General features: G+C 38.9%; 4 protein-coding genes across 8 annotated transcripts; 1 reads left to right on the forward strand and 3 right to left on the reverse strand.

The window, feature by feature from the left end:
* Positions 1-6,822: 6,822 nt before the first annotated feature.
* On the reverse strand, positions 6,823-62,755 carry SYTL3 (synaptotagmin like 3). Of its 5 annotated transcripts, XM_058168561.1 has the most exons (13): positions 57,913-59,640; positions 55,163-55,436; positions 49,421-49,764; positions 41,964-42,179; positions 40,889-40,953; positions 24,746-24,797; positions 22,101-22,167; positions 19,785-19,851; positions 17,486-17,613; positions 16,851-16,973; positions 15,416-15,594; positions 9,709-9,811; positions 6,826-8,494 (listed from the first exon to the last, which is right to left on the reverse strand). In XM_058168561.1, the coding sequence occupies exons 3-13, from the start codon at positions 49,528-49,530 to the stop codon at positions 8,315-8,317; spliced, it is 1,290 nt and encodes a 429-aa protein (XP_058024544.1). In that variant the 5' UTR covers positions 49,531-49,764; positions 55,163-55,436; positions 57,913-59,640; the 3' UTR covers positions 6,826-8,314. The 5 variants fall into 5 exon arrangements, with proteins under 5 accessions (XP_058024566.1, XP_058024544.1, XP_058024550.1 ...); XM_058168567.1 differs by lacking the exons at positions 55,163-55,436; positions 57,913-59,640 and adding an exon at positions 62,317-62,755 and having other exon boundaries at positions 49,421-49,767; XM_058168575.1 differs by lacking the exon at positions 57,913-59,640 and having other exon boundaries at positions 49,421-49,640; positions 55,163-56,063.
* Positions 62,756-62,878: 123 nt separating this feature from the next.
* DYNLT1 (dynein light chain Tctex-type 1) lies at positions 62,879-68,809 on the forward strand. Its single transcript, XM_058168595.1, has 5 exons — positions 62,879-62,994; positions 64,069-64,110; positions 67,709-67,832; positions 68,040-68,117; positions 68,445-68,809. Exons 1-5 carry the CDS (start codon positions 62,968-62,970, stop codon positions 68,513-68,515), a joined length of 342 nt encoding a protein of 113 aa, XP_058024578.1. The 5' UTR covers positions 62,879-62,967; the 3' UTR covers positions 68,516-68,809.
* Positions 68,810-71,894: 3,085 nt separating this feature from the next.
* On the reverse strand, positions 71,895-106,041 carry TMEM181 (transmembrane protein 181). Its single transcript, XM_058168609.1, has 17 exons — positions 105,865-106,041; positions 99,501-99,604; positions 97,701-97,756; positions 94,871-94,961; positions 92,380-92,510; positions 91,558-91,674; positions 89,705-89,785; positions 87,952-88,051; positions 85,997-86,127; positions 83,633-83,724; positions 83,283-83,340; positions 81,173-81,275; positions 81,020-81,071; positions 79,553-79,635; positions 77,572-77,661; positions 76,918-76,984; positions 71,895-74,434 (listed from the first exon to the last, which is right to left on the reverse strand). Exons 1-17 carry the CDS (start codon positions 105,993-105,995, stop codon positions 74,356-74,358), a joined length of 1,566 nt encoding a protein of 521 aa, XP_058024592.1. The 5' UTR covers positions 105,996-106,041; the 3' UTR covers positions 71,895-74,355.
* A 10,127-nt stretch (positions 106,042-116,168) lies between these two features.
* TULP4 (TUB like protein 4) lies at positions 116,169-213,470 on the reverse strand. The gene is made up of 15 exons (XM_058168636.1): positions 213,283-213,470; positions 176,403-178,611; positions 150,726-150,854; positions 150,033-150,194; positions 142,599-142,779; positions 135,777-135,911; positions 134,838-135,004; positions 134,184-134,408; positions 132,267-132,501; positions 131,502-131,646; positions 129,472-129,616; positions 128,620-128,713; positions 127,891-128,034; positions 122,906-125,532; positions 116,169-121,056 (listed from the first exon to the last, which is right to left on the reverse strand). Exons 2-15 carry the CDS (start codon positions 176,652-176,654, stop codon positions 120,940-120,942), a joined length of 4,758 nt encoding a protein of 1,585 aa, XP_058024619.1. The 5' UTR covers positions 176,655-178,611; positions 213,283-213,470; the 3' UTR covers positions 116,169-120,939.
* Between the last annotated feature and the right edge of the window lie 4,936 nt (positions 213,471-218,406).

Consider the following 218,406-nt stretch of genomic DNA (forward strand, 5'->3'; position numbering starts at 1 on the left):
GAGAAGGGGGGGGGTGCTGCCCTACCCTTTTTTGAGCTTCATTTATTCACCAAGACAGCTGCATTCACATTTATTCAAAAGCATTCTGCACTCCTGTTTTATCAGGACCTTGAAGATGTGTACAACTCAATGGGGTATTTTATTACTCATTCCATTTATTAAAATGATGTTGACTGTAATTTAACTAAATGGGAAAGTAGCTTACTGTAAAATTAAATAGCATTTCCCAGATGATATTGGGTTCAACATAATTCCAAAATTATGTTATAGTTAAAAAAAAGATGGATGGCTACAAATTCCCATATATTTTTGTAGACAATAGTGTTAAAAATATGTAATATTTCTTGTAAAAGATCTTCCACTAATACTGTAGGATACCCTGAGTATATATGGTATTAGTAAGTTTTCACTTTTAATTTTTCCTATCCTGAAATTAGAATACATGTAATACTTGTCTAAATAATCTTAGCACTTCATAAAAAGACTGAGGAATGCTTGCTTTTCTATGTAAAGGAATATAGGCACACGGAGAGCACAAGAGATAGGCATAAATTATCAGTTGAGTAAATATGCTGTTCAAGGATTCCTCCTGAGCTGTTTTTTTATAAACAAAATAGTATGTAACTTTCCCATAATAGTAGTAGTCATATTGACCATGAGAAGAAAAAAAATCAATATGGAACATATTTTTATTAGGGCCAATAGAAGTTTCATAAAATAATTACAAGTTTCAAAGTTCATTTTTATATAATTTTATTCAAAGTTTAAAAAGAAAGATAAAAACATAATACAAACGAATAAAAGGAATTGGAAAGAAAGCTATGAAGTCCAATAAAGGGAAAAAAATAGAAGTGGCTTTACAGCAAGTTATAAGTACAATTATAAATTTTTCTTTTACTCTTAAGTTTACAAATGACTTCTCTTTCTGTCTATTCTGTCAAATTATAAAACCGTCAATCAACCGTCAAATCTATTCTGTCGAATTATAAAACCGTCAATCAAAAATCATTTTCTGTTTTATGCAAAAAGTCCATAAAGGGGTCAGTAAATCTAAGAAACATATGTCTTTTCTCTGACCAGAAAATATACATTGATATATATTAATCTTTAAAATTCTCTTGATACTGTATACATATTTGAATTCAAAAGTTTCTAGCTTTTTTACATGTCTGCCAAGCATGACAAAATGTCCTTCCTTGTTCACATTTCCAACATGTATTTGAAGTGCCTTTAGACATTCTAGACAATTTCTCTGTGACACACTCCAACGTATAATATTTTATAAAAATTCTCTTTAATATTATAAGAATGTAAATTTCAATTATTTCAACCATATATTATCTCATTGTTCCATCTACATAATAGAGCCCATTTTACTTGTTCTCCTATTTCAAATTTCAATAAACCTTTATACAATTTAGCAATTTACATTTGCATCATTTGTACATAATTCTGCTTCAAATCCAGTCTTACAATATTCAAAATCATAAATTCTATCAGCCTGCCATTAGTTCTTATCTTGATTTTATTTTACAGTCTCGACAAAAAAAATTAAAAGACCTTCCAAAACCAACACAAAGTCATCTGCAAAAAGTCATTAACTTATATTTTTCTTTTTTAATCTTTACTCCCACAATACTCTTGTCTTATATTTCTGTTCAGTATTTCACAAACCAAACAAACGAGAGAGGAGATAGTGGGCAAACCTGTCTTATTCCTTTTTATATCTCACAAGGCTTTGTTAAATCTCCATTAACATTTTTGTGCTTTCTATGAAGTTAAATTGATCTTACCTATTTTACTCAATTATTTAATAATGATATTGGTCTATAAGGTAAAGGTAAAGGTTCCCCTTGCACATACGTGCTAGTCGTTGCTGACTCTAGGGGGCGGTGCTCATCTCCGTTTCAAACCCGAAGAGCTAGCACTGTCCGAAGAAGTCTCCATGGTCATGTGGCCGGCATGACTCAATGCCAAAGGCGCACGGAATGCTGTTACCTTCCCACCAAGGTGGTCCCTATTTTTTCTACTTGCATTTTTACGTGCTTTCAAAACTGCTAGGTTGGCAGAAGCTGGGACAAGTAACGGGAGCTCACCCTGTTACACGGCAGCACTAGGGATTCGAACCGCTGAGCTGCTGACTTTTCGATCGACAAGCTCAACATCCTAGACCCTGAGCCACCTTTTTGGTCTATAGGTTGTTCTTAAAGTCAAATCTTGTTCTATATATAAAACCTTGTTATATTGGCCTCTTTCGAACTCTCTGACATCTTTCCTCTCTGTAAGGGTTAATTTGTTTTGTAAAGATTGTAAACATTCATCCTTAAAACATGTCTTCCCGCCTGGACTATTGCAATGCTCTCTACATGGGGCTCCCCTTGAAGAGCACCCGGAGGCTCCAGTTAGTCCAGAATGCGGCCGCGCGGGTGATAGAGGGAGCACCGCGTTGCTCCCATATAACACCTATCCTGCGCGGCCTGCACTGGCTACCGGTAGTCTTTCGGGTGCAATTCAAGGTTTTGGTGACCACCTTTAAAGCGCTCCATGGCTTAGGACCGGGATACCTTCGAGACCGCCTTCTGCCGCCGATTGCCTCCCAACGACCTGTGCGCTCCCACAGAGTGGGCCTCCTCAGGGTGCCGTCGACCAAACAGTGTAGGTTGGCGGCCCCCAGGGGGAGGGCCTCCTCTGTGGCGGCACCAGCCCTGTGGAACGAGCTCCCTCCAGGATTACGACAACTACCCGACCTCCGGACCTTCAGACGGGAACTGAAGACGCTATTGTTTCAGCGTGCAGGACTAGCCTAAGATAAAAGGTTTTAGCATATCTTAATGGGGTTTTTATAGGTTTTTTATTTTTTAGTGATCAGGCCATGATATTATCTAGTTTTAATTGGGTTTTAATGTTTATTTATTGTACTGTTTTAATATGCCTGTGAACCGCCCTGAGTCCTACGGGAGATGGTGCGGTATATAAGTTCGATTAATAAATAAATAATAAATAAATAAATGTATAATATGAACCTGATAATCCATCTGCCCCAGGCACTTTGCCTGGTTTAATCTTTGTTATAGTTTCAGAAACTTCCTCTATTTTTATAGGTCCATTATCTGCTTCTGTTTCACTGTAATCCTTAGTAATTTTTGTTTTTTTAGATACTCATTTATTTTTTCCAGAGAGATGATACTTCCTTTAAACATGTTGGAATAATATTGATAAAATACTTTTTGTATAACCATGCTTTCCATTAATACAGTATCTCCTTGAAGCAATTTGCCTTGAGTTCTTAAAGACTTTCAGACGGAATTAATTTACAATGAAAGAGAATTTTCTATGTGGCAGGATAAGACAATTCCATTTGGTGAATCAACATTCTCTCTGGATTAAAAAGCAAAAAAAGAAAAGAAAAGGAGTTTAAAAGATTTTAAAACTTTGGTGAAAAAAAGCTTAACAAAAAGGCTTAACAAAGCTGTAAAGAGTAATTTAAAATGAATAAAGGAGATAGTTATTTTAAAAAATTATTTTTGGTGAAAGTGTTGAACAAATTAAAATAGTAAAATGAACTGAACTTTCGTAGAAATGTTTGTTGTTTGCTGTTAAGAAGTGCAGACAATTGGTGAATTTTACAAAACAAAAGATAAAGTCAATATGGGTCAGACTGTGATGCTGACTATAATAACGAAGAGCCATTTGAGAGGAAAGTATTAAGGATAAAGGAAGGTAACGCAAAAGAAAAGTGAGGGGAAGATTTCCTTTTACTCTTTTCCTTGTAATTGAGACACTTTTGGATTGCAATATTACAATGGCACCCATTAAAAACTGCAGAGTGGATGAGAGGATCACTAGAGCAACTCCAGAGAGAGGAATTACACCAGATTTACTTCAGAAAATGTTTCAAGAAATTAGGCTATAGGATAGCTGAATGATCCCTGGATTACTAAATTGACAACAAAGATGAAAAAGGAGATGAAATAAAGTTGTAAGCTGTGTAAAATAAGCTTCTGGGGATGTAGAACTAATGACAAAGTGGTGATTCTGGAGACTGAGACAAAATTTAAAGGACAGAGACTTGGAAAGACAATAAATAATTTGGCTCTATTGCAATTCAGAGGGATGAGATGTAGAGCAATCTCAGAAGATTCTGGTGAAGGTATTTGAGAAAAGGTTATTAAAGCTTTACCATTATTTTTTTCTGGAATAATGGGGATACAGAGGCTCAAATGTGGTTATATGTATAGGACTACCTGTATTGTTCCATAAAGGATTTATAGAGGAACTAGTAGGTTTCGCTTAGGAAATTGGTGTTTGGTGGAGGATTGGAATGGAGTGATCTCCACACAACTGGATAGAACTTCTGAGAAAAATATTAAATCAGACATGGTTCAGAGTTTGTAAGAATTCTACACAGACACAATTCGTTAGAAACCAAACAAGAGGAGGAAAGGAAAAATATTGGCCGATTCTTGAGCCACCTTTATCCCAGCTTTCATTCTTAGATGGATTATTCATTATTTCCTCTTCGTTTAACATCAAATAAAACCTACACAGCTATTTTACAGTTGAACTGGAAGTGGAGTAATTATGTACAACCTTATGCATTGCATTGGCATTTAATTGTATATGGGTCATTTGGCAGTAGGGAAAGAATTGATTGCCACAGAAAGAGACTAATAGGATACAAATTGAGCTGAGAATTATTCCATTTACCATTGTTAGTGTCATATCTGCTTACTTTGGTCCTTGGGTTGTTTATGAAAGAGAAGGCTATTAGAAAAAAGGCTATTACAATAGGGAGCAATAAAGTAATTTCAGCATGCAACAACTAAATAAGTAATTAACATGGATGGGTTTCAAAGTTTATAAAGTTTAAAATGTGAGCATGTATGTGCATTATGGTTGATTATCTTTTCTGATTTTAAAAAAAATCAGAAAAAGGTCTTAAAAATCAAACTGGAAAAGGCAGTAGTAAAACAGAACGGAGCATGAGAAAGAAATATTTATTCTTTACACCTGTGATAGAAGATGTGTCAGTTGAAAAGTTCCCACTGAAGAAATCATTCCATTAAGGGATTGTATTAGTCAACAGCTAACATTACAGGAATTTCTAATTCTTGGAAACATTGTGGGATGACTCTGGACTATACCATTTCGGATTGAAAGTGGAAGCTTACATCACTGAATATGTGTATGTGTGTGTGTTGTTTTTAATGTAATACATCAGGGGTGTCAAACTTGCGTTGTCATGTTGCCACATGACGCATTGTGACTTTTTTCCCCTTCACTAAACTGGGGGTGGAGTGGCCAGCGTGTGATGCAACTGACCTGCGGGCCGCAAGTTTGACATTCCTGTAATGCATAGACAACATATGTGTCATTGGGAAGGCTTAGCTAGAATCCTTCATTATAACTTTCCTGTTTCTTATGTGCAGGGAATGTTGATGTGTGGAACAGCATTCAATCAAATAGTCATTCCCTTTGGAGTTTTTGGTGCTCTCTGAATCTGGTTGTTTGATTGCAGACATTTCATTATCCATACTCCCTAACTGATGATGTTACCTAGAATGGTAATGAAACATCTGCAAGCAAACAACCAAACTCAGTGAACACAAAGAACTCCACAGTTCAATCCTGAGCTACATATATTTTCTTCTATTGGAGTCATTCTTTTGTATGAACTCTTAACCTCAGAAACAAGGAACAATGAGCATGTTTCCTGATGTTTCATGTAAAATCTTTCTCACCACCTGACATCATCTACAAAGTGTGTAAGTTTTGGGGGCATAACATAAATGGGCTAAAGGACTAGTAGCAAAATTAATATATGTTGTGTTTTGTATTTTCTTTCATGCACAAAACTGTTACACAGGAAAGTTGATGTTAGTAATTCTCTACCCTTATTAAATCACATGGTTTGTAGATTTTACAGGTGAGGTAGATGTCAAGAGAATAATATTCAAGAAGAGCAGTTGAGAGTTTTGCTTTTAATGACATGTAGGATACAAAATTGTAAAAATAAATAATAATAAATGCCACTAGCCCTTCTGATGAGCCATTCATATAATTGGCTGACATACGTATAAGCTTATTTCTAGTAAACACATAATAATACAGGAGCCAGCACCATCTTTTATTTATGTACAAAATTAGACAAGTAGTTTGACTTTCACAGAAATCAAGCTAGAAATCCTCATTTGTTATATTTTGAGAATGAAACTGGCTTGGGGAATACCTTGCTACTGATATCAAAATAATTGTTATGTTGTTGTGCTTTTTCCATGCAATCAAGTCATGCAGTTTTCTCCATCTACCACCATTACCATTTGACTCATTTTCATGCTTAGTTCTTAGTTCAATTGTGACTTCTATTGTCAATTAGTCTGGGTTGTAATTCTTAACAGACCAAGATATAGAAACTGAAAGTACTACATGAAAATTCACTGAAGTCATTGATGTTATTCCACTACCCATTTGAACATCAGATATTCACTGGCATAGAGGATGACCTGATATCTCACTATACCCGTGATGGCGAACTTATGGCACACATGCCACAGGTGGCACATGTAGCCATATCAGTGGGCATGCAAGGTCAGCTCTGGCTTGCATGCACGCACCAGCCAGCTGATTCTGGGCCTTCTGGGCCCACCAGAAGTAGGGAAACAGGGTTTCCTGTCTCCGGATGGCCTGGTGGGGAAGGCCTGTTTTTTTCCTCTCACCTGGCTCCAGAGCCTCTCTATGAGTCTGGGGAGGGTGAAAACGGCCTTCCCCACCCCCACCCAGGCCTTCTGGAGGCCAGAAATGGCCAATTTACCAACTTCCGGTTGGACAGGAAGTAACGTTTTTGCTGTCCCCACCCTCCAGAACTCTCTCTGTCCAACTGGAAGTTGGTAAACGGGCCATTTCTGGCCTCTGGAGGGCCTCTGATGGGGTGGGGAAGACTGTTTTGCCCTCCCCAGACTCATAGAGGCTCTGGAGCCAGGTAAGAGAGAAAAATGGGCCTTTCGGGCCACTGCATGCTGGGGGGTCACACGCGCTTGCATGAGGGTGGGGCGCATAGAATTATGGGTGTGGGCACAAGCACGCGCAACCTCCCCGCCCCCCGCCCCCCGGGCATGCAATGGCAAAAAGGTTAGCCATCACTGCACTATACTAAGAGGTACGGGCTAGCTAGAATTGTGATCTTCTCTAAGAAAAAAAAAAGAATTAACTTCTTGAATCAAATCTAAATCCAGGAATTTACTACATCCATTTGAATGCCTATGACTTTATTTCATTAGATCCTTTTTTTCAGATTGGTATTTTCAAAATAGAAATCCAGAAGTATTGCATGGAAGACATAGTTATCTCCAATTGTTTATCCTCCAACGTTATGCCCTCAGGAGCACAGGTCTGTTCTATATGAGGATTCCATTAAACTCTGGACTAGTTTTTAATTATGTTCTCTAATGCAAGCTGATGGCTATCATTATACCTTGAATGTGTTCAGTCCAGATTTTAAAGCAGATGCAATGGCCGTCTACAAATATTTAAAATACTACTGTATATATAATATGATATTTTTTTCTTTGCTCCAGGAACAGAATAGAAACCAATGGGTTCAAAGGTATGTGAAAGGGAACTTTGATTAAACATTTAAAGAATGATGAAGCAGAATGCACTGAAAACTTCTGGTTTTTCTTCATTCAATATATTAAGCGGAAGATATATTTATTTAAATAGTTTATAAAGCCACACAGTTCACAATAATAATTCTAGTCAGCATACAAAGATTAAAACACAACAATAAAATATAACCCATGATATTTGGTTAAAATGACAACCCCAAAACATAAAGGCCTATCATCAACAGTGCTCACCTAACCACCTGATCCAAATGCCAGTGGGAATAACGGGGATCTGCTGATTTAGATAAATCCTTAAAAAAAACACAGCAGGAACAAACCTGGTTAATGCTTTGGATGGGACATTTGTGGAAGAGCCAGGAAATTCTATGGTTGGATACTAGATCAAGAAGTCAAAAAATCCTGAGAGGTTACAACAAGGGCATATTTGTACTGTGTGCAAACGTAAACTACTTGGATGTTTTTATGAAATTTCCAGGAGTCAAGCTCAGCAATTTTACCCAGCTGGCAACAGGGAAGGGCTTACATGATCTCTGGGGTGCGTTCTAATTGCACTCTATGATTCTAGTAATGAAAACACTTAACACCTACTTCATTGAAAGAAATGAACTGCTTATGGCACATTTATTCTTAAATTCCAAAGAAACAGGAAACATGTATAAATACAGTAAACATAAATAAAAGGAATACAGTCATGTCATTTTGGCTTTCAATTGGTACCAGTTGAATGACTGAGCAGAGTAGTTTTCAAAATCCCAGGATTCAAAATCTATCACCACTTCTCCAAGGAATACAGGATGTCTGAAAATTCCAGTGTGCCAGACGGATATCTGAAGCTGTCGGGTTTGCAGTTGGGAATATTCAATGTTGTACTATAAAGATAAATGGTGTTACTGATTGGTGTGAGATTAACAAATACCATTTATGCAAGTGCAAGGTCATTATATAGCACTTTCACAGACTCCTGCAATAAATGACCACTATCGAAATTAGGGTTAAGGATGTTATGCCACAATTGATTGGGAGGTGGTCTAATAATCCATTAATCCTCAACCAAGTTACATCTAATGTCCTTCTTTCCTGAAGAGTGTGGCTGCCCAATCCCAATCCAAGCTGATCCAGAAAGGTGATGCTTTTTATTGAACCTCATACATATCAATAATAGAAGAGCAACTATTTACTGAAATTGTAAAATAATTCTGAAATCATTCCAAATGTTGCATATTCTATCATTTAGTAAACCAGCTTCTCTTTTAGATAGTGTAGACGCTGGAGTATCATAAGATTTCTTCTTCAGCTCCAAAATGCTTAAGTGCTTTTACCTGTAAGTGTGACTCAGTAAAATCTTTCTTACAAGTGTTACTCAGTGGGTATAAAGAGAGCATGATAGCATCTTTTAAACAAACTAACATTTCTCCCTAAAAAGGGTAAAGTCCCATCTGTATTTAAGAATCAATATCCAAGATTCTTGCAAGCCTATACTCAGAAATCTTATTAAATGCAACAAGTCATGTTCCTAAGGCCACTGGCGCATATGCTTAGATATTTCTTCCTTAAGAATTTTTCCCGGCTGGGCAGTTTTCTCTACTATCAAGCCACAAAAATGAACAAGAGCAGTACAGTGATGACAATTATTCCCACTCTTTGCATTCAGAATACTAATCTCTGGACATCAACTACCATCATCCTATGTGAAATGCTGTGAAAATTCTACACAACAGCAAACAGATCTCAAAAGGCAGACATAGGCTTCAAAAATCCAAACACTCCTCTAGATGGGAGCCCAGAAATTTCCTTTTACTGTTATCTTTTGTTTGTTAGGATTTCACAGCAGATCCAATCATCCTAATACAGTAATACAGTAATAATACAGTAATACCTATTTTTTTAATCTTAATTAATTAAAATTAATCTTAAATTTTTCAATTTTATAGAATTGTTTGTTTTGAATTATCCCTTTTATTCTGATTGGAGCTGTTTTTATAAACTCATAGGAAGAACTTTCGCTCATAAATTAAAAAAAAAAACCTGTATGTTGTGCTCTTCCTTGATTCTTCACAGTATGACCAAGAATTGCTTAGAATACCTTTAATATTTCTTGGAATGTTGGATTCAGTGTGTTCTTTTTGACAGAAGTTTTCCGTTTATTCTGAGGAGATTTATCAGGCAGCAAGTAAGTCTTGACATATCTTTCAATCAAAGATAGAGACAACAATTAACACGTGTGAAAAGAAGGGAGGAAGGAAAAAAAGGAAGTTGCTTTAACATCTGTAGTCATGAAAACCTTTGAAAGGCTAGTGCTTTCCTACCTGAAAACCATCACGGATCCGCTGTTAGACCCCTTGCAATTTGCATACCGAGCAGATAGATCAACAGATGATGCTGTTAATATGGCTCTGCACTACATCCTACAACATCTTGAGTCTCCAAAGACCTATGCAAGGGTCCTTTTTGTAGACTTTAGTTCAGCATTCAATACCATCATTCCAGACATTCTTCTAACTAAGCTAAACCAGCTACAGGTACCGGAACAGACTTGTAAGTGGATCACAAGCTTCCTAACAAACAGGAAGCAGCAGGTGAAGCTAAGCAAGATCACATCAAATACCTGTACAATTAGCACAGGGCCCCCCCAAGGCTGTGTGCTCTCCCCACTTCTCTTCTCTCTGTATACCAATGACTGCATCTCCAATGATCCATCTGTTAAGCTACTGAAGTTCGCAGATGACACAACAGTGATTGGTCTCATTCGAGACAATGACGAATCCGCATATAGACAAGAGGTCGAACGACTAGCCTTGTGGTGCAACCAAAACAATCTGGAACTGAACACACTCAAAACCGTAGAAATGGTGGTAGACTTTAGGAGAAACCCTTCCATACTTTCACCTCTCACAATACTTGACAACACAGTAGAAACCTTCAAATTTCTGGGTTCTATCATATCGCAAGATCTCAAATGGACAGCTAACATCAAAAACATCATTAAAAAAGGACAACAAAGAATGTTCTTTCTGCGCCAACTCAGTAAGCTCAAACTGCCCAAGGAGCTGCTGATCCAATTCTACAGAGGAATTATTGAGTCTGTCATTTGCACCTCTATAACTGTCTGGTTCGGTTCTGCAACCCAACAAGAAAAACACAGACTTCAGAGGATAATTAGAACTGCAGAAAAAATAATTGCTACCAACCTGCCTTCCATTGAGGACCTGTATACTGCACGAATCAAGAAGAGGGCCGTGAAAATATTTGCAGATCCCTCGCATCCTGGACATAAACTGTTTCAACTCCTACCCTCAAAATGACGCTATAGAGCACTGCACACCAGAACAACTAGACACAAGAACAGTTTTTTCCCAAAGGCCATCACTCTGCTAAACAAATAATTCCCTCAACACTGTCAGACTATTTACTGAATCTGCACTACTATTAATCGTTTCATAGTTCCCATCACCAATCTCTTTCCACTTATGACTGTATGACTATAACTTGTTGCTGGCAATCCTTATGATTTATATTGATATATTGACCATCAATTGTGTTGTAAATGTTGTACCTTGATGAACGTATCTTATCTTTTATGTACACTGAGAGCATATGCACCAAGACAAATTCCTTGTGTGTCCAATCACACTTGGCCAATAAAATTCTATTCTATTCTATTCTGTTCTATTCTAAAGGCATAAATAGAGTGTGGTTAATTAATGCCTCTGAAGATGAATTGCATTATTCTCTTAGTTTCATAAATGCAGTATTGATTTTTTTTTGTACTTGAAGAATAAGAAAGGACTTCATAGGCTGCTTTGTAAAGTGTGGATGTTGGCCAAGTTTTTAAAAAGAATAACTCAAGTCCCAGACACTACTATATCAGGTATATTTTAAGAACATTTTATTATCTGACCCATCCCCATACATACTTACACATACTTTGATATTTTAGGATTCAAGTCTTTATGTTGTATGAGATCCTTTTTCTTAAATGAATACAAATTAAATTCAGTATACTTGTGAACTGAAATTGCCAAGTAATGTCTAGTATAGGTTGATCACTGTGATGGAATTCTTTGTTACATCCACTTTTTAAGGGTGAATTAAGTTCAATAATGAAAACAGATTGTAAGGCTAAGCTTGGTACAGTTTTTTTAAAAATATTAAAAACATCATTACAATGAAAGTCAACTCAACTCTGAGACAAATTTTGGAGGGGAAATTAATAAGATAAGCATATGTATGAAATCAGTTTTGTACATACCATATTTTTTGGAGTATAAGACACACCTTTTCCCCAAAAAAACAAGGGTGAAAATCTGGGTGCGTCTTATACTCCAAATGTAGCCCCGCCCAGCTTCTCAAATGAAGGTTTCAGAGGCTGAAAAAAGCATCAGAAACAGAGCTTAGAAAAAAAGCCCCAAACGGAGCTTCAGAGGCTTTTTTTCTGAAGTTCTGTTTTGGAGGCTTTCAGAGGCAAAAATAGTTTTTTCTGAAACAGAGTTTCAGAGGCAGAAAAAAAAAGCAAGGCACAGAACTCACAACCAAGGAACCTGTTGCTAAAATTCACCTCTGGGAACAACTGATTGGGGGTATTCCGGGAGGCCAATCAACTTGCCAATCAATTTTTCTTATTTTCCTCCCCAAAAACGAAGGTGCGTCTTATACTGCGTCTTATACTCCGGTGCATCTTATACTCCAAAAAATACGGTATGTAGGCCTTGTATGTAGGTATGTATTCAGATAAAAAAAATACAATTATTCTTATGTCCATGTATTTGGCTCCTCCTTTCTAATTTTATTTAGTATTGTAAGAAGCATTTGCTTTTTGCAACAAGGCTGTTTTCTTATTCACTTTTAAATTCTGTTTTGGTCTCTCTTAATTTTTTTCCTGATGACTCATAATTAGTCAGTCTAGAATCTGTGTTCCTCAATCTAATCAATCCATCCATCAATTCTGAGAAACAAGCTTAGTAATTACTTCATGAATTTGAAGAGCATTAAATCAACAAAACAGATACTATACTTATCTTTAGGATTTAGATAGCACAAACAAATTTTAGACATCATGAAACCACCCTAGAGCTATCTGGGTTTGAACTTGTAGCTAGGTTTTATATTATGTGATAGGCTAGATGCCCTCAAGTTCCTTCCCTTAATATTATCATCTAGCAACATTTGACCCAGGAAGCACACTTTCTCCGTTGTTGCCCCTGGCCTGTGGAACATTCATTCCTCAGAAATCCATTCTTTTAACTTTCTTAGGAGGCCTTGAAGAGCTGGGTCTTCCTGCAAACATTGGGGAACAATGAGATTGCAGCACAGCAAGGCAGAATGCTGATGGTGAAAGAGTGGTGCCCTGGGAATGGCAGAAATTTTTATTGTGGTTTGTTTCTTATAATACTTTAGTGCTTTGTGAGCTGCCCAGAGTTGTGATTTATAATATGGGGACCTATATATCTCTTTGAAATATATACCGTACTTTTCGGATTATAAGACGCACTCTCCCCCTAAAGTGAGTGAAAATTGCGGTGGATCTTATACACCGAATGTTGCCGAAGCTCCATCCACCCGCCAACCCTCATTCTTTGATCATTTTCAGCCTCCATGCGTCGCGTTTTCGGGCTCTGCACGCCACGTTTTGGCCTCCATGCATTGCATTTTTGGCCAGTTCCAGGTGCTGGGGATCGGCAGCAGCAGGCATTGCCCGGGACTAGCCAAAAATGCAAAGCATGGAGGCCAAAATCAGGGCATGCAAATGCCAAAAACCTGATGCGCGGAGGCCGAAAACACAATGTGTGGAGGCAGCAATCGGCAGTGCTGTGGCAATCCTGCAGTCTGGAATGGGTCTAAAACAGAGCATGCGAAGGCCAAAAACATGACGCACAGAGGCCAAAAATGCAATGTGCGGAGGTGGCGATGGGCTGTGGTGATCCCTGCAGCCTGGAACAGCTGATTGACAGTATTCCAGGAGGGCGATCCAACCGCCAATCAGCTGCTTGTGCTGAATCAGGCTGCGATAACGTGCTGAAGCTGACCAGGCTGTTTGCTGTTTGCTGCAAGGACACTAGCCAAGTGGATGCCGATGGATGCTGGTAGGCAGAGGCAGAATTTTTTTTCTTGTTTTCCTCCCCAAAAACTAATGTGCGTCTTATACTCTGGAGTGTCTTTTATTCTGAAAAATATGGTATGTAAAAAGGTATATTTTATTATACTTTTGCTACTAAGTTTGTGAATATATGCTTCCAAATAGTGTTGACTCCTTTAGTGATTGCCTGGGCAAATCCCTGCAGTTTTGTTGGCAAAATTTCAGAAGCAGTTTTTCCTTGCCTGCTTCCTGGGGCTGAGAGAGATTGACTGGCCCAAAGTAGTCACCCAACTGGCTTTGTGCCTAAAGGCAGGACTATGGTCATGGTCGTGGTCTCCTGGTTTCTAGCTTTATGGTTTAACCACTCCTCCAAACTGGCTCTTGCTGCTATGAATGAAGTATTGTTATGACTCCTGACTCAACCCCTGTGAATGAAAAATTGGCCCTCTGGTCTTATGCAACACTCATATTTGCTACAGCTCAAAATTCATGGGCTGAAAATAAGAAAGCATGATGGAGAATTAGCCTACTCAATGTATAACAAAGGTGCGAGGGAAACAAGCTTATCAGTGTGTTCTTTCTAGAGCAAGGAAAACAAAACACCTGTCAGTTGCAAAGGGCATCAAAGAAGTGACACATTTAGCCATTTTTTCAACATCACTAATGCAGCTGTCAAGTGGCCGGGATATCTGGAGATTCAAGCAGTTCAAATGAGTAGGAAGATTATTCTTTACAAGAATTTGACCAACTAACAGTTAAGGGAAATGTGTGGGAGATAAGAGAACCATTCTAGTTAGGCTGAACTTAGAAGGGCAGGGATTTGTGACTTATGATGCATTTGACCCCTCCCTCAGGCTCAATCTGGTCATCTCCTACATCTGCTTCCTTATGGGCTGTTCTTTGTGGTCATGTTAAAGTGCTTTTCATCTATCCTTGAGTTTGCAGAAATATTTGCCAGCATAATTGATATTGTTCCAGGAATTAAACCAAGCTTTAAGGACTGAATGGTCCAGTCCTTAAAGCTTTATTGCAGAACAATTCCCTGGGGGAGGGGGGTCCACACCCATCCAAAATCATCACACTCCTAAAAGTGTGGCAAAGCCAGCTTGGAGGAGTGTGGTTAGTGCTTGGAAGAGAGGCGTCAGCCACCTTTCCAGTTGGTTGCATTAGTGATAGCTCTCCAGTACAGAGAGGCTTGGAGTATTTGTAGGTGTGGGTCAACTGGGCTTCTGGAAAGGCTAAGGGAAAAGACGGAGGAAAAGAGTGGGGGTTGTTGTTTTGTGAAAAATCATCACTTCTACTATTGATAATCAGAGGGTCTGGAGACGTTTTTAACAAGATACCCAAGTCCTATATTAGTTTAAAAACTTAATTTAGAGGAGAATAAAAGCCAAGTGGAAGAAAGTAAAGCAAACCTATTACTAATCTTATTAATGATTTTGTTTTTTAGGTTGGAAAATGCTATACCACCCATGTATCCACAGATGTATGCATAGATGTTTGTTTCTAATGGCGACGATATCAAAATAATGAAATGAGCATTGTTGCATCACACAAGCTCGTAAGAGACAAAGTCTCCATCATGATATACATTTCATCACATGGCTCTCCTCCCCCCTCCCTGGTGATGCATCTTCACAAATAATATTGTTTTAGAATTTAGATCTAGATTTAGAATCTTAGATTTTTTTTAAAAAGTAAATCAAAAGAAACTTACGGATTGCATTTCTTTTTTTCTTCCTTTCCGTAGGCCAAATTCTTGCAGGCACTGATGCATACTTCCAAAATGCCAAATTTGAAATTGTATCTAATGGCAAATTCTATTTCACCGCAGACATCAGCTTTTGCAAAGTCAACAGCCCCACTGCAAACACTGGTAATGCTGTATAAACTATCCTGTATAAGACAGTGAATTAAGACAATACAAAAGGGGCTCAAGTACATAACAATTTGTCTGCTTTCTAGGTTTAATTTAGGATCCTAAAGTCTAGACCAGGAGTCGGCAACCTTAAACACTCAAAGAACCACAAAGATCCTAACTGGAAGCCCCCATTCAATTCTGGAGCCGACAGAAAATCCGGTTCTCCCATCATAGTCTCCTCCTACCACTGTGTCCTTTTTCCTCTGCCAATTGGAAGTCGATTCCCCCACCATAGAGTCTCCTCCTAGCGCGGAATCCTTTTTCCTCTACCTGTCCTAACCAAAAGTCCTGTCAATTGTGGAGCCAACCAGCAACAGGAGGCCGCAGCAGAGGGATGAAAGAACCACATGCAGCTCCAGACCCGTGGGTTGCTGACCCTTGGTCTAGACTGACTAGGTGGCATAAAGGGTTAGAACAAAGTTTCTCAATCTTGGCAACTTCCAGATGTGTGGATGTCGATGTGTAGAATTTCCCAGCCAGCATACTGGCTGGTGAATTCTGGGAATTGATGTTCATACATCTTACAATGGCTGGGAAATTCTGGGGGGTTGAAGACCACACATCTTAAAGTAACCAAGTTGTGATGGAATGTACACCTGCAGGAGCAGTGTGGGAGGCTATTGGCAACACAGAGCTTTCCCAGAAAGAGGGCCAGACCAAGAGACTGTGCAGTCCCAAGATGGAGGATGGAAGAATTTAGGGATAGCCTCACCCTAAAATTGTTCAAGATATACAATATCTTGTAGGTCAGAAAGGCATAGCTTTCACTTGGCAAAATTCTGTCAAGTATGTATAAATAAATAAAGGATTGTATTTGGTTGGATCTCACTGTCCCATCTCTGGGCTTGGGCCTAACATCAAGACTGAAAAACACTGAGTTAGAGGAGGATTTTTTGCATCTCTTTACTACCATTTATTACTTGTCCAATCCAAATTAGAATAAAGCTTAATATCTGAAGAAGAAAGATAAGATTTCCCACACAACTCATCTGAAGTGGTACTCTGCCTCTGCTATCCAAAATTTTAAAAAGGCCCATTATAAAGAGATAAACAAATATTTAACTTTATATCATTATTTCTGTCTCTGAAACAGATGTTTTCTGAAGTTGTACATATTCTTGAGAATTATATAGTATTTCTTTGTGAAGTTAGCTAATAATGCCAAGCTTTAAAAACCTATACATTTTCTATGCATAGTAATAGAAACAGGACAAACAGGATCACTACTTACACGTTTTTTATCCCCACAGATTAAGGCATCGTTTGTAACCATGGAGGGTATGACTTCTTCACTTGATGCTTTTATGCAAGCAATTCTACTATCATCTTGTTCTCCATTGATACTTGAAGATCTCTTTGTTAAAAAAAAAAAGAGGGGCAATAATATAAACACTTCTTGTCTTTATAAAATCAACACAAGAGGGCTTCTGAAATGCTGAATGATGCAGTCAGTGATTAAATTGGAACAGTTCAATAATGCGAGCCTGTTGGTAATTATAACAATGCACAGCAAAACGAACAGTTTAAAAAGGCCAGCTATTTCCATTCCCTGCCATACTTGGCAATGGATTGCAAATGAATCCATAGACAGTCTGAGGTTAATGGATACATTGTAGATCTGGAAGCTCCATGTAAATGTTTCCCCTTCCCATCTGTAACTGAGGAGGAGAATAAACAAACTATGGTTTCCAAAGTATACACTATTGTGATTACAGCTATTATATACTGTAAACCTCCATACTTTGCCTAATTTATTCAGTTCACAGAACGTTGTGTTTTCTCATCAAATCTGATCATGATTCAAGTACAGAATCCCAACATTCCATTGATATATTGCATAGTTAATATCGTGTAACAGTACCGTACCCTAGTTGAAATATCAATAGCTGTATCAGATAGGCTTCTCCTATCTTTCACTGGATCGTTGTCTGACCCATAATTTGCTGTAAGAAGGTATTTTTCATTGGCCACATCATTCTGTGATTTTGAGATTTCTAAAGGGGGAAAAAGGCAGAGAATTAAAAAAGTCAATTCAGTAATGTTCATAATTGTAAGTCTAAAATTTATAATTGCTATAATACTTGCAAGGCTGAGCTGGCAGCATTTGAAGTATATTCTTGTTTACATTTTATGCAACTAAAACAGCCCTATTAAAATATATCAATTATATAATACTATATCTTAGATTATAGAGCCAGTTTGGTGTAGTGGTTAAGGCATCAGGGTAGAAGCTGGCGATTGGGAATTCTAGTCTCACCTTAACCACAAAGCTAGCTGGGTGACCTTGGATCAGTCATCCTTCCAACTGATCTCGGATCAAGATAAAGTTCATGTAACAGAAAAATCGATATATTTGAACAAACTTTTTTTTTGTCCATGGAAAAGCCTCTCATGGAATCTCAGTTCTTGTAGGAGCTTAGTGCTTCGTAGAAGACATATTGAAAAACCCTGCTTTAGAGTTATCCCAGGGTTAATGGGATTATACTTTAATTTGGAAAACAGGCCCACAACACAGAGTCTACAATATCCATATAATAATTTTTTAAAAACCCACATCCAGTCAGCTCCTGCTAGGAAGTACAGCCTATAAGTAGATCTGAATTAGAGTAACAGTTTCAGTAGGTATCTAGCCCAACAGTACAGGATCAATTTTTATTCTATTACATCCTCTCTTGAAACATAAGTCTACTGTTATCACAATATCTAGAGCACAGTTTCAAGGGAGTAGTATGAATTCAAAGGAGTGGCTCCTAGTCAGTTTATTGGAAATTTCTCTCAGGCAGTTGTGTATACTGTAGAACTGCAGTTTACATTGGCACAGAATGGAGAATGAGTTACAAATGGAGAGGCTGAGAGCAAGAATATAAAAAACAATTCATGACTTGCTCTTTATTTTCTCTTGTGTGGCTCCACATTTCACTTAACAATAAACTTGTGGGGTGGGGAATTCTTGTTCCAATTATTTCTCAAATAACTATATGTGCAAATTATATGTGAATTTTTATTGCATAAGATGTCTCAAGGATATCATCCCCACGGAGATAAGATTGGCCCCCACTTTGACACTATTTTGCAAGGCCTGGGTTTTGCCAATGGGTCTGGGGATCCCAGAGTGGGATGAAGCCCCTCAAATGATTCATTTGATTGCTGTCATCAGGATGTGAGGATGGGCTTATTGGTTTTGGGTTTGTATTGTGGTAAGCCACCCGGAGTCACTGAGAGTGAGTTGGGAAGCCGTATAAATTTTCAATTAATGTTGCAACAGGGGAAAATCTAAGGATATATTGACCATTTTGATTAATATTGTCACAAAGGGCAGAAAGAAATTAGAAGTGACTGTAACTTGTACTAGCTTGGTAAGAATACGCAGAACTCTTTCGAATGATGTAAGAATAATTCTTCATTCTTGACTGTGATGTCAAACATTCATTCTTGACTGTGATGTCAAACTTATGGCACGCGTGCCAGAGGTGGCACGCAAAGCCTCTGTGGGCATGTGTGCGGCGGCCAGCTGCTCTTCCAGGTTCCGTCACATTCATGTGTGCTGGACCAGTTGGCCAGCACACATGCGCATGACAGAACCTGGAAGAGCAACTGGTTGCCGCGTGCATGCGCACCTGCCAGCTGTTCTCTTCCAAGTTCCAGCGCTCTGGCACAGGCTCCGGTTTCAGCTGAAAAGCCAACACTGGTCTAACATCTCATATTCTACATGCATATTTTTTGGAGCATGGTAAATAATACAGTCCCATAAGCTGTAACTACAATCAGAAGTGGCATAACTAAGAAATCTCACTAACCTCTCTAGAACCTATTAATACACATTGTTAATGAATGATGAAACACTTTAATCCAGTGTCATGACCACCTTAGATTCTGCCTCAGAAGGGAATTGTCCGATGAAAAGTTCTTATTTTCTTGAGGAATGGCATTGGGAGATGAGAGGCAGGAAAGCTAATGTTCCTTGTAAACTACAATACTTGAAGTTCCAATCCAGATTCTAAGATTCAGTCAAATGCACCTTTGATACTGGTTGGGAATCTCTTTCTTTAACTCCCCCAAAGCCAAAAGATAGATTATAAAATACAGTACTATTCTTCTAGCTACCAGATGACTAGCCCTATCTTTTTAATACAACATCTTATTTCAGAAGAGTAACGACCCTTACTTTTGATATGTGTGGTAAAAGACAGAAAAAGGTTTTCCATAGACTTGTGGAAACCTGGATTAAATTCCTGAAAGACAAAGAGACAAGAAGAAATAAATAGAATGGAGCTACCTTCTCAAGGTTTCCTGGATTATATAACTTCTTTGAAACTGTCAAGGAAGCGCGGGTACAAACTTGCAAACAGAGCTATAATTCCTGTGCCCAAGCATTTAAGAAGTGATACATTTGTTATTATTATATTTTTATTCCACATTTTAAATATTTTGGCCAACTCAAGGTGGCAAATTTACTTAATACTCCTTCCTTTCTCCTATTTTTTCATACAATAATCCTGTGAGGTAAGTTGGTTTGAAAGACAGCAAATGACCCAAAGTCACCCAGCCAGCTTTCATGCCAAAAATCAAATGCTGTCCAGTCCTTTGGAATTTAAAAGATCACCGTGTTTACCATAATAATTTTATAAACCAGCCAACATCCCAGTATGGGTTGCAAAAAAACAAATAACCACTATATTTTTGTCACTTTGCTGCCATCTAATGACCATCTGGATTTTTGCAACTCAGATCAGGTAACTGATTATTAAAATTATTTTATATTTCATTTTTGAAAGTATTTAAATAGGAAATATGATTCAACATAAGAGTTCTAAAGCAGTAGATTCTATCACAGTACATACCATCGGCTTTCTAATTTTCTTTACTTCAATCACATTCTTACTTTCCTTGAAAAATAATCACTATTCTCTTCATTAAAAATTTTACACCCATTTTAAATCAAATGAAATATTTAGCCACTTTCAAAATGAATTCGGCATGCAAGGCTTAAAACAGGAATCAAAGCTCCCCAATTACAACAAAAGGCAAAATTTACTCAACACAATCAATCATGATAACTGGCATGACTCAGGGTTAGCTCATGGGAATTTCAAATACTGCTCCCTGCATTATATTTGGGGGTGGGTGGCTGCAGAGTATGTACTGTTAACTAATATTGGAAAACTGAAGAGAAATAATGAAGACCAATAACTTTGCCATCCTAAGATAAATTTAAGTAAATTAAATTTATCATTTATCTTGATAAATTTATCTGTCTTAGACAGATGAATAAGCCATGAATATTTCTATTTTGCAATAGGAGAGACTATATTGTAATATCCCTGAGTGTGGCAGAGGAAGCTCAGACTAAACAAAAGGCAACCAAAATTAATTCCTTTCCAAATTAAGGAAGAAATTGCTACAGAAAATGACTACAGCATGGTTATTGTTCCTGACAAGAAGAAGCATAAACAAATGTCTACAATACTGAAATGAAATGAAGGGCGAGCCAAACACTGAATAGGAACGCACTGGTGGACAAGAAAATAGTTTCTGTATTACATCTGTATTCAATGTTGTCTCAGTTGTAATATTTCACGTGTATTCCAAGTAATGGTGGACCTCTATCCGCTACTGCAGCCTTCTCAGATACATTCACTTCCTTTACCTGATCATGATTAACATTGGAAGAAATGCATGGCAGAAAAATGAACAGCAGGAAGAGAGAAGGCACTTCTATCTATTTTTGTTCTTTAAATCTAGTCTCTTCCCTATTTCGTACTTAATAGACAATATGTGGATGATTATACAAATTAATAGCTATGTCTCAGTGGTGGAATCTGAACCGGTTTACTACTGGTTCTCTGGCTGCGCATGCGCACCACGCATCAAATGTGAGGTGCGCATGTGTGCAGTGCACACCAAAAGGAGGCATGGGGTAAGTAGAACAGCGCGCGGGGAGGTTATCAGCTGTGGTGCGTTATCTTTTTTTTACTTTTAAAAGCATTTTTTTACAACCTTTTCAGCCGAAGAGGTTGTAAAAAAATGCTTTTAAAAGTAAAAAAAAAAAAGCCTAGACGATTGTGCGGCTCAGCTGGGATCGTCAGAGTCTCTTTTTTTAACCTTTTAAAAGCATTTTTTTACAGCCGAAGTGGTTGTAGAAAAAATGCTTTTAAAAGTTTTAAAAAAGGCTCTGACGATCGCGTGGCTCAGCTGAGCATGGGGGGGGGCAGGGATTTTTGCTACTGGTTCTCTGAACCACCAGCCACTATCGCTGCCAGATTGGCTGATCCGTTCCAAACCGGGAGCATTTCACCCCTGCTATGTCTACTACTTTAGGCTGGAAAAAAAATTAAACATGCATAGAGATCAGTTTCTGGTGACTACCAGACAAAAAGACATAAGATAAAAGAAAACACATTAACCATAAAATCAATGATAATTGAAAGCTTTGTGAATAAGTAGGTGACTAGTCGAACAGAAATGTAGAGTGATACATTACCAATCCACTCGTTCTATTGATGGATTCAGCAAAAGGTGGAGGAGTTGGAGGAATCACCGATACCTTGCTAAGAGTTTTAAGGAAAAAAGAACATAAACAAAGCAAATATATCTGATACATTTCCAGAACTGTCTCCTTCACATTTCATTATTTATCCCCAATTTTAGAATTCAGGAATTTCCAACACATTCCACCCAATATTTAGAATAAAATAATAATAAAAAGTTACTCACATAAAATACAATATAGCAACAGTCCATTAGTGACTGTTCAAATGGCACTTTAAAAAGTGCCGTTTAGTTACAACGGCACTAAAAAAAGTGACTTGTGACCCAGTTTCCACACTTACAACCATTACAACATCCCCATGGTCACATGATCAAAATTCAGACACTTGGCAACTGGTTCATGTTTATGATAGTTGCAGTGTTCATGTGATCCCCTTTTATGACCTTCGGACAAGCAAAGTTAATGAGGAAGCCAGATTCACCTAACAACCGTGTTACTAACTTAACACTTGCAGGGATTCACTTAACAATTGTGGCAAGAAAGGTTATAAAATGGGATAAAACTCACTTAACAACTGTCTTGCTTAACAATGGAAATTTGGGGCTCCATTGTAGTCATAAATTGAGGACTGCCTGTACAAAATACACTGCTTTCCCTTCATTGTGCATGTATGGTATTTTGTATTATTAACATTAACAACTAACTTCAGAAACCAAATATCAAGCTATTAAATACATTAAAATCTCCATCTGAAACTTAAAAGACTGCAAAAGATCATGAAGATCTTCTTAGGAAGAACTAAGAAAATGAAATAAAGGTAAAGATAAATCTTCTCAGTCTACAGTAACTTTGTAGTTCAAACAAAGAGCAAGAACTACTTCTTGATATGAGAAATAAGCTAAGATTGACCTAAGATTTATAGGAACATGGAACCTCACTTTGGAACAGGTTCATCTGTCCATCTGTCTAAATGTTTATCTACTCATGGGTGGATAAACATTTCTTCTCACAGCTTCCCCAATGGCATTAACAAAGGAATCTATTATCATGTTGGTTTGAAACTTAATACCAGTTTTTCAAAAATGCCGAAGTTCGCCCAACTTGATGCTCTTAAAGTCAACATGAAGAATAGCAGTCATAACACTTCCTTGTCCACACTTCCTTGTGGTCATAACAACATTTCAGTAACATCTGAGGGCACCTATAACCTACTAGACTTCACTATTTTTACCCTAATATATGGCACTGAATGTAAACCATTTGTTCAAGTGTCTAATAAGATGTCCAAATGATAAGAAAAAATATATTCCCCAGCTTCTCAATGTCTTCTTTCTACTCAACTTTGGCCATAGATCCATCCACTGCTGGCCTAAAAATGTTGCCTACCCATGTTGTGACTATACTTGAGTACAACATATGTTGATCATTCAGAGTTAAGGCCCATAAGAAATGCTTAAAATTCTGTCCTAGGTAAACCTAGATTCATGGTAAGTAATATATGTAGCCTACAAAGAATATTTAAAGATTCGGGGAGGGGGTTTGTCACTTAGATCATATCTGTGATTGAAACATGGAATTAGAATGTCTGTGGAGGTTCTCTGTCATCCAGGTCATGGTTGTCCCAAAGGTGCTTTTTCAAGAGGCAACTGGACTTTCTGGGTTTTTTTGGGTTTTTTTTAAGACGTTTTGTTTCTCATCCAAGAAGCTTCTTCAACTCAGAGCCTCTTGAAAAAGCACCTCTGGGACATGGAATTAGGACATTTGTCACTTAGATCATGTCTGTGATTGAAACATTAGGACAATGTATGAAATGCCATAGAAATCTCATTTAAAATGTGCTTGTTTTATACTGTAAAATATGACATTACATTTAAATGGTAACATTTGCATAAATAACTTTAGGAAAGGATATCCGGATTGAAACTAAATATTTGTTTGAATAGTTTGTTGAAAGTCGACTCCCCAATTTCCCTTCCATATTCAAGAGGTAATACTATTTGTGAACTGTCTGTTGCATTCCTGTTAGCCTTGGTATTTATTTTAAAGCTTTTTAACCTTTAACTTTTTCAGTGGAACCGAAACAAAACTTTACAACTTAATTCCTTTTACCAACTTTGCAAGAACAGCTTACAGTATCAGGATCAAGGGCCAAAGTGTTAAAGAGATGTCCTTTTACCCTTCCCCTCCCCCAGTTTGTGGCTATAGCAAAGGCCATAATTACAGAGCCACACCAAGGTACTTGGCTAGACTGCAACACTGAGATAAAAGGCAGTGTTTTTGATGGCTTGAAAGGTAACACAAGGAAAACTGAAATAATTTCCCCAGGTAAATATTTGGACATGGAGATTTCATTAATCCGTTTGCAAAAGATGCCTTATATTTTAAGCCTTTCTAAAGTTGGACTTAGAAATTCCAAGAATTGCAAGTCTTATATATCTGAATGAGGCCAAGTTGTGAAATGCTGCTATGGCTGAAGTTGCATAAGTTCTGTATCTAAAAACACTCCATGGCAATGACATGTTTACTCTATTCACACTCACTACCAGTAAAAGCTTCAACAGACTTCTTGCACCGGATCATACGCACTTAGTACTGCATCAAAGGTCTGTAGGACACGTCAACCTTCTTGTCCTTACCTTAATTTCTGATAAGATTTCAAGAGTTTTGCACCAGCAGTTTCATATCTACCTATCAAGAAAGAAAAGAACCCAAGGTCACTGATAGCAATAAACTTGTACTTGCTTGCCAATTTTTTTTAAAATCAAATGTAGCTATTTTTATTAACTGTTTTTACTACTTGACATTGCCAATATGAAAATGTGTATGGTTCCTGTTTTTGTTCAATCCCTGACTATGGAGACCTCAACTACATTAAAAAAATTAAAAAGAAATAAATACCAAAAAGGCAAGACCACAAAATGAAAAGAAGCAACTTTCCTATGTAACACCATTTAAATGTCGTACAACTTTTCAGTACAAATAGTCCTGGAAAAATCTCACTGATTATAAAACTACAGAGAGGCAGTCAACTAAAACATAATCAACTCATGTGATTCAATCCATCACATGTTGCAAATGATGAATGGTGTGCAGCAATAAAAGCATTGATTAACAATTACATTTGGAATGTGTTCTTATATCTGTCCACAAAGAAAATCATTCTGTATCAGGTAAATCATTAACAATATAGAAAACAATTCTTTGGCATAATCAACTAAGCGGACAATAAAAATTATTTTCTCACACTGGCTAATCACTTGATCTTTCATATCAAGTGTGCCAATAAAACAGGGAAGTGTGCATATGCTATTCAGAAGTCTTCTGGCAGTAGCTCTGCTACTCCAGATTCATTAATCTATTCTATAAAGAGAGAGCTTCTATATAAATCAACCTAACTTGTAATACCAGAGCTAGGGTCATAAAACACAGCAACTGAACATTGAGGAATGAAGGGAGAAAAACTCAAGCTTTGGTGTTCCTAAGAAGAAAAGCGAAGAGGAACTAAAGAATCTCTTGATGCGGGTGAAGGAGGAGAGTGCAAAAGTTGGCTTGAAACTCAACATTAAGAAAACTAAAATCATGGCATCTGGCCCTCTCAATTCCTGGCAGATAGATGGAGAAGAAATGGAGGTAGTGACAGATTTTATTTTCCTGGTGTTGGAAGAAATATCCATCTGGGTTCAGTTCCAAGTGGGGACAAAGACACTGGAAACATGGAGGCTGCTTGGAAAGATGGTTTAATGGTGGTCAGGATCACATGGCTTGAGATCCTGAACAGAAAAAGGGCCGAGATGCTGTATGCTCCCTGGTTTTATGCTTTTTCTGAGCTTTGAACTTTCTGGGGCACAGGAAGAGTATCCTGATTGGTTGTCAGACTCCCAGGGGGTGGGAGTCTTAGCTAACATTGTAGGTTGTCCCTCAAGCTTGCCTGAGCCTTGCTGGCTGATGTAATCTTCCCAGGTGCCATGTGGTGAGATGGGTAGAGGCTAATCCTATCATGTCCTGAGGACCATGTCTTAATCCCATCACCCTGGAGCTGAAGGTCTTCTGTGTTGTAGATAAGATGTCTTTTGTCTTTCTGGGGCTATTAACAAAGGTGGGGGCCGCTTTCCAAGAGCATGTTTCTCCTTTTCTCATCCAGGAAGGTATAATATTCTGCTTTTTAAAATATTTCCTAGAATATTTCATTCTTCTAGGAGGGGGGTGGGTGCTAAATTCCTACACTGGGCTCCAAGATCACTGCAGATGGGGACTGCAGCCAAGAAATTAAAAGACGCTTGCTCCTGGGGAGGAAGGCTATGGCAAATCTAGACAGCGTACTAAAAAGCAGAGACATCACCCTGCCAACAAAAGTGCGTATAGTCAAGGCTATGGTTTTCCCAGTTGCAATGTATGGCTGTGAAGGTTGGACCATAAGAAAGGCTGAGCGCCAAAGAATTGAGGCCTTTGAACTCTGGTGCTGGAGAAGACTCCTGTGAGTCCCTTGGACTGCAAGGCGAACAAAAAAGTCAGTCCTAGTGGAGATCAACCCTGACTCCTCTTTAGAAGGCCAGATCCTGAAGATGAAACTGAAGTACTTTGGCCACCTAATGAGAAGGAAGGACTCACTGGAGAAGAGCCTAATGCTGGGAAAAATTGAGGGCAAAAGTAGAAGGGGACGGCAGAGAACGAGATGGCTGGATGGAGTCACTGAAGCAGTAGGCATGAGTTTAAATGGACTCCAGAGGATGATAGAGGACAGGAAGGCCTGGAGGAACATCGTCCATGGGATCGCGATGGGTCGGACACGACTTTCCAACTAACAACAACAAAGAAGAACAGCTACTGGTGGAAAAGATCCCATCTAAACTGCAAGCTTTAATCAGTTTGATCAATAGTTAAATCAACAGAAATGGCTTCTTCAAATTTACTTCACAAACTAAACAGCTGCCAAATTCAGAATCTTAGCTTTAAATAATGAAATGATCTTATTCACATACTTACAAAGTTGAGGAAAAGATTTTTGTGAAAGGAAGTAGAATTAGCATTTTAAAGGCCAAATGCTGGGGCTTTTTAAAAATACTTAGATTAATTGTTAACCAAGCCAGACTGCAAATAAAGGGTGGTGTTGATGAGGATTTCTCTTCTGATATTTTAGGGTCAATTCAAGCTTTATCCCAAAGCCTAAGAACTGTCCAAATATCACTATTTATATGTGTGTGGGTTTTTGTTTTTTTGTTTTTTTTTTGTCTGTTTGTTGTTTTTTTTGTAAATGAGGTCAAATAAATTCAACTTTGTCAGCTGTTTTTACAATTGCATTGTTATAGTTTCTAATGTTCCAATAATTATGAGGAAAAATGTTGCTGGTTCAATTCCTAGTCTCTGTAATTCAATCGTTCAGTCCAAATATTTTACAATTCTTTCCAGTTCCTTTTAAGCTACTCTAGTGTCATTTAATATTGTCGCATTTATAAGTAAACATTATAGAACTATTGTGGTGGCCAGCATATTATGCTCTAGATTTCTGTTCATCTGAATTTGGAAATCTGATAAAATGTTTAAATAGGCATTGTAAGCATTATGTGCATCAAACTGGCTCTCCTTCTATCGTTATCATCATAGCTCTGATGAGTTACTGTACTTAAGAAAGAATAAAGAATATTTTATTTGTATTATTTATTTATATAGTTTATTAAATTAAGAAGAGGTTCCAGTTATGATAGAGCGGTAGAGAACATGGCCAACAAGTATGAAGATGTTAGATTAAATGCTAGATAACCAATTATTTGAAAAGTTGGAATAGTCAATATTTAATGAAGCAATAATTTGACATTCATAAAGTAATGCCATAATTTCATTTTGGGCTTTGGAAGTCAAGAGGTTGTTATCGGAAGCAAAGAGCAATGGGCCATTTTCAATCATTTGATTTTGGATTTTGGAATGTTCCTGACTGGGCCATGAATACCTAGAGCTTCCATCTATTTGTTGAACGGGTCCTTTTATTAAAGCTTTTTCTTTTTATGTCTGCTCTTACCAAATTTCCATGTTGCTGGAGGGGTTAGCATTAGTTGCTGGAATGAATTTATTTTCTTATATTTGTCATTGTTAGTCATGTTGCATATCTCAGTTGAAACATAGCCTGGAAATCTCTTCTAAAATGATCATTTTGCTTATTTATTTATGCCTGACAAATAGGTAACTTGTTTTTCAAATAATGTTTTTGCACTATGTGAGAAATACCACCCTAATGCCACAAAGCATTACAACAGATAAAAATGCATTTGTACTGAAGTTTTAAAATTAACTTATTATTAAGCAGTAAATGAAAGTGTAGGTGATTAGCTTTCTATGAAAACATGGAACTGATCTATTGTCCTATTTTCTGCAGTTCCTTATTGTTAACACTGTGCTAGGTATATCAGGAGTTTATTTATTTATTTTTTATTTTATTTATTCTCCCGAAGGACTCAGGGCGATGTACAGCCAAGTAAAAAATCACAGTGTAAATATTAAAATATTAAGTTAAAACAAACATAATATAAGGTGGCCAAATTTAAAACCATTTAAAACATTAAATATAAATAACCCCAGCCTTGTATAGTTATAAATACTGGAAACTGAACCCAGGAACAATTAACAGATAATAATTATTGCTATTATGATGAATACTTACCAGTCTGTTAAATTATTTTGGCTTCAAGAGAGTTATAATTAAGGTTTACTTCTTTATACACCTGCAGCCAACCATATTGAAGTCATTTGATCATGAAGTGTTGTACCTTAGAATTCTTGATGATCTTTTTTTTTATGTACACTGAGAGCATATGCACCAAGACAAATTCCTTGTGTATCCAATCACACTTGGACAATAAAAAATTCTATTCTATTCTATTCAATGGGGCATAAGCACAATCATGGCCGGTAGGTTAATTCTAGACCATCTTTTACATTTATTCGGTTTCTCGTTATTGTTCCAAAGTTTAGGTATTTTTTTTTTATCAAGAGATATTATTTCCTATTCATTTTTCTTCATTTTTCCAAGACTGAGAAATCAATTTGTGAAAACATTGTGTCTACAAGACTATTTGAGTTTGGGAATATGTCTCTATGTTGTGTTTCATGCAAAGTAATGGAATCCATCATAAACCAATCCATTACACTCCATCTCGAAATAAACAACCTTCTCTCTAATAAACAATTTGGTTTCAGAAAAAAATTGTCTTGTAACCTACAACTCCTCCACTGCAAAAACATATGGACTACCAACTTTGATCAAGGAAAAACAATAGATGCAATCTACATAGACTTCTGCAAAGCTTTTGATTTAGTAATACATGATAAACTACTCCTCAAACTAAAATCCTATGGCATTTCGGGACCTCTTCACAATTGAATAAATGCCTTCCTGTCAAATAGACAACAAGTGGTCAAAATTGGCAACGCTATATCAAATCCTGTTCCTGTCAAAAGTGGCATTCCACAAGGTAGTGTTCTTGGACCAACACTCTTCATACTATACATAAATGATCTCTGTGACCTCATCTCAAGTTATTGTGTTCTCTTTGCTGATGATGTCAAACTATTTAATACCACTAATAATACTTCTACCCTTCAAGAAGATCTCGACTTAATTTCCGATTGGTCTAAAACTTGGCAACTCCAAATCTCAACCAGCAAATGCTCAGTCTTACATATTGGAAAAAAGAACCCTAACATCAAGTACAAACTTAATGGACATTACCTAACTGACGACCCCCACCCTGTCAAAGATCTTGGAGTTCTCATATCAAATGACCTTAATGCCAAAGCCCACTGCAACTACATAGCAAAAAAGGCCCTAAGAGTTGTAAACCTAATTTTACGCAGCTTCTTTTCTAAAAACTCTACACTACTAACTAGAGCATACAAAACATTTGCCAGACCTATTCTTGAATACAGCTCATCCGTCTGGAACCCATACCACATCTCTGACATAAATACAATAGAACGAGTCCAGAAATATTTCACTAGAAGAGTTCTTCACTCCTCCGAAAACAACAAAATACCTTATACCAACAGACTTGAAATCCTGGGATTAGAAAACTTACAACTCCGTTGACTTCGACATGACCTGTGTTTAACACACAAAATCATCTATTGCAATATCCTTCCTATAAAAGACTACTTCAGCTTCAATCGCAATATTACAAGAGCAAAAAATAGATTCAAGCTAAATGTCAACCGCTTCAAACTTGATTGCAGAAAATATGACTTCTGTAACAGAGTTGTTAATGCTTGGAACTCATTACCTGACTCCATAGTCTCTACTCAAAATCCCAAAATCTTCAACCAAAAACTGTCTACTATTGACCTCACCCCATTCCTAAGAGGACTATAAGGGGCGTGCATAAGAGCACAATAGTGCCTACCGTTCCTGTCCTATTGTTCCCTTCATTATATCAAATTAATATAGTTGATGCATATTTTTTTTTACTTATATATTTTCTTCAAAACATGTTGTTTTATCTATGACAATTGTTTGTGTATACTGTTGTGACAAAAGAAATAAAAAAAAATAAAAAAATATTTGACAGCAAGATGTAGTACACTTAAAGAGAATAATTATAGTAAACTCAAACAACAATTTGTGTCAGATTTGGCAAAATGGGAGAATTTACAATTATCACTGATTGGAAGAATATCAACGATTAAGATGAATATACTATCTAGAATTTTATATTTGTTCCAGACAATTCCAATTAAATTGGGGAAAGGATATTTTGAAGAATTGAATAAAATAATGTTGAAATTCATCTGGCAGGGTAAAAAAGCAAGAATAAAATTAAAATTATTGCAAGATGCGAGAACAAAAGGAGGCTTTGGGTTGCCCAATTGGGAATTATATTACCAAGCAGCAAATTTAATGTGGATCAAGGAATGGATAACCTTAAGAAACACTAGAATATTGACTTTGGAAGGAGATGACTTGCTATTGGGATGGCATGCCTTTTTATGTGTGAACAAATAAATAAAATTATAGTATGGGGAAGCTAAAACACAGGGGTATTTCAGAAGACATTTCAGAAGAGAGGCTTTGTTATTAAACTGGGAAAGGATTAAGAAAAATCATTATTTAAAAATTCCAGTCTGGGTATCAACTATTGAGGCATTCTCATATTCAATAGTATTCAGAAAGGAACAAATTGTTAGATATAGTGAATTGTTGAATGAAAACGGTGAACTAAAAACTATGCAAGAATTAGAAACACAAGGTATAAAAATGAATTGGTTTTCTTATTTGCAAATACACTCCAGTTATGACAAAGACTCCAAAACAGAAGGTTTTTATAATAACTTGACTAATCTAGATAAAACTCTAACGGGTACTGATGATAATTTAATTAGAAAATTATATGGATATTTACTAGAGATTAAATTAGAAGAAGAACAAGTTAAAGAGACAATGATTGCTTGGGGGAAAAACTTTGGGCATGGGATTGACTTAGAGGCATGGCAAAAATTGTGGACGCAAAATTATAAGATGACAATGTCTACTGCGTATAAAGAGAATTTGTACAAGATGTTTTACAGATGGCACCTACCCCCAACAAGAATAGCCAGAACGTTCAAGAACAAATCCGAAAAATGCTGGAAATGTCATCAGATACCTGGTTCATTTTATCATATGTGGTGGACATGCGCGGGAGCTAAAAGATACTGGGCTAAAATCTATACATGGTTGGAAAAAATGATAAAAAAGCATATAGACTTTAAACCAGATCTTTTTTGATTGGGGATCATACCTGAAACTTATAATAGAGAATTGAGATATTTGATTGTGAATGTAGTAACAGCAGCTATGATTGTATTTGCTAAGAATTGGAAAAGTGAGAAATTACCACTGCAAGACGAAATTATTAAGAAAATAATGGAATGTGAAGAAATGAGTAAATTGACATTTGAAATTAGAGAACAGGAAGATAAACAATATTATAAGACATGGAACTTATTTTACCAATGGCTAGAAGGAAAAATATGTTTAAAAAGATTGAGAGAGGTTTCTATAAGGAAAGAATTGCTGAATGATACAATTGATTTAAGATGATGGAATAAATGATGTAATAAGATAAAATATTAATTTAGAATAATTTACATTAAATGAGAGAATAAAATACTATAGTTAATTAAAGGATTAATTGATTAAAACATTTGGATACATATTAGATAGACAAAATGTAAGATGAGACAAACTAATGACACGCATATGTTGAAATTGCACAAAAGACTTGTAAAACCTACTGACACACTGTATCTGGATTGAAGATGTTTTTATGTTTGTTTGTATCAAAAAAATAAAAAAATAAAAAAAGACTATTTGAGTTTGTTTAAATTCTAATTCCGAGTGATTTCCAAGACTAGATGAGTAGAATCCAACATTTACAACTGAATTTTCCTTTCCTGTCCATCACACCCCATTGTGCTTCCATCCCAATCAACTGCAGGAAATCCCTATACCTACAAAGCAGCTTTTGAAAGCATGAATGTGAGGAACCATTCTGCTAATATGACATTGCTATATCTGGATTTTAAAGATGGAAACAGATGATCACAAAAGAAAGAGTTATTTATTGGTTCTATATTTCACTATACTGTAGATATCATAGTTCTATGCTAAGGGAAATCCTTTCTTACCAGGACAGGTTAATATTACACTGCATTTTGGAACTGGATTAGTATGGATTAGTATGAACTCTTAGTAATTTAGCATACATTTTTTCCCTAAATTGTACCATAATAATGATTATATTACATTCAATTGCATTTAAAACTGAATAATTTCTTTGGCATTATGATAAAGTGCCAAAAGAGGGCACTGTTTGAATTCATAAAATAACACCTCATTTGTAAATTCAATAATTTGCACTGAAAACTGCTAGAAGTCCAATATTTTTCAAGGAAAAAAAGGAATTATATGAGTCACCTTGCATATTTAGACAGTTATTAAAGTCAACATCCTTGTTCTTATCAAAGAACAAATCACTGTTCTTGATTACCAAATTTCTCCATTCAAAAATTCAATTTTCTCCATTTTAAGCCATCAATTCTAGGAAATGTTATCTTCCCCAAGTTGATTCCCTTTTAAGGTTATAGAATTCGATATTGCATAATTTCTAGTCAGCTGACCAGGAGGTGTCCTGTACATCTTGAGGTGGGAAAAAGATTGATATAAAGAAAGCTAGTTGAAAAACCGATGTTCTGGAAGACAACTTTTGACATGCAAATAGCTAGATTTTCCTGTGTTTTTTTTATCCAACTCAAAGTCTAGCAAGAGCTGTTGAAGAGATGGAAGAAGCAAACCTGATGCATCCAAGAATCATCAAGGTGGGACAATGACATTATGTCAAAATAGAAAGAATAGAATAGAATAGAATTTTTATTGGCCAAGTGTGATTGGACACACAAGGAATTTGCCTTGGTGCATATGCTCTCAGTGTACATAAAAGAAAAGATACATTCATCAAGGTACAACATTTACAACACAATTGATGGTCAATATATCAATATAAATCATAAGGATTGCCAGCAACAAGTTATAGTCATACAGTCATAAGTGGAAAGAGATTGCTGATGGGAACTATGAAACGATTAATAAAAATAATACTGATTTCTTTTGGGGTTTTTACTTTAAGTATATACCTAGATTTAGATTTTTTTAATATCTTGTTCCTCTAAACACTGTTTCACATATATATTTGAAATATAATTAAAATTCACTTATAGATTATTTTCCATTATTATTTTTAAAAAACAATTGTAATATTAATTTATTTTCATGATTTCTTCTTTTCCTTGCCCCATCTTATGTTTAAACTGCATTCCCTTTCTTCTCTTTTCTATCATTTAAAAAAAACATATACTAAAAACATAGGCAACAACCCTCCATCACCTTCCGGGCCTCAACAGCAGCAGTGCCTTTAAATAAATTCCAGTTTTTTACAACTAGAACAAAACTCAATTTGGCCTCTTATCTTCCAGTGTTTTTACACGAGAAATGCTCTGGAATTAATTGGGTAGATGGGGAAAAGGTTAGAAAGCCAACTAAGCACTGACACTTGGTATAGGTAGCTTTGGCAAAAGTGTATATAGAAATTTCCACTTAAGAAAATTCATGATAACGTGTTTTTTTTAAAGGAAGGTGTATGATAGCCCATGAGAAAAAGAAACCCACATCCATATTTAAGCAGAACCTGGGCCAACCACACTGGCACAGATATTGTGCAAGCCTTCACCTTTTCCACAACTCTTTTGTCAGACAAAAGCAAGAAAATTTAAAGTGTAGAGCACAACAGCAATTTGAATCATAAAGCCTGCCGTTTAAAGTCATGTTCCTACTTCTGAAAACACAAAGGATATATATCCGCATCTATCTCCTATCATGGACAAAGCACATAAGCATCTAGCCTGACAAAGAGCAAGATTAAAGAAGATTTTAAAAACAATACAGAGGAAAGACACACAGTAATGTGGTGTGCTAAATTAAAAAAAGATCAATTCATTGTAACATTACTGTAGGAGATGACCAGGCTGAGTCTGAGGTCAGGGTCAAACGCATCATCAGTTTGGAGTCTCTATGCCTCCATAAGAGATCTAAGTCCAATTTGCCTTGACCATGGGTAGATTAGATTCTTGTGTATAAGTAGCATGAAATAAACCTGTAGTACTTTTGATCTCTATTTTGGTTCCTGATTTCTTGCATCTGACACTATTTAGGGACTAGAGGGATTTGAACTCTCAGCATGTTAAAAAAAAAGATCCCCTGGTATGAACGTTCTATTATTCTACCCATGAACCAACAATCATTACAAATGAAAGCAAATATACGTGTTCCAGGATAATGTTGTAGGATCCAATCTGAGTTGGTCACTGGGACCGGAGGTTTAATCTTCCAAGTTTTTGGACTTGTGCTGGAGCCCATCCTCAGAGAACTCCTCTCTACCTGAATATGTGCTTTGAGCTATTCTATATGTAGTATTTATTGGTGCCAGGTTGCATGTAGCTTTTTAGTTGTTGATGACTGGCTATTAATTATGACAATAGTCAGCCATCAATATCCCAATCAACAACTAAAAAACTACACACAGTCAGGCACCACATAAATACTATGCATGAAATAGCCCAAAGCACATATTCTGGAGAGAGAGAAATTCCCTAAGGATGGGCTCCAGAACAAATGTCCGAAAGCTCAGATGACTAAACCTCTAGTCCCAATGACTGTTCCAGATTAGATCCTGCAAGGTTATCATTGCTGTTTTGTGTCTTGGAAAATACTGTGCCCTACTGCCCAGGGTAAAATTTGCCACCAGAGAAAGGTCAACTCTGATAAGAAAGAATCTTTGGGGCTTTTTAGATAAACAATTTTTAAGGAGAGGGAGGGTAAAGACGGGTATCGGGGGAAACCCGTCGGGGAGGGAGCCAGTCCTTGCGATTGCTCGCGGCGATACCTCATTAGGTTCGGAGGTGAAGGGGAAGCCTTATTCTCCAATACCAGAGGGCCGTTCCATCAGTACAGTAAGTGGGAGAGGCAGATATGGCGGAAGTGGGGGACCGTATCATGTTCAGGGGGTGCGCACTCGCTGTTTGAGAGCGATTGCGCGCTCCAGCCCCTCAGACTTTTCCCGTTCCCCGAGTGGCCAGTATCCCCAGGGCTTGGACCTTCGGCTGATGTTGTGCAATGCTAGGTCCGTAGTGAATAAAGCCCCCCTGATTTATGATCTTATACAGGGGGGGCTGCAGACCTTATAGGCATTTCGGAGACTTGGTTGGGCATTGAAGGGGGGGGTTCCCCTGGTGGAGATGTGCCCACCGGGTTTCCGGGCATTTCATCAGCCGAGGGCCCAAGGTAGGGGTGGAGGGGTGGCGGTGGTTATTAGAGAGAGTCTGGAGCCGATGGAGGCCACTGTTCCTCAGATAGCCGGTTGTGAATCCCTTTACGTGAAGTGGGGGCGTAGGATGCAGGTGGGCTTGTTGATCACGTACCTGGCTCCTTGCTGCGTGGCAACAGCCCTGCCCGAGTTGCTGGAGTTGATAGCCGGGATGGCAGTTGATACCCCTAGGCTTATGGTCATGGGGGATTTCAACTTGCCATCAGCCGGTGTGTCGTCAACGGCGGCTCGGGAGTTCATGGCCTCCATGACGGCCATGGACCTGACCCAATTAATTGACGGCCCCACCCACGTCGGGGGAAGCACACTGGATCTGATTTTTGTCTCTGGACAGTGGTTGAGTGATCTGGAAGTACGAGAATTAGTCATTGAACCTTTGTCATGGTCAGACCACTCTCTCCTTCGTCTTGACTTTCGGACCGCCGCTCAACACCGCAGGGAGACGGGACCAATACGTTGGTTCCGTCCCAGGCGACTGATGGACCTGGAGAGGTTCCTGATGGAGCTTGGGCCGCTCCCTGGCGATCTGGCCTATGGCTCGGCCGAGGAGCTTGTTGCGGCCTGGGAACAGGCCGCGGTGGGCGCTTTGGAGCGTGTCGTGCCTTTGCAGCTTCTGACCCGGCGTAAGTCTCAACCAGCTCCTTGGTTTTCCGAGGAGCTGAGGGAGATGAAGCGCCGGAGAAGACGCCTAGAGAGCGTGTGGTCCAGCCGTTCTGAAGCTGACCGAACACTAGTTAGGTCTTTTACTCAGACCTATCTAGTGGCATTGAGGGAGGCCAAGCGGGCCTATGTCTCTACCCTCATTGCGTCAGCAGAGAACCGCCCAGCCTCCCTGTTTAGGGTGACTCGCTCCCTCCTTCATCAGGAGGGTTGCGATGATCCCTTACAGGGTTGTGCTGAGGATTTCAGCAGGTATCTGTTTGACAAAATCGCTCAGCTTCGGGACGGTTTGGACCAAAATTGGGTAGTTTCGGGCGAGGTGACGGAGGCTAGTCTTGTTGAGACCATCTGGGAGGAGTTTGATCCTGTGGCTCCCGAGGACATGGACAGGTTGCTGGGGCGGCTGAATGCCACCACATGTTTATTGGACCCGTGTCCCTCCTGGTTGGTGCTGGCCACCCGGGAGGTTACACGAGGCTGGCTCCAGGGGATTGTCAACGCTTCTTTGAGGGAGGGTGTTGTTCCCACCACCTTGAAAGAGGCAGTGGTGAGGCCCCTCCTCAAGAAGCCTTCCCTGGACCCAGCTGTTTTGGGTAACTATCGTCCAGTCTCCAACCTTCGCTTTGTGGCGAAGGTTGTTGAGAGTGTGGTGGCACACCAATTACCCCAGTACCTGGATGAATCTGTCTATCTAGACTCGTTCCAGTCCGGTTTCCGACCCGGGTACAGCACGGAGACAGCTTTGGTCGCATTGGTGGATGACCTCTGGAGGGCCCGGGATAGGGGTTATTCCTCTGCCCTGGTTCTCCTAGATCTCTCAGTGGCTTTTGATACCATCAACCATGGTATCCTGCTGCAGTGGTTGGGGGGATTGGGAGTGGGAGGCACCATTTATCGGTGGTTCTCCTCCTATCTCTCTGACCGGTCGCAGACGGTGTTGGCAGGGGGGCAGAGGTTGACCTCGAGGCCCTCCTCAAGAAGCCTCCCTGGACCCAGCTATTTTGGGTAACTACCGTCCAGTCTCCAACCTTCGCTTTGTGGCGAAGGTTGTTGAGAGTGTGGTGGCACACCAGTTACCCCAGTACCTGGATGAATCTGTCTATCTAGACCCGTTCCAGTCCGGCTTCCAACCCGGGTACAGCACGGAGACAGCTTTGGTCGCATTGGTGGATGACCTCTGGAGGGCCCGGGACAGGGGTTATTCCTCTGCCCTGGTTCTCCTAGATCTCTCAGCGGCTTTTGATACCATCGACCATGGTATCCTGCTGCGGTGGTTGGGGGGATTGGGAGTGGGAGGCACCGTGTTTCGGTGGTTCTCATCCTATCTCTCCGACCGATCGCAGACGGTGTTGCAGGGGGGCAGAGGTCGACCTCGAGGTGCCTCCTTTGTGGGGTGCCACAGGGGTCGGTTCTCTCGCCTCTCCTGTTCAACATCTACATGAAGCCGCTGGGTGAGGTCATCAGTGGTTTCGGGGTGAGTTATCAACTGTACGCGGATGACACCCAGCTGTACATTTCCACCCCTGACCACCCCAATGTAGCTGTTGAAGTGTTGTCTCGGTGTTTGGAGGCCGTTCGGGTCTGGATGGGGAGAAGCAGGCTCAAACTCAACCCCTCCAAGACTGAGTGGCTGTGGATGCCGGCATCCCGTACAGTCAGCTGCAACCGCGGCTGACTGTTGGGGGCGAATCATTGGCCCCAATGGAGAGGGTGCGCAATCTGGGTGTTCTCCTGGATGGACGGTTGTCTTTTGAAGATCACTTGGTGACCGTCTCCAGGAGAGCTTTTTACCAGGTTCGCCTGGTCCGCCAGTTGTGCCCCTTTCTAGACCGGGATACCTTATGCACGGTCACTCACGCCCTCGTCACTTCTCGCCTGGACTACTGCAACGCTCTCTACATGGGGCTCCCCTTGAGGTGCACCCGGAGACTTCAGTTGGTTCAGAATGCAGCCGCGCGGGTGATAGAGGGAGCCACTCGTGGCTCCCATATAACATCGATCCTGCGCAGGCTGCACTGGCTACCTGTGGTTTTCTGAGTGCACTTCAAGGTGCTGGTTACCACCTTTAAAGTGCTCCATGGCATAGGACCGGGATATCTTCAGGACCGCTTTCTGTTACCACATGCCTCCCACCGGCCGGTACGCTCCCATAGAGAGGGTCTTCTCAGGGTGCCGTCAGCCAAACAGTATAGGCTGGCGACCCCCAGGGGGAGAGCCTTCTCGGTGGAGGCACTTACCCTCTGGAATGAGCTTCCCCCAGGACTTCGACAACTTCCTGACCTCCGGACCTTTCGCCGCGAGCTGAAGACATATCTATTCTTCCGAACAGGACTGGCTTAAATAGGGTTTTTAAACATGGATTTTATTGGGGTTTATTTTATATTTTGTATTGTATTTTAAATTTAGGCTATATTGAATAAGTTTTTTAAATAGTGTTTTTATTGTAATACATTGTATTATTTTATCTGCCTGTTCACCGCCCTGAGTCCTTCAGGAGAAGGGCGGTATAAAAATTAAATTATTATTATTATTATTATTATTATTATTATTATTATTATTATTATTATTATTATTATTATTATTATTATTATTATTATTATTATTATTATTATTATTATTATTATTATTATTATTATTATAAGGAAATCCCTCTGGAAATGTCTTGCATTAGATCAGGGGTGTCAAACTCGCGGCCTGTGGACCCAATGCATCACATGCTGGCTCCACCCCCCCGCCCGGTTTAGCAAAGGGGGGGAAAGTCCCGATATGTCATGTGACACCGTCTTGACGACACGAGTTTGACACCCCTGCACTAGATGAAAGCAGTGTGGGAATAACTCTACAAGAATATACTGTGTTTTCCCGAAAATAAACCCTTCCCAAAAAAACAAGCCCTCCCTCTGAAAATAAACCCTCCCCTGAAAATAAGACCTCCCCTGAAAAGTCCCCGCCATTTTCTCTGGTTAGGGTTAAGGAGACAGAGCTAGAAATCAGGTAAGGTGGCAAGAGGATCCCCGACTTGCTCTGGGTGCCCCAAAATAATAAGACCTCCTTGAAAATAAGGCCAAGCACTTATTTCGGGGTTCAAAAAAATATAAGGCAGGGTCTTATTTTCGGCGAAACACAGTATTTTCTCTGAAGGAGGCCGTGTGGGTACTGAAAGGCAATCATTATTTCCTTGGCACATCACTAAGTCACCTTTCTACTGCAGAAAGTCAATGGGAAATTGACCTCTTGGTATAATATAGCAGCAAATAAACAATTTCCTTCATTTCTTTATTTCTGCCCCACCATCTTTCTGAGAGGTACAGATGGCACATATTCTAACCTCACAGCAGCAACTCATGGGCTAGATTTGCCTGCAAGAGGGTGACTGGCCAAAAGTCATTCAGGGAGACCTGTGGTTAACAGGGACTCTAATCTGGGTCTCCCCAATCCAGTGACAGCACCTTCACCGTAAACAATGCTGGCTTTCTTCAGTTTACCTCTATTTTCACTTCTGTTACTTCTCTGTTACAAAAACAGTGAATATCTCCCTATTTCCATAAGGAATGGTTTTGATTTTCATTGAATGTTTCTTCTGAGTTCATTCTAACACTCTCATTACTGAATTATAGCTTCTCATTTAAAAATAAGTTATGAATATCATTCCTACCTTACTCAAGTAATTTCCCCCCATGTCCAAAGCTCCCTCTGACACAGTTTTAGAAGCACTGCTTACTGATCTTTTATAAATGAACTCCAACCTCCCAATGACTTCTCCAAAGCTGTCATAATATATTGTTGTTGTAGTTCTAATATTTCTATCTATATGCAGAAATTTTCTGAAAATAATAGTGATGGGATTCATGGACATAAAGAGGCCACACATAAATGCAAAAAAGAACCAAAACATAAATAGATATGTCTATCTGTAATTGTACTAAATTGTACTAAAATCATTGAATTCAGCACAAAAAACTGAACTAAGCAGTTGAGTATTATTATCTATGACAAATGCATATATTTACAGCTAAGGGAGGGTGAATTTAAATAATTCAATACAATTGCTACTATTATAGCTCAATAAAATCGCATTTCAAAATCTCAACACTTATAGATTTGCATTCTTGAAGACTGTTTTTGCTAAGATAAATCATGAATTAGAAGGAGAAACTTATCAAAGTTATCAATTTATCTGGCATATGACTTAATCATGCTTTTGTTTTTATTTGGTACCTTCAGTTGGGAATTTCTTTGCTCTCTCCTCAAAGAACCATTCACCTGTTTTCACTTTAATAGCCCTAAAAAAAACAAAATAAGTGCTTATTTGAATTTTATACATGCCTTTTTCAATGAGGACTTTTGGAACAATAAATGGACTAGTTATTTTAAAAAAAATCAAATCAATTCCATCATGGTGATCAAGAGCAGTGGAACATCAACTCTTGCATAATCAGAGTTATGTATTCTGTGATTTTGCACTAGCATACAAAATCCCTTTCTTTTTAAATCCTACACTAATTCATATTGAGAGCGCCTGTAGCTGTACTTTATTTTTGAAACTCCATTCAAACACCATGAGTATTTGGCTCCTAGTTCTACAACTATTTTATTAATAAATAAAACAAAATTAGTTTTTCCTGAAAATCAGCTCATACATATACCTACTTCAACCCTTTTTTCTTCCCTCCTCAGGAACTTATTTGTCCAATTCTTCTTCTGACCCTGCAGACTTCTCCTTTCTCAAGCCCTTCTGCCATTTTTTAGAAGCTGGCTGTTTGGAAACTCCTATAAATCTGATTCCCAAAATAGGGGTACCCACTGTAAAAAATATATACAGGTGGCCTTCAACTTACGACCACAGTTGAGCCCAAAATTTATGTTGCTAAGTGAGAAAGTTGTTAAGTGAGTTTTGCCCCATTTTACGAGTTTTCTCACCATATTTGTTAAGTGAATCATTGCAGTTCTTAAATTAGTAACATGGCTGTTAAGTGAATCTGGTTTCCCTGTTGACTTTGTCAGCAGGTCGCAAAAGGGGAACACGTGACCCTGGGACACTACAACCATCATGAATGTGAGTCAGTTGTCAAGCATCCAAATGTAAATCACTTGACCTTGGGGATGCTGCAATGGTCCTAAGTGTGAAAAATGGTCATAAGTCAGTTTTTCAGTGCCACTGTAATTTCAAATGGTCACCTAATGAATTGCTGTAAGTCGAGGACTTCCTGTACTTAGTTTGATGTGTTTTCATATCAGAAAACTACTAAAGAATAAACAGCAATTCAAGTATTAAACTAAGGTAGGTTCTTACTCAGAAGCATAGCAAACAGTGCATTTCCACAGAAAGGCATTTACAGTAATGCGACATTGAGAGCATATATGATGGCTGCATCCTTTGCACACTGCTCCTCTATCGATCAGGATTCCAAACGACTTCTGACAACGGGCACATGATCGTTTCTGAGATCCATAGTTGGCATTTTTCGTTCCTTTACGCCAAAGTTGCTGCAGTTGGATTTTCAGTTTGCTGTAGTTGGCCAGAAAGAAATAAGAATATTCACACATTTGCCAGGTGGGACATGTACCAGCACTACAAATTCTAAATATTATTAAGCTTTAGCTGTGAATTGTGATACTCTTGAGTTCCAAGGAAAGGAACCCTTCTACTAAACCTCCAATATAAAATGTCAAATAGCCTGGGTAATTACCCCAGAATATTTAATGGCCCATTCTTGAACAGAGTTTTGGAGAAGATGGTAGCATCCTAATTCCAAGCAATTTTGGATTATTCTGAGGAGTTGGATATATTTTAATTTGATTCTTACATGCTCAGGGCACAAAAAGAACCAGGAAGAATTTGTCAACCTACAAATTCTCATGAAAAATGGAATATTGAGCTGCATGGCTTGAATGATCTGAATGACTTGATATTAAGCACATTCCAGTGTGTCCTGACTAGTAATCTGTCAATCTGACCCTGTACCTAGAATAGAATAGAACAGACTAGAATAGAATAGAATAGAATAGAATTTTATTGGCCAAGTGTGATTGGACACAAAAGGAATTTGTCTTGGTGCATATGCTCTCAGTGTACATAAAAGAAAAGATACGTTCATCAAGGTACAATATTTACAACACAATTGATGGTCAATATATCAATATAAATCATAAGGATTGCCAGCAACAAGTTATAGTCATACAGTCATAAATGGAAAGAGATTGGTGATGGGAACTATGAGACGATTAATAGTAGTGCAGATTCAGTAAATAGTCTGACAGTGTTGATGGAATTATTTGTTTAGCAGAGTGATGGCCTTCAGGGAAAAATTGTTCTTGTGTCTAGTTGTTCTGGTGTGCGTCGTTTTGAGGGTAGGAGTTGAAACAGTTTATGTCGAGGATGCGAGAGATCTGCAAATATTTTCACAGCCCGCTTCTTGATTCGTGCAGTATACAGGTCCTCAATGGAAGGCAGGTTGGTAGCAATTATTTTTTCTGCAGTTCTAATTATCCTCTGAAGTCTGTGTTTTTCTTGTTGGGTTGCAGAACCGAACCAGACAGTTATAGAAGTGCAAATGACAGACTCAATAATTCCTCTGTAGAACTGAATCAGCAGCTCCTTGGGCAGTTTGAGCTTACTGAGTTGGCGCAGAAAGAACATTCTTTGTTGTCCTTTTTTAATGATGTTTTTGATGTTAGCTGTCCATTTGAGATCTTGCGGTATGATAGAACCTAGAAATTTGAAGGTTTCTACTGTTGATACTGTGTTGTCAAGTATTGTGAGAGGTGGAAGTATGGAAGGGTTTCTCCTAAAGTCTACCACCATTTCTACGGTTTTGAGTGTGTTCAGTTCCAGATTGTTTTGGTTGCACCACAAGGCTAGTCGTTCAACCTCTCGTCTATATGCGGATTCGTCATTGTCTCGAATGAGACCAATCACTGTTATGTCATCTGCGAACTTCAGTAGCTTAACAGATGGATCATTGGAGATGCAGTCATTGGTATACAGAGAGGAGTGGGGAGAGCACACAGCCTTGGGGGGCCCCTGTGCTAATTGTACAGGTATTTGATGTGATCTTGCTTAGCTTCACCTGCTGCTTCCTGTTTGTTAGCTTGTGATCCACTTACAAGTCTGTTCCGGTACCTGTAGCTGGTTTAGCTTAGTTAGAAGAATGTCTGGAATGATGGTATTGAATGCTGAACTAAAGTCTACAAAAAGGACCCTTGCATAGGTCTTTGGAGACTCAAGATGTTGTAGGATGTAGTGTGTCAAGGTTCCAGAAAAACCTCTTCTGCATAAAAAAAACTCAGAAGCCATTGTCTTTCAGAGTTCTTTACTAGCATGAGGAAACTGGCACACGATGAGTGAAATTCCAAAACTGAACTTCCGGATTCTTTTCCCAGTGATACAAACCCCAAGAGTCCCACCCCCCTAACCCCTTTGCTGGTCACATGGTCCCACGTTCTCCCAGTTCATTTGAATATCTTCTCGCCACTCCTCCTTCAGATGTGAACACCATCCGACCTTGACTGCTTGAAGAATGTTACCATACCCCTCAACCCCCCTTCTTCCCCTCAGGGGAAAAATGTGGCAGCATCTGGAACCCTAAAGTCTAGTATGGTTTCCAGGCCTGACAGTGCAGAGCCATATTAACAGCATCATCTGTTGATCTATTTGCTCGGTATGCAAATTGCAAGGGGTCTAATAGCGGATCCGTGATCTTTTTCAGGTAGGAAAGCACTAGCCTTTCAAAGGTTTTCATGACTACAGATGTTAAAGCAACTGGTCTGTAGTCATTCACTTCCTTGATGGTGGGCTTCTTCGGCACTGGGATGATGGTAGAGCGTTTGAAGCAAGAAGGAACATAACACATCTCTAGTGATTTATTGAAAATATGGGTGAAGATGGGGACCAATTGGTCAGCACAGACTTTTAAGCAAGAAGGAGTTATCTTGTCTGGGCCTGGAGCTTTTCCTGGCTTTTGTCTGTGAAATAGGTCTTGCACTTCCTTTTCTGTGATCACTAGGGGTTGTGAACCCAATGAAATGGGGTCAGTTGTAGGAGGCTTGGCTGTTGTTGGTGTGTCTGAGATGGGGGTTGTGGAGATAGGTGGCTGTAGTTTCCTTTCAAACCTGCAGTAAAACTCATTCAGGTCATCTGGGTGAGGTCATCAGTGGTTTCGGGGTGAGTTATCATCTGTACGCTGATGATACTCAGCTGTACTTTTCCACCCCGGACCACCCCAACGAAGCGGTCGAAGTGCTGTCCCGGTGCCTGGAAGCCGTACGGGTCTGGATGGGGAGACACAGACTCAGGCTCAATCCCTCCAAGACGGAGTGGCTGTGGATGCCGGCACCCCGGTACAGTCAGCTGCACCCGCAGCTGACTGTTGAAGCAGTTAGTGGCCCCAAAGGAGGTGGTTCGCAACTTGGGCGTCCTCCTGGATGGTCGGCTGTCCTTTGATGAACATCTGGCGGCCGTCACCAGGAGGGCCTTTTACCAAGTTTGCTTGGTTCGCCAGTTGCGTCCCTTCCTTGACCGGGATGCCTTATGCACGGTCACTCACGCTCTGGTTACGTCTCGGCTGGATTATTGCAATGCTCTCTACATGGGGCTGCCCTTGAGGTGCACCCGGAGGCTACAGTTAGTCCAGAATGCAGCTGCGCGAGTGGTAACAGGAGCCGTTCGTGGCTCCCATGTAACACCACTGCTCCGTAGTCTGCACTGGCTTCCTGTGGTCTTTCGGGTGCGCTTCAAGATTCTGGTTACCACCTTTAAAGCGCTCCATGGCTTAGGACCCGGGTACTTACGAGACCGCCTGCTGCTACCTTATGCCTCCCACCGACCCGTACGCTCTCACAGAGAGGGCCTTCTCAGGGTGCCGTCCGCCAAACAATGTCGGCTGGCGGCCCCCAGGAGTAGGGCCTTCTCTGTGGGAGCACCAACACTCTGGAACGAACTCCCCCCTGGCTTACGTCAAGTGCCTGATCTTCGGACCTTTCGTCGTGAGCTTAAAACATATTTATTCATTCAAGCAGGACTGGCATAAATAGCTGTTTTAAATTGGGGTTTTAATAATATTTTAAATTTTTAAATGTTTTAATAATCGGCCACATAGTAATAGTTCTTTTTAAATTCTTTTAATTGTATATATTCCGTGTTTTATTTTGGCTGTACACCGCCCTGAGTCCTTCTCAAATAAAATAAAATAAATCTGCCAGTTGTTGATTACCTTCAGCCTGGGAAGGAGGTTTGCCATAGCCGGTGATACCTAGATTATTTCTATATTTCTCAATGGCTTTCACATATGGGGCACTGCAAAATTCTATTCTATCATACAACCCCTCTTATATCCCTAAATAAAGTGGATAAGGCAAAGGATCTGGAGATTTGGGTCCCAAAACATCTCAAAAAACACATTCCTTTTGTAGAACCCTAAACCTACCAAATTTGGAGTCATGCTCTAGTAACTTTGCCAGTTTAAGGGCAAAACTCTAGAGTATCTAACACTTCAAAATACTCAAGCTCTCTATTAGTTGTTGTTTAGTTGCTAAGTCATGTCCAACTCTTCACAATCCCATGTATTATAGCATGCTAGGCTTCCTGTCAGAGGTGAAATCTAAAAATTGTCCCTACTGGTTCTGTGGGCGTGGCTTAATTGGTGGGCGTGACTTGGTGGTCCGATGACTGGGTGGGCGTGGCCAATAACAATAAATAATAAAAATAATAAACAAAGTATTAAAAACAATAAGAGGTACCAAAAACCAACTTTCACACTTTACACACACACAACACAACATAACACAACACAACACAACTGACTCACACACAATGTAAAAGCAGCTGCACTTCACACTTCACACAGCCACAAAAAGCTCAAAAACCAACTTTCACACTTTACACACACACAACTCACACACACACACACACACACACAATACCACATACAGCTTTCTGAGATTTTGTGTGTTTGTGTAGTTAGAGTGAAACACTACAGAAACACACCAAATCTCAGAAAGCTGCACAAATATTTTATTTTATTATTTTATTTTATTTTATTTTATTGTGGACTTCAATTCCCAGAGTTCCTCAGCCAGACAGCATTAATCACTCAGTGGTGAAATAGATTAGCTAAGTTTAGATTAGTTCTGTCTTGTGCTAAAAGCGAAACTGGGGCTTTCAGGCTATGAGCAGAGCCATGAGGTCGATCAGTAATCAGGTAAGTGACTTAGACTCTTTTAAAAGGAGTTTTTTTACATGTTTTCTACAGAAAACATGTTTTTTAAGGTTCTGCTGATGAGGAACTCAGGTGAGATCCCCAGAGTAGCCTTTAATTTTAATTTTTAAGTTTAAAGGCTGCCGATCTCAGCTGAGGGGCGGGATCCTCAAAGGCTTTTTTTTTACTTTTAAAGGCCTGTTTCGGCTGAAGCAAAACCGGCTTTTAAAAGTAAAAAAAAACAAACCTCTGCAGATGGTGCGGCTCAGCAGAGGCAGGGAGGGCGGGGCCAGGGATTTTTGCTACCGGTCCTCCAAACCAGCAGCCGCCATCGCTACCGGATCGCGCGATCCCGTCCGATCCGGGAGCATTTCACCCCTGCTTCCTGTCTTCCACTGTCTCCCAAAGTTTGCTCAGATTCATGTTAATTGTATCAATGGCACCATCCAACAATGTCACCCCTTAAAACTACTAAACGCTCCTTCTAAACTTGGCCCTGATGACCCCTCCCATTTTTGCAACGTGATCCTACTGTAAAGGCTAGGTACCATTCTTGAGCAAGTCAAGAATGCACACCTCTGAGCCTCATCAATGCAGAGACAAGTTCTATCTTGCATTTTCATCTATTGACTGTAGATAAACCATGAAACATTCTCCAAAAAGTGTTTTGAGAAGGGAGAATTAATTGAAACTTTAATTGGTGGGAAAGCTGATAAATCTGAATGAACCCGGGGTGAAATGTAAATTTTTTTACTACCGGTTCTGTGGGTGTGGCTTGGTGGGGGGGTAATGTGACTGGGTGGGCATGGCCAACTTTTTTTTTTTTTACTTTTAAAAGCATTTTTTCTACAACCTTTTCAGCTGAAGAGCTTGTAGAAAAAATGCTTTGAAAGGGTTCTGACGATCCCAGCTGAGCCACGCGATCATCAGAGGCCTTTTTTTTTTTAACTTTTAATAGCATTTTTTCGGCCAAAGAAAAAATGCTTTTAAAAGAAAAAAAACTCTGATGATCACGCGGCTCAGCTGGGCATGCGGGGGGGGGTTAGGGGGGGCAGGGATTTTTGCTACCGGTTCTCCGAACCACCCATTGCCATCGCTACCAGATCGGGTGATCCGGTCCGAACCGGGAGCATTTCACCCCTGAATGAACCCATTTACTCTCTTCTAAATGGGATCTCTGTTCCTCTGAAAGATCAGTTAGGAGTTTTCCATAATTTGGGGCTGATAGTTGTAGTAAACGAAACCAACCGTGAAGAACTTTCTGCAAGCACATAAAATTGCACAAGCATGAAGATCTATTTTACTAACAGTATGAATTATAGAACATCATTACTGGTATCCCATTTTTTGATCAACTTTGCCCTCAAGAATATGCTTGTCCAGTACAGCATCAATCCATCCTTAGTTAAGAAGGATTATGAATTTAATGAATTTTAAGAAAGTGACTGGTTTTGAATATGGAATTCTGTTTTCATGTTTAAAGATTGATGGCTAATTATTATAGTTGCTTTACTGAATGTGTGCTTTCTTAATATTTAAATTTCTGATACTGTAAACTGTTTTGGAATATTATCTTGAAATCAGCATGGAAGCATCAAAACCCCATATTTTTTTCCAAAATTCTTAATTGCCAAGCTGACTCCACTGGCAATGAATGATGGCACTTCCACACAGCCACCAGTTTCACTCCCCAAACCACAAAAATACTTTGAACTTGGTCTGCGAATATCTCTGCTTCTGCCTGTTTGAAATGTTGAGAAGCCACATAAGCCACTGTCCCACTTCAAACTGCTGAAGAACCTGTAATCAACAATCCACATAAAAGGGGAAGAAAAAGAACCAGTTATCTAGAGAGTGACAGATCAACTGTTGCTGACTTTAGAGAAGAGGAAATTGACAAAACCAGAAACCAGTTTTACTCTGTTTTATCTGTTACTTAGAACTTCTTAAGTCATTAGCTAGCATTTTCATTACAATAATTGAGATATAAGAGTTGGAAACAAGTGTATAGTCCTCAACTCAGATTGTTGGGGGGGCAATAAGTTGACTTTGTAAATATACAAATATACAAATAGAATGAGACTATTGCCTTATACACTGTAAGCCGCCCTGAGTCTTCGGAGAAGGGCGGGATATAAATGTAAATTAAAAAAAAAACTCAGGAGAGTAATGGAGACAGTCAATGATAGTCATAGGTTATGACAGACATAAAATAAGTTGGTCACTTGACTGACCTGTGTTTACTTTTTTTTTTTTTTTTGGCAGCAGTTGCTAAGCAAATCACCATGTTCGTTAAATTAATCCATGAAGCCACTTAGGTTTCTTCCTACAAATGATTTCATTTAAAATTTCAACACTAGAGGGTGTTTTTATGCTACCGTATCACAGAAGCATTCAGGATAATTCAAAAGCTTGAAGAGTAAATTTGTACATTTTTGCATGCCATTTTCTTTGGTCCTAAAAAGATATTGTGTTATATATTTTGAACAGTAGATTACCTTACACAGCTCAGAAAACAACAACAGCCTGCATTCCCAAATAAGAACACACATACCTTACTCTTTGTTCCTCCAGTTTTCTCAACATCTCATCACGGCAAAGGACATTTAGAACAATGTCTTGCTCCAGTTCCTTAAGTAAGTTAAGGTTAAATTCTTGAGACATCTTCTCTTCTGACGTTCATAAGACAGAGAATCCAGTATCATCCAGCAGGCAAAGGAGTTATGAAAATTTACATCCTTCATTCATTAGTGAAGCACTTGCAATGCATTGTTCTTTTTAAAAATGGTAAAAATAGAGATATTTCAGACAAGCCTTTGTTTTCACAAACTCATTATCTGTTTAATACATCTGCTCGTCTGCTTCCTCCCATGAAGAAATGAACTTGAGGCTCCCAATCTACTGAAAGTAATATAAAATTGATAAAAGAAATAAATTACAGTAGTAATTCTGGTAGAAAACTGATATGGGAATATTTTTGTTAAATGTCTCCTGGTTCTTTTGACTATAACTTTGCTGGTCCATAAGTGTGGTATGAAATGTAGTTTATCATTGCTCAGTTTTATTCTGCTTATACACCTTTGTGCAATTTGTTATATGTAGCTTTCAAAAAAAAGTATTTAATAGCCAATTACAATAAGTAAAGTAATAAAAGGTACATGGAATTAGGGGCTGTTTCCTGGTTTCATATGTTCTGTGAATGTGTGTGTGTGTGTGTGTGAGAGAGAGAGAGAGAGAGAGAGAGAGAATAAGAATATTATGTTTTGCCTATGTCTCTCGAGGCACATAAAATGGCTTTGCATAAAACAATGCAATTCTGACTGACCACACCTCCTCATACAAATCAAGAGGATGTCCTTTTGCTATTTCCAGCAATGTGTACTCATATTGCACCCATGCATATTGACTCATGAATTGGTGTACTATAAGAAAACCACAACCATCATCGTCAAGCAAAAACAAGGAAGAATTTCAATCATGTGACTTGAAGAAAGACATAACAACAGAGATCAAAAGAGAGAGAACTATCTGAAAAAAATCACCATTTATCTGCAGTTTTGCAAATATGAGAAATGTACCTCCAAGCAACCATGTTTTCCAGGAGGCATAATAATTTGTGAGCTGGAGATTATCTCTCTTTATGCAAAATGCACAATGTGTTTCAGATCAAAGGAAGAAATTAGCTCTATCTTCATGCCATTTGATAGGAAAAGTTAGCTTTTTTTAAAAAATAATTTTTATTAGATTTTTTAAAAAAAACAAAAACAAAAAAGAAATATTAACACTTTCTTCCTTTCACCAATTTCAATACATACATTTTCTCTCTTATCCTAATGCATCTTTTATATATATATTTCTAATATATCATATATATATCACTATATTATATTATTCTAACTATTTTATTTACATATATACTTATACATGTGTACCCAATTTCCTTTCCACAATTTTTGTTTCTTCCTATTTGTTCTTCTATTTCTACTCCTAATTTATCCGTTATTTAATCTTTCCTTGTCCTTTTATTTTTCCCCCTTTTTCTCCAACCATTTATACCATCTCTCCCATACTAGATAATATTCTGTTTCTTCTTTTTCTTGTATCTCCTTCTTAAGTTTATCCATTTCTGCACATTCCATGATTTTTCTAATTACATTGTCTTCAGATGGTATATTTTTATTTTTCTATTTCTGTGTACAAACTATTCGTGCTGCTGTAACTATGTGGATAATTAAATACCGTATTTCTTTTTCATATGACCCTGGAATTATTCCCAGTAAAAATGTTTCTGACCTCATTTCTATATGTTGTTTTATAATTTCTTCTATTTGTAATTTAACTTTTTGCCAATATTGTTTCGGTATATGACAGGACCACCACATATGATAATACGTTCCCTTTTGTTGTTTACATTTCCAACATAGTGAAGTATTGGGGAACATCTTTGCCAATTTAGCTGGTGGCAGGTGCCACCTATAAAACATTTTATATGTTTTCTTTATAGGGTACAGACATTGTTAATTTAGAATTTGTATTCCATAATTTCTCCCACTTATCTAATTCAATATTATAACTGAAGTTTTTTGCCCAAATTATCATGTTTTCTTTGACTACCTGTTCTTCCAATTTGTATCTTAATAAATAATTGTAGATTTTTTTAACCAATTTGTCTTCTGTACCTTGAAGAATTTTGTCTAATTCATATGCTTCCTTTTAGAATCCAAATTGTATCAAATCTGTCTTGTATCTGGATTTTATTTGCATATAAGGCCATCAGTCAATGTCTGTACCCTGTTCTTTTAATTCCTGTCTTGTTTTTAGTTCCCCATGGTTATTTAACAAATCTTTGTATCTTTTCATTTTACCAATGTCTAATGTGTTTGGGTAAATTTGTGCCTCCGTTGTGGATAACCATTCCGGAATTTTATCATAGTGGTTCTTTTTTATCCTTTGCCATGTCTGTAACAGTGCATCTCTAATTAAATGCCTTTGAAAATATCCATGCTATCTACTTTTTCCCACCCACAGAAATGCATGCCACCCTCTTTGTAGTTCGTACCCCTCTAATGCTAGAATTCTTTTATTTTTTAATTCTATCCAATCCTTGATCCATATCAATGATTTTGCTTTATAATAGGTTTCCTAATCTGGGAGTCTAAATCCTCCTCTTTCCCTACTATCTTGTAAAGATTTTGTTTTAATCCTTGGTTTCTTCCCCTGCCAAATATAATTTGCTGTAAGTTTATTGAAGTCTTTAAAAAAAAAATCCCTAATTTTATGGGTATTACTAGGAATAAAAATAATATTCTTAGTAACACATTCATTTGGATTGATGCTATTTTCCCTAGCAAAGATAGTTGTAATTTCCTCCAAATTTCCAAGTCTTTATCTGTTGTGTTAATTTATTATAATTGTTTTCTCTGATCGATGAACCTTTATTTGTTAGCCAAATTCCTAGCTATTTTTTTTTGGTCATTTGTATACCCATTTTGTCTTCTAATTCCTTCTCCTGTTGTTTTGTAAGATTTTTCGTTAGTGTCTTTATTTTTAGCCTGTTTATTCTGAGTCCTGCTGCCTTCCCATATTCTTCTATTTGTGATAGTAGTTTGGGTCCTGTCGATATTGGTTACTCCAGGATGAAGACCAAGTCATCAGCAAAGGCTTGAAGTTTGTATTCTTCTTTTTTTACTTTCAGTCCTTTTATTTCATAATCGCTTCTAATTTTACTTGACAGTATCTCTAATGTTAGAATGAACAATAAAGGAGATAAGGGGCATCCCTGCTTCACTCCTTTTGTTATTGTAAATTGTTCAGTCATATCTCCATTTATTGCTACCTTTGCTGTTTGGGTTGAATATATCTTCTTTATCATATTTACAAATTTATCGCCAAATTTCATATGATACGAAAAGTTAGCTTTAAAACTTAATTGATTGCCTAGAAGACCAAAGAAGTCAAATTGATATTTCTTTATGTGTGAAAAGCTTGTCTAAATTATTTCTGATCAATAAAATCATCACCAAATTTAAGCAGATATTGTAGCATTCACACCTTCATCAGACATAAGTAGGTGCAGAATCTCATTAACAATGACAGAAGTGCCTGTCTCTGAATCTTTAGGAAAAGAGCTGGAATTACAAACTATTTACTGTAGGATAACCGCATTGGCATGAATGAGATTATTCAGAATTAAGGCATGATTGATGTTAGAAAGTTAAGTGTACCATGAAGAGGAAATGAGGAAAGAACAGGAGTTGTGTAATGCATCATTTCATATTATGATTCTCCCTCTTTGGAAGTCAGGAACTCAACTTTTCACTTACAAACATTTTATCTGAATATCCAAGTACATTCTATAATTTTATTATAGAAAAAATCAAGTACATTCTCATTAGTAGTGAAAATGGTTTAAGGATCACTGACCTTTTTTTTTTTTGCCAAATTAAGTATCTAGCATTCTACATGTATCTCTCAAAATAATATTAACACATTTCTTATTCTTGTGAATATGAAAAGGCAAAACTTACTCAAGTTTATATTCTATTGGCAGAATGTGATTCAATTATTGGATAATTGTCAGCTCTTATACTATCTGTAGCTTTTTGTTCAGGAATGGCAAGAAGCTGACCAAATCTCTAAAATCCCTTTTGTTTGTTTTGCAAAAGAGCTTAGCCATTATTAAATACACAGGTGGTAATCACATTTTGTCACATTATTTTAACTAAACTTAAACTGAAATTAAAGCAAATCAGATTTCATTTTTGTGCGGGCCTCACCTAATTCTTTATTACCAGCTCTCCCATTCTTTAAACAGATCCTCCAGCATCTTTAACTGGGTCTTAATGTGAATGAATGTACTTGCTTGCTACACATTCATAATACTATAGGCTGCCGGTCATACCTCCACTGGTGAGACACAGAGGAAAATAATTCTGTGTCACACACAGAAAGAGTCAGACACTTCAGCCTCTCTTTGGTGACAGAACTCAGTTTGGCTGAGGAATTCGGGGAGTTGAAGTCCATGAGGCTTAATGTGGCCAGGTTTGGATAAGCTTGAACTAGCATACCATTTGTTCAACTTTTACTTCTACTTTCTCTTGCAGTGTGGTGCTCTCTAAAAGATAGGTGATGGTGGGTGGCACTGCCAAGCTGCTAGCTCAAAGGAGAAGGTTTGGTCAGGGATGAAGACCAGTGGTGAAATCCATTTTTTTTACTACCGGTTCTATGGGCATGGCTTGCTGGGCGTGGCTTGCTGGGCGTGGCAGAAGGCTACTGCAAAATCTCCATTCCCACCCCACTCCAGGGCAAGGTTACTGCAAAATCCCCATTCCTTCCCCACTCCTGGGGGAAGGATATTGTAAAATCTCCATTCCCTCCCCATTCTGGGACCAGCCAGAGGTGGTATTTGCCAGTTCTCCGAACTACTCAAAATTTCTGCTACCGGTTCTCCAGAACCTGTCAGAACCTGCTGGATTTCACCCCTGATGAAGATCCACTGAGATTCTGGGAAAGGAGGCTTGAGAACTCTAGACTTCTATCCTACAGGCTCAACTTGTTTTGTTATGTGACCCCTGGTCCTGGCAAGAAAATGGCCTGCATTATCCCCATCTTTTGCAGAGGAATGTAAGATTGAGAGCTATGGTATCCATCAGAGATGCCCTGATGAATTTAAGACTTCCCGATTCACATCTAAGTATCCAACACCATACCATAACACAACAGTTCCCTAGATGAAGTGCGTTTTCCAAAGACTTGATCTCAATATACTGTAAATGCATTGTTCTATCAGCCTAAATTTAAAAAGAAAACATGAGAATAATGTAATGGTGAACAGAAAGTATATTTCCTTTGAGGGCATTTTTTCTTGTTCTGAATTTATTAATAGCTCTCCTATTATTATTAACAATATTTATGTTAGGTTTTGAATATTAAATCATTAGACCTGAGATTGGTGGCATGGTGGTTAAGGTTACTGTAAGGTTACTGTAAGTTCTAGTCTGCCTTACCCCCAAATCCAACTGGGTGACTTCAGATCAGTCACTTGTCCAGAATGGTATATAAGGTCTCCTGCTTGGTCCCTTCCAGCCCTATTCTATGTACTTTCACTCACCCTGAGGAAAGAGGCAGGAGCACACCACTTCTGAAAAGCTTGCCAAGAAAACTGCAGGGAGTCACCAGGAGGTAACACTGACACGAAAGCACTAAATAAACAAAAATCCTTACTCTTAGAAAATAAAAAAAGAGCAGACAAACATTCCATGAAACTACTTTTTCTTATTAATAAATTGTGACTTACCTGTTTCTTCCAAACCAGAAAGAGTGCTTTGCTTTATTGAATAAGAGCTTGTTACCACCTTCTCCGTCTTGCCGAACCATTCAGCAAGAAACCATTCAGCTCATTAACATGGAGTTTCCTTTGTGTGCTTCACCTGGTTGTCGTTCAGCCATCTGCACTGGAAGTCACCATTAGTAACACAATTTGCTCTCAAAGAGAAGCTCAACAGGTTTTGGAAGAAGCCATTCACTCAGGAAAAAAACCAGCTGTTCTCATTAACGCGGGTCTGAAATGTCTAAGTCATTGAACAGGAAGAGTAATAGCAGTTAAATGTGATACTGACAGCGTTTCCTCTTTCTTCCTCTCTAATATTAGATGTGTGCAATACTGCAAACCTCAGTTTCCGCAAAGCTTCAGAATAAGAAACATACAATTATAGTCAATATGCCATTTACAAGAAATGATTAGGGAGGCAGTTCTGGACAACTCGGGCAATTAGGCAATATTGCAGTATTCCTAATGTGGAGGTGAAATTACTGTTTAATTACTTCAGTTACTAATTACTGAAATTACTTTTAATGGACAGAAGGATTTTATCTTTGTTATAGGGCCAAAAACAAATTCAGCACTCATCAAGAATGAGCAGCATCTTAGCTGCAGTCTCTAGATCTTCAATGTCTATAATCACCTACATGTCTGTTTAAGAACCCTGTCCATATTTAAAGAGAATATTTTGGAATAAGTTAGATTTTTCAGTATTTCTCTTATTAGATTAGTGATCCATCTAGATAAGCATTCTGTTTCTCATAATTTATTTATTTATTTATTTATTTATCGTATTTATATCCCGCTCTTCTCCCGAAGGAGTCAGGGCGGTTAACAGCCAATTTAAAAAACATTATATACAAGTTAGAAACAGAATAAAATTAATATAACTTATGGCCAAATTTCCTAAAAACTAAACAATAACAATCCAAAAACCCATTAAAACAGCATTTTTAGGCTAGTCCTGCTCGATGGAATAAAAGAGTCTTCAGCTCGCGGCGGAAGGTCCGGAGGCCGGGGAGTTGGCGAAGCCCCGGAGGCAGCCCATTCCAGAGGGCAGGAGCCCCCACAGAGAAGGCCCTTCCCCTGGGAACCGCCAGTCGACATTGTCTAACCGACGGCACCCTGAGGAGGCCCTCCCTGTGAGAGCGCACAGGTCGATGGGAGGCTGTTGGTGGCAGTAGGCGGTCCCATAAATAACCCGGTCCTAAGCCATGGAGCGCTTTAAAGATGGTAACCAGCACCTTGAATTGCACCCGAAAGACCACCGGAAGCCAGTGCAAGCCACACAGGAGAGATGTCACATGGGAGCCATGAGGGGCTCCCTCTATCACCCGCGCGGCCGCGTTCTGGACCAGTTGGAGCTTCCGGGTGCTCTTCAAGGGGAGCCCCATGTAGAGAGCATTGCAGTAGTCCAGGCGGAATGTAACGAGGGCATGAGTGACTGTGCAAAGGGAAACCCGGTCTAGAAAGGGACGCAATTGGCGGATCAGGTGAACCTGATAAAAAGCCCCCCTGGCGACGGCCGTCAAGTGATCTTCTAAAGACAGCCGTGCATCCAGGAGGACGCCTAAATTGCGAACCCTCTCTGTGGGGGCCAACGACTCGCCCCCAACAGTCAGCAATGGAGTAAGCTGACTGTACTGGGAAGCCGGCATCCACAGCCACTCGGTCTTGGAGGGGTTGAGCCGAAGCCTGTTTCTCCCCATCCAGACCCGTACAGCTTCCAGACACTGGGACATCACTTCGGCCATAATGGCCAATTCCCATTGAATCTGGAGATTAAAAGAGCCACCATGACTGTAGGTCCATTTTTTTGATATGAAGAATCACAGCTTTCCCAGAAAATAAACTTTTGATTCTTTATTCTTGTATTTCCAGATATATTTTTCATCTTTGCTGGTGAAAGTGATTCATATGGCAAAAGTGTTCTATATGTTCTTGGCAGCAAAATGGAAGAAAGTTGCCATTGTTTTCTGGATTATTTTTTCAACTTCCCAGTCTAAACCAGGGGTCTCCAGCCTTGGTCCCTTTAAGACTTGTGGACTTCAACTCTGGGAATTGAAATCCACAAGTCTTAAAGGGACCAAGGTTGGAGACCCTTGGCCTATACTACAACCTTAGGATTTACCAGTCTAGACCAGGGATCCCCAACCTTTTGGACCTCAGGGACCAACAAATTCATAATTTTAAATCCCGTGGACCACTAATATGATCTGCCTAATGACCGGCTGGGTGGGTGTGGCTAGGTGTTCATGTGACTGAGTGGGCATGGCCAACTAAATGTCACTCACATCGAGGGGCACCTCGCCGGCCTCTACTCGCCCTTCCCCTCCCAGCCCCTACTCGCCTCCCCGCCCGGGCTCCTTAGGGCCCCAATAGGAAGCAGTTGTTGGAGTAAGCAGCCACCACAAGAAAGTTGGCAAAACAGCTCAGTTCAAATTGGATCTGACAGAGAAAGAGGCTTAGCAGAAGCAACTCATTGAGGACTAGGAGCATAGGCTTTCCAAGCAGAGGGAAGAGAAGACTTGTGGGAGTGTGAGAAGGCCAGGTACTGGTGCCTGGAGGCTCAGCAAGCTGAGATGGTCATCCAGTTCCAGGCCATGAGGCAGTCGCACCGGAACAAGGATCTCTGGCTCTTCACCACCAGTGTCCAAAGTCCCCCATCAGGAGGCTGAAGCAGACCCCCTCCGACCCACACAAAAAGACACCGAAGGGAGACTCACCGAAGGGAGACTTCATTGCATGTATCCGTCCCAGGTGCCATAGTTTGAGGACTCCTGATTTAGTGCAATATAAAAAATGCAAATAATTTTTCTGTGGACCACCAAAACTTTCTCGTGGACCACCAATGGTCCATGGACCACCAGTTGGTGACCGCTGCCCTATAGTAGTGTCCCGAGGGGAAGAGTTCAAGCAGTTTACATCCAGGATGCAAGGGGTCAGTAGCTTTTTTCTCATTCCTCCTTCTGACCCATGCAATATACAGGTCTTCTATGGAAGATTGTCCAATCCTCAGTTTCCTTAACTTCTCATCTACCGTACATACATGTACCAGTTGCTTTTCTCTCAATGTGACTTTCAGTTCTCAGCAAGAATCTTTTCTTTCCCTCCCCCCCCCATTTAGCACTGCTCAGATTTTGTCAGGCTGAGGAAAACCCTTCACACGCATACCATCCCCTCCCCACACACTGTTCAGTTCTATTGCTGACTCCTCTTTCTGAGCTTATCTTTTCTTAAAGTTCTATTTTGGTCTGTCTGTTTGCCTTCCTTCAACTGAGCTCTGACATTTCACTGCTCTGCCTTAGTTTTTGCTGAAAGAATTGTTTTTAAAAACTTTGCCTCCGTTACTTGATAAAGTGAAGGCACAGTTTAATCTGTTTAATGGTCTTAATTGTTATTTCTAGCAAATAAGTCACCTTCACAGTGGAGACTTTTTAAGATCTGTTGTGCTCTTCAGTTTGCTGAGCTCTGAGTAATTTTATAACACTTAGTGGCAGATACAAAGCTGTCTAGAAATGGAGCAAGGAGCAAAGAATGATGCTGCATACACCAGCCATCAGCGTCTCTAAACGGAAAGCAAACTGATAAGATGGCAGGAGTGAAGAGGAGGAGCATCTAATCTGATGCTTCTAAAAACTAGATTTAATTCAGCAATCACAAAACTAAAAGTATAGAACAGAATAACCAAGTTGGGAGGGATGCATTTGAGTCATTGTTGACTCCTGACAACTACCTGAACAAGTTCCTAAAGTTTTTTTGTCAAGATTTTGCAGAGGTGGCTTGCCCTTGCCTCCTCCCTCGGGCTGAAAGAGAGTGACTGGTTCAAGGTCACCCAGCTGCTTCATGCCAAAGGACTTACTAGAACTCAGTCTCCCAATTTCTAGCCCTGATGCTTTAGCAACTACATCAATCTGGCTCTTCTGAGTTGTGGACTACAGTGTTTTTAACACCTGTAACAATGCACCCCATTATCATTGACTATGGGAGCTATAAGTGAATATGTGCCTGGAGGCAGGGGTGAAATCTAAAAATTTTCCCTACTGGTTCTGTGGGCGTGGCTTAATTGGTGGGCGTGGCTTGGTGGTCAGATGACTGGGTGGGCGTGGCCAATAACAATAAATAATAAAAATAATAAACAAAGTATAAAAAACAGTAAGAGGTACCAAAAACCAACTTTCACACTTTACACACACACAATACAACACAACACAACTGACTCACACACAATGTAAAAGCAGCTGCACTTCACACTTCACACAGCGACAAAAAGCTCAAAAACCAACTTTCACACTTTACACACACACAACACGACACACATACACACACACACACAAAATGCCACATACAGCTTTCTGAGATTTTGTGTGTTTGTGTAGTTAGAGTGAAACACTACAGAAACACACCAAATCTCAGAAAGCTGCACAAATATTTTATTTTATTATTTTATTTTATTTTATTTTATTGTGGATTTCAATTCCCAGAGTTCCTCAGCCAGCAAAGCCAGCCAGCATTAATTGATCACTGAGAGAATAGATTTCCTAAGCAATTGATTCTGTCTGGCTGAAAGTGAAACTGGGGCTTTCGGGCTGGAAAAAAAGCCATGCGTTCATCAGTAATCAGGTAAGTTCCTTAGAATCTCTACTCTTACTTGTAGAAACATGTTTTCTACAAGTAAGAGTACAAGTACAAGTTCTGCTGATGAGGAACTCAGGTGAGATTGTCAGAGGAGACTATAATTTTTTTTTAAGTTTAAAGGCTCTGCCGATCTCAGCTGAGGGGCGGGATCCTCAAAGGCTTTTTTTTACTTTTAAAGGCATGTTTTGGCTGAAGAAAAATCTGCTTTTAAAAGTTAAAAAAAACCCCTCTGCTGATGGTGCAGCTCAGCAGAGGCAGGGGGCGGGGCCAGGGATTTTTGCTACTGGTCCTCCGAACCAGCCGCCGCCATCAGTACCGGATCACGCGAGCCGGTCCGAACCGGGAGCATTTCACCCCTGCTTGGAGGGCACAAAGCTGGCATAACTGGCTCAATCTGCAACAGATACAACTTTCAAGCAGCTTATACACCAATAATTCCATAAATGGGGCTGATTGTTTTTGACATCACTACAGGAACAGTATTATTATGGATACCCAACACATTTGTTGTTAGTTGCAAAATTGTGTCTGACCCATCGTGACCCCATGGACAACGTTCCTCCAGGCCTTCCTGTCCTCTACCATCCTCTTGAGTCCATTTAAACTCACGCCTACTGCTTCAGTAACTCCATCCAACCACCTCATTCTCTATCATCCCATTCTTCTTTTGCCCTCAATCTTTCCCAGCATTAGGCTCTTCTCCAGTGAGTCCTTCCTTCTCATTAGGTGGCCAAAGTATTTGAGTTTCATCTTCAGGATCTGGCCTTCTAAAGAGCAGTCAGGGTTGATCTCCTCTAGGACTGACTTGTTAGCTTCCTATCTGGACGTCATCTAAAAATAAATATAGAAAATCCTTGACCTAGAATCAACTCCTAGCGACCATGTGGATAGAGGCAAACAGTATTGTTTTCTTGCTTTCTTCCTAGATTAAGTGGCGTGCATAAGAGCACCAGTGTGCCTACCGTCCCTGTCCTAATGTTCCCTTTAGTTGTATAAGATCTCAACCAGATCTCAACCAGCAAATGCTCAGTCTTACATATTGGAAAAAAGAACCCAAACACTAAGTACATACTTGATGGACATTACCTTACAGATGACCCCCACCCCGTTTGTTGTGTCTTGCCCGCCCTCAGAGCAGCCGGGGCCTTCTTACCTGCTCCCGAACACTGAGGAATGTATGCCTCCCGGCCCAAGTCCTGGCTCCATGCCCACACAAACTGCAGAAGAAGGAGCATCTCCCTGCCCCAGCCCTGACTCCATGCCCAGGCAAACGGAGCAGCTAGACCCCTCCCCCTCCTCCACAGCAGGTGAGCCTGAGGAGGTTTACTCTAACAACAGCTGATTGGAGTGACCCTCGCATCAGAAGATTGGAGGCGGAGGCAACAGAAGGAAGGAGGCAGGCCTTAATGAGTGCTGAGTCATGGAGCCACACCCCATGGCCTATATAAAGGATCTACTTTCTGGCAGTCTCTGAGTCAGGCAAAAGTCAAACTTATCTTGCTGAAGTCACTTACTGGTCTCCTGCCTGCTCTGAGGACTTTGCTAGGACTTTGGGCAGAGCTGCAGAGGCAAGCCTGATTCGGATTTCCCTGACCCAGCTGTCAGCGGAGGAGTGGGACACGACACCGTTAAAGACCTTGGAGTTTTCATGTCAAATGATCTAAGTGTCAAAGCCCACTGTAACTACATAGCAAAAAAGGCCCTAAGAGTTGTAAACCTAATCCTGCGTAGCTTCTTTTCCAAAAACACTACACTACTAACCAGAGCATATAAAACATTTGCTAGACCAATTCTAGAATACAGCTCGCCTGTTTGGAACCCTCACCACATCTCTGACATCAATACAATTGAACGAGTCCAGAAATATTTTACAAGAAGAGTTCTCCATTCCTCTGAAAACAACAAAATACCTTATCCCACCAGACTTGAAATCCTAGGCTTAGAAAACTTGGAACTCCGTCGCCTTCGACAAGACCTAAGTTTAACTCACAGAATCATCTATTGTAATGTCCTTCCTGTTAAAGACTACTTCAGCTTTAATTGCAACAATACAAGAGCAACCAACAGATTTAAACTTAATGTTAACCGCTTTAATCTAGATTGCAGAAAATATGACTTCTGTAACAGAATCATCAGTGCTTGGAATACTTTACCTGACTCTGTGGTCTCTTCCCACAATCCTAAAAGCTTCAATCAAAAACTTTCTACTATTGACCTCACCCCATTCCTAAGAGGACCATAAGGGGCGTGCATAAGCGCACAAACGTGCCTACCGTTCCTGTCCTATTGTTTTTTCTTTTTTTTCTTTCTTTCTTTTCTTTTCTTCTTCCTATATATATATATATATATATATATATAATTTAATATGTATTTGACAAAATAAATGAATAAATGTGTATGCACGTGAGACTATCTCATCTCTTCCACAGCCCTGGGTTTTGGTTTTGGTTTTTGCCCCCACTTAAGTATCAACCTGGTCTGCTTCCATTTACCTTTCTCAAGATCATTTCAGACGGCAGGTTGCTGCCATCTGCTGTGAGCTAAGTTAGCCTTAAGGAGTGCGCCAAAATGCAGCAGTGAAAATTATGCTCCACGTCTCTTACACTCGTTTTTGGGGGCCCCTCCCAAAAAACCGCTGGATTTGCTTCGCCCCTTCTCGCGACCGTGGCAACATTGGTGTTTCTTCAAACTTGGCAAATTTAAGACGGGCGGATTTCAGCTCCCAAAGCGTTGAAACCCACCCATCTTTTAAGATGGCAAGTTTGGAAAAAAACAGGGCTGCGCGCGCACCCGCTTTGGCGACGCGAGGACTGAATATCGACTAAGGAAGAAGCGCTCATCGTCTCCTACTATCCGGCGGCTGAGAGCCAAGCCCGCAACGTCCCACGTGAGCGGACACGTCACACTCAGAAAGGTGAAGCGGTGGAAGCCGAGAGAGCCCCGCGAGCAGAAAGCTTAGCCCAGCAAAAAAAAAAACAAAAAAAAAACCCCACCCCGTCGGATACGCCCGTCTGCGTCGGGTGATTGGCTGAAAGGCGTCGACCGCAGTGCGCAACCGCAGAAGGAAAAGAGGAGGAGGGAGTTCGTCGCGTAGCGGCAACGAACGCGCGGGGTTGGAGCCGAGCTGAGTCAGAAGGAGGACGATGGATGAGCTCCAATCCGCCGAGGAGGTAAACGCGAGCGAAAGGACCGTCTTCCCGGGACGTAGCTTCGTCGCAGGCCTGGCTCTAGCGGACCTTTGGGGAAAGAGAGGTTCCGAGTAGCCTCTCCGGTCGAGACACGCCCCTTCCCCATTGTTGCTCCTCTTCCTTCCCCCACGCACCCACTCCGGGGCTTTTCTCGCCTTCCCAAAAGGCGGCGGAGAATGTCGTTCATTCACGCCCCAGCGCCCCTTCCGTGGCCGCGCTGCTCTTTCCCGGATTAACGCGGGGGCGATGGGGTTATACACATATTGAAATAATGGTATATAACAAGGTTGCCGTGCCTAAGCAGGGGGTTGGACTTGAAGACCTCCAAGGTCCCTGCCAACTCTAATCTCTCTCTATATATATATATCATTCTGCGCAGCTACCACCAAAAGGAGAGCGCTGCTTTTGGCTCACGTTAAGAATTCAGAGTTTTTTAAAAAATAAAATAAAAGCAATCCTCCCTCCCAATAAGTTAGGCCGTATCCCTGTTGGGCATGCAGGGAACCCGTTAGGTTGCAGCCATAGTGCCTGTAGAAAATTATTGTTAACCTGGATGAGAAAATAGCCCCTTTTCTGTGATTAATGTCTGCGCTTATTATGTATTGTTTTTAAATTTATTGATACGATTTATATGGCCGCCTATCTCATAAAATGATTCTAGCCAGCACAGAACAATCCATAAAATCATGACCAAAAACAAGAATATTTTCCCCCACCCCCATGGCAGATCAAACATCCTCTCAGCACAGCCCACATCCTCGCTCAACGATTGGGGGGGAAGAACTGAGGCCTCTGGAGGACCATTGTCATGTTGACTATTGTATTGCCATATCTGTCATTTATATACTTAAGGAAACATGGGCTCCCTGCTTCTTTGTGAGATGCTTGGAAAGTGATACAGCCTCTTAAGTCAAAATAAGCTGTAAGCGCTCAGATCTATGATCTTATGTCAATTGAATGAGTGAATTCCCTTATTCCCTTATTGCAGGGACACTGTTTTCAGTTTTGCATAATGTAATCTAAATATTTCTGTGTTTGTTTGTTTTTTAAAAAAAGACTGCATTTATTGTGGATGAAGTAAGCAACATTATAAAAGAGGTAAGTCCTCATATATTAATATGATCTTGCGTCATTGTCACATCTCCTGTATTCCTCAGTCGAGTTGTTTTTAGGAAGGTGGTTCTCCAGTTAACACTTTGTTAATAGTTTATATTTTCATTGTACCAAACAACTGTTTGCATGACACTGTATCTCCCTTCAAAAGAATAATTTATCACTTCTACAGTTTGAGGAACAAATATTGCACCAAATTTTAAGTACAAGCCTGCTTATTAATGGTAGTAAAATATTGCATGATTGCATTGCATGATTGCATGAATACTACTTAGTAAACATGACAAAAATAGTGGGTTTGCTTTACTGGTAATTTGGCTCATTTATTCTGAAGAAGATACAACTTCCAGATAATCTCTAAAGGCTGATCAGCATGTTGCAGCATTCCAGCCAAATCATAATCAGGATATGGGTTGTTATTACCAGGGCATCTTACTCTGGGTAGGGCTGAAACCCACACATACTTGGAATTGGACAGACCCTGATTATGGTTTCCACTCCTTTTAAAGCAGGAATTATAAGCCTGGAGGAACCCATCACCGCCAGTGACAGACAACCTCCATTAGAAGAAACATGATCCTGGCCAAAGTTCATTCAGTGAATACAGTTGTTCAATCAGCTCTGAATCCATTGAATGGTAGCAAAGTCCAGCTTATATTCTGCCACATTCTATAGAATCTCATAAATTTCAGTACAATTTTTGCTATTTCATTTGAGATATTTCAAAGAAATTGTAACTTAGCTCCATAATAGTCCTAACTGTAAAACCACTTTCAAGTAATGCTGTAGGGTGTAACCCTAAATAAAAACATTAGGAACTCAACCAAAGTAAGTGAGCTGCATTCATAACAATATTTAGTGCATGTGGAAAATGTTTGTGCAAATGGAGATGGACACCTGTTTTAACTGCATCAAGCTCCCCGTTTATGGAGCCCCTTTATCTTCAGGAGTGGGTTTTCAGGGTTTAAAAGGAGCTGCATACAATGAGATAGAAACTGGAAATCCCTTGAGTATGCCTTCTAACTACATTTTAGGTGGACTTTAAAGCTATTTCCTTCTTTCTTTGGAGAAGAGGGCCAGGCAGCAATAGCCCAGAATAAGTAGAAAAGGGAAACTGATCATCAGAGATATGTTCCATTTCTGAACACCAGCTTTTCTGACTTACTTTTGATGTTTGCATAATGTTGGTTAACACAGAAAAATAACTTTATGGACACATGCCTAGGTGTTTCTGAATCCCAGCCAATATTTATCTTTTGTTGTCCTAAGAGAATTGCATTCATAAAAAATACTACTATTGCTTGAAATGGTTAAGCATATCCAGGGCTTTGTCTCATGTAGTTAGACTTGGCCTCTAACAATTTGTAACTTACTAAATCTAGATAAATAGTGGTGGGAATGAATTGATTTCCATGCTTGTGGCTCACTCAGGCAGAAGAGACTATTTTGCTCTATTAAATCCCAGCTTCAGCAACAAATTGTTAGCAATAATGAGACATCATGATTCAGATTTCTCAGATAATGACAAATCTTTTTCTTGTATGTGGAGCTTTGATTCCATGCCATAAATTGTAATCCATGCTTAGTCAAACAGTTCGACAAACTCTTTAGCCATGACTCCCAATTCCAGCTGGTTCTTCAGTGTCTTCAAGTTATTGCTGTCCATGTACACAGTTTTCCTCCATTTCCATTTCAGTTCAATATTTTGTAATAAAATTGTTACTGTACTTTTGGATAGTTTAGTCTAAATCCTTATTGATGGAATGTAAAGATTATACCTTCCAGTTTATGCCATTGGAATGGAATTATTTTCTGCTTCTAAGCTGTTAATATAGAATCTATGTAAGTCGTTATTTTAGCGCAGATTATAGTCTGGTTAATAGTTGTCAAGGTATCAGTGTCTTATTTGCTAATCTCGTTATAGCAACTGCCCTAACAATTCAGAGGAAGCTTAGAACATGTCCTGTTATGTTAAGCACTACAATACAGAAAGCACAAGACTTCCTTTTTAAAATTAAGTTATAGTTAATAATTTGCTAAATATATAAAAATAATCTCGTGAGACAAACTCATTTCTGTGAATTCCAAGGCTTATCAAATGTAAATGTTCCTCAGTAATAGTTTGTTAATTTTAAAATCCTTCAGGAGGAAAAGTACCCCTAATAACTAAGGCTTGATAATATGCAGTGAATGATTGTCAAAGACTCTACACATGCTAAATATATAAACATAATCTCTATGTAAGCATGCCCTGATAACACCATTTTATTTTAAGAGGGGATTAATTGTGGCTGGTCTGCATTAAGACTAGAATAGAAAGGTTTGATTTCATTCGAAGAGAATAAAAATAATCCCATTTGGGTTGATGCAGTAGGTTATGCTGTTTTTCCTCTCCCACTGCTAAGAATCTTATTGGCTGCAAAACAAAATTACCATAACACTAGTTAAAATGAAAGATGGCAAGAATGACAGACTGGATGGAAGGAAGGAAGGGCTGTCCCTGTTCAACAGCAGATTAGGGGCCATCGGGATCTTGGGAGAATCTCATTACAGGGGGCAGGCACTGCTATAGACAGGACATGCTTCCAGGGTCCTTGTAGATGACGACGTTCAAATTGACCAGGCAAATATTTGGGAGACAGCAATCATTCAAATAATCAGACCCTATGCCATGTAGGCACTGCAATAACCAGACAAATGGAATTGTTATTAGTGGAAGCCAGTTTAGGGGAGGCAAGATGGTGGAATGGGATATAACTCATTGCATACTAAAACAAGAATCTCTTGCATAAGATTCCTAATTGTTGGGATATAAGCATCAATATGTTGAATTGCAAGATAGTTTCAAAATGGTGGTTCCTCGCTTGCATAGTGGCATGTGTATCTTCTGGCAAAACTGGGCTGTATTGTGTTATGTTTAACCATATTTGATAAATGCACTCAAATGAACCAATTCCTTTTTTATAGTTAGCAAGTGACATAGGTAGTAGGAGAAATGCTTCTAACTGGTTTAGTGAATATGAGGAAATTTCACATCAGGAGTTTCAGATGATAGAAGGGTGAAAGGAAAGTTTGTTTGACTTGTCCCTCCAAATAGCAGGCAAAGAGCAACTGAATCTCAGGGAATTTTGGAGACCAAACTCTGAGGGACCAATTGAGAGGTGAGTTTCCCCTCTCGGATCAGCTTTGAAAAAGAAGAGAAAAGAAGAGCCACCTATTTGGTTTTGTACAGCATTGCTTATGTCCAAATAAGCATGATGGCTATGTAATGCCAGCTAATCATTTTTCCCTGCTTCTTTCAATTACATTGCAGTTATTGTCTTTGTTCTTGAAGTTTTAATGGCAGTACTATTAAGGTAGCAGTTGTCCATGGGTTTCTCCCCACCCACAGTGCCATGGATATGGAGAGTTCATCCCCACAATAAAAGTTCAAAGGTTGTATACATCTCTCTTTTTGTCAAATATGAATTAATGGGGAAGGAAATGTTTGCAGGCCAATTCTAATTTCTGAGGCTGATGTGTGAATTTTAAGATAGAACTATGGGAATTTAGTGCTCTACATTTAATCTTTTGCTACCTATAGGCCATAGAAGGAACAATAGGTGGCAATGCATATCTGCATAGCAAGGTGAACCAATGGACTACAACTGTTGTGGAGCAGATTTTAAGTCAATTGACAAAGCTGGGGAAACCATTCAAATATGTTGGTAAGTTAATTATGCATTTTTCAGAAATTTAATTTTTTCAGAAAAATAAAGCTTGAAATTTTAAAGCTGGGGAGATTCTGATAGTAATTAGTCTGAACGCTTGTGGTCATATCTCATGTATTCTATATCCTTTGCAAAATCAGATATAATTGTGTTGCATGGCCAAATGCTTTTTTTATAACAGTATTTTGTCTCTATAATTTCTAGTGACCTGTGTGATTATGCAAAAAAATGGTGCCGGACTTCACACTGCAAACTCTTGCTTCTGGGACAATGCCGCTGATGGTATAAAATTCTTTCAAAATTGGTGTTGCTGAACCTTGTTTTACAGAAAAAAATAATGTATAATTCTGGAAGCTCTTTTGGGTAAAATAATTTTATTGCATTTATAAACTTTTGGTTCTAGTGCAGTCACCTGATCATGATTCATGGCTGCGATTGCTTACTCCCTTACTGGGTGTGCTTCCAGTTTAAATAACAGTAGACAGTTTGTGTAGAAGTACTACTGAAGCTTATGAAGAGCTTTACCACATGCCTGAATTACAGTATAGATGCACTAATCTATATCTTGTGTTTATGTGACTAACTGGTTGTTCATTTTTGTTTTTGTAGGAGCCTGCACTGTAAGATGGGAGAACAAGACTATGTACTGTATTGTCAGTGCCTTTGGACTTGCAATATAATTGCCTTGAAATTCTTCAAATCTTGTCATTGCTTTAAGTCCACGAAAACTGAATTAGGTGAATAACTAAGAACTCCCCATTCTTTCTGAGGAAAAACAGGAGAGAAATTTCAGTACTGTTATATAAGCATGATCCCTTGTTCACACCCAAACTCTGTCTTAACACTTTAAGGACTTTTTCTCAAGGTGCTAAAACCTGAAACTTGCTGCACTTCTATAGCTTTACTCCAACTGTGTGGGTAAGACTGATTTTCACTCTAGATTTGTTTGTTTATTAAATTATTGAAGCTCTGAATATGTGTATGTTCGTTCCTAAAACTTAAAAAACTTAGAAATGATAATATCACCATTGCAACAGTGGCTGACCTTTGCTGGTTTTGAAAATAAGCAGATTGAGGCTACGATAGTATTTGGAGTCCCCAGTAGAAATCCCATCTTTTTAAAAAAATGCTACTGGTATGTTCGTGTGATCACCAGGAACAGAGTTTGATTTGAAGATATCTTTCCCCTAACTTTTAATAGTCCAGTATTTTACATGCTGAAGTTCTGAAAGAGTATCATTATTCCTTCATCTCATTAGCTTCCTGGGTATTTTGGTTTGGCTGGCATTCCCCTGTAAAGCATGGGCAAAATCAAAGAAAGGCTAATTGACATTAATGCAGAAGTTCAGTATAAAATTTTATTATGAATAAATTGAATTTCATGATTTTTATTTTGTACTATTTCTAGTATTTGCTAAAAAAAAAAAACCTTCACATTACATTGAACGTTACTTTTATGCTGTGGGGAAATTCTGTTTCATATTCCAAACCTCCTCATAATTACAAACAGCAGATTCCCTGAAGCCCGGAGATTACACATTACAATAAACCATGCATATCCTTTCTTCAAGCAAAATTAAATTTACAAATGTACTTATTATCATAGCCATTTTGAAAAAGCACTAGCCACATTTTGATACAAAATTTTCTATATTTGCCTTGTTATACAGCTGTTAAAAAATATTGAAATCTGTTGAATAGTGCTGAAAGGATTTTTCCATATATATATTGGCACAAGTGGAGCATAAGACAACAAATACAACAAAAGAGCCATAGAGCTAATGTGCAATGATTGCACAATCTTAGGTATTTTTTTTTCCTCAGGTTTTGTATCAAATGTGACCCTAAAGCTTAATAGCATGTACTTCTGAATAAACATGCACAAAATTGGAATCAAAATCACCATTAAAAGAATTGATTTTTTTTCAACATACACCTAACCTTTCTAATTCCCAAGCTTGTTACACTTAATGGTAACTGTTATTTTGCTCTTGGTGGTACTGAAAAAGCCTCAATTTGAGCCTTTTCAAATATTTCTATGAAAACATGTGGTTAACCTCATTAACAAAAGCTAAACTTGATTGGCTTCGTGGCAGTGTAATATGACATTATCTCCCTATCCTACACAATCTGCTCCTTTTCTGATTTAATCAGGTTATTCTATCCAATCATTGATTTCCTAAAAGAGCAGCTGCTTTCACTAAAGGAAACATGGCATTGTCAGAAGACACTTTAAAACAAAATATTCAGACTTGGGAGGGAGTAAAATTCCTGCTGCAAACATCAAAATTATTGGAGCCCACCTAAAAATTGAATACATTAAGGGATAGTATCATGTACCCATAATACTGATCAATCATTTTATAATGAGAACCACCTTACACACACACACGCCCAAAAAACATGAGAGCTGTAAATGAGAGTAGTGTTTAAAACCCTCTTCTTTTACTAATAGCTCCCTAGTTTCATACTGGGAAAATATACTGGTATCCAAGTGAATCTTCTTAACTGAAAGAGTTCTCGCAGTAGTCCCTTAACTAAAAGTATAAAAAAGATCCTGCCTCATTACACCATTGTATACTGTACATGCAAAAGTATTCTGTGATTAATAATGTGCCTGACAAATAGTGTCAATTTCCAATAAGGAGTGAGGTACAAAAAGAGCAGCAGCACTCATCTTTATTGGATTTTCCCAGTTAGATGTCATTTTGTATGTATTTGGAAGTTTCGTTCTGAATTTTCCAAAATTGAAAAATATCACATTACATATGAAAAAGGCAATACTACACTTGTTCCTTACAAAAGTGATCAACATTGGACTTGACTCTTTTCAAACATGAACAAAAGGAGAGGGGAAGAAATGCCTAATTCATCCCATGAAATAGCAATAGCACTTAGACTTATATACTGCTTCACAGTGCTTTATAGCCCTCTCTAAGCGATTTACAGAGTCAGCATATTGCCCCCAACAATCTGGGTCCTCATTTTACCGACAGCAAGGCTGAGTCAATCTTGAGCTGGTGAGATTCAAACTGCCAAACTTCTGGGCAGCCGGCAGCAGAAGTGGCCTGCACTATTGCATTTAACCACTGTGCCACCATGGATCTTAAATACTAAATTATTTAAAGAAACTACCCTGTTTTCCCCAAAATAAGACATCCCCTGATAATAAGCCCAATCGGGCTTTTGATTGCATTGCAATAAGACCAAGCGCTTATTTCAGGGTTCAAAAAAAATATAAGACAGGGTCTTATTTTTGGAGAAGCACGGTAATCCAGAGGCAAATTCATCAGAAAATTTTTAAGTGATAAATTTACAGTTTACAAAATTATATAAAATAATGGTGTACAGGTAGTCCTTGACTTATGACCCCAATTGGGACCAGACATTCTGTCACTCAAGAGATGGTCATTAAGTGAGTTGTGCTCAATTCCGCCACCTTTGTTTTTGCTGCGGTAGTTAAGGGAATCGCTGGGTGTTAAGTGAACCATGCAGTTGTTAAGTGAATCCAGCTTCCCCAATTGGCTTTGCCTGTTGCAAACTGGCTGGGAAGATTGCAAATTGTGATTACTGCAACAGTTTGCAAGTGCAGGGACTTTGTAGTGCCATTGTAATTTTGAATAGTCATTAAATGAATGGTATTACCGTATATACTCGAATATAAGCCGATCCGAGTATAAGCCGAGGTCCCCAATTTTACCCCAAAAACTGGGGTAAACTGGGGACTCGAGTATAAGCCGAGGGTGGGAAATGAGGCACCTACCGGTTGGGGAAAGCCTCCCTCCCTCAGCTGAGAAGGCTGGCGGCTCCCCGCCCGCCTCTCACTGCACCGCAGGGCTTCCGCCGTCCGGTAAAATGTGAAAAAGAAAAAAAAAACTCGAGTATAAGCCGTATATATCGAGTATAAGCCGAGGGCTTAAAAAAAACTCGAGTATAAGCCGTATAGACCGGAGTATAAGCCGAGGGGACGTTTTTCAGCACAAAAAACGTGCTGAAAAACTCGGCTTATACTCGAGTATATACGGTAAATTGAAAACTACCTGTAACACACTTTTTAAAAATATTTTTTATTGTTTTATATCAATACATTGGACACCTAGAGTGCACACTGCTCAACATAGAAAGGAAATGTATGATATAAAACAATACTAATCATTGTTTAAGTGGGAGAGATTTAAGAAAGTGCTTGATTTTCTTGCTGACAATGCCTCCTTAAAGTAATAAATCCAGGATAAATTCTAGTTGTATCCTAAAAATATCGAAAGGTCAGACAAACATTTTGCAAATAGGAAAAAGGATCAAAGCGTTTTGAAAATAGCATTATGTTAGCATTTTCAAAATGCTAAAATAGCATTTTCAGTTGGTTGAACTGATGCAGGCAACTTCAGTGATATTCAGCTTACAGCTAACACTACCAGGTCAAAAACAAAAGCCACCTGAAATTCCCAAGGTCAAATGAATTTTAGAACCTTTTAATTGAATACACAATTCTACAGAAACAAATGAATTCAGGATAAAATAACTTAAACTTGGACACCTTAGTGTTGAATCTAATGCCATTTGTCAGCAAGACATCTCTGGAAGAGTCTATTTGTAGCTTTCCCTGTCACCAACTTCAAATGTGCTCAGATCAGGGAAACTTCCACAGATTTTTCTTTTATCCTTTTGCACAAATTGAATGGAAGCCTTAGAAAAGCAACTTGAAATAACAAAACAATATATACTTTTAAAAAGTCAACAACTTTTCATGAGTCAGCAATACAAAAAATTAGAGGAAGGTATTCCGTCTTATCATTTTATACACTATAAGCTTGGCACACTTAAAATATTACCATAAAGAAAAACTAGACTTCACATATACCAAAGACATGGTTTACAGTAAGTAGTACACAGTACAGAACTGAGCTGATCACAAAATTATACATACGGAATATTTGACCTGCAACCCGCACTTCATTTTTGTTGCCACAAAGAAGAGGGAGTCAAAGTATTCTCCAAACCACCTGAGGGTAGAACAAGAAGCAATGGGTGGAAACTAATCAAGGAGAGATGCAACTTAGAACTAAGGAGAAATTTCCTGACAGTTAAAACAATCAGTGGAACAATTTGCCTGCAGAAGTTGTGAATGCTCCAACACTGGAAATTTTTAAGAAAATGTTGGATAACCATTTGTCTGAAATGGTGTAGGGTTTCCTGCCTGGGCAGGGGGTTGGACTAGAAGATCTCCAAGGTCCCTTCCAACTCTTATAAAAAAAAATCTGAAAGTTCTAACTTCCAATGAAGTGCTCATCCAATAAAAATGAATCAACCACCAATTTGGATCCTACCAGGTTATAAAATGAGCAAGTCCTCATTTCAGCCATCATATTTAACATTTACTGTGTATTTCTAAACTACAGTACTTAATAATGTACTTAATAATGTTCAATTTATTAAAATATTCAGAATGTTTTTCTGATGGAAGCATATGTGATATATGCTCCCTTAAAAAAAGCCTCGCATCAGCAGAAGGCTTTGCTTTTAATTCAAAATTGCCATGCATTTAAATGTTAGCATTATTTTAAGATAAGTCAGCTTACAAATAATTCCTTCTCAATTTGTCCTGCCTTCTAAACCAACACAGCTACACTGGTATCTCAGAAGGAACGAGCTGCTGTGGTAATCAATCGTCCACAGTAAAAAACAACAGGAAGAAATTTCAGTTTTATGAATTCAAGACACCAGCTATGTATTGAATTATTGGGATTTCCGGAGTATGTCATTACTGCATGCCTGTGGTAATATTCTGTTCTTTTCTTCAGAGCCAAGACGACCAGCCCAATTTCCACCTAACTTTGGAATCTGGAGAAGTGTCCTGATGCTACAATATGCAACTTCAAGATAAATTACTTTGGCATTTTTAAAATGCAGAGTATTGCTGCCATTTAAATAGTAATGAAGCACAGTCATAAATAGTAATGAAGCAGAATAATCAAACAGAAAACCACAGCCTAATCAAGGAACAATCAAGAAGAAAACAATACTCCTACCAACACTGACAGGGCAAGCCACCATATTTAAACAGAATAAATTCTACTCCATTTTAGCACTAAGCATGTTATCTAATTGGGTAATGAAATGTTTGCAAGGAAACAACCAAGCTCAGAGAGCACCAAAGGCTCCACAGTTCAACCCTGAGCTGCAAATATTCTCTTATATTAGTAATGAAGCAATTAGGAATTCAGTTGTTAATCCATAATAAGATAAGACCCCCAAAATGTATTGATTTAATAATCTAATTCCACAGCATTCTTTTCCATGAATGCATCCTGTTGCTACTGACTTTTACGAGAAGGGATGGGTAAACCACAAGTTTCTTTAAATGTTACTAAACATTCATTTCTCGCTCCCATCCATTTTAGTTTTGTAAACAGAAAATGACTGGAATAAAGGACATACTTCCACCAAAAGCAAGGTTCACTTGACTACAGGAAAGATAACATTACTCTGGTTCCATATTCTTGGCTGCTCTTGTGCAAATTTAATCACTGTCCGATTCTTCTTTGAACTTGGCTCTGATAGCCTGACCGTTCTGAAGTGGCATTTCTTCATAGTCACTCCTGTCCAAACATATTTAAAAAATGAAACTTTATAAATATTATAATTCCATGCAGCAGAAATATTATAATTCCATACAATTTAAATTCTGGAATATACTAGCTTTATTATTTTCAATCTGAGCTCTTTCCAGGTAAATATGCAAAATATATTCCTTTATTTGCTTTCAGCCTGTTTAGAACCAACATCCCCCTCCCTTTTTGGAGGGGGGGATGCTTTTAAAATTTATTGTTTTAGAACCAGGGTATAATCAGTGTAATTTAATTTTGATTGTATTTGTTTAAAGCAACATTTATTTCAAATTTTGCAGGAGTCAAAATTCATTAAAGAACAGAGATTCCAGGAGAGTAATAAAAATCCTGAAAAAAATGAGCCCCAGACAATTCAAATGGGGCTGATACACTCCACAGCTACTTATACTGCACTGGCCTGAAAATGGATAGCTTGTAAAACTAGTTTCACAGACATAAAACTCAGGACAAGAAAAAAAAAATTAGGCCAATCATCATGATCCAAAAAGAATCAAGGTTAAGTTTGGGAAAAGACTGACTAGAATCACTCATAACATTCTGAAAGGTCTACACTTTGGGAAATGCTAATAACTTTCTTTCAAGTCAATCTAACAGACTATGTACACTATTTTTTATTTTACAATATTTACAAGCTACATTTACAGATCTAAACAAGAAAATCACTATTCTCGCTTACACAGATCTTTCTAATAATTCAACTGACTTAGTAGCTGCCTGGTGGACTTCTTAGATTTGCCATCTTTTTATAAAAGTTTTATTCTTTTTTGAAGAGGAAACTTACACTCACAACAGTAGTTTCACGACTTATGCCTCAATGACTACCTTTGCCACATATTCATTCCAGAAGTACTTCCTTATCATTTATTTTTATTACAAAAACAACTTCTGGAACAAGTTTTTTTTAATGTAGAAAATGGAGAGGTCTGGCAAAAAAATAATAATGAAAATATTATTTTATATTTATTTATTATTTATTAAATAATAATTAAATATAATTTAATTAATTATATTTAATTAATAAATATTTATTAATATTTATTAATATTATTTTATATTTTATTTATTTTATATTTATTTATTTCATTATTTATAAATAATGAAAAAGAGTGCAGAGAAGAGCAACAAAGATGATTAGGGGACTGGAGGCTAAAATATATGAAGAACGGTTGCAGGAACTGGGTATGTCTAGTTTAATAAAAAGAAGGACTAGGGGAGACACGATAGCAGTGTTCCAATATCTCAGGGGATGCCACAAAGAGGGAGTCGGGCTGTTCTCCAAAGCACCTGAAGGTAGAACAAGAAGCAATGGGTGGAAACTGATCAAGGAAAGAAGCAACTTAGAACTAAGGAGAAATTTCCTGACATTAAAACAATCAGTGGAACAACTTGCCTGCAGAAGTTGTAAATGCTCCAACACTGGAATTTTTTAAGAAAATGTTGGATAACCATCTGTCTGAGATGGTGTAGGGTTTCCTGCCTGGGCAGGGGGTTGGACTAGAAGGCCTCCAAGGTCCCTTCCAACTCTGTTGTTGTTGTTGTTGTTGTTATGACAGAATACACAGCAAACGAGATAACTATGCTGGATTTCGAATCACAGATCACTAGTCGAACACTTCCCAAGCGTTTAGGACTGCGTGATATATCGGCGAATTATGCGAGCAGATCCCAGTAAGGTGGCCTTCTGCAGCTGACCAATGGTGATCTTGTCAGCACCAATTGCTTTTAAGTGCTTGCCTAGGTCTTTAGGCACAGCTCCCAGTGTGCCGAGTACCACTGGAACCACCTGCACTGGTTTATGCCAGAGTCTCTGCAATTCGATTCTCAAATCTTGATATCTGGTGACTTTTTCAAGTTGTTTCTCATCAATTCTGCTGTCACCAGGTATAGCAATGTCGACTATCCACACTTTTTTCTTTTCCACAATCGTGATATCTGGGGTATTGTGTTCCAAAACTTTATCAGTCTGTGTTCGGAAATCCCACAGTAGTTTTGCATGCTCATTTTCAATCACTTTTTCAGGCTTATGATCCCACCAGTTCTTTGCTACAGGCAGATGGTAGTTGTGACACAAGTTCCAGTGGACCATCTGAGCGACTGTGTTGTGACGTTGTTTGTAATCGGTCTGAGCTATTGTCTTACAACAGCTCAGTATATGATCAATGGTTTCATCTGCTTCTTTGCAGAGTCTGCATTTGGGATCATCAGCAGATTTTTCTATTCTGGCTTTGATTTCATTTGTTCTAATGGCTTGTTCTTGGGCCGCAAGAATTAGGCCTTACTACTACTACTACTACTACTACTACTACTACTACTACCACTATTATTATTATTATTATTATTATTATTATTATTATTATTATTATTATTATTATTATTATTATTATTATTATATGTTTTATAGAACACTGCAGAAACAAAGTGGGATTGGTGACATTATTGCAAGTCTTACTTACCCATAGATAACATCGTCATCTGAATCGTTCAACATGGAAAAGGCAGGGTTGTCTTTCAACTGAGATTCTGAAAGATGTTTTGAAGAATATGGTCAATAAATGCATCTTTCTTCCCCCAAGATCAGTCATGTAATTAAAAGCCTTTTAATTCAGGTCTTTTCTTGTCACTCTTTGGTGCCACTTTAATGAACATTAAATCCTCCTATCTTTGCTTCAGAGTTTTATTTATTGTTATAGATCAGAATTGGGCAACCATTAGGTGTCAAGGTCACCTTGCCTTTGTTGATTGCTATAGAGAGGGGAGGGTCACACTACACATGTGGTTGGAACTGAGATTTTAGGGGTAGTTTCAGATTTTGCTCTGTTACCCAAGAATAATGGAAAACCCAAGAATTTTGAAGGCTCGTTTTCCCCTCACATTCCCCATCTCAAAATGCCAAGTTCAGATTACCTAACAAATTTAGTTCTGGACGTTATAATAATACAAAAAATAATACTTGATATAACATCTGAATGCCCACCTAGAATATTATTTTACTATGCAGTGCACCATTTGATACTAAACTTCATAGCTTATTCATAGATCAGTCAAACTGTATTTCAAACAAAACTAAAACAGAATTTTGCCAAAAGAAACAACAGAAATTAACTTACCATACAGGGCATTTTTTGATGGCGAATACACAAAGGCTAATGTGTATAGGTAGAAATTTAATAATCCATAGAAGGATAAGAATTCTGCAGGTGATAACTGTCAAGGATATCATTACATATGAAACAATTCAACATGTCATCAAGCTCTAAAGAGAACCATTCAAAAAGCTGAAGGAGCCCCACTTTTTATTCCTCACCCAATAGTGATTGATACCGTGAGAGGGATCTTGGAGTCCTAGTGGACAACCATTTAGATATGAGCCAGCAGTGTGCAGCAGCTGCCAAAAAAGCCAACACCGTTCTGGGCTGCATAAACAGAGGGATAGAATCAAGATCACGTGAAGTGTTAATACCACTTTATAATTCCTTGGTAAGGCCACACTTGAAATATTGCATTCAGTTTTGGTCGCCACGATGTAAAAAAGATGTTGAGATTCTAGAAAGAGTGCAGAGAAGAGCAACAAAGATGATTAGGGGACTGGAGACTAAAACATGAAGAACGGTTGCAGGAACTGGGTATGTCTAGTTTAATGAAAAGGAGGACTAGGGGAGACATGATAGCAGTGTTCCAATATCTCAGGGGCTGCCACAAAGAAGAGGGAGTCAGGCTGTTCTCCAAAGCACCTGAGGTAGAACAAGAAGCAATGGGTGGAAACTGATCAAGGAAAGAAGCAACTTAGAACTAAGGAGAAATTTCCTGACGTTAAAACAATTAATCAGTGGAACAACTTGCCTGCAGAAGTTGTAAATGCTCCAACACTGGAAATTTTTAAGAAAATGTTGGATAGCCATTTGTCTGAAATTGTGTAGGGTTTCCTGCCTGGGCAGGGGGTTGGACTAGAAGACCTCCAAGGTCCCTTCCAACTCTTATTATGTTATGTTATGTTATGTTATGTTATGTTATGTTATGTTATGTTATGTTATGTTATGTTATGTTGTTATACATTAAAACACCAAGTAAAAAGCCAGCCTCATTAAAACAGTTGCACACACCTGTTTCCTAAGATCCTTTACAGCAGGGGTCCACAACCCTTGGTCTGTGGATCGGCACTGGTCCGCAGCCTGCCAGAAACTGGTCCGCACAAACAAGTGAAGTCCCATCCATGGGATGCAGGCAGCACACAAAATCACATATCCTCCAGTCTGTGAGAAAACCTCTCTCCACAGAATCTATCCCTGGTACCCAAAAGGTTGGGGGCTGCTGCTGTAGAGAAGTTTGCCAGCATCCTACCAGCATTTAAATCTACATTTGTTTGGGATGCCTGGAGGGCCTTCCTTCCTGGCCTTGGAAATTCTTCTAGCCTTCAAAATGAAGATCTTCATCACCATGATGAAAAAGAGACAAGCAAGCAAACAATCCTGAGTTGCCAGATTTAAACTTTATAAGCCTTTTACTCTGACATATGTTCATTTTTTTTTATTATTTTCTATTGAATTTTAAACATTTTTTAAAATTAAGCTTTGAGTCAATGAGATATTTTGATGGTGAAGTAATAGTGTATTCAACATATACCGTAAATCTAATAAGAACTAAATGGTCAGGAAGACTTAATAATAATCATATTATTTGAGTGACCCAAATGTCACATGGTACAAAAGTCTAAATTTATATACATGAAACATCTATGGAGATTATCAGTCATCCAGGTCATGGTTGACTGATAATCTGATAATGAAACTATTCCCCATCATTCAGCCAGAACTGAAGAAGCTTCTTGGATGAGAAGTGAAATATTTTCAAAGAAAAACTATAACAACAAGAGAGTCCAGTTGCTTTTTGAACAGCATCTTTGAGATACATAAATGGAAACTGAGAATATTAACTGTAGGCTTTGGGGTAATGAGGGGTTTTTGTTACTGTTGATTTTTAGAGATTACATAATGGACCATAAAGCCTATCTTATTTATTTGTATATTAGTCTTTTCAATTATGACTGCCCTACCATTTGATCGAAAGCAGGATGTCACAGTGAAAGGATATAATTATGATAATGGGTTGAAAGCTCAGCCACAAAATTGTCCTGAAGAACCTGGGCTCCAAAACGCAAATAAAATATAGCGATGCTGCAAAAAGAAAGGAAAAGAAATCAAAATTCATTCTATATTTTAAAATCCTGTTTAATTCCAAGAGCAATTAAATAAAAATCAGTATTTAAAATTAACATTAGGAAACTATTTCCCAAGTAAATCACAGAAAGCTGCAAATGGGCCAATTATAAACATAGGTCTCCAAGATTAATACAAGCGCCCAAGTAAAGTGGGAATAAGTTATATAAGACATAAACATAGCTGAGGGGATCTATGGAGAGGTGTGTTTTATCTTGTGGCATTTCTTACAAAACACCCCCTAAAATATGTTAATGGTTGACTGCAGTGGTGTAAAGTTTACACAGCAAGAATGTCTAGACAGATTGTTTTAATGCTGTTTATTGAGTTTCCTCATTTTACTATCAGTACCACCACTTAAAAAGAAAATATTACCAAAGTGCTCTATCTAATACTACTTTGGTACTTTGGTACTCATTGTTAATTGATTCCAGGAGGCGCAATGAGTACCAAAAATGATGAGTACCAAATTTTTCCCATAAGGAATAATGTAGTGAGTCACAAGGCAGCCGAGAGCTTCTGTGTTGAGTACCAAGCAAACGATAAATACCGGAACAAAATGTTTGCTTCAAAATGCATTGAGTACCAAATTCAATGAGTTTCAAAGCAGTTGAGTACCAAAGTACCACTATATCTGCTTATAAGGGAGGTTGATCCAATGATCCAGTGCATTTAATATCTTGCACAACATCTTTCATATTTCACATAGAATATTAAAAAGGTAAAGGTTCCCCTCGCACATATGTGCTACTCGTTCCCAAATCTAGGGGGCGGTGCTCATCTCCATTTCAAAGCCAAAGAGCCAGCACTGTCTGAAGACATCTCTGTGGTCATGTGGCAGGCATGATAAATGCCAAAGGCTAACAGAACACTGTTACCTTCCCACCAAAGTGGTCCCTATTTTTCTACTTGCATTTTTTACGTGCTTTCGAACTGCTAGGTTGGCAGAAGCTGGGACAAGTGACGGGAGCTCACCCCATTATGCGGCACTAGGGATTCGAACAGTTGAACTGCCAACCTTTCAATCGACAAGCTCAGTGTCTTAGCCGCTGAGCCACCACATCCCTTATAATAGAATATTATATTATAATAGAATATTAGGAATGTGCAAAAAGTACTAGTCTAGTAAATGTCAGAAATTGCATTTTTCTTCCAAACTAAGTTGACCCAGCCATTCCAGAGCAGGAAGGGGGATGTAAGGAGGGGTTGGGTCATTTTACAGACATATATCTTCCAAAAGAGAAAGTAATTTGTATTTCAAACATAGTCCATCCCTCAAAAGGAGCATTTTGCACACTTTTAGATATAACTGAATAATATCTTCAAGTGAATTATATCTCACCTAATAATAAGTACTACCAATGTCAGCGCAGTCAAGAATTTCAACCTGAGATCTGAGAAAAGAAGAGCAAAAAGTTATCTGAAAAAAAAACACAAGTATCTTTCTAGAAGAAAAACACATCATCAGAAATCACAGGAGAAGAATAGAGCTTACCAACATAGGGCATATTCCGAAGCTCTGAGCACGCCCGGATTATTAGAAATAAAAGGTACAAAATATATACTGTTGCCACCACAAGGAAGAAGATTTTCATCCCCTGTTACAAAAAAATATTTAAAAACCATTTGAAAATTATTTTCATAGCATTTCACTTTCTTTCCCCCACATCCATGCACCAAAGCAGGAGTTGATAACTGTATCAGGCATTGAACACTATCCTTATTTTTACATGACTGAAAATTCAGGAAATCGCCAAAATTTGGAAGATTACAATAATCCCACCCCAAGGACTTCAGTGAAGTCTTGACCATTTTTAAAATTTTATTTTCAGCTATTAGGAATGACACTACATCGAAAACCTCAAAATTGTACACAGAGATCATCATCTTTACAAGTCTTAGTAGAAGAGAATGTAATTCTGTTTGTTTTTTTAAAACCCAGTACCAAGGCCACGTTAGCTAGCACTCGTGGAAATGGTAGTCCAACCTATTTGGAAGCTATTAAATTAGGATTTGGGTGGGAAGCTCAGCATGTTGGCTTTGATATGGAAAAGCCTTAAAATCGAGAAAAGAAGCAAAAAAATAGCTTCTTTTGTAAAGTTGAGCAGTTCTCTGGAGTATGTGCACAATTCTTAAAAATTCATAGATAGCAGAACTTCTTTTCATGGGTGTTATTTATAGATTATTTTTTAAAAAAACCTAACTGGCAATAAATAAAGAGAAAAAGAGAAAGATATATTTGAAATATCAGAAACTTACTGGGATAAATAAAAAGGAAAAATCTTAAGAATAAATCTTAAATTTAGGATCCAAATAAATGAAATGCTTAGATGACTCAATTTTGCTATCTTCAAAGCAGACTGCACTGCCAGAGAAGTAAACCAATTTTTAAAACATCTTTTTTGCAGTAGTAGCTTTGAAAACAAGCAAAGTTTAAGATCTGGTACAATTCTCCCTAATATATACAAGTAATTTTAGATGTGGATTAAGCAAATTTTTTTACACACTTAAATAGACAAGTAAAAACAGCTCTATTTTCAAAACCTGATAGTTCATTCACCATTTCCTATGCAAATCCAAAACGGCTTTATGCTAACATACCTGAAAGTTACTTGTGTCAATCTCATATTGGTATGTTGGATCATGTAGTTCATTGACCCTAAAAAAACAAAACATGCTATGATCATGAATCTAAACATTTATCTGTAACAATCTAAATTAAAGGATTAGGTTTGATATAGTTGGCTTTTTATTTTTCCAGAACTTTTAAAATATTTTCTAAGATCTCTTTCTGGCCTTTTTAAAATTAACATTTTAGCTCCCATTTTCATTTTATTAATATATTAGTATCCATTCCAATATTATTGTTTCTATTCTGAATTTTGTAAATTGTTTTGAATTAGAAAAGTGATAATTAGTTTCTAACAAACAAAAAGAAGTAAATTACTTACGTTTGCCATATGCCTAGTGTAACAGAAGCCAGCCACAGGAGACCAACAATAAGGAATTTGGGAAAATAAAGGTCATACATTTCCTTTCTCCCTAAAAAATGGAAAAGCCTTAAAATCGAGAAAAGAAGCAAAAAAATAGCTTCTTTTGTAAAGTTGAGCAGTTCTCTGGAGTATGTGCACAATTCTTAAAAATTCATAGATAGCAGAACTTCTTTTCATGGGTGTTATTTATAGATTATTTTTTTAAAAAACCTAACTGGCAATAAATAAAGAGAAAAAGAGAAAGATATATTTGAAATATCAGAAACTTACTGGGATAAATAAAAAGGAAAAATCTTAAGAATAAATCTTAAATTTAGGATCCGAATAAATGAAATGCTTAGATGACTCAATTTTGCTATCTTCAAAGCAGACTGCACTGCCAGAGAAGTAAACCAACTTTTAAAACATCTTTTTTGCAGTAGTAGCTTTGAAAACAAGCAAAGTTTAAGATCTGGTACAATTCTCCCTAATATATACAAGTAATTTTAGATGTGGATTAAGCAAATTTTTTTACACACTTAAATAGACAAGTAAAAACAGCTCTATTTTCAAAACCTGATAGTTCATTCACCATTTCCTATGCAAATCCAAAACGGCTTTATGCTAACATACCTGAAAGTTACTTGTGTCAATCTCATATTGGTATGTTGGATCATGTAGTTCATTGACCCTAAAAAAACAAAACATGCTATGATCATGAATCTAAACATTTATCTGTAACAATCTAAATTAAAGGATTAGGTTTGATATAGTTGGCTTTTTATTTTTCCAGAACTTTTAAAATATTTTCTAAGATCTCTTTCTGGCCTTTTTAAAATTAACATTTTAGCTCCCATTTTCATTTTATTAATATATTAGTATCCATTCCAATATTATTGTTTCTATTCTGAATTTTGTAAATTGTTTTGAATTAGAAAAGTGATAATTAGTTTCTAACAAACAAAAAGAAGTAAATTACTTACGTTTGCCATATGCCTAGTGTAACAGAAGCCAGCCACAGGAGACCAACAATAAGGAATTTGGGAAAATAAAAGGTCATACATTTCCTTTCTCCCTAAAAAAATGGAAAAGAGAAAGAAAGGGCGACAACCATATTAGATTTGCTTTACAGTTAAAACTCTGTGAAAATATTTTTTATTTAAAAGAGAGCAATAGTCCTATTGCTTCTACTCTGTTTCCCCCAAAATAAGATAATAAACCCAATCAGGCTTTTGAGAGCAATGGCAATAAGGCCAAGCGCTTATTTCGGGGTTCAAAAACATATAAGACAGCGTCTTATTTTCAGGGAAACATGGTATGTTGATGTTAAATGCAAGAAAGATATATATCTCTCCTCAAAAAATGCTCTATTAATAGCAGAAGTTTAATTATTCTTTAAGGAACAGCTGTCAAATCTGTGTCAGTTTCTTTGCAGAAAAACAACTGCCAATGTTTCCAAAATCTGACAGATCTCACTTATGGATGCAGATGTTTCTTTGAAGAGGAGAGAAATTCTGTGAACTGTTGCATACTTTTTTGGAGAGAAGTGAAGCAACAAACCATTCCAATGTTTATTTCATTTTAATGTTGTTGTTTTTTAATTCAGGATTGTAAAACATGTTATTTTCTTCAAAAGGACCTCCAAAGTGGTGATCAGTGTAACAAGTCAGCCCCTTGACTACGGCACTTCATATTCTTATTGAAACTTTGTTCAATCAAAATGTTATCATTTAAGGCAAAATGTTATCATTTATAACACACAAAATATTATCATTTATGTTTTCAGTGTGAGCTTTGAAGAAAGAGCCACCAAATAATCAACTGCAGAATTAACTTGACCAGACGGGCAGAACCAAAACAACAAATTTACTCAGCCAAGATTTTCAAGCCCTTCCTTCACTAAAAGAAGGCACAACATTTGTTACCCTATGAATAATGATAGAGCTAAATCCAAAATTATGCAAGTCGATTTCTTTTTGAACAAAAGAAGCACACATGCGCGTTGGAGCGGAGCTGGGGCGACAGCTCACATGTCCAAAGAGAGGGGGTTGCGTGCCACTTCTGGCACGCGTGCCATAGGTTCACCATCATGGCCATAATTTTTCATTACACTTATTCTGAAGGCTGTCCCAGTACTCAGGAGGCAATACACATGGTACTAGGGATAGAATTCTGTTCAGCAGTAATGTTCATTCCACTAGCAAAATACCAGCATTCAACATCTGTTAAATTGCTAAGTGAAGCAAGCAAGTTTCACTGAAAAGATTTAATGACAGGATGGGATTTGGGATTAGGAGGACCCTTGCTCAGCCGTGAAGCTCAGTAGATATTTCTAGACCAACTGCCATCTTTTAGCCTAGCTATTTTGTAGAGTTTGTAGAAGAGATAAAAACTATACTTTTTAATGTGTTAACAAAACGGGCATTATCACAGAGCATAAACTACAATGAAATATTATTTACTCCTATCATACAACCTAGCAGTTGCGAAAGCACGTAAAAAAGGGCCGGGATAGCTCAGGCAATAGAGAAGCCTGTTATTAGAACACAAAGCCTGCAATTACTGCAGGTTCGAGCCCGGCCCAAGGTTGACTCAGCCTTCCACCCTTTATAAGGTAGGTAAAATGAGGACCCAGATTGTTGGGGGGGCAATAAGTTGACTTTGTAAAAAATATACAAATAGAAATAGACTATTGCCTTATACATTGTAAGCCGCCCTGAGTCTTCGGAGAATGTAAACAAAAAAAAAAAATGCAAGTAGAAAAAATAGGGACCACCTTTGGTGGGAAGGTAACAGCGTTCCATGCACCTTTGGCGTTGAGTCATGCCAGCCACATGACCATGAAGATGTTTTCTGACAGCGCTGGCTCTTTGGCTTTGAAACGGAGATGAGCACTGCCCCCTAGAGTTGGGAATGACTAGCACATATGTGCGAGGGGAACCTTTACCTTTACCTTTATCGTAACAAATGTGTTAGATGAAAGACCCAACTTTCCCAGCAATCTTCACTTATGTTGCTCAAGAATAAGTATGATCCCTTTTAAAAGCAACCAAGTTGATTGCTTATTACTACAATCTACAGCAGCAAATTTTATTGCTCAATTTCACACCATGTAATTCAGTAATTCCTTTATTTCTTTTCCTGAGTTTTTCCACCAAAATTTCCACCATTTTACAAGAAGAAGAACTATCCTGTCTACTTTATCCATTCCACTTCCCTAATCCCATCCTTCTTTTTTGTATTTAATTTTTTGTAAAAAGCTCCAATTACTTTCATTTCTCTAGCCATTGCATCCTTTTGAAATGCAGTGTCCAGAACTTTATTCACAGTACGAAATCAATCCTCACCTGTACTCTGATCCCATGGTAGACGCAAAGCCAGAACAGCAGCAATGCACACAAGAACAAAGACTGAAAGAGGTCATCTAGCATTCCAGGAAACCAGCTGTTGATTAGGAATGAGAGAGGGAAAAATGGGTCTGTAACAGAATGGGAGAGGGAGAAAGTCAGAAGTCATCACTGCTACCACTCACAAGAATATTCTGTCTTTTCTACAGCAGACAAGACCTAGATGTTGTTAAGCTACATTAACTCAAGCCAGCCTCGCCAATATTGGCATGTTGGCTGTACAGGTAATACACCATATAATACAGGTGTGCTGGAAAATGTAGATCAACACATCTGAACCCTGTGCAATCACAATAGCTTAAGAAAACAATGTAAAGCATATGCCAGGTATTTTCTATATGGTATTTCTAACAAATTTTATTACAGATTTAAAATGTATTCTAAAAGGCAATTTACTGAGAAACATTTGCTAAACTTTGGGCTGGATTTGTAAAGAAATTGACTTTCTCTCCCATCCCAGCTTATTATGGCAGAATTCAACTGAAGATGGCCAGGAATTGGAATTGAGCAGGAATTGAGCAGGAATTTTCAAAAACTGGACAAAGGCATTGTGTAACAACTGAACCCGCCCCCCCCCACACACACACACATATACACACATACCCTTCTAGTCACACTAATTACTCTAGTGGGCACCAAGCAGGGAAACAAATAATGGAAAATAAGTCTATTAAGGAGGACCAATTTTGTGTAGTCGTTAATACATCAGGCTGCAAATCAGGTGAGTGAGTTCTAGTTCTGCCTTAGGTACAAAGCCAGCTGAGTGACCTTGGGCCAATTACTTTTTCTCAGGCCTAGAAAGGAGGCAATGGCAAACCATTTTCAAAAAAACCTGCAGGGCCTAGTCCACACAATCACCAGGAGTCAACCGTAACTCAAAGGCACAGACACAAATAAAAGTCTAACAAAGGAATGTAAGGTAGTTTGATTATTGTACCTTGATGAAGGTCTCATTTCTTTTATGTACACTGAGAGCATATGCACCAAGACAAATTCCTTGTGTGTCCAATCACATTTGGCCAATAAAAAATTCTATTCTATTCTATTCTATTCTATTCTATTCTATTCTATTCTATTCTATTCTATTCTATTCGTCATCTCTGTTTCCACAGTTACAGTATGTGTAAGGCTATTGCCTGATGCATCATTGCTATTGGTTCCTTTTTCAGAAATGATCATGCACCAGAGGCCATGCTTGTGCTTGCAGAAGGACTGGAAAGGTCCTAATGGCTACCTTGAATTCTAGACCTCTTCTTTAAGCAAGACATCGATCTCCACTCAAATTGGAATGTTATTTGTTACTTCTGCTCATTTACAGAAAAACACTGCAGTGCACAACAATACTGAAAATGAAAAATAATAAGACAGCCACACTGATAACAACTACAATCTGATGAGCCAATTTTTCTTAATTGTTTTTCTAAGAAGCCATGTTTTCAAAACTTTTTCAAAACTGTAATGGGAAGACACCCCAGAAAGAGGGGGCATTACCAAAATGAGCACAGGCTCTCTGAACATTGTATTTTAGAAGAAATGGGTTTTGCCAAGCCCTCCATCTTTCAACACTTCTTTTTAATTAGAATAAGCTGCTGGCCTATTTCACTAATCAGCTTTTTTTCTACTGAGTGACAGCAGAGGTTAACTTGATTCCACATATTAAAGCTTTTCAGCTACTTCAAACACTCTTAATTATTTTAGTATTAAACAGTGGGAACAACCAAGCGAAAGATTTTTTCTTTTTATCAAATCTGAAAATGCCATCAGATTATACTGATCGGCCAAGCTAATGTTTCCAAGTGCTTTTAGTTGGCATTTTAATTTTCATCAATCTCTCACATGTGAAAGTAGGATAACCCCCAAATCCCATCATATCAGGATATAATTTGAATAAATACCATTATAAAGTAATAGCAGGGGGAGGAGGATTGACATCCACTTCTGCTCTATTCCCCAATCTCGCATGGAGAACTTGCGCAGGGAGTGAGCAAAGAGACACTGCAAAGGAAAGAAAAAGAAGCATGTAACAATTATGCGGTATCTGTTCAGCATAAGAGAAGTGGTGGAAACATGGAAGCTTCCAAGCTTGGAATACTGTATCCCGTTTTGGTCACCACAATGTAAAAAGAAAAGTTGAGACTCTAGAAAGAGGGCAGAGAAGAGCAACAATTAGGGGACCGGAGGCTAAAACATATGACGAACAGTTGCAGGAACTGGGTATGTCTAGTTTAATAAAAAGAAGGACTAGGGGTGACATGATAGCAATGTTCCAATATCTCAGAGGTTGCCACATAGAAGAGGGAGTCAAGCTATGCTCCAAAGCACCTGAGGGCAGGACAAGAAGCAATGGGTGAAAACCAATCAAGGAGAGAAGCAATCTAGAACTAAGAAGAAATTTCCTGACAGTTAGAACAATTAATCAGTGGAACAACTTGCCTCCTGAAGTTGTGAATTCTCCAACACTGGAAGTTTTAAAGAAACATTTGGACAACCATTTGTCTGAAATGGTATAAGGTTTCCTGCCTGAGCAGGGGGTTAGATTAGAAGACTTCCAGCTCTGTTATTCTAATCTCTTCTAACATGTGTGATTTGAGAGTATGTGCAGTATGTGTCAGTGGTGAAATGTAAAATTTGTTACTACTGGTTCTGTGGGTGTGGCTTGATGGGGGGTAATGTGACTGGTGGGCGTGGCCAACTTTTTTTTTTTTTACTTTTAAAAGCATTTTTTACAACCTCTTCGGCTGAGTTGCCTGATCGCCAGAGGCTTTTAAAAGCATTTTTTAACAACCTCTTTGGCTGAAGAGGTTGTAGAAAAAATACTTTTAAAAGGCTCTGGCAATCCCAGCTGAGCCGCGCGATCATCAGAGGCTTTTTTTTACTTTTAAAAGCATTTTTTCGGTCAAAGAAAAAATGCTTTTAAAAGTAAAAAAACAACAACCCTCTGATGATCGCGCGGCTCAGCTGGGCATGGGGGAGGAGGCAGGGATTTTTGCTACCGGTTCTTCGAACCATCCGCTGCCATTGCTACTGGATTGGGTGATCCAGTCCAAACCAGGAGCATTTCACCCCTGGTATGAGTGATTTATACACCCAAAACTGAATTCCTGATTATATAGGAATGACCAACCATAAAATCCCATCTTAACTCAGGCTACATCTTACTTAAAGATAATGGGAGAGACCAATAATCGAGAGATTCAGCCAACATGGCCAATAAGGAGGGATGTTTGTAATATTCACTGATGTTTGAAAGTCACATAACCATAAAACAGTCACTTAGTTGAAACTCAGCTTAAGTGTATGTGCTGTATCATGTATGAAGAAGACACATACAGGATATTACAGATTTCTACTATTACTTTCTTTTCTTCTCTTATTGCATGTACTATATATTGCCTCATCTTCAACTCTGATCATTTTTCTTGCTTCCCTCACTTGATAAATAAATATTTTTCCACAAGGTTGTTTAACAAAAACCTTCCAGGATCAAGTAACTCTAATTCTAATCTTCTGGATCAAGGAGAATGAATAGCATAGCAAAGCAAGAGAATTAAACCAACAGCAGGTGTAATTAAACAGATACTGATTTGTCTAAGACAGGCAAACATACCAAAATATATTATTAAAACTAAACAGAAAGCTGATACTCACTGTGACTATGAAAGTAAAAACTACAAAGACAAATCGGAACCAGATTTCCACTTGGGAGAAGGCTGGGTTATAAGTTTTCCACTGAAAAAAAGATATCAGAATGTCAACCAAAAGTTTTGTGAATAAAAATAACACAAATGACACTTTGCACATTCAATGTTCCTTTCCCACTGAGGGACCTTCAAACGCACATAGATGTGTATCTTTATTATGGCAATTGATCAGAATACAACAATTAATAGTAGATGAAATAACATAAAAGTGTTTGTGAATAGTTTATTGATGTGATCAAAGTATACCTAATAACAAGGTTTGGCCACATTTATAGAAGTAGAATCATTCTGGTCTGGTAACATAGAATAAATTGGAGTTGCCTGGTTATTTTATTAACTGGGATGATAAAAAATGGGTCCTTGCATAAAAAGTACAATATTGCATGGTTTATGGCAGGGTCTCCAAACTTGGCAACTGTAAGACTTCTGGGCTTCAACTCCCAAAATTGTGCCCCTCTCCACAGGGGTACAACCTGAACTCATTTGGAATTTGTTTCTATCTTCCCTCAAGAACTGCCATAGGGAGTACATTAAAACATGCTACGGTTAGTGCTCTTTGGCACGGTTTAGGCACGGTTATGTGGTGTATTTGTCCTACTGAACTGAAAAACAAGCCTGACAGCTCAGGAAAAAGTTATTGGGTTGGGCAGATTGATCCACTTGGACTTCCAGATCCCAGGCACATTCCTGAGTCAACATTAAAAATGCTTCTCTAGAAAGACCATACTGTTGGTTAATTCTCCCTTGAGTCAGAGATAACCCACTAGGCTGAACCAATAGGATAGAGCTTTCTTCAAATAGAAAGATGTCAATCCACACATTACAATGCAAACATTATTTGGAGGACATCTGAATCATGTGGACAAGATCAATTTCGCTTCACTTGTCTACAGTGGATTACAAATTCCTGGCAAATTAATTGCTTGCTCCTGAACGAACAACAGCCAAAATCTGAAGTCCCATCAACATTTGGGAACCTACCACCATTTATTAACTCCTCTAATCCTATTTCAAACTCAGCTTCCTAAATACAGCTCATAAAATTAAAACATTGAATAGATAATAATATTGAATGGGCTCCAACAGGAATTAGATTGAGGCTTTCCCCCCCCATTTCTGCCAAATTCTGAAATGTGCCTGGAAAAAATAAAGGTTTTTTTTTCTTTCTCCCTGAATGTATTACCATTGGATTTCTTTCCTTCCCGTGATCTGCTTGCTCTTCTTTATAGAGTCCATTCATTGCCAGGCAAATGTATCATTATTTAGGCAAGGCGAATATATCTGATTACCCAGTTTTCTTTACTGCTCAAGGTGTTTTAATTATCTGCTTTATTGCAAGAAACAGAATTTATCATATTTTGGAAAAGAAAAGGATGAGGAAATAATTTTCTCCTTCCTTGCAGTCTCCAGCTCTACTCCCTCTGCTCTCTATAGTGTTTCCAATTTACTTTTTTTTTTAGTAATTACACTTTTTTTATTTTTCTGATTTTTTTTCAGATCAGCACTTTACAATTTGTCTTTTATGTAAGTCATATCACTTCAGAATCAAGTCAACTGTAATCGTATTTAGTATGTCATTTATTTTGATTCGGTGTTTTAAAAAGGGTTTTCTGCCACTCCTTAAAAATAACATCAAACAGGTATTTGCAATTCTCTGCTTACTAGCTTATTCAGAAAGATTTTATAATTACTATCAACTGCTTCAGGGTTTTCTGTAGAAAAACAACACAAAGAAGCTTCCACATAAAACTATATTTCCTGATTACTTTTACTATTTATACTATATATATTTATACTTACTGTGAAGTTATAACTCTTAAGATGGTAGATCTCAGGAAACTTATCAAAGGTAACAACGATATTGTAACGAGTGAAGTTCAAATAACCAAGATGAACCACAATAATTTCATCACAATCCTGTGAATTGGCACATGAAAATTGGTTAGTAGATCAATAATAGCCTTAACTTCATTTTCATTTGGGAAGGTGTAAATCAGAGGTAGGTTTCAGCAAGTTCTCACCAGTTCTGGAGAACCGGTAGTGGAAATTTGGAGTAGTTCGGAGAACCACTAGTAAAAATTCTGACTGGCCCCACCACCATCTATTCTCTGCCTCCCAAGTCCCAGCTAATCGGGAGGAAATGGCAATTTTACAGTAACCTTCCCCTGGATTGGGGTGGGAATGGAGATTTTACAGTATCCTTCCACTGGAGTGGGGTGAGAATGGAGATTTTACAGTATCCTTCTCCTGCCACACACCCCAAGCCATGACACGCCCACCAAGCCACACCCACAGAACTGGTAGTAAAAAAATTTGAAACCCACCACTGGTGTGAATAGTTTTAAAACACATATGATTTAGATACAGCCTCTTATTTTTTAAAATGTTACTGATAAAGAACTCATCCATATAAAATTGTATTTTCTTTATTAATATATTTTTTTTAGAATTTCTACCAAACATATTGCCATCACTCCTCCTAGAAAGGCAACTTGTTGAACCTGTGATTAACCCATATTAATCAATTATTAATTTGTGAGTTTTTCTAACAGGTATAAGGTTGCACATCTACCTTTTTAGCATTTTTAAGGGGGAAAAAATGAGAAATTTTAGTGTGCTTACCTTAGCACAGTTGAATATCCTTGTCCGGTTGTGAGTTTCTCTGTTATAGTACCGAACACTTCCATTCTTTAGTACACCACGTATTGTAACTGACATAATAAAGCTAATTTTCAAGCTATCCAACTTGTTATCTGAAACATTAAATCAAATACTTGTGATTGAACCGTATTTTGAACCATGGACTGTCCCCCCCACCCCACCCCTTGGTCAGTTGCACGTGGAGATGCTCTAAAGCAAGGGTATCAAACTTGATTGCATCGCAGGCCAGATTGTGACATATGGTGATGGTTTTTTGTGTTACGGAGCTGGGATGGGCATGGCCTGAGCGGGCTGCATGCAGCCCAAATGCCACCAGTTTGACAGGCCTGCTCTAAAAGAGCCTAGGAGAGGCCAGGACAAAAACTATTTTTTTGCTTTTTTTTAATCAAATATAGATAATAAGACTACTTCCAAGTATATAAATACTTTCTCCTTTCTACATTAAAAGATTCAATTCATTAACAACTTCAAGAATTGCTCCGAAAACCATTTCCTAAGGCAGCGGCCCCCAAACTTTTGGGCACCAGGGACCATTTCCGTGAAGAAAGATTTTTCCGTGGACCAAAGGGCAGGTCATGGCCAGCAGTTATGTGCCGCCTGCATCCTGCAGGTGGCGCTTCACTTGTTTGTGTGGATTGGTTTCTGGTATGCCATGGACTAGTGCTGGTCCATGGACCAGGGATTAGGGACTCCTGCCCTAGGGTTTTGAAGCCGCATGTCACCCAGGGTCTCAGATTGTGTTCCCCTTCTATAAGAGGGATAGTGTAACATAAGAGGAAAAAAATAAATCAGGAAGAATGGAAATACATCAAGAAACATCAAATAAAGAATCAGTCAAGTCAGCAAAAGGCTATTGAAACTGGTTCACTTTGAAATATGCTTCCAAACTGGCACCACATTTTTTAGGCATTACCAACCCTCTTCTATGTCTTATGATAGCTTTCTTCACATAGATGTCCTCCAGATGTGTTGGATGACACCTGTAATATTCAACCGGCACCAGGAAAGCAAATATTTCTGGAGGCAAGATTCAGCTAGTTCACATACAGTATTTTGGATCAACAAAAGTGCTCATTAATTCTAGTTCTTTTATTACTGGATCTTTTATATTTCATACACCTGCAAATCTGCCTTACATTTGTGAAATATGTCACATAACCTGTTATCTAGAAAAATTTAGCTTGCTTATTTTTTTAAAGAAGGGAAAATCTTACAAACTAAAGCAGATTAGAAATCTAATCTGTTGTGACAAAACAAAAATGATGCATGAGAAAAGAATTTATGGTGGCAAGGCCACAATATATCATTATCTTGTCATCTTTTCATCTCCTGAGGATATTATTCATTTTATAATCTATATACCTATTCTCCTAATCTCTTTATGGAGAGGGAGTTTGAAAATATTTTTAAATGTTGCTTCTTTCCATGAGTCAGTCTAAGAACAGGTGCCTTCCTTTAGCAACATATCCAGTTTTCTTTACAGAACCTTAATACATGGGCTACTTAACACTAAGTTAATCTTCAAGTAACTACTATTACTCATTTATTTGCCCTCATTCCATCCTTTTTCATGTCATGTATACAATGACATGAGCATTTATTAGACTCTTTTTTTTTAAAAAAAGTTGTTTGATTGTATGCTGTCCAGAGTCACATTTGTGAGATAGATAACTATATAAATTTGATAATAACTAAAAATATATAATGATATGCACTCTGGCATGTGCATGATACACACAGCAAATGCTGGCAGTTACATGCAACATGTTACATGCTAGAGAAAATGACATTTTGCGATATGGCCTGTCTTCAGCAGAAATTTCCTCCAATGAAAAATGTATTTTCCTGGTTAACCCAAACTGCAGAAGTAACATAATCCATCTTTTCCTGGCAATCTGATTTCAGCAACAAGATATTTCCGACATATGTTCCCCAGCTACAATAACAATGGTACATAAATTGACCTAGTTATAGCTTGATTATAGTTACGGGTAATATGTTGCAATCCACTCCTTGCTTACTAACTCCCCATTTCTATTCTTCTTGATATGTAAAGTGGGAGAGGCATGGTTTATCAAACACCTAAGACACTGTGATATAAAACCAGTATATCAGATATGACTCTGTTTTCTCCATGCTAATCCAAAATGGGACACAAACACTGTACCATTAGGCAGGTGCAATCCATGGCTCATGGGCCACATGTGGCCCTGGATAGCGAGTAAGGCAGCCTTACAAAATCATTAACTTTTAAATTATGTGATTTATAAATATTAACCGTATGCTATATACTTATGTGTGGCCTAAGACAATTCCTCTTCATTGAATGCAGCCCCGGTAAGCCAAAAGGTTGGATATACCATGCTATATACTATTAACAAGTATACAGTATATGTAATTAAAATAATGCAGCAAAAGAGCAATCTACAACTAAACTAAAAAATATCCTTACCAGTAGGTTGCTCCAAGTGCACGGTACAGGTAAGCCATAGTTGCTGATTATAAGTAGATACTGGTGGCGAACTTAAGGGAAACGACTTTGTCTACAACAAAATGGAAGCCAAAGGTGCAATCATGTGAAATCTTCCCACTAAAAATCATTCTATAATCTAGTCCACTTTTTAGCAGTATCTGTTAAATGTTAATAGTGCCCATGTTACCGGATTCAAGTTCGATGAAAATGTTTTCAGAAATACAAGGGCATGTATTAAAAATGCATCTCCAACAATTAAAAGCTTTATCCAAATGTAATTCATTGAAAGAAAAATGTGTCATTCATGTAATTCATGGAGCACAGTGGTCAATGGGTGGTTAAGATGCTGGGTTGGAGGTTAGCCAGCACGCGTTCAAGATCCGAGTGGTGCTTTGGGGCAGGGTTGAGCTCGGGGTGGGATTCAGCAGGTTTGAACCAGTTCGGGTAAACTGGTTATGATTTTGCGCAGTTCAGAGAACTGGTAAAATCGACCACTGGCTGGATCCACCCACCCAGCAGCTGTGTCCCATCCGGAAAGTGCGCACCACAGAGAAGCAGCAGCCATGTTGAATGCTGTTTCTCTGTGCCACAGTGGTTTCTGAATTGGACTTAGAGGAAAGCAGCGGCTCACAGCTGCTAAATTGCACAAGAGACACTCTCTCTCCCAGCAAGAGCAGCATCAGAGAGAAGCAGCCACTGCCCCGGGGAACAGAGATGGAGTGGAACAGGCTTGGTTGACCCTCGCCACGTGGCAGAAGCCACGTATGTGCAGAAGCCACACGCGCACACATGCGCACGCACTCACATTTTTGGCGAACCAGTTGTTAAATGGGTTGAATCCCACCACTGGTTGAGCTCCCTTCCTTTGCTCCAGCTCCTGCCAGGGACGTGAAAGGAGGCTCTTACTGGATGTCCCCCAGGCAATGATGTTGTCACTGGCTAATCCTTTCAACCCAGAAGCCCCGAGCACTTCTCACACAATGTTAAGAGTTTCATTGTTTTGCCCTTAGACATAAAACATATTCTGGTCCCTAAGAAATCTTAAAAATCTGCATTACATTAAGACAAAGGGGTTCACGGTTTACAGGTAGTCCTTGGCTTATGATCGTGAGACCAGAATTTCCATGGCTAAGCAAGGCGGTTAAATCACACCTAATTTTACAAACTTTTTTGCCATGGTTGTGAAGCCAATCACTGCAGTTGAATGAGCCATGCAGTCATTAAGTGAATCCGGCTTCCCCCATTGACTTTGCTTGTCAGAAGCCAGCTGGAAAGATCTCCAATGGCAATCACATGACCCTGGGACGCCACAACTGTCATAAATATATGCCAGTTGCCAAGCAACCGAATTTTGATCACAAGGTCATGGGGATGCAGTGACCATCATTAAGTGGAAGGAATGGTTGTCACTTTTTTCAGTGCTGTTATAACTTTGAGTGGTCACAAAATGGATGGTGGTAAGTAGAGGACTATCTGTATTTGGTATGTAAGTAGGAACAAGGTACCGTATTTTTCGGAGTATAAGACGCACCAGAGTATAAGACGCACCTTAGTTTTTGGGGAGGAAAATAAGAAAAAAGCTGATTGGCAGGTGGATCAGCCTCCCGGAATACCCTCAATCAGCTGTTCCCAGAGGTGAATTTTAGCAACAGGTTCCTTGGTTGTGAGCTCTGTGCCTTGCTTTTTTTGGCTTTTTTTTCTGCCTCTGAAACTCAGTTTCAGAAAAAAACCTTTTTCTTCCTCTGAAAGCCTCCGAAACGGAGCTTCTGAAAAGCCTCTGAAGCTCTGTTTGGAGGTTTCTTTTCTGAAGCTCCGTTTGGGGCTTTTTTTCCTGAAGCTCCATTTCTGATGCTTTTTTCAGCCTCTGAAACCTCCATTTGAGAAGCTGGGCGGGGCTACATTCAGAGAATAAGCCACATCCAGATTTTCACCCTCTTTTTGGGGGGGGAAAGGTGCGTCTTATATGTTGTGTCCCACTCCTCCGCTGACGGCCGGGTCAGGGAAATCCGAATCAGGCGTGCCTCTGCAGCTCTGCCAAAGTCCTAGCAAAGTCCTCAAGGCAGGCAGGAGACCAGAAAGTGACTTCAGCAAGATATGTTTAGACTTTGCCTGATTCAGAGACTGCCAGAAAGCAGATCCTTTATATAGGCCATGGGGTGTGGCTCCATGACTCAGCACTTATCCAGGCCTGCCCCTCCCTTCCTTCTGACGCCGCCGCCTATCAATTCCTCTGAAGCGAGGGTCACTCCAATCGGCAGCTGTTGGTAATTGACCTTCCTCAGGCTCACATGCTGTAGAGGAGGGGGAGGGGTCTAGTTGCTCCGTTTGCCTGGGCATGGAGCCAGAGCTGGGGGCTGGAGATACTTGCTCTTCTTCAGCCTGTCTTGGCATGGAGCCAGGGCTGGGGCCGGGAGATGCCCCCTCCTCAGCCTGTCTGGGCATGGAGCCAGGGCTGGGGCTGGGAGGCATGCTAGGACATTCTTCAGCGTTCGGAAGCAGATAAGCAGACCCCGGCTGTGGTGAGATTGGGCGAGACACAACATTATACTCCGAAAAATATGGTAACTGGTGTTACCTTGAATTACAGCCTGGGTGTCAGTAGGAATAGAGTTGACCTTTGCTACTGAACCACAGAATGGTTGCGCAAGCCGTAGCCTCAAGATAAGCCCAATGCCATAGTTAATATTCTTCTGAATATAGGAAATTGTTGGAATGATAGCTTTTTATCTACTGTTATTTGTATACAGGTTAAAAATTGCCTATAAAGTCAGAATACATCAAATCCAAAACCAAGGACAACAAGACTTACCTTTGAACCATTATTTATCGGAGGTATTTCTGATATGCATTCTATGACTCTGGGACCTGAATGAGACATAAAGGCACAGAACGTAATCTTTGAATGGCTGTGGAACTCTGGGAGTTGAAGTCCACACCACTTAAAGCTGATGAATTCAGAAACATTGCTGTAAAACTATCAAATGTTTGTTTTTTTAAAAAAAAAAAACCCCATCAAATGTTTTTTGAAACACATCATTCAGATAAGACTATGGAAGATATTGTGTAAAATTGCAAGACAATTGGATCTACTTCCTGTGAAAGCAAGACAGATTCTCCAGCTCCTGAAAAACCTGTCTTCCTCACCAAAGGAGAGAATTTTGCAACACCCTTTAAAAGCAAACAGTGTGTATCAGTCACTTAGGCTCAAGTCAGTAAATCCCTCTGCCTGGCTAATTGTGTAAGAGGAAAGCATCTGCATCAGCATCTACTACCCCAGGATAACAAAGGTCAGGTTCATTCTTCCAACGTGACATCAAAGATCACATATGTGACCCTGGAGGTCAACTGTATTGAAGGGTTTCATCAGCAAACTGCAGAGGAACCCTGCATGCCTTACGTGTATTTAGGGTGTGAGCAGCCTATATTTAAATACAGGTAGTCCTCGACTTACAACAACTGAGCCCAAAATTTCTGTTGTTAAGTGAAATATTTGTTAAGTGAGCTTTAGCCCAAAGATGCTTTTTTTTTCAAGAGGCAACTGGACTTTCTGGTTTTTCTTTGAAGATGTTTCGCTTCTCATCCAAGAAGCTTCTTCAGGACTTCGCTTTCAGAAGACAGCTGAGAGGGTCACAAATGGCATGACCCCAGAGGCTGCAACGGTTGTAAATACATGCCAGTTGCCAAGTGCCTGACGTTACTCACGTGACACAACTGTTGTAAGAATGAGGATTGGTCACTAGTCACTTTTTTCAGTGATGTCGTAACTTTAAACGGTCACTAAATGAATGATCGTATGGAGTGCAAATTCAAGAGGGTCATGGGCAGTAGTGGGTTCCACTTACCTTCGCTACCGATTCGGAACAGTTAGTGCACATACGGTGCTTCTGCATATGCAGAGAGCGTCTGTGATGAGGTCCGGGCGGGTGGGCGGAGCCTCCCGCCGCCACTACTGGTTCTCCCAAAGCGGGGCGAACTGGTAGAAACCCACCACTGCTCACGGGTGACTTTGTTTCTTGAAGGTCACCAACTATCACTATTCTTAAAACATGAGTATCTTTCAGTACAAGTAGTCCTTGACTTACAACTATTCATTTAGCAGCCATTCAACGTTACAATGGCACTGAAAAAAGTCACTGGTGACTGTTTTTCACTTACAACCATTGCAGCATCCCCATGGTCACATGATCAGAATTTGGACACTTGACAATTGGCTCAAACTTATGACGGTTGCAGTGTCCCAGGGTCATGTGATCCCCTTTTGTGACCCTCTGACAAGCAAAATTAATGGGAAAGCCAGATTCGCTTAACAACTGTGTCACTAACCTAGGAACTGCAGTGATTCACTTAACAACTGTGGCAAGAAAAGTTGTAAAATGGGGGAAAACTCACTTAAGTGTCTTGCTTAGCAATGGAAATTTTGAGCTCAATCGTGGTCACAAGTCAAGGATGGTCTGTAATGCCTAAAATTCATTTCTCCTTTTTGTATCAAGATACAAATAAGGAATATCTTCAGTGGTTTCACTGTTATAGTAACATAATCACAAATGTAGCCAAGAAACATAAGAAGAAGCAAGAAAAAAAAATCTAGAAAAAAAGGTGAAAATCTTACCTGCAATGCCTATTAAGACTGTCAAGCCAAAACAAATGAAGAATACTACAAAAACCAAAACAAAATGGCGCTTGGACAGAGTATACAATCGCATTGGAGCGAGTCTGTAAACAAGGAGAGAAAAATTAAGCTGTAAGTAAACATCCAGCAGCAACTTTATGTTATTGGAAGTGGGAGTGCTTTTTTCTTCCAGATAACCAATTCCAAAATTAAACAATAGAATTTCTGTCTAATGTACATGGCCATTAATTCATTATTTTTGAAGGGGGTGTTTTTTGGACATCACTTTGGAAGGGTTTGTATTAAACAGTAGCATATTCTTATCAAATGTATAAGTCAACCTTCAGAAATGTATGTGTACTTTATTCCTTTATTTACATAAAGCAGGCTATGTCTTCATGGTAAGTGCTACATTTGATCCAATTTGTGACCTTATCGTTGTCCCTGTGCATAATCAGAAAATGATACCCTGATGTTCTTGAAGTAATCAGAAAAAAACACAAAACAGTAGAAACACACAAACACTTCTATTTCTGTATTTCTTTTATAATGTGCTGATGTTCACATGAAGAGAAATTTAGAAGGAATGTTGAATGTTCCTAGATCTCTTCGCTTATTATGCCTTCAGATGCTTCAGTAAAAAGCAAAAAGACTCGGCTTTCATTATAATGGCTAGTTCTTGCATGATAGTGTAATGTAGCCAACATTTAGAACAGGGGTCTCCAATCTTAGTAACTTTAAGACTTGTGGACTTCAACTCTCAGAATTCTTCAGCCAGCTTTGCTGGCTGAGGGATTCTGGGAGTTGAAGTCCACAAGTCTCAAAGTTTCCAAGGTTGGAGACCCCTGATTTAGAACAATTTTATATCTAATCTTGCCTATCCCCAACATTAACATGGCTTTGGGATCAAGAAGTAACAATGTTTCATTCTGCATACAAATACAATACAAAAAAGGACATCAACATTCAGTATGTCTCAATCCACACTTTTTAAAAGCATCCACAATTTTAATAAAGACATAAACACAGCTGCTCGCAGATTAAGTCCCTTCCTCCTACCTCAGCAACAGAGAGAGAGGAAGAGATCTTTCCTGGGGCCTTGTTTCTAAAATTAAAGTTGACACACCTCATAACTCCCAGTGAAATTACATCTATTGACTTGGCAGCTCTTATCCCAATTATAAATCAACAAATTACAGACACTTTTACATAAGACAAGCTATTGCTTTCTGATTATTTTATTATATAAATTCCGTCTTATCAGTGACAGATTAAGCTATGGCTCCATTCAAATACTATAGGGAAATCAAAAACATCAGCTAAATCAACTTTTTTTCAACCTGGTGCTCTCCAAAGGTGTACTATATAGATCAGGGGTCTCCAACCTTGGTCCCTTTAAGACTTGAGGACTTCAACTCCCAGAGTTCCACAGCCAGCTAGCTGAGGGACTCTGGGAGTTGAAGTCCACAAGTCTTAAAGGGACCAAGGTTGGAGACCCCTGATATAGATCAGCATTTTTTTCAACGTCAGTCACTTTAAGATGAGTGGACTTCAACTCCCAGAACTCCCCAACCAGCATGAGGGATTCTGGGAGTTGAAGTCCACACATCATAAAGTTGCTGAAGTTGAGAAAACACGGCTCCGAGCAATCGATTAGGATTGCCCAGCAATCTGGACAGCATCACAAAGGAGGGAAGACTGGACCGGAGCTACCAAACTGCTCTTAACGCCCCTCAGTCTGAGCCTTAATTTCCTCCTTAAAGTAGGAACCAGCCACGAAATCCAGCCGGTGTGTTCCAACGTAACCGGAGCACATCAGGCTGGGAAAGTTGCTAAGCGAGAGCCACGCACCGTTGCGGACCCATCTGCAAACTCCCCTCTTTCCTTTCCTCGACTACATCCCGCTTCCCCGGCGCTTCCCAGGGAAACCCCTCGCCACCCACCCACCCCCGTTGCGTTCTCAAGCGCAGCCCCTCCTCAACTTACAGCTCCATGTCCAGGCTGCACATGCGCACCAAGGCACCTTCACCTTGCCAGCATCTCGCCTGCAGCCGAGGAGCCGCTCCACTGCCACCTGTCCCGGTGGCGGCACCGCCCGCCAGCCGCTCCTACCATTTCCGCGTGCGTCACCCGGCTGAGGGGACAGGGCGAGGAGAGCCCCGCCCAGCCGCTCTTTGGGAGGAAGGGAGGGGGGGGAGCAGCTACGCGCTGCCAGGAAAGATTTTCATCGCTGTCCCAGCCGGCAATAGGAAAACCTCTTAAGGAGGGACGAGGGCGGGAAGAATGGCTGAGCCTCCTCGTTTCCGAGGCTCCTCCCGCTTCTTTGCCTTTAAAAAGATAAAACATCTCCCTCAAGTTGGCGGCTGATGTTCCTTCAGTTATTCTGAAAGAAGTTATTCTAACTCTAAGTCTTCCTTGAAAATCGCAGACTTCACACACTAAATCCAAAATAAATGAGCCAGAATAACAGCATAACGGAGTTGGGAGGGTCGTTGGAGGTCTTCTAGTCCAGGGGTCGGCAACCTTAAACACTCAAAGAGCCATTTGGACCTGTTTCCCACAGAAAAGAAAACACGTGGAGCCACAAAACCTTTCCCCGTGCCTGACTATTTCCTGAGAGGCCCCAGAACTAGCATATGTAGTTGAATTAAACGTTCTGTTTTCTTCTGAAATTTTTCTTTTCTTGGATTTATCCATGGTTGGTCTACCAGGGGTTGAAAAGCTCAATAAATCGCAAACTGGCGGGTATCACACATTGGTGGTTGTGATGCATATTTTGAGCGATGGAGCCGCAGCAGAGGGATGAAAGAGCCGCATGCGGCTCCAGAGCCGCAGGTTGCTGACCCCTGTTCTAGTCCAACCCCTCTGCTTAAGCAAGACCCTACACCATTCTGACAAATGGTTGTCCAGTCATTTCTTTAAAAAAAACCTCCAGTTTTTTAAAGCACCCACAACTTCGAGAGGCAAGCCATTCATTCCACTGGTTATTGTTCTTACTGTCAGTAAATTTCTCCTTAGTTCTAGGTTGCATCTCTTCACATTATCACCAGGCTCAAAGATAATTGATTGACTAATTTCATTGATTATATGCTATTAAGTAGGTGACGGATCTTAACCAGATATATTTTGTCCATGACACTCTGTACCCAACCTAGTCCTTCAAGCACTTTGAATGACACATCCATTTCTCCTGAGTCCATCCAACTTAGTGCAGGTCATCTTTTTTTTTGCCCCTTCCATCTTTCTCATCATTACAGTCTATTTCTCAAGAGAACTGAATTTTTGTAGGAAATGCCCAAAGAATGATAAACTGAGTGTGGCCATTTGTGCCTCTCTTTATTGTTTTGTCCTCTGACCCACTTGCCTGCTGTCTTGACTGTTTGTGGTATTCTTGGGGTTTTCCAACACCAAAACTTCAAAGCATTGATGCTTTTTCAAATTCCAACTTATGCTTCACAGGGGAAACAATTCCCTGCATGTTTCTGATCTTTGTAGCTATAGATACATCCCAGCATTTACTGTTGTCTCTAAGGTATTACAGTTTGCTTTGATTGCTTCTGTGTTTGTTTTATTTTTTGTTTCTTTATGTTAGTCTGTGACTGCAATAAAGATCATACTCATCTGAATAGCTTTTCCAAGGCCTTCTTGGCTATTCAGTCGGTCTTTATCCCAGTCCACTATTCCATCTTGTTTGAAGGCTTCCTCCATTGTTCTGCTGCCAAAGAAGTTCCCTATCAATAACCTCAATGATTACAGACCAGTGACACTCACCCCTGCAATGCTTTGAGAAATTGGTCTGTCGGCACATCACTTCTGGTCTTCCACATACATTTGATAAACACCATTTTGCATACAGAGCAAATATACCTACAGCCATCGCTCTTCACACTGCTCTGACCCATTTGGAACAGTGGGAGGGGGGGTATGTGAGGATGCTTTTCGTAGATTGTAGCTCTGCATTTAACACAATTCTTCCACATAGACTACTGTCCAGGGATGAAATCCAGCAGATTCTGACAGGTTCTGGAGAACTGGTAGCAGAAATTTTGAGCAGTTTGGAGAACCAGTAGTGGAAATTTTGAGTAGTTTGGAGAACTGGCAAATACCACCTCTGGCTGGCCCCAGAGTGGGTTGGGAATGGGGATTTTGCAGTATCCTTCCCCTGGAGTGGGGAGGGAATGGAGATTTTACAGTATCCATCCCCTGCCACGCCCACCAAGCCACGCCCACAGAACTGGTAGTAAAAAAAATTGGATTTCATCACTGCTACTGTTTAAACTTATGGATCTTTCTCATTCAATCTGCCTTTGGATTATGGATTTCCTGTCTGGCTGCTCTCAGAGGGTCAGATTAGGTAATCATATCTTTTCAGCCCCTATTCTTAACACTGGTACACCACATAGTTGCGTGTTGAGTCCCTTACTCTATACTTTTTATGTACATGTCTGCATTCCCATTCATGCATTTGCAGATGATACAACAGTGGTGGGACTCATCTCCAGGGGAGATGAGTCTGCCTATTGAGATGAGGTGAATCAGTTGCTTTCGTGGTGTGGAGACAATAACTAGGTCCTTTCTCCCATGTTTTCACTCCTGGTGATGTAATGGTAATGTAAATCAACTCTAAAGGAAAACTAAAACTACTGTTACTGAGATGGGCTATAATAACAGAGCCTTGCAATCCTGATTGTGTTGTATCTCCTCTCATTCTTGTACTTCATCCTGATAATATTCAGAAGTTTGAACTGCTTCTGAATATTATCAAAACTTAAAATATGGTTCAGGCTCTTTTGCCTAGGATATTGCATATCTTGCATATTTCCCTCAATGTCATCTTTCTTACTCTCTGCAATAGCTGCCAAAATAATTGATTTTGAATAAGCCAAAAGAAAGTAAATAGATTCTTTAGGGACTAGATGCCTTATCAGACTACTATTCTCAAAAGGTAAGATGCATACTTAGTTGAGGGGAGGCTGAGGTGCCATTTCCTTTTTTCATCTCAAGCACCACAAGCAGCAAAGTACTTGGGTGCATTTACATCCTTATAAAATATTACTATACTTTGGCCAACATTAATACTCAGCCAATACAGAAGTTCACTGTATTAACATTCTCAAGACTGAGCATTATTGGGGGGGGGGGGAGTTTCTTTCTTAAAAATAAGTGTGATCCTTTTTTAGGAAAAAAGATTGATCCATAGCACAATTAAATCTATATAAATAAATATATTTATAAATAAATGTAAAATTAAATTTTATTATACGGTAATAGACACTAAATTTTATTTTAAGATCTTATGATTAGGCATAAAAATAACTATTGATTCACTTGTAGTTAGTTCCCACCAAAATTATTGTTAATGCATTTGGTTATTAGAGATTTTGGCCAATGGGAGTGAAACTTTGTCTCCAAATCAAATATTCCTCCCTTGGATATCAGTGAGAGATCGAAGAGGAAGAGAGAACTTTTATCTCCATTATGACACTTTAGAAACTTTTGGATAAGGCTGGCTTCTGCAAGAGATACATTCTTAACTAAGACTGTGATCCTATATATATTAATTGAAACTGCTTACTGGGATACACTGTATGGCAGGTAGGTGGCCTGGGCAATTCTAATTTTCTGTATCATTTTCTGTCACATAATTTCTATGCACCTATTGGGGAGTTAAACCCCTAGCTTCAAGAATACACATTCCTTCAGAATAGGCAAGCACAGACAGAACTCCGGGGTTATCATCCAAACATTAGGTAAGAAACATATTTTTCAATCATCATCGGGGTTCAAGAAATCTAAGGAAGCCTTCCCCTTTTAGGAAATATTTTAAATCTTCAGTGAAAATAAATTAAGTCAGCTGGGAGAAATCAGAGCTTTTTCCTGACAGCCATTTTGTAATGAAAAGGAATTGTTTTCATGATTCTATAAGCCAAAGTAGGTTTTCTAAGATTGACATGCGGACCGCCATCTCCCACTCCCCCCACCCTGACCAAGATGGGAAGGCTGCCTAGAATGAGAAAAGCTCCCTGAGCATATGATCTCGCCTAAATCGCCCATTGATGCTTGAGAAGCTGGCTGATGTCACATAGTCAGTCCCCCTGGACCTTTAATGGAAAAGCTTTTTCCCACAGGCCCAACTGCTCAGGCACACAATCCTCTTAGGGAACATTAAAAAGCTCCTGCTCTCAACCTGGCCTTTACTAAACTGGTGTACCCCAAATGTGTTGGGATGGGTGGGATGCGGGGAGTTAGTGGCCCACCCATCTGACGCCCCAAAAGGAGGGAAGCTTCTTTTGCCTCCCTTTCAGGATGATTCAGGGATGCAGCTTGCCCAGCTCAGCCCCGTTCCCTCACCCTCTCCTCTTACCTGTAGTAACGATCATCCTTGTAAGGGGTGAGATCTTCTTTAATCTCCTTATAGGTCTCTTTGATCCTTTGGTAAATATGCTTGAGCTCGCCGCAGAGCGGGTTTTCAAAAGCGGGATAATCGGCCTCCATTCCGCACCCTGATATTAGAAAGCTCTCCTGCTCCAGCCCCTTGACGTCGGTCTCTTCCTTCGCTCAGCCATGAAGCCCCCTTATTCCTGTGCCCCACAAAGCTCTCCGGGCTGCCGATAGGCCCATCGAAGGCCACAGAGACGATCCGGGAAACTAGCGCTGGAATAAATCCGCCTCCCTCTGTGCTTCTCCCTCTGCCTCGGTCGCTCCTTCTCACAGAGCAGAGCGCCGCCCCTGGCGCGGAAAGGAGTTTCGTGGAAAGCCGAAGCTCGGTCTGCACTATCTGGGCGAAGAGGGACTTTTGAAAGGCAGACGAGTGGAAACAAGGCTGACAAAGGCCGCGATAACTGAACCGAGAAAATTATGCTAACCTTCCACTCTTTCTTTCAAGCCTTTGAAAGTCTTAGGATTCCCGAACTGGGCCGAATTATGGGGGAGGGAAATCAGCACCAAGGATAGCGCCTAGGAAGCCTGTCTCAATGCGGACGCAACGGACCTTCCTTGGGCGTTAAGGGGAGGACGCCCCTTGTTTGTCCTCCTTCCCCTCCCCCCCCCGCCATCCCTTGAAACACAGCCACACGAGAATTAACCTCCCATCGCAGCCTTTTCAGTCGGCTGTTGATGGTTTTGTGTTTGTTCTTCAGTCCTTGCTTGTTTTACCCAAACAAGCAAGGACTTGTTTTCTCCGTCGCCTACGACAAGATCTAAGTTTAACTCACAGAATCATCTATTGTAATGTTCTTCCTGTCAAAGACTACTTCAGCTTCAATTGCAATAATACTAGAGCAACCAATAGATTTAAATTTAATGTCAACCGCTTTAATCTAGATTGCAGAAAATATGACTTCTGTAACAGAATCATCAGTGCTTGGAATACTTTACCTGACTCTGTGGTCTCTTCTCATAATCCTAAAATCTTCAACCAAAAACTGTCTACTATTGACCTCATCCCATTCCTAAGGGGACCATAAGGGGCGTGCATAAGTGCACAAAACGTGCCTACCGTTCCTGTCCTATTGTTTTTCTTTTCTTCTTCCTATATACATATATGCTTATACCTCCTTATATTTACCCATATATGTGTTTATATATTATATAATCTTTTTGTATGATACCTACATATATTGTTATGACAAAATAAATAAATAAAAGAAAGAAAGAAAGAAAGAAAGAAAGAAAGAAAGAAAGAAAGAAAGAAAGAAAGAAAGAAAGAAAGAAAGAAAGAAAGAAATGTAGCTTGCGCTGTTACTGGGTTAGTGCCTTCCTGCAGTTTTCCAGAATTTAGCTGGAAAAGATTGCAACTCAGTTGCTGACTAGGATTGACAGGTTAAGTAGCTATGTGACTTTAAACTGGGCTCTTGGTAATTACCTGAGCTAAGAATCTCCCTCTCCACCCCTATCCAACAATAATTTATAACCTTTCCAAGGGGAGTGCTGTAATCTTGTTAGTAATCACCCACCTCTTGCTTATTGTCTTCCATCCTTCTACTTCCTTTAACCCACCAAACATAATTGGTTTTGGGTGTTTGTTTTTTTTAGATCTTCTCATATCTCATATCCAAAATATAGAAGCTTTTTCGGCTGATTATTGCTTCAAGGAAGTGTGTGGGTGCACTTTTAAGTCAGTCTGTTAACCGTCTGGACAAGTTGCTGCAGTGTTCTTAGCAAGATTTCTGAACTGGTTTGGCTTCACTTTAAATCATTTTGCTTTTTCATTGTCTACCTTGAATTAGCTCATCTTATGTGTTTCTCCCCCCCCCTTTTTAAAAAAAGACTTCCAGATCACATGACATGTCTCTACACCTGTATGGCTCTATCTTCTTTATAAGATAATAAGGAAACTTTTATTCCATAAGGAATTAGTGTCATGGCTCAATTGTTTTCACATTCACTTGCATTACTTCCACTAATATTTTACAATCTGTAGACCATAGAGTATGTATGCATTTTACAAGAAGTTACTTGCTCTTCAGCTGCTCTTCCCATACAACTCTAAACAGTTCAAAGGGTGTTTTATCTATAAATGCATATTTTGACAAATGGCCAGTTGTCTCTGGACTTTACTGTCTATTGGAGAGAGTTCCTGAATATGGTTCTGTTGCTCTAGAAACCCATTTGTAAAGGAATCCAATATAATTTTTCAGTATGGTTATTTCCTAACACATTTCTTTTTAATAAGATCATCTCTGTTACTCTTTAGTATCACTACCTTGGCTATATATTTTCCTGTAATTTACAATTTACATCATTTATTTTCTTAAAATCATTTTTGGTTCTCATATTTTGATGTTGTATTCATTGACATTTTAAAATGTCTTTTCTTGACATTTGTTGCTTGACATGGGAAGTGAGTGTTTTATAATTATATCTTGTGGGATCTTTCCACGAATCCCTGATTTCCTTTCGCATGTATACTGAATGTGCTATGTGGATCTTATTTTTGAGTGTTAATGCATTACAGGTCAGGTCTTGCTGGCGCATCTATTCTTTATTGATCTGAATTTCACCCATATATTTGACAGCTGTGATTCACAGTTTTTTCCACAATCTGCATCTTGCAGCGTTATATATGAATGGACTTCACTTTTTTATCTTCCATTTCCTATCACAGGTAGTTCTTGACTTACGACTGCCATAGAGCCCAAAATTTACACTGCTAAGCAAGACAGATGTTAAGTGAGTTTTGTCCCATTTTATGACCTTTCTTGCCACAGTTGTTAAGTGAATTTTTATTTATTTATTTATTTATTTCGATTTTTATACCGCCCTTCTCCCGGAGGACTCAGGGCGGTGTACAGCCAAGTAAAAATTCAATATATAAACATTAAAAAGAAGTTAAAAAGAAATATTATAATGTGGCCGAAATTTTAAAACCATTTAAAATCTTAAAACATAAATACCCCAATAAAATTTCAATCCAGTCCCGCTTGAATAAATAGGTGCGTTTTCAGCTCACGCCGAAAGGTCCGAAGATCAGGCAATTGACGTAAACCGGGGGGAAGTTCATTCCAGAGCGTAGGAGCTCCAACAGAGAAGGCCCTTCCCCTGGGGGCCGCCAGCCGACATTGCTTGGCGGACGGCACCCTGAGAAGGCCCTCTCTGTGTGAGCGTACGGGTCGGTGGGAGGCACAAGGTAACAGCAGGCGGTCCCGTAAGTACCCGGGTCCTAAGCCATGGAGCGCTTTAAAGGTGGTAACCAAAATCTTGAAGCGCTATAGTAACACAGTTGTTGGTAAATCTGGCTTTCTCATTGACTTTGCTTATCAGAAGGTTGCAAAAGTGGATCACAGGGCCTCGGGAACACGGCAACCATCATAAACACATGCCAGTTGCCATATGTCCAAATTTTGATCAAGTGACCATGGGGATGCTGCAACAGTCGTAAGTGTGAAAAAAAGGTCATGTCGGTTTTTCTGTGTTGTTATAATTTCAAATGGTCACTTAATGAATGGTTTGTCTAAGTCGAGGACTACCTGTACACAATTGATTTTTTCCCCACTGTTGTGAATCTGATGATGTACAGAGGTACAGCTCACTTGTTTTAAGGTCACCGAATGCTGCACAAATAACAGATTTTCACGCATATTCTCAGGGCTCTTAATTTCAGATGCAAATGTCCAAACACTTTTATTGTATATGTTCCTAACTGTATTGATTATATTCCTATTAAATTTTGCGCTGTAGCTTGTTTTAGAAATCTTTTGAGCATACCTTAATTAAAGGTGAAGTTACCATCTGTACTTTACAAGTAGTCCTCAACTTATGACCATCATTGAGCCCCAAATTTATGTTGCTAAGAAATTTGTTAAGTGAGCTTTGTCCCATTTTACGACTTTTCTCCTCACATTTGTTAAGTGAATCACTACAGTCAGTAAATGAGTAACATGGTTGTTAAGTGAATCAGGTGTCCCCATTGACTTTGCCTGTCAGAAGGTTGCAGGTGGTGATCACATAACCCCACGATACTGCAATTGTGATAAATATGAGTCAGTTGCATCCGAATGTAAATCACGTGAGTATGGGGAATGCTGCAATGGTCATAAGTGTGAAAATGGCCATAAGTCACTTTTTTCAGTGCTGCTGTAACTTCGGTTACTAAATGAATTGCTGTAAATCAAGGATTACCTGTAATCTATCTTATCTGTTTTATAATATTGCATAGCATTTATTTTTGTATTGCTTTAGTTGTGTGTTTTTTTTACAGATGTTCCTAACTGCCATCTTTTCAATGTGAGCTGCCAGGCATCTTTGATAGATTGCATTGGCATAGAAACGTTGGAGTTTAATTATAACAAAACTTAGTTAGAAAGAAAATCTGCTACAAAAATTATTTTTTTCCTTAGAATGGTTTCTAGAAGTTTTACTGCTGACAAGTCCTGCAAGAAATGTTTGTTATTACTTACCAAGTTCTTTGAAATTGTAGCATTCTTAGATATGCTTGAATTATGCAACAGTTTGCCTCTTTTGAACAATGCCCAAAACATACATGTTTATTTGAACATGTTGAAATTTGGAAACAAGGAATCTCTTTGTCCAATTCCATCACAAATACTTTCACTTTTCATATTTATTATTTGGGTTTTTGCGATATTCTTATATTTAATTGAGGATTGGATTCTCTTCTGTATCTTATTTTTGGTGAGAAAATCAAATAATGTTTGCATTTATGCTAATGCTTTTTATATCACAATAGCAACATAAAACAATCCTTCACCTGCTATTAATTTTTTAGGAGTAGGTGTCAAGTTTCAATTCCTTGACATTAAACCTGATTTTAAAAGAAGGAATCTAGAACTAATATTGGCTTAGGAGCTAAGAATGCAGGGTTACAACTCTCTGTAGGAGAAGGAAACTGGCTGTTATCCAAAATTTGATTATGACGAATTATCATTATAAAATTTCTAGGTTGAAATTTTGCAGGAGTGTCATCATGTCTGACCAGTGCGGAGGTTAAAATGGGCCATGGAAGTCCATTAAGTCATTAGGAGTAATTAGCTGGTGTAAATATTCAAAATTTCCAATCCAATTTAAAGCATTGGAAGATGAAGATAAGCTGCTCAATAAGAGGCAAAACCACATCAGAGATTCTCTAGCTTGCAAAAAATTTAATAAGCAACACCTGGACAATTCTTACAGTTTCAAATCATCAAGGATATTAGGGCCACCAACCCAATCTCAATCATGTAGACAGTCAAAAGTTGGAACAAATCACATTATTGAAGGGAAACCACTTAATGCTTTCTAGGTATCTTCTCCACAATCTATTACACAGAGCACATAACAGGAGAGGCAAATCAGGGCACGGTTCATAATTACAATGAAAATCAGATCTGAATGGAAGATTTTTCAAAAAAATGAACCGATTATTTGAAAGGGCCATTTAAAAATATCATAGGTGCAGCAATCAGAGAAATGTATCAATTTCTGTGCAGAAATGAGAGTGTCAGGCAAGTTACGCATGTTTAGGAAACTTACATTATCTAAGCACATACTTTTGTAAAAACATGGAGGAAACTGAACCCCAGGATGAAGCAAAACAAAGAAAAAACCCACAAAACCCCTGTTCCAACACAACACAAAAAGAAATAAAGCAGATAAATTCAAAAACATTTATCAAAATAAAAGTACCTGAATTATGCATTTTTATTAACAAATGCATTTTTCAATAAAAAACACAGTGCCTCAACCAAACTATATCCCCATGCAATCCTGTAATACAAAAGTTGCATCTACAGCGAACAGTAAGTTTTTAAAATTCTTCACCACAAAGAAGAGGGGAAGAACAAAATCGGGGAGAGGGTGGACACAAAGTGGAGAGAGAGAGAGAGGATAATTTGAAGATCCTCCTAACTCTTCAATATATTTCAGTCAGGGGTCAGTTGCATATAATGTATTTGTTTAGAAAACCCAAACTGTATCTGTAACCTGTACCTGAATCAAATTCTATTCCCTCTGTATTCCTGTATTATTTGGAAATAGTATGCAATAAAGACCCACAACTGCAACATGGAAAGCTGTCATTAAAATTACCTGTTTTAATGGTTGTTTTTCCAATTGTATTTTGAAAAATATGACTTGAAAAATTCTTGTTATACCATTGAATTTCTAACTAGCTCTGTTGCTATAACAAGTAGGGACCATCAGCTGAATGATTTCACTGGCTGCTTCTTAATTTGAGTGCCCGTTGGATAGACGTTTTGCTACAAGAAGGAAAGATAATTGTAGTAGTACCGTGTTTCCCTGAAAATAAGAACCTGTCTTATGTTTGTTTTGAACCCTGAAATAAGCGCTTGGCCTTATTGCCATGCGCTCAAAAGCCCAATTGGGCTTATTATCAGGGGATGTCTTATTTTGGGGGAAACAGGGTACATTGGTCCTAAAGAGCTGGAAGGAACGGAAATGGTAACAACCATTTCTCTCGTCATCATATTCATTTCTCTCATAGGAGTCACCTAATACAAAAATAGAGACCAAATTGCCAACATACGCTGGATCGTGGAGAAAGCTAGGGAGTTCCAGAAAAACATCTACTTCTGCTTCATTGATTATGCTAAAGCCTTTGATTGTGTGGATCACAACAAATTGTGGCAAGTTCTCAAAGAGATGGGAGTACCAGACCATCTTATTTGTCTCTTGAGAAACCCATATGCAGGTCAAGAAGCAACAGTGAGAACTGGACACGGAATCACTGATTGGTTCAAAATTGAGAAAGGAGTTCGGCAAGGCTGTAAACTGTCGCCCTGCCTATTTAACTTATATGCAGAGCACATCATGAGAAAGGCAAGGCTAGATGAATCGCAAATTGGAATTAAGATTGCCAGGAAAAATATCAACAACTCAGGTATGCAGATGATACCACTCTAATGGCAGATAGTGAAGAGAAACTAAAGAGCCTTCTGATGTGGGTGAAGGAGGAGAGTGCAAAAGTTAGCTTGAAACTCAACATTAAGAAAACTAAGATCATGCCCTCTCAATTCCTGGCAAATAGATGGGGAAAAATGGAGGTGGTGATAGATTTTATTTTCCTGGGCTCCAAGATCACCTCAGATGGGGACTACAGCCAGGAAATTAAAAAACACTTGCTCCTGGGGAGGAACGTTATGGCAAATCTAGACAGCATACTGACATCATTCTGCCAACAAAAGTGCACAGTCAAGGCTATGGTTTCCCAATTGCAATGTATGGCTGTGAAAGTTGGACCATAAGAAAGGGGGGAAATCAAAGAATTGAGGCCTTTGAACTCTGGTGCTGGAGAAGACTCCTGCGAGTCCCTTGGACTGCAAGGCAATCAAACCAGTCAGTCCTAGAGGAGATCAACCCTGACTGCTCTTTAGAAGGCCAGATCCTGAAGATAAAACTGAAATACTTTGGCCACTTAATGAGAAAGAAGGACTCACTGGAGAAGAGCCTAACGCTGGGAATGATTGAGGGCAAAAAATGAACGGGATGGCAGAGAATGGCTGGATGAAGCCACTGAAGCAGTAGGCGTGAGCTTAAATGGTCTCCGAGGATGGTAGAGGACAGGAAGGCCTGGAGGAAAGTTGTCCATGGGGTTGCAATGGGTTGGACACGACTTCGCAACTAACAACAACATATACAAAAACTGATTCTGATGTTTTTTTCTTTCTTTCTTTAAATGTATAGATGCATATGAGAGCTGGGTTTTTTTTTTATATGTGCAACCAAACACTGTGAACAGGACAGACAAAATACTCTGCTGCTTCACTTGTCTATGATTACCTGCCATGCCATTAAAAAATTATTGGCCAACAACGGTCTGTATTTATATAAATAGTGAAAAAAATCTTGGTAAGAGAAAATGAGCAATGGCCAACCATGCAGGCATGTTACATTATACCTAAATTTCCCTAGATAATTGGCAAAGGTGACCACTGATTGCATGCTTGATAATTATCTCACTGCTGGAATGATTCAATCAAGCTTAAAGGCATTTTCCCCAAACTCCCAAAGAATATCTTGTATATGCAGGTCTTGATTATCAAAGAAGGAACAAGCAAGGGCAACACAGGTCTTCATGTATATCTTACTGGTGCAAGATATGAAGAGTACTTTCTCTGAAGGGGGCAGGGTTTATTTATTTTATACTTTATTTATGTGTATCCATCCTTTCTTATTCAAAATCCACATATACAGTAGTACAGTATAGGATTGTTATCTAGGCAAGATTTAATTCAGCAATGCTTAGATTTATTAATGTTTGTGTCAAGGGCCTTCAAAATGTACTGAGCCAGCTTGCTAGTCAATCCGATGAGAGGTTCTATTGCAACACTACCATAACTCATTACTGTAAATAAAATGACTCAAAATCACTAAAATTTGAGTAAAGTCTTGAATCCAGTGATGCATAGAACTACCAAAGTTGCTCAAAGAAGCCTAGGAGTTAAGCTTAGTGCTGAAGGATTTCCTCTACTATAGTATTTCCTTACTAGTACTCCACTTTAAATTATTTGGTCTTTCCAATTTCACAAGCACAACAAAAACAATCACACCAAAATACTTCTAATTTTTGTACATTTTCAAAGACTTCCCTTCCAATAAAATATTTGTGGTAAAACTCAATATTCTATATTCTCACGGAAAAGTATAAATACTATATAAAATAAATGAAAAAGGTATTTTTTTTCCCAGTTTTTTAACCCCACCTTTTTACTTGTATAAATAACTCAAGATGGCAAACCTATCTAATATTCCTTCCTCCTTGTATTTTCCCCATAACAACTCTGTGAGAATTGGGCTGAGAGCAGGGGTGAAATCCAGCAGGCTCTGACAGGTCCTGGAGAACCGGTCGCAGAAATGTTGAGAAGTTTGGAGAACAGGCAAATACCACCTCTGGCTGGCCCCAGAGTGGGGTGGGAATGGAGATTTTGCAACATCCTTCCCCCAGAAGTGGGGAGGGAATGGAGATTTTGCAGTATCCTTCCCCTGCCATGCCCACCAAGCCACATCCACCAAGCCACAACACACCCACCAAGCCAGTAGTAAAAAAAATTGGATTTCACCACTGGCTGAAACTGTATGACTGGCCCAAAGTAACCTAGCCGGCTTTCATGCCTAATCAAAGACTCAGTCTCTGGGTTTCCAATCTGGTGCCTTATCCACTAGACAAAATAAAGTGGAGGAAATTATCACAGATTTTATTGTAATGTTAGCTAGAGTTAGAAAGAAATTATGAGGCTTGTGTCAGTCCAATAAAAAAATTGAATGCTTTGTATAAATTATGTCCCGTTTCAGCTACTTTATATGTAGTATCAAACCATTGCTGTTAATAATTTACTTTGCAGTTGTTGTTGTTTTCTTTCTTAAATATCAGCTCAGAGAACACTTAGTATTCTTGCATTTGCTTTTCTTTATTCATTTGGAATGGGAGTTGGGAGTTTCCAAAAATTAGATTGGGTCATAGTTAACATGTTCAGAACTCATTATACAGTTAAAACAAAGTAGTCTGGTGAGCCCTTTTCTCGTTCATTAAGTCCTAATGGTCTTATTTATCTATGGCATCACTTCAAGTAGCACTGTAAGTCTGCCTAACTAGATTTTGTTCTTCCTACAAGCCCTAAGGGTGATGCTAGTTCAAAATTACTGTGGGACATTAACAAGTGGCTACTGTAAGTTATGTAGTATCCAAGATCAGATTTAGAACATCTATCAAGTACTGTGAATGAATGTCAAATGCAATTTGTTGGTCATATCTTAGTCATGCCTAAAGACTGGCATCCAAAAATTGCACATTGGATACCTCCTAAAGGAAATAGGAAATGAAGCCGGCCTCAGAAAACCTAATGCCTAAGGACAATGATTTTAAGATTATTAATGCCTCTTGGGATGAAGCTAAAGATGTTGCAAACAATCAGAATTGCTGGAAATCACTTACTGGCCAATGTGCTCTGCATAGGACATGATGATGACGACGACGACGATGACTCAAAATGTCAAATGCTGACACAAGCTCTGAACATGCCAATTCTTGTTTCTGAGTTTTTGTATCTCTGTCTGTCTGTCTTATCCATCCATCCATCCATCCATCCATCCAATTTCTAAACCATCCATCTCCCTCAGGGAAGGGCTCTGAGCAGTGTATTTGTTGTATTTTGTATGAAGCTATATTTTTCCATGATGAAAAGTATATGATACTACCAAATCCCACAAGTCAAGCTACTCAAGAGCCTTCAGAAATGGAGCAGCATATAAAATAATATATACATTATCAAGCTTTATATAAATAAAAACCAATCATTTCCAATTAAAGGTTTCTTATAAGCCTAAACATAATCCTCAATTTCACACTGTAAACCAAACATACTGTAATTATATTTGTTTATTAGGCATTTCTTCAAACCAAGGAGTGTTGGAGGCAATATCCAAATGCAGCAATGCTGAAGATGATTTCTTCGAGGGGAATGGCCATTGTCAGTAAATCCAAATGAGAGGGTGTTCAAAATAGTCTCAGAATATAATGGCAAACTTTACTGCAAATGGCAGTTGTTAACTCTTTCTCAGCAATTTCTTCAGGGGCAAAATCAGTCTTTCTGTACCTTGGCAACTTTTAAGATGTGTGAACTTCAATTCCTAGAAATCCCCAGCCAGCATGTTTATTGGAGAATTATTAAATTCCACTTATCATAAAATTGCTTAGATTGGGAGACACTGCCTTAGATTGAGAATATTTAGACATGGAAAGATTCCCTAAGGAAAAAAAGCAATTTATGCTATTGGAGAATTGAAAATTGCAGCACTTTGCTAAGGGGAGATGGCTGAGCAAAAGAAATCGATTTTTATTTTTTGGAGTGGCACTCCCAAAATGTGCAAATAGCCAAGGAAGAAGAGTTTGATTGTTTAGGGCAATTAAAACAAAATAGTATGTAACTCTTGTTTTAGGCATAATGCATCACATGTACATGGATCAAAAATCTCTGAGAATCTCTTTCAATGTCATTGCATCTCTACCCTGTCAAAGCTTCTTTCCAGCTTATTTTTAATCTGTTCAAGTCATCAAAAGTTACCCATCTCTCCTCTGGAATTAGAACTGAGGAAGGATCCAACAAATGAGAGTGGAGCAGGAAAGCAAGGAAATGAATTCTGCAGCTTTCCAACTCGTATTGGATCCTGTCTTTCATTCTTAACTGCTAGTCCTGTTTACTGATTGATAAGATCTGGATTCCAATAGTGTTGGACAAACCAGAGATTTCTGACTTACAGTCTGTCTAACCTCTATATTGTTTGTGAGGACTGACTTATTCTCCCCTCAAATAGGAGGTGGAAGGAGAAAATCCAGCGCTCAGGAAACAAAATTGTTCTTGCACCAAAACTTGTTGCCAAGATGGTATTTTCCTATTAATAAAAACGTGTGCTTTGCAATTGATGTTATTCAGAGTTAAGAATTTAGAAAGATGGACTTTCTATATTAAATATCATAAAAAGGTCTGGTGGATATAGCAAGAACTGCATTCTAAAATATTTTTTACATGACTCAGAAGCCTTATTAAAAATCTCTTGCCCAAGGACGACCATCATCTGATCTACAGACATCTAACAAAAATGTAGCTGTTAGAAGAGACACATAAACCCTCTTGATTGGTCAGAACCAGGGTTGCTGTTTCATTCATTTATTTATTTTATCAGACTTACATCTGAGCTTTGAACAACTTGAGACATAATACTGAGCAGGTGAAACCTTTATTCTTCAATAAAGTTATCTCTTTGGATGCAGCTACCTTTGGATCCTGAAGAGCTGTTCCCCGGAATTAGAGATTCCCTTTCACCAGGGACCTGTACCAGAAAGAGGAAATGGGCAAATGTGCCCCTGGATCAGGGGTTGGCAACCTGTTGCTCTGGAGCCACATGTGGCTCTTTCACCCTCTGCTGCGGCTCCATCACTCAAAATATGTGTCACAACCGCCAATGTGCGAAACACACTGGCATGCAATTTATTGAGCCCCTGGTAAGCCAACCATGGATAAATCCAAGAAAAGAAAAGTTTCAGAAGAAAACAGAATGTTTAATTCAACTACATATGCTAGTTTTGTGGCCGCTCAAGAAATAGTCAGGCACGGGAAGGGTTTTGTGGCTCCCAGTGTTTTCTTTTCGGTGGGAAATGAGTCCAAATGGTTCTTTGAGTGTTTAAGGTTGCAGACCCCTGCCCTGGATCAAAAAAGGACAGTCTGAGCCTAGATACCTTTGGTTCCAAGCCAAAAAAAGCCAATTACCTTTGGACAGGAAATTCAAAACAAGAAAGGGGGGAGGGCAAAGCTGTTGGTACATGGCCTGTATCTTGCAGGAAAAGACAAGGTTAGGGATGCTTTGAATCCACTGTATGGGGACCAGATAATTTTTTTGTTTTGATTCTTTGTCTGATGAGTGGTTCCCATAAAGGAATATTCTTATTTCTCTCCCACCCCACAAATACCTTTCCCTCAAGGACTCTGCAAATACTATGATTGTCTAGGGCTGAAAAGTACAACCCGGGAAGCTACCAATTTATACTTTTGTGTTCTGTGATCATCCCATGTGTTGCATTAAATAGACAATGCAACATCCTGAGAAATGCCCCTTTAGTATAGAACTATTATTTTTGCAACTTTAAGCCTTTTCATTCTAAAATGGAAATAATAGTGGGTGAAGCTGCAGAAGTTAGGGATAATGCAAGGAGTGAATAGCAATTTCAGCTCCTCCAAATTTCCCACCCCCTACTTATCCCTTTGTTAATAGAATTTGTTTCTACTAAATAATAAAAGAAGTCTACTTATGTACATATGCTACAAGTGTGCAATTTAAAAAATTTCTAGTTGTGGGAAATACGGGACATAACATTTGGATTACTTAAGACAAAACTGGTTTCTGAATGCTTTTCCTTCTAGATAAAACTTCTGCATAAGTTACCAACAAGAAAAATGTTGTTGTTTTCCTGAAATCTGCAGCATTTCATGGAAGCTATTTTGGTTTGCACACTCAAAGCCAAGAAAATAGGAATCTAATGAGTTCATAAAACAGACACACGTTCGCCCCCCCTCTTAAAACCATCTCTTTTGGAATATCTGCCATAGGTTTTGTCACATTATAGACAATTTATCAAGGAGAAATAATATCGCTCGCTATCCAAAGTTAAATAAAAATACTATTACATTCTCGCTCTGCTTTGACTTTCAAATAATTTATTGGGGCACTGTCACTCCAATTTATTGCCAAATGGTCATATTCAAATTGAAAAACAGAGAAAAAGGAAGTTTTCTCCATCTCTGGTTTTATTTTTCAACCAGCACAGATTCAGCTGGATATAAACCAGGAACCTTCGGATTTACAATTTAGCATCCATCCTTAGTGGAATTCATACAGCAAGAATAGCAAAAGAAGAGGAAATTTACTCCAATGTAATACACTAGCTTTGATCTTATCCTGTTAGATACCACATTTTCCCCATAATAGTTCAACAGTGATCACAATATTTTTTGGATTGTTAACCATCTCAGCTTGATTTCCTCCAGTGAAACCTTAAAACAATCCCTTTCTACAGTCTGCTTATGTGCATCCATTCTTAAATCTTAGCCAATGTGCATCCATTCTTAAATCTTAGCCAATGTGCATCCATTCTTAAATCTTAGCCAATGTGCATCCATTCTTAAATCTTAGCTAGATGCTTATGTGCATCCATTCTTAAACCTTAGCCAAATGTAGCTAAATCTAGCTACCCTTAGCTAATCTTAGCTAAATGTAGTCCAAGTCCTGGATCCTGATCTGATTTTGGTTTGCTCAAGACCCCAATCTGACCTGTTGCCTATAATTCACAAAAAGTGCTCCAGTTTTTGCCAATAGTCTTCTGGATTAGTACTACAATGTTGTGGAACTCCAATTGCTCAAAAGTTACATCTTTTATTTATTTAGTTTGTAAACATTGTTAAGTGAGGACCAGAAGATGTAGCTCTTACTTAAATGCCACACCAAGTCATATATATCCTACATTCATACAAAAATCAATACAAATATTTCAAAACAACATGTATCTGCATGCCTCATTCCCTGGCCTCCCCCCTCCCGCCCCTTAGTTTTTACTGTCTGGTACAGACTCATAATCCAGATCACAGATCACAATGAAAAGGAAGAGAAAAAAACCCTCACTAGCTTCTTCAACACAGCATCTTTTGCAAACTACCCCCAAAGTAATAGCTTTTCTTTTGAAGAATATTTTAGAAATTAGATATGGATTTCCAACAAATCTCTATCATGCCTACAGAGCTCAGCTATCTGGGAAGAAACACATGTCTTCAAGTATATTATAGCCTTCTTGTTCTTTTTTTGCTGTTATAATTGATGTAAATAATACCAACAAATCCAAAGTGAGGGGCCATGATTTCTCTGTTTTAGAAAGAATAGAACAGTGAGAAAGAAAGAAAGAAAGAAAGAAAGAGAGAAAGAAAGAAAGAAAGAAAGAAAGAGAGAGAGAGAGAGAGAGAGAGAGAAAAGGGAGGGAGGGAGGGAGGGAGGGAGGGAGGGAGGGAGGAAGGAAGGAAGGAAGGAAGGAAGGGCAATCTTTAAAATCCCTCTATCATCTTACATTAGCTATTTTTTGCAGCAAACACAGAAGAACCATCACAAGTCAAAAGCCACATTTTCCCGGCATAATAACCGAATAGATCTCATCTTTCCCTTGCTCCGAAAAATCAGCAAAATATTGATTCAAATAAATTTAACCCCAAACCAAAAGGGTCCCCACCCCGTTCCCCCAAGTGTTTAAAGTTGATGCCCTCCTTCGGGCACTTGTAGACTTTTCCAGTTGCATTTCCACCTTTCCTCTCAGATTCCTTTGTGCAACTCTACTAGACCTCCACCCTGACATTTCCTGGGCTGGCCCTTATGAGAAAGCTCCATTGGGTGGGGTGGATTTTTATTTATTTATTTATTTTGTAATCCTCTCTAGGCTGTTTTTCTCTTTTCATTTCAGACGTTGAGTCACATTAGCCAAAGCTACTGCAAAGGCCTGCACCGCTGAAAATGGATATTGAAAGTCCAAGATATAGGCATTGCCATCAATCCGTCCAAACTGCATGACCTGGAAGATTGGGGGAAGGGGAGGAGGAGGAGGAGAAGAATAAAGTTAGCAGCTGAAGAGAAAGAGTAAATAATAAGTCAGATGAATAGAAAGTGGGCCATTAAAGGAAGGAGAGGATAACAATCCTTTTCCTTCTACCAAGAATTATATTTTTGTTTTACTTATTAGATTGTTGTTCTGCCTTACTTAGTTTATAAGTAACTCGAAGCAGCAAACATACCTAATGCTCCTTCCTTCTCCTCTCAACAACTACCCTACGAGGTGGATTGGGCTGAGAAAAAGTGATTGGCTCAATTAATATAGCAGGCTTGGAATGAAGTTCTACTAGCATTGCTAAGACTTTCAAAGAGAATGGCAGCCATATGAGCACTAGGTTCTTCAATGGATTCAAACAACTATTCTGGACTGAACCATGGCTTACTGATTATGTCAAAAGTGAACTTGCATACACTGCCAAATCATAAAACAGTGTTCACCAATCTCCAGATCGTGGGTTTCAGTTCCCAGAATTCCCTGGCCAATGTGACCTTGTGCTAAGAATTCTGGGAGTTGAATTCTATATATCTGGAAGTGGAACAATGGCAGGATTTTCATACCATATTAGCCCAAAATCAAGCAAACCATATTAGTTATTTTATTTATACTCATTTGTTTTTGTTTTAAATCTTGAAGCAATTTACAAGTGTTCTATTAAGAGTATGATTTCTCTCCTTTTAGAAAACAAAACACTGGCTTAATTTTGAAAACCACTTTGTGTCTGTGTTTAGGTATGTTCTATTACTAAAGTACATAATACAGCAGCTCTTATAAGTGAGGAAAAACAACACTCAGAATTTCATATCATGCACTTTCTTCTTAACACTTCTGTTCACACTGTTGTTGTTTTGTAGCAGAAATGTTTATATGCCAGACTGGTGTCAAGTCTTCATTATATAAATTATGCAATTTGCTTCAGTCACATCTTGTCTCCTGTTGAGTTATAAGAAAGCTGTAAACAATTGGCTTTTTAAAGAGACTCCTGGAAGGAGATAAAGTATAAATTGGGAGTCACCATTATGGGTTGTGATTGGTTGCTTAATACTGCTCAGTAATCATAGTTCCCTTTGTAACTGACTTACTCCTATGAGAGTCTGTTTGTGTGTGTGAGGATGTTTTGTTATTTTAATCTATTTCCTGGGGAAAAAAGGTTGCTCTTTGGAGGGGAGCAACAATAAAGACTCAGTATTATCAATCAATAAATATGATATGAATGAAGCAAATTACATGATTCATGTCATTTGTGTTTATGATATCATAATGCAAGAGATGTCCTCCCAATTTCTCCCAATGCTTATCATTTCAATGTGGCATTACTCATAGACCATAAGAATTTCTAGTAATTTGGCTTGGTAATGTTTATTATTGCAAATATCCAGGAAAAAAATAAGCATTATCTTACCTTCCACTCTCTTCCTGGAACAAAACAGATTTATTTTTACATAGTTTCAAGCCTTTCAGGATACCCAAAAGTTGCAGGAAATTTGTGGTCTCCAATGATTGCTGAACTATAACTCTTAGTAGCCCTAATTAGCAAGGCTAATCAAGAGGAATATCAGAAGTTAAGGTACAGTTACATCTTAAAGAGCTAGAGGTTGATCCATACTTATTCCTATCAGTACTTAAACTCATGTCTAATTTCTGGTACAAATCTCACTCTAGTATCAGCAGTACATCTACCAGGTGTGTATGTTTGTGTGTGTGTCATTCTTTGCAAGGCAATAGGTGAATTGTTCAAGAGCAATCATATGAAGCTTCACCTGACATACATGTTAAACAAGAAAGATTTTCCACTTTCTCTTGGTTAGCTTACCTGTCTTCCTTCCAGCTCAATCTGGAAATTCTTTGCAGATTCTTGAGTCACCCTCCCTCCAAAGTCCAGCTGATAGACCTGGGTTGCCTCATTCCACAAAGGCTGTTTATTTGCCATCACGTACACAAAGCCCTGGTTTCCCAGCCGCCCATCTTCCTTCTCGTTTGCTTTTCGACATTTAAATTCATCCAGTTCGCTGGCTGTCCTCAAGTTCCTTTTCGTTTTCCACCCCTTTTTACTCCCTTGGCTCTGATTCATCAGTTCATCCCCGCTAATAAACAATTCGGGCTCACTTTCTGAGCTGTCCTGAAATTCGTTCATCTTGTTCAGTTTTTTTGACTTCAACTGATCTTTCTGACTCTTGAGTTTCTTTTTCTCCCTGCCCAGTCTTGGGCTGGCTATTAAGGAATTGAAGTCAGTCAATGTGGTCCTGGCCTCCTTTTTTACTTTTCCCTCTGTGATAGCCTGCATATTTCCTTCATCCGCCCGGCTATCCAGGCGCTTGCGATTCTTCTTCCCAAACTTGTCTGTCCTCTGAGAAATGGGACTTTCAGTCAAGGAGAGCACTTCTTGGAAGTTATCTGCGGTCTCTGCCATCACATCAGAGCCCACATGACCCGGAGGCTCTACTGGTGGTGGAGACATAACAGATTTGTCCACCACAAGAAGCGCCTTGGGTGGCAGAACATTCTGGGTACTCTGGACAGAAGGTGGGCATGTGCTATAGGAATTCCACGGATGCAAGGCCATTGGTGGCAGCTGTAAACTTGAACAAGTACTATTTCCAGGATACATGGGAGGCAAAGGGCAGTAGGAGAGGTTTGAGGGATAGGCTGGCTGAAGAACAACAGATGGCTCCTGTTGTACAATTTGGGATGGGGCCAGAGCTTCTTTGGGAGAACAGGGGACCTGCATTCCTTGAAGAGGAGGAAGTGGAGGAGGAGGGATACTATAATTTCCCAAATATGGTGCTCCAACACCATAACTCATCTGGAAAGTGGCAGTGGGACTGGTTGGAGATTTGGGGGAAACAAAGGTTGCTCGGGATATATCCAAATGTTGAGCTTGGCCAATGACTAGAGGGTTGGATTTACCAGGGTTGGGCAAAGTACTATGAGCTGTCCTTTCTTGAGGAACCCATATCTCCTCGCTCACCATAGGTTCCCACTGATAGGGAGGCGGCCTTTTTACAGCAATGTTAGGTTCTGCCATGGCTACAGGGACGTGGCGTGCTGATTTCTCCACAGGGCAGTGTTGAGAAAGAGCCTCATCCTCCATGAAGGCAGAGTTTACGTAATCAGTCCGCTCCCGAGAATTGTCAAGTGGGTTAAGTAAATTGTAAGAGGATTGGGAGGCCAAAGGCGATGTACTGGCTGAGTGTGCAATGACTGAATTGTGCTGAGAGCTGCTCCCTGTGGTTACATCAGGCCTCATAGCGCTGAGGCCTGCTGCGATGCTGCTTGCGTTGATATTACTGATGTTCCCATTTCCATTGTTCGTGTTGCTGGTGCCATTGTTCGTGTTGCTACTGCACTGGCTGCATGTGTACAGGGCAGTTGGCACTCGCTGCTGGTACTGGGCTCCCACAACATTGCTCTTCAGTTTCAGTGGGAATTGCAAAGTGGCCCTCTGGCTGTCCACCAACTGAGCCATTTTCAGGGCTGCCTCCCTACTATTCCTCCGCAGTGTAGCATGAATGATGCTATTGTCCAACCTTTGCGTGATGCCCCGGCCTTGAGCTAGCTGAGCTGCAATCTCTGGATAAGGGGGTGGGTCCCCTGTTGGAATGGAGTAACGTGGAACTGTGAGCCTGTTCAAGGTGGCACTAGTGCATGGCTGCTGAATCTTCTTCTCTGATGAAGTAATCCGTAAAGTGGCAGAACTGCCTGGCCCGGGCAGAGTGTACGTGTTCTGGGCACACACCATCCGGGTTCGAGGGCGGCACACCTCCTCAACATTCCCACTGCTGTCGAAGGTGGTGATTCTCTCATAGCCAAGAGGGGTCTGGTAATGGGCTGCTGAATATAGAGAGAAATCACCTTTTTTCAAACAGAGATCTACCGGAGGTTGTGGAGGTACTAGAGGAGGTGGTGGTGGTGGTGGAGCTGTGGTAGGAGCCGCAGGTATGGTTCCGGGGTATGGAGGAGGAGGGTTTATTTTGTTCAGTTGAATTTCTTGGGCAGTGCTGAAGACAGCTGTGTCTCCTTCAGCCACCTGGGGGATGGGACGCAGAGCCTTAGCTTTTTGGAGGTGTTCATGGTCTCTGTCCCCCTCTCTGTGGTCCACAATTGCCATCTGGATGGCATTCTGGGGTGGCAAGGGTAACTGAGGAGGGACCTGGAGGATACGTCCCATTTCTACTCCTCCAAAGATCACTTGGCCTGGGCTAGAGTATCTGCTTGGGATTGGATAATGGACTGCATTATCAGCCACGTGGTCTGCTGTTGCCACAGCTGTTGTCTGATTTGCGAGGACATCCAGTTGCACATTCTGATTAGCTAGCAAAGACTGCACCAGCCCTATGCTCTGAGTTGGTGACATTGCTTGTGCTGAACTGTGAATAGGAGCAATTGGGATGTTTACGGTGCAAGGTGGATTGTTCTCAGGAACTCCAGATGCTCCAGTCACTGTCATAATAAACACATAGTATTACATTATGGCATTGAAGTGTTTATTTTTAATAGCTATATTAGGCTAATAGTGTCAGATTTAAAGTATAGTAAAGTAAAGTAAAGTATACAACAACAGCCCATGGGCCAGATGCATCACGCGCTGGCCACGCCCACCCCAGTTTAGCGAAGAGAAAAAGTTGTGATACATCACATGACGACAACGTGATGCCACGAGTTTGACACCCCTGGTTTACAGGCTATGCTATCCATCATCTCTATAATTCATTTTGTTAATCTACCACTTAGCAAATACTTTGACTTAGTCCACCTTTAAATTTGCATTGTTACTCAAACGAATGCATCTGTGTGGCATCGTCTTGTCACGAGCAGCAAATCAAATATGCTTTGCATTCTTCCTGCAATGCATTTTTACCCCCAATCACAACAAATATCCTTGTCTAAAGGGAATCTTGATTGGCTGAAAGTCTTCTAAACCTTGGTGCTAATTAACTGGTTAAAAAGGATAATGGGAATTTGCCCCAAGGAGAAGGTTAGAATTGAATATAAATAAATCCTTATTAACAATCACCTACTGTTCTTTTATAGTGTGGATAAAGGATGAAGAATTTGACTAGAAATGAGAAGTTCCCAGGCTCCAATGAACCATTATGCCAATAAAACAATATACCTTCTCCCCAAAGTTATCAAAAGAATGGCTAACTATTTAACAACTCATAAACATAGGAATAAACTTCCTAGTATTCAAACCTTGGACTGCAGACATCCATAAAGGTTTTGATTTCTATGTGCTGCCATGAAGAAATCTATGTGTTTAAGGCTTCCATTTGTCTAATAAAGAAACTAAATCATATTTGTGAGCCATCTGCCAAATAAGCCAACTCCTGAATAAATGCTTACGTGACTAAAGAACCAAGATTTACAGAGCAGGCTGGTGTGAAACCAGAAAATATCTTTAGGTAAAATAAGGCTCTCTGATGTAAATTTAACAAAGTGAGTAGTCATATAAGAAATTTTAATTTATATTATTAGAGCCAAGCTATTATGAAAACACAGTAATAATATAACCTGAAGATTTTAAATCCACCTATCCACTACTTTAATCCCAACAATCTTTAAAGAATAGAGTTGTATTAGAAATGAATAAATGCTATCATTAAAGACACTTGAATATAATTTGAAGAAAAAACTCTGATTTTTTTCTTCCTAATTTCAGTTGCATGTTGATAAGGTCTTCAATAGCCTGAAATGATGGGGTATCCAATTTACACAGCATGTAAATATTTCTTTCTATAAAAGCAAGATCGCATCTGACCTCCTAATACCTGGAAAAAATAAGATGAAACACACAAATATCTAAAAGTTCCTGGCAATATTGTTGTTGCTTAATCTCCGGATAATTTGGCAGGAATAGTATTTAATCAAGGCATATTGATTTTATCATTAAGAAATGCTATTATCTTTTCTAGGCCTGAGTAATTGTGATTGCAAATCTTTGTATCATATTAAAACCTAGCCTCAGAAAATTTGCAAATTCGTAAATGATGTAATCCTAATGGGAATGATTAAATTCCCAGTTCCAAAAATGTCTGTTAAGTTCCCAAAAGTCCTAATTAGCAATGGTTAGATCTCATTGGAATCCACTTCATGCATAAATAATAACCAAGTCAATTAACTAACAGCATACCCACACAATACATAGATTAGTTATTATTTATGCTTTCTTGTTTACATGTATAGACTGCCAAACTTTCTTTGCCCTCTTGGGTTTGTTCTTAATGTTGTTATTCAGAACATTGTAAGTGCTAGAAGCTCCGCCAGACTTATCTAGCATGTCTCCAGCATTCCTTATAGAATCTTGGCAAGACAAACTAGAAAGAACTGACAGTCTTGAACACTGCCAAGAATTCAAGTTCTGTCAAATTCCATAATTGATAGATAGCTTGTACAACATCATCCAGCTCTTGAGGCTCTTCCATCTCCCAGCCTTCATCAGATCTCTCAGCTCAGTAAGTAATATAAAGCATGAGGCTGGCAGAGGGAGGAATTATCTGCACTGGTCAGGATTCAGTAAAGGCTTCTTAGGATCTATTAAGTCCCTGATGGAAGTACTGAAATAGAGAATCAATTTTGGAGTCCATGGCCTTGTTACAAACTCCAAAGCAAAGAGTATGCTCACAATGTCTCTTCATGATTGTCCTTATACATGCTTTAAATCATGTATCCCGAGCTGTTAATAGAATCATGTAATAGAATCTAGGTTAATAGAATCATGTATCTCGAGCTGTTTATTTCCAGCAGAACCACAGTTTGCATACTCCATTAAAGGAACTAAGTATTCAAGTTCAATCTCACCTGGCAAATCATCTTCATCTTCACTAAAAACATTGGGATTGAAAACAGGTAGGTTGATGTAATCAGTGGAAATCTTCCGCACTTCTGGGAGATAAATGGTCATTTGCCTTGGCTGAAGATGCAACAAGCTAGTTTTATAGATAACTGCAGAAGGGACGACAAAAGAGGGAGGCAATAAAAACCAAAAATGTAAACAAAAATTGGAAAATTCAGGCCATAATCACTACACTTCTGATTTGGGTGATGAGGTCCTGTCAATAATTCAACAGAAACTAAAGTGTTGCCTGGAAGCCTCTAAAGATTTTGAAGAATCATTTCAGATTATTTACAAGACTAGACACCTCCCCAAATAACTACAGTGAAAATCTGTTCATAGTAACTTCATCACCTAACGTGTGATTATGGGAATTATCCCTTCCTGCCAATATATAGCAATTGGCATCAAACCATAGACAAGACAGAAGATGTCAAATCCCTGAGTAAATCTGGATAACATCATTATCAATTATCAATTTTTAATGCAACCAGACACTTCTGGCTGGGGCATTCTGGGAGTTGAAGTCCTCCAGGCTTAAAGTTGCCAAGATTGGAGAGCCCTGATCTATTCCATTAGTTACACTTTTACTATTTCTAAAAAAATGTATGTGTTTTTTCTAAAAAGAAACTGCTGTACGCATATCTGGTTAGAAAGAAACTGACATGAAGGTAAAGTTCAAGGTTAAATTTTACCTGCACCGAGATTGGTTGGTAGGAACGCAGCCAAGCCTACTATTTTAAATTTGGTTCCCCAGATATTTGATGTGACCTGAGCAAGATAATTGTGCTGCAATGAAGAGACATAAGAAAAACAAGATCATTAAAAAAATAATTTTAGAGCGTTTATAAACATTATTTTTATCAGGATCCAATCTGAGTCAGTCACTGGAATCAGAGATTTATTCTTCCAAGTTTTTGGACTCGTACTGGAGCCTATCTTCAGGGAACTTCTCTCTCTCCAAAATATGTGCATTGGGCTGTTCTATGCATAGTATTTATGTGGTGCTTGGTTTGTGTGTGGCCTTTCAATTGTTAATTGTTTTAATTGTTTCAATCAGCCCTATAAGACTGATTGGCATTATTATTTCCAGAATGTATATGGGGCCACTGAGGAACAGTGGCTTGTCTCAAGCCACCCTATGAAACTGAAGGTGAAGCCTTATGAGATTAGATATCAGATGAGAATCGTTATCTAAATGGACGTTTCAGCTGTTGTGACCTAGTTCAAAACAAGGAACATTTTTGTGGGATGCAGCGTTCTTCGTTGAAGATTATTGACTAATTTATCATATTGGGTCAGTCTGAGCTGATTGATAGATATAATTTTGACTTCCAAGTCTTGGCCAGAGAAAGTGTGATTAGCCCAAAGTCATCCAATCAGCATCCATGTTTAAGGAAGGATAGAACTTCAGTCTACTCACTTCTAGTCCAGAATCTTAAGCATATTGAAGAACATTTTAATTTATTGGCCACCCAACTCCAATGGACTCTGGGCTGATATAATGCTGGTAAGTAGGCAAATAGATAGATGGCCACGTGAGGTACCTGAGTGATGTCTTCCAAAGGAAATTCTCTACGAGTTAAACTAGGTGATCCTATGGAGGGCTTCCTTATTGGCAATCTGGGAGATCTTGATATCTCCTGAGCAGCTCGTGATAACTTTGGAGATTTGCGAGCTTCTATATTAATTCTGCAAATAAAATTTCAAGTTACTTATGCACAAAGAGATACACTCTGTCTCTTTACAACACAATAGTCTGCTGATCTATGGTCTGCTAATACGATCAGCAAGGTACAGGTGGTCCTGGACTTGCAACAGTTCACTTAGTGACCGTTCAAAGTTACAGCACTGGAAAATAGAATAGAATAGAATAGAATAGAATTTTTATTGGCCAAGTGTGATTGGACACACAAGGAATTTGTCTTGGTGCATATGCTCTCAGAGTACATAAAAATGTGACTTATGACCATTTTTCATACTTATGACCATTGTGGCATCCCCATGTTCACATGATTTACATTCGGATGCTTGACAACTGACTCACATTTATGACGGCTGTAGTATCCCAGGGCCATGTGATCCCCTTTTGCAACCTTTTGATAACCAAAGTCAATGGGGAAAGCAGATTCACTTAACAACCGTGTTACTAATTTAACAACTGCAATGATTCACTTAACAAATGTGGCAAGAAAAGTTGTAAAATGGAGCAAAACACACTTAACAAATTTCTCACTTAGCAACAGAAATTTTGGGTTCAGTTGTGGTTGTTAAGTTGAGGACTACCTCTACAAGGAACAGTTGTCTCTGGAAGCAAGGGAAGAGCAAAATTTCTCCTTTTTTCCTTGCCTTTCTCCCAGCAAAAGGATACATGTATAGATCCACATTTTCTACCAGCATGAGAGATTAAAAATCAGTACATTTTCACTGCTTTCAACTGAAGAAAACCCCTAGTGAAGCTATAAATTGGGGAAAGTGACAACACTTCCTGATTCCTCTCAGACTGAAAAAGAGGGCATTCCTTGTGCTGCAGTAAGCAGAAATTCACTTATTTTATTTTTCTGGTAAGAAAAGTTGTGCATGTGCTTCTGTACACATATGGATGCGTTCATGATAGAGTAAGAATTGCAGGGAGGTTACTTATAGACATCCTAAGGGATTAGCCAATCTGCACTATGTGTTACTGACTTTAGCAGGAGTTTTTCATATGAAAAAGGTAGTTATAGTGTAACAGCATTTTTTTTTCTTTCGGGGACAACATTCAAGTTCAAATTCAGGACAGTTTTATGCCTACATATCAAACAGGAACACCAGGTTTAATATTCTGTGAAAACTATTCTCAGGTCAATGGGGATTAGGAGAGGTTTAGGGCAGTGTTCTGCAACAGGAACCTTATGGCTGAAATACTGAATTTTCAAGAAGGATGCCCTAATTTGCCCTTTTCAAAATAACTGATCCGAAACTAGTCAAAGAACCACTCATTTCAGCCCAATATACATCAACAAACCATAAAGTTCAGTAAACAGAAAGGAGAAAATTCCTCAGAGCAGAAAATTATTCAACTGCGGAATAGAAACTCTCTTGGCAATACTGATGAACTGGGCAAATCGATTGGCCAAATTAAGAGCAAAGAAAGAGAAAGAAATGTGTCAGGAAAAGAACAAAAAACTTGGCAAGTACCTTGTCACATTTTACGTTTCATCAAACCTCTGAAATTGTTCAACATCAGAGAGAGAAAAAAAATGGTATTCACTTTATGCAAGGCTTGGCACTGATTTGATGAATGTTTGATAACAAACCTGGGAATCATGGCTACTTTGCTCTGGTACTTAATCACAGAAAAGAATTCTAAGGTTCTTATCAAGCTTTATATGAAAAAAAACCACACCAGCATTTCTTAAATGGCCAGTTTCTTATGCCCCAGGAATATTACTTTTTATTTTAATTTTATGGGACAACATCTTTGCATATGCATATACATAATAATACATATATAGATGGATATGTATGTGTATGCATGTGAATAATACATTCGTATTTATACATAAAATTCATATACAGATGGGAGAAAGAATACCTGGGAAGTTTGGGTGATTTACTAGCACGAGTGATTTTGGGAGATTTTTTCCCAGCCCAATCATCACTCAGTTCAATATCACTGGAGTCAGAGCAGTTACAGCTATCAATCATGGTGGAAATCAAGCTGTTTCCATAGACTTCATCTATTATATAAAAGGAAAAAAAGGAAGACAGAAGCATTCACAAATCAGATCCCAATTATAGCTCAGTCATCTCTAGCTTATTCTATAGGTAGTAGCTGCTATATAACTGCAATATGGAATACTCTGAATTCAAGCAAATAGTGTTCACTTATCTGAATTGACAAGCATTTCTACAAAAGGGGGGGGGGATGGTTTGAGCAGTTTGAATATCCCCTTGCCCCTCCTGTCAGGTCACATAATATTATAACAGACTACAATTTAAAAGACAAATTGAATAGCTAATAAGAGCTATAGCTGATAATAGCAGATTATAATAGCAGATAATAGCTGATAAGAGAAATAAATAGCATAACTATTTTTAAGTAGGTGAACTAGTTTTATGGATAAGCAGAGGGGAAAAAATTCTATATGTCATTCTAATGATTTTTTTCCATGAACACAGTATGAAGTTTAAGGCTGATGCTAGACAACAGCAGATTGACAATAGAACTTCTGTGCATCTTAAAATGAGCTATTTCTAATACAATACATGATATTTGCATAAGAAATCCATGCACAACATGGCTCTCTCACAACCACTAGAACTGGAATCTATGAACAGCCAACTCAAAACTCTGTACCTGCTTTTCCATCTGTCTTAGGATCCATGATGACAAACTCAGGCCTGAGTTTACTAATTCGACGACCTTTCAAGATAGGCACCAAACCACCCAAATATTCTAAATACAATGTATAGCAAGGACCTCCAACTTCTGGGTCATCTTCTGTCCGCTTCATTGTACAGTGAAGCCTTTCATTGCCAGATGTTGGGTAACTAACAAAATCTCGCATGTTGTTAGGGTCTGGGATAGGAGGCTGGGTTAAATGTAGAATAAAAAAAAAAAGTCATACCAGTCATTCTCTCACCACCATTCTATCATTCAAGTATAGACTTCCTCAATGTCACTCTGAATTTTGCACATACTTCAAACCAGTGGTGAAATCTAAATTTCTTTTCTACCGGTTCTGTGGGCGTGGCTTGGGAGGCGTGGCTTGGGGGTCATGTGACTGGGTGGGCATAGCTATGTGACTGGGGGATCAAAAGGCAGAAACTCACTAACAATGTCCTGCTGGAGCAGGGTTGAACTAGATGACCTCCAGGCCCCTTCCAGCCCTGGATTATCATCTGAAGATGCGTCTAGTGCCAGGTTTGTAGTCCTTCCTTCCTCTCCTTTCCCCTCCCTCCCTCCCTCCCTCCTTTCCTTCCTTCCTTCCTTCCTTCCTTCCTTCTCTTTCTCTTCCTTTCGCTCTCTCTGTCTCTCAAACGAACCCCCCCCATTTTTTGCCTACACCCCCCATTTTTTGCCTAGCAGGCTTCAGCTTTTTTACTTTTTAAAAAATGCTTTTAAAAGTTAAAAAAAAGCCTCTGACATCAGGCACCTCAGCTGGGATCGTCAGAGCCTTGTTTTAACCCTTTAAAAGCATTTTTTTACAACCTCTTCGGCCAAAGAGGTTGTTAACAAAATGCTTTTAAAAGTTTTTTAAAAAAAGGCTCTGATGATCGTGCGGCTCAGCTGGGGATGGGGGAGGGCAGGGATTTTTGCTACCAGTTCTCTGAACCACCCGCCACCATTGCTACCGAATTGGCCAATCCAATCCGAACCAGGAGCATTTCACCCCTGCTTCAAACTAATATGATTAAAGCCTTTGACCTAATTCAGTTGTAATGAAAGCTTCGTTGTATGCAAAAGTGTAGTAACCAAAAGTGGTGTTAGATAAGTGGAGCTTTTTAAAGTAGTTCCTATAAAAACCAAGCACAAAGGTTTTATGATTCAGCTAGGAGATGAGCTACATTAATGGTTATGCAGGTTACTAAACTAAATATTGCTTTGATTTTTTCTTATAAGATTTTGAATTTAGGCCAATGAATTCAGTGGAAATTGCTCTCAAATAAAGGCAGGGAAAAGAAGTGGCAATTTAACAGGAGGTCTTAGCCAGTGATATTATAATATCTCCATAACAGGGACGCCAACTTTCTGGTTTGTTTTGGAGCGGAAAGGGTATTTAAGGGGGTAGAACTGATGTCTTCATTCAAGCTATAAAATCATTTTGCCACTTGAATAGCAAAGGAAAAAAATAAGTCTGATCTGGGCTATTGATTTTTAAAATCTCCTCCAACATGCAAATGAAGCTTAAAAAAATTAGATTCCTCCTGACCCCAGAAATGCTTCGAGGATTAAAATATGGGTGCTTGTGAAATGCATACAGGTTGTGAGTCACCCGCCACTGTTGTCAAATATTGCTGCCTTAATCTGCAATGTGATTTCTGTACTTCATTTTTTTAATGTCAGTCCCTTCTATAGTTTAAGCTAGGCCTATCTTCCATTCTCTACTATACTTACATACCATACTATACTATACACACCCTAGCACTGATGATGTTATAGACTGGTAATAAAACATCTGAAAGAAAACAAACAAGGTCAGAGAGCATCAAGGACCCCACATACCAATTTTGACAGGTTTTGTCAAAAATTTTGACCCCACCATTTGTTTACCTTGATTGTTGGTGTAAAGGCAGTGGTTAGGTATGAACAAAGCCGAGGAGGCAGAGTTAATTTACTGATATCTTTGTCGTCCCTCAAAGAGCTGGCAATTGTTTGTTGGCACAGGAGCTGTAAGCTGGACACTCGGTGCTCTACTCGGACAACATACAGGGCAGGGCCAGAAGCCATGAGCAGACGCGAGTCCCTATGACCCCAGCAAATTGAGATTATGGGGCGCTGTGTGAAAAAAATATTTTTTTAGACTTTTCAGTATCAAATGAATCATATTTTAAAGATTTTTCAGTAGGATGTATTTTATTGTCCACATGCCTTTCCACGTGATTCAGGCATGAGGGGTATGTTCAAGTGTATATATCTTTCTAAGACTCTATTACTCTAGGACTCTATTACTATCTTAAATTGCTAGGATAGGATATTAGTCTACCACTGGAAGCCTTCTTATCATTTCAATCTTTTCTCCATTTTATTAACAATAGTTAACAATAACTATTAACAATAGTTAAATAAGTCACAATGATTCTGTGTAATTTGTAATTCAGTGATTCATATCTGCACTATCATGCTAGCAATTTTTCTACTTGAGTATGTATGCTGGGTTTTTTTTTACCTTCTTCCTCAGGTCATGCTCTTTAGCATAACTCTTACCTGTACAGGGGTCTCCAACGTGTAGATGTGTTCTCCATGAATATTGTAGAATTTGACGAGTGCACTTTTTAGAAAAGAAGCAGCGTTAAGTTCAGCCAGTTGGCTTAGTTTTTCCATGCCTGCTACGGCCAGCAAGTCTCCTTGCGTGCACCACTGAGCCACTACATCTAAAACCACAAAACAGCAGAAACTTAGCAAATAGATCCTCTCATAAGTGCCTACATTTATCCTAGACTCATCTTCCCCACAGGAATGTTTAAGAGGGCTGCCACTAATTAAGAAATAAGCAGAACAGCATATAAATGAACACTATGAAAGTAACAGTAACAGTCCATTCTCCAAGGTCATTCTTCCTGTCTTATCCTACATGTTGAGGCAAGCCTTTCAACCACCATGAGACAATTTTTGAAGTATTTCACTTGAAAGAAAGGCTAGATTTAGAAACATTCGATTCATAAGCCCTGATTGCTAAACCTCAGTAGTTGTGTTCATGAAACAGGCTAGGCCACGCCCACATTGTGACCTTATGTTTGCATGAAGAAAAAGGATCATGGAAAATATATAAATTTGACTTCATCTTAGTGACAGTTAATTAAAACAGTTAAATGTTGACTATTCTCCAATCACATATTTTCCCTTCTAACACCTTAAAATTACCACTGTTAACAACTTTAGGTAGTGTGAGGGAAATAGAGTCAAAGATTTGAGAGGCTGAATAACTGAACTGAGTCCAGGATATTGAGCCAACGGACTGTGGGGTGGGGGGTACAAACAGCAACAAAACTAGCAACCATTTTATTTGAAAAGGAATCTCTTTGTTAAGTTTTCCTTGTTGACAGGTAGGTGTCACTATCGCTAAGAGAAAATATGCAGACAGTTACTGAGCTTCATGAAACAGATGTTGTCAAAGCAATCAAACAAGAAACTTCCCTTTTGTACCTTTTAACCCTGAGCGGATGGTGGTAGGAGATAAGTCATCATAGTTGTTCATTAAACTAATATCTCCTGATGTGAAGCTGACAGTGAGAAGCTGTTTGGTGTTCTGAACCAGGACTGGATATACTGCTGGACCATCTGCAAGGTAAAATTAGAAAGAAAAATAGATGTTTCCAGTTCCACATAAAAGTCCCGATAGGACTTCCCAGAAACAAGCTCATCCTCCTTCCAGGATGGTCTATAATGTTAATGTCACAGTCTTAATACTGATCCCTCAATGACCTATCGAAATCCAAGTTTTCTTTTCCTCAACCCAGTGCCTTCCTGATAAACTAGACTAGGTAAAGGTAAAAGTTCCCCTCGCACATATATGCTAGTCGTTCCCGACTCTAGGGGCCGGTGCTCATCTCCTTTTCAAAGCCGAAGAGCCAGCGCTGTCCGAAGATGTCTCTGTGGTCATGTGACTGGCATGACTCAACACCAAAGGGGCACGGAATGCTGTTACCTTCCCACCAAAGATGGTCCCTATTTTTCTACTTGCATTTTTTACATGCTTTCGAACTGCTAGGTTGGCAGAAGCTGGGACAAGTAATGAGAGCTCACCCCATTACGTGGCACTAGGGATTCGAACCACTGAACTGTCGACCTTTCAATCGACAAGCTCAGTATCTTAGCCACTGAGCCACCGTGTCTACAATGGAGACTACAATCTCCATTAACCTCACCCCATGCTGCATCAGGATATTGCCATTATCACTAGGTTGGAGAAGACTGCCCCGCTCCTCAGTTAGAGGCCTCCTGTCTTTTGGTCTATCTACTAGTTGAGAAAGTTGCCACATATTGTAAAAACTAGATTTATCTTATTTATTTATTGCCTTGTTTGATTACTTGATGGAAGTCCTGTCTCCCCTTAAAAGTACATTTCACAGCATGATCAGAGTCCCCTACACTCTGTAAATAGGTCACATTGATCCAGGAAGTTATGAAGACTTCTACCCATGTAGTACAGCTGCATAAATCTGCTTGTAAACTTTTGACACCAGAAAACTTTCCAAAACCACAATATTTTGCTTGCAGAACTTGGAAACAAGCCAGTAAGTGCCATGAAGTATTTGCCTCTATATAGGCTGACACATAGAAAAAAGGAACTGACTTGGGCCAATACAGAGGCATAGTATGGAGAGCCAACTATGCTAAGAGAAAAAAAAAGTCTGAAGTATTTGAACAATTCCCACCAGTATCCAAAGGTTGCCAACAAGAAGCTAGTGGACCAGAGCTGGCTCTTAAAGTAACACTATTTATGACTCCCACTTCATAATATTTCGATGAACATGTGAAAAAAAATCCTATTGCATTTCAATTATGAGAGAAAGCAGCATATTCACACCATATTCTTTTATTCAAAGTTTCTTTCAGTACTAATTCATCCACGTTTAGGATATGAAAAAAAAAATAAGGGAGGGGACCATTCATTTCTCAAGTACTGCAGATCTGAAGCCTCTTAAAATTGAAATATTCATGTTTCATACGTAGGGAGCCCCTATTTTAAAACAGAACTTGACCATCCATGAGCAGGCAGAACAGGAAGAATGCTGAGAACCCAGAAACTACTATATGATACTGGTATTCAGTTCTCCACAACTTAGCAGAATGTATGTAGATGCCATATTTCTATAAGGCTATTTGTTTGGGGTTCACATTTGTACTTCATATATTTTACACACAGAGAGAGAGATACAAAACACACACTCTATATTGTATATGTGTAGCACCATCTTCAACACTTACTATATAATTACATTAATTCTGGCTGCCACTGCATGAGAAAGATGTTCTTCAAACATCACTCTACATACATTCTGCTAAGTTGTGGAGAACTGAATACCAGTATCATATAATTGATATTGTTTTATGAATCTAAGTCAAGCAGTGCCTCTAGTGCAGTGATGGTTAACCTTTTTGCCATTGTGTGCCAGGATGGGGGGCAGGGGGGTCACGCATGCACATGCCCACACCCATAATTCTATGCACCTCGCTCCCATGCATGCGCGCGCAAGCCCCCTCCCCCCTGCTCCTGGCATGCAATGGCCTGGTAGGCCCATTTTTCTCTCATCTGAAAGAGCCTCTCTCTGAGTCTGGGGAGGGCGAAAATGGTCTTCCCCATCCCCCTAGAGGCCCTCTGGAGGTCAGAAATGGCCCGTTTAACAACTTCTGGTTGGACAGGAAGTGACTTTTTTGCTGTCCCCAGCCTCCAGAGACTCCTAGAGAGGCTCTAGAGGCTGGGGACAGCAAAAAATGTCACTTCCTGTCCAACTGGAAGTTGGTAACGGGCCGTTTCTGGCCTCCGGAGGGCCTCGGGGGAGAGAAAGGCAGTTTTCACCCTCCCCAGACTCATAGAGAGGCTCTGGAGCCAAGTGAGAGAGAAAAATGGGCCTTCCCCACCATCACCCAGGCCCTCTGGAGGCAGGAAAGAGCCTGTTTCCCTACTTCTGGTGAGCCCAGAAGGCCCAAAAATCAGTGCATGCATGTTCGCCGGAGCTGAGCTCATGTGCCCACTGATATGGCTACACATGCCACCTGTGGCACGCGTGCCATAGGTTCGCCATCACAGCTCTAGTGAGTCAAAACCAAATCAATGGAACATACAATGCTTCATAAGAATATATCATATTAGCATAATCAATAGAAGTAGGCTTGAACCAAGTTCACCCTCTGCTGACTGACTCAGCATCATTTACACACCTGCCAGCTTTATTCTTCTACAGCAAGGTACATGGCACTGTAAAGCAATCTCAGAATGACCCTCCTGTGCTAATTTATTATAAACCAGAAGTTTTCCAATGAAAGGAAACAGCAAAGTTGAGAGCACCAGATGAATTTCATAGATTCATCTGGTGATGCCATAAATAGTGGAGTTTGCATGCTCAAAATGAAAACCAAATCCTTGGGGTTTTTTTCTCTTTTGCTTTCTCTCTTTGGCCTTGGAAGGGAAGTTGTTTTCTCTTATTTGATGGGATATGGGTAGACTAAGGCACCGTGACTTGACAGAAGTCCTTTCAGTTTGACATTTCATGGAGGTGGAGTGGATCTGTCTTGATTGGCCACTTTGTCCTGCTAGCAAGAATTCTGAATTCATAATGGAAGCCCCAGTTACTTATAGAAGTGAAGCATTTGCTCCCTTCTCCCCTCAAGAGAAGTGGGACACTGTTTTGCCAAATCACTTCAGTAGACCTCTTCTAAAATGTGCATAGTTCTAAGGACCACCTTTTAAATTTGGTTTCAATCAACCCCTTTTTCAATTCAGATAACCAGGATGCAATTGTGTTTATTAAAGTGGTAATAGAGACAGGGATCCAGGCTAAAATATAAGACCCTTCAAAATTCTGAGTATTGAAAGGCAATTACTTAAAATAACCTCTCATACTATAGCTTCTTAGCTTGAAGGACATAATATAACAAAATCTGGGGATCTGAGATAATTCATTCAAGAAACTTTGATTTCAGAAAGGCCCCATAGATGTTGGAAGATCCTCTTTGGGACACCTTTAAAATAAATGTATCAGGAAGAGCAAGAAACTATTTTAACTGAGGAATATGCTATTTTTTTTAGGATAAGGACCACTGGAATTGAACGTCAGAACGTAAACACAGCTAAGACCAACCAAATAGTTGGGGCAGAATCTAACAATTATTTCCATATATCTAATAATATCATCCTACCACCACTTTACAAAATGACTAAATTTTGCTATTCATTATTTTTTGCTAGGACTCTTGAGACCACACCCATGGCTTCAGAGGGATGCACATACTCCTGCTTTAATTGTTCCACTGGTTGAAAGTAAGCTGGAATAGCCTAAGGAAGGCTGGCAGCTAGAGATTATCTCTTTCTACTTCCCTTTTGATAAACAAGGAAATCTGGTAATTAATAGCAGTCAAGCTACAGATTAGTTTTTGAAATAAGTAAAGTACTTGCCCTTTTGAAATTTGTGCTTATTGTCTTGTGTTTTGGTTCTGAGAATAGAAAATCATGGAAGAACTGATAATGTGAGTTAATCTAGCTGTTCAATGGCTTCAGACAAACAATTCCTTAGTTTTGTGCTTTTGACTGGAAAATGTGTCTAATTAAGCAAAGTATGCACGCAATGTACAATGTGCAAATTCAATCCTCAGCAATGATGTGGAAGAAATGTAAAAATCTAGTTAATATACAAATTATGCCACTCTGTTTGCAGATGTCTTAAATATTCAATGACTGTTCAAAAAATAATGCAAAAATAAGGTTTTTTTTACATCATTAGAGTTATTTAGAAGAGGAAACAGATGCCAAAATATTGCTATATCCAAATATAAGAAGATATCTTATGAACTAGAACTAAGAATTTCAAAAGAAAAATACAAAGACAAGAATAATTCACAAGGTGTTATTCCTCAATAACCAATATCCAGCAGCATATTGCCTTTGATCTTAGAGGAATCAAAGTAGTATGATTCCAAGTAGTAACTATTGTTAGTCTGATTTTCCCCAAGTTTGTGTTATTCCAAAAAACATCCCCAATGAAATAAAACTCCAAGGCAATAAATTCCTCAAAGTTCCACTTTATTAGAGCTGTCATGTTGGCACATCTGGGAAAATCCGAATCTGAAATCTTCCAGGTTTTCCCCACCCAGTTGAAAGTTCACAACCCTACTCCACATCCACAAATTCATCACATGGTCCAATCCATCCTTCAGGCTCAACTGGCAACAATCCCCAATCACTTCCATCCAAGTGCAGGCAAATGTCCTTGACTTCCAGAGCAAGGAATGTTGTTATGGCTATTCTTCCATTACTCAAAAAAAAAAAAACCCAAAAAAACCACCTCCCAATTTCCCAGGCTAAAATATGTGGCAGTCAGGAAGCTAAAAGAAAAAAATGGCTTCCAAAACTGACAATTCATCTTTAAACCCATATAAATTGGTGGCAATGACCAGCAAACTCCATAGTTTATCTATGCATTTTTAATCTAATATTTTTGATTCATATAATATACTCAAAGAGCTCTACAGAATTTGAAAATCTTTTCACATGTTATGAAGGAGTGTTGACTCCTGAAAATAAATCAGAGGTCTATAGAGTACTTTTTAAATCAAGTTTGCTGATCTCTGACTAGAAGATGCCTATGGATTCTAACCGAAGCTACAGTGCCAAAAAATATGGGTATTCTTGTGGCCCGCCAGCTGCCAGCGGAGCTGGAGGCAGACTCGGACAATGAAGAGGTTGGGGAAGAATTTGGGCCAGTTCTGGAGCCTGAAGAGGGCTCTGATGGATGATCAGCGTCGGACACAGAGATAGAGCCAAAGCCATCCAGCATTTCCCAGCCAGAGAGGCAGCTGCTTTGGACTCAGAGATGAGTGAGGAGGAGGAACAGCTGGGGCCTGTTCCAGATGCACGTATGCGCAGAGCAGATAGGAGAGGTGAACAAAGGAGGATAATGAGCCGGCTCGGGAAGCAAAAAAAAATAAAATGTGGACGCTGACTGGCCCCTCCCTGGCTGGGGAATAAATAGAAGAGGGGAGTGGTTTGATTGTCACAGACAACCGTTCGCATTTCTGGAAAGTTTGCTCCTTGTGTGTTTCGTGTGACAAAGACTGCCTTGCCAGAACTGAGGTTTGACTATTTCTCTGTTTGAACTGTCTTAATTTTCAGCCTTCCAGCTAAGAGCCTACAACCTTGCATTTATCATAACAAGCTGATAAGGACTATTGTTTCAGTTAACTTCTTGCAGGACTCAGAAAGCCTGGACTTTCTGTTGATGAATGCAGTTAATTCCCAATGTGTAAATAAAGAGGGTTTTTTCTTTGCAGGGCATCTGTTTCTTGCTTCTATGAAGGCTGGGTTAGAACAGTACATGTGAAGAAGACATGGGTGAGAAAAGAGATAATGCAGAATTTGATAAAATGCTATTAATTTATAAATCTTCCTGAACCTGGAACTTTCCTGGTGGGTTTGAAACACAATTTCCAGCAATTCCAGCATACTGTAGTCCCAAGAAATTTGGAGGGCACTAAGGTGGGGAAGACTGACTTATAACTCATCATTGTATAGTCAAAAATGCATTACAATATACAACTAGGAGGTAAATGAGTCATACAGAATGTAATGGCAATTTAGCGTCCCTGGTGAACTTAAAATTAAACAATCCTTGCAGTACAAAATTCCTCCAAATGAATTTGGAGAACACTCCAGCAAGGATGTGAAAATAAATACTGTATTTTTCGGAGTGTAAGACGCACCTTTTTCCCCCCAAAAGAGAGGGCGAAAATCTGGGTGTGTCTTATACTCCGAATCTAGCTCTACCCAGCTTCTCAAACGGAGGTTTCGGGACTGAAAAAAGCATCAGAAATGGAGCTTCAGGAAAAAAAGCCCCAAACAGAGCTTCAGAAAAGAAGCTCCCAAACAGAGCTTCAGAGGCTTTTTTTCTGAAGTTCTGTTTTGGAGGCAGAAAAAAGTTTTTTCTGAAATGGAGTTTCAGAGGCAGGGAAAAAAAAGCAAAAAAAAAACAAAAAAAAAACAAGGCACAGAGCTCACAACCAAGGAACTTGTTGCTAAAATTCACCTCTGGGAACAGCTGATTGGGGGTATTCCAGGAGGCCAATCCACCTGCCAATCAGCTTTTTTCTTATTTTCCTCCCCAAAAACTAAGGTGCGTCTTATACTCTGGTGCGTCTTATACTCCGAAAAATACGGTATATAAATGTTGGAGCACACAATACATTGTTTTACCATCACAGTGAGAAACAGGACAAAAACATACAAACACTGAACTGAAAGAAAAAAATGACCTTGTGGTGGGGAATAATCATCTGAATCTGTGTCACTCTCGCTACTGTCTTCCACCAAGAAACTTGGGTAATTCCAGGACATACTAAGGATGCCATCGGACTCATGAAGAAGAACATGTGCCAGCATTCGGCCATGGCAATCCATAACAATAACCTGACCATCAGCAGTACCAAATAAGACCTAGGAAAAAATATACCATCATTAGTAAAATTATAAAAGAACCAAAATTTAAAAGGCTGGAACAACTTTTGATCATCTTATAGCTCAAATAATCTTCAGATAGTAAAATGCTGAATAGCCCACATTCATAATGGATACAAACTAAATGCTGCAAGAATAATCTCTATTGGCCTCAAATAAACTCATCACTTGAAAAATGCATATTCCCACTAAAGTCTATCCTATCACAAACAAACTTGCATTGCCAAGAGATAATTTTTCTTCCACAAACATTTAATATTTCCCCTTCTGAAGTTTCTTTTTCCTCTTTGCTGTTTATTCTCTCCTTTAGAAGAAAATATTTGTAGATAAGGGTTGAACTGGGGTGTGTGTGTGTGTGTCCTTGGTGTTCTCTGAGCTTGGTTGTTTTCTTGCAGATGTTTCATTACCAAACTAGGCAACATTATCAATGCTAGTATAAGGTACCCACAATTCTCTCCTTTCCTACAGAAGGTTTCTTTCTCCCTATTTCTACACTGTTTAGCATCCTGTTTTTCTTCCATTTTTCAATATTTGGCCATCCTATACCTTTCCCCCATCATGCGACATTTTGAATTGGAAAAGCTTTCCTGCATGAAATCTAAAATAACACAGTTAGATAAAGGCATACTGTGTGGGGCTTCAGTATTTCTGAAAATTTAGTCCATCCCTTTATGTTGTACATAGATAAACACTTCAGGCAAATGGGGACCTGATAACAAAATACTAAGTAACTGGACATAAGATGTCTGATATAGCATCAATTAATAGATTATGGTTTTAAGCACAATAGAAACTTGACAAATCAGCAACCCACTGTGCATCTCTCTGCAGGAAAATTTATGGGAAATAATCATGTGAAACTGGAATGGAATAGGAAAACTACAAGCTAAACAATCACAAATAAAATTCCCACCCACAATGTCAGTTCCTAAATGGATAAAGCACAGTTTTTATTTTGTTTTTTTAAAGCAATTAATATACATCATGCCTCAAACAATATCTCCCCATCAAGCTTTTGTTTTCCAATGCATTGTGAAAGTAATCATTGCACATTTCCTCTGAGTTTGGAGCACATATAAACATACTGCACCAGAGAGGTCACATGTGAAAAAATACACAGGCTGACTTAAGTCACAGCATCATCCACTTTCACAGAAGTTTTCACAGGTTGTAATATAGACTTCATTTGTATTGAATTTTGAAACCTAAATATATTCCAGGGGCTGTTCAAGGAAACTAAAGAGATTGGATTCTGACTTCTATAACACATTGTTCAATAAGTCTTATAGAACAAGCAACATTCATTACTTATTGCTAAAAACACTGAAGGATTCTTCAAAGATCAGTTATGTTATTAACAATGCTCCATTAACAGCACCAAAGAATTATTAGAGAGGCAACCTGATGTAGTGGTTAAGGCATCAGGCTAGAAACTAGGGAACTATGAGTTCTAGTCCCACCTTGAAGTCATGAAGGCATGAAGTCAGCTAGTTACTCTCTCTCTCTCATCTCTAGGAAAGAGGCAATGGCAAATCACTTCTGAAAAACCTTGCCAAAAAAACTGCACTAGTTTAGGCAATTGCTAGTGCCTAGATAAAAAAAAAATTATCAATCAATTGTTGCTGTTATCAGCTTGACATGTGTACTCTTGTTGCTTTGATGGATTGTTTTATTACAATGTTCTGAACAAGCAGTATATTTCATATTTGGGAGATCCTAATGACATAATATAATCTTGTGCATTATTCTCTAGGAGTGATAATAACAGGGTTTACTTCTAGGTAAACATGCAAAACGTTTCGCTGGGTATCTATCCAACCTTGGAAAGGAAGAAACAAATAAAGATATTAGCCTGAATCAATGCTGAGAGGTATAATTTTGGATATACATCTATGCTCCCTTTTGAGTCATCCAACCCTACAGGGTCACTGACAATTCTATGTTATTCTGACTTCTCAGGGTACTGTATAATTAGCATGCTTGCAGAATTGTAACTGCCTTTCTTTGAACCTGATAGGTAAGTAGAGGTGTATTCAAACAGGGCTTCTACTTTCTCAGTGACTTCTGCATTAAATAGGAGGTATTGACTCATGAGAAGTTTTTAATCATTATTTTTAACTGTACTGTACTAAGTAATTCTCCAAATGTGAGATAGGAAGTACAGTACAGCTGCCAGGGGAGGTGGGAAAAGCCCATTCAGGACCACTAGAATGGCTTTTGCTCATAATTGAACCCTACCTGGGAAGTGGGGTTTTTCCATGAAAAAAAATAAACTACCTTTCTTTTGTATTATTGTTTGGTTACAGATACAGGGTCAAAAGACTATAGAGGAATCTCTATTTTCTTCCGTTCGCCCATCTGAGTATTTATTAGAAAACACAGGCTAAGATGCCTCATACATTTCACAGATCCATAGTAAAAAGTGAGGAAAAGATAAAGCATTCCGCTAGTCAGATTTTCTGAAAGGATAAGGCTCAGGTGAAGGCAACCCAAGTTGAAAGTTAGAAGGACAGTTCTCCAGCTCCAAGTCTCTACTCAATCAATAATCAGTGGGACATTCTAGAATCGTGATGGTGAACCTATGGCACGCGTGCCAGAGGTGGCACGCAAAGCCCTCCCTGGGGGCACGCGCGCCGTCACCAGCTGTTCTTCTGGTTCCCAGTGCGCATGTGGTTTCTGGCATGCATTTCCGGCCAGCTGGTCTTCGGAAAATGGCCCAAAAAATGCTCAAAAAAACAGTCCGGTTTTGGACCAAAAAACAGCCTGAAAACAGACCCAAAACCGGCCTGAAAACGGGCCCAAATGTGCATGCCAGCCAGATGGTCTTCAGGTTTCTGGTGCTCCGGCACACACATGCACGCATGTTCCGGTTTGGGCACTCAGTGCCAAAAAGTTCACCATCACTCTTCTAGAATACAGTATATTTGGTAGATACAACCTAAAAGAATATAGTTACAGTATATTCCAGAAACCTCTGCAGTATGTGGCAAATTCTTTGATAAATTAGTTGATATGTCTAAACCATTTGTTTGGTGTGAAAAGATTTCTCAGACAAATTTGAAAACTACTGAACTAACAAGTGCACTAAACAATGAAATGTTGAAATTGCTATTATTTTTTAAAAATTAAGTTTGTTCTTGCCCAGCCTAGTGAATGTTCCCCTCCTATGATCAGAAAAAGATTTATAAACTTTATCTGATTCCAATCCAAGTGCATCCATCAACATTCCATTTACCATCCCTGTCTCTCAAAATCCATTGTTTCGATTTGGCTAAGGCTTTTAAAGCCCACCTTCTTAGTTTAAGAGAAAAAGAGGTTTTTCTTCACATTTTGCACTTGATCTGAGCAGCCATTTCAAACAGACATGGGTGGCTGTTGATCCAGACAAATGTTGATGGCCAATGATCAGGCCTATTAAGTAAGAAGCATTCTTCTGGTTTCAGCCTCTAGTGCTATGCACATTCATTCAGGTGGAAATCCTACTCCAAGCAAATTCTTCCTGAGTAAATGTGTACAGCTATGACTCAGTGTACATTTGTGCCATTCCACTCATCTTCGAAAGTTAGATAAAGGAAGGGGGCCTGCTTGAAAAAAAACTGGGACTAAATATATAAAACTGTTCCCCAACCTGGCACTCTTCGAACTGTATACCGAATTGTAGTTCAATACATCTGGAGGACACCCAGGTTGGGATAAGTTGGAATGTAGGGAGGTTTTCACATTGTGATAACATCCTTATATTTGTGGCTGAAGAAATGGCAGTTTAATATAAACAGTTAAAAGAAGGAAAAAGAATCCAGAAACTAGTTTTACTTCTTTTTCATTTCATTAATCATATCGTGCAAGCTCATAAACATCAAGCATGGAAGGAATGAGTGTTCTCTGTTTCTATAATTCATAACGATTTAAAAGCCAGCGTTAAAATGTTTCAACGTTCTAAATATAGAAAGAAAACCATTTACTGTAGCCAATGCAGAATCTCAAACACTGGAATAATACATGCACAAAAAAGCATCGGCAAACAGAAATCATTATACTGAAATAACCAAAAAAAAAAAATGACACAAATAACAACACAAACGTTTTCTACAATAATTCAAAACATTATGTGTTGGTAACTTTGTATCTCTTATTTACACAAACAAGAAGTCTTTTTGTTAAACCTGAACTTTCTAGACAACTCCATTATTGGTTATAATGGAGCTACTCTTTACTAGAGCAATTTAACTCTTGCTGCCACACTACACATATTAAACATACTGTAATTAATCACAAATGCTTTTTTGCTATTCTGTGTTTATTTGCATAAACTGCATAAAGAAATACTATATTTGGAAATTGCAGCTTATAAATTGCAGCTTATAAACCCACTTTGAACATAGGAAGAAGTAAACCAGCATTTCTTGCTACTATCACTTACAAAAAAGAGTCCAAGGTCTCTCAAGCCAGACAGCCAGCTGATGTTACTGGCTATAATATTTTAAAGGTTTAAAGGTTCTGGTAAGGAGAAGCTTATAGTAAAGATACATGAGGAAAATTAGAGACTAACCCCCCCCCCCATTCCTTTGCACAACAACAGAATTAAATGATTTAAACTTCTGTATATATTTTACATATATAAATTAGACACAGTAGATTTTGCATCTCAATAACACATATTTTAAGAAATTGAGACAACCAGCTTTCACAGTTAGCTCTTTCACTAAAGCTCTGAAAAGTCACCACGCTCTGCTCCTGCATTTTGAATCTTCCAAAATTCTGTTGTGCTCAAAATAATATTTTCTCCATCTTCAGCTGCAGCTTCATCTGTGATCAAACTGAAACATCTGTTGCACCGAGGCGATTCTAAAGTATCTGGTTTTGTGTCAATATTTCAATAGCCATTTTCTCCTACATTTATAGAGGCTGCAGCAGATTTTTAAGAAATGATATTGTATTAATGTAACAGGGGCCAGAGAAGTAAGGATGTATTTCACTGATTAAATCGGATACAAATAGCAAAGCATGCTAGCAAATTTGTGTTCTGAGCTTAACATTCTCAGTTCATTGAGAGCTAGATAGAATTGTAGCCGGACAGAACTCTGAAGTCACCAAGAATTTTCTGATCTTGTATCTGACAAGATACAAATTGGTTCAGCCAAAGCAATGGGAACATTTTTTTTCTCTGTCGCAGCATCAAAATGAAAAGCTAAGATACCTGTTAAGAGTGATAAAATATAAGAGTTGATGACATTTGCAGTCATAATGAAATTGTTGTCATTACTGTCACCATTATAGGTAGTCCTCAACTTATGACTACAATTGAGCCCAAAATTTTTGTTGATAAGTGAAACAAGTGAGTTTTGACCCATGTTACAACCATTCTAGTCACAATTGTTAAGTGAATCATTGCAGTGCTTAAGTGAGTTATATGGTTGCTAAGTCAATCTGGCTTCCCATTGACTTTGCTGGTCAGAGGGTCCCAAAAGGGGATCACATGACCCCGGGACACTGCAACCATCATAAATATGAACCAGTTGCCAAGCGTTTGAATTTTGATTACGTAACCATGGAGGTGCTGCAATGGTCGTGTGAAAACCAATCATAAACTCAATATTTTCAGTGCCATGTCACTAAATGAACGGCTGTAAGTTGAGGACTACCTGTACATACTTGCGTTGTGATGTCTGATGCAAGTATGTTGGTCAAAGCATTTGCATGATGATATCATTACATCCTTGTATTTGTTACTCCTGCCTTTGTTCCTATGGATTCCCATGGCTAGTATTGCATTTATACTCCTTTAAATTATCTACTGTGGATAGTACACTTTGGATAATATCGGGGTGAAATTCAGCAGGTTCTGACAGGTTCTGGAGAACTGGTAGCAGAAATTTTGAGTAGTTTGGAGAACTGGCAAATACCACCTCTGGCTGGCCCCAGAGTGGGTGGGAATGGGGATTTTGCAGTATCTTTCCCCTGGAATGGGGTGGGAATGGAGATTTTGCAGTATCCTTCCCCTGTCTCCCTGTCCACCAAGCCACGCCCACCAAACCACACCACGCCCACAGAACTGGTAGTAAAAAAAATAGAATTCCACCACTGGATAATATGAATTGATTGATTTTCAAAGCTTTTAAAATAACACCCGAGTCCACCAATATATTTGCCAGTTCACCTATGCTTATGACATAATCCAGCAGTCACCAACAGGTGGTCTGAGGACCACTGGTGGTCTGTGAGAAAATTTTGGTGGTCCACAGAAATATTTTTTGCGGTTTTATATTGCACTAAATCAGGGGTCCTCAAACTACAGCCCCTGGGCTGGATACATGCAATGAATGCTTGTGTTAATGCAGAGAGTCTCCCCTTTAGGGTCTTTTTGTGCAGGTTGGAGGGGAGCAGAAATTCCGACTTGGGGTCTGCTTCGGCCTCCTGGTGTGGGGCTTTGGGTGAAGGCTGGAGAGAAGTGCTGCTGGTGGCGAAGAGCCAGAGGGCCTTGTTCCAGTGGGACTGCATCATGGCCTGAAACTGGCTGACTATCTCAGCTCGCTGAGCCTCCAGGGGCCAGTACCTGGCCTTGCACTTCCGCAGGTCTTGCCTCTGCTTGGAAAGTCTATGCTCGTAGTCCTCAGTGAGGAGTTTCTGCTGAGCTTCTTTCTCAGTCAGATCCAATTTGAACTGAGCAGCTGTTTTGCCAACTTTTTTCTCATGGTGGCTGCTTAGCTCCAATAACTGCTTCCTGTTGGGGCCTTAAGGATCCCGGGCGGGCAGGGGAGGAGGGGTTGGGAGGGGAGGGGCATAGAATTGGCCATGCCCACCCAGTCACATGACCACCTAGCCACACCCACCCAGCCGGTCATTAGGAAGATCATATTAGTGGTCCACAGGATTTAAAATTATGAATTTAGTGGTCCCTGAGGTCCGAAAGGTTGGTGACCCCTGAAATAATCTGCTGAGCTCAAAGGGGTCGAAGCACACAGTTGGCCATACTGAAGAAGACAGTATTGCCATGGCTTGACTAGATATGTCCACAACTCTCAAGCAACTTCAAACATTCTAAACAGATCACATTGATGTATACAGGAAGGTTTATAAGCACACCACTGGTATTAATGATAAAATACTTTTTTATCGCATTATATACCTGAGAAACCCAAATAAATCTAATGTCTTTCTGTTTGATGTATAGTAAAAACCAATAGTTAACAATAAAAGACAAACTGCAATTCTTGCTTTCGGGGGGAAATTACCTGTTGATCATCAGGTGTCCATATGCCACAGGTGATCTGACTCTCCAGATTAATCTCTGAAGACCAATGTCTTTGTCCACTGACTGATCCAACCAGCACAAATCCATCTCTGTATGATATAAGTGCTTGTGTTCCATCATGGCTCCATGTAAAATCGCTCACCTTAACATATAAGGTTAGGTGTTATTTTGACTATGTATTCCAGCCTTTTTTTAAAAGCACACAACATAGAAAAATAAATACAGATTCAATCAATTAGCATCCATATTTTCTGAGATCTCTAGTTCACCGAATCATTAAATTTCTCATAAAAAGGCCCACAAGTAAGCATCTTCAATGCCCATAATTTTGACAATGATGTCATAGTAGAGGTAGATCCATATAGAGAGAGTGGAAACAGCATAAAACTCCAAAGCTATATCTAGTACAATCAGCCTCTTGCTCCATTTGTCCTTGTGGTAATTCACCCATAAGCATTTGTTTCAAATCGTATTCCAGAAATAGCATACTGTCCTTTTGCTACTTGCCTCAGGGTAAGCTATAGAAAATATGCTAATTTTACAGGCTTTTCAGTTAAAACATTTCTCTTAACAATTCTGTTTTCCTACTTTCCCCAGGCAGCTTTTCCCCTTCTTTGTTTTCTTTTCAAAGTCAAGACAATTCCCAAGACCAAACCAAGTGGTGTTTACTAACCTGTGCTCCACGATCGTTCACAAGCTCCACAGACCATCTGCCTTCATACTGAATCCAAACAAATATTCCGCCATCAGCATCACAAGTTGCCAGCTTCTGGAAGGGTTCGTTCCATCGCACAAGAACCACCTAATATTTCAGAAAACACATTTTTCCCCCTCAAATTTTATTCTGGATGCCAACAGACAGTTTATTAGAACTTCAATTGTTATGAATAGAATAAATAAATAAATAATAGGTTTTAAAATTAGAATTGCAAAAATTATAAACGTTTACCATAAACATTCTGAAAACGCAAATAAGAATATTCATTAACACAAGTGTAATATAGTTCGAAAAGGGACGCAGTGGCTCAGGGGCTAGGACGTTGAGCTTGTCGATCGAAAGGTTGGCAGCTCGGCAGTTCGAATTCCTAGTGCTGCCGTGTAACGGGGTGAGCACCCGTTACTTGTCCCAGCTTCTGCCAGTTTCGAAAGCACGTAAAAATGCAAGTAGAAAAAATAGGGACCACCTTTGGTGGGAAGGTAACAGCGTTCCGTGCACCTTTGGTGTTGAGTCATGCCGGCCACATGACCATGGAGACGTCTTCGGACAGCGCTGGCTCTTCGGCTTTGAAACGGAGATGAGCACCCCCCCGCAGAGTCGGCAACGACTAGCATGTATGTATGAGGGGAACCTTTACCTTTAATATAGTTCAACTCTCTCCAACACTTTAAAATGGAAACTAAATAACTTTTAAAAATATGTATCTTTTTTTCATCTCAATTATTTCTTCTGAGCTTTAATCAACTTCTTTTGTAAGTCTAATAAAAACTCCTTATCCAAGTCAATTTCTTGGCTTGTCATTCCTATTTCCAATTTAGTTGTTTTCTGTTTCAGAGTCCATTTTTTAGTACTTTTGCAAATTCTTTATGTTCTGGTATTTCTGATTCAGGCAAAATTTGTTTTATCTCTTTACCTTGTAAATCTTCATGATGTTCTCTTTCACATCATTAATTTCTGCTTTAATGTCTTTGGGACATAATCTATTCATAGAAGCATGCATTATTGCTAAGATTAAAGCTATTATTTTTTGTTCCCATTCTTCAAAAATCTCCTGAAGTATTTTAAATGTCAAAGTGGTTTCTGTCATTTTGCAAGTTCCAAGGCTGACCAAAGGCAAGAGTCAGGCTTTTTAATACTTTTTTCTCCTTTCCCTTTGATTCTGGAATCATTAGTCCCTTCTAGTGTTCTATTTCTTAAATCATAACGTCTCAAATTTCTGTTTGGACTTAGGATACACTACACAAATGGGTTCCCATGAAAATGTTATTTATATAATTATTTCTAATATCTTATGTCAAAAATCCAAATAGTCCATTTGTAATGGAATGAGTGGACAACTTTGGGAATAGCAGGGAAGAGACGTTGCCTATGAAACAATCAGACAAGAGAGTCAAGATCCGTAGTGGCTTAATGGTAGAGAAAGAAACTTAGGAAGAATCTGCCCTAATGGATCAAAAACTTTAAAAAGTGTTAATAGAAAGTTTGTACTTTCCAACTTTTAAGATTCTGTTAATGTAGCATTACCATAATTAGAATTAGTTCATCTAGCTGTGTTTCCCACCTGGCCTAATTGGGACATCTGAAAATTACTCCAAGTTTGTCTGGTCCTTTTATTTGTTCACAGATATTCCTCACTTAACTACCATAATTTGGAACTGGAATGTCAGTTAAGCTTCTTGCCCCTCCACCCATGAATGTGTTCTGTAGAACTGGTAGCAGAAATTTTGAGTAGTTCGGAGAACCGGTAGTAAAAATTTTGACTGGCCCTACCCTGATCTATTCTCTGCCTCCCAAGTCCCAGCTGATCAGGAGGAAATGGGGATTTTAGAGTAACCTTCCCCTGGAGTGGGGAGGGAAAGGAGAGTTTACAATATCCTTCCCCTGGAGTGAGGTGGGAATTTTATAGTATCCTTCTCCTGCCATGCCCACCAAGCCACACCCACAGAACCGGTAGTAAAAAATTTTAAAATCCACCATTGGATTGTGGGAAGCAGTGGTAGATGTACATATACCCAAAGTGTTTGTCAGTTGCATTTGAAATTAGTGTGAAAGCTTTGTGCCCCTGAACTGCCACGTGCCACGCCAGATTTTCAACAACAGGAAGAAGGTTCCTCACCCCCCTGCCTCACAACTTGCTGCTTTAGACTTAAATAAGCCTGGGGAGTGTCAGCCACATTTAAAACTTTGATGGTGTCTTTCATTTCAAACTTGTCTTTGTGGAAATACCTGGGCCACACTTTGTGCTTTTAGTTGTGTGTGTGTGGGGGAGGGGGGGGAAGCAAGGCTGGAGGAAAGATAGTGTGATATAATGTTTATACCTTGGGAATAATTTGATTTTGTTGAGAGCTGCCCAGAGTTGTCTGAAAGATGAGAGGCTACATAAATATTTTAAATAAATAAAAACATGCAGGGCAGGGCAAAATGTTACCATACTGGAGGGATTTGGATCCTTTATAGCAGGGGTAGTCAACCTTTTTATACCCACTTTTGTATCTCTGTTAGTAGTAAAATTTTCTAACTGTTCCACAGTAATGGTGATTTATAAAGTGTATCGTCCTCTCACGCATTGTGGATTGGGTTGAGAGGGGGGGGCGCCGGCTACCAGATCTGCTTGTCTGTTACAGCTGGGTGGTGTGGGGGGAGATGCACGAGGCTATTTTGTTTGCGGTCGCACTATAGCGCCATTTGGTTTCACTTACATAACGTGAACTAAACTTATGTGCGGGGCGATACAAATAGAATATTTTCAGAAATTTAAATTGTCACGGGGAATTTTATGAAAACCTAATGAAAATGTTTTAAAATAATGCTATGAATTTTTTTTTTTAAAAGTCAATTAAATTAAAAAAAAGGAAAGTGCTTCAGTATTGGACAAAAACCGTACCACCCATCATGAAAGTTGGAACACCCACTAGTGGGCGGTAGACTACCACTGCTTTACAGAGTAGATTCTAGTTCAAGGGAGGGGGGAAATCAGATAAAGAGAATAACCCTGCCTTAGTTACACCAGATATAATTGGAGCTGGACAACTGCTTTGACAGGCTTTCAAAATTCTGTTACACGACCCTTCTAGCATTAAAGTTCTTTCCAGAAATCCAAGTGATTGTTGTTCCTTGAGTTTGCGATCGTTGAGCTTGACAGCATCACTCTCACTCACAAATGCATTTACCTCTGCCTGCATCCAGACTCCTGACAGCTTTCTGGCCACTGTCACCAATCAGTAGGGCATTATAATATATAGGTAGCAGAGCTAACAGCACTGAGGTTTCCCTATTGACTTCCTCAATACCCACAGGCTCAAACTAATCTCAGATAATTCCTCAAGATGAAGGCTCTGTCATCTCAACTTGATTTGCCCAGCTGGCATTCAATCCCAAGCAAATGTATGTCGTTTTACCCAGTAGAAGGTTCGGTAAATTCATCATTATGGTCCAGCAGACAATTGCCCTGCTTAGTGTTTAGTAACACAGGACAAGTCACTTTAAACAATGCTGCTGAGTAATATGTTCCTTTTCTTCGAGAATTTATGTTGCCTTTCGGATCAGTTTCAACCAGTACAACTTGCTAAAGGTTCCCAGTTTCTAAAGAAAACAATTCCCTGGAGTTGAGTTAAGTACCTGGTAGCTGAATATAGACATCCATCTTGATTTCTTGGACATATATGTACCTCTTTCAACAATATAGAAGTGCTGCTGCTTTTTCCCAGGATTTTTCCAGTTTCTAGTTTAGCCTAGATCCCTGGGATTTCTTGATAGTCTCCAATCAAGCAGATCTTATATGAACCTATTTGCTTTTTTCAAGGCAAGGCAAGGTGCAGTAACCTGATATGAATGTTGACTCACGTGTTTTACAAATTAAATATAAAACGATGATAAAGAAGAATTTATATTTCCAGGCTTAATCATTCAAAGGGATGGCAATTGTATTTACGAAAGAAAAAGGAGTCTACTAACTGGTCTAGTCAAAATATTAAGTACAGACACATTACATTGGTCACAAAGATACATCTGCCAGGGCTTGTAATTTGTACGTGGCTTGTAACCCACTTGTGACATATGGATTTGAATAGAGACTTGGCATTTCTATTTCTCATTTGCTTTTTGTCAGTAATTGAATTGCTATTACTTAGCAATATTTTGGGAAGCACATGTACATCTTCACCTGTTCACATGTTTTTCATTCTCTTTTTGTGAACTCCTGGGAATGTTTCAAGGTTACCTTGGCTGAGAAAAAAAAAATCAGTGCTAAAACAGAACCAAATATAGCCTAGAAACCCCAACAGTGGAATAGGCAATTCTATTGTGTTCTAACACAGAGTAGCAAGTTCAGCTTAAGAAATAAAAGATAATACAGTATTACATGAGTTCAAAAATAAAAGAGTTCACTGCTTCTAGTCATTACAGTGGGGGTGGAAATATGTATTACTCTCACTCTTACGCAATTGTACCTTAACCCGTCAAATATTCCTTAACAAATAACTCATGGCACATCATAACGCATGGTTGACCATAATGGAAATATTGCATGCGATCCTTCTTGCACATTTTGTTTTTACAGTCAAATGCTAAATTAATTATTTGTTGAGAAATATTCTTTTTGTCCTTATAAAAGTTGCATGGGCTTTAAAATGTGTTTTAAGATTTTCTCCGTTTGATTGCTAGGATATGGAAGAAGCAGGTGAAAACTATAAAAACGATCATTGAATCACAATGAAAACCCTCTCTAAAGATTTCTATATCTATTAAATACAAATCAGGAGCGGTTCAGTTTTGCTGCCAATGTGGCATTATGGATAGAAAGATGAATAAAGGTTAACCAACATTTAAACTGCTCCTTAGTTATAAAGGTCATCGATAAAACAGCAATTACCATCTGTGATTGTTATTAAGGCAATGTGGGAGAATCCCAAGCAGGTAACCCCAAGCCTCTTCTAGGAAAGGTTAAAAGCATAAAATATTAAATAAAATAAAAATCAAGCTATAATAATTTTATACAGTACATCCCGGGTTCATTTATGACATTGTCTGTAATACTATTTCAAGCTACATCAAAAACTCGAATCTCTTTCCTATACCAAAATTCTTTCTTTCTGCTAAGCCTTTCATTGTCTGTAAATTAGCATTTCATAAAGACTTTTAAAAAGCAACAGATAAATCGTGTCGAAATTATGTCTTGTTCTCAGAAAAATTTTATTGCGTGATATATCTTTAAACAATGAGGCCAATCTAATCCCTGCTACAGCTTTCCATCCCTATCCTGTCTGTTTCACCAATAGTAATGCCTCTTTTTATATATAACAGAATCACAGAAAACAGTGTTTCCCAGCCTTAACTGGAGATGGCAGAATTGAAACCTGGAATCATTAGTATAGTCAGCTTGTATGTTACCCATCAGCTAGGGAGTGGAGTAGATAATTGTCCTCAGAAGTAGAAGCTGTTACTAGAGCACCAATCATTAACCTGTAGAAAATACTTAAGATAAAATGATCAGCAGGAAGTCACAGCTTTATTATTGATGTTTGAAGGGGGGAGGGAATCAAACCAGGACAAATAGATTTTTTTTTACTACAATAATGATCTTCCAGAGAGAGGAAAAACTAATGAATTTATTTGCTCTTTCAAATGTCAGCACAGTCAAATACAGTCTTTATTATACAAAATGCATGTCATCATTATCAAAGCAATACCTTAACTGCATTTCTGTGTAAGGCAAGCCATTTTTCTCTTCAACACTGTTACTGACCAATGTAAAAAATATACTCAACTTTCCATCATAAGAAAAGGAGAATATTTGCAAGTGGCTGCTAAATTCTTTACAAAGCTGATCCTAGAGATAACTCTTCAGGTTAGGCATGCAGGGTTACATCGCAATGATTTTCCCACCTATGCCTGATTTGATTCAGAAAAAGGAGACAGCCTTTTAGACCTTTTTGTGTTAGCATACAGATCAGTGAACTGATCATCTGCTTCCTACCAAGCCTTTATCTGCCTTTCTTTTTGTTGTGTTGATGCCATGTAGTAGCTTTGAGGATAGTCTCTGCAAACTCCGATTATGAGGCTATTTTATAAAAATCAACCACTTCCACAAGAGATGGGAGAGAAACACTGTTTACATAACAGTAAATATCCCCTTTGTGCTTTGAGAGAGTATGTGTGTGTGATGGAAATAATAAAGCAGCTAATAACAGCTATAGGCAAGAAAATCAGCAGATACGAAGCTCGAATTCCACATTATAGGCAGAATTTCAGTCGAATCAGAAGCATTTCTACTAACTGGGAGAATATATGAAGATACAGTGAAGAATATCCATTGAAACTAGTACACCAAAATGGCTTACTGAATCTCAAAGAAACAAAACTGGTCTACAAGAAAAACCAAACAAAGAATGGAAAAAAGACATGGCAAAGCAAAGCATTACATGGCCAGTACGTTAAAAAATAAATACGCTAGCAGGCAAAGCAAATAACAACATCTGGCAATGGCTAAGAGGAGGAGAGACAGAGAGGGCTAACTCTGGATACACAAGATTATGCCTTAAGAACAAAGGCATACAAAGCCAGAACTGAAAAAGCAGCAAAAGATGGAAAATGCTGCCTCTACAAAGAAGCTGAAAAAACTGGAGACCACCATGTTAGCTGCTGCAAGGAGATTGCACAGACTGACTACAAGCAACAGCGTTAACAAAATAATAACAATGGCACACTGCAATGTCTGCCAAAAATATCACTAGCTTCTCCACCTCCCAAAAATGGAAGATATGCTTCACATTGCTGTAACAAAGCTTTCATATCTTCTGAAAAATTAAAAACAGACTGTTCTCTTAAGGCTAGAGGCACGAATCATACAAAATATTTCTGCATGGTCCCCCAACGGACTAATTGGGAGTCCCTGTTGTTTTGAAGAAGTAGAATCACATTAATGGATAAATAAAATCAACTTCAAGTCAAGCTCAGCTCTTGTTGACATATACAGACATATCCAAATAAGTATCTTGGCGTAATATGGAAGTGCTTTGCAAAGTGGTGTTACCTGACACATGTTGCTCTTAGGAGAATAAAAGAGAAAGAATGACAATGTATTTCTCAGATAAAATTACTTGACTCATAGCTTTTAGTTCCACAAATCAATTCCTCACTATAACCCTTCTTTGTTCAGGCACCAACCCTTAAAAATAGAACAATCTATTTTGATTTTCCTACTGAGCCAACAAATTTCACCTAGGGCCTGCAGATGTGGTCGGATTAACACTTACTTTCTCTCTCTCTCTCTCTCTCTCTCTCACACACACACACACACACACACCAGCAAGGCCAGTGATTGGAGAGTAGGTAGCCTAACATAGCCTAACATTGAGGACCTACAACTTGAAAAACACTGGTCTAAACTAACTTTGCCCTAAAGTCTAATCATGAAAAACTGAAGTCTGAATGATCAAAATAGTCCAAAATTTGTGATTTACAATGAACACAGGAGCATTTTTCAAAAAGAAAAGTAATAATTGTCTGAAATATTAGATGTGGAAATTTAAAATTCAAATCATGACAGGTACCATTTTAAAAGAGAGATTTCTCCTTCTCTCTTACATGTCCCTAAGAATCCCTATATATATATATATATATATATATATATATATATATATATATATATATATATATATATATATATATATATATATATATATACTTATATTTCCTTGTTATATAATCTTTTTGTGTTATGCTTGTGTATATTGTTATGACAAAATAAAATAAAATAAATAAATAAATGTCTCTTGGAGAAAGGATATGCAAGAAACACTGGAGTTCCATCTTAAAGTCGAGTATAATGCCTTTGCTTTCTAAATAAATAAATTCATTCTTATGCATGCACATTCAATCAATTGATTAGTATGCTAAAACTACCAATTCAAATGATCAAGATTCTTTTAAATCAGAATTCCCCAACCTTTCCAGCTTTGCAGACTGCTGGGGGGGTGGTAGAGAGGGGATGTTCCATGTGAGTGGTTGGGAAGTGTGCATGCATGCAGTTCCATTATCGCGAGCGGCAGACATACACGGCCACCCCTCAAACAAATGGAATGTGCGCACCCATGCTTGCCTACTGCTCATACAAGTGGAGATGAGTGCACATACCACTTGCACAGCCTGGTTCCGAAAGGCTCAAGGCCCTGTAGTGGGCCATGGGCTGGGGACCCCTACGTTAAATGGTGGAAAATCCAACTAACCACCTGATGTAAATGAATAGGAGATGAATTTTTATTACTATCATGCTGCTCTCCAAACATTATAAAACAGTGGTTCTCAACCTGTGGTCCATGGACCCCTGGGGGGCTGTAATGTCATCATAGGTGGCCCAGAAAGGCTTGAAGAAATGTTATGATTTAAATCTTGAATTAGGTGTTGGTGGTCCATGGCCATGGTCCATGCCCACAAAAGGTACTTAAAGGGGGTCTAAAGGTTGAGAACCATTGCTATAGAACCGTGATGGAGAACCTATGACACGTGGAGCCATCTCTGTGGGCATGTGAGCAGTTGCCCTAGGTTAGCTCCACCGTGCATGTGTTTACACCTCCCACCGGCCAGCTGATTTTTGGGTCTTTCTGGAGAGGTGCGCCCATGGGGGGGCGCTCACGGATGCGTGGGGAGGGTCGCACATGCACTAAAGGAGGGAATACAGCGCACCTGCCCCATGCCTCATTTTGGGCCAGGAGGGAGGCCTGCTAAGCCCAAAATGGGCCATGGATGGGGGTGCGCGTGCGTGTGCGCATGTGTGGGGGGCAGTGGAGTGAGCGTATGGGGTCACGCCTGCATGTGCAAGGGCGTGGGGGGGGCAATGCATTATGGGTGTGGGCAGGCACTCGCACACACACTTTCGGCACCCGGGGAAAAAAAGGTTAGCCATCACTGCTATAGAACATGTATTCTCGTGATACCTCTCCACAAATAGGCAAAGCAAAGCAGTTAAATTGATTCTAAATGAACTTCCAAATATGTAATTTTTCAGCTGAAAAGATCTGGCTCTCTTCTGGGTAGTTTTCTTTTTGTTTTCTGTTTTTGTAAATTGAGCATTAGATGCAAGAGTCATATTCTTCATCTCTAAAATGAGGTAACTACCATATGGCTGCTTGCTAAGCTATAATTTCTCCCCCTTAAATGTTGACTGAGATTCTGGCAGCTCTTTAACCGTTTGATCTAAAATATAAACAAACAACTCCAGTAATCATCCATCTGGACTTTTAACAAAAATGTGTATTCCTCTGTGGTGGGTTTCAATTTTTTTTACTAGCGGTTCTGTGGGTGTGGCTTGGTGGATGTGGCATTGCTTGGTGGGCGTGGCTTGGTGGACATGGCAGGATACTGTAAAATCTCCATTCCCACCCCACTTCAGGGGAAGGTTATTGCAAAATCCCCATTTCCTCCTTATCAGCTGGGACTTGGGAGGCAGAGAATAGATAGGGGCGGGGCCAGTCAGAATTTTTACTACCGGTTCTCCGAACTACTCAAAATTTCTGCTACCAGTTCTCTAGAACTGGTCAGAACCTGCTGAAACCCACCTCTGGTGTGTTTTCTAAACCAAATCCTCCATAGCCACGTGGAGTAAGTGTGAAGCAAGAGGGTTACAGCACATCTGATAATCCATTTGAAGACTAGGGAATATTATTGACCTAAAGTTGTTCCAGGTGACATCTGACAGCATCTCTGGATCTGGGCCAGCACAGAAGCAGACATATCAGAGATGACCATCTTGCCATCACTCTTAGCATCCTGAAAATTTCAGAAAAAAATAAAAACAAGGCAAGGCTATATTATCAGAACCTCTACCAGAACCTGATGTCATTATCAAGTCACCAGATGACTTAATTAAATCCTTGGAATCCAGGCAAGTACATAAGTAATCATGAAGACAAATTTCCCTTGAATTGAGTTTGCCTCCTAATGATTAAATGGGCAGATCCATATGACAACAATGAAGAAATTATTTACCATTTCCTTCTTCTGGAATTTTTTTAAATAACAATTTCCTAGTCCAGCCTGCAGTCCTGAACTTTTTCTACTGGTCTCTTACCCAAATACTAATCAAGTCTGACCCGATTTAGTTTTTCAAAATCAGCCACTATTGGCTAAGTGCTGCCAACTGCTTTAGGAATAACAATATGTAATCAATTTTTAAAGCATAACACCAGTGGTCAGGTAGAATAGATGTGATTAGATGTTTTTGTACATCTAAAAAAGGAGATACGAAGGGGAACCCAAGTAGGAATGGAGCCACTCCTATATCTGTGCTGTTTTTCCAATCTGTCTGTTATTAGCTGTGAGGAGTAAAATGTATGTTTAATATCTCTCTGTATCCCCAGCTAGTAGGAACCTCAGTCAGGGAGACCTTGTTTATTTTAAGCCTAAGAAAGAAAAATGGACATTGGTCCTACCGGAATGTCCGTTCTCTGTCCGGTGGGGCCGGCAGCCAGGTCATCTAACCACAGAACTGCCATGTACTGTTCTGTGGAATCCAACCCTTGATTAATTGGTGAAAGCTATACAATGGGGATCCTAAATGAAATCAACTCTGACTGTCCTTTCGAAGCTGAAGCTCAAATTCTTTGGCCACCAAATGGAAATGGAAAGGAGTCATTGGAAAAGTCTCTGATGTTGGGAAAGACTGGAGGTAAAAGGAGAAGGGAATGGCAGAGGATGAGATGATTGGACAGTCTCACTGATGCAGAGGGCATGAATTTGGGTAAACTCCGAGAGACAGTAGAGGACGGGAGGGCCTGGCGTAATATGGTCCACGGGGTTGCAAAGGGTCAGACCTGACTTAGCGATTGTACAACAACAAATATCATGGGGAAATGATGCAATTTCCAGCCACTTGGTTCTTTGATAGAAACATAACATTTTCTGTCCATCTTCACTTTAATCAATTTCTCACATTTCCTTCTGTGATTAGGCCCCTAAATAGTCACAAACTGAAATCCATTGTCCAATAACTAATTTAGCAAGCAAAAGAAAATAACAGTTTCCCACTGTGAGTTAGATGCCACATCTTAGTATGAAAACCTTAATGTTTCTTTTGCAAATCACAGGAGAAACAAAGGTAGGCCAACTTACCCTCTGGAGTTACCATTAAATTGACGAGAAAAGAAAAATAATAATAAAAAACATAATAGTTCTGCAGTAGTTTTGTTTCCGCTAACACATTTTTCTTTTACTGCACACTCTACCGTATCTGATTTGTAGTTTTTGATGATATGAACGGATGTAAATTGTCAATTTCTCTTATTGAAAATTATGTGAAATGTATAATTATTCATCACACCACTTAGCTTTCTAGCCTTGTGAGCAAATGCAGAAAATAAGAAAACCAATGAAGAAAATTTATGCTTGTCTTTGCGATGGATTAGAATCTGCTTTTGGTCTAGGACAGGGGTGTCAAACTCGATTTCATTGAGGGACGCATCAGAGTTGTGTTTAACCTCAGGGGGCTGGGATGGGTGTGGCCAGCTCGATGTCACTCGTGTTGGGGGTGCCTGTGGTGACCGAACGTTCTGCCAGCAAAAATGGGCTCCCGAGCTCTGTTTTCGGCCGGGATGGCCTCCTGCAACCCTCAGCCAGCAAAAATGGAGCTTGCAAGTGCTGCCCGCAGCCCTCCTGAGTTCTGTTTTTGCTGGCAGAGGCACCGCGGGCTGGTCCTTCACTGTTTCCAGGGCAGCCCCACAGGCCAGCAGATCTAAGCACTCCGTGGACCAGATCCAGCCCCCAGGCCTTGAGATTGACACCCCTTGTCTGGGAGGAGAGGCATGCTTTACCCACTACAGAATGTCATCTGTAGAATCCAGGAGGAATATCATTCAGAATAGAGGTGGACGGGACTTTGGAGGTCTTTTAGTTCAACCCCCTGCTCAAACAGGAGACCCTATACCATTTCAGACAAGTGACTGTCCAGTCTCTTCTTAAAACCGCCAGTGATGAAGCACCCACAGCTTCTAAAGACAAGCCATTCCACTGGTCCATTGTTCTCACTGTCAGGAAATTTCTTCTAAATTCCAGGTTGCTTCTCTCCTTGATTAGTTTCCATCCATTGTTTCTTGTCCTGCCCTCTGGTGCTTTGGAAAATAAGTTGACCCCCCTCCTCTTTGTGGCAACTTCTCAAATACTGGAATACTGCTATCATGTCCCTTCTAGTCCTTCTTTTCTCTAGAATAGCCAAATCATTCCCCCCGCCCCCAGGATGTCAAATTAGACACAATCCTACTGGCCTTTTGCAAGGTCTTTAAAAACATGGTTGTGCTACCATGGAAGTGTAATGAAAACCGTAAAAGGGTTTCTCTGAGTGTAGTTTTTTTTTTAGACCCCAGTTGTGGATATTATTAACTTAATTGTATTTTTATATATTTTTAATATGGTTTGATTGTCTTTTTAAATAGTCGTAAGCAACCCAGAGGCTCTATAAAGTGAACAAAGAAATAAAATGGAGATAATTTTTATCTAGACTTTTTGGATTCAATTCCAAAAAGGTTTGGACTATGTGGGGATATAAACATGGTATATCTCTTTGCAAGTCTTAAAACCACTCACACCTTTTCCGAAGAATATGCGGCAGCACTAAAAAGAACCACATAGCTGCTTTAAAGATTTGCAGACATACAGGTGCTATGTTTGTGTTCTCAAATGTGGCAAGGAAATTATTTTGAATAACGGGTAATCTTGGCAGCAATGGCGACCAGGATTGCAGTTGCTAAGTGACGTGGTTATAAAACGTGATATCACATGCCTGCATCGCAATGACAGTTCTGACAGTCCTGATTGCTGCCATAACCCAGAGATGTGCGGGTCATCAAGCAAGAAGTGGTGAGAGTCAAAGATAAAAGGTGCTGCAGGCAGGTAGGGAAGGGCTTGAGAGGCCCTGCAGCACGTGAGTCAAGGGAGGCTGGGGAGGACTTTGGAGACGTAGTGAGGTCTGTGTGTGTCAAGAGAGGCTGGAGGAGTCTTCCAGGTGGCGCCGCAGGCATTGGAGACGGTCCTTTCAGACCGTCAGCCCCATGATCTCGTTAAAGTCGTTCAGACAGTGCTCATCAGCTGTCTGACGATTTGGAAACCTTTCCCTTGGGAGAAGAGGGAAAGGTGAGCTCCCAGGCGGAGGTAGAGCTCCCTGAGAGCCCCAGAAAAAATTCTAGGGGCAAAAAGGGTGAGAGCTCCCTATTTAAGCCTGGTGAAAGCTCTGGATCTGGGACCCTCTACATTAATTTATTAATGCAGAACAAAACGCCGCGACCATCTCTGCTATCAAGATGAAGATCAATCTTAATTTACTTTAAGCAGACGGAGCAAAGGCAGGAGGACAGGCTGATGTAAGCACCAGACCTCAACTCGATCTTTGAACGGTACTTGAGAAGAAAGGAAATGGCGCCTCTGCTTAATAGGGTGTGAAAACGAAAGTTAAGGAAGTCCTTGTTAGCATCGTTAGCGCCCTTAACTCTGTTTAAACTTGTTGGATTTTATACTTATGTGAAGAAATGTTAAAGAGAAAAGTTGAAGGACTGCAGAATTGATTTACCCAATCCAAATAAGGAGTTTATGAACAGATTTGACTTTGTTGCAAAGTATAAAATTAAAGTGAAACTTAAGGAAGCCTTTGTTAACATTGTTGTGCTCTCAGTCCTCTTTAAATTTGCTGGATTTTACATTTACATGAAGAGATTTTAAAGTGAAAAGTGAAAGGATTATAGAATTGATTTACCTAACCCAAATACAGAGTTAATTCTTCCTAAAATGTTAAGATCTAGAAAGGAGTTTACTTTCTTGGTGGATGAACTTAGAAATCATCCGATGCAGTTTAGATGGGATGTTCCAGCTGGACTAATAGTAAATTATACAGGAAGAAAATATCGTCTTAACACAGTTTCTAAAGCAAGAGATTTTTATACTAATGTATTAAAGGCTGGAAGTCCACCACTGCTAGAAGCTAAGATGGGAAGCGAAGTAGAGACTGGAAAAAAGCAGGAGAAGGAAGTAAAGCACACACAATTTAAAGTTGGGATGGCAATTGCTGAAGAAGAAACACTGGAAAAAGCAGGGGATTTAAATGAGCAAAGATTGACTTGAATAGATATTAAATGAAAAGAGCAAAGAGTAAAGAAGCAGCAATATCAAGCAAAAAGAGTTTCCTTTTATGGGAAAGGGTAAATCATAACTGAAATTTTTGAATATATTTAAAAAGTACTGTGTATGTGTTTAAATTTTGTAGTAATTTGTAGTAATGTTATTTGATTATAAGTGGTGGATCTGTTAGAAAATAAGTTAAAAATTGATTTTGGAAACAAATGCAATGATATTTGATTATATATGGTAGACTTGTTAAAAATTAAGTTATTCTGAATAAAAACTGAGGGGTTATATAAGGTGTTGATAAAAATAGAATAAGAAATGGAATTAGTTAAGGATTGTATGATAAAAAGGGATTGGGTTAAATGTTAAATTTATATAAGTTAAAAATTTAAGAGGAAAATTTTGTAAAATGTCTTAGAGATGGTATCTAGATTCTAAACACTGGTGTATACGTATTTGAATTTATAATTTAAATGTTGGAGATCTGGTTGGGCTGATACTATTTATTATTATATATGATGGATATATAAATTTGGTGGATTATACAAAATACTTTGAAGAAAAAGATAACGCTTAAGGGCATAAATTGATTTTAAATTAAATATTAGTAGCTAGATTACTGGCAGCGCAATATTGGAAAATGGAATATTTCCTTATCATTGAAGACTGGACACTAAAAGCAGTGAACTTACTGGAGATGGCAGAAATTGCAGCGTACCAGAAAGACTATTCACAAGAAAGATGCATATTGGAAAGGAGAAAAAAAAAAGAGAGGCTGGAGGAGAGCTTTGGAGAGCCAAAGAAGGCTGTATGTGGGCAAGAGGTGTACTGCAGGTGGGAGCAATTTACTGGAGTGACTGCAAACCTTCCAGCCTGTAATACATTCTCCACTGACTTTACTTGCGGGAAAACAGAAGGGAAGATAACAAATGGTAGATCATGTGATCTTAGCTCCCTGTGATATAATTGCGAGGCAACTGAGTACCCAGATTGTGATCACATGACCGCAAGGATGCTGTGATGGCTGGAACTTCAGAAATCGGTCATATGTCCATTTTTTTTAGCACCACCATAGCTTTGAATGGTTGCTGAGCAAATAGACATAAGCCAAGGATCAGCTGTATGTTTGAAGTGCTACACAGCTGTAAAAGGATATTTTTAATAGGAGATGGAATGATGATTTGGTAAGTAAGGGATGAACGTCCACAATATCAAACAATTTCTCTAGAATACTTTACACACTTTTTGTTTTTGCATGCCTCATTGCTATCCTCCTCTTTGTAAAAGGAAACAGGAACTTGCTTGTTAACAAATCACATATCGCTCCATAAGAAATCATACCCATATTTTAACATTTCTGTCACCGGCTATTCTTGCACCGTCGCTATTTTTAACATTCTCACAGCATTTATGATTTCCTTTTCATCATTTTTATTGGATACTACAAATTACTGAATTTGTTCCATTTTCACTTTTGAACATACCACTACTTATTCCCATATAAATGTCTACATTATCTCTCTTGGGTTTCATTCCAAATTATTTCATCACTTTTATTATTACTTCCATTCACCCTGCTAGATATTTGCTTAGTTCTCTTCACACTCTTCCCCAACAATTTGCTGTTCCCTCTGCCACAGCTCTACATTTTCTCTGCCTCTTTTAAGCTTAACCATTCCTTGATTGCTTCGATTAAATCCTTTGCAATCATCTTTTTCTGTACAACGAATCTCTCAGCGTGTTTTGCAGCATTCATTCTTTTCTATACATTTATTTTTTTTATTCACTGATGGTGATGCAAGAAGATGATCCTTTCATCTGCATCAACTGCACCAGTTTTTGGCTTTTCATATCTTACAATTTTTTTTTTCTTCAAAGAGTTCAAATACATCTTTAACCAGGAAAGAAATTGGCTCATGACTGGGCAACTTTGGCTCATGGATGGATAATCAAATGCCACCATTTGTTGAATTGCGGAGCTGATCCTGACTGGCCTGGAGCAACAATCCATCTATTTAACCAAAGCAACCCTAATATTTCATTTACCTTGAATGCACTATACTGATCTCATTTTCTTTTTGACTGCCTGTTAGCATTCAACCCCTACTCCTCTTGGTTACCATACACAACAGCTGTTATTGGTTTCTGTTACAACAAGATATTTTGTAAAACAGACGGTAGAATTGCAGAAAATCTGCTAGCATTTTAAAACTGTTTCTGCACTGCATATTGTTTTCCATTTTTGCAGCAAAATCGTTATTTCAACTTTATTTTTGAAAAAAACAAACAGTTGCTATGCCATTAACATCAGCACAGCCCCACTTAAGCAACTAAGTTTATATAAGACCATTCCACCATCAAAAATAAAAGACACTCCATAACCTCCATAAATGTTGTATTCAGTGCTCAGGTTAGCCTGCTTTGCCCAAATAAAAAAATGATGAAAAAAATAAATTTAAGATTTTTTATAAGAATTTATGGTTTAATTGATCAGTACCATGCCCCTTGATCATGAGATTCAAGTTGGACTTGAAGAGGGCTTAAAAATTTAAGGATTCCCAGATGTCAGCATACTATTGAGAGACAGAAGTTCTGTTAAAACTCTGCCTGTGAAACTTTGAGAAGAACAAAAACCACATTAATTGTATGGACAACCATTCAGTAATCATGTGAACACTGTCAAAATATTTGCAAATATGTAGATATAGTTTTATGTCAGACATCATAAAACTGGCCAGTGCTAGATAGTTACAAATATACTATTAGGGAATGACTCTTTTGTAAAATAATCTTTTAAGATTAACTGGTTTATTATTTCAACCTCCAGCACTGAGGCAGAAACAATTTAATTATGAATAAACATCTCTAATAGATGGCTGTTTTACCCCATAATTTTCATTTTAGCTGACAATAGTTTTCTAGCCTTCATCAGAAAAATATTACGCATCCAAACTTCATAAAATGAAATAATAATTTAAACCACACAAAAGGTTCCTGTAACCCTAGGATTTTAATTGCTTTTTAATATGTATTATAGCAGCACAATTTTATATACATGTTGCATTTTGAAAATAGAAAGTGACTTTGGTATATAATAAAATTATTATATAGTTTGAAGGACAGCTCATATAGTTTTAAGATAAATAAACCAATATGACCCAACCTCACCCTTGCTCTTCTTAAAGCTTCAAACCTGACAGAATATTAAATGTCAATTTCATAAGATTACCATTTTTAATAAATCTGAATTATAATCTGCTCAAAATTTGAACCAGAGCAAATAACAGTAAAATAAACATTAATGGATGAGGAGAAATGGGGAATATGCTATTTGGCTTTGTCTTGTCTATCCCAACCCAACCTCTGACTGCAGAACTTTGGCAGAAGATGCATTATTGCAGGATCCCCTAAGTTGAGAACTCTGCACAAAGATAATTCTGAATTGTGTAGAAATCCCTATAAATACAACTAGCCTCCAACTGTGGAGCCTATGATCCCACTGTATGCATGGAAGGAGGCAATAAGATAATATAAAGATACAGGACCAGCATGTATTTCATTCTCACTCCCATCCTTCTAGTAAGCTTCAATTGTATGAGGGCCAGGTCACTTTTTATGATAATTGAAAGGCTCTTATTTGAATCTTGCTTCCTATTGATCTCAACTGTGGATTCAGTGTTGAATGCCCTCTCTATATAAATTTTTTAATATCTACTTTCTTTCTCATATGCTGAGGAAACAAAGAAGGATCTCTAAGTTACCCCTTTCCTCTCATTTTTAAAAAACCTTTTAAAATGGAATCATGTTTTCAGAGCAGGCATTTCTCATTTAATTAAAGAAAAAAAGAACGAAAAAGAATCAATAATTCCAGCTCTTCAATCTCCAGGGAAGAAAAACTGACAGAGAAACAAGTTAAAGAGGTATCCAGGAGGTAAATCAAAAGCTATCCATCAATATTCCTTCAACTAGGATTAATCAAAAAAAGTGAGCAGTTCAATTTATCACAAGAAAATGCCCATGAAACCAAGTGTGCCATGGATACACACCTGCCGAAAAAGCCAGCAGCAATTTCAAACCATGCTTATGGATGATAGGGCTGTACATGCCAAGAAAATTGGAGTTTCTAGAGGCCTTGATTCTCTCCAAGCTTGGCTGTATGCTTGCATACACTTCATTGTATCATCACCAGTGCTAAAGGATATGGGGTTTATTCCCTGTTTATATATAGTAGCTTGCCCTGCCAGTGTTGGTGGGGATGTGATTTCCTTCTTGGTAGTCTCTTAGATATTGTTTTCTGCTTGATTGTTTGTCTGGTGTTAATCCCTGTTTATCTGGGTATAGGTTGCTGGGTGTGTAGGCAATCTTCAGCTTGACATAACTTGGGGTTGTCCCATTTCTTCTGAATTCCATTTCCTGCTGGCATTGTTTGCTGAGTGCCTCTTGATCCAGAATGTGAATAAATCTCTCTCTCTCGCTCTCTCTCCCACCCTCCCCACACAAACACAACGTGCATTGTAATATTTGCAATTTAAAGATGTTTACTTAAACATGAAGCTATGTAAATATGAATGTAGGAGGAGGTGAAGGACTAAGGAACTTGGGCTGTAATTGTTGGGATCTGGAAAGGGAAGTGGGGATCAGGATGTGGGTAGTATATGGTGAACCATTCTTCTGGCTCCTGAATACTTCGGGAAGGAACAGTTGAGGACAGTGCTGAGGCTCACTCTGAAGAGTAAGTGTGGTTAATGGAGTGGCCTTTCAGGGGTTGGTGGTAGACTAGGAGATGAATGTGAAAGCCTGGGAGTTTTGGCCTAGAAGACGACTAGGGGCAGGAGAAGAAAAGGCAGGCAGTAATATTAAGGCCACTCTCTTAGGGTCCTGGAAAGTTCTTAAGAACCTCAACCATATTTTGATTGCTCAGATTTGTTTGTTTTTTCCTCCAGTGCTATTATCCTTTTTTACATTCTGTTGTTCTGTTTTTAATCATATTTTGGATGTTTGCAAGGCACCCAGAGTCTTTTGAAATGGGGCAGCTGCAAAAGATCTAATTAGTAATATGCAATGCTTAATATTCTTTTATACAACCAGATTGTGTTGAATGGATTACTGAGATTAATTTATCCTGAAGCTTTCCTGCCAAGTCTGCTTTTCAGGTTTTGCATCTCTTTTCATGATATCTCTCCTGAATAAACTTATCAGAATTCTTCCATGTTTCTCTATGGTGATAACATGTGGAGGTGAATAATTAATGTTGGCTTTTGTCCAGTAAGACTGGGAATCTCTGTTAAACAAAAATAATAACCAATATAATTTGAAAGTATGTGGCATTATTAACATTAACATCCTATTTTTACACAACTTCTTGAAGCAGCTTAACAAAATAAGAAAATTGCCCCTCTAGATTTTATGCAATAAAATCAAAGAATGCACTTCTACATCTGAAATTGGGGCATTGTTTTATTTAAAGTGATTGTTTTATTTGGGAGCTTTTTAATATGCCACACAGTTTTCATATATTAAATCTTAATAGGTTTTGTAATGCATTGTTTTAATGCATTTCCCCTGTGATGAAGTATAACTATCATTTACGGAGAATGAAGTATAGGTTCAATTATTCTGTTTGAGTTTTATGATTGAAAAATTAAATAACTTGGAAAAACTTACTATAAATGAGCAGCATTCACTATGGAGATTTAGTAGGTCTATATGGAAGAAGATCTAGTAGGCCTTTATGTAAATAGTGATTTCCTATTAAATAAAGATTTTCAAAGTAGCATCACACAGATACTGCGTAGATTTAAATTTACTTTACCACTACTCTAGTCTAGCCTCTATCCCATGAGTTTTTGATTTATACTATATAAATCTCAGGCCAAACAATCAAAGTTTAAAACAAAAACAAAACATCTGAAAGAAATGTACTACATTTGGCATTTTGTCAAAAAAACAGTAAAACACATATCAGTTAAAATCAATTTAAAATCAGTAAAAAATAACATTAATAAACAAAGCCAAATCTATTGTCCATATTCCTTATCCCATTTGCTTTCTATGGGTGAATCTAGATTTTAAATCTGTAAAGTGCAGTTTTTATTCTATTTCATGCTTTAAAATGGAAAAATACCCGCACACAAACGCATAGAGACACATAAACACCAGTCAGCTTGCTATTTTAATATTAAAGAAAATACATAGCTTTAGAAGTATGGATGCACTAATTTACTGTTATGTGTTAATTCAGCCAAAAGGACATTATAATTTAATAATGCAGTAAGAATCCCGATTTAGTGTTAAATGTGAACCTGGCAATCCATGGATGAATACATAGAAACGGTTAGGACATAATAGCTCTGCTCTATTATATCCAAAACTGTTAGAATTAAGTCCAGTTCCAAATATAGAATACCTAATAGTGATAGAATTGTGCACAAATATTTAAATGTGAAAAATATATAACTTTTAGAATATAATAAGGCTTGGAGGTCTTGTAGTCCAGCGCCCTGCTCAAGCAGAGAACCTATACCATTTCAGATAAGTGACTGTCTAGTATCTTCTTAAAAACCTCCAGTAATGGGAGCGCCCACGATTTCTGAAGGCAAGTTGTTCCACTGGTTAATTGTCCTCACTTACCACGGTAAGGTAGGTAAACACTGTACTCTTAACTATTCAAGTGATGTACTATAATGTATTCAACTATTCAAGTGATGTATTATAATGTAAGGGATGTGGTGGCTCAGTGGCTAAGACACTGAGCTTGTCGATTGGAAGGTCCGCAGTTCTGCGGTTCAAATCCCTAGTGCCACGTAATGGGGTGAGCTCCTGTTACTTGTCCCAGCTTCTGCCAACCTAGTATATTTCCAGTATAGCATTACGCAATTCCAGAGACAAAAGAACATTAAAAATGCAAGTAGAAAAATAGGGACCACCGTTGATGGGAAGGTAACAGAGTTACATGCGCCTTTGGCATTTAGTCATGCTGGCTATATGACCACGGAGACGTCTTTGGATAGTGCTGGCTGTTCAGCTTCGAATGGAGATGAGCACCGCCCCCTAGAGACAGGAACGACTAGCACATATGTGTGAGGGGAATCTTTATCTTTACCTATTGTAATGTAAGTCAGTTTCATTAAGGCAATATCTATTCCATGTAACATAGATGAGAGTTTCAGCTTTCATACTAAACTTTCACCTATGGGACATTCTGGTCAACTTTATTCTTCCATGTTTGCCATTAAATGGCAAGATATAGTTCAGCCTAGTCACTTGCTGAGGGACGTATTTCAAAACAGGTTACACATAACAGAGACACCGCAGATTTCCAACTAATTAGACCTCACTAGCTCTCTCCAGGATCTCATTGTCTCCTGCAGAAATGAATGCCAAGTCATGGCTGCAGAAATCAATTTCGGTAAATGAACAGAAGTTAAAAGCAAATTAGTTCTTCTGTTTTACTCAGCACACTGACAATTTTGGTTTAATTCCTGAAAATAGAAAATATGCTGCAACTAGACAGGAGTCACTGGGAAGACATATGCCTAACCTCACACTACATTTTACTTTGACAGATTGATTTTCTAGGCACACAGAACGCAAGAAAAACTGTGGTTAAGTTGTGGGAAATGGCATATAAAAAAACAAATGTATATTCCTGCCCACACCAAAAAAATCTAAGAAGATTGCCATAGTCTTGCTACGATTAGCAACTATACAACTTGCTTATTATATTTCTTACAGGCCATGATTAATATGAAATCAATATTACATTGGAACACAAACAGTTCAGGCTCTACATCAGTGTAGTCAACCTGGTCCCTACCACCCACTAGTGGGCGTTCCAGCTTTCATGGTGGGCGGTAGGAGTTTTGTCCGATACTGAAGCACTTTCCTTTTTTTAAAATTTAATTGACTTTTTAAAAAAAATTCATAGCATTATTTAAAAACATTTTCATTAGGTTTTCATAAAATTCCCCATGACAATTTAAATTTCTGAAAATATACTATTTGTATCACCCACACATAAGTTTAGTTCACGTTACGTAAGTGAAACTAAATGGCGCTATAGTGCGACCGCAAACAAAAGAGCCTCATCCCAGAATAGCTCGCGCATCTCCCCCCACACCACCCAGCTGTAACAGACAAGCAGAGCTGGTAGCCAGCGCCCACCGCCAAACCCAATCCACGATGCGCGAAAGGCATGCGCAGACGACGATACACGGCGCATTACTGTGAAACCAGTGGGCGGTTAGAAAATTTTATTACTAACAGAGATACAAAAGTGGGCGGTAGGTATAAAAAGGTTAACTACCCCTGCTCTATATCCAATGCAATTTGCCATCCCAAGGCAATCCTCAGTATGTTGCTTCTTGACATAATAATAATAATAATAATAATAATAATAATAATAATAATAATAATAATAATAATAATAATAATAATAATATTAATATTATTTTAATTTTTATACAGCCCTTCTCCCGAAGGACTCAGGGCAGTTAACAACCAGATAAAATCACAATAACATACAATACAATAAAACCAAAAGTAAAAAACTTATTCAATCTAGGCAATAATTTAAAATTACAATACATAAATAAAACCCCATTTAAAATCCTGTTAAAAAACCCATTTTTTATGCCAGTCCTGCGCGGAAGAATAAATACGTCTTCAGCTTGCGGCGAAAGGTCTGGAGGTCAGGAAGTTGACAAAGTCCTGGAGGAAGCTCGTTCCAGAGGGTAGGTGCTCCCACCGGGAAGGCTCTCCCCCTGGGGGTCGCCAGCCGACATTGTTTGGCTGACAGCACCCTGAGGAGACCCTCTCTATGGGAGCGCACTGGTCGATGGGAGGCAAATGGTAGCAGATGGCAGTCCCGTAAATATCCCGGTCCTAAGCCATGGAGCGCTTTAAAGGTGATAATCAACACCTTGAAGTGCACCCGGAAGACCACAGGCAGCCAGTGCAGCTTGCGCAGGATAGGTGTTATATGGGAGCCACGAGGGGCTCCCTCTATCACCCGCGCAGCTGCATTCTGGACCAACTGGAGCCTCCGTGTGCTCTTCAAGGGAAGCCCCATGTAGAGAGCATTGCAGTAGTCCAGGCGAGACATGACGAGGGCATGAGTGACTGTGCACAGGGAATCCCGGTCTAGAAAGGGGCGCAACTGGCGAACCAGGCGCACCTGGTAAAAAGCCCTCCTGGAGACGGTCGCCAGCTGTTCTTCAAAGGACAACCATAGTCCCCAGCGCTTCTTCCTAACCCTAGATCTAAACAATATCTATTTATTTATCATGCAAGTACCCCTAATGAGCCAGCATTTTAACTTACTCTCATCCTCAGTCTTCCTTACCAAATTCTTCATAACTTTCTCCCAATAAATTAAATTCATATCCCTTACCATTTAGTCAAATTTCAGACTGAGGTTCTCAACTATTATAAGCTGTTATGCATCTCATATTTTTCCACATGCAGGTCATGATTCTCTGCAGAATATGCTAGCTAGAGATCAGTTTGCCACTTTCCTAGAAGTCTGAAAATTCAAACGTGCTTTAACAGATCAATCAGCTTCTCCATAAGAAATGGATAGATATTATTATCAATTACGTATAACCGCCTACATGGCTTTTGTTTCGTACTAAGAAAACATCTATGCGGGTCCCGCCTTTCTGGAGAAGAACTTCACCAGTGTTATCCATGGTTCTGGATTAAGTGACTGGACTACAATTTGACATACTTATTTTGATTGCCTTCTGTTTATACGACTCAACCTTCTTCATCCACATTTGACACTCTCCCTTTCCAAATGTGGTTCTTCCCAAGAATTTTTTAAGCAAATCCAAGCAGCCATGGTTTTGTTTTTTGTTTTTTGTTTTGCCTTAAAAGAAGGGAAGCAGAAGCAAGCTGCAATTTTAACAAAAACAGCAGCAGGGGTGTAAGCCCAAAGGTCCAGATGGAAGGAAGCAAGTTAAAATCTGACAAATATAAAAAGAAGCTTCTCAAAATTATCTCAAAATTAATATAATATAATATAATATAAGAACAGAGTTGGAAGGGACCTTGGAGGCCTTCTAGTCCAACCCCCTGCCCAGGCAGGAAACCCTACACCATCTCAGTCAGATAGTTATCCAACATTTTCTTAAAAATTTCCAGTGTTGGAGCATTCACAACTTCTGCAGGCAAGTCGTTCCACTTATTAATTGCCTGCTGCTGGCGTGCTATCCTTTGGCCATTTCTGCAATCTACATACTCAAATGTCATATTGTACAGTTACAATTCATTCGTATTAATAAAATCTGTCTGGTGTGACTGAGAGGAAAGGAGAAGGTGAGCATATACCTGGGTTTTTTACACAGTGAAAAGCAATGTTTCCCATTATATCTGGGCAAGGTCTCTAGTCCTATATAAACTAAAAGCTCTAAGTCAACCATATGTATAAACCACATCTACTTATATAACCATATAGTCTTATTTATACCAGTTTTCCATCTAGCTCTCCTTGAGATTTGCTATGATATCAATTTGCAGAATTCTTAGGAATTCCACTCTGAACACATCTGAATGTTGAACATATCTGGAATGGTTGATTTAACACAAAAATCAAACATATCCAACATACCATACCTTCCTCTTCCTATTATTCCCACAACAACCACTTTGTGAGATGGGCTGAGAGAATGTGACTAGGCCAAGATCACCTGGCTGGCTTTCATGCCTAAGATAGGACTGGAATTTATGGTCTCCCATTTTCTTGTTTGGTGCCTTAAAATTACAATCTTGAGTTCCATCGAATCAAGTTTCAATAATACTAACCGTATCATATTTGCTTGTTGCTTTTGTACTAGGGCTTTAAAATCTCTCTGCTTGTTCTCCATTCTCTAACCATTGGTGTACAGGCAACGGAACCTTTTAGCATTGTTCTTAGGTTTGCCTGCTTTATCTCCTGGTAAGCACCCTTCCTTCAAAAAACTTTCTTGCTGTTGCAAAGTTTACTGCCTTCAATGCACTGCCTTCAACCATACTTCTAGTTCAGAGGCACAAAATACCTTGAAAACCAACCAGGTTTCATTCATTGTTGCCTCTTCTTTTAACGTACCTTTTAGTAGTTCAAGCAACAGCTTCTTATCACATTTACAGTGGACTTTTTTTTTGCACTTTTACTTAATTGTAGTTCAGCGGGTTGCAAACATTCATGATGCTTATTTTAAAGAAGCCAACTCCAAAAAATAGGTTTTGAAATAATAACAATTACTCTAATGTTAATCATAGTTTAACTTTTCAGCCAGCAATCTTCAAAGCAAAAAAAACATCAAAAGTTATAATGCCTAAAAATACAAGAGTAGAAATAGCGCAACCACACCCAACCCATTTAATTGTACTTGATAAATCTTAACGGATGAACACAGCCAAAGAAAATCTTTAACCCATATAACTATCTTAAAAGACTTCCAAGTAGTGTCTTTTATCCATTTATTTTGTCTATATGCTTTGATGATACTGTTCTATTTCCTAAACATTAGCAATTGAGAGTTTACTCACCTCACTGTTGTGGCCTCTTAAATTGAAGTTGATTCGCTGGGGTGTGTTTCTGTCCTTTCTACAGTGGCTGGAAGTGAAGGTAACGCCCACTACTCCCCTGCCATTTCCTGTGGCCAACCAGCCTTCCTCGTAATATCGCCTCCGGCATACAGGTTTTTCCTTTTCACTTTTTGGAACCCTGCCTTTCCATGAGAGGCAGAGGATGTTGGAATCACTGAAGAGAATAGGCCCATGTTCCACTGCTGCGTACATGCTTTGTTGTATTTTTCCCTTTTGACATAAGAAAAGTACTATGTCTAGTGCAGCAAATATAAATAAATCTCTTTACGGTTTCTATCAATAGGATCAAAAGTTTTAAGACAGATCAGAATCGAGGGGGGCTGAAGCAGAAGAGAAGATCAGTTTTTATAAATATCCACCAAATGCATAGTGAAAAATTTTCTTATAAAAGATGATGACGGTTGGCTAAGAAAATGTAACACTTAAAAAAATGAAAATCAGTCAGATTCATGTTGATTTGGAGTCAATGGAGTGAGGGGTACACTTGTCCTTTGGAGAAACAGCTACTGCAGAAGAGGCGCTCCGGGAAATAGTGAACCGTCTTTTTGCTCAATTGGATAGAACCACCATGCGGCCTGAGATTTCCAGTATAGCATTACGCAATTCCAGAGACAAAAGTTTGCAGAAGTGAAGGTTTTCAAGTAACTTAAGGCTTTAAAAAGATTTCCTCCAGTCGGACTTGCAAACCCGGAGCGTATTCATTTATCTTTCCCCAAATCCACCCTCTCACATGTTATTCCCACCAGACCAAAATATCTGCTGCTAAAGCTGAGAAAGATTGCATAAAGGGGAGAAAAAAGGCACACAGACTGTGCAAGACCACAAGCCAGAATTCGGTGCAGTTAGCAACGTGCCAGGCCAGATGGAAAAAAAGCCCTTTCTAAACTCAGCTGCTCACTGTTCCACCCAGACCGTTTGCAATCCGAAGGAAGTCCCATTTCTTCGGCAGCCGGTGGCATTCTTGCCGCTTCCACAGATGACCCAATTTATTACGCTGCCTTGCCTGCTTCCCCACAAATTGTTGCCACGCACAGGCGTAAAAGCAAAAGTGTCTTTTCATTTAGCAGGTGGTTTTCTTTTAAAACTTTTAAAAACCTTTCTAAAGGTTTTAAAGCAAGAACATTTGTCTGGGTGACTTATGAAGCCTTCTCCAAAACAGTGGGCTGTTGACTTTCCCCTTTTGCTGGAAAAGGGTTGTTGTTGGTTGAGTATTTTATTTACTGAACAAGTGTGTTGGAAAAAAAAAAAGAAAGAAAGGCAAAATGGCCAAATCGAAATAAGTGTCGGGCTAATTAAAAAAAAAACCAAATTTTCTTTTGTTGTGCTGTTGCCCACATTGCTTCCTTGGTTCTTCAACTCCTTCCTTACTGGGCTTCTTTAGAGCTCAAATGCATAATTCTAACCAATACATTTGTGGCAGTGGAGTGTATTTTTAAAGTGTTCCAAAAGCTTTGAGTACTATTGATGATCAAATATTTATTTGTATTTGTACCATGTTAACAAGGAACAGAGAAGGAAAAATAGCAAGCTCCATTGTCAAATTTAATACCGAAGGTCAATCTCGAGAGCGTTCCCATTACCCCTTAGCTTGTTCTTCTTTAATCATTACTGTAAAATTATTTGTCACTCCTTAATTGGCAAACATATTAAATCCAAGTGACTCCAATTCTAATACAGCAAAAGACGTGATAATTTCACATAATTCCTCCTTTGGGAATGACAATATCACTCTATTTCTTGCTCAAATTTTATCACTTTCTTTCATGTTCTGGTGCCATTTACTTTGTTCAGAGACTGTTTAGCTCTGTTTGCTTTTTGCAGTTTTTTCCTTCACTCCTTGCAGATCATTTGGGGGGCTGACCACTAGCAACAGATGGTACTTCATGGATTTTTGGTCCTCATGCTGTCAGATTGCTATGCTGGTGCTTGCAATAACTTTTATAAATTGCAAAAATGTTGAAGTTTGCAACAACCAATTTAAATGGCTGCAGCAATAAGTTTGTGGGTGTGTATAAGGACCCACAAACAGACACGTATGTTATTATAATCACACCTTCAATTTTGGCAATTGGACTATATCTGGCTTCACCATTTAACTATGGCAGTTGTCATGTCTCACTCAGTCAGGATTCTCTGGATGCTTTCAATTCTGTAAAATAAAAAATAAAATAAAAATTACATGCCTGTCAAAATATCAGGGGAGAATGCCAATATAGTAAGCCTTTGATTAGTCATATTCACAGGTATGGTCTAATTTTATGATTTTTGTGAATCCAAATACTTTATATTGATTTCAAAAAATGGCAAACACATCAACAAAAAAAGAGCATAAATTTGGTTTTTTTGATAAGGAAAGATGGATTGAGTATGATTAAATAGTGAAGAGAGTGAAATATAAACATACAAATGTTGTATGTCTTTTTAAAGACAATTTTTAGGCAAAAGACATACAACATTTGAGAAAGCTCAAAAGTCCCTGTTTTTGCCTTTTCTCCCAACCCTTCCAAAATACATTTGAAGAACTGCTAACACAAAATTGATCATTAGCTCCCCAAATATTAAAAGCATTTCCATATTATTTGAATTTAAACATAATATTGTTTGAAAATCAATTAAGCTATTTTTTAGATACCATATTACTATTTTCCACTATTCAGTTTTTATTACAGCAAATACATTTGCTGAAATGTGTATGGTATTAGAGGATAATAATATCCTTTTGTATTTAATTCCAAATACATCAAAAGGAAATAAGATTGGTTAATAATAGAATAGAATAGAATTTTTTATTGGCCCAGTGCATATCCTGGTGCATATGCTCTCACTGGAATGGGGGAAGAGAATAGGGAAAGAAGAAAGGAAAGGAAGAGTTTATTTTCAAAAGTGAAAAAAATTTTTTTTATCAATTATTGTGCTGATCCAAGAAAAATGTACAGTGCGTTACAGCCCTCTCTAAGAGGTTTACAGAGTCAGCATATTGCCCCAACAATCTGGGTTAGTCAGAACAGCTTGATAGAGCGCTACAATTGCAAGAAGTTCGTGGCATTCATGTTTTTCCCTGTTTCTTTTTTTCTCCCTATGCTAAAGGCAAGCCCACAATACAAAAGTACTGAAGTTATATCAAAATTGTGATAAGGAACACTAGTGTGAATCAGGAAAGGAGGGAGCAAGACAGTTGAGAAACTGTAAAAACTTTGATGTAGAGATGTCTGTATAATTTGTTAAGCTAAGCATATATTAGAAATAAACACAAATTGTTTACCTAAAAGTAGTCTACTAAATAAACATCCTTATAATTTAGAGAACAGTGTACAAGTCTGGAAAACCCCTGTCCTTTATCCCAACACATGCATGTGCATCTAGCAGGTTAACGGTGCAAGAAACTGTGAAAGATAGTTCCAATAAAGTGAGAAAGAAACAGCCTGAGGTAAGACTGTTCCACTGCAATAATCACATATGTTCAGTGCTCTCACCGCCAAAGTGTTGGTCCTTGCACCTACTATAAATATGGTTTTCATTTTACAGCAATAACACTTTTATGGGGAAGGAACAAATTCAAGTCTCTAGATTCAGACCATTCCTTTTTTCTTTTTTTTTTGAAGTATCATTAAGAGCCAGCTGCTAATTCCTTGCTCCTGTACCAAAACCAAGTGGCACTCCAGAATCAGGTGACAGGTGAACAAATCAAACCAGGTGGTGAACCACCTAGCTCATTGATGGGTTAAGCCAGCTCTGACTGTCACACCAATTCCATGTGGAATTGTAACAACAGTGGTGACAAAAGCAACTTCAGCTACCACTTTCTGACCCCTTCCATTCTTTACCTGACAAGTATGGTATAAGTCCAGAGAGATTTATGATCTTTGCAATTCAACGCAAATTATATCTTCTGGGAATTCCCAACCCAGAAAATAGAGACTGGAATACTTCATCATTGGATTTTCTAGACAGAGGCGGATCCTAAAAGTTTCAGAAGAAATTCATGTGCCCTGCCTTCTACAATTCGATCCATTGCTTCCTTAATAAGTTTTAGCTGGATCCAGAAATATAGTGTTTATCCTTAGATTTGAAATAGGAATGTATATCTCATCGTTCAACCAACTCTTATTTTGCCTTAACTCTTTCTGTCACTGGCTTTTATACAGAGGCTCCCAAATTCTTATTTACTGGTATTTTATATTTCCCCAGGCAGTTTGCAGGATTGCCAAGTGTATATGTTGCCAAGCTTGCACATCAATAAGTCTGACTCTATTAAAATAACAATGTTACTTGGAGTTGCACTTTTGAAACACTATAATCAGGTAGGCCTAGGTACTGCTTTTGGAAAAATGCCCACTTCCTTACTAAGAATTTTAGTATACCTCTGCAATACCTCTTGGTATTGCATTATAAAGGTAAAGGCATTATATGCTGTAGATTCATAAAATAATTATTTTAGTACATAAAGTAACAGCAAAGTTACCTAAAATTTTGAAGGCAGCTAATAACCTAAAATGGCACCTGGTGATATAACTATTATAAATACAGACATTCCAAGTGGGTTTACAAAGATTTAAGACTTCTTAAAGTCTTAAGGGAGTTGTAGTATAAGACTTTCTAGGTACCTTATACTGCAACTCCCTTAAATTTTAGCCATGCAGCCCTTGGAATTTATGTGAATCAAAGTAAAACCTTGGCTAAATTATACTAGTACTTCCCGCTACTAGTATATTCTCTCCAAAAGCTAAGGAAAAAAATCCACATAAATAGTGAGACTCCAGTGATATCCATTAGAAAATGTAATGTTAACTACTTTCATGCTTTATGTCCTATTCCATGCTCAGTTACACACAAATGCAAACTAGAAATTACCTTTGAGTTAAATAATACGCAGGTGCCTTATTAATTTCTCAAATGGCAATTCTTTCTTAAGAACATCTGGCCATTTATTCAAGACATAACATTATTGAGTGTTTGCACTTGAAATCTCATTTGTTAATAATGTTATAAATAAACACCCAGAAATTATTGAGAGCTGAGCCACAAACCAGTTTAATAAATTGTTATTATAAATTTGCATTATTAAAGTTCAAGGATGCATATGCCACTACCCTTAAGTCGTATACAATATTGGATGAATATACAGTAGCGTTCTAGGTTGCAATTCTAGAGCCACACATTCTATGGGATTTACCTCAGAATAGATATGTATAAAATTATATCGTTAGAAAATAAATGCTGGTTTTAATTTAAGAGACTATTTGCCACCTTACAGAAGTAGCAGAAGAGGTTGCTGCTTATCCTCAATTTAATTTTAAAAAAAGAAAAACAGCCAAAGGCAGACTCATAAGAAGCTGGACAAAATATCAAGTGTTTTTCCATTTTGGAAATAATGGACTACATTACAAAGCTGAATTGAGTTTTAATGCTGGTTTTAATATGGTAGTCTGATTTTTTCTTTTACTTACATTTTTATTGTTCTGTGAGCTGCCCAGAATCATATACATGGATAGCAGTACAAATTGAAACAATAAAGAGAGATAGAGACAGACAGAGAAAAGAAAGACAGAGACAGATGGACTTATGGACAGATAAAATCTGTAAGTGTGTTCAGAGTGATTCAAAAACCATAAGACCTTTATAGTTTGTATAAAAACTATATCTTGTGTGGTATTTTCTGCATTATCATATTCATGCTACAAGGTGTTTATGTGGCTATTGGACCAATGCCAGTTTATCCCTCACTGAAAACACTGTGAGGAATCATCTGTAGGTTTTTGGATTGCTGCTATCATTATATTGATTACATCCAACATACATATTCTTTCACACACTCTTTTCATTTAAATCTAAGGAAAATGATTAGTTTCAAACTAAATATCATACAATGAGCAGTAGGTTCTCCTAATCAGTTGGAAAGCAGGTCCAGAAATCAGGATTTAATTTTTCTACACTTCACTTAAGTACTCCACTCTTGGTGTGGAAGCCAAGGTTTCAGCAATGGCCTGGAAAATTTAGTACACCAACTGCATTCATTCCTAGAGGCTTAGAACAATCTATAATGGTACATGTTCCATTGGTATACCGTACATGCTCTATACCAGGATGTCAAACTTGTGTCATCATGCCGGCATCACGTGACATATCAGGACTTTTCCCCCTTTGATAAACTGGGCAGGGGCGAGGCCAGCACATGACGCATCCGGCCCATGGGCCTCAAGTTTGACACCCCTGCTCTATTTGTTGTTGTTAGTTGCGAAGTCGTGTCCGACCCATCGCGACCCCATGGACAACATTCCTCCAGGCCTTCCTGTCCTCTACCATCCTCTGGAGTCTATTTAAACTCATGCCTACTGCTTCAGTGACCCCATCGAGCCACCTCGTTCTCTGTCGTCCCCTTCTTCTTTTGCCCTCAATCTTTCCCAGCATTAGGCTCTTCTCCAGTGAGTCCTTCTTTCTCATTAGGTGGCCAAAGTATTTCAGTTTCATCTTCAGGATCTGACAGTATAGCATTTGAAAATGTTTAGAAACCTCAGTGGTCCAGTTACAGTTACATTATCGACCGATGTCATTTCTAGAGCTAATCATTCTGCTTCAGTGGGTGCGTTATAGGTATTCCAGGTTTGGCTTATGGTCACTGTCTCAAACACTCAGAGCCCTGGAGTCAGCCGCACTTAAATCACTTTCAACCAAAACTGAGGCACAACCAGTACACAGAGCTCCAGTGAATTTTAACAGCAAAATTTTACTGGCTGCAATATACTGTAGGAAGTTAGCATCCATCCCGCTCCTAGAAGAATGAAATATTTTAGGAAATATTAAAAAGGCAGAATATATTTCCCTGGATGAGAAATGGAGAAACATGTTTTAAAAACAAAGCAGCTCCCACCTTCCTGCCTCTCCCCTATCTTTGTCAATGGGCCAGAGGCAGAAACCCAATTTCCCCCCCCTCACCTTTGCCAATGGACCATCATCTGCAACACAAAAGGACCCATCTAGCAGCGGAAACTCACCACATGGCACCTGGGAAGATTACATCAGCCAGCAAGGCTAGCTAAGACCCCCACCCCTGGGAGACTGACAACCAATCAGGGTACTCTTCCTGTGCTCCAGGAAGTTCAAAGCTCAGAGGGCATAAAACTAAGGCATGCTCAGCATCTCGGCCCTTTTCTGTTCAGGAACTCAAACCATGTGATCCTGTCCAACATTAAAACATCTTTCCAAGCAGTCTCCATGTTTCCAGTGTCTTTTTCCCCACTTGGAATTGAACCCAGATGGACATTTCTTCCAACAATATCTTAATTAATTAATTAAGGGGCGTGCATAAGAGCACAAAAGTGCCTACCGTTCCTGTCCTATTGTTCCCTTCATTATATCAAATTAATATAGCTGATGCATATTTTTTTACATATATATATATATATATATATAGGTCTTTGGTTGTTCGGGTTTTCTCCCGTGTAAAATTGGAAGTGTCTTGGCGACGTTTCGACGAAGTCTCATTCGTCATCTTCAGGCTTCAGCTTCGTGCTTCTGGGAGCAATGTGTGATCGCAGCTGTTTCTTCCTTTTAACTGCTAGTGGGGGTTTGAACTGATTGGGTGGGAGCTTGGCTGTGCTCTGATTGGATGGGGTTTTTTCTGTGCTCTGATTGATTGATTGATTGATTGATTGATTGATACCCACTATGAAGATGTAGCACGACCACAAAGCCAAACAACAGCTATGCAGGTCACCAGCTCAAATCCCCCTGCAGCACAGACTAGACTGAGCACAACCAAGCCCCCACCAACACAGGACACACCCCCAGCCAATCAGAGCACAGAAAAACCCCCAGCCAATCAGAGCACAGCCAAGCTCCCACCCAATCAGTTCAAACCCCCACTAGCAGTTAAAAGGAAGAAACAGCTGCGATCACACATTGCTCCCAGAAGCACGAAGCTGAAGCCTGAAGATGACGAATGAGACTTCGTCGAAACGTCGCCAAGACACTTCCAATTTTACACGGGAGAAAACCCGAACAACCAAAGACCTATATACAAACACCCGTGAAAACCTCAGAAAACATATATATATATATATATATAATTTTCTTCATGATATGTTGTTTTATTTATGACAATGTTTGTGTATACTGTTGTGACAAAATGAAATAAAAAAAATACATTTGCTATTTTTATATATATATATATATATATATATATATATATATATATATATATATATATATATATGTCTTTGGTTGTTCGGGTTTTCTCCGTGTAAAATTGGAAGTGTCTTGGCGACGTTTCGAAGTCTCATTCGTCATCTTCAGGCTTCAGCTTCGTGCTTCTGGGAGCAATGTGTGATCGCAGCTGTTTCTTCCTTTTAACTGCTAGTGGGGGTTTGAACTGATTGGGTGGGAGCTTGGCTGTGCTCTGATTGGATGGGGTTTTTTCTGTGCTCTGATTGATTGATTGATTGATTGATTGATACCCACTATGAAGATGTAGCACGACCACAAAGCCAAACAACAGCTATGCAGGTCACCAGCTCAAATCCCCCTGCAGCACAGACTAGACTGAGCACAACCAAGCCCCCACCAACACAGGACACACCCCAGCCAATCAGAGCACAGAAAACCCCAGCCAATCAGAGCACAGCCAAGCTCCCACCCAATCAGTTCAAACCCCACTAGCAGTTAAAAGGAAGAAACAGCTGCGATCACATTGCTCCCAGAAGCACGGTTGAAGCCTGAAGATGACGAATGAGACTTCAAACGTCGCCAAGACACTTCCAATTTTACACGGAGAAAACCCGAACAACCAAAGACCTATATACAAACACCGTGAAAACCTCAGAAAATATATATATATATATATATATATATATATATATATATATATATATATATATATATATATATAATTTTCTTCATGATATGTTGTTTTATTTATGACAATGTTTGTGTATACTGTTGTGACAAAATGAAATAAAAAAAATACATTTGCTATTTTTTATATTGTTGTTGTTGTTAGTTGTGAAGTCATGTGCAACCCATTGCAACCCAATGGACAACGTTTCTCCAGGCCTTCCTGTCCTCTACCATCCTCTGGAGTCCATTTAAGCTCATGCCGACTGCTTCAGTGATTCCATCCAGCCACCTTGTTCTCTGTCGTCCCCTTCTTCTTTTGCCCTCAATCTTTCCCAGCATTAGGCTCTTCTCCAGTGAGTCCTTCGTTCTCATAAGGTGGCGAAAGTATTTGTGTTTCATCTTCAGGATCTGGCCTTCTAAAGAGCAATCAGGGTTGATCTCCTCTAGGACTGACCGGTTTGATGCCTCGCAGACCAAGGGACTTGCAGGAGTCTTCTACAGCACCATAATTCAAAGGCCTCAATTCTTTGGCAGTCAGCCTTTCTTATGGTCCAGCTTTCACAGTCATACATTGCAAATGGGAAAACCATAGCCTTGACTATACACACTTTTGTTGGCAAGTTGATGTCTCTGCTTTTTAGTAAACTATCTAGATTTGCCATAGCTTTCCTCCCCAGGAGCAAGTGTATTTTAATTTCTTGGCTGCAGTCCCCATCTGCGGTGATTTTGGAGCCAAGGAAAATAAAACCTGTCACTACCTCCGTTTCTTCCCCATCTATTTCCCAGGAATTGAGAGGGCCGGATGCCATGATCTTAGTTTTCTTAATGTTGAGTTTCAAACCAACTTTTGCAGTCTCCTTCTTCACCCGCATCAAGAGTTCCTCTTTAGTTCCTCTTCACTTTCTGCCATTAGAGTGGTATCATCTGCATATCTGAGGTTGTTGATATCTCTCCTGGCAATCTTACATACATACACATAAACTCATCCATACTTACCTACAACCTTCTTAACTAGGGCAAGCACAAGCCAGAGGGATGAAAACCACCAAGTCTGGATCAAAAAAAAAAATACTCAAAAAATGGGCATGCTTCTGGGCCCCTTTTATTCCCCCAAAGTCCTTGCTTTGATTATTCACAAGATTGGCAGCTACTCTTGCCTTGTTGATTTTCAAGTCTGGTAGATGTTGATGGGATTTGGGTAGGGGTTTCTCAAGTGTTAGGCCCAACTTCTTTTGTCTGGTTCAAGTAACATTTTTCTTTGTTTCCTTAAAGACCTGGTTCCTTCTTATCTATCTCCTGAAGGAACCTTTTAAGGCAAGATTCCTGCCTTTTGGTCTTCTTCTTCTGTGCCTGTTTCATTTTTAGTTATGGCAGCTTCAGCTTTCACTGTACCACCTATTTATGTTAGTTCAAAGTGGCGACAGGATGGGATAATTTTGAAATTCTTCAGACCTGCTCATATTTATAAAATTATTTGATGTAAGTTTTGAAGAAATTTTGTACCATATAATCAGTCATCAAAATTTCTTCATAACTTAGATCAAAGATTTTTTTGTAAATAAGCATAACTGAATAATTTCAAAGTTATCCTATGCTATCCTATGTCAAACCACCTTTCATTTTCCTTTCATTATTTTCAAAGGCCTGTTTGTAAGTGGTTGTTGCCTGTTTGGATCTCCAAGGACCCAACTCCCATGGGAGAGTTTTAAACTAGCAAAGACCTAAGACCAGACAAGATTGTTTTTTTAAAAAAAGGGGGGGATGTAAATGCTTGCTTTCAAATCCTTGTCTATAAAATAAGTGGCAAGAATTTCATTAACATATAAGGGTAGGAGAAAGAAACATAAGTTTTAAACTGAATAAAGGGCTTGCCTGCTAGATTTTTCAATAGCTTATCATCTTTATTGTGGGTTCTTGTTTTTATATTAAAACAAGATCAACAAGTGAATTTATTCTGTGTTTCTGCTCCAGATCCAGCAGCCATAATGGCAGCAGCAGTTACACTTCTTGCCTGACAAACATGATGTGTTTACCTCCTTCTTTGCTCAATGTGATGTGAACATCTCATAAAGACCTGAGGATATTCCCATGTCATCCAGGATTTATAATTGGCCGCTTGATAGAGGAAGTGATAAAGCTGACAATCCCTCACCTGCTGCAGAACAGCTCAAACCTGGTCAACCATGCCCATTTCCTGATCTTCTAGAGGGCTAATTTCGATGATCTCATCAAACAGAGGACAGACACCTGCAAAATGTGTCACCTGCAATAGGTTAGTAAGTGCTTTGCATGAGAATATTTTCTGGACTTGCAGTTGCCAGCTAGGATGTGGGCTGGAATTTTTTAAAAAAAGATTAACTAACTACTTTAAAGAGGAAATATTAAATGAAACAGGACCTCAGAGATTTTGTCTGCATTAATCCAATTCTGCTTGGGGATCAATGGAAGACTCAAAGAACTGCGGCAAAGTACATGCGAGAGGAAATGCCGCTATTATAATTAATTTCTTCTTCCTCCTGCCCGTTCAGCAGAAGCTTCAAACACTGAATTTATGCAGCTGGGAGTCCCATTTTCCTGCTCATTCCAGTATACATGGAATTTCCCATCTTAATGCTGATTGTGCTGATTTGCTTAGGGTGGGGAGGGGAGATGAGATTCTGCTTCCAACTCTCTGACTGCATCATAAACCTGGGACACAGATTCCTGGAAAATGCTGCTATGTTGTGCCAGAAACAGAATTAGTTACCCTAAAAAAAAATTCTCGATGACAACTTGCAGAGAGCTTCATCCAATCATCTTTGTCCCCAAACAGTGCTCCTACTTTTTTTGGTTAACAAGTCTGGTTCCCTGCCATCTGCTCAGTTGCCTTGAACTGCGAGATGGGTGACAAACAAATATAATCATCAGCATCATCAGCATCCTTTCTTTAAACGGTATAGAGTTCATTGTTATAAGTTCTTGAACTCTGTTAACTCTTAGGGATCGCTAACCTCTTCCCCTCATTTCTGCACTGTCAAAATCGATGCAAAAAGCACCCATTTTTACCAATCTGCATTTCAGAGGAACTTAAATCAAGCTCATGTGACAGAGGGTCTGGAATAGTTGACATCCAGTATGGGAAGTTTGGCTGCGACACCATGCTATTCATCTTGTCTGGAATCTCAGTCCTAAGATTTATAGTTTCTATCTTTCATGGCCCATTTGATGTGTTTTTAATCAAACATTGGGATAAAAATGCTGATCTACAGTAGTATGAGGATCCTGCTATCTATTGTGAACAGTTTAGGCCAATGATGGTTAACTTTTTCCAGACCGAGTGCCTAATGCACACGCGTGCCCAAACCCCAAAATGCAATGCATGGGCGGCCCCCCGCGCATGTGCCCTGCCCTCACGCATGTGCGCGTGCCCCCTGCATGCGCCCTGCCTCCACACATGCACAGCAGAGACCCAAAGACCAGCTGGCTGGCAGGAGGTGTGCGCACATGTGCAGCACAGCTGAATTGGGCGATAGCTCATGTGCCATCAGAGGGCGCTGTGTGCCATCTCTGGCACATGTGCCATAGGTTCGCCACCACTGGTTTAGGCAATTCTTTAACTTTGCCCATATAGTGCTAAGTTAGAAAAAATAAATCTGTGGTCTGCCTGTCTTGAACTAGTAGGTTTACTACATTTCCTCAGGACGTGCAACATATCCCAGGGTTTCCTAATTTTAATAAGTTGGTCCCTAATTTTGCTCTACTTGCTCAGTCATCTTATCAAGAAGAGGCTTCTTTAGATGGAATTTTGACACTGAGCAAACATTTATCCTACTCAAACAGCTTTTACCTCTCTAAACCCATCATCCCTTTGTCCTTCAGACCAGGGAGACCCCTGCTTCAGACTAACACTTCCAATTTCTGTATTGTTACAATCCATGCCAGAATTTGGAGACAGCTTGCTCCGATGTGCATACTTTATCTAGACATCTTCTTTTGGCCAAGCAGAACAATTATGTTTTTAGAAAGGAACTTTTAGCCATGGAAGATACATTTCAAAGAGACCAAAGACTAGGTTTGTCACCTACAACAAACTCACAAAGTGCCAACCTAAACGAGTACAGAGGTTATTTTTGTTTTAATTTTAAAAACCAACACCATATCCCCAGCCTGTGATGGCAAAATAGTATTTCACTCTAAAGGTTCCCTTCATTCTGCCCCCACCAACCCTAACTGATCAAACCCATACTTAACAAAAGCTTATGGTTGCAGATCAAAATGATTTTCAAGGAAATCCCTTATGAGCACTGTTCCCATTTGTCTAAGAAGAGTGAATATTGCATCACAATAACACAATAGCTTTATATCACTCTTCCCTTGAGGGAATTCTGGAACAAGAGCTGGCAATGGGACATTTCAGAGTACTTAAACCAACCTGCCTCCAGCTCTGCAACTTATAATGGCCTCCCATTAGAACAGACACCAAGGCCTTTGCTTCTCCCAGCCACATGCATCACTACACCAAACCTCTAATCCGCAAACTGGTCAGGCTGCTATATCTTCTTTCCTCTCCAGAAGTGTCTTGGGACATGATTTCTTTGAGCTTTATTACTGTAATTATATGTCAAGCCCCTGGGTACCATATTAGTGATGGTACATCTTTTTCTTAAATGTCTCATTTCATCCCTGGTTGCGCCCTTCCCCTATGCACTTGAAGCAGCCCATCCATTATTCACCAAGTTTTCAGAATCCCAACCTACCCAATCATCTCATCTCTCAACCAATAGCCTGTTTGGGGGAAATGTTATTTGACTACTGGATGCTACAAAGTGCACTGCACATCCTAGACTAACTGAGTGGCAAGAAGTCCATTATAACACGCGAGTGAGAAAAAGATATATGATTTAGACCCTAGGGGTATTATAAATAGAGAACCCTGACTGTTTCATTCTGCAGTGGTAGATCATCTTCATTATCTTCCCCATTATTATGGCTTCTTGTGCCTGCAATAAAAGCAACAGATCTATCCAAGCTATGTCCTTGACTCTTACAATGTTAGCTCCTGAGCTGAGTTTCTAGAGGGAAATTTATTGCCACATTCTGAGTGAACCTTCAACACTACATAGACTAAGACAGAAATCTGACATATTTATATGCATCATATTCTCAGCCATAAATAGTACTACCCTATTGATTGAAAATGCAGTTAAAAAAATTATCTGTTGCAGACTATGGATTTTAAATAATGGCACAGGTAATAAACTACCATTATTTAGGTACCAATCCTGATGACAAGGAAACATTCCTTCTGCTGATTAATCTTCTAATCAATCCCTCTGGCCTGTATGTCATCCTTAAAGGTAGCTGGTTTCTTTTTCTAATTAATATCCCTGCATCATGAGAGAATCTCCATGCAATGCCTTGAGAATTTGTACTAAGCTAAAATGCCCTGGTAATACAGAGAATATTACCTCTAATATAATTAGCCCTATAAGGCTTTGTGGCAATATCCTGTCATTAAATCTTTAGTTATTAAGAAAATCATCTGACTGTATAAGAGAAAATTGTACTGCTATTCCACATCTCTTACCCTAATATTATTTTTAAACAAAATGTTCACAAAATAGTGAACCATCTGTATAAATAACATCTAGTATAGCACTATGGTCCATCCAGCAAATATAATAATTCAGAATTCTGGAAACCATTGTTCCCAGTGGATACAAAATGCATTCTGCTTGTCCCAAAAAAAGACAAGCTTTCCATCATGAAAGTGGTATTTTTCCACTTTCCTCACTGGCCCTATTACAGGTAGTCCTTGATTTACAATGAGTTGTTTTACAACCATTTGAATTTATGATGGCAAAAACAAACAAATGAATGGGTTTTATTAATGACTATGGCATTTGCTTAATAACTGCTATGATAAATTACTTCTGGTCATAGATGGCTTGACTTATGACCATAAAGACTCAGAACTGAATTTCCACTCCCAATTATGGTCGTAAGTTGAGGAGTAGCTGTAGGGGCAACAAAGGGAGGCCTTGTGCACTTAATATACAAATAGATTATATGGAAGGATTCTTAATGATTCTTTGAATAGGTACTTCACACTTAGAAGATTAAAAGACTTGACCTTATCTGCCCATGATACACACTTAATGTCACTTTGGGGGGTACTAAAAAAGCAGTTATTTCCAATCATAAAAGAAGCACTCAGCAGCAGAGTTTTTGATAGAACACTCTAAACATAAAAAGGTATGAGAAATATTCCATTCAGAATCTACTGGGAAACATGTTTCTCTGTTATGCATTTTAGAAAACTTAAATGAATCATTCAAGACCAGCAAAGACATTCCAAGCTAACCCAGCAGGAAAACCCTATTTACTTTGAAAATACTTCAAGAACTTTAAAAAAAAAAAGGAAGGGAAAAAAAGAGAAAAGATATGCGGGATACGCTATCCCTTATACCTAATTTTCAGAAAAATATACCGTAAAGGCAAAATGGGTGGCAGCAGAAATGGCACAATGGAACTTTTGAATGAATCCAGAAGAAAAATTTATATAATCCTCCCTTCATCAAATTCCTCTGGTTAAGTTTTTTCAAATTGGATAAGCCAGAAAGGGGAGAATGTTTATGCACTTTCCCTTTGATTAATCTTTTTTTTTTCAAAGGACGCAACCTTTATGGCCCTATGTTCAGAAAAATAATTATCTTCACTGCCCCCAAATAGCTGGAGTCTATAACTAGCATGCTATGTTCCAGAACATGTTAACTATCAACATTTACTCTGGATGAATCAGCCTAGGGCCCCTGGGCTCCTGAGGTTGGCTTTGACTGGATCTAGTGCGGTTAAAATACATCAAACCCAATTCTTACATTTTAAGTATAACAGAAGGGCTAAGAATTGCTTTTATGAATAGCTACTCTGAACTGCGATGTTTACAAGATTTATAAATGCCTCTCTCCAAAGGCTTAGAAAGGTGATTGTGAATAATTTGTGGTGACAAATGTTACAGCTTGGTTTATTTTATTGCCCACTGAAATAAACAAATATGAAAAACACCTTCACAATACTGCTTAGACATATAGAACCCATTTTGTTCAGAATAAATACAATTTCTTAGATCAAGTTATGATATGCAAGAGATACAAACCTCTAGCAGATATTTAAAATATAAGAGAAACTATTTATATGTGTGTTAAGGTTATCTAGTAATATCAGGAATTAAATCAGAATAGCTGAGATATGGTACTTTTTCTAAATGACAAGCTTCGTTTCATAAATTACTATCATGGGGACAAGTGATACAACATGCATCATGTCATCACAACACAAACACTGCAGCTTATGTATCTCCATCAGACTGCAAGTATGTATGAGTGGAATTTGTTTCATGGCATCATTCTGCATTGTAGGAATTTAGCACCCACCCCCCTCCTAGAAGAATGAAATATTTTAGAAAATATTTAAAAAGGCAGAATATATTTCCCTGGATGAGAAATGGAGAAACATGTTTTAAAGACAAAGCAGCTTCCTGACTCCCCCCCACCTTTGTCAATGGGCCATTAAAAGCCTCAGCTAAGCTCACTCATTCTCCCCACCTTTCTCAATGGGCCATCATCAACTGCAACATAATAGAAACCATCTAGAACAGAAACTCACCACATGGCACCTGGGAAGATTACATCAGCCAGCAAGGCTAGCTAAGACCCCCACCCCCTGGGAGTCTGACAGCCAATCAGGATACTCTTCCTGTGCCCCAGAAAGTTCAAAGCTCAGAAAAAGCATAAAACCAGGGAGCACACAGGATCTCGCCCTTTTTTCTGTTCAGGATCTCAAGCCATGTGATCCTGACCACCATTAAACCATCTTTCCAAGCAGCCTCCATGTTTCCAGTGTCTTTGTCCCCACTTGGAACTGAACCCAGATGGATATTTCTTCCAACAGCATGTAATCTCATTTTAATGTAATCTTGATTTGCTGTTGATGCTCACAATTACCCCAGATCAATTTCCACATTTCCTTAATAATAAGATGCAGTAGTCAGTTGATGAAAATATGTTGCATAGATGGCAAATTTGGTGCTGTTATTTTTCAGATGGCAGATGAGAGAAGTTTACAATGAGAGAAATATTACTACAAGATAATTTGGTCTTTTAATGGGCTTTGTCACACACAGAGAGAGAGAGAGAGAGAGAGAGAGAGAGAGAGAGAGAGAGAGAGAGAGAGAGAGAGAGATGTCTGCAGACCGATTTTATGAATTGGACAACTCGAATAAAGACCAAACATTGCTTTTTGTTCAATTAAAAATCAGTTCAAAGAGAAAAAAAGTAAAGGCAGACTTCACGGCAGTAAACTAAAAATGGATCATCAGACATCTCAGTTCAGACCCCTGGATTCTCCCTATTCTATACCTGTTAAACATCATGGCCTATTTTCTTGGGCTATTCTGTCTCATTGCATTTGTTCCAGGTTACTGATATTATTTATTCTATTCCTCCTGCAACACAAAAGTAACAGATGGAACTTGCATAAGCTGAGGGGGGTTCAAATGTTGTTTTTGTTCCATATAAAATATTATGAATTAGATATGATAATGCATAATATCATCGTGTCAAAATGAAATGAAACAAAATGAATCACACTTTTTAGTTTTGACCACATAGTGTCTTTAACCGCAGAGATGGACACCTTTTCAATCAACTGTTCTTTCAAAAGATTTCTCCTTCTATTGGACTCATTCAGGCATTACTGTGGTCCAGATGATGTCAGAACTATTCCGATCCTCACACCATGAACTTTTAAAAGGAGTTCAGCCAACTATGTACCACACACAACCATCTAAAATTACTTACGATTATCATAGCAACTATTCTAAGTATTTGCCTCCCAGTAATTCAACATTTTATTAAGGGGGGGGGGAATACCCAAAGTCTTAAATGTTTTTCAGATAAGCACAAATCTACACCTTAGTAAATGGCCTAATGTCATTCTGTTAGATTAGCAAAGAATTATTAAAGATCCCAATTCATAAACAAAGATATCAGCCAAAATGAATTTGAGAAACTCTTAAGTATTCTAGCTTTACAAGTTCAGATTAATCACTGATAGAAGACTACAAAAGAACAGGAGGCGAGTAGTCATAATATTTCAGGGTGGGGAGCAAAGTTTCATGATAATTTTAAAATAAAGATCCATTGTTTGCAATGATCATAGAAATGCTATGGCTACTGAAAAGTGGCTTAGCTGTTTTTCCATCTTATCCTCTTCAGAGATTGTGGTAAAATGTGTATTAGATTGACTAGCCACTAGACAAAAGGTAAACAGTGTTTTCTTTTTTCTGTTGCATATGAAAACAAGAAAGTTGTTGGGCATTGAAGAACACAATATGTGCGTGATAAGCCATGCAGTCATCTATAACAAAATGCCAAGCTAGCAGAGCCTCTTTGCATGAGCAAAGAAGATAAGGAACAGGAATGCTTCCTGACAATGTGAGTTTGTTAACATAACAAACTCTTTGTCATTTCCATTAGCAAGCAAGGACAGCTGTATATGTTCCCATGATTCCCGAGTACCACATAAAAAGGAAGGGAATTCTGATATTGGCCAATGAACTTTTTCAGTCTAAACTTCTGTATTGCTGATGAGCATTCATACAAATAGAAAGGAGCTAGTAAGACCATTGTCCATTCCCCTGCTCATTGCAGGAATCCAAAACTCTTTTGAAGTGGTCCCAAAAGTGCTTTTTCAAGAGGCAGCTGGACTTTCTGGTTTTTCTTTGAAGACATTTCACTTCTCATCCAAGAAGCTTCTTCAGCACCTTTGGGAAAACCATGACCTGGATGACTGAGAATCTCCATAGTCTTTTGAAGTGAGCAACCAGCCAACTCATAAATAAAAGAAGTTAACTACTTTCTTTGATAATTGTTTCTGGGGCAATTTTTTAAAATATCTCTTTACTAACACTTCCATGGAAAAGGAAATCCAGCTTGAGAAAAGCATAGTCATATTGCTCTAAAAAAAGAATGAATATCTTTACACTGATTATTATTTTAATTTACCCTTTAATGTCAAATGTGAAGGGAGTGCATGGGCAAAAAAATCCCTCTCTTGCATGACCAATGGATCAATTTTTGAAATCCAGGTACCTTTAGAAGGGCTTTCCTGATGATCTCAGTCCCCATCAAGGTTGATATCAAGACAGGTGGTTGCTTAGATCTTTAGAAACTTTTGATACAATTGTAGAGTTGCTTTGAAACAGATAATATTTTTCAGAACCAGGATTCATATGAATGCTATGATAACAATCACTTCAGCAGGACTTCAAGAGAAGTCAGGAGAGTCCCCTATTCATTTTTATACAAGGCACAAAACTCCCAGAGACCACATTCTGGGACATGTTTCATTCACATGAGCAGTACAAAGGGTTGGTGGTTCTGGGAGAGAGCCCATTAACATCTATGAAGCTTTTACTTTTTTTGCTCTGAGTAAGCAACTAGCAACTCCACTTGGCACTATTGCTGCTCATCAAACACTTTGATATAATATACATCAGTTGTGGTTTTCTAAGGAGACTGTATATCTGCTCAACCCCCAAGAAAGCTCCTTGTCAGGGCAAGGTGAAAAATTGGCTATTTGCATGAGCACTGGACAATACGTGGATGGTATGCTGAGGCCAACCTCTAAATATAAAGGCAGAGCCGATCTGCAGGCCCAAAGGGCTAGATTAGGTTTATTTTATAACTTATTATTTATTAAGCAAATTTATATAGGTGTCACTACAATACATGACTCTGGGTGGCTCACAATATTATTTTTATTACATTTAATATTATTATTCTTCATATATATATAGATAGATAGATAGATAGAGAGAGAGAGATAGAGAGAGAGAGAGAGAGAGAGAGAGAGAGAGAGAGAGCTATCTCATGGTTAATAACCATTCATTCCTTGATCATTTAATTACAAAACTGCCCAATGAGAAGATCTCTACTCAGTCCTTGAAGCTGTGGCCATCTTAGTTATCCCCATGTTCACATAATCGCTATTTGGGCACTTGGTAACTGGTTCATGATTACAATGGTCACAGCATCCTGCAGTCATTTGATTACCATTTGTGACCTTCCCTGCTGACTTCCCACAAGCAAAGTTGATGGGAAGCTAGCGAGGTCACAACTGGTGATCAAATGACATTGTGCCTAACGGCTGCACAGGATTCATTTAATAGCTGCAACAGGCACTGCCATCCTAAATTGGTACAGTCATATAATGCCATACTTTATAACCATGTCACTTAGTGACGGAGTTCCCAGTCCCTATTACCATTGTTAATCAAAGATCACCTGTATCTATTTTTCACTTTCTAATCTATCCTATTAAAAATGGAACACTAATACCAATTTTGGACTATTCACTGCTTGAGGCAACCATAGGCAATCCTAGCTTACCAAGCCAACCTAGGTGCTTCTGGTGCTTTTCAGACTGGAAAGCGCATCTAAACAAGAGACAAATTGAGAATCTGCACCAATTCAAAGGAGGATACCTAAAAGAACCACATACCAATCCATAAGAAAACTGGTTAAATTTAAAATCACTGCACCAAAGGACGTTCTATAAAGCAGCCTTTCTAATCCTGATGCCTCCAGATGTTAGATCTGTTTCTGTAATCTCTGTTTATCATAGCCAGTGGCAATGTTATCTGAATCTGAAATCCAGCCTCACACTACCTTTATGGTATCAAGGAATCTAGTGACCTGGTTATTCTCCCAGGCCTTTGGGACAAGATGCTTATGGAGCTCTCTTTTTGTTCTTTTGTTGTCCTAATTTGATCTAGTTTTTATTACTTTGCTCTTCTGGCCTGTATTTTTTTATATGCCTTTACATATACTTTGGTTCTTAGTAGCTAGCTGCCCATAGCCATGAGAGATAGGCAGCCTATAAATTAAACGAATAATTGAAAGATATCAGGAAGTCCGAATTAAACACAGTATGTTTAATGACAGTTTTCTGATCGTACAATTCTGCTTCTGTTCTTTCTTGTCCAAACTCTGCCCTAAATATCACCTAGTCTAATCTTTAAAATGATCTGCCTTAAGCTTTTCTTTTTCTAGGCCTCTCTAACTCGGACATTTTTTATCTCCAACTGAATATTCTTACTGTCTAAGGACTTGTTTCATCAACTGTTCATCTCCTGTGATGCTGAAATATAAACTTAATTCACACTTCATGCTAGGTTATGATTAACACGCTAAACTAAAACCCAGAATTTATATATCATAAAGGTTGGGTTGATACAATGTGTTACACCAAAATCAAATAAATGACATTATGGTTTAGCAATTAGCCTAAACTAGATATGTGAATACCTATCTTATCACCAATAGGTATTTTTAAATATGTAATGTATTTGTTTATTTTAAAACAGAGCTTTGTTCTAAACCCAAATCTGTAATAGGTGTAGGTAAATAAACACAGGTAAATAAACATATTGCCAACTTCGGTATAATTGAAAACTTGCCAAGAAAGACAGCTTTCCAACAATCTTTCGCTAATAATAGTTAATAAGAGTTAATACAGCTTTTGCTTTTTATATCTCTTGTGTTTTAGTACAAAAGTTATTATCCGAACTTTTTAAACGTTGAATATAATATTTCAGTGAACACTGTTTATAGTTCCTGTCAAGCTAAAGTATTAATCTGTATCAGCCAACAGTAACGTTTTTCTACTCTTGACATCAGGTTGGGGATCCTTCCCTTTAAAGCTTTAAATGCTCTACCAAAAAAAACTTTTTTTCCTGAAATTTTAATGTAGATTAAATCCATCTTCCTCCAGCACATTCAGCTGCACTTTGTTCAATTATAAGCTACAACTCTTAACCAGGGATGGGCTTCAAAAATTTTAGCAAGGAGTTCTCTACCCGGTTGCTGGGTGAGGGTGGTCATGGTGGGCATGGTCTAGTTGGCCTCCTGCACCACAACGGGGGTATGTGTGTCATTTTTGCCCTCCCTGGACTCTGGAGGCTTTCCTCAAATTTCCAGGAGGGCAAAAACTGCCTCTCCGGGCTCCGGAAGCCCTCTGGAGGCCGGAATTCCCAAACTTCCAGTAGGCCCATTTTTCGCCCTCCCCGAGCCTCCCCGAGCCTCCGCATACACCCTGCACTTAACTGCATCCAAAACAGGATGCATGGGGACTCAGGGGAGGCACGGGGTAGGCCGGGCCAGCTAGGAGTAGTATTTGGGAGTTCTCCAAACTGCACAGAATCTTAGCTAGAGGTTCTCCCAAACCCCTGAAAACCCCTAGCAGCCCACCCCTGCTCTTAACCATTTCTGGAACTTTTTTTGGTGTATATTATAAATTGTTTATTTTTATCTGCTAAGATGAGTGAGAAAACTTCAATCAATCCGTTATGAGTACAGATCTACCAATAACAATTCTTTTGGATAAATTAATACAAAATGTACTACAACGACATGCACCGCATGGAAGTAGAAAAACCGTCTGCCAATCAGGGCCTTGTTAAGAAATGGCTTTCAATCTCATAGATGTTCAAGCACCTGCAAGGAGGGAAGTATATTCTTCCTTGTTTGTTTATATCCCACCTTTATTATTGTTGCCCACAAATAACTCAAGGTGGCGAACTTCTCCAACACTCCTTCCTCCTCCTATATTCCCCACAACAACAACCCTGTGAAGTAAGTTGGGCTGAGAGAAAATGACTGGCCCAAGATCACTCAGTTGACTCTCATGGCTAAGGCCAGACTAGAAATCACGGTTGCCCACTTTCTAGCCAGGTACCTTAAGCACTAGACCAAACTGGCTCTCTTATAGTTATATAAGTTTCTACTTTTTATGCAAAATGCACAGCACCCTTTGCAAGCTATTATTCTAACTGTGACATGGAAAAGTCCAACCTGTTGATGACCATGATATGCAGCGGAAATTGAAACAGTATTTCATTGTTTTCCATCAAAAAAGAAGTAATTCAGACACTAAAGAAGCTTTGTACAAATCAATGATACTGGTAATTGAATTCCAAAATATCTGAAGGACACCAGTTGGGGAAGGCAGTTTTATCGATTAAGAGTCTATACTGCAAACTAAATAACAGATATAGCCGGCAAAGAAAATAACAATATTAACAATGTTATTCATATCTCATCTCACAGCTAAAATGTTGTATACCTTTACCAATTTAAAAAATCTACTACAATCGTAAAAGTGATACTGTAACAAATCATACAAGATATTGTAAGAACCAATTTATCTATATGTTACAATGTTAATAAAAATACCTAAAGAAGAAAGGGAGAACTTTAAAAGATAACTGGCATCCAAAATGCTGATCTGCATTATATGTTTGGAACAAGTTTCAATCAAATTCACAAGTTCCAACTATATCTGATTTTAAACTAAATCATCCCATAATCTGATAAGAAGAGCAATTCTAAGGCCTGGTCACAATGAATACAGTGATCTACTTCCCATAAAAGCAGAATTTTTGAAATATGAAATATGAAAAAAGAACAGAAGGTATAGTTTCATTTCTATTTGCTTTCTTGCAGCTCTTGTGTCCATGCATCAGGGGTGAAATCGGGCAAATTCTGACAGGTTCTAGAGAACCAGTAGCGGAAATTTTGAACAGTTCGGAGCACCGGTAGCGGAAATTTTGAGTAGTTCGGAGAACCGGCAAATACCACCTCTGTCTGGCTCTAGAGTGGGGTGGGAATGGAGATTTTGCAATATCCTTCCCCCAGGAGTGGGGAGGAAATGGAGATTTTGCAGTATCCTTCCCCTGCCATACCCATCAAGCCACGCCCACCAAGCCACACCACACCACTCCCACCAAGCCATGCCCATAGAACCAGTAGTAAAAAAATTTGGATTTCATCACTGTACACGTGTACACACACACACACACAAAGAATACAGCTTTCCCCTTCTTTGCCCACTTGATTTTTTTGCTTCTGAAACCCTGAGAGGTAGAGATAGAGCTCCTTTCTTTCCTTAGGCTCCATTACTTTGAATCAGAGCTATATTCTTTAGTAATCCACAAACATTCTCCCTGCAGGGAGAAGGATCAGGTCAGGCAGTTGTACAACCCAGACAACACAAAGCAAACATCAAAACATGTCATCTTTTTCTTTCTCCCCCTCTCCCCTCTGCACGAGAAAGGTATAATTATCTAAAATCACATATACAGTTACTTGCAACTTGCTAAGAGACTTTGGCACCGAAAAGCCTCACAACGAGACACTCATTGGCAGTTTAAAAGAGACTGAATTCTATTTAGCTAAAAATGTAGTGAGAAACTACATTTGGTGCTGAATAGTTAATTTTGCAGAAAAGATGGGACTTTAATGAAAGGTGCTTCAGTTTTACCAACTGTGCTGGCTGGAGAATTCTGGGAGTTGAAGTCCACAAGTCTTAAAGCTGCCAAGTTTGAAGACCTCTGCTGTAAATTTACTTATGACCCTTAGAAACCATTAGCCTATCTCCCCACACAACACATTATCCAAAGAAGTTAGTCATTATTAACTTCTCCAGACTGGACTGCTAACTCTTGGATAATTGTCATTATTTCCAAGATTGCTAGAGAAGCTGTGTAACCATGAGGGGCCCAGGTGGACCAGAAACTCCTAGATCACCTGATCATTAACCTCAGCCTAAATTCTGTTTCTTGCCTCCTTAACTACAAAAAATATACAAAGGATTTCTTATGACTGTGCACTCAGCATTTCCTAAGCTAGCATCCTTCAGAGCAGAGGTCTCCAACCTTGGCAACTTTAAGCCTGGTGGACTTCAACTCCCAGAATCCCCCAGCTAGCTTTACTGGCTGGGGATTCTGGGAGTTGAAGTCCGGCAAGCTTAAAGTTGCCAAGGTTGGAGACCTCTGCTTCAGAGGTATTAATCCACAACTCCCAGAATTCTCAACAAGGTTGACCAACCCTATGTTACCCTGTACCTTCTCTTTTCAATGTTTTGATATGCTGAATCATAAAGTGGACAACTATTAAGGCATGTTGTGTTATATAAATCCAGCTAATGTGACTCCCGTACAGCTCAAAGTGTGATGCAAACCTAAGAAATTGAATTAATTCAGAAAACCATGAATCTATTAAACATAAGTAGGATTATGCTATAATCATGGAGAAGCAGAAGTAATAGCAACAGAATTTAAAAAATGTCTCCAATGGTAAATTCTCCTAACATTCCTAATTGTATCCTAGGTTAATTGGTTGCATGTTGTGGTAACTCCTTGTTGCTTTGGCAACAAACTGCTGCATTTTGCTGTGCTAACTGATCAGCCTATAATGCAGAAAAACAAAACTTATTCCCAAGCTAACTAATGTATGCATGATATATATATTGCTAGAGTTGAGTGTGAAAGGCATACAGTGAGAAGCTGTTTTGGTTCTGGTGTGCTACTATAATATATGAAATAAATTTTTCTCAAATACTTTTACTTTCTAAACATTATGCATAGCTTTTTAAAATGAAGTTGCAACTTGTCTCACTATTCTTGTAGAAACTATCCTTAAGGGATCTTCTAGACTTAATAATAATAATAATCCTAAAACATCTGGAGCACCACCTGAATACCATCAACATTGACAAAATCAACATCAGTCAGTTGCAAAAGGCAGTTTTACCTGGAACAGCTTACACCCTGCAACAATATCTTTAATATCATCAAACAAAATCTCCCTATCCCAGATCTTCGAGAAGAACTCGATAGAGGAGGGTAAAAATGACAAACCCAGTCTCATCCTCTGGCTGACTGTGTGATAAATCATAATAATACAATGTATATGCTACCCAACTTGTAATGATTTTAGGTGGTTTGCAAATTGTTAAAAACATGTAAAAACAAGAAAAGAAAACAAAAAGGAACAAATATGGCAGAAATAACAAATCCAGATGGGAACAAAAAGAAGAAAAGGGGGCTTCAATCACATTCAGTAATGCTTGGGTAAAGACCTAAGCCAAACATTGGGAGGAGGGGGGGTGGGCAATTCAAATCGGGGGTGGGGGATCTCATTCCATAAGACAGGCACTGCCACAGATAAGATGCATTTCTATGGGTACAGTAGATGGCATTGTTTAATTGAAGGAACCCAGAATGTACCAATTGGGCAAGAGCAAATCTGCAGGACAAGTATTATGAAAGACAGGTGGTCCCTCAAGAAACCAGGCCTTACGCCATAACTTGAGGAGGACACTCGGTTAATATGATGTAACAAAACAGTTTTGAGGCCCTATAAAAATGAGTACCATTTTGATAGTATAAGCTTTTAACGTCAGAGTCTATTTATTGAAACTGTAAAAAGTTTTCTATGGTTGGCTGATTTTAATAGATATATTCACAAGTACCAATATTTGATAGAATTTGGAGGTGCAATGTAATAGTGTAAGTTATAGGTACACCTAAGCTTGAGTTCACTCTCTGTCAAACCAACTACATATTAGGATCAAATCCACGTTAAGGTGTTTGCAGGAAAATACTGATGAAGGAATACAGACAGAAGCAATAACTGGGGGAAAAAGTCACTGTGAAAGCTGAAACACAGAGATAAGTTTTACAACACTATTTGGTAGAGCACAGCATCAAACAACACCAAGTCAAAAGTCTTAATATAGTCACAAATATATAGTAAATCATGTCTGCCTTCCATGTGTCATCATTACCAACTCATACAATGACACTGTGTCAGTAGTATATTCAATGAACATGTAAATTTACATGGGTACAGAATCCCTACAGATGAGAGAGAATATGAGTTAATTACTCCTTGTGTAGAGAAGTTCTGTGGGAGGTAGAACATGCAAAGTCTTCAATATGTAAGTGGCAAATTCTTGGAAGTTTTTAAAAACAAGCTGAAATCAGTTACAGCAGGTCTGTCAAACTTGCGGCCCACCGGTCAGATGCGTCATGCGCTGGCCACGCCCACACCTGGTTTAGTGAAGGGCGGAAAAGTCATGATATATCACGTGACGATGCTGTGACGACACAAGTTTGACACCCCTGAGTTACAGGATGACTGGTAATGAATAAAGCTGCAAGGTGAAAAAAGTATATAATGCAAAGGAAGAGGCTATTATTTGTAATAGTAAACAAAATAGTAGTCATTTGTTGGCAGTGGGGATTTTTTAAAAAGCTGTTGTCCTTCATGTTGACTAGATTTCAGCTCTGTTACAAAATGTCCAAACATCTATATTTATTTATAGAAGTGAGATGCTTATAAAATTAAATTTTCTAAGCATTGTATAGGTAAAATGGTATAATATCAAATATAAAACCAACACATTAAAAATATAAAAGTGAAAAACAAACCTAATATAATCACCAAGCAGTCTAATAAAATACCAAGTTTCTAACATATATTAAGAATTTAATACTGTTACTATAAAGGATCAAGATAATGAGATTAAAAGAGTTTAATAAAAATTTAAAGAGTTTAAAAGACCATGGAGAACAAACAAGTAGGCAATGTTATTGCCAGGTCAATTTCTCTGAGAAGTGTTCATAAGTCTGGAGTAAACCTACTGGAAAGGTGACTTTGAAAATTATCTTAAGGCACAGAGAATAAGAGAGGCACTGAGAAAGGTGACCAATCAGATCTGTTTTCCCACCCTCTCTTTTCTGAGAGCTACCTTTAAAAAAAAGTATGAATTTACATCCATTTATTCTTTTATGAGGATCATTGTAGTATTTATCCTGTTAGATAAAATACATAGGTTAAAAGATGAGATTCATGTTTGTTGGTCATTTGGCTGACACTTCTGGCTTCTATGATTGCATGGCTTACAACATATCTGCTAGTGTTCCAAGTGCAACATGACAGGCTCCAGGGAAATTCTACCTCACACAAATTCTACCTCAAGCAACAGGGGTTCAAGAGAGCATAGAGACACTCTCTTAATTGCATACAATACAAGCCAAGGGAGAAACAAGTTAGCTAAGCAGGTGTATTATCTCAAACTAAGTGTTGCCAGGACTACAAGATAAGACTCAGTGGAGAAAACCATGCTTACTACAGTCAGTATAAAGATTCCAATTTCCCATTACTGTACAGCCTACGGCCGTATTAACCCTTGAGAATTTGAAACAGTCAACTAATTATATGCCATCCTCAAGATACTGTTGTCTTCTACAACACTATGCTGAACTTGAACTGATGATTCCCCCAAGGGTCAGTCGTGTGAGCTGTTATGGTGCCTTGGTAGGGAGGGTATGTTGCCATTTTCTGCTGTTGTTTTTACTGGTTGCTATGCATTACCTAAGATCATTCTGAGAGATAGGCAGCCATATAAATATTTCTGTTTTTCAAAAATAAATGCTTTCTTCTTCATGCTACAATGTGGCTCATTTGATTTTGGTGTGTTCTGTGAAGCAAGTTTTCATGAATGATCATTAAACCCTTCATGTATAATCATTAAAGCTTTAATTTTATCTTCAGCTTTATCTTTTATATAACACAACACACACACCCAATGCACACTGCTGCAGTTACTGCTGTTTACAAAGGATTTAATATTTAAATTATACTTCAATATATTTGTACTCTTTTTACCACAGGCTATTTTCTTCCAAGAAGAAGAGATATGTAAACAGCCAATTAAAATGAAATCATAAATCTTTTTACACTGTTTTTATTCCATTCTGGGCTACATATATCATTGGAACAGCAGTGTTTTGAAACCAATCAAAACTATGTTTTGGAACTTCTTGGGCTGACATCAGACCACAGATTGTTGCATTTTAGGCTGGCAATCACTTTGTTGGGACGTTGGAAGCTATCGCAGAGGATTTCAAACAAGAAAGGAAACCTGAAAACATGGTTTAAAATACAACTGAAAAGATAATTTAATGTGTTCAAATAACATTCCAGTTGAAGGAAGGAAATAGCTGTATAAAAGTTAGGCCACACCAATTCTGATCTGATTTTCAAATCATTAGCTATTTCTGACCAGGTAAAGAGGAGAATCTTCATTATCCATACTTACAGGAGAGAAATCCACTTGAAAAACTGTTCTACCACAGATTTAGCAAGGGCTATTTAATTATTATACAATAAAGTTGCTTCATCTTTTAAATGCCACAAGACACTAGGTTGCTTTTGTTACAGAAGTACACTCTAACGTGGCTAAGGTAAAGGTTCCCCTTGCACATACGTGCTAGTCGTTCCCGACTCTAGGGTCGGTGCTCATCTCCGTTTCAAAGCCGAAGAGCCAGCGCTGTCCGAAGACGTCTCTGTGGTCACGTGGCCGGCATTACTCAATGCCAAAGGTGCACAGAACGCTGTTACCTTCCCACCAAAGGTGGTCCCTATTTTTTCTACTTGCATTTTTAAGTGCTTTCGAAATTGCTAGGTTGGCAGAAGCTGGAACAAGTAACGGGAGCTCACCCCGTTACACGGCAGCACTAGGGATTCGAACCGCTGAGCTGCTGACCTTTCGATCGACAAGCTCAACATCCTAGCCCCTGAGTCACCGCGTCCCTCCTAACGTGGCTACTAAAAGTGTAATATTCAGATCCAAAATGAGCAGGGAGTCTATTCACATTCAAGTCAAAACTTCATACTCCCAGCTGGGAATACAGAGGTCAGATGAACAGGGAAAAATAAGGAGGGAGGTTACAGGCCAGATCCCTTTCTTCATAAAATCCTCTGCACATTCTGCTAATCAACAGAACAGAACTAGATATATCTCTGCATCAGAGAGAGATTTTTAGAGAAAGCTTTATGTAATGGCAAGCCCTTTCCAAAAGTGTTGCAAGGCGTTGTCTTGGCAGCTACCAGGAGTCAAAATTGACTTATAGGGACACTCTTATGTTTTTATACTGCTATAACAATAAAAATACAACAAAAAAGCAAGAGCAATAAAATTGCTACATATGTGATAGATGACAGACAGACAGACAGACAGACAGAGGTGCAGAGGTAGCTGGGCAGTCAGGCAGGGAGACACATATACATGTTTGGAAAACCTCACCTGGAAATAGTATGGTAGCTTGGAGAAGAACACAAGGAAATCTGCATATCTCATCATTTTTATTCTTCTATTGTCCCTTAATATCTGCTACCAGAGACAACTATCTTGCGTTCTCCGATGGTAAGCTAATACACAATGTTTGCAAGTTTGCGGCAAAGCCAAACATAAAAATAGAAAGCAAGTTAATTTCTTTAGAATTTTAAGCAAAAATAGTGATAGTGATGTTTGCCTCTTTCAATACATTAATAATCTTTGGGTGGAATCAGAAGAGAAAATTGTAAAATGGGGATTAATTGCACACATATATTTATTATACTTTTAAGTGTGTAATTAATTGAAAAATATTACTACATCCAATGCATTTTCAAGTGTATAATGGAATTATAAATGATTGCATTTATTAATGATTGGTTGATGTGAACTACATGTAAAATATAGATTAACATTATATATTAGGGATGCGTTATCCACTTTACCCCATAGAATTTTGGGATCCCAACAGTTTTTAGAATTTTACCATCAACATATTATCAGAAATTGAATGTTGCTTTCAGAGAAAAACAAACTTATTTTAGAGTCACTCAGTTCTAGGTTGCAGGAACCAGTAACCAGAATAAGTATAATCTACTTTAATATAAAACTAAATACATAAAAGCAATAAGTGTGCCCTGTCTCCAACTCAGATTCCTGATAAAAATGTAATTCTTGAAATGGTAAAAGGCCCTAAACTACAGAGATTTTTCCACTCTCACTTCAATGTATTCTATATTTTAGTTTTAAAAATTAACCAACATACAAAACTAGTATAAGGACATTATCAGTTATCATTATTTATTCTTCATGTCTTTAACCATACGAAGTTAAATTGGGCTGTAATGCCAATTGTTTTCTGAATTGTTTAATTCAAAATAGCTCCATGTGAAATGAAAAATATCTATTATTAGAAGTAGTCCCCAACTTATGACAATTGTGACTAGAACTTCTGTTGCTAAGCAATGCAGTCATTAAGTACAATCACACCTGATTTTATCTTTTTTTTTGTCCTGGAGAATTACCATAGTTTCTAAGCAAATGACATGGTTTTTAAGCAAAATTGGCTTCCCCATTGGCTTCAAATGTTCGTTTAACAATGATAGTAAGTCAAGGACACAGAATAAGTTATACTGACATCATCAGTAAAAGTGAGCTTTCAAGTCTCATCCCAAATGTTTACAAAACAAATCAGAAATAAGGCTTTATTTTTTTTCCAAAATGGTTGGCGACCTGCCCAGTTAGGCAGCTTTACCAACAGATTATGAGCCTACCCGCATAAAAATTACTTTAATTGGCTTTTATATTGCATTATATGAAAGCAGCCAGTGGTGCAATTCAGTAGGTTCTATCAAGTTCGGGCGAACTGGTAGCGGCGGCTCTGGGAGGCTCCGCCCACCCACCCGGACATCATCATATCCTGTTTTTTACCCTCGGTGCATGCACTCACATTTGCAAATTGGTAGCGAAGGTAAGTGAATACCACCACTGGAAGCAGTGTATTCAGCACCAATGGGTAACACAAAGATTTGGGAGAGGTTGGAGAAAATCCACTAATTCAAGATGGGTTATCTACGGAAAGCACCTATGGCTTCACAGATGAAAGTGCTGCTGCAGAGGTAATTTAATGTGGATTCTGTATAACATTGCTCTTTGCACGTCTGGTGGAACAAATTGCAGGAACCCGGCTGCTGAAAAGTCCTTCTAGCTGCATCCTGCCTAACACCCACTTGACAGCGAACATGTTAGGAGCAGAAGTACTCAATAGTAGAAGCCAGGGGTGAAAAATCAGAGAAGTGCATCTGACTTCATCAGCAGCCTTTCTTGACTTCCATGTGTGAGTACCATCAGGGGGAAACTGAGAAATAGTGCTACTAGTCCCAGGAACTTGAAGTAGAATCAAGCATTTGAACTTTTTTAAATTTAAAAGAAATGAAAATGTCACCTTGGATTTACTTTTACAAGAAAGAAACCTCAGGAAAGGTCACGTGTCCGTAACTAGCCTAGAAGATACTTAATGTTGAAGCGTGTTGTGATTAACAACATAAGCTTGGCTCTTTCATATTTGCATACAAAGTTTGTGTTCCAGCATTTGGTCCTCTGGGGAATACCCATCCTTGGGAGAAGTCCCATCTTTGGATCTTAACTAGGGTATGCCTATAAGATTTGTTTTGCTTTTCTTTTGTATATTACATGAAATGAAACTTGTAAATTAAAATGCGTGGATTAGCATGCTATGTAAAACTCAGCCAACTGTGATTGATTCAATAAAACCATGGCTGAATAAACTAAAGCTGACCATAATGTATGATTCTACTTTTTAAATGGTGTTAATCTCAAACCTGTTTATTTAATTTAAACATTGATAAAGCTCAAATGAATTCAGCAACTTTATTCATGCATTACAATTAGTGGAAGAGAACCTAGAAATTTAACAAATGAACTGATTATACATATCTTTACTTATACCTATACGTCTTCTACATCTGTCTGTCTGTCTGTCTGTCTGTCTGTCTGTCTATCTAAAATCCACTACTACTGTCTTAACTGTTTTATTTTTATTGCTGCAGTTCTGGTATAGTTTTCAATCCTATTCTTTCTCCTGAGCAATTCATTTTTATGGAGATGGTAGGGCATTAAAACTTCAATTGAACACATAACAAACTTCTATATACATCTTGACCGTATGGGAAAAGGCAAATGGGAAAAGGCAGATAGGACTGTTCAATATTAACAATAACTTTCCCTAATCTAATACTGTATCTATCAAATGGTTTGGATCAAAATTCCACTATAAGTATCCAGTAAGTTCAATGTTTTATTTCAGCTAGAGATTATGGGAGCTGTAGTCCAACATATATGAAGAATGCAGATTGAGGGGAAAAAACCCTAACCTATACCAATAACAAAAAGTGATGATCATCATCAATGCCATAAGGTTAGCTTCAGATAAATAAGGGCTTCCTATAGTTTCACCTTCCCACTGTGAGAAGAACCTCATAAGGTTGTACCTCCAAGAGATCTCAGAAGAATTAAGGTGGTAGGTGGAAAAAGCAGGTGTAAGAAACAATTTTTCCATTGTCTTTCTTTGGATTCCATGTTATAGTATATTACTACCAGTATGATAATCTTTACACAATATATTTATACAACATATTCCTTATGTGCTTGAATCTCCAATATAGCTCATAAATGCTAACAATTGTTCTATATAAGATCCCAATATTAATTGTCTTCAGAGTGTGAAAGAGTGACTTATTTAAAGCTACTGAGTGACTCCATGGTTGAAGCGAGATATTAACTGAGCATGACCTCACTCTCAGTCATTATGCTGTTATCATCTCTCATCTTAGAGTTAAGCCAAACTATTCATCTTATTTTTTTTAATCAAAATATTAGAAAATGCTAAGATAGAAAATGCTAAGAAAAATCGCAGGGACACTATTGAGATAGTAGTGTCATGCTCACAGGACAAATATGCACTTCTGTACATGCCAATTTATTGCACAGAGAAATTATGCACCATAATTATGAAATGGCTTATAAATCTAAAAAAAATGTGGCAACTAATAATTGTACAAATTATAGGGATGCCTTTTGATCTAATAGCGCTTCTGAACCTTATCCCTTAAAGGTAAAGGTAAAGGTTCCCCTTGCACATACGTGCTAGTCGTTGCCGACTCTTTACATATACATATACATATACATATACATATACAGTATACATATACATTTACATATACAGTAATGGGTTCTCAGCAGCTTATAACTAACTGTAAAAAGATTTTTGGATCGCAGTGGGTAACACAATGGAGATGTTGACTAAGTACATTCCACATTGTAGAAAAGGGAAACTTCATGTTAGGGGTCTTTAAGAAAGGGTTAAAATATAAAACACCATTAATATAAGGAAAGTATATACATCACAGAGTATAATTTATCCTAGGAATTCATTACTATAAGATATGGTGATGGCCATTAACTTGGCCACATTTAAGAAGGTAATATATAAATTCATGAAGGACAGGTCTAGCAAGATCTAATAATTTTGAGATTCATGTTACCTCCCAGTTGAGGGAAGCTACAGAGAACCAGAGGTTGAAGAGACTAATATCTCTTCTCCTACTTATGGGCATCATGAGAAAAAAAATGCTGACTGGCCATACCTGAACATGAGGCTGACTTAAGAACTATTAAAAATAAAAAGGTGCACTTGGCCAAATTTTAACTGTAATGTTTGGGATTAAAAATTTATCTCACAAACGTATTACCTTTTGCTTAGCTTCCCAGCATGTGGCTTTGTTCTTCAGATCACCCAGATCATTAAAAGAAACATTGCCCTCTAATCATGAAAAAAATGCATTAAACTTCAAGAAAGTTCACCTTGACTAAATATGGCTTAGCATTTGGAAAGATTACATCATCATTAGAGCCATTTCTGCTTTCAGTCCTGTATCAAAGAAATGGGGCCACTTTTAAAAAAAAAATGACTAAGAATATACAAGATTTATTTTCAAGGAAGATCAGGTATATAGCAAGTCCAATAAACCACTATTGTCAAAAGTTACAGTTTTCACAACAACCATGCTAACAATATTCTAACCATATGGACTTAATTATATAAGGTTATAAGTATTCTAAAAAAGTTCAAAATCAAGATACCAGAATGCCAAGAAACCACAGATCACCAATTAAACTTCTGGATTAGCATTCAAGTCCTCAGCGAAGGTGCTTTTTATTCAAATTAATCTGAGATGGAAAGCAAAGTATTTCACAAATAAAAGAAAAATGCTGTAATCATCTTACGTGTTGCAAGTATTTTATTTATCTTACATTATTCTACAATGGGACATACATTTATGTACATTTAAATGTGATGGGGGTAAGGAGATATAAAGCTCTTGTAATTTAAAATGTTAATGTGTCAGTCTTTGAAAAGGTATCCTAATGGATCTGGCCAGCATTGAATCTGAATTATACAACCACTTAAGAAAACTTATATCGGTCAAGAAAGAATATCTCTGGATCAAATAAGATTCAGTATGATAAAATAAGTTTCTTAATCCAACAAAATCATACTGTTTAAATTCTGTAGAACTTGAAAATTGCCCCATCTCTTGTGATATTGTGATTGGTGCTAAAGAGATAATATCAAACTTTGATCTGGATTTTTCACCCCATAAACTCATGGCTTGAATTGTGTTTTTGATACGGTGTACTTAATACAGTGGCTTTCCTCTAAAAAGTACAACTATTCTCCCTGAGTGACCTTTTCCTTCCTACTGGCTGCAAAAAAAAGACCCTATGCAAATACACCAGGCAACAAAAGTCAGGGAGAAGGGAGAGGAAAAAGCCCGAACAAGATCATATCTTCTTCCCATTTGAAATGAAAGGTTAAAGCCACAAACTGAGGGCTACATTTTTGCTGCCTCTGAGGAAAGCTCCTTCTTGGGCATTTATTTCCTCCTCTTCTCTGGAATATCTGGGTCCAAGCTTTCAAACTCATGTTTGAAAACAAAAGTTTAGTATGCTCTGTAAGCAATGACAACACAAAAGGGCCTAAATCTATTTATCTATCTATCTATCTATCTATCTATCTATCTATCTATCTATGCGTGCGTGTGTGTGACTTATGACCACTTTACACACTTACAACTGTTGCAGCATTATGTGATCAACCTTCAGATGCTTGGCAACTGGTTCATATTTGTGGTGTCCTAGGGTCATATGATCAACTTTTGCAACCCTCTGACAAGCAAAGTCAATGGGGAAGCCAGATTCATTTAACCATTGGGTTACCAATTTAACAACTGCAGTGAAATTCACTTAGCAACTGTGGCAAGGAAGGATGTAAATTGGGGCAAAACTCACTTAACAAATATTTCACTTAGCAACATAAATTTGGGGTTCAATCGTGGTTGTTAGTCGAGGACCACCTGTGTAAACAAAACACCTAAATCTAAATACGACTTGCTAAATCTGATACAGGAGCTACAAAAGATGTGTTTATTTTCTTTCCTCCCCCCACATCACCTAAAGCTCTTAACTTCCATACATTCAGCAGTTGGCTGCCAGAGAGCACTTAGCAATACTGGATGTCCATCCCCAAGCTGACATCCCAAAGTAGGTTTTAAGGCTCAAATCTTCCTGAGGTGGAGACAAGGGGTTTCAAGAAGAGAGGATCCTGCTGCAAACCTGTTCTTCCCACCCACCTTTCATTTTCCTTCCTCCTTTCCCCTTTCAAAAGAGGGGGCTCCATTCCAGATATCTTCCTGACTGAATAGACCGCGGTGTGTAGACAACACACACATACACACACACACACAATACACACACAGGGCGGGCAGAGGAAGAAAGGAGAACAGACCAGGCAGCCCATCAGCATAAAAGAACACAAATCCTAAACTACCACACTCCCTGCGCGCCACCTGTGCGCCCCCCACCGCCGCCGCCCATCCTTCCTGCCACCCCCACTCCCAGACCCCATGCACTTCCACCCACTCCTCCGGCCAGCCTCCGTTTGCGGACTCCACGCTACCCCCACCCACCCCGACTCTTTTGCCCCTAATCCTCACAGCACCGATCACCAGGGTTCGTGGGGCTAAAGACCGCTAAAAAGCAAGAAAGCAAAAAACAAACAAACCCACAAAAACAAAAAAAAACCCACCAGCCGCTACATCCTTCGCAAACAGCCGGGAGCATCTGACATAAAGGCGAGGGGAAGGGGAGGAGACGGGAGTCGTCGGCTCCCCCCCCCCAAAAAAAAAACCAAAAAAAAAACCGAGAGCCTCCCGCCCAGACGCGCGGATCCTGCATCCTCCGAAGGGGACGATGCGATGGATGGATAGATGGAGGGGAAAGAGGGAGAGAGGAAGAAAGGAAGGAGCGCGACAGAACCCAGTTCCTTACACAGCAATGCCGAAGAGGAGTGGGCAGCTGCAATCAAGGTTGGGGAAGGTGGGGGGGGGGGAAATGAATACCTTACCTCTCTCTCCGGCAGACCAGACAGGCAGCGCCAGCTAGTAGCTGCTGAAACTCGTCCGGTGAGGCTTCCGCCCTCCCGCCCTGCGTGCCTGTCGCTCCTCCCGACAAGCCCAGCGTCCAGCGTCTGTCTGTGTCTCTGTCTCAGGTCGTGCAGCCGCCGCCGCTGCTGCTGCTGCTGCTGCTGCTGGGCCTGACACCCCTTTCACGTGATGCAACCACATGACCCAACATGTTTTTTTTTTTAAATATATATATATATATATATATATTCCCTTTTTCCCCCTCCCACAACGCCGGCTCTGTCCCCTCCCCTCCTCTTCTCTTCTGCAGCGGGCAAACGAAAGGAGCTACCAAGCCGTAGCCGGGAAGGGCCACCCAGCAGCGCAGATCAGAAACACGATCCACGGATGCACGCCCGTAGAGAGTGGCCGTTTTCCTCCTTCGGCCCTCGCCAAGAAACGCTTCCCGGGGTTGTTGAGGGGAGGTGACGGACTACAAAGCGGCCGTATGCTCTGCTCATCGGGTTCGGCCTCCCAGGCCTGTGCCTGGCACGACAAAAATCCCATTGCAGAATCCCGATTTCGTTTTACGATGAAAGGACCCCGTTTGGTTGCTTTATAAATGAAGATGAACCCTTTAGTTTAAACGATGCGATTCGGCTTTATTTATGATCTTAACGCCTAAAGATCCCAGATAATCGCTACCTTTTGCTGGCAGTTTTTTTTTCACCCCCAGGAACGGAAAAAGTAAATTTAATACACCTCGAACCATTCGTGTCCACCAGAATTCATCATGGGTGATGGGAAACAAAAGCTGTATTGTACAGAAGGTCTGTAGTGTATGCAACTCTTATAACTCCATTCCTCTCCGGTTTTCTGTAGGTGAACTACGGGTATATATTTTGGGACATGTTTTTCATATATTTGAGTATCTCATGATTTGTCAGGAAAATGACCCTATGTATTATGAGGGCAGTGTGGGAGGCTGTTTTATACTGAGTCAGACCTACTTGCTTTTGGTCAGTCAATCAGTCACACTCCAATCAAAGAACTAGTCATTCTGGGTGCATCCTGGAGGAAAGATAGGGTGCATGTGTTTTTTAAATTGTCTGTTTGCTCAATTCATCCAGTTTATACAGCCACTCGCTTACCAGACAACTCTAGGTAGCTAACAAGGATTAAAAACATCAAATGCAAAAAAAACCTGATCAACCGATACAGCACAATGAATTAAAACGTACTATATTGTGAGCCAGACACACAACTCATATAATTTACAGGTGGGCCGGCATCCAGATCTTTGGGGCCATATTGCTACCAGCAGGGTCAGGACTAATTCCTAACCTGAGCCAATCTGGAATGCCAGGATCAATCCAGAAGAATATCAGTATCAAAATCACTGAGAGATCAAGAAGCCATCCCAGACCATACAGACAGAAGTCACCCAAAAGTACAATCAGTGCCACCTCAGTACTATGCTCAGGACTGAAACCCAACTGAAAGGGATCCTGTTAATCTCTTTCCTTTAGAGCCTTCTTTAACTGTCCCTTGACTATCTTCTCTATAATCTTCTCTAAAAAGATGGGAGATTGTTTGGAAATTATCCAATGCTGTTGAGTACACCAGTGCTTCCCAGGAGGCATATGGATCTAGCTACATCAAGACTTATCCTCCAAACTTAAAAGGCTCAGACTTTTTTCCAGATAGCCCCAGACAGTGCTTCAATTCACCTCAAAAGGACATGAAACTGAAGTTCAGCTCAAACTGAATTCAAATGACCCCTATCTATCAATTGCCTAAAATAATTGTCACAGCAGCCTGCAGATGTTCCTTCTGTAACAGGAACAGGTCACTTTGAACAGGGCTGCAGGCCAGCACTCTGCAGATTTACTCTGCTGCTCTTAATGCTGCAATTTGATCCTTAACATAGACTTAAGTATTTTTCTACTCTTGTTTCCAGCTATACTCCCTCCAGGCATCTTTTCTGATGCTTTCTTTCCAAGAATTCTTCTGAAAATCAGGCAGTCCCCTGAAATCAATGAACAGGAAGAGGCCACACAAGCTCAGCCTGATGGAAGGCCAATGTCGTCCTCTCATTCCAAGTCAAGAGGTTTTTCTGCGAACCAGAGTGGCCGTGGTTTTGAATGCTGCCTGCATCCCATGGATGGGGCTTTGCTTGTTTGCGCTGCCTGGTTTCTGGCATGCTGTGCCTGTCTACAGACCAGGGGTTGGGCACCCCTGTTCCAAGTGACAACTAAAGCCTTGGTCAAATAGGGTAAGAGAGTTTCAGGGAACTCTCCCAAGGTTCCTATGAGTCTTTTCAGGCACTTTGGATGGTCCCAATCAGTTAATGATCTGACCATTACAAAGGACAGCCATTAGCATTCCTCAAATTCAGTCCATATCATATTTTTTTTTTTTATATAAAAAGTTTTTATTGGTCAAAAAAGATTTATGCAAATACATATCAGATATGGTAAATTTTCATTTTTCTTATACATGATAAGAATTTTACTCAAAATTTTAAACACATACAACAGCCATATGGCAAGCAGGTGATACGAAGTAGCTAAGTTTCAATCTTACATACACAATAAGGAAGGGTCAAGAATAATCAGAATATCATACGAAAGAGAATAAGGAAAACCAACACAATACCAAATATCTTTGTCACTTCCTAGTTTTGGATCTCAGAACTCTGGGCTCAGCCTGACCCAATTCCAGGGCCGCAACAGCGGCAGCCGCCTCCGCCCCATGGTCTATAACCTCCCCTTCTTCAATTCCTGGGTCATCTAAATCCAGGAGGGCTTTGTGTTCCTCCACGTAGGCCGCAGCCTCCGCAATTGTACTAATTTTTTTCGTAATGCCCTCCCGGAAAATCATCAATCCCTCTGGCATCAGCCATCTGAAGCCCACTCCCTTCTGGTACAATTTGCTTGATAAAAAGTAATATTTCTTTCTCATTTCACGTACCTGTCTGGGAATCTGCCTCAGAATGGCTATCTCCCTGCCCCTATAAGTCAGTGCCCCACTCCTATGTTTTCTAAGAATTTCATCTCTCGTCTCTCTTTTCACAAATTTGACATGAACCTCTCTAGGAACTGCATGCGTGCGTGCATATTGTGAATTAACTCTATAAACTCGATCCACATCCCAATTCATAAAATCAACACCTCTCCCAAGAAATTCTCCCAACAGTTTAGTCACAACATCTCTCAAGTCTTCTTGGTCCACTTCTTCCAAATTTTGAAACCTAAGGAAATAAGACATTTTATCCATCTGTAGTCCAAGCACAGCATTGCTTGTCGTCTCCCTCTTTTCTGCACTGCCCGCATCTCACCCTCAGACCTTCCACTTTCTGCTTATTTTCTGCTGAGACTTGTTGAGTATCCTTTAAATCCTTTTGGATAGTCACAATTTCTGCTCTTATTTCATCCAGTTTCTTGTCCATATTAGATAACTTTTCCAGAATTCTCTCCATTTCTCCAGCAGTTGGTCTCTGACCTTTTGCCATTTAAAAAAAAATTTTCAAAATCCTCAGGCAAGCACAGTATCCTTATAATTTCCTCCGGATCCACCAGGGGGCACTCACAGGAGCAACGAGTCCAGAGTACAGTTAATCAACCAGGAAGCCGAAGGGAAGTGATGTCATCAAGATTCTCATAGTGAAGGCGGAAGCTGGGCGCCACCATTGTTCCCCAGAGGGGGGGCCTCAAACCCTCCCTCCTAAATTTCTCCATCACCTCTTCTCTCCAGAGCTCCACAAAACCGGTAATCTTGTTATTTTAAGTTCTCCTCTCTCCAAAGTGATTCGTACTCCTTCCAGTCGCAGGGGAGAAAAAACCCCCCCGCACTCCGGAATACTCCACTCACGTTTGCCGATATTCCCTTCCCTTCTTCATTCCTCAATTCTTCTCCATTCCCTGTTCACCACCAGGCTGCTGCAATTATAAATCCAAAGCCCCGGTGTCACCGGGCACAGCGGCCCAGGCGACGACCATAGTAATGGCCGCGGCCTGTAGCCTCCGAACCCCGCCGAGCCTAGGACGCGCCAGCATCGGTCCCCCCAGTCCTGTATATCGGCTGGGAGACCCCTGGCGAGCCGTCCGTGCGGCAGGTGTCCTTTTCGGAACACCTGGCCCCTAAGGGCCTCGGCGGCGGCCGGATTCGGACACTGGAGGCAGGAGAAGCCTTCCAGACGTCCGTTGCCACCGGACACCGGAAGTCGTCCAGTCCATATCATATTGCTCCAAGATAAAACACACCAAGATAAAATACTTTGGGACTCCCAAAGTATTGGATTTTTGATGGTTAGGATAAAGTCCTCGGGGCCATGAAATCCTGAGCCTCTTCAGATTCTACCAGGGAATCAAAGGTTAAAATACCCCAGTAGCATAAGCCTGGGAAAAAACCTATAACCTTGCCATAAAAGTGAACAGGGAGTGATCAGTACAGCAGCAGCAATTCCATCTGTTTCCTAGAACTTAACTTCACAAAATGAGTCTCATATACAGCAATAGAGTAAGATGGATAGATGGAGGGAGGGAGGGAGAAAGAATACTCTTACTTTTTATTTAGGAATAAATGTTTAATTCTTCTGGATGTCTCATTTTTCTTAATCATTTCTCAGAAGGAAACATTTTTTTAAAATGTCTTTCTCTGAACCGTGCATGTCCATCTCTGATAAGATTGTTCATTGGTTGCTTAAACTCACTGAAAAGGAAAAAAATTCCCCTTACAAACAGGCAAAGGAGGATTATATATTTTTCTTTGTACCTTGGTTCCAGAATGCATAGAAACTCGTTCTTTTTTTGTAATGAAAACTGGGAATGGTGGGAGTTTATCCAGATCGGCTATGAATAAACCCCTCCCCCAAAGAAAATGTTCCATTTCTCATTATCAGGAGTGTTTGTGAAAGAATTACCGTAGCTATACCAGTCCAGTAGTCACTTGGGAAAATAAGTAAAATGGAGCCATTTTGGGACCAGCTGAAGATATTGAGTAATTTTGGATCCACTCAATGCCAACCTCCAGAATTCTACAGTAAAAAATGAAATGAAGAAATTGCTACAAATAGCAGTTCCCTTCAATTCTTATTCCTCTGTTTCTCAAGGCAGGGAATTATA

This window comes from Ahaetulla prasina, chromosome 1 (assembly GCF_028640845.1).
Source record: "Ahaetulla prasina isolate Xishuangbanna chromosome 1, ASM2864084v1, whole genome shotgun sequence".
Taxonomy (NCBI): Eukaryota; Metazoa; Chordata; class Lepidosauria; order Squamata; family Colubridae; genus Ahaetulla; species Ahaetulla prasina.

Bases quoted from the DNA above. Each gene is read 5' to 3' on its own strand.
- DYNLT1 (XM_058168595.1), top strand. From the start codon at position 62,968: ATGGATGAGCTCCAATCCGCCGAGGAG. The intron at 62,995-64,068 runs GTAAACGCGAGC...TTTTAAAAAAAG, and splicing joins AGCTCCAATCCGCCGAGGAG to ACTGCATTTATTGTGGATGA. The intron at 68,118-68,444 runs GTATAAAATTCT...TTGTTTTTGTAG, and splicing joins CTGGGACAATGCCGCTGATG to GAGCCTGCACTGTAAGATGG.
- TMEM181 (XM_058168609.1), bottom strand. From the start codon at position 105,995: ATGGAGGCCGATTATCCCGCTTTTGAAAACCCGCTCTGCGGCGAGCTC. The intron at 83,341-83,632 runs GTAAGTAATTTA...TTGTTTTTTTAG, and splicing joins ACACTAGGCATATGGCAAAC to GGTCAATGAACTACATGATC. The intron at 74,435-76,917 runs GTAAGTAAGACT...ATGTTTGGACAG, and splicing joins GATGACGATGTTATCTATGG to GAGTGACTATGAAGAAATGC.
- SYTL3 (XM_058168567.1), bottom strand. From the start codon at position 49,530: ATGTCTCAAGAATTTAACCTTAACTTACTTAAGGAACTGGAGCAAGAC. The intron at 24,798-40,888 runs GTACCAAATAAA...CTTTCTTGATAG, and splicing joins AAAGAAATTCCCAACTGAAG to GTAGATATGAAACTGCTGGT. The intron at 19,852-22,100 runs GTAATGTATCAC...TTTGTCTTTCAG, and splicing joins TCAATAGAACGAGTGGATTG to GAATTTAATCCAGGTTTCCA.
- TULP4 (XM_058168636.1), bottom strand. From the start codon at position 176,654: ATGTACGCAGCAGTGGAACATGGGCCTATTCTCTTCAGTGATTCCAAC. The intron at 135,005-135,776 runs GTACAAAAGGGA...TTGTGGTTTTAG, and splicing joins CATCCGCTCAGGGTTAAAAG to ATGTAGTGGCTCAGTGGTGC. The intron at 131,647-132,266 runs GTACAGAGTTTT...TTTATATAATAG, and splicing joins TAAGACAGATGGAAAAGCAG to ATGAAGTCTATGGAAACAGC.